Source organism: Culex quinquefasciatus, chromosome 2, assembly GCF_015732765.1.
Source record: "Culex quinquefasciatus strain JHB chromosome 2, VPISU_Cqui_1.0_pri_paternal, whole genome shotgun sequence".
NCBI classification, from domain to species: domain Eukaryota; kingdom Metazoa; phylum Arthropoda; class Insecta; order Diptera; family Culicidae; genus Culex; species Culex quinquefasciatus.
The window spans coordinates 6,540,088-6,828,445 of NC_051862.1; the positions used below are offsets into that span (position 1 = coordinate 6,540,088).

A 288,358-nucleotide genomic window follows, 5' to 3' on the forward strand; every position below is an offset into this window, starting at 1 on the left:
AGTCCGCGAATCTGAACGACCCGCACGCGGCGCTCTACCGGGACAATCTGGCCTCGAGCGGGAACATTGCCAGCCGGCAGTCGTCGATTCAGGCGGCGTATTCCGAGCACGAGATGAGGCTTCTGAACGACCAGCGAGTTGGGGTGAAGGAGCAGATGGATTCGCTGGCGGCGTTGGTGATGCAACAACGGCAAACGCAGGGCAAGATGGTGGAGGTGCTGAAGGACGCAGAGGATCGGTACAAGCAGGTCGTTCAAGAGCTGGAGGACGAGCGGCGGAAGCACGAACATACTACGGCGCAGGGCGACGACATTACGTACGGGTTGGAGATTGAGCGGTCGCGGCTGAAGCAGGAGCTGGAGCACGAAAAGGAGACGCACAAGGCGTTGGAGATGGAGCTGCAGAAGATTCAGGAGCAGTTCGAGGCGGAAAAGAACCGCCAGAAGCAGATCGTGCTGCTGCTGCTGGCCGAGCGGAAAAAGATCATCATCAAGTACATTGAGGAACGCAAACGGAGCGAGGACTTGGCGCAGATTCTGTCCGAGGAGAAGATGCGCGTGGACACGATCGCCGAAGGCCTGGAGGAGGAGAGTAAAAAGTGTCTGCGGATGGAGGCCGACTTGGAGGAGCAGACGGCGGCGTACGAGATCGAGCGCAAGATGCTGCACCAGAGTTTGGCCAAGGAGGAGAAGAGGTAAGTTGGGAGAGTGACGTTTGAGGGAAATTATTCCAATTGTGTGCTTCTTTTTAGGATTAAAGAGCAGGAGCTGGAGATTCAACAGCTGCGGGCGGAACTTGATCTGCTGCGGAAGCAGACCGGAATCCGCCATCCAACGGTGGCTCCACAGCTGCCAACCAAACCGGGCGGCCTGATGCCGTCGCGGCCCTCGATTGGCGGAGCCTCAATCGTTCCGGGTGAGTCCTGTTCCAAAGCTGGAAAATAACGAGAGACAAAGTGATAGTTGTTTACATTCCGATTCAGGTTTTGGCTTAACTCACGTAATTTTGCTATTAATTACATAGAAAATTGTACATTTTCTAATTGCTTTGAATAACTGATAGCAAAGTGTAGAATGTTTTAAGCTTTTCAAGAAATATACAAACGACATTTTTCGTTAATCTTGCCTTTTGGTATATTAGTAATGATGGTAAAACGGAACTAATTACAATCACAAAATAACACCCAAGTATCAAAATTGCCGGTCAACCTTTCTCAAACTGTTTTACTTTTCATTTCTTTCACATTTTCTTCACAAACAATTCTTTCAATTTCTGAAATAACCCAACCACAAAAAAAACCCCTCCTTCACACCTCGCAAAACCCACCGGTTCGTCCAGGCGTAGACAGCATCCTGGCATCTTCTTCCGCTTCCATGGCCGCCGCCGCTGCAGCTGGTTCTGCTTCTTCCGCCGCGGGTGTTGGGATTTTGCCGCCAGGCGCCGCTATGATTAGTAGTGTGGCCACCAAGGTGGTCCAGCCGACCGCGACCGTGTCCAGTGTGCCCGTGTCCGGACCAAGTAATTAGCAAAGAACAAACATCTGACCTGCCACGTTGCTTTTGTTGTGTATTTTTGTTATCACTAGAAGCAGATTTTAATTTGTTAAAACTCGTGCGAACGCTTTCTATGTGTGTGTTTGAGTGTGTTAAAAACACGGCACCGAACTATCCTGCCTTCTTTTCTGTTGCCCCTTTGTGTGTTTTGCTTTTTGTGTTAATTTGTCTTTTTAGAATCCTTTTTACGTAGTCGTAGTAATGCTTAGTATAATTAATGCTAACAACAGCAACTAAAATAATCAGGTATTACGTAAAAGTAATCTATGAAATACATTTAAAAGGTTTAACTAAATATATATTTTTTTAAGAAACAATATCTCGATCGTGTTATTACAAAACTCTATATTTTGAAAGTTATTTTTTCCGATGATTGAACATGTTCCACTCAACATAATAACATTTCAGTTGGTCTTTTCTATGAAACCAAATGCCTCTATTAAATCTCCCTCTCTCAGAATGCAACGATGGAGATGCCAGGTTTCTTCGAATGGAACCGTGGCATTATTAACCGAAACTTGTTTTGTATGTTATTCTGTAAACTGGAACATTTCCAGGAAGTCCAATTCAAACAGAACGTGACAAGAAATTCACAGAAAAAATGACTTCCCAAATGGAGAGATGTGTCATAAAACAATTTTAGATTTAAATTTTATAATTTTTGCATCAATATAATGTCAATATAATCACTTCAAAAATGCATCCTTAAGATAAACGTTACAAGTCTATCACGTTTACAAAGTTTTAAAAAATTTCATCTGAATATTCAAGCTGTAATATTCAATGTTCAAAAAGAGCAATTTGCTAAGAAATTGGCCTTTTGCAATTCCGTCGTGAAACTACTTACTTTTCCTGTCTTTCTTGATCGACGAAATAGCCTTCTTTTCTGTACCAAAAATAACAGAATCGAATAGCAACACTTTTAAAAATAAATGCTGAAAAGTTGAACTTTTCAGCACTTGTTTCTAAAAGTAACACTTTTCAACATTTTTTTTATTTAAACGATTTATTGAAAAAATACATGAAAATTTGACTTAAAATTTCACTCAATGGGTGTTTTTCGGAATTGCAAAAAATTTTGTATGGAACTCGTTGCAAAACTTGATTTTTTCAGCACTCTTCGTATTTATCCAACTCGGTGAACCTTGTTGGATAAATGTACGACTCGTGCTGAAAAAATCCTCTTTTTGCAACTTGTTGCATAAACTACTATTTTGGTATTTGTTTGTCTGGGCAAAACATGTTTGACCAAGCGAAAAAAAAATCATGAAAAACGGCAAATGGTAAAATTGCTTCATTTTTTAATATATCATTTGCAAAAATAAAGTTAGGCGATTTAGTGAAATTTTGATAATGTGCGCCGTTTTTAAATTTTACTAATTTTTGCGTAACTTTTTTTAAAAGCCGCGTTTTTTCATTTTTTTGAAGAGTTCATGATTGTTCATTTTATATGTTTTAGTGGACCAAAACTCTCAACTTATGAGCCATAGAGAAGTAAGGTCAATAATTTTGCCGCCAAGTTATGTTTTTTAAAAATAGTGATTTTTGTTAAAAAAAAACAAAATTTCATGCATAAAATTTAGTTTACTTTAGTTTTTTTATGTACTTTTGAATTTGCAATCGAAACGTAATTTACTGATTTTTTGATAAAGTGCCTCGTTTCCATGATATAGCCACCAAAGTTGGATTTCAGTGAAATATTTGCAGTTTTTCGATTTAAAAAAATAGTGACCATGAGTTACCACCTCTGAAAAAAAATATTTTTCAATGTTCAGAAAATTAGCTATAAAATTGGCTAAGAGACATTGAAGATTGAACCTCTGCACAGAAAAAAAATTATGGTAATATTCATCAAGAAATGGTGACAGATTTTGTGTCAAAAAAAATGATTAATTTTACCCAGAAATTGATGACTTTTCATCAGTTTTTGATAAATATTAATCAGGTTCACATTTTTACACATTTTTTATGAAATATTACTCAAAAAAGAGGTAAGAGCAATTCCAGCCCAAAACAGTAATTTTTTAGGTACTTTTTTCTCGACCCTCTCCGATTTCAATGAAACTTTGTAGACATGTTATCCTAGGCATATATAAGCCATTTTTGTGTATATGGGGCCAGTTACACTCGATAATGACATTTGAGAAGGGCGTAAGTGTTTTAAATATTTTTGTATTTCGTAATTTAAATATTGCTGTATCTCGAAGCCGTTGCATCGTATCAAAAAGTGGTCAAAGACAAACTTGTAGAAAATTTGACGGGCTTTCCGAAAAAAATACACTGAAAGAAATAAACACTCCACTTTTATGAGATTTTTTGATTTTAATGTTTAAAAGTCAAATTTGAAGGTGAGCCCACGATTTTTTTTTCGTTCAAAATTTTTGTGAAAATAGCCTAAGATGTTACAAAAAGACTCACGAAAAATGCAGGATGGAGCAACTTACATAAAAAATACAAAAATCATTTATTGAAACTGGTTTTTTGAAAAGTGCTCTAAACGTCAAAATTTTCAAAATCCGAGTACCGGAATCGATTTTCCAGACAATTTTACATAAAAGTCTCCATATTGACCATTGTCCTTAGTCCAATCCTTGTGAAGTTACAGCGGTTTGAAAAATAAAAATGTTGAAAAAATAGGTTTTTTGATAGTTTTTGGCAATTTCTATATGACAGACTTGATTTTTCAGTCTCGAAAATATGTTTACCGGAAAGCTCGTCCAATTTCCCATAAGTTTGTCTTTGACCACATTTCAATTGGATGTATGGGCTTACAGATATAAGCTAATTTTCATCCAGGTTACTATACTACACTGAAAAAATATTATGTTTTCAGTTATGAGCAATGTTATTAGCTTATATGTGTAAGCCCATACATTCAATTGAAATGTGGTCAAAGACAAACTTATGGGAAATTGGACGAGCTTTCCGGTAAAAATATTTTCGAGACTGAAAAATCAAGTTTGTCATATAGAAAATACCAAAAACCATCAAAAAACCTATTTTTTCAACATTTTTATTTTTAAAACCGCTGTAACTTCACAAGGATTGGACTAAAGACAATGGTCAATATGGAGATTTTTATGTAAAATTGTCTGGAGAATCGATTCCTGTACTTGGATTTTGAAAATTTTGACGTTTAGAGCACTTTTCAAAAAAACAGTTTCAGTAAATGATTTTTGTATTTTTTTAGGTAAGTTGCTCCATCCTGCATTTTTCGTGAGTCTTTTTGTCACATCTTAGGCTATTTTCACAAAAATTTTGAACGAAAAAAAATTGTGGGCTCACCTTCAAATTTGACTTTTAAACTTTAAAATCAAAAAATCTCATAAAAGTGGAGTGGTTATTTCTTTCAGTGTATTTTTTTCGGAAAGCCCGTCAAATTTCCTACAAGTTTGTCTTTGACCACTTTTTGATACGATGCAACGGCTTCGAGATACAGCAATATTTAAATTACGAAATACAAAAATATTTAAAACACTTACGCCCTTCTCAAATGTCATTATCGAGTGTAACTGGCTCCATATACACAAAAATGGCTTATATATGCCTAGGATAACATGTCTACAAAGTTTCATTGAAATCGGAGAGGGTCGGGTACAACCGATTCCCTATTTGACATGGAATTGCTCGTAATATTCAACCTACCAAATTTTCAACATTCCAAAATTCAACTTTTTTTTCTGTGTGGTTGCTGAAAAAGAAATAGGAAAATTTAAGTTTAATTGAAGTCTGACCCAACAAACCCTTCATTTTCTAATGCTAATGTTAAAAAATAAACATTCGTGATATTTTCCGATATTTTTGAAAACAATATTATCATTTTTTTAATCAAGACTAACATTTCAAAAGGGCGTAATATGGAATGTTTGGCCCTTTGGAATGTCAACCTTGTTTCACAATTTTTAAAAATGTTTTCGAAAAGATCATTAAATTTCACGAACTGGTTTTAGTAGAGAATTGCTAAAATATCGAATACTGATGCAAAAAGGGCTTTGTTGACCAATGGCCTTTTGTATTATCCGAGAATTCTTGTTTACCTTTTTCAGTTTTTTTTTGTTTTTTTTCTTCTGTGAAATCACAAATTGTTGTTGTTTTATTAAATAAATTCTTATTTTCGAACAAATAACTGGTTTTATGTGTGTGTTTTTAAAGTTGATGCTTCTATAAAAAAATATTAATAATAATAAATAATAACCCAAATAGGGTATTTGTCATTATTTTGGGCCTAGTACCTATTTTGGGTCTACCAAACTTAATTCATCGAAATTGAGCATTTCACCAAATCTGGCAGGGATCTGCCACTTGAGAATGATTCGTGCTGTCATTATCTTGATTTTGGTGGGCAAGAATAATTCACCTGTTCCTCTTAAATTAGAAATAATGCAATAAATATACCACTCTTCACATTTTTCTTAGCAAATTGCAACTTGCCCATTAGGTCCAAAATTTTCACCACTTTTGCTTACCGCTCCTTGGCACTCAGCGTCAAGGCGGTTCATCGCTCAGCACACGAATAAGAGCCGTCGCCCGAATCTCCAACCACCGGCAATATGTTTTTATTGGTGGGTGTCACAATCCCGTTGCAAAAACAATTACTAAACTGCCATCAAATCAATATAATAACTGATTAAAGTCTCTCGACGATAATGGCTCTATTTTCAGTCCATTTGACTCTCCTACAAATTGTAAAATTGTGTGTGCGCTTTAAGGTATTTTTATCAAAATGTTGATAATGTACGAGCTTAAGCATTAAAAAACCAACTTATACATGTAAAACAAACTAGGCTGCCAATAGCAGGCTTTGAGAAAACATCAAATTAAAAGTGCGCTCTGCTTAGTAGGCCCAAAATAGGGACAAATATGAGTCAAAGTTATGCTAACTTCTCTGATTTTTTGAAAGTATGCGTAAGCGCTAGCTGCTAATCGTCACCAAATTTGGTCCAATAGGGGATAGTGTGGCAAGACGACTATATGAGCAATTTTATTCTTACCTCATATGGTCGTCTTGCTCCACTTTCTCCTAATTACAAAATAAATTCCATATTTTTCGTAAGAATTGTCGGCTTTTGAAACTGAATGTTTTTTTGAAACTGAATTAATAAGAAATCCAGAGCAACATTTGAAAGGGGCGGTACGACATTGCTCTTACGGCCTTTCGTCCCATTTAAACGCGTGTAATGAAAGGCCGTAAGAGCAATGTCGTACCGCCCCTTTCAAATGTTGCTCCAGAAATTATACTACTCACTGCCTCTGTCGCTGAACGAATGCATTAAAAATTGCTAACCGTCTTGCAAATTATCATTCATGTGTAAATATAACAATCGCCTTTGCTGCAACCAATTTGTGTTTTAAGCTGTGTGTGTGTGCCTATTTTCAGAAATCGATAACTTTGATCAAACACCAATTTGTTAAACATCGTTTCTCTTTACCCTTATCTCTTCAATATCCGACTTTTTTTTTTCGTGGAACAGCCACCGGAATCGCGCGCTCGGTTTCCCCCGGCCAGTTGATCCGCCAGACGGCCATCTCGCAGCTGTCGATCACGTCACCCCCGATCGGGCTAGGTCTGGGCTCGAACCCAGCGCCGGTCGCTCCCGCACCCGAGGCCTACGCCAACACGCCACCCGGCAAGGTAAGTTCGCCGCTGCAAGGTTAGGAAGGAAGCTCAAGTTTGTGTAACCTAACCTAACGAATTTGCTAGTCTGAACTATATATAACACTACGTTGAATTATGTTTAGAGCTTCTTTCGTGGTTTAGGTGCGCTGTAGATTGCTTTCTTATTTTCTTTTTTAGTTTAGATATAAAGGTAATTTATTTTTGTGTTTGATAGTTTATGTTTAAAAAGAAAACATTTAACAACACTTTTAATTTGTCTTTGTGCGCGTTGCGTGGCTTTCTGTGCTGCACACGTCCCTATCGATTGGCACCGTTTGTTCAGGTTTGGATTTTTGGTTCGTACCAAGCTAGGCCGGGAGGCTATTCAAAATTTGAAGGATAGATAGTGTGTATTGATTAGGGATCCCATCTTGAGCTGGCACTGAGGTTCTAACATCCATTTGTTTTAAGCATAAGTTGAATGAATTTGAAAGATTTCCCAAGACAAATCGATTATTCATACTGTGAGATATTCCATACTGCTTTACAGAAATAATACAAAATCTAATTAAAATGAATATTGCTAATTTTTTTTTCTCCATTTAAATAAACAAAAACATCAAATGAATTTTGATTATTTTTTTCACAAGGCTCGTCAAATTTACTCTAAGTTTGTCTTTGACCACTTTTTGATACGAGGTAAAGAAAGATTTGAACAACGAAATACAAAAAAAAAAATAACTAAACACTAAATATAATATACAGTGTATCAACAAATTTTCCGTACAGCCCTGTACGGAAACATTATTCGCTGTTATAATCCCTAAATTTTAAAGTAAAGTTCCAACTTTTATGTATCAATCGACGCGGGATAATGTCCTCATTACGACCCTGACATTGATTTGCCAAAAAATTGTGATCAAAAAATTACAAAAATAGTTTACTAATAATAGTCCCAAATTCAGGCCAAATTTAGGTTTTGCTCCGCAACGCTATTTTTTACTCCAAAATTACAATAAAACATGTGTAAACGATGGTTTTTTCGACGGTTTTTATTGGAAAATGTTTAGTTGGTGTTCTTTTCATACTAAAAAACAATTTTCTAAAAATAGTTGTTTGAAATACTCATGTTTCGTAAAGTTTTACATAAATAAGGAAATTTATACTTAATCTTCATATAATTTCACTAAACAAAGTTATCATAAGTTCAAAATCGCTTTAAGTGTGTTGGAGGCACTTTAAAATGACAAACTAACAACATTTAATTAATTGCTTCATCAAAATTCAATCAAATTGTAGATTAATGAGATGTACGTACAATATTTTGGCCTAAATTTGGGACTTTTATTAGAAAACTATTTTTTGTAATTTTTTGATCACATTTTTTTTTTTGGCAAATCAATGTCAGGGTCGTAATGAGGAAATTCTCTCGCGTCGATTGATATATAAAAGTTGGAATTTTACTCAAAATTTGTATTTGTATCTATATTTTATTTTTCAAAAATATACCGAATGTACAACCTTGTTTTTGTATACATTGACTCAAATTATAAGGACCTTATGTTTCATTAAACATAAAAACTAACAACTAAATTAAAAACTAAAACGAAATAAACTAAAGAAATAAAAATGTCGATAATATAATAAATTATTATTATAAATTAATTAAAATTAAAAATAAAACTAAAAGGGATTATAACAGTGAATACTGTTTCCGTACAGGGCTGTACGAACAATTTTTGATACACTGTAACACGTCTGCAAAGATTCATATCAATAAAATCGGAGATCGGAGAAAAAGTATCTGAAAAATTTCCTGTTTTGTACTGGAATTGCTCGGAAGACTTTTTTTTTCAATCGATAAGAGTAAATTTTATGCAATTTTGAAAATTACATTTTGTTACTTTTTTGTACATAGATACATAGACATAGATTTAGATTAATTTATCCTCGCTAAGCATAAGTTGAATGAAAATTCTGAATATTTAAAAATGTTGTTTGATTGCCAAAAAAAAAAAACAAATAGGAAAAAAGTCTTATTGGTTATATTAGGGCGATCCTATCGATGAGAAATTTAGACTCAATTTTACTGTAAAACTATTTTTTAAATTCAAAATTTGGCCAAAAGTTACCGAGATCTCTTTAATATATTTGAAGTAAAATGCTAGAAATTTAACAAAGTTGCTTTAACTTAGAAAAGAGAAAATAATTTCAATTTATTATAATATTTAAAATAATGTTGTTGAAAATTCAATTAAAATCCAAATTTTCGGAAGGAGAAAATTATTTTAAGATCTGGCAACCCTTTCTTGAGTTGTGCGCACATATTTAAAACTAACATATTCAAGCCTTTTTTAGCTTGATTACTTCAATTTTACTGAACATTGTTTAGATTTTTTTTTTTTAACTTTGCTCAATATATTTTTGAATGGTCGTACCGATGAGTAAAATAAGGTTTTTTTATATGATATTGCAGCCTTGTCGAGAGGTATCTTTATAACAGTAGAAATTATAATCAAACAAAAAATTAGATTATCTGGCAACTCTGTCATTAAATATCACAACTTAAGTTGTTTTTGCGACATTTCCTTGGCTGGAAATCGTGAATTGTTTTATAAGTTCTGATTTATGTAAAATTAATTTAAAAAAAAATAAATATGGACAAAAGTCAACAAAAGCTGAAAAGTTAATTTTTATGTTTAAAAATGGTTAAATGGATATTTTGTTAATTACCTTTATGTCCTAATCTTATTTCTAAAATAACTTTAAAATAGGACGTTTTCATGCAAGGTTATGTCCTTTTGAAAAAAATGCCTTTGATTTCATTTTTTTCATAATTCATATAAAAGAATTTGTGGAAATAACATTTTGGTAACATATTCAAATAGCTATAAACTTTCTGCTCAACAGTATGGAATATCTCGTATCATTTTAACTCTCTATATAGTTGAATTTTAATCACTTTCATCAATCATTGGGTATTCTACCAATATCCAGCTGATTTAACAACTATTCTAACAATACATTTAGAGTATTTTCAACTGGATCAACCATTTCATTATCATCTCCCGAATTTTTAGTCCGATTCATCCAAGATATGGTAGCGAGCTCCCAATTAATTCTAAGTATCAGTGCCAACAACAACCTCAAAAATACCAACATTTGTAGCCAAACTGCCGGCTAGCGATAGCTAATTTTGTTTCTCTCTGTTTTATTTCCAATCATCTTGTCTCAAAACCAACCATTAAAAATAAAACCAAAATTACCAATCCGAAACTCGAAATAAAAACGCCCCAAAAATACTAACAATTGACGCCGATAAATAACAACAAATCGTTCGCTTTGCATACATAGAAAAAGGTTTCTTAATATGAGGACTGTAGCGTAAATTAAGCCTTCTAAAACAAGCAAAACCAATAAAAATGTATTGTTCAAAAAAAACACACAAAAAATGAAAAACCAAAAAAAAAAATCATTCCATTTATTTCATTAAAAACTTCGACACCGCAAATCTCTTGTCTCTTCCACCAACAAAAAAACCAACAACCAACGACATTGTGAATACGGCGTGCACCAATACAGATGGCCACCGTGCGGAAGGCGTCCTCGTCGCCGGCAACCGGAAGTCCCGCGATCGGATCATCGCTGGCAGCGCTCGGAGGAAGCGTCGGAGCAGCCGGATCGACGGCCACCGTCAAGAAAACAATAATTCCACCGGTCGGTGGGCGTGGCGTTCCGCCGCCGATCCCGCCCAACAAGCCACAGATTCCGCCAAAACTGTCCGGCACGACGGCCGCCGCCGCCGCCTCGTCCCGTATTCCGTTTCTGAACAGTCACCAAATAGTCGCCGCCGCCGTCAACAGTACTAGTAGTATATCATCGTCATCCTCATCATCATCACTGTCTTCTCCGCTCTCATGCTCACTGTCCCCGTCCCCGGCTCCCCCCTCCGTCGGCAGCAACAGCAACAGTTCTAGCGCTAGTAGCAGCACCTGTCCCGGAGTGGCCACCGTCAATGCCGCCAGTAGTGGACTGCCCGCAAATAATCTTATCGCATCTTCAACAGTTGCCAACAACGTTGCTGGCCCCGGAACAGCCGCAGCTTCCGCCGCGTCCCCGGTCCCAGCCAACATCGCCGTCCTCCCAGCCAACCCAACAGCCACATCACAAAATTCTGCGCCGCCAGCCGCATCTACATCCGTTTCAGCAACAGCAGCAGCAGCAGCAACCGCAACAGAAATACTGACAAACATAGCCGCCGGCGGCTGCGAAGGTGGGATAGTGTAAAATGAGTAAACGTGTTGGTAACTTAGGCTCCACCCCCTTCGAGAAGACCGTACTATAACATACAGGCCACGCCCCTTCCTGCACACTATTACACTTGTCAGCAGCTTGCTAACATCACACTAACACTGAGAGTCAAGTGTTGTTTTCCACGTGCTCATCCCTTACTAATATACTGTTACACCTGGGTTTGCGGTTGGCGCTACGAACGATTTGAACAGTTGAACAGTTCAACTTTTCTGTTGTTTATCTTAAAAAAATCGAACTTGTTCATAGCGTTAACCGTGAAACTTGCTGTTTATTGTTGACACTTGTGAAACCATGTTTAGCTCCTTTAATAACTGTTTTTTTTTTCTTTTTTTTTTTTGTTTACCGACAAACAGACGTTAATACTGGGAAATTTTATCGTAGAAACATTATACTGGATGTCGCAGTATTGAATAAATATGAACGTTTTGGACGGAAACCAAATCAAGTTAAAATTGCTGATTTTATTACACTCAACTATACTGTAAAAACAGCAAGCCTAGAGAAAAAAGTGGATTTTCTCCAGTTTTCTAGAACAAAGTACTAAATTTTAATGGTTCTTCTGATAGTTTACATGATTTCGAACCAAACTGCATCATTACCTCAAAATTGACGAAATTACATAGAGAACGGACTAGCTTCGAGCGGCAGAATTATGCTAGTTTTTTTGAGTGAAAGGACAAAAACATGAATTTGTGATTAATTTAAAAAGTAAATAGGTGAAATACAGAAGAATTCTCTGAGATTTCAGGCACTCGATTTTTTTTTAATCTTGATGTAACAATTTTGTTGGTCCTTCCGTATGCCGAAAATAATAATATTTGATTTGATTCGTTTTGTAATGTAACATCAGATCAAAAAGTACTTTAGTGATATCTGGCAACGTTTTCAAGTTATATGCATTTTTAGGTGACTTTTTTTTGGAAAAAGTCAGTTTTTAATTATATTTAAAAAAAGAATCTATGATTGCACATTACAAAAAAGTCGAAAAGCTGAGAAAAATGTCCTATATTTTGCTATTTTTAACCAAGCATCCTGATTGCTCCAAAAAGACCCATTCACTCGCGATCACAAATCGAACGCGACGTAAACCTGCTCTGACCGTTTCCTACCGTTTGTCACTTCCACACCAATCGCTGCTGAATACTCTCTCTTTGCTCTTCCTCTCACTCCAATCGGCTAGTACAGCGAATGGCTCAGAGAGACCGATTGCGCTCTATCGCTCAATGCTGACTAGAAATAGTCGGCGATCGGCTTTGTTTTGATCACTGCTTAAAATCAATGTTATCAAAAATATTTTGCAATTTTGTTGAAAACTCACCATCAAAGACGCATTTGACAGCAATTTCTACCATAAGAAATATAAATTGAAGGCAACCTGTGGTAGTGCAGGATAAAAGAGTACCGCGCTGGTATTTTGTTAGATTCTTTCCTCTCTGAACATATTCGTTTGTGACTTGGGTCGACGAACGGAGTAGGCAATGAAATTCACGAAATATTTGTATCGCTGCGTGAAGCGATTGACCAAGATGCTGGTAGCTATCGAGTCGTGTTCGCTCACGAATGATTGCGCGCTCCAGTCGGCAAAGATTTTTTCAGCGATGAGTGAGTGATTTCTGACATTTGAACCGAAGACCCTTATTTTTAATTATGTTTCTATGACTTTTAGTTGCTGAGATATGGCCATGCAAAAAAAAAAAAAAAACAGGAATCCTAACTAATGGTCCGGTTTTTAACAATAAACAATTCAACATTTCGACGCCAACATTTCAAAAAGCATCATGTACAAACCATGCGTTTTGAGAAAAACGCATTTGAATGTTGAGCATCCTTTTTCAATTCCCATTTTAATATAAAAGCAAAATAAGATGTTCTAATAATAACAAACGATGAAAAACGTTGCTTTCATTGATACTTGATCATCAAAATTCAATAAAACATTATTTCCGTCGTTTTATTTAAGAAAAACAAACATAACTTCTTTTGAAATCACCAACGTCTATATCACCCTGCTGTCATTGAGGGGGGCGCTTTGTTATGATTCGTTTTTCTTCACCGAATGTACATGGCGCTTTGTTCATGATGCTTTTTTTCGTCACGAGGTTTATGTAGTCTTTTGTTTGACAGGTTGACAGGGCTATATAAACAGGGACTGCTGATGGCAGAGATTTTGTTTATGTTACTTTATTTAAAATCATGATTAAACAGACTTTACTGAAGTAACTTTTGCTCATTTTTGGTGGAGAGGTAGTTTATTAGGAGTACTTTTAGAATATGCAATAACCCAGTAAGTGTCAAAATGTACATGATGCCTTTTGAAATGTTACCGTCGATTTGTGGATTTTTCTGATGCATCCGAAAAAAATTAATTGAATTTTTTTGGAACCAAGACTAACAATTCAAAATGGCCTAAAATTGAATATTTATCATTTTTTTTAAAGCTGATGCTGCAAAATGGCTTCTTGAGCATCAGAAGGCACCTAAAAAGATTCAGCCAGATTAAAATTACAAAAATCTAAATTTGATATTAAGGATAATATTGTAGGATATCCAACGATATCCAACAACTGTCTACAGTTATGGGTGCTTAATGCAACTTTTTTCTTCCAGAAAATGTACTTTCTTGTATTATGTTTTTCTGCATTAATTTTTGAATATTTTCAATATATGGTACTTATAGGCCTTTTTACAACCCTCAATCATTATCTTTTATCTATTTACTGTTTTAATAAAATTTCAAGGCGGTATTAGACTATGACAAACAAACAAAAAAACTCGCACTTTTTGACAGTTTGCCTGCATTTGTTTGCAGAAACGTCTGCCGCAAAAAACTTTGCGAGTTTGGCAAACTGTTAATCACGAAAAAGTGCGAGTTTATTTGTTTGTTTGTTTGTCATAGTCTAATACCTCCTTCAGTCACATCCCGAAGTTCTTCTTTCCAAAGATTTTAGGATTTAAAATGTAATTGCTAAATTGTATTTTAAGCAGTTATTGCTTGTTCTTTTTCTTTAGTTTTTTCTTATAATCTAGAAAAATAAGTGCCGTATGGATAAAATCCGGAAAGTCGGTAAAATTTGGTTTATGTATTTACGTCTGTTTGTTCTAAATAAACCTCCTTCATATTTATTTTTTTGCTGATAACTTTAATAATTTGGTAATTAAACTCTTTTTTTGTTTTATTTCGTTTAATTGAGTGTTTAGAAATCATTTTCCTGCTTTTTTATATATTTTTTTTTTCAATATTGCTTTTCCAGTTTGTTGCGAATTTCCGTAACGAATATTTTATCATGTTGTAACACCTTTTTTCTTCATTTTTATTTATTTCTGTTTATCTTCACATATTCTGTACACTTGACAATTTCACATCAAGTTTTACACAAAAGCTGTTGAAACGGATGTAGATTTAGTTGGCAGTTTGTAACGGAATAAATTGTAACCACCTGTATAGAAGTTTGGCTTTGGATGTAATCATAAAAATTTAGTTTTCGCTCCACAATCACCTCCATCGAACAAAACATCAACAACGTTTCGGCTCCACCGCACGTGGACATCTTCAGGCATCTCTTTCGCTACCGAATATGAATGGAGCTGTTCGGGAGCATCTTTTCGTTGTATTTTACAATCATTTCTGCATAAACTCACTGTCACATTTTCATTCATCCATAAACGGGATTTGTAAGCAATCTGTGAATTAAGTGTGTGCGTGTGTAAGCCTAATTTGCACATTCAAGCTAGCAAACAAGAAAAAGGAGAAGCTGTTAGTGGATAGTGACGGGGAAGCTGCGACCCAAGCAAACTTACATTAAATGAGATTCAAAGCAAAAATATAACTTATGGTGTTGAAAAAAAGTAATCAAAAGCATAATAAAGTTACAAAGAAAAAAGAGAATATATAAAACGCTTGGAACGAGAAAACTTAATACAGAAACAACCAATACTGCAAAGTTACTACCATATTGTGAAAGAAATAACAGTGAAAATAAACATTACCGGAAGCAAGCAACCATCATTCACACACACACAAAAAAAACGAACAAAGCAATAGCAAACACGTCTGTAGTAGCGGCTCCTTGATAATTGTTGTTGTTGTTATTCAAAGTCCCAGAGAAAACGAGCAAACAAAAGATAAAAAGTAAATAAAATAAATCATAAGTCAAAACGAGCTAGTGTTGACCACGAAGCTCATACCCTTAAAAAATTATCCCCGAAGATAAAATAAAATAAAACAAAATAGTTTTTGTACTATTGGGTGTAATGTTAGAGAAAAAAGTCAAAGTCATTCGTGAAAATTCCAATACTATTGAGTGTGCAGCCTTACTGCAAAGTAGGCGTTGCACGGCAAAAAAAAACAAACAGGTGACGCAGAGAGGCACAGACACACATACATTGATATTCACCGTGGTAGGCCAACTGTGATTATTCTTTTATAAAATTACGTTTATTAAATATGTGGTTTGAGATTGGTTTTGTGGGTTAATTTGGAAGGGAAAATTGCAGCTTTACTTACCGGGGCCGATTAAGCTAAATTATAGTTATTTCCTAAGTCAGCCTGAGTTGAAAATAGCAAATTATGCTTGTTTAAGTAAAACAATTTAGCGTTTATTTGGTAAGATTCTTAAAATAGCAAACCAAGCGTGTAGAGACAAAACAAGAAAAAAAAACTTTGAATAATCTTCCAAATGCAAGCAAGCAAAAAATGTAGCTTTTATAGGATGTAAGCCACTGAAATCATAACCACTACAGACCTACCGGAAACGGAAACTAGCCCCAATACAATAAAGAAAAGGTTCCCATATTTTACTTATTTCTCCTCGTAATAACTCCGTTAAAATATTGTATTAATTATTGGTTACCAGTGCGCGGTTCAGTGAAGAACTCTGCTAGATCTGATCTACTTAAACGCAAAATTAAACCTTAACGTATTGTATACTTTAACCTCAACCGATCGGAACGGCAAGCTCCCAATAGTTCGATATAAATAGTATTATACGGTGCATTTCCTGAGTTTGTGCGTAAGCGATAGAATTACTAATATTTTGCCATGCTTTGCTTCCCGTTTGTAAAGAAAAGAAAACAAGAAACAATGCGATTTATACCTACTTTTAGCTGTTACTTTATAAGTATGTAATTTTAATTGAGCTTATAGGAATCAACTTATTACCGATGATTTTATTAACTATAATTTAAACGAATGAAAACAGGAAAGAAACAGTTAATAGGAACAAATAATCTGCTCGAAAAAAGAAGCCAGAACATTTAACGAAAGAAACAGAAATTCAATAAAACACACACTGGAAGCAACCAGATAAAAAAGTACCACATTAAAATTATGTAATATAACACAAGTAACCTATTGAAGCAAAACAAAAATAAAAACTCACTACACTTAAACTTGTATTACTGAAGAAGGAAGGTAAAGTGAAAACAAAGGAAGAAGAAACAAGAGAATAAAAATTCGTACCCTCCGGAAGTAAGCAGTACAGTGTGTTTGTGTGTGTACCGAAGGACAACACTAACCTATCTAGAGACTTGCAAGAAATATATATATTTAAATAATAAAAGGTTGTTTTAATCTGTCCGAATTCGCCCCTTATTTCTAAAATGATTCGTGAAGCTAAAGTTATTAAAAAAATAGAATACTTGTGTTAAAATTTTATAAGATTTGGTTGAAACGAGCAAACGCCAATAGAAATTTCGAAGAATGTCCCTTTTTATTTTACGAATTTGGGCATACCTCTGCTTATTTTGAACCAAAATTGATTCATTTTTTAGAGAAATTGGGTAGGAAACTCTACTGATCAGGGTGACCACTAAAATCCCATTTTTAAACGCCCGACATTTCCCGACTTTTCAGAAACTCAAATAATATGCATTTCTTTTCTTAGGATTAATTTTTAACATAAAGAATTCTAAATGAATTTAAAACAAATCCAACTATAAAAACCGAAAGCTAAACATTCCTTATCATTTCAATTTTGAAATTCGTAAACGTATAGCTTTTTATACTTTCATACTGGAATTGGATTTTTTTCTTAATTTTATTTTAATTTGAACCAAAGAACGCTTGAAACATGATTGCTGTTATTATTTTTCAAAGAATTTAGAAAACACTTAGGAAACGTTAAAAAAATATTTCGTAAGCTTCTTTTTTTAATTTTGTAAATTTTTGTATTGAATTTTTAAATCAATGTTGATTTATCTAGTTATCAGTATTTAACTGTTTTCTTAAATTTTTTCAATGAAAAAATTCAGTTTGAAAAGATATTTTGTTTTACCACTTATTTTATGCGAAATGTTGAAGAGACAAATTCATTAACCCTCTACTTCCCATTTTTTTGATTTTTTTTATTTTTCCTTTGTTTAGGAGGTCATTTTGAGCAACTTTTGTTCTACGCAAAACTTTACTTCTCTTGTTTTATGTTTTTCTTGTTTTATTTTTAGTGTTTTAATTTACATTTATCTTGTTTAGTTTATGATTGGTTTTGGTAGAATTTTTCCTATTCTACCACCTTCTATCATTACATTTTGTCTATCTATTTTTTTCATATTTTTACAGTCACTTTGAAAAATATTTGCTACGGCCTCACAGAAAAAAAAACCAAAGGAAACACAGCAATTGCTTCAACCCCTCTTCGATTTGCGTGAAACCCATGCAATTGCTTAATGAATTTAGTTAAACAATTAAAAATATTAACCGCAAAAAAAAAATACCAAACTCAAGTTGGATTTTTTTTTCAATTATTCTGTCAATGTGACAAAATTGTAGGGATTAATTATGGGTTGCAGGATTGAATATGAATACATTATTGAACGAGTATTTATTATAAGATTGATATAATTCATTAATAAGAGTTTAGAGCGCAACAAAAAGGGCGCACCTTCATGAATATTGCCTTGTTAGCTGACAGATTGCGGATTGAGTGCGAGAGCGTGCTAGCAAGCTGCGAGAGAGAACAACGTGCGAGAAAACAGCGAGATGCGCGCGGCCGGCGAAAGAGAGAATGAAGATTGTCAAATCAGTTTTGTGGTAAATTTGTGTGGAATAAGACGTGTTGTTTGCTTATTGCAAAATATCTGTGTTTTTATCATAAAAGAAAGTTCCCGATCACGACAAAAATGAAGCAGAATTACAACTTTACGCTGGCCATAATCGTTGAAATGAGGCTTTAATTTAATTTAATTAGTTTTTATGTTGTTATTTTAAGTTGTTTAATAAAAATCTTTTGAAATATTATGAAAATCTGGGTCAAGTGCATCCAATATTGATTAGGATTTCTTATATCTAATATCATTCTCAAATAGGTTCAAATAGTTAAAGGAACCTTAAATTTAAAGTAAGTTACTAGAGAAGAATTACGTGAATTCAATTTAAAAATTGTACAAAACATTACAAAATTATTCAGGAGTTGGAAAATAATTTTAACAGGTATGTTTGGGATTCCCAACTTTTGCCAACTTCTTGATAAAAATCACAAATTTCCGACTTTCTTTTGAATGTCATGGTGTAATATGGCAGAGGATTAAAACATATTTGGGAACCTTTTGGATAACAAATAGCTTTTTGATGAAACACTCTAAGATTAACAGTGTTCTATATATCCGGGCAATATGTTGCTGTACCTTTATGACAGATTGTTCAAAGAAAAGATTTTTATTCGGTCGTATTGGAGATTTCAGCATGGATTTTGAGGTATTTCAATAAATGATAGAAATCTAGTAAATTTGGAACGGAAATTTTTATTTGAGAAATGTGTAATTTAGAGTCTCGCAAGACATATCCATACAAATTTGATGGATTTGTCTATAAAACCGAAAAAATAATTTAAAAAAGTTGATCTACACTGAAAGCCCGACCATGGTAATTTTAAGAACATTTGCTAAAAATGCTGCTTATTAAATTAACTGTGGCTTTTTGGTAAAAGTAAACGCTAATATGGTAAAATGTACCATACTTCCACAAAATTGCAAGGTAGCAATTACAAAATCATTATCATTCTCTCGGTATTGGAGGGTTAAAATTACCATACCGCTTCCGACATAGTAAAACTGACTGCGTTAATCAGTCAATCCAAGCACGGATTGTTTTTAGCAAAAATACGTCGGTGCGTATTCTCAATTTAACCCTACAATATGGTAGCAACTACCATGGTTGGGTTTTCAGTGTAGACACACCGACGAAATATTTTGACGGACCCCACCAAATGACGGGAGATAGCCTTACTTTCTTTAGTGATGTCAAATATCAGACTAGCTGATTTTTTTTTATCTTAATTTTCTCGATAATTACACCGTGAAATCGCTTTTCTATTTAAAATAATTTGATATTTATTTCAAACACAAAAAAAAAAAAAAAATGAAAAAAGTGCGATCAACGGACTATAATAAAAAAAAATCGATGAATAGAGAACGCAAAGTAGCTAGAGTTTTTTTTTATAAGGTCCTATAAGCTGTGGGATTTTCTATGTTTATAGGACCTTTTCAAATAAAACTCTTAAAATGTTTTCTATAATCCCATCAATTCTAACAAACTATGCTGCGTCTCCACCCTTACGTCGACTAACTTGCAACGCCGTCCTTGCCCGCCAAGGCTGTTCCTTTCTTATTCCAACGACATTTAGCCAACCAACCAGTCCTAAATAGAGCTGTGCCAATACCGTGTTGGTTCCCGATCGATTCTGGCATTACAACCGGCCTACTAAGTTCGTTCGAATCAATGCCAGTCAACTTTCGCTGCTACAATTTGTTCAAATTAGTACCGTATGGAACCAGATTCCGGTAATAAAATGTGTTTCGTTGAAATATATTTGTTCTAAATAACAAGAGATTTGTTTGTGTCACATCTGTTAATAAAAATAAAAGATTTTCTTAAAATAATGTAAAGCTCCAAAATTACAACTCCCACGGTAGTTGCACAAAATTCGGTCGAGGAAAATCGCAGCCTTTTGCGCAACCGGGTTACCATGGTGAGCCGAAAAACAAAACAGTTTCAGCTGGGCGGAGTAGGCTTTTCCTTCCCTTCCTGGCCTGTTTAGTTGTGCCTTCAAATAGGGGTAAAATTGTCCTTTGTCATATTTCTTATACATTTAGTAAGTTCTAATTGACTGTTATAAAAAAATGTTTTTTTGAAAATATTTTTTGGTAATTTTATCAACCTCAAACATAAAGTTTTATATTTCAAGTTTTGAATTAGAATTAAGTTGAGACATTCCTTCGTCTATCCCTAGTACCAAACAGTGAAAGGATTCGCGAAAAGCGCGAAAGCAGTTCGATGTAAAAGCATTTTCCTCGTCGAAGGCGAAACTCGCTGTTTGTTTGTTATCGCGACCGAGTTCGGATCGGGAGCAGCTGGAAGGAAAATTACTTCACTCTCCATTTTTTTCCCTCTGGCTTGCTTGGATTAGGTGAAATTTCAGCAAACTTTTAACAAAGTTGAAACAAGTTGCTTTTAAAAAGTCGAGAAAATCAAGATAAAAACCACATTAGTCGCCTCAAGGTAGTCGAACCACGAGTTTCATCGACTGGAAGAGTTTAAATCTTCTTCAAAGAAAAACATCTAAAAGAAGAAGAAATGGCGACAAAATCGTCTTCGGCCTCGTACACGATCGAAGCTCGGCCGTTCGCGACCTCGGCGAAGCTGGTGGCTCGGAGGCCGGTGAAAAGTGCCCCGTCGTTGCGGCCCGTGCCAGCGTTCTCCATCGAGTCCCTGCAGAAGAACACGCTGGTGATGGGTCCGCCCAAGGCGCAAAAACGTGAGTATCGGCAACATGGTGAGTAATTTGATTCAATATTTTTTCACGATTTTTGTAAGGATTATTTTTTTATGATTTGTTTTTATTAGAATCGGATCGATTTAAGTTCTCTCAAAATAAATAGACAAGGCCAAACAGTGTCCTTCATCGTTCACTCAATCAATTTTCTAGACCAGAGACTCCGGAACATTCCGTTTTTCATTCACACTAAATATCGATGCCCGTGTGCTCTCTTGTACTATCTAAATATGATTCCCATAAAGCTTAGTAATAGAGGGCACAAGGGCATTGATATGAAGATTGAAATGAAAATAAGTGAATTCCAGTACAATTTAAATAAAAAAAGGGTTGTTCCAAAATTTACATAGTTAACAAAATCAAAGAGTTTTTCACTCTTTGATTTTTAGTTGTTTTGTTTTGATTTTTGTTGTTATCATAATAATTTAAATCCATGACACCAAATTTGCTAAGCAAAGTACGTTTTGCCAATATGACCTCATGTAACAAAAACTGTTTAAGGATTAGTTAGATAACTTTGGAATTTGACACTCAAAAATTTAAAACTGTGTCGTATTAACAGCTTTCAGCTTTCAAATTTCACTTTACTATCAGAGTGCTTGTAACTTGCACGTTTTAAAAACGTTTTCAAAATAAATCTCATGCTCTTCCATTTTATTTTGTTAAACATTTGAAAGTTTACTAAATGTCATGTTTACAGGTTTTCACAAGCCTTAAAACGCATTTGGATCTTTTGTTGGAGTAACATATTTTGGAAGGATCTTGAATAGAACAATTATTATTCATAATCAACTTTGAACTAAGGCAAACCTATAAACTATACAAATTGTCATTTTAAAATCAAACGCAAAAGTTTTGGCCAACTAAAAATCAGTGCAACTCTCTGAGATTTCGGTCATTCGATTTTTTTTGTACTTTTGAATCTGCCTGAAACTTTTTTGGTGCCTTTGGTATGCCCAAAGAAGCCATTTTGCGTCATTAGTTTGTCCATATAATTTTCCATACAAATTTGGCAGCTGTCCATAAAAAAATACACGATAATTCAAAAATCGGTATCTTTTGAAGAAATTTTTTGATCGAATTGGAGTTTTCAAATTTTGAAAAAGTGCACCGTTTCAAGTTATAGCCATTTTTAGGTATCTCTTTTGAAAATAGTTGAAGTTATTCATTTTTCAATATTTGCCCAGTTTTGATTTTGTTTAAAAAGCTGAGAGAATTTTCTATATTTTGCTTTTTTGAACTTTGTTGATACGACCCTTAGTTGTTGAGATATGGCCATGCAAAGATTTAAAAACAGGAAAATTGATGATTTCTAACTTTCACCCAAACAATCCATCATTTTCTAATGTCGATATCTCAGCAATAATGGTCCGATTTACAATGTTAAGATATGAAACATCCGTGAAATTTTCCGATCATTTCGAAAACAATATTTTTTTTAAAATCGAGACTAACATGCCAAAAGAGCGTAATTTTGAATGTTTGTCCCTTTTGAAATGTTAGTCAATATTTTTAGATTTGTCCTCATTTGCCCCATATTATTTAAGATGCCGGTGTTTGATGAAAAATAATTTAATATGACATTTTTTCCAATTTAAGGTCATAAATATACGTAAATATTATATCCAGTATTTTTAATGTATAAAATTTAATAGAAAATATTTAAGGCGCTAGGCATTTCGCGGATCTGTTAACTAAAATATTAACAATTTTCTCAAAATAGCCAATTTAGTGCTGATATATGCCGAATACAAATTGAAATGCTATTAATTTCTTATCGATTACTTAGTATTCAACTGTTAATCGATTTACACAACCAAATCTGAATTTCCAGACCAAAAAAAAAAAATTTTTTTTCGGTTTCGGGAATTCCCGGGACATATTATAAAAAAAATCCCGGGATTCGGGAAATCCCGGTTTAGGAATAATCCCGGGAATTCCCGGGATGGACACACTACTTATTTCATATAAAAAGTGACTAAAATGTACGAAATGAATATCTCAGGATTGAAATTGAATTTTAGTTCTCAACTCAATTTGGCTCAAAATGCGCGTGCGACAAGATAGCACGACAAAACGATTTCTAAATTTGGATAGTATTTGTTTACGATTGAAGTCTCCCTTTCAGACAAGCACCTGCTCCAGCAGAAGGCCACCTCGTTCCGGATGTACTACGACCGGGGCGACCTGCCCATCAAGATGGAGTACCTCACCGGGGGGGACAAAATCGCCTGGACCGTCGACATCGACAAGCTAGACTATGGGCTGTATCTGCCCCTGTTCTTCGACGGCCTTTCGGAAATTCGCCACCCCTATAAAACGTACGCCCGACAGGGAGTTCAGGACCTCATTTCCCACGGCGGGGACAAAATCTACCCCGTTATACCGCAGCTAATTATTCCGATCAAAAGTTAGTCACGCGACCGGGTTTAATGTTGAATGTTTTTCAAAACTTTGATTTATTTGGCTTGTTTTTCGTGTAGATGCGCTCAATACACGCCACATCGAGGTCATGTGTGTCACGTTGCGGATCATCCAGCAGCTGGTGATGGCCTCGGATCTGATCGGACCGGCGCTGGTACCCTTCTACCGGCAGCTGCTACCCATGTTCAACGCCTACAAAGTGAAAAATAGTGAGTATTGTGCAGCAGTAAACGATGCGGAGGATTTGGGTTGAGTTAGGGGAGCATGGGGTTGGGGTTACTGGAGCACATCAATCTTTTTTTTATCAATGTTAAACATAGAAAAACAAAATATGTAGTACTTTCGATTATTATCGAGATTTTATTCAACTAGATTGAATATTTTTTCAGTTTTTCAACAGCCATTTTTGAATAAAATGAAAATGTTTACTTCTTTATTTTTTCAGTTTTTTAAAATAATTATTCTTAGACTTAAATCTTGTAAATATGAATTTCAAAAGATCTTTTTTTCACAGTTTAAAATGGCACTTTTGTTGGTTTGATTTATTTCCACAATTTGTAAGCCCCAATTTTCTAAAACTTTTTCAATAATATTTTAAATTGTTTATTTTCTATTCGCTTTGAAACTCCATCTCTCCTTTTCTCCATAGACAAATTCAACCCCATTCGTTCTGAATTGGAGCCACTTATCTTCTACAAACGTCTAGAACTGCCTCTGGGAAAATCGCGTGTCAGTGGCAATTAGTTTCGAAGGTTCTCTTTCTCGATGACCCTGACAGTGCCGTTCATTTGGATGGTATCTGCTTGGTTATTCCTTTGGCAGGGTAATATATTTCGATAGTTTGCTTCAGACGATTTAGTTGGCCTTGAATTATTTAAGGAAACATTTGGACTAGTTTAGTTCATCTGGTTGTGAAAAACAAAATTTGAAAGTTTATTCGTTGTGTACTGATTTACTTTTTATACATATGTTTCAATATTCATTTCACTAATATATTTAAAAAATTAAAAAGCCAAAAATAGTAATTTGGTAATTGAAGCTTATGAAAAACAAACAAACTTTTGAAATTAACCAAGCTGCTAGAAACTCGCCAAGCAAACTTTTCCCAAATTAAATTCACCACCCAAACAAGATAATCATTTTAATTTGGTTCGGAAAAGGGGTCGAATTGAAACTTCCCCCCGTTGCTCGCCGCCCACAAAAACCCGGTTCGATGCTGATGACGATGTGGTCGGTTCTAATTTAAATATTGATCTTTGATAGCTAATCTATTTATTTTTTTGGTGCGGGGAGGACTCCAGTCAGGCTGCCTCGTTTTGGTGCCACCGTCAATAATAGCTCTTCTGGTGGAATCAAATTGAGGGTTTGGGGTGGGATGTGGTTGGTTGGCGAGGGGAGAGTTTGCGGTGATGGTACTTAATTTTATTAATTAGTTGAGGGATTGGTTTTTGGAACCGAATTAGTGTATAATAGGATTTTTGTTGACCCAAAAGTTGGACGATTGTTGAAAATGAAATCCTATTAATGTTAACATTTTTGATAACTTTTTTTTTGTTTAGCTCAAAAACTGTGTATTATTTTTACTTTAATAACAGCACATTTGTACCATGTTAGGCTTCATCCATACAGTTTGATTATCCGAAAGCTTGTATGGGACTTCGGATAATCGAATCATGAATAAAAAATTGCAAATTTTTTATTTTCTCACTTTTTACATCAAAATCGAGTTCATTTGAGTTAAATTTGAGTAGCAGTTGCCAATTAAATTACAAAATGCATTTTGTTTACTTTTTCAAAAGCTCCTATGTGCATCCAGGAAACCCATGGTGCATTGGTTGTTTTGAGAAAGTTATTTTTCTAGAATTTTTTCATCACCACCATTTGGGCCGCCATCTTGGATTTAAAAATCCTAAATCACTTTGAAGTAGTCTAGCGGTCAACCAAAAATACAAATCTTGTTTTTTTTTTTTCCATTATTCGATAATCCGAAGATTTGATTATCTGGACTGATTTTTTTTCAAGGCCTTCGGAAAATCGAGTCTCGACTCTGGACTGTACCTGCAAATGATTGTTTTGTACAAATATACAAAAACGGATATTTTGTTGTTGTTCTTCACAGCATTATTTAAAATGAACACACTCTCCCCTACATTTATTGACAACCACTGTCAGTTTTAAGAGAACGCATGCAAAATATGTATTTTCTAACATTTTTTCATCAGAATTTTAAAATTAAAATGACTTGTTGTGCTTCGAATCCCGGACACTGATAAAAGCTGATTCGGACACTTTTGCTTAGAATTCCGGACACTCGATTTTGCTTATGAACCGCACAAATTTGGACTGAAATGTTAGTGAATGGCATTCTTTAGGTCTCAAATAAGTTGTTAACATCAAAACCTTCGATAATTTATTTAAAAAATTGCTAGAATTTAAAGAAATCAAAACCATAAATTTCTGCTTTTTCTGCATCGGACGCCTACAAAATATTTCAGTGAAATGTTTCCCATTTTTGGTAAACTCATAGTTTTATTTTATAAAATTATTTTGGCATTAACTACAGCGTTCAAACAAACTTTAAATGAAAGTTGATGTTAGAATTCATCAAATAACACAGTTTTGACATTTATAATGCGAACTTATATCCAAATAATTGATAAATCAAGAAAAGGTGTCCGGGTTTCGAAGCGTCCGGGACGATATTGATGTGACTTTTGACTTGAATAAATCTCAGCATTTTAAAAACCTCTCCAATTTTTCATTACTGAGCTCTACAAAAAAAATGTGTGAAATGTCATTTTAAGGTAATTTTAATGTAATTTGTTTTACTTGAAAAAGTTCTGAGAAAGTTACTTTTTGCGTTTCCCTTTGTTTCGTAATTTGTAAATTGGCACGAGTGACCATGAACGACTATGATTGTCAAGTCGTGAAAACTTGTGTCGGTTGATAGCAAACCCCATACTTATACGTATCCATTTCTTGTGATAGTCTGCTCTACAATTTTGTAGAACATTTTTATACTTTACAACGTGTGAAAAGTTGCCACAACTCCATACAATTTGAGTTCAAAGTTGTGATATTCATGAGCGACAATGGGCGATAAAGGGTTAAGATTTGAGGAGATTACACGAAATGGATCCAAATTACATAAAAATAAATGCATTAGTATAACCTATCTATAAGATTTGACTCTAAAAGTTTAAAAGGACAGTAATGGACAGTAATTTTCAACAAAAACACATTGTGAACGGTTGAAAAGATTACACAATGAGTTCGCACATATTTTTAAAACCTACATGCGGCGACAGTCAGTTAAGGTTCCACAATGAAGTGGTCGAGTTGGATCTTAAAAATGTTCACATTTTATTTTGCTGGACTAACAGCGGCACTGGACTCGGTCTACTATCTCCCATCAGTTGTTGAAAATTTTACAAAAAACGAAACTGGCGTTCCGCACTTTGTGTTCTTCGAAACATCTACAAAAGATCCCTTCGACAATGAATTAGATAAATTGCTGCGGGCACCTGAGCTACAGTTTGTTACAAAAACAGTTATCACCAGGAATATAAAAGAAGAAAATATCGAACACATTGCAGTACCATCCTTAATTGTACTACAAGCAAGTGAAATTATAACAGGAAGTATGAAAATCATCGAAGTTCTTTATACATTCAATCCAAGAACCAAAATAATCGTTTATTTCAAGCAAAAAGATGATTTGATTGCAATTTATAAAATTATGACAAAACTATCTTTCTACAAAATTGTGTTTTTGGATGGATCTACCAATCGCGTATTTGCAGCTTATAAAAATAGTTTATACGATTTTTCGAAAAGACGTGATCTACGCGGAAAACCGATAACTATCGCCGATAGAAGAAATATGTATGACAACTATGCGGCCATGATTTGGGTGAAGGAAACCGCACTTTTCTTAAACGCAACAAAACTTGCTTCAGTCCACAATTGCGTTAGTACACATGCAAAATTGTACGACGAATGTTACTCAAATTTTGTCCTCAAAAACAAGGTGGATATTGATCTCTCAGTATATGCTTTAAAAATATCAACCTAATCTGTTTTTGCTATTTAGTAAGCTCAAACATTGGTGATATGGTCATATTAGTTCCTAAAACGCCGCTGGATATTTTTCAACTTTTTACAAAACCATTTAGCTGGCAGGTGTGGGTCACCCTAGTGGTGTTACTGCTTGCTGTTGAGGCTTTGCATCGGGCATTACCATCGTTATTTCGGAATGATCCAATACTACTGGTTGTGTGTGGATTTGAGGATGACACCATGCACAAAACTAGTTTTTCGGAAAAGATTACCCTTCATTCCTTGATGATCCTCATGTTCTTTGTAATATGTGCGTACGAGACTAAAGTTGTATCGATGATGAATTAAAATAGGCAGTCGGTTTTCTATCATTCGTTTAAAAAAAAAATTTGACGAAATTTTTTTTTTTTTTGAGAAAAAATAACTTTTTGCGAAAATTTCTCAAAATTGGCACGGTTTTTAAACAAACTTGAGTTTGTTAAAAATTATTATAAACGCACTTGAAATTAATTTCACTCAAAATTTCGTTAAAATTTGTAAATTTTTAAAAAATACATTTTTGATTTTCTAGAATTTTCTGATTTAATTTTTATGATATCCTGAATTTTTAACTTAATTTTTGATTTTTCAAAATTTTTGAAAACAAGCTTTGCTAAAAACAAGCAATGTTTGATTGCTGGTACTTCCAGCAGGGTTAGTATCGATGGCAAAGTATCGATTAAAAATTTGAAAAAATCTGGCAGACGAAAATCTAACAATTCTAAATAGTGAAGGGGAGGGAGGATATAAATTATTTCTAATGTTTGTAGAATTCAGATGGTTTAACTGAATTTATGGCCTCAAAAATGGTAAAATTTACATTTTCGTTAAGAAAAACACGTTCTTTTTTTTATTTTCAATTAAATTCGTTCATTTTAATCAAAAAATTGTTCAAAAAGGGCATAAAGTGGAAAATCTGGCACAGAGAGGGGTGAATCTTTATTCTGGCTGACACTTGAAAAATCTGGCATTCCCAGATTTATCTGGCAACCTGGCAACCCTGGCTGGAAGTGTCAGTTTTATTGGCAACACTTAGCAACCAGATTGCTTCGATTGAAAAACTGAGCAGCTAGCATCCTTGCACGAATTTTGCCAATGATAAACATAAAGTCATATTTATCTCTCACTTTTTCAATAAGTCCTATGAACATAGGAAACCAATGGGGATTTTTTTGTTTTGAAAAAGTAATCTATATTTATTCACAGATATTGATTACGTTTGTCAGTCTCTGTATTAATTTATAAAAAAAAGTGGATAGATGTTTGGTATGCTATTGTTGTGTCTTAATAAAATATATAGACGTTAAAAGCTAAAAAAAATACTTAAAATACAAAGAGGTTTAAACAAAAGAAGTAACACGAAAAATATTTAAAAAAAATGATAAAAATCGGGTGTTATAAATAAAATACAGTGGACTCTCTCGTTGTCGATATTGAAGGGACCGTCGACAGCGGGAGGTATCAAATTAAAGAACCAAAAATCAAAGCTATCTATTTGAAGGGACCAAGGTTGAAAGAAAATCTCTTCTAGCGAATATGATTGCCTGAAGAAAGACCCTCTGAGTATGCTTTGATCTCGTTTTTCCTGACTGTCACCTGATCGTTGAGTGTGGCAGGGACGATTAAAAAAATAAACGATTGGGTTTAGTCGCCAACTTGCTGCGATCAAAATACAATCTTGCCCCTTTACCACCAGCAGTCATGGGTTGACTTGACGAATGACAGCTAGTCGTGGCAATTTGAGAATCAAGACTATTCTCAGCAGTCTTATTCGTTAGGTGTTGCAGGCAGCGATTAATCGCTAATTTAATCATAGTCGTCGGATTTTCAACACTGGAAGGGACTGAAAAAAATATTGATAGCTGGAGCAATATTGATATCGAGAAGATCGACAGCCAAAGAGTCCACATATCATTGAATAAAAACACTTCATAACGTTTTCGTATTTTTAATCATTTTGGTACCGTTGATTTTATGAATTTACCGTTGACAGTTTTGAATTTCGGGTTCAGAAATAGTCGTTAAATTCGAAAAAAATAACCAAAATTAATTAATATTTTGAGAATTTTGACAGTTGCATAACTGTAATAATGTATTCAACAATTACTTTCTGCATTATTTTTTTTAAGATTACATTTTACCATTTTTTTAATTCCTTCCCCCTCGACCTTTTGAACACATTTTGAATAAAATGTGAACAAATGTGATGTGGGAAAAAACAATGAATAAAATGTGTAGTAGCTTAATGTCTCTATTTGATTCCAAATCAGCGAATATAAATAATCCAATATTTTGTTAAGATGACTTAACCCCAAAACAACAGCCAACCAAACTTTGTCCAATTGATTGAGCATCAATTCTTATCCATTCTTACCACCTTTTTTCCAGTAAACTCGGGCGACGCCATCGATTACGGCCAGAAGAACAACCTGAACGTGGGCGACCTGATTGACGAGACGCTGCAGGTGCTGGAACGGCACGGCGGCGAGGATGCCTTCATCAACATCAAGTACATGGTTCCGACGTACGAGTCGTGCTACCTGAACTAAAGTTGCTGCTGCTGCGTGAGGAGAATTAATTAAGTGGATTATTTGGTGTTTTCTTTCCTTCGTTAATTACCGCTAAATATTAGAAAAGTGCCAAATTAGTCAGGTAAACAAGTTGATGATAGGATCGGGAACGCTCTGGATGGGTTGGGAAAAGATGGCGCTTTGATGGATCACTTTGCTGCTAACGTCGTTGACTACTTCAAATTCCAAGATAATTGCTAAAGTCGTAATGTTCCTGAATTGTTATTTCTAGCTTGGAATTTGAATGCTGTCATTGTCACAGCAAAATTAATTTAACTCTTTTAGTTAAATAAAAAATGCTGCAATAAAATCACTTACCAAATTCAGATAGATTGTTCGCACAACATGATTACTCAATATAGATAAATAAAATGTTATAGAAAAATTTATTTCAAAATAAATAAATTTATTTCACCACTAATCTCTCCGACTTTCCAGCTTCTTACAACATTGCTCGCTACTGTACATTACAATACGCTAAATATGAACCATTTGATGACGATTTCACTGAAATATCTGCACTACTTGTCTGTTGTTATACTTTTGTTCTGTATACTACTTGTTGTTCCGCAATTTAAAAATGTTATCTTTTTTTTCGTAATGAGAAACAGAAACAAAATTGTCACTTTTGGTCTTCTATCATGATTACAAAAAATCAAAGTTCAGATTGTTTCAACTACTTTTTTGTGTTGTGTGTGTGCGACATTGATGGCGGTGATTTCGCGTGCTCATCTATTTTTTACTCGTGTTTCTCTCTTCCTAAAGCTGACCAGAAAGTGTGCACTTTACAACATTGTTTTTTGACTATTGCTGCTATTTTTTCTCTCTATTATGTTGGTTGTTGTGAAGATGCTGCTGGTTTGGGTGTCTTTTAACGGTGCTATAAGTTCCATTAAGACGATAATGGGTTTTCGTCCCGTTTCTTGGTAATTTTCTGATTTTCTCATTTCCTGTTCAGCAAGTTTTTTTTTCGCTTTTCTCTTTCATAACAAATTGTTTTCGACGAAGTAAATGTTCACGATATTGTCTAGCTACTTTCGGCTAACGGATTCCACGCCACTTTTTTTGTCGAGCTTTCTGAAAGCTCACCTTTTCCTGTAATTAATGATATATGCCTGTGTGATGTGATGGGAATTGTAGTATAACTTTCGTTTCAAGGGGGACTCTCCACGGTTGTGGCGTAGTTGTTGTTTGAGAGCAGGATAATCTTGGTTTTTTTTTTCTATATTCCGAGTGTTTATGATTGTATCTGTGGAAGAAAATAAATTTAGTTTTGGTATCTCATTTAGTTATGAAGGTTTTTTTAATGACTGTATTTTTTTGTTTTCCTCAAACATTTTGCCATCAAGATAGAGAACAACCAGTTTACAGAACGTTCCTTAACATGAAAACTGGATTTTATATGGAAATTTTTAAGAAAAGTGTAAATTTGACCATTATCCAGGCAAATTTTACCGGATTTTATTCTTAGGGTTGTGAAGCATGTCAAACTGAACCGAAAAACGCTTTTAGTCGAAAATATTTTTTTTTGAAAAAAAAAAAACAATTTTAATGTTAAAAGCTTTATTCAGTTCACTTTGGCATGATAAACAAACCTACAGAAAAATTTCATATTAAATCCGATTTTCGTGCTAACTTTTTTGACAATGTAAATGGGCCAATGTGAATTTGTAAACAAGCAGGCTGTCCTGCTCATGTCAAATGTAAACAACCACTGACATGAGCAGGACAGACTGCTTGATTACAAATTCACATTGGCCCATTTACATTGTTATGCTTGAATTGTATCCATGACCGATTCTTCGGCTCCTTTTCAAAAAAAATCCAAGTTTTTTTCAGCGTTTTGGCTGTAGTGGCAAAATAAAAGAAGAAACCCCCCAATGTTATAACATATTTGGAAAGATTATTGATTTTCCTAAAAAGAAATATCATGCAGAATTAACCATATAGTACCTGTGCTTCTCCTGAAATAAAAATGTAGCGTGACGGGACAACATCGTAAAACTGGACACACTACAAAAATTGCTACAGTTTGCCAGTTTGATTTTTAAAAACTTTTGCTCTTCTACACATTATCACAAATAAAAAAAAGGAATCTTTTGCTCCTTGAACTGAAAGAATTGGTTGAAATTTGAGTTTTTGTCAGCCATTTCTTTTCGTGACGGGACAACGAAAGGAGCAGATTTATGAAAAAAACTCCTCTCCCGTTCAATGGCTTGCAGACCACATTTGGTCAATATTCTTGGCTTTTAAGGTAAGAAAACGCATTTAAAGCACATTGCAATTATTGCATCATAATAAAAATGAATTTTTTCATGTTAAAAATCACATTGAAAATTGAAAAATGTGACATTTTGGTGTAGCTTCGCTAAGAATCGGTCCCATCTGCCTTGTCTAAAGCTTCGATTTGCAATAAAAAAAAAAACGTCTTGGCAAGCCATGAGAAAGCGAGTAAATTGACAATTGAAAAGTATTTTTGGACCAAATCTAGAGATTATTTTTGAAAAGGTCCAATAAATTTTCAATTTTTGCTTTTTAAGTGTCGTTGAAACCTTCTGAGTCAGGGTTTTCAAAAACACCCAGAAAAAATGCTTTAGACATGAAATTCGAAGGATTAATCGAGCCAGAAGGGGCATGAGGAGAAACATCGCTTCGGGATTTCGCCAACAGGTGGCGCAGATACCTCCCAAATTTGCCAAAGAGTGCACGGTGTGTTTCCTAGAACAAACTTGAGATAAAAATTCAGCAAGTCTGATATTTGGCACCATGAAAGAAGGACTCTTTCCGATATTATTTGCGGGGTATGCCGAAAAATTTTGGAGAGAGCAACTTTTTTTTAGAAGATTTTTTTTCGACTTTATAAGATTTTTCTTCAGGAAAGTCGCTGAAAATCGGTTCATATCCATCAAATTTCTGAAGATTATGCCTGAAAAGACTTCTAATTACATCATTCTCCAATACTTGACTTCCAAAAATGTTCTCGATAACAAATTTACCAGATTTCTAGCATTCTTTTAAATAACCCAAAAATCCAAGCTGGAAACATCAATGCGACCGAATAAAAATCATTTTTTTGTACAATTAGTCATAAAATCACTCTGGATACAAATTCGAGCATAAAACACTGTTAAACTTGGAGTATTTTATTTGAAAGCTGTTTATTACCCAAAAGGTTCCCAAAATTATTTTTTGAATCCTCTTCCATGTAACACTATGACATTTTAAAATATTTTCATATTAATCACATTGTAGAGAACTGTTTTCTGAACAATTTCCATAAAAAAGTATATTTTTTTTTCAAAAAAGCAGAGATATACGGGTAATTCTCTACCAACTCACACGAAATCGGGAAAAGTTGCCCCGACCCCTCTTTGATTTGCGTGAAACTTTGTCCTAAGGGGTAACTTTTGTCCCTGATCACGAATCCGAGGTCCGTTTTTTGATATCTCGTGACGGAGGGGCGGTACGACCCCTTGCATTTTTGAACATGCGAAAAAAGAGGTGTTTTTCAACAATTTGCAGCCTGAAACGGTGATGAGATAGAAATTTGGTGTCAAAGGGACTTTTATGTAAAATTAGACGCCCGATTTGATGGCGTACTCAGAATTCCGAAAAACGTATTTTCATCGAAAAAACACTAAAACAGTTTTAAAACTCTCCCATTTTCCGTTACTCGACTGTAAAAATTGGAACATGTCATTTTAAGGAAATTTAATGTACTTTTCGAATCTACATTGACCCAGAAGGGTCATTTTTCATTAGAACAAAATTTTTCATTTTAAAATTTCGTGTTTTTCTAACTTTGCAGGGTTATTTTTTAGAGTGTAACAATGTTCTACAAAGTTGTAGAGCAGACAATTACAAAAATTTTGATATATAGATATAAGGGGTTTGCTAATAAACATCACGAGTTATCGCGATTTTACGAAAAAAAGTTTTGAAAAAGTTGGTCGTCGTCGATCATGGCCGTTCATGGACACCCGCGACAGACACGGACGACGAAACAAAGAGAAACGCAAAAAGTAACTTTTTCAAAACTTTTTTTCGTAAAATCGCGATAACTCGTGATGTTTATTAGCAAACCCCTTATATCTATATATCAAAATTTTTGTAATTGTCTGCTCTACAACTTTGTAGAACATTGTTACACTCTAAAAAATAACCCTGCAAAGTTAGAAAAAACACGAAATTTTAAAATGAAAAATTTTGTTCTAAATGAAAAAATGACCCTTCTGGGTCAATGTAGATTCGAAAATTACATTAAATTTCCCATAAAATGACATGTTCCAAATTTTTTTACAGTCGAGTAACGGAAAATGGGATAATTTTTAAAACTTTTTTTGTGTTTTTTTCGATGAAAAATACGTTTTTTCGGAATTCTGAGTACGCCATCAAATCGGGCGTCTAATTTTACATAAAAGTCCCTTTGACACCAAATTTCTATCTCATCACCGTTTCAGGCGGCAAATTATTGAAAAACACCTCTTTTTTCGCATGTTCAAAAATGGAAGGGGTCGTACCGCCCCTCCGTCACGAGATATCAAAAAACGGACCTCGGATTCGTGATCAGGGACAAAAGTTACCCCTTAGGACAAAGTTTCACGCAAATCGAAGAGGGGTCGGGGCAACTGCTGTGTGAGTTGGCGGAGAATTACCCATACCCAATTTCGTAAAGTAAAAGTGAATGTCTCCAAAATTTCTTGATTTAATTTCCTTTCAAACGATAAACACCGCCTACTGAGTTTTGTTTAATGATTCTAAAATAATGATTTCACCAAATTTTATCAAAATATGGAATAAGTTTCATGTTTCAACAAAATATTTTCATCATTATGAATATCTTAGTAGGTAGTGATCATCGCTTTACTAGGAATTAAACCCAGAAATTTTGGAGAAAGTCACTTTTTACTTTACAAAATTCGGTATATCTCTGCTTATATTGATCCGAAGTTGATACTTTTTTATGGAAATTGTTCAAAAAACTGTAATGTTGGAGGCTTTTGGGTAATAAATAGCTTTTAAATAAAATGCTCTAAGTTTAGCAGAGTTTTATGATTTTTTTTTATGAATTTGTATCCGGGCTGTAATTTCATGACAAATCGTACAAAGAAATGATTTTTATTCGGTCGCATTAATGTTTCCAGCTTGGATTTTTGAGTTATTTCAAAGAAAGCTAAAAATCTGGTAAATTTGGTATCAAAAACATTTTTGGAGGTTAAATATTGGTGAATTACACTGACCTACAAAAATTTACAAAAATGACTGCGCAGGCTTAACTCGAGGGGAAGCATGAAGTTTGGTGTCCCCAGAAACACGTGCACCTTGAAAAAAAAAATAAAAAAAAAATGTTGCTCTAGACCCCCCAACGAAATATTTCGGTATACCCCGCAAAATGCCGGGAAAGAGCCGTTCTGTCATGGTGCCAAATATCAGACATGTCAATTTTGTTATCTTAATGTTTTTGGAAAAATACACAGTGTGTGAGATAATTTTAAGAAATTTATCTTATTTTTCCTTACAACTTCAAACCAGAGAATAAAACTAAGGGGTATCTTTTGAGATTTTCCAAAATATCAATTTTTCTTGTCACCATAATGAGCAATGCATTTTTTTTTATTTTCCAGTTGATTTGTGAATTAAATCTAATCTAATCTGAACGCTGCCATATTAATACACAGGGTGTCAAGAACACGAAATGTGGTTCTGTGCTACTACCATAAAATGTAAAATATTCAGAGCACCCGTATAGAATGTTTATAATAACGAAGGGTGCATAACGGAGAATCTGTATGGTATTTGCATTTCCCCCAGAGCTTCATGCTCTATTTTCAGCATCATCCTCTCAGCATCTAAAAGCCACTTTGCGCTATGGAAATAACCCCTCTCATTCCTACTAACCTCGATCCATCATCATCACAGACCATGTGCGCCGGCCAGCTAGCAGCAATCAATGTCCTCGCTCGTCCTCCGCCCTTAACCCTGGAAGCTGTGCAGATGGGTCATGTTGTGGCCAGCGTGCTCCAAATGCTGGCAGCACAGCTCGTTGAACGGCTTCGGACCGCACACACACACAAAGCTCGCATACAGCGGCGAGTCCACGTTGGTCAACCGGCGGGTGATTTCCTCCGAAATCCGACCCTGCTCGTGGACGAACGGCGTCGTCGTCACTGTGCTGGATGCAGCGCTGGATGCCGTGGTGGGTCGCGATTCCGGTGGTCCTTCCGGGTGGGACGGGGAGCTCGGTGGTGGTGGGTCCACGTCCGATAGGAAGTGCTTGACCGACAGTCTGGGATGACGAGCGAGCCCGGGTTGTGTTCGTCGTGGTGGAGGCGGCCATGTCATGTGGTCAGATTGTGCATTTGACGTGCAGGTTTTTGGGAAGGCAGAGAGGGAGGAAGACAAAAGATAAGCAAATTTATTATCGGAGATAGGGCTGGAAATTGTGGAATTGCAAGCGTCCGAAATTGATGAGATTTGGCTGGATTTTACGCAGCGGGGGTTAGTTTATTTGCTGTTCTATGCAAATCAAATTTGACTCCTAATACAAACAAAACTATTTGTTATTGATACAAAACAGAAATGACCAAATCGATTTGAAATGGATATCAACTTTCAACTTGTAATAAGAAGTTTTCAAAAATGACCACAATCTCAATTCTCGTGAGCAAATGCAAAAAGTCACTTTTGTACAAATAGAAAAATAAAAGTTTTTAACATTTTTCAATATATTTTATTTTAGAATTACTACTAGACATACAAACCCTTAGAGATGGAACGTTTGGCGCAAAGTGTTGCTTCTGCGTTGGACGGAAAATGCAATCCGAGTGGGGGTTAGAACTGCTTGGTTGAATTTTGTGAAAAATAACTCACAACCCCCTGCAACTCGCGATATTAAGGGCTAAAACACTTTTCTATATTTTAAACTGAGAAAATTAAAAAAAGATATCCAAGATATCGCGAAATGCGAATTGAAATCAGGGGCAAAAATACTATTTTCAAAAATCTTCAAAATTTCAATGTTATTTTAAATGAAATTAACTGAAAACAATTTTAAATGCATTTTTCTTTAAAAAATAATATTTTGGTCAAAACTTTTTTGCAAACTGACTGTACTGAATCTTACAAGCCTTTTTGCATTGAAATGTTGAAATTAAGGCATGCTATTAAAATTTGAAAAAGTTGTAGCTAATGATTAGGACTTTTGAGAACATTTTTTCTCATTTTACTATTATCACTGTACATTTTGAAATTTTAAATTTTTTAATATGTTTTAGGGTTTTTTTGAAAATATCGAAAATTTGAGATACAGCCTCACAAAGAATCCAATAAAAATAGTTTTCAACTGACGAAATCTCGAAAACTATAGGTCCGATTTTCTGATATGAATTTGGTCTGAAATATGACACAAGGAAAATTGTTTATTTTTATAACTTTTCAATAGTTAGGCTTAAATTTAATTATTTAAAGATTAGAAAATTTCACAAAAGTTTAAATTTTTAGCTTTTTTACACTAGCTTTGTGTTTCAAGAATCATTTTTTAAACTCATATATCTCTAAAAAAAACTAAAAATTATACCTAAAAGTAGATATAACTTGAAAACGGTACATTTAAAAAAATGTAAGGTACTTTTCGATTGCAAATTCGATTTTGCTTTAAAAATGATTTTTTACAAATGTTTTTGTTCGAAAATTCAAAAAAATCATTTTTTCAGAAATATCATATCTTTTAGACCAGATTTGGCACCATCACACACTATGGCTCAGGAGATGTCTTTTGAGTTCTCTATAACATATCAGAAAAAAATAGAAATTAAAAAAAATACTTATTATGAGAATTTAACCTTAAGTGAAAAAAAGTTAAATAAAAATTCGGATTTTTTCCCTGTACCATTTTTTTAAAGTCCTAATCATAAACTAAAACTTTGCCGAAGACACCAAGTTGACTAACCCCCAAAATTGTATGAACACTTGTGAGGAGAAACGAATTGTGCAAAAGGATTTCTTTTGACATACGGAATGCATTTACAAGATATGCACCAAATCAAAAAATGAAAATAAAAAAATAGTGAAAAAATTGCGAAATCGTTGTGATTTACTCACATTGAAGTTTCACAAAATATCGAAATTTGTTTAATTTAGCCAAATATGCTGAATTAAAATCATAATATCGCAGGAAAATGTATTTTAAATTGTTATACTGTACACAGAAAAAAAATATGGTAATATTCATCAGGTGACAGATTTTGTAAAAAAATAATGATTAATTTTACCCCAGAAAATGATGAATTTTCATCAGTTTTTGAAGAATATTCACCAGGTTCACATTTTACACATTTGTTATGTAATGTTAATCAAAAAAGAGGTAATATTCAACCTACCAAATTTTCAACATTCCAAAATTCAACTTTTTTTTCTGTGTACTTAAAAAAAAACATAACATGAAAAGAAATTATAATTATGTTAACTCAGCTGATGCATGCAAAAAATAGGTTACGTTATAAATGAATGCTCCCTAACATCCACCAAATAAGTTTTAATTTGTCTACTGACGATAAGTTTCTTGGCCGATTTCCGTTTTACAAAAACAAACCACGAAGTTTTCTGAAATTCTGAAAGCTTCAGGTAACAATTATTATGTTACAACATTCTAGAATCTACTTTAATATATTTACAGAAATTATCCAATATACACAGTAAAAAAAAAGTTGAATTTTGGAATGTTGAAAATTTGGTAGGTTGAATATTACTTCTATTTTTGTGTAATATTACTTAAAAAATGTGTAAAATGTGACCCTGATGAATATTCATCAAAAACTGATAAAAAATCTTCATTTTCAGAGGTAAAATTAATCATTTTTTTGACACAAAATCTGTCTTCATTTCCTGATGAATATTATCATAATTTTTTTCTGTGTATTTTTAGCACTGTTTAAATATTATGAAAATTGACATCTAGGCAGCTGCAAATTTTTTTTCAAAGTTTATGAAAATATCAATTAAAACTTTGAAGTATTTAAACAGAAAATGTCTGCGCAGGGCCAATATTAAACATTTAATTTACAAAAAATATGAAAAATTAAACACATATTCTTGTGAGTAAGAACAACATTGTGTCAACACACATTTTTTTAAACATTGTGTCCATTCTAACCGCCCTCAAAATTTTCCCAAAAGACACACGTAGGTATTCGCTGATAAATCAACTCGAAATTTTCAATGAAGTTGTTTACCAGCAGAGTAATAAATTATATCTCCCCAATAAATTGACAAACTGCTCGCGCACGCCACAGTCTACCACGGAGTTCCCAATCAACCCAATCAGTTCACCCAGAATCGTTTATAAGACCCCAATCAACGTGCACCTGGATCATCACTTTAATTTCACCCAACCAGCATGTTACAGTCTAGACTGTGGCCAATCCTGCTTCTAGTGCCCTTCGCGGTCGTGGCAAGTCCGGTTCGCGACAACGACGACTCGTCGTTTCACCCCGCGTTTGAAGCTGGCATTCTAACCGCAAAGAACGTTCGCGAACAAAGCACCGAGTTCTGGCGCGATATTTCCCGCCAACAGACCCTGGCGAAGGTGGCGCGTCGTGACAACCGAAACGTCGCCAAGAACGTGGTGTTTTTCCTGGGGGATGGCCTGTCGGTGCAGACGGTGGCTTCTGCCAGGGTCGCAGCAGGCGGTGAGGAGCGCGAGTTTGCATTTGAGCGGTTTCCGCACACGGGATTCAGCAGGACCTACTGCGTTGACGCCCAGGTGGCGGATTCGGCCTGTACGGCGACGGCGTATTTGGCGGGGGTCAAGGCCAACTACGGTACGTTGGGGGTCAATGGGATGGTGAAGCGGGGGGATTGTGAGGTGGATCGGGGGAATCGCGTGGAGTCGATTGCGAAGTGGGCTTTGGAAGCTGGGAAGGATGTGGGGATTGTGACGACGACGCGGGTGACTCATGCGTCTCCGGCGGGGATGTACGCGAATATTCCGGATAGGGATTGGGAGACGGATTTTGGGATTCGACGGGACGGTTGTGATCCGGAGCTGGTGGATGACATTGCGGAACAGTTGGTGTACGGGGAGATTGGAAGCAAGCTGAAAGTGGTTCTTGGTGGAGGTCGTCGAGAGTTCTTCGATCGGACGCCGGATCCGGAAACGGGACGTGCTGGGTTCCGATCTGATGGGAAGAATTTGGTCAAGGAGTGGTTGAATGGGGATCCAGGGGAGCATCGACGGTACGTGTGGAGTAGGAGCGAACTGTTGACTGTGAATCCGAAGACTACGGATAAGTTGTTGGGCTTGTTCGAACCTAGTCATCTGCAGTACAATCTTGACAGGATTAGTGGGAACATGCACGAAGAACCTACTTTGGCGGAAATGGTTAACAAGGCTACGGATATCTTGTCGCAGAATCCGAACGGATTCTTCCTGTTTGTTGAAGGTGGTCGGATAGACCATGCCCACCATGAGAATCGAGCACGCTACGCGCTGGACGAAACGATACAGTTCGATCGGGCAGTGTTCACTGCCCGTTGGAAGTACAGTGAGGAAGACACGTTGATCGTAGTAACCGCTGACCATTCGCACACTATGAGCTATGCTGGATACCCGGTAAGAATTCTTTTAAGCTATCAATCGTGATCTTAGTAACCACTGATTTTTCATGCAGACCCGCGGCAACGACATCTTCGGCTTCGCCGGCACGGGAACCGACGGCCTGCCGTACTCCACCCTCTCATACGCCAACGGCCAGAGCTTCGAGGACCACTTTAGCGCGTACAGCGAGGGTTCCGCCCGCCGCGATATGCGCACCATGGACATGAAAACTCCAAGGTTCCGCTTCCCGGCAACGGTCCCGTACAGCACGCAAACGCACGCCGGCGAAGACGTTCCGGTGTACGCGTCCGGACCGTGGTCGCATCTGTTCAGCGGTAGCTACGAGCAAAGCATTATCCCAGATCTGATTAGCTACGCGGCCTGCTTCGGGAGTGGGCCGCAGGCGTGCGAGGGCGCGGGTTCGTCTCTTTTATAGATTTATTGACTTTATAGGGTAATAAAAGCCGTGCGGTGGTCGGCAGTAAAACTGATAATGTGCCTGGGTTATTTATGGCGCGGGGCCGTTTCACACGCGAACGCGTAGGGTCACAAAGAGATAAGATTTCGCCTTTGTCTTAGAAGCCATGTCAACCTGTGCAAAGATTTATCTCGGTGAAAATTGTCTCCGCAGGGGAAACACACGGTAACACTCGGTTCTGGATGTTGTAAAACAACCGGAAATCACTTTAAATGCTATTCGCTTCGTCCTCTCGTCTGCAATAACAGAGCAAGTCATGGTTTCGTTTGGCAAACAGCAGTAGGCTACCCAGGACGGAGGAGAAACTTCCACCTTCTAGCGGGCATCTTGGATGGCCCATGGCAAGGTTAGGTCAAACTTGTTGACAAATGGAAAGTAAACTTGTTGTAGGGTGAAAACTCTTGGTAGACTTACTGTGAAGGTAACGATTTCAGGTTGAGATTCTATGGAAGAAGTAGGTTACAAGTGCAAACTGCTTTTGGTAAATTTTCTAGTATAAAGTGAAGATTGCACATAGATTGGCACGGAAATGTTATATTTTCTGAAACACCCTAAATCAGAACAGCACAAATCGACGCTGTCGTGCTATCATGTCGCACCCGCCATTTCGACGTTCCGAGAAAAACGCGTTTTAATGTTTGACCTTGAATAAACAAAAACTAGAGCACGCAATGTAAACAATGAATAACAAGTTTTGTTTGGCTGACCATTCTGTGTATTGTCCCAAAGTTTGGTTGAAGTTGGTTGCCGGTGTCCCGAGTTATAATTACAAATGTTTACGGTAGTATCACTTGTACGTGCGTCAAATGCATCCTGACCTGAAATCCCTTTGGCAAATTGTCGCACTTACCTAAATTATCAGGGTGTGACAAGATAGCACGAAAAGATTGAAACTAATTTCATATGAAAAGTGACAAAAATCCGCGGAGCTTTTTTGGTTTTTATTGAATATCTCAGGATTGAAATCGAATTTTGGGGATCTGTGAAGGTCAAAAGGTGAGGCATTGTGAGCTGCTCAAAAAGGCGTTCTTAAATCAATTTGGCCCAAAATGCACGTACGACAAGTTAGCACGACGGCGACGAAATGTTAAATTTTATGAAAAACTAATCTCTTCCAATTTGTAACAAATTTTTATCAACATCAAAACTGTTTAATTGTGCGATCTGAACTATTGCGGAATGAAACCAGCCAGAATATTTGAACACAACAAAAAACTGCTCATGTTGTTATTGAATAGTTTATGAATATTATAAACAAAATTTGATGGCAATTTAGTTATCTTCAAGTACAGCAAATGTGTCAAAGAATGCCAAAATATTTGCAAAAAACAATCATTTAGATCATAATATGTTTTAAGTCTATAAATAACTTTTGTGACTTTTAAATAAACTTTGCGATTTAAAAAATTATTATTGATTTATTGAATAAAGATCATTTTATGAAAAAAATGCTTGACATTGTAAATTTGATTTTAAGATTTTTTAAAATTTTCCTGAAAAATAAGATAGCTAAAAACTGATTATGAACTACAATTAAATTTTCATTGAAAAAGTTTTAAAAATCAATTCTAAACTACAGTCTAGACTCGATTATCCGAAGGCCTTAAAAAAAATCACTTCGTTTAATCGAATCACAAAAAATAATATCTTTTTCGTTGTCTTCTTTTTGATTGTCCAGCTTAAGTATGACCCCTTAACAACGTAATTCGATTATTTGAAGTCCTATACAAATCTTCGGATATTCGAGGCATCGGATAATCAAGTCTAGACTGTATTTAGAATACATTGTACCTATACCGCATTTTTTTGCATTTAGGATCAAATAAATACATTTTAAGCTATGTATTTATAAATTTTGAATTTGGGACCACAGATCGGTTAAAGACGTAAAGTTTGGGAAACAAATATCATCAACAAATATATAATTCATAAATATTTTGCAAACTTTTATAGTAGAATAACTGAAATGATGTATGAAGCATTAGTGATACTTTTCGCCGATTAGTCTTTTATTTTAATTTTATTTGTTTGCCGCCTCTTCACCTCGTCCAAAGCTTAGAGACAAAACCATGAAATAAAATTTGTACCAGATCAAACTTAGGAAAAATACCCAATTTTTAAGAAAATTTTATTTTTGCGATGGGTTTATCTCATCAGCCAGCAAACATCAACAAAGTAAAAAAAATAGTAGGGAATTTTATCAGCTTTTAAATATTTTTGCAAGGGTATTTTTCCTTCAGATCATAAGAGCGAGTTTTTCACCAATGTGTAACAGGTCGTATCGAGGTGCTCTGATTTTGATGAAACTTTAAGCGTTTGTTTGTATTTACATGAGATGAACTTATGCCAAATATGAGCCCTCTACGACAAAGGGAAGTGGGGTAAAACGGGCTTTGAAGTTTGAGGTCCAAAAAAACATAAAAAATCTTAAAATTGCTCGCATTTCCGTAAAACTTTATCAATTTCAACTCTCTTAGATGCATTCGAAAGGTCTTTTGGAGCACTTCAAAATGAGCCATAGACATCCAGGATTGGTTTGACTTTTTCTCATAGCTTTTGCAAATTACTGTTAAAAATTGATTTTTGACCTTAACCTTAATATCTTTTTGCAACAGCCTCCAACTCCCATTCTCGCATAGGTCAAAAGTTGGGGAATTTCATGGACTAAGCCTACGGTATTAACTTTTTGGCCAATCGCAGTTTTTTTTTTCGATTTTTCTATAACAAACACTTTACAACGTTGGTTTTTTGCCCTGTTGGCTTCCATAGCGTCACTTTTTGGTCCCGATTTTGTCATATTCGAAATCCTCGGAAAATTTCACGTAAGTAAGAAGTATTGGAGTTGTAAATTTGATTTAAAAATAATTAAATAAAACATTTTTGAAAAAAAGAAAAAAATGCATTTTTTAGTTTCTTAAAACATTAAAAAAAATAGAAAATTAAAAAATAGGTATTTTTTTTATTTAAAGACCGAATTACGCACATCCAACTGGAAGTTGGAACATTCACCTACTTCATTCGAAGTTAGGCTCGGTTTGTCTTTATTTTTCATATTCTGATATTCTGATTATTTCTTTTTTTTATGGAGTAGGGCTACATGCCCTCTCATCTTTTCATCGATCTTTACATTTTTCATTAATACTGCAGCACGTGCCAGTGAGTGTCAGTGAATTACTCAGTGGTAGTCCCTGAACTTAATTCATACATTTAAATATTTAAGAAGGCACTCAAAATATTACAAGGCTTCGATAGAAGGTTTGTTGTCCTATAACATTTTGCTTATCAATTTCAAATCACCATCGCTTCAAAAAAAAAAAAAAAAAATCAGGCCTGAAAGGGATAAACAATTTGAACCTCGACTCAAATCAATAAACCCAACTTGCTGTACATATTGCAAAGACATTTCCCGAACAAATCTCTGTTATTAAAAGTCACCCGTTGCAATTCCATAATATATCACCAGTTGCACATGTTCCCTACACACGCATGTACTCCCAGGGCATGCAGCACCGCAGTGCAGCCAGTTCCGGAGTCAAATGTCGAACAATAAATTACCTTTTGTCCTTTTCGCATAAATTATCCAGCATCTCCCGGCACCAGATATCCGGCTCGGTCTTGTTGAAGTACAGCAAGCTAATAGACTCCCTGCAAAGAGAGAACACGGAACAGAACGTAGGAAAACGGATACCATTATTTGTAGCAGGTTGTAGCAGCAGGGAGGATGCAAATTTCGACATTGTACACACAATCTTCGAAGGAGAAAGGATTACACTGAGGGGAGGAGGGTGGAAACCTAGGCCCAATTAGGATCAGAGCACCCGGTCGTTCCGGCGATTCGGGTTTAGTATGCTGCTCTGGCTTCTACGTGGATGATCCTTGCTTGAGAAGGTCATATTGCTTGGAACACGACGACTTGTTGGAATATTCAATAGGCGAATCGGAGTGTAATTAGGTCTGGGGATGGTTTGGGATGGGAGATAACGATGATGAAAGGATAAATTAAAGCTTCATTAAGAGCAATGACTGGAACGTCGGATTAAGACAGAGGAGAGACCATCCAGTCTAAGCACTCTTCACGCGATGAGCTCATCTAGAGGAAACACAATGAGGTGTGCGGAAAGATATTACAAGCTGTGAAATCTCCAGCATCCGGGAGAGCATCAACAGCACTTGAATGCCTTCCAGGAAATCTTGCTGGCACGGAGGCGGGGGTGAAAAAGCACAAGGAATCTCTGCATACCATCCGGAGCGGAGTGAACCGAGCTGTATTTTTTTGCCCGCCTCCGAATGGCAAGTTATTGTCCTTTTATTTGCCTCTTATCTGCTTTATAGCAGCTTGGGCTAGACTGGTTCAGAACAAAACTTGTATTGATAACCGTCTACCGTAGGATCAAAGTAGTCCGGGATGCAAAACCTTGTGGAAATCCTAACCTGGATCTCTAAAATTTGAACCAGCCTACGGCTCTGTATTATGTGTGTTAATAAAAGCAATCCCAGAAAAAAAGAGTGAAACATGAAGAGCAAGAAGAGAGCTGCTTGCGTAGCCGGAAAATTTGAGCTTCAACAGCATCGAATGGGCTATGATGATATGGTATGGAGCTTGTAGCAAAAAAAAAGAGAATTCAAGGAAGCCAACAATGCCCGGAAAAAGCTTGTAAAAACTCGAGCGAGAGGGGCGTCTAGTTTCGGTCTCGTTTCAAAGCAAAAAAGGGTTTTTGTTGTTGCGTGGAATCGATGCAGCACGTCGGGAACGTCGTGTGTGGCATGTGTGGGCCAGGAATGTTGTTCTGAGAGGTATGGATGGGTTTGTTCGCACAATGCTGACTAGGGGCTGGATTGGATATTTGGAATGTTTGAATAAATGACGAAAAGGTGCTTGTTGGATGGGATGTGGAAAGATAACTCTCGCTCATTGTTTGCTTTTTTTTTTTTTTTTTTTTTTTAATTTATATTTATTTTGATTTTCTCTTCCATGTACATTCATTCAGTTAAAATATTATTGAGTGTCCAATCACAGTCGATGACTTTTCACCTCAATTTTAAATACTAGCAACTTTCATTTATTCATGAAATATTGTAGCTTTCGCTATTCAGTGATTTCAAATGTAGGAGGTCCTACATGTACAAAAGGGAAAAGGGATACCTTAAAACTAACTTATAAACTATATAAAGAGCGGATCAATGCAGCTGAAGACTGCAATGATTTTTGTCGAAATGCATCAATTATCTTATTGGACATAACATCCAAAGTGTCAACTTCGGCTAATTGATGAAGTTCACTGGTGCTGAACCAGGAGGAAGTTTCAGAATCATTTTCAGAATTTTGTTCTGAATCCTCTGAAGTTTTTTCTTCCTGGTTAAGCAACAGCTTGTCCAGATCGGCACAGCATAAAGCATGGCAGGTCTGAAAATTTGTTTATAAATTAACAGTTTATTCTTGAGACAAAGTCTAGAATTCCTGTTTATAAGTGGATACAAACATTTAATATATTTGTTACATTTAACCTGGATACTTTCAATGTGATCCTTGTAAGTAAGGTTTTTGTCAAAAGCAAGTCCAAGATATTTCACTTTATCCTCCCACTTTAAATTTACCTCATTCATCTTTATAATGTGATGACTTTTTGGTTTAAGAAAATCAGCCCTTGGTTTGTGAGGGAAAATAATAAGTTGAGTTTTGCAGCATTTGGAGTAATTTTCCATTCTTTCAAATAAGAATTGAAAATATCCAAGCTTTTTTGTAATCTTCTTGTGATGACACGAAGGCTTCTACCTTTGGCGGAGATGCTTGTATCATCAGCAAAAAGTGATTTCTGACATCCTGGGGGCAAATCAGGCAAGTCAGAAGTAAAAATATTGTATAAAATTGGACCCAAAATGCTTCCTTGAGGGACGCCGGCACGTACAGGTAGTTGATCAGATTTGCTATTCTGATAACATACCTGCAGAGTACGATCCGTCAAATAATTTTGAATAATTTTCACGATATAAATCGGAAAATTAAACCTTTTCAATTTCGCAATCAAACCTTTATGCCAAACACTGTCAAATGCTTTTTCTATGTCTAGAAGAGCAGCGCCAGTAGAATAGCCCTCAGATTTGTTGCTTCGAATCAAATTTGAAACTCTCAACAACTGATGAGTAGTTGAATGCCCAAGGCGAAATCCAAACTGCTCATCAGCGAAAATTGAATTTTCATTAATGTGTGTCATCATTCTATTGAGAATTATTCTTTCGAATAATTTACTAATAGATGAAAGCAAACTAATGGGCCGATAGCTTGAGGCTTCAGCAGGATTTTTATCCGGTTTCAAAATCGGAACTACTTTGGCATTTTTCCAACTACTGGGAAAATATGCCAAATCAAAACAATTGTTGCAAATTTTGACCAAGCTACTTAAAGTTGCTTCAGGTAATTTTTTAATTAAAATGTAAAAAATGCCATCCTTACCAGGGGCTTTCATATTTTTAAACTTTTTGATAATAGATTTTATTTCATTCAGATCCGTATTAACAACATCATCTGATGAAAACTGTTGTTCAACAATATTCTGAAATTCTATTGAAATTTGATTTTCAATAGGACTCAGAACATTTAAGTTGAAATTATGAGCACTCTCAAACTGCTGAGCAATTTTTTGAGCTTTCTCCCCATTAGTTAATAAAATATTATCACCATCTTTTAAAGAAGGGATTGGTTTCTGAGGTTTCTTAAGAACCTTTGAAAGTTTGCAAAAAGGTTTGTAATAAGGTTTAATTTGTTCGACATCTCTTGCGAACTTTTCATTTCGCAGGAGAGTGAACCTGTGGTCAATAACCTTTTGCAATTTTTTTTGAATTCGCTTCAGTGCAGGATCACGAGAACGTTGATACTGTCTTCGGCGAACATTTTTCAGACGAATCAGAAGCTGAAGATCGTCATCAATAATGGGAGAATCAAATTTGACTTGGACTTTAGGAATAGCAATATTCCTAGCATCCAAAATTGCATTAGTTAAAGATTCCAAGGCTGAATCAATATCAGCTTTGGTTTCTAAAACAAAATCATGATTTAAATTATTCTCAATATGATGCTGATACCTGTCCCAATTAGCTTTGTGGTAATTAAACACAGAACTATTGGGTCTGATAACTGCTTCATGAGAAATTGAAAAAGTTACTGGAAGATGATCAGAATCAAAATCAGCATGAGTCACTAAAGGACCACAATACTGACTTTGATTTGTCAAAACCAAATCAATTGTTGATGGATTTCTAACAGAAGAAAAGCAAGTTGGCCCATTCGGATATAAAACCGAATAAAGACCAGAAGTGCAATCTCTGAATAGAATTTTACCATTGGAATTTACTTTTGAATTATTCCAAGATTGGTGTTTGGCATTAAAATCACCGATGATCAAAAATCGAGATCTATGCCGAGTAAGTTTATTCAAATCCCCTTTGAAATAATTTTTATTTTCCCCAGTGCATTGGAAAGGCAAATATGCAGCTGCAATCATAATTTTCCCAAAAGAAGTTTCAAGTTCAATGCCCAAACTTTCAATAACTTTTAACTTAAAGTCACGTAACGTACTATAAGTCATACTACGGTGGATAACTATTGCAACTCCACCGCCATTTCGATTCATTCTGTTATTGGTTATAACTTTATAATCTGGATCACTTTTCAAATAAGTGCCAGTTTTTAAAAATGTTTCGGTTATAACAGCAACATGCACGTTATGAACTCGTAAAAAAGTTGAAAAATTCATTTTCTTTCGCTTTTAAAGAGCGAGCATTAAAATTCATAATATTGATGGAATTACTTAGATCCATGATTAAACTTCAGGGTAAGAACAACATCATTCGCAAATTTTAATCCAATCTGGATAGCTTCCATCATGGATGTAGCATTACTCATTGTTTGAATCAAACCAAACAGGGAGTTTTGCAAAAAAGTCATTTTTTCAAACGTAACATCGCCGAGATCAGAAGATCCCAAAGCGTTGCCAGCAGAAAAATTTTCAAATGAAATTTGAGGTACCTGCCCAATTTGAAAATTGGTAGAGGATTTAAAATTCGTGGATGAACCCGAACCCGAAACGACGTTGGCATAAGAAATGCCATTGCTGTTACCTAACTTTTCAACGGTAGGGGTATTGTTCGAGTGAGACAACACGAACGTTTGATTTAAAGATGCAGGTACAACCTGACTTTGAGAAAATTTCGGTTTGGATTTCGGCTGATGTTTAGCACGAGAATCCAAAACCTTTTTTCTGATGGGGCAATCCCAGAAATTTGATTTGTGATTTCCACCACAATTTGCACATTTAAATTGGGTGACTTCTTTCACGGGACAATTGTCCTTGTCGTGAGAAGAATCCCCGCAAACCATGCATTTTGGAACCATGGCGCAATGATCAGTACCGTGACCGAATGCCTGGCAACGCCGGCACTGGGTCAGATTCTGGCCATTACCACCATGTTTCTTAAAATGCTCCCACTTTACCCGTACATGGAACAAAAACTGAACTTTGTCCAAAAGTTTCAAATTGTTGATTTCATTTCTGTTGAAATGAATCAGATAAAACTGTGAAGTCAAACCAAAGCGAGAAATATTCCCGTTTGATTTTTTCTTCATTGGTATTACTTGGGATGGGGCAAAGCCAAGCAACACCTTAAGTTCGTTTTTGATCTCATCCACCGACAAGTCGTTGGAGAGACCTTTCAGGACCGCCTTGAATGGACGAGCATTCTTGGTCTCATACGTGTAGAAATTGTGTTTGTGGTTTTTCAAATAACCAACAAAAGTTTGGTGATCTTGTAAAGATTCCGTCAACAAGCGACATTCTCCTCTTCGACCAAGCTGGAACGAAACCTTCAAATTGCAAGTTTCCTTGCAATTCTTCAGTTGCGTTCGAAAGTTGGCCAAATCGGAGACGGAAGTCACTACAATTGGCGGAGCCTTTACTCGTTTCTCGACGGCAGAAGGCTCAGTACGAGGAGAAGGATCCTTGTCAACAGTTTCGGATAAAACACCGAAACTGTTTGTCAATGGAATTGGAGGATTGACCTCACTTTCAGAATCAGAATCAGACCTCGGATGAGGCTGTTTTCTTTTTCTGTTTCCGTTAGCCGGTTTAGCGTTCAAACGCTTCACCGACGTAACGACCAAATCTTCAGAAGATTTGCGTTTACCTTTGTTTTGACGCATTTTGCAAGCAAAGTTCTCTTAAAAAGATGGCTTCGTTTGTAAAATACAGCAAAATTTCAGGTGGGGTTAGTCTTGAAAAGACTGTTTAGAATTTTGGAAAGTAACTCAGGTAGTCTTTAAAAAGACTGTGAATTTTGTTTGAAATAACTCTGAGCTTAGGTAGTAAAAAATACCGCAGCTCTAGTGTCCGTTCACCTCGAAGGTTCGCAAGACACTGCTCATTGTTTGCTCGTTCAGCATTGTGCATTGTTTGTTGTAGCTGGAAAGGTAATTGAAAACTTTGTCTAGCATACTCAGCTCGGAAAATTAAAAGTCATGAGTATTGCACCTTATGCAAACTTTAATAGCACTAATGTTGTTAATTCAAAGATATTTTTACAGATATTTTTTACTATTTTTTTTAGCGAATTATTTAGAAAAGAATCCAGACAAGAATTCAGTGACGCAAAAGCGTCAAACTGAAACGAGCTAATCCCAACCATTTATCCGGCTTATGAAGACACATGAATAATTCCAACCCCTTTTTCTCGGAAAAAGCACCCTAACTGCCTAAAAATTCTCACTAATGTCACACTCTGTCGGTTTGTTTTCCCCGAATCCCGGGAAAGTTGCCGGCTCGATTAGCAGAGCTCCCCCAAAACGAGAATCACTCACGCAGCAGGCTGCGTGTGTTCACAAACCATTAATTCCACTCACTCGTCCCACCCACACCTGTAATCCATGGCCTACTAACGAGGATCGTGTCGTCTGGCTGAGCAAGCCATCAAACAAACGTTTTCTTGGGAAGTTTTATTTTCGTTTTCGCCGTCTTGTCATGGCCTCCTCCCACACGATGTCTTGACTCGGAGGATTACTTGGATTTGGAAGGAATTAGTAAAAAAAGTGGCAAGATACTCACATCCGGTTGCTGGTCCGCTCGAGCAGATAGTTGAGTAAGGCGAGCATCGGCGTGATTCCGCTTCCGGCGGCTAGTAAGGCAATACGGTTGTGGTGCTTGAGCTTGGCCAGCGCAAAGTTCCCGCTGGGTTGGGACAGCTGCAGCGAGGTGGCCAACGGGACGGGACGGGTCAGGTGGCGCGAGAGCGCGCCGTGGGGGTAGGTTTTGACGAGGAGCGGGATAAAGGTGAGCGGGCAGTCTGTTGGGACGGCGTTGGCCGGTACCGGGGTGTAACTTCGCGTGACGAACTCGCCCTCGATGGGGGCCGATACGGAAATGTGGTGGCCGATGGGGGTTAGCTGGAGGATGGAGTTGTTTTTGGGTCGGAGGAGGAGCACGCAGGAATCGTGGGTGATTTCGATGCGGGTGGCCACGTCGTACTCGTTCAGTTCGAGTTCGTAGTTTTCCTTCTGGTCGTACTCCATGGTTCCGTAGTTGGTCCAGAGGCCGGGAAGTAGCTTGTTGAACACGATTTCGACCTTACCGGTTTCGAGCGATTGTCGTACGGTGCAGGGCCATTGGAGGTTGTTGGACGCCTGGAATCGGTACCGGTGCAGGACGTTACCTTCGAGAAAGAAGCGCACGTTGAACTCGAGGTTGTTGACACACTCCACGATGACGGCCGGATTGCAGAGCGCTCTGGTGTAGAAGATGAACGACACTTCGGCCGTCTTCTGGATCCAGTCGAAGCGAGGCACTACGGGTAGAGTCTTGGCAGCGGAATCTTCACTGGAACTGCTCACGATGGACACGGCCGAGGCGGTTTTGGGCGTGTCCGCTGGCGGTGTCACCGGAGTCGGTGGTTTGAGGAACGCAGGAGGTGGCATCGTACCTTTCGGGGAACCCAGGTTGAGCACGGTGGTATTCCTTAGCGGTCCTACGAAACACTTGGCCAGCAAGGATTCGTAGTTGACCCACGCGTGGACCTCATCAAACAGACTAGTGGCGTCCTTCCCGGCACCTCGCATCAGCTCGTCGACACCTTTAAAGATAAAAATCCACTCAAAACTCAAATCAAAAATATCCCACAAAAACCCCGCTACTCACCCCCCGGATGAAAGTCCAAATAGCTCGTCACGTTGTAGACCTTCCCCCGGATGGCCATCCACATGTCGCCGACCTTGTTGTGTTCCGCCAGCTCGGCGTGGCTCACCGGCCGCACCCGGCCACCCGTCCCGGCAAGATCCGCGCCCGAGTTGCCCAGCCGGATCCAATCCATCAGCGAGTGGCCCGGTTTAAGTGCCGTTTTGTTGCGGGGATTGCCTGGCGGAGAACACGGGAGAAACGACAATTCATTAATCTAACAGCTTTGTGCGTGTGTTTTTCAACGGCGTTATTTTTTTAGGGTGGAAAAAGTTGGCGGAATTACTTTCCCACGTGCGTCAGGAACACAGGAATATTTGATGAAAGTAGGGAGGATTACAGTATCAACTCAATTTTTGGAAACACTGAATGAAAATCCAGGTTGAAAAATTTGTGAGTAGTCGTTTGGGGAACGTTTACCTAAATTGGTGTTCGGGGTGAGCAAAATCGTCACATCCTGTTGGTTATTGCAGGGGGTCGCCATGGATTGCCGGTGGATTTGGGCTATAAAGTTCATGGAGTGAGGTGTGAGGTGGAAACGATGTTGACAGGTTGGAGGTTCGCGACCGGCTCGATGGACAAATTTCAATTTATGCCGATGGACTGGCGTGACAGTTTTGATCCGTTGGTGGAATTTACTGAGGGATTATGAGCCGATGGGATGGGAAACGGCGATGTTTCGTATATAGGGGACGTGATGAATTTTGCATTTGGGAGATTGTCCAAACTCAATTTAAAATTCAATTGTTTTGAATAAATTGGATAAATTGGCTTCACAAAACAATATTTAGAACATTTAATATTCATAGTTTTGAAACTGCCGGATAATTTAACAAATGGAGCAATTATCTAAGACTTCGGACATCGATTATTTATAGTATTTTTTTATTCGGATGAACCTTTGTGTATGTTTTTTTGCCAAAGAAAATATTTGCAACATTAGTTTTTATCTTTATCTTGAGAACGGCACTTCTGATCGACTTGCTGTCTTCGGCAAAGTTTTAGGCTCAAAACGTCTCAGAAAAAAATACTCTTTTTTATATCGACTTATTACGCAAAAAAAAGATGACAAAAAATGTCAACTTTTGAGCTATGACACAAGAAGGTCAAAATTAATTTTGCAGTGTTGCCAATTTAAAAAAAAAACATATAAAACAAAAAAATATATTTTATTTTTAAAAGAGAAAAAAATGAATGTGCAGTTCGATTCCGTGCTAATTATTTCGAATTACATCCACTAAAATATATTTGTTGGTAGAAATGAGGACTTTGTTAACTTTACAAAGCTTGACCACCCCTGAAAATATAATTGAACGATAACTTAGCAAAATTGCGTTCAAATTTCAATGTAAAAAAAAAGTATCGTGAAATTTTGCGAGCTTTCGAATAAAAATATTTCAATTTTTTTTTCAAATTAACCCTCACATTTGATATGGTCGAAAACAAACCTACAGGGTAACATAACAGGTGAAAAAAGTCTCGCTATCACCAAAAAACAATTTTTGGTAAATATAATTCAAGAGATCGAAATTCGATTGAAAATTGATTTTACGTCTATAAACCTATACCTTTCTTTAGTAAGAAAGGCAAAAAAGTCAACATACTTTGTTCGACCTTTCCAAGCTTTTTAAAAAATAACGATTTATTCCAAAAATTGGCAACACTGCCAAATGATTTTTTACCAACTTGTGCCATTTCTAAAAACATGGCATTTTTGTCATCTGAAACATGTTCGAAGATGAGTTTTTTCATAAAAGGTTGTTTTGAGAAATCCAAATTTTTGTTTTAAAAGTAGAATAAAAAAATCGGTAAATTTTGTTAGATTGCAACTATTTTTTTCTAAGAAGTAAAATTGTATGAATACTTGTAAGGGCGAATTGTTGATGCAAATGGATTTCTTTGGTCTTACAAAAAGTTAACACAAAGATTCATCCGAATCAAAATATACAAAAAAATAATTTTCAATAAAAAGCTCACTCTTGGGATTTTTGAGACAATTTTTTATTTCCTTTTTTTTTCGTTTGATCTCTCGATATCTTGGAGCGGTGAAACTTTTTTGAAACTGGTAACACTAATAATGATTTAAATCTCAATTGATGATTCAACAACATTTTTTATTGAGAGTTTATAACACGTCAAAAGCTATTTGCCCACACTTGGCATTCTATGTCTCCTAAAATAAATGTTTATTTTTCAAAAAAAAAAAAGTTGTTCAACACTCTTCAACTTTGGTTCATTACGGGGAAGGTCGAGTTTTTCTTCAAAAATTACAACTTCCCTTTTCATTGGAATTACGAGTTCTGCAACATCCCGATGCCAAAGGCGCCAAAAGCTTCTTTTTGGTAAACCAACCGTGCTCGGTCCTGCTTTGACAAACCATCGGTTCATAAAGGAATTCCCAGAAATGAAGGAAAGGTCCTTGCCCATGTTTGGTCAAGCGTGTCACACACTCGTGAAGGTGCGAGGAGTGTGCTGCTGACCTCCTTCATCCTCTCGGTTGCGTTCGAGTTAAGTAGCTTTACGTCCGAGTCCGGTGGCCCGGAACCGGGTTCTTCCATTTACTTAAGGTGCTTATCAGCTTGGAAAATTGGCACCAAAGGGTTCGGAGGAGAGCAAGTCAAATAAATGGAGTTATTTGGGGATTTTAAGAGAATTCTAGAAGTTTGAAGTACCATGCGTCTCCGTAGAACGTTATAACCACCAAGTTATTTTAAAGGAGACGCGTGGTCTTTTTTGTTTCCAACGTTTGCTTTCAACAGCCATTGAAAATCTCATCTCAATGCAATATAACGTAAAAGGATTTACCCTTTGAAGTTGCATGGACTAGAAGAGGAAAAAACTATCCTCTCTAATGCACTTGGCACGCGTTCTGAGCAAACTTTTCCTTTTATCCTTTCAATGTTTTCACCCAGCTAACCATCCCTTGTTCACTCCGTCCAACTTTGCTTGTCCTATGATTCTTTGTGTGTACTCTCCTCGGGTGGATCCTGTCAAACAAGAACATCTCCCCCCCCATCTTCCAGTTGATTCTGAATGAGTTTATGTAAGGATGAAACTTTTCACCGAGTAAGAGAGTTCCACCGTGGATAAACAAAATGTCGATCGATTGCCCTCGGTCGGTGATGCCCGCGATGATCCTGTGGGGAATGTGTTTTATTTCCAAATTTTACTATGACCCAGGGATGTATCTAAGCTATAGAACGACGGTGGCCAATCAACTTTTGCTACCCCAAGGGGAGAGGCAAAACAAAACAAGTTTGTTTTGGATTGAGATTTTTTCCCTCCCATCCTTTCTTTATACATATTCAGGCAATTTGGAAGTCGATGGAATCGAAAAAATGCCAATAAATATTCATGCAAGGTTTTTCTTGGGGGCTGACGTTGGCTTTGTGGAGTCGAGAATTTGCTAGAGTTACGTTATCATGGGTATTTGGATGTTGTATGTTTAGAGGATTTTGCAAGAAAAGGAACAACATATAATGAAGATCTGATTGTCTCTGACAGAAAGAAGATTCGCTGGACAAGAATGAACGAATTTTAAATTCAAATGTGAAACTTTCAATACAACTTTGGGTTTGTTTGTAAAAGAGATTTTATTGAATAATATTTTCGTTCTGGGTTTAGACAGACTTCAATTTAAATTAAATGCCTAACATCATATGAAAACAATGTTTGATAGATTTCCCCTACCATCACAAGGGATGTCGGGTTGCCAGATTACTAGTTTTCAGCCGATTTTGACTACAAAATTCTTCAATTTAGGTTATGTTTTTCAAAAGTTTAATATATTTAAACAACAAATTAAGCCATTTTTAAACACAAAAATGGTTACAAGTTCACAGCAAAAAATCCGATGGTAAAATCGCATGCAAAAGCATGCACATCACCTTCGTCAAAAAAGACACTTAGTATTACACGCTGCATGTACAATTATTGTAAACACAAAAAAAAGTTGCAACCTACGGGCTTCAAACCCAGCACCAACAGTAAGGCCCGGCGCCTTGGCCCGCTCGGCCATCAGACCGATGAAGAGTGCAAAGGATAAACACATATATGAGCTTGACATTTCAGTCAAGTAGGTTTCCCATACTGATGGGCTACATATTTCAGGGTGTAATATTACATAGGGGGATGGCGTCGCTATTTTTAGACCACGTTTTCCACTTTTTCTCATCGAAACCGACTGCTTTATCGACTTCATTTTGCTAGGCGAGATAGGATGCCGTCTATTTTTAGACGATGACTCAGCACTTTTCCACTCTTGCACTTAAAAAAAACCAGATGGCAGCACGATGTAACGCCACGTCCCTATTGAATTACATAAAATAATGCAAAATTTATTTTACACCCAGGCCTTTTACACGCAGCTGGATTAATACTTTTTTTGCTGTGTTTGCGAATCCACTTTTTCCAAGCAAAATCGGCATCTTTTCATTTGATTTTCAAATGTAGTTGAATGTTTTCCTATTCTGCCCATAGTTGAAAATTCGGCTATTATGCCAAATCAAGTATTACGAGAAAAACGCGTTTTAGTGATTGTCACCAAATCTCCGTCAAGGCAATTTCCCATAAGAGTGTCATATTAGTCGTTTGGTTTTTCGCATCGGCAGCCAAATCTAAACACCAGGCTTCACTGAACACCAAGATCTGGTGCGCCGTGGTGCGGTTTTCGTGTCACTCTAGAACCCAAACCGAGATGTTTATTGTCACACCATAGTAACTGTACCGAAAGCACCTTGGTACACCACCGGTGCACCCAAACTATATACCAAGGATGCAACTCAACATATGGTTGATCCAAGTAAACCGGAGGCGACATTGTTTTGATTGAGGTTTGTCAGCCAACATTCACATCTTCGTGGTGGCCTGGCGGTTGTTATCTCCGTCTTATAATCACGAGTTTCCTGGTTCAATCCTGACATAAATATTTTTGAGCTTTTTTTTTCAAAATCAAAATCAAAATTAGTGATTATAAACATTAAAAAAAACTTCTTTGAACCTGCGCCGATCTAGTCAAAGGGTTAAAAATTGAATGGATTTTTGTAGTGGAATAGAACAGTCATGCTTTTGAACGGGTTCTCCGTTCGTTCAAGTTCACACAGCAGCACGAAAAATAACAGCTTGAAGAACGAACGCTCGTCTCTAAGAAACGTTCGTTCAGTAGGCCTTTTTGAAACGAACAGAGAACCCAGTTCAGAACTTCAACATTTTCCTTTGATAAGACCTCAGTAGACTTTTATTGACTGTTAATCATCCGTTCACATATCAGAACTGCTAGCTTAGTGGTAACAATTAGGTTTAGTAATCATAGGTAGTGGGTTCAATTCTCTTTTTTCCTGAACTAGAAAAGCATTGATTTTTTTTTTAAATTACGGTGGCAATAAGTTTTCGTCTCCATTTTAGTTGGGGTGCATTTTGCTTTTTAACCGTTTCTTTCTAGCCTTCCAGCTGAAGTGTCCCTTGACTTGTATAAAATGTAATTTCAGTCGTCGTCAAAAAATTGGTACCCAACCACACAAAAAAAAAAAATATTTCAAAAAATTGAGATTCGAACTCACTTCCTTTGAATACTGTTCTTGCATGTTACCACCGAGCTAACTAAGCTCTGTTCAATTCGGTCAACTGAATGTTTATTTAAGTTTAACAGTTGCCATAGAGAGCCTCTGGCTACAGGCGGTTCACAGAACGCGGCACGAAAAAGTGACGTTCTGTTTTTGGAACGAAAAGCAATGGCTCCTGCGCGGTGGGTTCAGTTCGTTTTGGAGAAAGAGAACGCACGCAGAACGGGTTCCGTTCAAATTGCATGACTGGAATAGAATGCAGTGGAATTATATGCACTAGAAGTTAGAGTTTATTTTTCATGACACTACGAAATTCTATTCCTTAAAAAAATATTCTGAACAAATAAAAAAACATTCAAAAAAATAAAATAATAACTGTCGAGATTCGAACCAAGAACCATTAAAATACTAATGCAGTGCCTTTGACAACCACACCATTAAGAACTGTTGGCTTCAGCTGGCTTGCTAGGCATCAAGAGTTCTGAACTTCTCCCGTGTGGTAGGCGCAGAAACCAAGTCAGTTTTGTGTACCCGATCCACACCGCCGTCACACCAAACTTTGGTTTCGGTGCACCGATCAAGCTACCGAGCTGTGTCGGGTTTTTTTGGTGACGAGAAATGGTGCGCATAGAAAAACCGGTATCATAGCAAACCGTTGTCGCACCCGTCAAAAGGTAAGTCTGCTAAACACTATTTTAGTGAAATTAACTTGTTTTTGCCAAAAGTTGATATTAGCTGTTTTTTCAATGGTTGGCAGTATTGTAAGTTGTTCACAAAATTTACTTCAATGCCAATTTTATCTAATAAATTCCCTTCTAATGAAATTTCCTGCATAAAAAAAAAAAATTATCATGTTGTTCGATACTTTTATCCCTTTAAAATTTTAACTTCACTAAATTTTATGATGTTTGCAAAAAAATAGATTTGATCATGATACATTTAGCTACTCTTTAATTTTTTTAAATTTGAATTAAGTTTAAAACGAAAATTTTAAAAATAAAATCTTGTCAAGTACCTTTTTTCAATTGATTTGAAAATAACATCATAGAAATTTAATGATTGCTTAAAAATAAAGATTATGTTATGTTTCGAAAAATGTGTGTTTCATTGTTAAACAAGATTGATTTACTTTTTTTAAATCATGGATGGAAGATACAAAAAGGATAAATATTCCAGTGAGCGATAAAACTTGTATGTATGTATTTGAACCCCCGTCTTGGCAGGACTTGGCCATGACCATAGTATACTTCAACTGAGACGGTTCGGTTAGGAATAGTGAGCGATAAAACTTTATCATAAAATAAAAAATAAAAAAAAGTTGAAAAGTTATAAGATTTTTTTACGTTCACATTAATAAAAGACAATAATCAATAACTTAGATTTTTTAACATCAAATTTTAATGTTTTAAAATATTTAATTATTAGTGGTTTAATTTTTTGGTTTTATTAAAGACACTTTACCGCTGCAGTGGTTAATATTTAATCAAATATAAGAATACAGAAAAAAAAACAATAAAATCGAAATAATTATTTTTTTTAATTAAAGTTCAATTAATTTAAATCTATTTTTCTATTATTATTATTCAATGCGTTATTTTTGTAGCATTAATTCCAAAAATGTGTTTAAATTCTGTGGGCCAATTGAACCTTCCTGAAAATATTCAAAACCATACTTGCCTTAATTTGTTTTAAGTGTCGGTTTGAACAATTTTAAATATTTTAGATTAAACTTCAATGAACATAAGTTTAACATCTTGTAAATAGATCTGAACTGTTCTAATATTGTTATATTTCATATATTTATTTTAAATCTGATTCAATTTCGTTGAACTTTTTAGAGTATTTTCAATTAGAAAAAAATAATACTTATTACACCAGTTAATAACATCTCTCATCGACTATAAAAAAAATCGAAAGGGAATTCAACGAAATATTCAAATAAATTCGGAGTAATCTGAAAGAATGCATTTTTGAAACATTCAGCATACAGTATTAAGCACTGTTGAAATTTTAATAGTTAACACAACTAAATTTAGAATCTTTGCTTCAACAAAGGAATGATATTTTAAAAATAATTTTTCGTTCATTAAATTCTTAAAACTTTACACATTTTGAAATTATTTTGGCAAATAAGATAAATACTTCTTTAATTTGTGTAAATATTGCAAGTATTTAAATTGGTATGCAGTTTTTTTTTATTTTTTGATTCAATAAAAAAAATCAATCATTTTTCATTTCATTGACTCCTAAGTGGGATTCCATAATAATATCAAAACTGCTTTTTGTTACCACTGTCTTAAATTTGGAAGATTTGGCAACCCTACCTCAAGTTTTGACCACTTTCGTGATATTGATGCATTTTTTGAAGCCAAATCTTTTGAAGTTATACCTATTAGCCACATTTCCTTGGTAAGGAGTATGATGGCATTAAGTTGGTGTATTTTTTTTAATTAAAATTGCAGTAATTTTTTTAGCGTTAATTAGGTTCATAAATTGGCTATGCAATCAACTCAATTTACCAATGGCGAAAAAAGTATTATCGAAAAAGCCCTTAATTAGTGACACCAATCCCATAACAACCACCAAGTTACACCGATTACGTGCAGATTTCCACTCATTCCAATTAATTTAAAGCCATAACAATTACACGATTGATGGTCCGTCCAGATATGCGGAAACCTCCAACACGGAAAACCACTTAAAATAATCGTCCATTTGTGGGGCCTCGTCATGAAACTTAAATTAATTGTCCCGTTTAATTGATGCAGACGGGCTAGGCGATATTTTTGGTTGCACCGAGTGCTTCCGCAAAAACAATAAAACTGACCTGGTTGCACTTATTCGGGATCGCTTTCTGGCAAACCAACATTTACATTTCCGCCCAGCTGAAAGTCAAATAATTCAAACGGAAACAGCTGGGAAAGCTTTATCACGGTTTTATCATTCAAATGGCTGCGGGAAATGTGCTCGGTAAATAACGCTGATTTGAAGCTGTACAAATTGCGTGGCAGTGCTGTCAGATTATTTTTGAGCTCGAAAATTGTTGAAAAATTGTTCAACGCTTTTATTTTTTAACCAGAAATGCAAATTAAATTTTCGCCAAGCCTTGTTAAAATTGCAACCACAGCAGTAATTACAACGAGGACGACTGTTTTCCACATTCATGATTACGTATCATTCGAGGGGTGGGACTCCTCATATTGGTGGCCAAAAGCTCGGGTTGAGCCCTGGAAAGCGCAACGGTGCAACGACAGTCCTATACATTTACGGCAGCTGGGCTGATGAATAATAAATTTAATAAAGCTTCCTGCGCTCGTGGCACCGGTTGCATAACTTCTGGCGAAGTGCAGCGAATTTCCATTGAAGTGAAGTTTATTTTAAAATTGTGGCATTTCAATTTCACGTTATTGTTTACTGATTTAAATTTTAAAATTAACAGCTTAAATCGAAAAATTCAAATTCAATCAAATTGTTATTCATGAAAATCTCGAAAAAGTTTCCAAACTATCCGGACAGTTTCATGCTCAACAAATCCGCTAATTGAGTTCAAACAGACCCCCGCCACAAATAGAGTCAAACTTGATCCCTTTAACGACGAACAAAGTGCATGAATTCCGACAAGCCAAAGTGAAAAACTTTTCGCCACCGGAAAATTAATGAGCCACTAATGGAGCCGCCAACCCTTCCGGTTTCGCTTCTTGAAACATGAGATTCACCCTTTTCCGTCTCGAAAGAAAAACGAAAGCCTCTCTCTCTGGGGGGATCATCATCGATTTGAAATGTTTTCCCTTTTCTGGGGTTTTGTGTGTAGGTATTAGAAGGAATTCCAGGGTCTTCAACCCAAAAGAACGTGATTAATTGGGTAATTTCCTTGTCAGTCTCGAGGTGGAAAGTTTAGCCGTTTTCGGGGAAGATTTATTCGAAAAATTATTTGCTGGATCCCGATTAGCCTTCCGCTTGATAGATGGCCAAACTTACGCCCAGATTGTTTCTGCAGATGGGAATTATTCAATCAATTTGTCTGCCGTTCTACGCATAATTGTCCCATGTCAGTTTTGGACGATTTTGACTTTATGACATTTTTAAGTTTAGTTTGATATGTACATTAAGAAAAACACATAAAATTTGGTACTTTGTTCGGAAACTCATTAAAAACAACACCAAGTCTGTTTGTCCCATCGTTAAACTTCTACGCATAATTGTCCCACAAAGTATTTTCTTACACGGAATCATTAGTATTACTAAACATTATGTCTTGTTTACCTGTTGAATAGCAAGAGAATCACAAATAAGAGTGATAAACTGTTAACTGGTGCGAATAGGGACACATAGGGCGAATAGGAACCCATGGGACAATTATGCGTAGAAACACAGAAATCGGTCGAAAAATTTCAATCGCGTTTTTCTCAGTTGCACTTTTTTGAACATGGGACAATTATGCGTAGAACGGCAGTTGTCCTCCGGTAGAATGCTGAATAATCAATTTGGGCAACATTTTGTCATTAATCTTGTATTGAAGGAGATACCATTTCCCGTTCGAAGTGAAAATTTATTCTTTTTCAATTCGTTAAAAAAAATCAAAGTCTTCCACAATCTGTGAAAATTCTCCCAGACACCTCAATTCAAGCCAAATTGAAAACTTGTCGAGAGCTTTCCACGCACAGAGGGGCTCTTAAAAGTTGAACTTTGGGTCTTGGAGAACAAACTGAACACGGAACGGAAAACCGGTATCAAAGCAGGAAGGAATCCTTAAAAGTTTTCTCGTTCACAAGTAAGTTTTCTCTTGGTGAAGATAATTTTATTGATACAAAAACAACGTAACACCGTTTTCGGGTGAAATTTGTGGTGACAGCTGGAAGATGGTTGGTGATAAACAATTATGTTATTTTTAACAACTAGGGTTATCGAACAAGAATCAATTGAAGGTTTACTAGAATATTTCTTGAAAGCAATTAAAATTGCATTTCTGCAATGTTTTTGAAAAATTTGAGAAAATTAACAAAACTGAACTACATATTACGAATATTATTTTTTCCATTTCCTTTAGAATGTTTAAAAATGAGTTAAAATTTTCTGGCAAAAAATATTCAAATTTCCATCCTAAAATATACAAATGACCTGTTTGCTTACTGATTCGCATCATCATAAATTCAAAGCCACGGAGTTTTGCCCCACCCGGAAAAGCATCTCATCCATATCCATCAGCGCCAGCTTGTCGGAGGACCCTTTATGGCCAGCAATTTTTCACTTTTCACAAATGGATGAGACGATTGAAATATGTTTTCAAGGTCTTATGTAAATGTTAGAAGAAAGAATAAAAGCTTGATGAAAAAAAAAGTTCGTTTGTATTAAATTATGTAATTCAAATTATGTAATCACTTATCTTCTTATTTTATTAGTCAATTTAATTTTATTAAATTTCATTTATTGAATTTTATTTCAATAAATTTTATTTAATCAAATTTTATTTAATTAAATTTTATTTAATTAAATTTTATTTAATTAAATTTTATTTAATTAAATTTTATTTTATTAAATTTTATTTAATTAAATTTTATTTAATTAAATTTTAGTTTAATAAATTTTATTCTATTAATTTTTTTTATAAAATTTTATTTTGTTAATTTAATTTTATTAAATTTTATTTTAATAAATTTTATTTTATTAAATTTTATTTTATTAAATTTTATTTTATTAAATTTTATTTTATTAAATTTTATTTTATTAAATTTTATTTTATTAAATTTTATTTAATTTAATTTAATTTCATTTTATTAAATTTTATTTTATCAAACTTCATTTTATTTAATTTTATTTAATTTTATAAAATTTTATTTTATAAAATTTTATTTCATTCCATTGGATTGTTTTGGCAAAAACATTAGTGCAGTAATTATCCTAAGCTGAGATATGGGGTATCTTTCAACAGCTGACTAATTCAAACGGTGTTGTTTACTGGTACACGGGAGAAAAATTGAGCAGGGGAAGGAAAAAAGTTACAAAATAACCTTCGAAATTGCCAATAGATAGGGGATAGTTAGAGGAAAGGAGGTATTTCTTATTCTAATATCAATTTTTTTTATAAAATGAAGGAAGAAATAAATTATATTTTATTAAATTTTATTTAATTTCATTTAATTTTATTAGATCTTATTTAATTTTCTTTTATTTTATGAAATTTGATTTTATTATTTTTAATTTTATTACATTTTATTTTATAAAATTTAATTTTTATAAATTTAATTTTCTTAAATTGTTATTTTAGTAAATTTATTTCATTAAATTCAATTGTATTTATTAATATTCTACCAGATTTTATTTTGTTCAGAGTTTTTGTTATTTCCAACATGAAAAGAAATAAAATTAAATAAAAAAATGTTCAACAAATTTTCAAAAAATATGAAAAACAGCGACTAAAAATGCTGAACAAAATGACACCGGTCAACATCCGGTGCCAGAAGGATGGATTCGATAGTACCCCGCAGGGAGTTGTAAAATTTCCAAAATTTCAAGCAACAGATGGGCTGAATCACGCATTTCAAAAGGATTGTACGAGTTTATTTTTTTTCGGTATTTCATTTTGTACTTGGACATTGAGTTTACGTTGATTAATGTTAAAAATTAATAACAAAATTAACTCTTAAACTCAAACTTATTAACCTAAAAAAATCTTGAAATAATTACCAGAAAAAAAATTAAATTACAAGCCATGGTATTAACATTTGAATGAAAAAAGTGTTTAAAATGCATATTACACATGCCCAGTTGTTTTGCAATCATTTGTTTTCAAAATATCTGAGTTTTCGCCAAAAAAAAACTTTTTGCAGTAATGTACAATAGGGTGACACTAAAAAAAAATAACTTCAGGGATACCCTCTGATTGGATTCCTTAGACAAAAATAAGTATCTGTGCAAAATTGTGCAAAATCGGTTAAGGTTAAGGGGTCGCTTTTTATCGTTGAAGTTTATATGAGAAAAATCTCAAAAATGTATGCAGAAAAACATCGTTTCAGTTTTTTTCTACCAGGTGGCGCGGGTCTCGCCCAAAATTGTCCAAGTGTGAGATTCTTGAAGGAAATTTAATTTCCTACAACTTTGTCGAAGGTTGCAAAACAATCCGAGTTGATCCTGATTTTTGGTGATATTTTTTAGTAAAAAGTATTTTTTTTATATGCTATCAAGTATATAAGCCGATTTCTATCCATCGCATTGCTAATAACTCATCAGGATCAACTCGGATCTTCTTGCACCTTTCGACAATGTTGTAGGAAATTAAATTTCCTTAAAGAATCTCACTCTTGGTCAAAATCCTGAAACGGTGTTTTTCCCCATAGCGATTTTCCCCATATAAACTTCAACGATAAAAAGCGACCATTTAACCTAAACCGATTTGGTACAGTTACTTATTATTGCCTAAAGAATCGAGCCAGGGGGTATCTCTTCAGATTTTCCAAAATTTTCAATTTTTATATTTTTTTAAATTTTACAAAAATCTAAATATTTTCGATCGCCAAATATCTTTTTAAACGCAGGAAAATGCATTTCAAATTGTATTCAGTTCATTAGATTTCTATTTTCATTAAAAAAAAATCGCGCTAATTTTGAAGAGGTGGAGCGACATGAACATTGAAAAATATTTACAATGGCCTTAAGAAGAAATAATATCACAAGCGAAGTGAAAATTTCGTAAAACAAAAGTTGCGCAAAAGGAGAATCATTTAAAAAAATAAAAAAATTAACGTTAAATCAATTTTCATCAGTTTAAATCATTTCTATTCGACTGGACAATTCAATTTTCTGCTTCAAATTAGTACATCATCACAGCATAAAATAGAGTTTTTTTTTTCTCGTCACATTCTCTGCTATTTTTCCAAACCCCATCAATTATATCGAACACGCTGCGATCGAGTCCCTGATTGGAGTTGGAAGGAGGCACCAAGTGCAAAAAAGAGTGCTGAGCAGTGAAATTCAATATTCCCCCACAAGCCACAGGAAATGGTTTCAAATTGGTTGAAACAAAAAGGGTTCTCGAAGCTTCTGCAAGCTAATTTAAAATTCCAACCCTGTTGGTTTAGGATCGGAAAAAGTTTCCCTTTATTCCTAGGGAAGGTGTGTTTTGGTTCGAATTTTTTGGTTAGGTGTGCTGAAGTTTGGTAAACTTGTAGTTTTGTAAAGTTAAATTAAATTTGATGATATGATATGACTTCATTCAACTTGAATTTCAATTTTTAGTTTCCGGCCACCGTATGTTAAAGGACCTGAAATTTTCCACCTAATTTAATCCAAACACAAAAGCAAACCTTCCAGGCTACATTCTGCTTCATTAGCATTCAAAATACTCCTCATATTGGGTTCATTTGTGAACTTTTCAACACCCACCCACCCAATCAGAGCTGCCCTCCCAATTTGTTTTCCTCGCGCACTTGTTGTCTATTTTGAGTAGCTGATTTTCCACGAAACACACTCTTCCCGAATGCCGAAAATCTCCGCCTGCCCAAAACCAAAAGTTCTAGCAATCAACTTTAATTAGCGTGCTTTTCGCTCTCGCGAAAAAGCACTCCTCAGAAAAGCTCCCCGCAAAATCTATTCAATTTCGAGTGTGGTGTCGGGACGAAAAGAAAAAGCTCAACTTAATTCAATTTCCCCCACTTGTTTGGCGGGACGAGGTGGCGTGAAATTTGGGATGAAGATTTTTCCTTCTCGATGGCCTTTGTTTGCACGCTAGCCGTTTTCACGCCCCAACTGCAACACACCCCAAGATTAGAGACATTCCTTCCCGCGTTGGATGGTTCAAGTCTAGGGAGGGAGAAACCTTCTGTGAAAGCTGTTTACATGCGGCTATTGGCAATCAATTGGACGGAAAAGGCAAAGCAAGATGGGATAATGGCAGCAGCAGCAGCAGGAGGCAGAAAAAGCTTTGCAGAAGATGAAGGAATTACGAGATAACGATATAAAGTAATTTGCGAAGGTCAGAGATAAAAGGCACTTGGGCCTTGGGAGGACTAGAAAAGAAGAGGAGAGGTTTCTTCCCCTTCAGAAGTTCCAACCTCAAAGCGATCAACGGTTTTGATTGGCTCGGGGGAAATTGTGGGAAATTGTAGGAGAGTGGTAAAAAGGTTTAGAAATGGACGTTTTTATCTGCTGGATACAAAACATCAAGAAAAATATATTTTGTGTGAATTGCAGTATATGTGAAGGTGAAAATTTATGTATAGTAATACTTGTATAAATTTGCGATTAAGGGTAAATAACGAGATATCTCGATTTCATCTTCAATACTTAATTTTTGCTTATTTAAAGCATTTAAATGTTATATTTTTTGTTGCTTTGTATATTGTGGATTTAGCTAGTGGCTGGATTCTTTGGCATCTCACGGTCATTGGATACGGTCATGGATAGACCTAGGGGTCCCCAATTGGAGTGAAAAAGTTCAACTTATAGAAAAATTATGGATTAAAATTTTGATTTTTAATCACTTCTGCGACATCAGGAATAATGGTTTAAACATGCTCGCAAATTTTTTATTCAGTCGGAAAAATACAATTTTTCTTGAAAAAAGTTTCCTTTTTAACCACATGATCACCCCTAATTCTAGCTCGCTGCCGCCATCATGCGACCGCGTGCTCCGTTTGTTTGTCAACAAAGCTGCAGCTGGATGGTGAGACGAAGTGCGGGAGGGAGAGGTTTTGACATTTGTATGCCGCCTATTTCGTCGGTCGTTGAGCCGACGGTCGTTTCCAATGACCGAGTCCAGCAAGGAACTGATCGTACAATAATTGTCCAATTATTGTTTTATGAACATTACATATTCGTTTTTTTTAAAGTAATTTTTAGTTCAATTTTATTTTCTATTTTTAAATTTTTTGCAGATAAAAAAGAATGTGCTTCAATTAGACATTTAATGTTGACTCTATAACAGTTTAACGATCATATTTTAAAAAGAGTTTCTTACTGAAACCTTGTCATAAATAACTGAGTTGAAGTGATTACACAGGTTTCTGTCAATTTTGATTTTTCAAATAAGTTCATATGAGCAATTCTCTACCAAAACCGGAAATGGATTTTATTTGTATTTTTTGATTTGGCTCAAACTTTGTGGGGGCCTTCCCTATGACCAAATAAGCAATTTTGTGCCATTGCACAGTGGGAAAAAAGGGCCCATAAAATTAACGCAACATGATTTCGCGCAAACCATCGATTGCTATACACCAAAAGCTTCGTTTTTGCACCAGAAACAATAATCCGATAAAAAATCGCACTGCACGGACCGGTGGCCGGAGTACAGGCCACCGGAAGATCCGAATTTTTGGAAAAAGTGTCAGATTTATCCAATTGTGAACTGATAAGCTTTTTTCTACCATGAATAGTCATGCAAAACAATCCTAGAATAATATCAAATACCATAGGACCCATCGGAACCGGTTCCACCGATTTCCGGTGGCCACATCCGGAACCGCATTAGGAAACAGCGTAAACTAGTCATGCGACGTATCAAACTTCTTGATTTTGGATGGGAACATGAGATATACACTCCTCTTTTAAAAACATGAAGTTTGATATGTCGCAAGAGTGGTTTCAGGAATTTGCCAAATATGATCTTCGGATGTGGCCACCGGAGAACCTGGGAACCGGTCACCGGAGGCAAAAAAACATTTTAAGGATACTCTCCATCCAAAATCAAGAAGTTTGATACGTCGCATGACTAGTTTATGCTGTTTCCTAAAGCGGTTCCGGATGTGGCCACCGGAGATCGGTGGAACCGGTTCCGATGGGTCCTATGGCATTTAATATTATTCTGGGATTGTTTTGCATGACTATTCATGGTAGGAGAAAGCTTATCAGTTCACAATTGGATAAATCTGACACTTTTTCCAAAAATCCGGATCTTCCGGTGGCCTGTACTCCGGCCACCGGTCCGTGCAGTGCGATTTTTTATCCGATTATTGTTCCTGGTGCAAAACCGAAGCTTTTGATGTATAGCAATCGATGGTTTGCGCGAAATCATGTTGCGGTAATTTTTTGGGTCCTTTTTTCACACTGTGCAATGGTTCACCCATACAAGTCTCCATACAATTTTTGTTGCTGTCCATACAAAAATGGTATGTAAATATTCAAACAGCTGTAATTTTTGAGTGAATTTTCTGATCAATTTGGTGTCTTCGGCAAACATGTAGGTTTTGTTGAGGACTTTTGAGAAAAAAATTGGTACTCGGAAAAAAAATTGCAGATAATATCTTGAAAACGGTGGCTCTATCTTGGTGGCTATATCTTGAAAACGGAGCCCTTTATCAAAAAATCTGTAAAGTTCTTTTCGATTGCAAATTCAATTTTTTTTTTGCATGAAATTTTGATTTTTTTCCAAAAATCACTATTTTTTCAAAAAATCATAACTCGGCGGCAGATTATTTGATCATGTTTCTCTATTGCTCAAAAGTTGCGGATTTTTGTCCCCTTAAACATATCATAAAATCTCAAAAATCAAAAAATACGTATTTTGGGAAATTGAGTTTTAGTGAAAAAAAGTTGATTAAAAAATCTGCAATTTTTTTTCCGTGTGCCAATTTTTTTCTCAAAAGTCCTCAACAATACCTACAATTTTGCCGAAGACACCAAATTGATCAGAAAATTTACTCAAAAGTTACAGCTGTTTGAATATTTACATACCATTTTTGTATGGACAGCAGCCAAAATTGTATGAAGACTTGTATGGGTGAACCAATGACGCAAAATAGCTAATTTGGTCATAGGGAAGGCCCCCACAAAGTTTCAGTCAAATAAAAAAATACAAAATATAAAAATAGTCGAAATCGGCCGATTTCGTAGAGAGTTGCTCATTTATTAAATAAAATTGTTAAAAGATTGAAATTAAATCAAACCCTCAACCTGAAGACATACGGCTTCCGATTTGTTCATGTAGGCCTCTTTTAAAATGGCAAACCACATTGAATTAAAATTAATTCGCAAACGGAATTAGATTTCACGCAAACCACCACCGCACCATCAAGTCACAATTTACCACACGTGCTAGGGGAGGCGTCATAAATTAGTGCCATAATTGACGAGGGGGCACGTGTGGGTGCACTAGCAGAGAGCAAGAGCTTTCTGTTCGAACAAATATAATTATGTACACAATTTATGTCAGCTTTTCCGTGATGGCGGTGGTAACCCGAGGCGTGCTGTTCTGGTCAGGAGTAATTTGCACTAATTTTGTTTTGATTAGTTTTTGGAAAGCTAAAATTAAGCATATTTTGTTGTATTCATAACCGATGACTTTGTATCATTTGTAGAGAGGCATTAATTATACATAACTTATAGAAATTAAATTAAATATGACCCAATTTCAGCTCATCTGAGCTAAACCAGTCCTGATACAACCTGGCACAAATTTATTGCAAATCCAGCGATAGAGGAAGGAAAGGCGACGTAAGAGGATTTGTTGTTTGCGTTTGCAAAGAGTGAATTCATATACATAAATCCTCACTAATGAGAGCTTACAATGTGTGTGTGTGTGTGTGTGTGTGTGTTTGTGCCGGGAACGGAATTGATGACGCTACTGGTAGACCCTGGAACGAATGAAGAACTTGAGGATGAATACACCAAATCGATACTCATGATTATTGAAATGAGAGCAGTAGGGTGAGGGTAAATACAGTTGCGAGGAAAAGTAATTTATTGTGGGACGAGAGCAAATATGTGTGTGCGTCTAAGTGTGTTTGTCGATGAGTTGGAAGGAAAAGCGAACGGAATTTTCATTAAATTGCGTTTCAAGAGCTTGTTTGGCTTCGCAACTGGGGTAGAACAGTTGAAATTGAATTAATTGTTGTCAAGAAGACTTGAGAAAATATTAAAAGGGATTAAATTTGAATGACACATTGTTTTATCTGGGGCTATGATTTTTTGATGTTTAAAAATATTACATACTAAATAAAAAATAAACCCCTAAAGAAGGAAATGTTTTTTATGTGATTGATTTATTTTAAAATATTCTGAGTAAATATTGTTTTGAAAAACTTTAACATATTTTCTAAATAACTATGAGAGTTATTGTAAAGTCAGTCAAAATAAATATCAATCTTTGAACAACAGCAAAATTTTGACTGCGCAACAAATTGAAAATTACTTTTGTTCGAATCTCTGCATCGTCTCCAAAAAGCTGAATAATTTATCACCATTTAAAACGAGCGCAGCCACAACCGCCCGGGGGGCTCTCCAATGTGGCCCACCCTCGTCCAAGTACGGTTCCGAAGCTCTGGCAAACCGGTAAAACCCTAATTTTAACCATACTTTCGCATCCTTTATTCTATGAGAGCTGGTTGGCAAATTTTATCTCTCTGTTGTGTTTGCGAGCTTCCGGCGAGGTTCGTTTTTTTATGTTGGGGATTTTCACATCGGATGACCCCCCCGTCTCCGGACCGGAACTCCAACATTGAGTAAAATGTAATGATTATTACCGAAATCTCGTCGCCGGTCGTCGTTTTGCGTCGAGATACAAGAGCCAGGGTTCATTGCTTCGGGGGGTTATTTTTAGTAGCCTGTTTTTATGTGTGTGCTCATTTCGTTGATAAATGTTATTTGTTCAATTATATACGCTGGAAGATGCGAAGCTTTTTCGAGTTTGCAGTAGGGCTGCCATTTAACGTTTTTGTCACTGGTCCAGCATCATTTTGGCTGGCAACTCTGCCGCAGACGCACATCCTTCATCATCCATAACCTCAATTAAGTGCTCGTAGATTCCGACGAGCCTTAACGGGAGAGCAGCATTTCTCATTGGCATCATCACCACCATGCGAGGGTCCATTTCAGACACACGGCACTTTGCTGACCTCAGCCGTCCAAGAAGCGGCTTCAGGCCAGACACGTCCGTCCTAGGCAAATAGGACCCGTTCCGTGACGCCGCCGTGCTGCCACGGATAATGAAATGGAGGCGGCGAGCGCTTTTCATTCCAATCATAGCAGGGAAACACGTCATAGCTATAGAAGCTGTGGAAGGTTTATAGATTGAACCTCCGTCCAAAGTCGATGATGACGGAAGGTGTGGATGGATGGATGGTGACCCTCTTCAAAAAGGTCTGCGAGAATTCCACAGAGGAGAGGTTGGTGTAAGTGCTTGGTTAATGCCGTTAGAGAGCAAGATATTGAACTTTGTGCATGGTATCTATGGCATGGCAGGATGGTCAAGGTTGAGGGTGGAGACGATGTGAACATTGGACGGTCACGGACTCGATCAATAAACATCCCGTCCCATAAGGGGGCGCTTGGATGGAACGGTTGCACTGGAGGGAAATCGAAAGCTGTGTTGATTGATTGGATTAGTTTAGTTTAAATAGGAAATTTCCGCAATTTGAATGAGATTTTTATGCAAGAAGAAGCATGGTTTTGAACAACATATTTTTTTTAAGAATATTTCAAATGAATGAAGTAAAACTTCAAATTGCAGGATGCCTAGATATTTTTTTGAATTAAAAATACGAAAATAAACAATAAATTGAACAACTTTGTCCAAGTAGTTTTTACCTCTGTTTTTTTGGGCCTTGTTCCTTTTTTGAAATAAAATTTGCAATGGCCTCTCAGAAATTTTAATAAAGTGCGTCGTTTTCAAGATTTAGTCACCTAAAATTTTAGGTTGGTACAAATTTTATTTAAAATTTTTGTCCCTCGGTTCTCGTCAAGGTTGAGGGAGGAGGTCTTAAAATAAAAAGACAATCGCACCGTCTTTGCAGACTGAATACTTCATTTCAGGCCAAAAAGACTTGAAAATTTGAAATAAAATTGGCAATGTCCTCATTTTTCCTTTAAAAAACTGTTTTTGATTAAAAAAATAGACACTTGAATGAATGAATGAATGAATTTTTAATATATTTTTTTTTCAAAGGCCGCAAAATTTCCTGAAATATTGTCTGAGAAACACTGGACAGGAAAATTGTAATTTTCTAAGTCTCACTTAAACCGCTCCTCCCTTTTATAATGCCAATATGTCAGCAATCAATTGTCTAATTTTCAATCTAAAAAAATAAAACATTTATGATTTTTTTGTGATGCTATCGAAAAAAAAATATTTTGAAAATGTTGGGATCAAGATTTCAAGAGGGCCAATCAATCAATTTTACGCTAATTTTACTTTAAGTCTCTCCAGAAATGGACACTCATGGACACTGTTTTCAAAATCGAAGAAACTGCCAATTTTTGGGAAAAATAAAACTTTATGTGGCAATATCTCAATTTAACATTAATAACCGAAGCCAAAATTAATTATTATTTTTTCCAAACAACGCTATTTCTTACGAAAAATCGTTACTAACAGGCATTTTTTTTTGCGGATTTTGGTCCTCAATAAAAAAAATCAAAAATATGGATTGTGTTAAATTTATATCTTGTGCAAAGAGTTAAAAATTTATAAATTAAAAATCGGAAATTTTCTCGTTTTTTTAAGGCTGGTACAATTTTTATTTAAAGATTTTGTCACTCCCTCTTTTCAAAGTTGGCCCAAAAAATCAGAAGGCAAAACAAAATTTAAAAAACTTCGAAAATTTTCTATGTTTAGTATCGCAAAATAGTAGTTTATGCAACAAGTTGCAAAAAGAGGATTTTTTCAGCACGAGTCGTACATTTATCCAACGAGGTTCACCGAGTTGGATAAATACGACGAGTGCTGAAAAAATCAAGTTTTGCAACGAGTTCCATACAACATTTTTTGCAATTCCGAGAAACACCCATTGAGTGAAATTTTAAGTCAAATTTTCATGTATTTTGTCAATAAATCGTTTAAATCAAAAAAATGTTGAAAAGTGTTACTTTTCGAAACAAGTGCTGAAAAGTTCAACTTTTCAGCACCCATTTCAGTGCTGAAAAGTAGAACTTTTCAGCATTTATTTTGAAAAGTGTTGCTATTCGATTCTGTTATTTTTGGTACAGAAAAGTAGGCTATTTCGTCGTTCAAGAATGACAGGAAAAGTTAGTAGTTTCACGACGGAATTGCAAAAAGTTATTTTTCGCTATTTTTTTTTTGTTTTCGTCAAATCTTACAGTTTTTGAAAAATAATGATTGCAAAACAACTTAACCAGTTTAAAATGCATTTTAAACCCGTTTTTGCATTCAAATGTTGAAACTATGGTTTGTTATTTCAATTTTTATATATTTTTTTATTTTTTTGTCCCCCCCTTAAAATGAAATATATGTGGGATTTAGCGGGTTTCAGTCCTCAAATCAAAAAATTTCAAAAATAAAAAATACGGATTTTGTGAAATTAATTTTCGTGTGGAACGAGTCAATTCAAAAATTGAAATATTTTTCAGTTTACCTATTTTTTATAGTTTTAATATATACCTACAACTTTGCCTTTGTTGTTGACCTGATAATTCCTTGAAAAGATACAGATTTTCGAATGTTCCATTTTTGTTATGGAATACTGCCAAAATTGTATGGGTGATCCAATGACACAAAATGGCAAAATCTACAAAGTTTGAGCCAAATAAAAAAATACAAAAAAAATACAATGCATAAGAGCACTAACTCTGAAAAATGGGCACTAAATCAGCCCAAAATTCTGACCCACAGGTTTGCAAAATGGTGACATGTGTCATCTTGCTTTTAAAAGATTATTTTAATTTGGCTATTTGAGAACCAGATTGAAAGGGTCGCCATTTTGAAAAACCTTTAGCTCTAAATTTGGTGCTGATTTAATGCTAGTAAGTGCTTTTTAGTGTCATTCATTTAGTTTTAGTGTTCTTATGTTTTCGATACAAATTACTATACAAAAATTTCTAATACAAATCATTGTACACATGTCACCATTAAGAAACATCAATAGACCGATTCTTCGGCTCCTTTTTAAAAAAATCCCAAGTTTTTTTCAGCGTTTTGGCTGTAGTGGCAAAATAAAAGAAGAAACACCCGAATGTTTTTACATTTTTGGAGAGATAATTGATTTTCCTACAAAGAAATTGTATGTAAAAATAAGCAATATTGTACCAGTGCTTCCCCAGAAATGGAAATGTAGCGTGACGGGACAACATCGTAAAACTGGACTTTTAAAAGGCACATCAATACAATCTCTACAGTTTTGTCAGTTTGATTTTTTTTAACTTTCGCTCTTTTACACATTATCACAAACTGAAAAACGAATCTTTTGCTCCTTGTACTGAACGAATTGGTTGAAATTTGAGTTTTTGCCAGCCATTTCTTTCCGTGACGGGACAACGAAAGGAGCAGATTCATGAAAAAACTCCTATCCCATTCAATGGCTTGCAGATCCTATTTGGTCAATATTTTTGGTGTTTAAGGTAAGAAAACGCATTTAATGAACATTGCATTTTTTGAATCATAATAAACATGATTTTTTTCATTTAAAAAATCGTATTGAATCGGTCAATAGATCAAAATTTAGTGCTGATTTTGTGCTGTTTGATGCTTTAGAACTCATATATTAGCGATTCCACGTTAAACAGGATGTATCAAATATCAAAATAGCTCTGATTTGGCTCAAATTTGGCATAGAAGTTCCTTGAAAATAATAATACCCGTATTTTTTTGTTTTTCGAATATTGTGCTCCTATCCGAAATTTGATGGTTCAAAAAATGGCGTTTTCGTCGATTTTCGCAAAAAACACTTTTTTTTTCCAATTCTATAGCGCAAAATTTCAAAAGAAAGGATATTAGTTGAGCTTAAAACGAAACGAAATATGTTGAGGCCCGAAAATTTAATTTACTGATTTGAAGGTCTCGGAACCAAAGAGCTCATATCTGAAATTTGAGCCAAGTCGGAGCACTTTTGGTTTAGAAACTTCCTGTTTGACGTGGAATGGCTGAATTAAATTTTCCATACAGATAACCATACAAAAATATGACATTGAAAATAATAACCATTAATCCTTCAAGCTAGAAAACCCTTTTGGACCTTGTCATATTAGCACTCAAAAGAGTGTTATAATGTTGACGCCTACAGATTCCGTGAGCTTGTGATGTAAGAAGGCCATTCCGTTGCTCGATAATGACAAGAAAAGTATGTGTTTATACTACGGAATTACAAAAATTTACATTCAATTAAGTTTGTGTTTCAAGAGTCATTTCAATGCAAACCAAACATTGCATTTTTCATCATTTCGTTAACGCCACCTCATTCCTTAACATTCATCAACAAACTGATCAAACAACTCGATTCCGACAAATTGAAAAACAACATCGACAAAAGCTCTTTCCCTCCTCCTCCGTCGAGAGAACGCGCATAATCCACCATTCTGTCGCTGTCGCGTTGCGGGGTTTCAATTTCACGAAATGGCATCTGATCTGATTTGGTTCAATCAAGAGCGGAGTGGGAATTTCCATTTTCGAGCACGCGATTTTTTTCTTCTCGACATCAATTCAGTATTTAGAGCCATGACAACGCGGCAAAGCTCAATCTGTGGGAAGGAAAACGATTTTCTGTTCTCTAGGGGACCTCCTCTCTGGATACCTGGAAGTGAACAAGATTTGGCTTTAACAACCATTCAGACGTTGTTGAGCGTTGTATGGCTTTCCGGTGGGGGGAGAGTATCTCTTTGATCATTCAATTTGGGTCGCAGAGGTTCACTTTACCTCCTTGGATGCCAATCACGGGATGGATTGCTCAAGGAATTACGGAATTGGTTTGCTTCTTTAGAAGCAGCTTCGTTTTGGATTATCCGGTCAATGGAACCGAAATTCTGAACAATATTTAATTTTGGTTCGAAAAACTAGGTCCCAAATTCTACTCACTATACATCTGCCACATCCCGTTATCGATTTCCCGTCCGAGGCAGAGATCCCGTGAAAATTTTATTCAGCAAATAGAGGAAGCGCGGGATAGAGCGAAAAACTGACAGCATAGTGAGGAAAATTGCGCCATTACGAATGTAAACGCCGAGGCTGCTTTATGTTTACTTGATGGTTCTATTTCGAGAGAGCTTCCACACCATCGTCGTCGCAGGAGAACTTCCACGCCACTTGATTTGCACTATCGGGGGTGTGACAGAGTGGAAATTATTACGGTTATTATTATAACGACAGTGACAGCTTGTTCCCTCTTCCCTGCTGTTGTGGTGGTGGTGGCGCCTGTGATAAGAGGAACTTGGCAGCTTGTGGGCGAGTTGACATGGGAAAATGGCTGTGATTCAGATTTCGATCCGGTCGGGGGTGGAAGAGTTTTCTGGCGAGTTTTGTTCAGTGTGGCGCAGCTGGGAGTGAGGAGATAATTTGCTTTATTTATTAGCTTAATTATAATTGTGTGATTCGTTTCTGATGAAGCAAATGGACGATGTTATTCAATTGTGATTATAAAACTCCGAAGCCACTTGACCCTCATCATCAGATTGTGAACGTTAAATAAACAGGTGATGTTGACTTTCATTGGAATAAGAACCGTTTTCATAAGGGAGAGTTGGCATTGAAATATTTCAGTTTTTAAGTCGAACCTTAGAAGAAAAGTTTGAGAAATAGGCATTTCTGTAAGATCTTTGAATCAGACCGTTGAAAAGTGGAGAAGATACACACAGAGCTACATGACATCAATTTGATTGACGAAAACTTTAATTTCTCAGTACATGTATCGAAAAGTAAAACTCGATTAAATTCGTTGGATGTAGATAGACTTGTGCTGAAATTATATTCGTTTTGCTATTATTTTATACTTATTTTTTTCTTAAAAAAGAATGATGTTTTTTTGAGCCGTTGTAATTATTATTCCACATGGCTTTTTTTGCTACATAGTATAAATTAAATCTAAATATCTAAAATCCATCCATGTTGGAAGTCTCAGATTATTGACTATTGAGGATTCCAATTATACGTTTTAAGTCCTTTTGAAATGAAATTTAAGTCTTGTTTTTGAAACTTACTTATTTTTTTTAAGAAAATGAGAAAATTACGCTCTTTAAGACTTGAACAAATGTTTCCAAGATTTTGTCTATTGAAAAATAAGTGCTATTTTTTTTCATTCTTCATTCTTTGTTAGGCCATATCTTAACAATAAAAGGCCAATAATGTTGGCAAAAATTGTAGAGAATTTGCTTTATAAAAGATTTCCGCAATTAATGCGGATGACGACTGTTGTTCGCACTTCCTTTAAAATCTGAAAAATGACTGTTTTTCGTCAAAATAGCTTAACAATTAAGTTCACTGGGATATCAAGGGCATATAAATGGCACAAAAGAGCAAAAAGGCATCGTATTCACAAAAGCACTGTTAGATGGTCAATATAAAAAGTATATTTCTCCAGTTTTTTTTTATAAGTTCCTATGAACACATGAAACAAAATAGCAAATTTCTCTTTTTCTCCAAATTTCCAATGTTGCAAAATAGTTTATTTGGACTTAAGGAATTGATGGATGATTTTTTTTTCCAAATCTAAAAATACCATACAAAATCGATTTGCGCAAACGTAGAAAATATAGTTAATTGTATTTTGATGTTTTGTTTAACTCTCCTCTGATGTCCGTGGTAGCATCAATGCATTACCAATTTGAGCAACTTTTGTTCTACAATAAGCTTATTGCATTGTTTCTGTTATTCCATTTTTAGTATTTTAATGTACATTTATAATGTTTGGTTTATGATAGTACAGTCCAGACTCGATTATTCGAAGGCCTCGGAAAAATTTCACTTCGGATAATCTAATCACAAAAAACCTTTTTTTTTCGCTGTCTAATTTTTATTGTCGAGCTTAGGTATGACCCCTTAACTACGCTAAAATGATTCAGAATTTTTGAATCCAAGATGGCGGCCAAAATGGCGGTGATGCAATATTGAAAAAATGCATTTTTTTTTATAGGCAATCAACAACTCAAATTTGACTAAAATGGGGTCGTAGAACTCAAATTTTATTTTAAAAACAAGAAAATGTAAAAATACGAAAACAATTTTTTTTGTTCGTTTTTCGATTCTCCGAGGCCCATACAAACCTTCGGATAATCGAAAGTTCGGATAATCGAGGCTTCGGATAATCGAGTCTGGACTGTACGGCGTTAATCAACCTGAAAATTCACAGCGTCGAGATGGCCGTGCGAGTTGGGGCGCGGACTTGGTAAGCTGGATATGATTATACACAGATTGATGTTTTTTTAATTGTAAGTTTTTTTTATGCCAGAGGTAAATTTACACCTTATCAGAGGTAAAATTAAACCTTTTTTGGACGTAAAAGATGTACTCCAGATGTAATATTACCATGACTTTTTTTACTATGTATTTTTACTTAAAATTCAAGAAATGATAGTAAAAACCCACCAAGCTGACTCCTGAAAAATCACAATTTTCTAAACATTGGCAAAGTCACATAAAAAAATCAAATTTCCAAGTCCAAAACGTTCCAAAATTTTAAGAACTCTGATTTTCAATGTTTTTAACAAGTTCAAAAATGATTGAAAAATGTTTTTTTTACGAATTTTAAGATCAAAGCCCGTCTAGAGTTGGGTGTGGGTTGTAGAAGGGTACTAAGTTTAAGGACCAAAACATAATATATTTTTTGCAATTCCAATGTGAAACTGTCAACTTTTCCTGTCCTTCTGGAGAAACGAAACGGCCTTACTTTTCCTACCAAAAATAACAGAATGGAAAATTAATACCATTCAATAACAGTGCTGAAAAGTTCTACTTTTAAACACTGAAATGGGTGCTGAAAAGTTGAACTTTTCAACACGAGAATCGAAAAGTAACATTTTTCGATATTTTTTTGTTTTGAACGAAACACTAAACACGTGAATGTTTGACATAAAATTCCCTTAAAGAAGCGTTTTTTGGAATTGCAAAAAATGTTGTAAGCAACTCGTTGCAAAACTTGATTTTTTTTTCAGCACTCGTCGTATTTATCCAACTCGGTAAACCTCGTTGGATAAATGTACAACTCGTGCTGAAATAATCTTCTTTTAGCAACTTGTTGCATAAACTACTATTGTATTCTTTGGTTTTATTGATAACAACAGCCGTTATTAAACAATCTGTGCATAAAGACAAAACTTTAGGAAAAATAATTACATAAATGCTCCGTACAGTCTAACCCCGTCTTAATTTCATTTCCTGGGACCGAAAACGATCCACCACCAATCACGTCCAACCATGTGTTTCAATGAAACTAATAAGATTTCTGGCCTCATCAACCCTCTGGCAAACACCGGTTTCAGCGCTTTACTCATGTCGTTGCAGACGACCCTGGGGTCATCTCAACACTGGCAAGTCATCCATCGCCTGGTGGCGTGTTCCGTGGGATGCTGGCCCCAAGATAAACGGTCACACCTTGAGCCTTCGGTGTGAATCCACCCACGTCGCACGTGGCGTTTACAACACCTCTAACCTGTTTGACCTGTTGGCCTTTGCCGCTGCAGGGTGACTTCGGAGAAGGCGACCACCGGAAATAAATCAAATCTCTTGACTTGAGCTCTTCACGGGATGTGACTTGGTGGAATGCCGGTCACGACTGTTTTCGTCTTCCAAGATTTGGCATTTGCCTCCGAGGAATGCCACAATTTTAGATAAAGACGTTGCTCGGAGGGCGGGCAAACCGCACGTGCCTGTGGTTTTTGCGGTGAATAGACAATTTAAGGAAGTCATCACCGTGAAACCGATAGATCCTCCCTGGAAGCGGAGATTATCCCGTGTTGTTTTGGCTACACAGTGACTAAGCTGCTTTTTGTGTGCACCACGTTCAAAAGTTACATTCATGTCTGATGGTTGCAAAATTGTTCGCATTCAGTGTTGCCAACATAACCGCACTTCAGCTGCATGGTAAACCAAAAGTGTGATCCTGGTGCCCCCTTTTCAAACACGTGTAATGAAAAGCAAATATTTACCAACAACATCCGGTCGGTTTATGGAATGCAACTGTGGTTGGAAAGAGTTTCCGGCTGTACGGAATAAAGTGCTCCGCTGTTTGAGTATGAATTCTGAATTTACATGCTTGAAAAGTTGCCTTTCAAACGATTTCAACATTCAAAGAAATTAAAAAAAAATCACGCTTCCCTTAATTTCATCACCAAGGTGCCATCCCAAAATCCACTAAAAGCTTCCAAACCGTCACCTCCCGACAAAAATTCAAACGGAAAACAAAAACTCAGTTTACGTTCGCGAGTGCCATTTCGGATCTTTCTTTATCCCGGTGGAAATCCAAAGCAAAAAACGATCCCGTTGGAATCCAGCAGGATAAAACGCAGAAAGACTCCCGTTCGCGTTCGGAACGTGGTGTGGGAGCTCGACACTACGGCTGCTTCTAGTGCACGCAGAACAAAGAAATCCTCTGGCGTAAATTTTTGCGCATTTTCCCTCGGAAAATGCCAGGGTAGACGTGGCACCGAAGGATTCAACCAGGTTAGGTTTGTGGTATTGTGTTGAGATGTGACGGAAGCGCCAAATTCGATGTGAGGTTTTAGAACTTCAAGTCTAAAGTGTGAATTTTTTAATTTCAAAAATTGTTTTTTTAAGAGGTGACCTCGAGTCCCAATAATTTAAATTTAAATTTTATTTTATTGTTCGATTGTTTAACCGTAAAATATGAGGCTTTTTGTTCAAATGATCATAATTAGACAAAAATAAAAAAAATCTTAAAAAATAAAAAAATATGCTCAAATTTTGGTTATCAGTTTAAGTTTTTTGAACTAACGTGTCAGTTACGTTTATTGAATATTTTTCAATTCTTCTAACGAAATTGACTCTTTCCCAGTTTGATTTTTTTTGAAAATTCTGACCACAAACTTTGTAATTATTTTAGAAATTTTTATTTTTTTCTGGGGTCAGGAGGTCATTTTAAGCAACTTTTGTTTTACGAAAAACTTTACTTCTCTTGTTTTATGTTTTTTGTTGTTGCATTTTTGCATTTGTCTTATTCGTTGTGGTTTGTTTTTGATAGTAGTTGGCTTATCCTACCAGCTTCTATCATTCCCTTTTTAATGTTTTCTTATTTTACAGTCACTTTCTCATTTTTATGCTTTATTTTACTGCACCCTTATTTTTACTTTGAATATTGGAAATTATTGAAAAAAATCAGAGCCAAAGTTGACCTCTGAAAAAAAGTAAAAACAAATGGCAAAGTTACATAAAACAAATCAAACTTCTAACCCTAAAATTTTGTAAAGTTTTAAGAGATCTTCTTTTCAATGCTTTTTTAAGATCAAAAATTGGTTGAAAACTGGATTTTTGTCAAGATTGAGGTTGAAGCCCGTAGTATTTCTGCTACAATAAGAATGCCATTCATATTTCAACAGTATTTGAAATTCCTTAATATTTTTAAAAAGTTTAAGTTAAAAAAAATTATAAAAAAAGAAATTGTGAACTGATTTTTAATGTTATAGATTTAACATTTCAAAGAATAAAGTGGTGTAATGTTCAAATCAAGGTTGTTAATCGATAGAATTATCGTCGATAATATTATCATCTAACGATAACGATAATGGTTATCGCTATCGTCGGGACGATAACGATAATCTATCGTTATCGTTATTTCAATAATTCGATAATTTTATCGACGATAACGGACGATAACTTATAATTAATATTTTTTTCTAACATTGACTCAAACCAATCAAATTATGTTGAATTTTGTAGCTTCCTCTTGTAGAAAACCCTTTTTTGCTTCGGTATTCGACCTTCTTACGAAAAACCAATTTCAAAAATGCTTAAGATTGTTCATTTACACGTCTTTCAAGTATCCCGAACTTAAAATCAATGAAATTTTGTTACAATTTGGATAAAAGCGTATATTAGTGTTGGAGGTCGCGGTGGCTCTTACGGCTTTTTGAAAACTCACCCGAGATATCAAACGATTCGAAATTTTGCATGCATTTTCACTGTTTTAGAGTTTTTTTTGAATGAAATACTAAAATTTTCACAAAATACCGTATTTTCTCGAAAATACTCAATTTTTTATGATTCGCATTATGGGTATAAATGATTCGAAATTTTGCATGTATTTTAGTAAGTTTTAGAGTTTTTTTTGAATAGAATTCTATATTTCCACAAATTCCGTATTTACTCGAAAATACTCATTTTTTTAAATAATTCGCAACATGTGTATCAAACGATTCAAATTTTGCATGCATTTTCACTGTTTTAGAGTTTTTTTTAATGAAATACTAAAATTCTTACAAAATACCGTATTTTCTCGAAAATATAGCGATATATTATCGTTAGAGTCCCGACGATAACGTTAGAAATATCGTTATCGAACCTCGATAATTTTATCGTTAACAACCTTGGTTCAAATCATCTAAGCTTTAAGCTTTTTGAGTGTATCGAAATTTTACTAATATATGATTTATATATTGAGTTATCCAGATTCAATATTTTAAATAGTATCGTACCTTTATAATGTTTCTTTAACAAAACGGCAAATTATTATTCATTATGAAAAAATAATTAAAAAATATATTAAAAAATTCCAACATTGTTGTTATCTTCCGTGTGGGATCTACGGACGTAATCCTGAAATATTTGGATATTAATAATTGTAATTTTGTTTCGTAACTACGTTTGTGAAAACACTTAAAGAGTTGAATAAAAAATATATCGATAGATTTTGAAGAAACTACAATGTTTGTTACGAAAAACTCGGCGCACCAAACCCTGGTTGATGTGCAACGTTGAAAGAAGATTATTTTTATGTTTAAAGAAGGTTTTTAATTGTTTTACTTTTTAAATTCTTTTATTGACATTTATTGCGCCTGGTAAAATTGAAAAAGAAAGTCATTATTCACTTGAATATTTATAAAATGTCAGAAATAATTAATTTAAAAAAATAAATCAAAAATGTAAATTCTAAAGTTTAAAACAAAAATTATTTGCAAAACAAATCTGTACTGAATGACGAAACATGCAAAAGGATTCATTGCTGCATACGTCACTTTGCATTACGACAGAGTGCAGAGCTCCAAGAAGCTTTCAGGGCCGAGAATTAAACTTGGTGCGGGATGATTTTTTACCACCATCCTGAACACGTGCACCAGCAGGGCTGTCCATTTCGGTTAATGTCATCATTAAACTGGCAGCAGCGCCAGCAGCAGCCAGTGTGTGCACATGAACCGTGATGATGGGGCCTCAGGGGTTAAAAATTAAGACTTTTGATTCACTTAGTAGTTTGTGGGAAACTTTCTCGTTAGTTATTTTTTTAAATTTGTACCGGATAGATATTTGATTCATTTTGCGATGGAAAAAAAGAAGTTTTATTACGTTTTTTTTAAATAATAGTTTTTCCTACTTGCGCGAAAAGCAACCAAATTAAATGAAACTCCCACGTCATACCGGTCACCGTGGGGACACGGAATTACATTTTCAAATTGGCAGCTTTGCCTGGCGGGGGGCTTGGAACTCCATCCATCCATCCATCATCATCATCATCGCGGGATGGTTTAATTTAATCCTTGCCACCACGGTACAAGCCATCCACCAGCCTGCAGCCTAATGCCTTCCTGACAAAAGTGTGAAAGTGAAATGTTCTTCTTTGCACGACGACGACGACGACGATATGAAGCCAACCAAGTTGGGGGGTAATTAAAAAAGCAAGGATTCAGTCATGAATGAGAGTTGCTGGGTGACGTAGAGGGATGTCATGTGGTTTTATAAATGAAGAGAAGGTCATTAAGGCTAATCTTGAAATGAGCTTTTTAACTTACTTCAGTGGAGACGCATGATAAAATTTCTGAAAGCGTTTGACCTTAATCGATTCTGCTTTGCGTTTTTTAGAAATGACGATCTCATTTTACAAGCAATTCACAGCAAAATCTTAAGTATTCATCAACCAAACCTCACTTTTATTTTACAGCCAGTTTCACTGAACGATGTCCTGGGTCTGTACAGTCCCCAATCGAAGCTAAACGCTCTAGCTGTTTTCCCAGATTTTACGATCTCATAAAGCAAACAACACACTGTACACCAAGCTGAACCCTTAAATTTATGTTGGTGACACATTTTTTCGAAATCAGTCAACTGAGGAAACACTGATAGAAAATAAAAAAAATCGCTCAAAAAGTTCCAACAGTGCTCGAAATCCACCCGCGTCAGAAACCCCTTTCCAGCTGGTTAAGCTTTAAAGAAAAGTGCTTCATTTTCCGCGGCTCACCGAGCTTTTCAGGCACGCCGCGAAATGCGATTTAATCTGAACCGCTCGCGCCAAATTTATACCCCGTTGCGGGGATAAACTTTTGGCGGCAAAAGTTTTCGGGGGGCGCTGATTTGCGTTCGCGGACGCGGGGTTTATGACGAAAGGGAATGTTCAATTACTTTGGTGTTGAAAGCACGGGAGAGAGATCATGTTTCGCAACGAAAATTGTTGCGCGCTTCCAGGAATGTTGAAATTAGGCGGGAAATATGCTGCTGAGCATCACTGAGCGCTATTAAAGTTAGCTGGAATATGATTTTCATTGATGAACAATTGTTCCAGATTCCAATTATGGAATAATGTTTTAATTCCCGATTTTTTATATGATTTTTTATCCCTAAAAGTAAAATTCTCAAAAGCTTAACCCTGTAAAACTTCAATCTAAATTTCTCCAAATATCAATTTTTTAACAAATTTTTGATCTTTAAAAAGCATTGGGAAGAAGAACTCTTATTTTTTTTTAAAAAGATTTAGGGTTGGAAGTTTGACTTAATTTATGTAACTTTGCCAGTGTATTCAAAAATGTAATTTTTTAGGAGTTTACTTATCTGTTGTTTTTTTATTGTTGTTTTTATTACTAACAATTCCTCTATTTTGATTTAAAAGAAGTACGCATTTTTTTAACAATTCAAATAATAATGCAGAAATGCTCAGAAAATGTAAAAAACAAACAAAAATTGAAAAAGTGAGCGTTAAAAAAAAAAAAAATTAAGGGCAAAATCTAATGATAGGAAATGGTCGAAAAGGCCAATAATAACAAAAAACAATCAGAAACTAAACAAGATTAATGCAAATTAAAATACTAAAAATAAAATAAGTTAACATAAACAAGAGAAGTATAGTTTTTCGTAGAACATAAGTTGCTCAAAATCACCTCCTTATGAACACGGGAAAAATAAAAAATGATCAGTAGAGGGGTGAAAGTCTTCTTGAATTACGTAACGCAGTCAGGGGGTGGTTTATGGTCTTGTTACATGCCATACAAAAATTTAAAATTTGTATGGACATTTTGTAAGAAGGGCGGGGATCAAAAAATCATTTTAATGCGTTACGTAATAAAAGAAAGCTCCCATTATGCGCAAGAGCTTTGTATGGTGCAACATTTGGTATATTTTTGTAACTATTTCCTCAAATAAAATTTCAAAAATTATTACATTAGATGCAAAATCTAATTTGCAATTCATAATGACATTTTTTGAAAAAGTTCACCGTTTTGAAGTTAAAGGCGTATTATGGTGATATTTTTCGACAAATGTTCAGTTTATTTAAATTTAAAAATACTTCATGAAGGAAATATTCTCAAAAAACGAGAAAAAGGCTTAAAAAGTTTTGAAAAGGCGTTTTTGGTATTTTGGGATACTATTGATTCCAAAATTTCGATTTTTTTTCAGAATGAAAAGGATAAAGATAAATTTTAACTAAAAATATGTGAAGTCATAATTGTTTGCTAATTTGATTTTGCATCTATTTTTAATTAAATTTAGTTTGAAAATATTTGAGAAAGAATGGGGTGACTTAAACTTTGAAAATGTTTCGCAACGGCCTAAGCGGCAACATTTTTTCAATTTACTTCAATATTTTTAAGGAAAAAGAAGTCTGGAAACAATCTAAAATTCATTTTTATGGATTGGTAATCGAATTTTACATGATTGGACTGGTTCAAAAATATTTTAAATTTTATGAAATTCCGAAACTGTTTTTCTCGGAAAAAAATTGTCAATAAAGCTTTGTATATATTTTGGAATTTACTGGAAAAAATTGGACAGGTGTATTATAAAATATTATTATTTTTTTTATTATTATTTTTATTGTATTATAATAATGCATTTTTAAACACTTTATTCATTCAAATATTAAAACTATGACTTATAATTTCAATGTAACGCTTTTAGGCTTGAATTATAATAAAAATGTTTTTATTATCCCGCGCAGATGGTAATAACAAAATTCATGCCATTTCGATAACAAATACTGTTAAAATAACATAAAATGTTATGGAATCTTCCTGAATAATCCATTTTAGCATAAGGGTTTAATAACAGCTTATGTTATCATAGACCGAGCCAAGTAGCCTAGTGGTAACGCTTCCGCCTCGTAAGCGGTAGATCGGGGTTCAAATCCCGGCTCGGACCAACACAACTGGTGATCTTTTCCCTTCTGGATTCGATTGCTTAGTAAAGGGAAGGTAGTGTATCGTCACAAACTGGACCTTATCACGACACCTTAGGGAGGCGACCTATGGAATGTTAACATTAACCTTAACATGTTAACATTAGTTGAGTGAAAAACTGCCACTGAATCCGCTTTGTAAATGCCGGCCCCGATACTCTTCACGGGTGTTCCCCTCAGGAACTGGGAAAGATTTACTTACTTTATGTTATCATAACAAAATATGTTATTGGTCTAATATTGGTAGAAAGCCAAAACAACTTTGGAATAACATTTTATGTTATGGAAGAATAACTTCATTGGGAGTTATTGGGATGATCGGATTAGTTGTTAAAATAACAAAAAATAATAACAAAGATTTGTTCGAAGAATAGCTAAAATTGTTATTAGTCTAACAATAACAATCCAATAACAAAAAAATCATAACGACGAATAACAAATCTTGTTATAAATAACATAAAATGTTATTGGCCTAGTATTTTCAAATATCAAAAAATGTTATTCCCAAGTTATTTCCGTCTGCTCGGGATCTTATGATGGTAAAATGATTTTAAGGACCATACGAAATTATAGGCTATCTTTAAAAAAAAAAATGATTTGTGAGTCACATATGACCCATCAGGCCTGAAAAGGTTAAGTAAACGTAATTAAATAATAAATAGTTTTTTTTCTTAAGTTTACACTTAATATATATATTTTTTTATCAACTTCAATGTCCAGAAATTTGATTTTTAAATATTGCTTTCAAAATAAATTCTGAAATACAATCGAAATAATAAAAACATTCAAACTTTTGCAATCATAACCAAAATTAATTTTGAAATTAAGTTTGTAATCGGAATTGTAATTTTCAAGAGAAAATATTTTGAATGAAATTTGTAAAAGCTTAGAAACAATCTTTAAAATGAATTCAAATTTCAATATTTAAAATAATTTCACAAACTTCAAAATCCAATTGCCTTGATTCGTTGAACATAAGCAAAAATCATACCAAGTGTTGTTTATCAAATAAAGCTCATCAGTAGGATCTGAAGCTCAACGTTCCGTTCCAGAACAAACACTCCCACCTTCTGAACAAGCAAATCTCAACGAGGCGAAAGAAAATTCAATTTGTACGTTCGAAAAGAGAGAGAAAGCAACACACTCACAGTGAAATCGTTCCACATAAAGATCCCACACAATCCTAAATTGAATCAACCATTTGCTCATTTCGTACGAGTAAGAAGTTGTGCACTAAAGTTTTCCTCCTGACGTTGTGGTCACCTCATTTGAAAACAAATCCCGTCACAGAACGTAATGAAATTATGCAACTCGCAACGAGTTTTGGAGTTTGGGGTGAGTGTGTGTATGTATTTCACTTAAGGGATGGTTGCACACAGCGGGAGAAAAGTTTCAGCTGATTTTTTTGTTCCCTTGGGAAAAGATTTCGGTCAACTACAATCACGACTTGGCTGGGGGTTTGCTTGTGTCTGTGCGTGCATTGTTAGTGATGGTGTGAAAGAGGTCCTTTTCCATTTGGATCTACTTCACACTGGGAGACTAGGGTTGTCATGACCTTGCAATTTTCTGAGAATGAACATTTTTACACAATTTTGAAGAACCACCCCACCTCAGAGTTCCTCACAGGAACCGGAAGCAGTGTACCAAAGTGCAGAATGGGAAGTGAAAACGATTCGTTATGTGGCGATGTTTCAACTCTCTGTTGTATTACTCAGCAGAGGTACAAAAAAAAAGAGTCCCTGGGTGGTGCCACACTTACCACTTGAGTAATTCCATTTGAAGTTTTGTTCGCTTGCGAGTTGAAATCGAGTTTCAATTTATGTGCCTGCTTCTGTTGGGCAAATGGGAAACCAGAAAAGTCTCTTTCAGAAGTTAAAATTTAATGCATAGAGCAGGTCCAGCGACTGTAACTACAATTTCAGCTGAAACTTCTCTCCATAATTTAGTGGTTCTAACGAGTCGAAAAAGTTTCGTTTGACACTCTGACCATGTCGCATTAACTTGAGTTTCTCGTAGTCATTATCCGCAGAACTTTAGCTCGTTGCATTTCAAATTAATGTTCTGTCGTAGTTTCAAGCTGAAAGTTAAGTTTGTCGTCTTGTCAGGATAGTTTGGAAATTCCACACATCAAATTTGTGTCCCTCAAAATTATGTGTTACAACTAGATTTCCGTTTTTCTTTAAAGTGACGTAAGCGACAAATTTCACCATATTCCGTGAAAAGCTACAACTGGCACGTAAGTTACTTCGTAATAAATTGATTCTAATTAAGTTTCCAACCCAACCGAGCTCATGCTCTATTAATGGGCGAACAGAATTTCGCGTGCTCGGAGGTAATCTTCGCTGGCGTTAAGCTGTCTAGCCTAGAAGACGAGGTCCTATACCGTTCGCAACGACAAAATTTCTTAACCAGTCGTCGTCAGTCTGGAAGGAAATAGTTGAGACAGTTGCTTACCGCAAATTTTCGGCAAATTTATGGGGAAATAATTTTAGTTTTGTGGTGGAAGAAGGAACTTGCCTGTAACGAGATCTTGAAGAGGTTTTGCAGAGCAGAAAGTTGAACCTCGGAATTTGAATTTGAGATTGGATTACTTTCTATCATTTGTGAAGAGTAAATCAGAAAATGTTAGAGACCCTTGACACGCAAGATTGTTGTTCAACTAACATCACTGAAACCAATTGGTACAGGTTAGCATTGCTTATATTATTATGGTTTCGAATCAAATTCCAGTATAAAATTTTCTGATTTATTGCCGACAATACAATTTGAAAAAAATCACAATTTGTTATAATATCAATTGAATTTTGTTAAAACAAGATTGACAGTGTTTGAAACATTTAAATTAAGTGATTGAGACATAAAAAATTGATAAAATTACTTTTAAGGTTCCCCTTTACACTACAAATCTTCCCAATCAGTCAAAGAACAAAATAAAAAGTATTACTGAAAACATAAATTTCTATTTTAGATTTTTTTTATGTTAAATTGGGGCACTTTAAAGTGTTTGAATGTTAGGACCAGATTGGAAATAGACGTAACACGTTTGGAAAAAAACATTTTTTAATTAATTTATTGTCATTTTTACTTTTTCGACGGTATCGTAACCATAATGAAGTATTTAGCATATGGAACCGCTTGTTTAAAATTAATGTAAACATGGTTAAATCTATTTTTATGTCTCAAAATTCATTAAAGCTTTAAATTGCAAAACTTTATTATAAAAAAAACATGATTTGGTAAAACACTACTGAGTGAAAGACTTTTCAAAAAAAAATGTTTTCTTATTTTATGTTCCATAATATAATTTAATAATTGCAAAATTTTCAAACAAATCTTGCTATATCCATTACCAAAATTTGAAAATTATTGTTCCTTTTTTCGATTAGATTTTACAATTTTTTGCTGTACCCATTAGGAATTTGAATGTTATTGTGCCATTTTTCGATTAGTTTGTAAAAACTTAGAATGGGTTGAAATCAAAAATAAAATTTCATCAACAAACGAAAAAAAGTATTCAATTGATGTTTATTAAAATTTAGAGATTTAGAGAACCTTCCAACTAAGATCAATTCATAAGCCGTTACAGGGAGGGTACATATTTCTAAGTTTAGATTTTGCTAGCTCAGTGCTGCTTAGGAAAAATAAATTTTGAGAAAAAACCCAAAAAAAAAATGTTTTAAAATTTGTATTTTTTCCAATGTTTATTTTTTTCAAAATAAATTGCTTTAAAAGCTTTATTTTCGATTCAATGAAGGCCTCTTTTCACAGGGACAAAAATCAGTTCAAAAAATCGTGTACAAGCTGTCATGAAATCGGGATCCTACCATGAAACTTGAAGACTTTACTCCAGGTTCCCAATTTCATGAACGATTTTTGGAACTTTTTTTTTGCTTGTGGACAAAGCCTTCCTGATATATAAAAAAATGATTTTTATAAAATATACACAATTTAATGATCTGTAGATGATTTCCAAGTCATTTCTTGGGCTCTGATAAGTCTATTCAGCAATTCAAAACGATAACAGCATGATTCGAAAAAAGTTCTCCTATCGAGCTCAAATTTTCTGGGGGTTCCTTGACCGAAATAATTAGACCCGTATTTTTTTCCGATTTTATATGTCTTGGACGCCAACGAAAGATCATTAGATAGACTTTTAAGGAAAAATATTAACAGGTTCAAAAATCTAGCCTAACATTTGAAAATAACGTATGAAATCATAAAATGCTGTTTTGAAGGTCTCGAGACCAAAGAGCCTATGTCTGAAGATATTTTTATCGCATTCCTCGGAAAATTTTACATAAAATATGAAAAAATGTGAAATTGTGATTACAGGATTCCGACATACGATACGAAACATACGATATATTTTTAAAAATAAAAACTGAGTTTTTCGACGCGCCGCTTTCACTGCAATTGCTTTTAAATTTGAGTGATGAACGATACTTTTTTGGGTACCAAAAATTCCGTTATTGAAAGACGCAGCCCAACGCATTTCAAATACAATTACAATTTTTATATCAATTTTCAATCGAGGATCGTTTTTTTTTCTAGTTTTGGGGGAAAATGGTTTGCCTCATTTGCAAGGCAGCTCATTACTATTTTTTTCTAGGATTTCTTGTTAGCATTAAGATTTAACTGCAGTTTATTAACAAAATCTTAGAATTCATTGGAAATTATTTATTTTCAATGAAGAAATTCCATTCAAAATATTTAAAACACATTCGACCTATCAGCAAAAACGTGTCGTTTTTGTTGCTGGAGAAGTTTTGAGGAAAATCATGTCGCAATTATCTGACAACAGACCACAATTCACTGACATTTGTGGAAAAACGATTCTCTAAAATTCTCTACATTTATCGTTACAACTCAATTTTTATTTATAAAAGTTGTTGAACGATTTATTAAAGAATAAAATCATAAACATAAATAATTGATGTTTTTTTCCCTAAAACAAATGAAACGTTTAATCGCACCCGAACCATGGTGTCCCATTTACGTCAACAAGCTCCATCCACAATCAACGCTTTTCCGGCTGTTTTCGGTTCCGTTTTCCATCTCGTAACCCCCCTGAGCGAACATCCTGCCCGCGCGTGTTAATACGTATCTATTTATAGAATATCCTGGCTGTGTACATCGATATAAACATACACAATCACACTAGGGTGATCAAGGCACGTTTGAGTAGCACAAAAAGTCGATTTGATGGTGACCGCCCTAACGAATGTGTGGCTCTGTGCCACCCCGAGGAGGACCACAAAGTCGAAACCTTTACACGTCCATTTTACGCTCCATTGAGCATATGGGAGTGAGTGTGTGAGTGGATGGGGTTGCACAGTGAAAAAAAATCACTCGCGTGATAAGGGAATTGAACCCGGGAGCGTGGATTAGCAAGTATGCGCGAGCGGTTTCGGCTGTCTACAAAAATATGATATGAAGTGGTTTTTGTGGTGATTTTTTTTTAACGTGTAATAATGTTTCATAAAATATGAACACGCGTAAAGCGCCAGAGAGCCAATATCGTTTCTTATTGGATGAAAGCAAATCATCACTTGGGGCTTTCGGTTAGAATTTGGTGAATTATTGAGCACCCTCGAGAGAGACTTGTTCCAGCTTAAATTTGAGAACATTTTTCACAATTTAACTGGTTTCGCTGTGTTCATATGTGCTAAAGTAAATATAAACTTTTCACCTGCTGTTTTGCCCCATCTGTGGCCATAAAAACTTGTCAACATTAAAGTCCTGTTGAGAAAAAAAACTGCATGATGGAGAGTCTCCCAGATTTCCAGGAAAGTTCCACATTCAAGGGTGGGTTGAAGAGAGGAAACAAAAAAAAGTACGCTTTCACCCAAGTGAGTGCTTTACTTCCCCGCCCATCAAGCCTTAAAGTAAGTACTTGAACTTTTTTATGGCCATTTTACCCCTTTCGTCCCCCATCCTTCCTTGCAACTTTGTTGGCTAGAAGGCACAGTGGGAAAATTTTGATTTTTTGACTATCATTTTCTAAACTTTTTAGAAATATTAATTTAAATCTTGTTTCAATAATAAAAAAATAAAAACGAAAAGTTTATTAGCATAATTTAAAGCAGCAAAATAGGGTCGTCTCACCTCATCAGAAACAGCTGCTGATCGCAACTTAAATATTTGCCGTGGTTAAAAGCTTGCTGCAGTCCCGGTGCTAATGATAGTGCAAAGACTGCCAACCAAAATGTTATGCTTTCCAAGTTTGCTCGCTGCACTGCGGTTGCTGACCTGAACATAATTGTGTGCCAAATGGCGGGAAATGGTAACAAAAAAAAGCTGCACTCTCTTATCTTATGCTAATTAAATGTGTTTTCTGTGCTAATGAATGGTGAGTTCTTGGAAGGAGAGAAAAATACTGTGTTGTGGGTGCCTTTTTCCCAGAAGTACATAAATTGCAACGTGATAATACAAAGACCATTATCTTCATTAGAAACTGTCTTTGCTTGTTTTTAAACCCATCTAGTAGACGGATATTCCCCGGAAAAAACAAGCTAATTAAACGACTCCATGAAAAATATGGTATCCTTCCAAGAAGATTTCGCTGAATTATTTATTTTCAACCATTTCATGTCTATTTTATTTCCAGCAAAAAAAATATCAACCTTCTTAAAACTGCTCATCTCTCCTGCTTCAACTCGGTTTCAAATTTCAGCCATTTGCGAAGAATTTCCACCAAGAGCTAACCTCTAATCATGTGGTTGCGTTGGCTAGGTTGCTTGGTTCCAGCGTGTGGGGGAGAGGGCGGGGGTCGTGTTGAAGTTGGGGTTAAGTTTCACTTTGTTTTCCTGCTTCCAGCAAAGACCAGATACCACCTCTCACCTTTTCCAGGCCAATTGGCCCCGGATGTTCAAGAAGTAGGAGCAGAGAAGAGTGGGAAAGTGATGGACGAGCTTCCAGGAAATTATACTTGGACTTTGCAGGGTTGTGAAAAAATAAAATTTCTTTAGTAAAAACGTAATTTTAATGGATCAATGAATCGAAAATTTGTATTGAAATACGTAGAAAATTTTGATGGCACCATATTTTAAAAAAATATATTTTGTGATAAATTGGCCACCTCTGGTCATTAGGGATTAAGAAAGTTCGAGTGGCATGTGACTTTTGGCCTCGGAAACACCATCCTAGAAATATGATCCAGCTTGTGTGGGCTGGCTGGTACGGTCTCTTATCATAATGATAGCAATCAATCATCGTGTTAGTAAAGGCGTGTGGCAGGGAGAGTGAGGGTAATTATGCGTGCTTTGTCATAGAGAAATAAAAACAATAAAACTTAAAGTTCCGCCATTACTAGAATTCGTGAGAAATCACAACGAATCCAAAGCAACAAATTAAAGATTTTAATGAAATTTTGATTATAAATAAATGCGGGCTAGCTTTTTGCCTCTTTTGATTTTGAGCAAACAAAAGAGCAAATCAATTTTCACGATTTAAATGTAATTAAATCGACGGTTACTTTAAAAAAAAAGTTACAAAACAGAACAAAATATTGCAACAGCCTACACACAAAATTCTCATTACTGAATTCAGTTAAATTTATTGAAATCTGAACTACTGAAATTTTCAGTAAATGAAAACTTGCAGAAATTTCAGCAAACTTTGACAGATCCATACAAATTTTAACTGATGTTCAGCGAAAAACTAACTGAAAATTTCAGTAGTGCAGTTTTCAGTAAATATTAACTGAAAACGAACATCAAAATTTGCTGTGTAAGGCCATTGTAAATTTTACTAAAAAATTGGGAGGTTAACAAATTATGGAAAAACGTCGATATTTTCATTGAAAAAACTAGCGAAATCAATTGTAAACTATTTAGAGTACATTTTATTATGCTTATTTATGTATTTATTATCAAATATGGCCGCTCCAAATATATTTTTTTAAATTTTATGTTCCTTCCTATCGGTCCGAAAAATCACACAGCAACCCATTTTTTCAAAAAGCATCGTCTTTTTTCGCAAAAAAAAAAACTAATTTATCATGTTTATTAAAAGCAGTTTGATCACTTAATATCTAATGCATTTGCAATTTGACTGATAAATGGTACAATTTCAGTTGGTTTGTACCAAAGCATGAATAATAATTTTATCACTTTTTTGCACTCAAAATAATAAAAAAAGTTTTTCAATCGTGATTCCTAGACACTACAAATTTTAGAATAATTTTAATTGTTTCCAGTTAAAGACTATCCAAATAATTCCAAAATGCAGTGCGTTCAATTTAAAATTCAATTTAAAAGGACAATTTCAAATAAGTTAGAACTCAAAAATATATTTTCCAAAAGTGGGCTAACATGGGCACTAATTTTAAAAAATGAATAAATGCAACTATTTTCAAAAAAGTTACCAAAAAATGGTTAAAACTTGAAAACGGTGCACTTTATAAAAATTTCACTAAAGTACTTTTTGATTGCAAATTCGATTTTACATCAAAAAATGAAGTTAAAAACTTTTGCGACCAATACTTCGATTTTTTTGAAAAAATCAGTTTTGATTCAAAAATTCATAACTCGATCAATGATTTATTTACCCGTTCTGGACATTTCTGAAAAGTTGGCATTTGATGTCCTCTAAAACACATCAGAAAATAAAAAAAAGTGTAGTCCTTATACCTACAACTTTGCCGAAGACAACAAATCGATAAAAAAATCCTTCAAGAAATACAGATTTTTGAATTTTCATGTATCATTTTTGTATAGACAGCTGCCAAATTTGTACGGAAAATTATATGGAAAGACTAATGATGCAAAATGGCTTGTTTGGGCATACCGAAGGCACCAAAAAAGTTTTATTTTTTATTTGATAAATTGATTTTTCCCGCGTTCAAAAGAACATTTCAGCAAGTTTTGTTCCAAGAAAAATATGACTTCACTTATTCCAAGATGATTTTTTTGCGAATTTATAGATCAAAGTCTCTTTAAAGGTGGGGTTTGTTTAAAGAGGGCTTGTTTCAGAATAACTCATTTAAACTAAAGAAACCTTTGAATCATAATAAAATAAGAAAATTGTGGGATTTTCAATTCATACATTAAGATATTGATTCATACTTCTGTTTTGATCATTCAATTTTTGACCGTGGTGGATCGATCATTTAATGCCGGGACCGTGGTGTAGGGGTAAGCGTGATTGCCTCTCACCTAGTCGGCCTGGGTTCGATCCCAGACGGTTCCGGTGGCATTTTTCGAGACGAGATTTGTCTGATCACGCCTTCCGTCGGACGGGAAGTAAATGTTGGCCCCGGACTAACATAAAGGTTAGGTGGTAAGCTCAGTCCAAGTGTAGGAGTCGTCTCCCTGGGTCCTGCCTCGGTGGAGTCGCTGGTAGGCAGTTTGACTAACAATCCAAAGGTCGTCAGTTCGAATCCCGGGGTGGATGGAAGCTAAGGTGTAAAAAGTGGTTTGCAATTGCCTCAACAATCAAACCTTCGAACACCTAGTTTCGAGTAGGAATCTCGCAATCGAGAACGCCAAGGCAATGCTGTAGAGCGAATAATTTGATTTTTTAATTTTTGAAACGATTTTGCTTTGAAAATTAAATGGTTTCAGATTCATTTAATGAGTATAATTCAAATTAAGCTTATAGGTTTTTTTTTTTTAGTTTTCAAACAAATTGGTCCATTTTTAGGTAAATTTTTTGCAACTCGTTTTTTTTATATTTTAGAAAAAAAATGTATTTAAATAATATGACAAAAATTTTGTTGGATGTTTTTATGCAGCTAATAGAACTTATAGATTTTTTACTGATTCGATTTTTTAATAAAACAAATAATTTTAAAATTTGGTTCTATTAACAAAAGCATGTTTTCATTTTTGCTTACATTAATAGTTTTGAATCTTGATAAGTATTACATAACTCTGCACTTTTGAAGTTGTAAAGTCAGTAAATGTTTCAGTTTAGTCATTGTATGGTAGATTTGGGCTCCGTGAACACGTTCGAATCGACAGAATTGAATTTTAGTGATTTCCCGAAAAAATAAATGAAATCGTAAATTTCAGGTATATATGATATATTAGCAACCATGCGCACTCACGTTTATCTACGGGAATAGGAAAAACAAGGGGGTGCGCATGGTTGCTCAGGATGATTTCATAGCATTTTTACTCAAATTTGCATTTTTTTTCATTGACAGGAAACCACTAAAATTCCCTCCTGTCAAATGTAGCGATTTTAGGGAGCTTAAATCTACCATACCTTGACGAAACTGATCAATAGGGTGGCTCGACACGATCGATTTTTCAGAACAGGTATTTTCCGGTCCCATTTGGGCCCCCAAACAACCCCCCAAATTTTGGGAGCGATTGGGTTTGACACGGCTTTCCGCAAAGCGATTCAAATTTGTATGGAAATTTGTATGGGAAAACCCTCTTTTTTACATTTTGATTTTTATAATTTTCATTTTTCACTCAATTTAAAAACTAACATCGTAGAAGTATAGCCCTGAATGTCCTCTAAAACTTTCCCGAAGAAAGTATGGTCCTATCTTGCTCCTGAAAAAAGATACAGAGTTTTTAAAAGAGGCATTTCAAAATAAGTGATGAAAATTATATTTCTTGCCAACACTGCCAGTACTTCGGTAGATATTTCGAAATCTTATTTTTTAACGTAATAAGGAAGCAACCTAGCAAAATGGTGTCTTAGGAAAAGTTGTTGTACATGAATGTGGCTTTTATTTAAAATTATTGACATGCAGGGTGACACACCTACAGGGTGTCAACCAAGCCCTAACTTCTACTGGTGACCTTTTAAAGCGTTGGTGTCTTAGGAAAGTTGTTAAGTCACTTATTTCAAGATATTTTGACATGATTGGCAAACAGGGTGGCACATTCTACAGGGTGTCAACCCATTTCTCGATTCTATTTAAGACCTTTTTGACCACTGTAAAGTGGGCGAAAAAGGGCACATATCGCAAATTAGGCCTGCCACGCAAAAGGAACAAAAATTGAAAAAGTCAGTTTTTACATAAAAATTTCCTGGGGAATCGATTGCGCATGATTAATGGTCTTGCAAATTTAATACTACATAAAGAAATGAGGTCAAAAAATTTAGAGTACAAGATTTTTTTTACATAAATCACTATTTAAAAAAAATATAACTCGTCGGAAAAAATTTGGTCCAAACTTCTGAATGGCTTAAAAAATGCGGGGTTTTGTCTCCTAAAATATTTAAAAAAAATCATAGGATAAAAAATACGAATTTTGGTGAACAATTTTTTTTTGAAAAAAAAAGTTAATTAAAAAATTATTAATTTTTTTTCGTGTATCTATTTTTTTCTGAATAATCAAAAAAATAAAATCAATAAAAAAAATCTTGAAAAATACAGATTTTTTTTTAATATTTACGTACCATTTTTGTATGAACAGCTGCCAACATTGTATGGAGTTTTGTATGGGTGAACCAATAACACAAAATGGCTTCTTTGGTGATAGGCTTCCACAAAGTTTGAGCAAAATAAAAAAAAAGTCGGCCAATTTTGTAGAGATTGCTCCAATGTCCTGAACATTTTTACAGAAGAAATTCCATTATTCAGCTTCCTTTTATTTTACAGAGCAATTTACAGAAAAAATAAAACTGATTAGAAAGTTGCCAAACTAGCATCTTAACTTTTTTTACCGTGTTTTTAATCATGTGCAATCGATTCCTCAGGAAACTTTATGTAAAAAACAGACTTTTGACGAATTTTTGCTCAGGCTCCTTTTGCGTGGCAGGTCTAATTTGCGATTTGTACCCCTTTTTGCCCACTTTACAGTGATCAAAAAGGTCTTAAATAGAAACGAGAAATGGGTTGACACCCTGTAGATGTGACACCCTGTCTTTCAATCATGTCAAAATTTCTTGGAATAAGTTGCTTAACAACTTTTCCTAAGACACCAACGCTTTAAAATGTCACCAGTAGAAGTTAGGGCTTGGTTGACACCCTGTAGGTGTGTCACCCTGCATGTCAATAATTTTAAATAAAAGCCACATTCATATACAACAACTTTTCCTAAGACACCATTTTGCTAGGTTGCTTCCTTATTACGTTAAAAATAAGATTTCGAAATATCTACCGAAGTACTGGCAGTGTTGGCAAGAAATATAATTTTCATCACTTATTTTGAAATGCCTCTTTTAAAAACTCTGTATCTTTTTTCAGGAGCAAGATAGGACCATACTTTCTTCGGGAAAGTTTTAGAGGACATTCAGGGCTATACTTCTACGATGTTAGTTTTTAAATTGAGTGAAAAATGAAAATTATAGAAATTAAAATGTAAAAAAGAGGGTTTTCCCATACAAATTTCCATACAAATTTGAATCGCTTTGCGGAAAGCCGGGTCAAACCCAATCGCTCCCAAAATTTGGGGGGTTGTTTGGGGGCCCAAATGGGACCGGAAAATGCCTGTTCTGATTGAATTAGTCCATTTTGAAATTTTCCCATACAACTTCAAGCCACCCTACTGATCAATTTAAAAAATGTCGAGTTGTGTCATATTCGAACGAGAAGCTTCATTACTTGAGTGTACTGTTTTGTGATAACCAAATTACACATTGGGCGTCATCCATAAAGTACGTCACGCTCTAGGGGGGGGAGGGGGGGTTGTTGCAAGTGTGACAAAGTATGACAAGGGGGAGAGGGGGGGTACGTAAGACTGTGACGTCACGCTAGACTATTTATTTAATATTGATCTTTTTTTTAAATATAGCTTTAAAAATTTAATGTTTGATAACTTTTACTCATAAATCAAACACGATTCAAGGCTTTATGAAACAGAGTTTTTGATGATAGATTTAATATGCTTCAAAAAACTGTGATGATGATTTTTATCACTGCAACATTGAACAAAATTTAAAAAATCCAAACGCAACCTGTAAAAATTAAAAACATTCTCGAATGAATTCCGAATTTCAAAATCATCCTTTTTATAAATCATGCCACACAGTAAAAAAATGTGTAAATTTCGAAGCTGTGTTTTCTGAAGGTTGAATTTTACAGATTTATTGATGTAAATTTACCTCAATGACTCAAAAAGTGTCATTATACCAGAAAAGTGGTAAAATTACTCATTTTCATAGGTAAAATTACACATTTTTTCTGACATAAAAGATGTACCCCTTCCCAGATGTAATATTACCATGATTTTTTTACTGTGTAAAATTGTACAAAAAACAAGATAGTGCGGAGGGGGTCCGACAAAACGTGACGTACTTTCTGAGGGGGGGTCAGAGCCAGCGTGACAAAGTGTGACATAGGGGAGGGGGTTAATTTTGGCCTATTTTAGCGTGACATACTTTATGGATGACGCCTTGGACCTTTTGAAAAAGTACGCCCCGCAGAAAAAAAGACTCCAAAATGGCCAATCTGTTGACGAAATAGATAAAAATTACCACATTTTCGTTGGGATCAAATAACCCAGCAAATATTTGCCAAGGAACTACAATAACTTTCAGCACCAAATTGAAAAAGGGGACTATTAAGAGGATCACCTATAATGGATTCATGTGTTGGCGTCGAGCAAATAAAACCCTTTATAATCACTTCCTCCCGGTAAGGGGACACTCCCTTTGTCACCGTATGGTGACTGTGTTTTTTTATGACGTTGTTGGTGTGCTTCTTATGGGCAGTCACGTCCATGCTATTTTTCCTCTTTTTCCGATTTTTACTTAAAGCTTTCCGTGCTTCTTCGGTGCGCGCAGTCGAGCATTAAATTTGCCATCGCTGTTACACACACTCTTGCCGTAAGTTCAAGCAGACAAGGGGATACGTGACCTAGACCTTCGGAGCACTCGAGAGAGAGTGTCTTCCGGTACGAGGATCTTGATGGGTCACCCGAGCTGGGTGGAGTGGGAGTTAATCCCACTAATATCTAAACAATGACGTGGTGTCGGAACTACGGTCTGTCCCAGGTGGGAGGGTGTTGACACATTGGCAGGTACCGGAAGAAGAGTGATGGTCTTTGGACCTTGCTCTGGACGGGGAGAGAGAAGAAGACGACGTCGATACCGGTAATTAATCATTAGGGTGTTTCAGCCAAACAAAAAAGTTCTCAGAATCAGGCAAACCGAGGTCCCCCTTGTAGAGGATACCCATAGGGACTCTCATGCCAAATATCAGCCCATTTGGTTGAGAATTGGCCTGTCCCCAGCGGTTTAAAGTTTACATGTAAATTACTATGGGATTTTTATGCTTTTCGTTCAATCGTTCCTACAGGTCTGGGGACAGCATGGATTCACTCGAAATAATGACAGGTGTGTAGGGGATGGTCCAATGAACAAATTCCAGAAGGAATTAGCGTTGTCCATTCTGTCCCCAAGGTGCGCATTGGATCGACGTCCGGTGTCTCCAGAATCAACGATTCACCCTTCAAATGTACGCATTGTCCTTAGTATGCTATGACGGCTGGGTGAAAATTACGGACGCCTCATGTCAGAAGGTGAAGCCACGTGGCAGAGCATACACTCAAGTTTTGGCTCAGAAACATTCTTTAAAGTAATAAAATTACAATTATTGATGTTCCTGCAACAATTTGAGTTATTCTAAATAACGTAATATGATGATTTTGTAATAATAATGCAATCGATGCTTCTATACGTGTTCACCGCCTGACATAGGGCGTCGTAATTTTCACTTAGCCGTCATAGCATACTAAGGACAATGCGTACATTTGAAGGGTGAATCGTTGATTCTGGAGACACCGGACGTCGATCCAATGCGCACCTTGGGGACAGAATGGACAACGCTAATTCCTTCTGGAATTTGTTAATTGAACCATCCCCTACACACCTGTCTTTATTCCGAGTGAATCCATGCTGTCCCCAGACCTGTAGGAACGATTGAACGAAAAGCATAAAAATCCCATAGTAATTTACATGTAAACTTTAAACTGCTGGGGACAGGCCAATTCTCAACCAAATGGGCTGATATTTGGCATGAGAGTCCCTATGGGTATCCTCTACATGGGGAACCTCGGTTTGCCTGATTCTGAGAACTTTTTTGTTTGGATGAAACACCCTATTAATCATGCTTCCGGTTGTGCCAAAAAAGTGGAAGACGGTCGAAGCTGGTCCAGGTAATTCCCAATCAAACGTTTTGCTAAGCTACTTGATTACTTTGTTGCAGGGTTGCTTCATTAGATGGTTGATTGAGCGTTGATTAGAAGCTGGTACATGTGGCCAATTCTGACGAATTGCCTATAGCAAAGCATTTCAATTAAGTCAGATTAATGTTAATGAAATTGTGTTTTGATTGCTTTCTTAACTGAGAAAATCACGTATTAGTTGCTATAATTGATTATGTAGCTGTTATTTTCAATGTTCAACATTGTTTTCAAAAGATTTGATTGAAAACCCCAACTTGAATTCAATCTTCAAAGTCGATTTTCATTCACCAAAAATGCTCATTGCTCAAAAACATTTCCCAGGATTAATGGCGATGAGGTTGTTGAATTAACTTTCTTCGAAACGTCATGACCAAGTCACGACTTCACCACCCACCGAATACAATTCCTTTGTTTCCCTTCCAATTTAAGGTTAAGCTACCCACAAAATACTCACCTTCATCACCATCTTCTTCCAGCTGTCGCTCCGGTTTCCACTCTTCACCGTCCTCCTCATCACCTTCCCCCTTAACCTGCTCGGAGGAGCTTTTCACTTTCGCTTTCGCCGCACTTTTCTTTGCGGCCACCACCGCCAGGAATGTCCGCCTCTTGCCACTCTTGACCGCCTTCTGGTCGCCGTTTCTGGAGACCACCGATTCGGCGTCGTCTGCTGCAGCTTCGCCGTCACCATTGTTGACATTTTTCCGTTTAAATAGTTTCAACCAGCTGCAAAAGCTCATACTGATGCACCAACAGAGGTCGCTGGACGGGCGGAATGCGCCCAACAGTATGCAACCTCTTTTTGGGGGGGAGAAGACGCCAGGTGACGCTGCGGAGATATCGAACGACACGGTGGCGTGGATTTCGCTGGTAAAGGGTGATAGTTTTACCACTTTCCTCGGGCAGACGAGAGTATCGATTTTCCGGTTTTGGGGAGGCTTTCACTGAATCGTCAACTGTGGTGTCGTCGACGGAGTGGATTCTGGTGGTATTAGAGTCCAATGTTTGGGATGTTTTGAGGACATTTCGCAGTGAACGTTGCCAGTTGAATTGATGTTTGCTTTGTCGCCATTGTTGGAACGGTTCATTGTGTAAATCGTGAGTTCACTTTATTTACTGTTTGGATTGGCACATTTCATGAAAAATGAAAGTAGATAGATTTGGGTCGAAACTTCTTAAATTTTAAGAGAGTTTCACCCAATGAAACTATCCTGCTGTTCAACCTTGTCTTCAGCTATACGATTTCCCCCTCAAGATCCAATGATTTATTCAAATGTGTGAATTCATGTCACTGTTATCAACCAAACACAGATAACGCCAGCATTTCCTGATTGTGTTTTCCTTCACCACCAAAGGCGTCGAAATAGAGCAAAATTTCGTTCCGTTGTTTAGCAATGTTGGCTGTCCATTTCACCCCCGCCTCCGGAAAACCAGCATTGCACACGCGTTTTATAGCCAGACGTGACAAATTTATTGCTGATGGAGAAAAACTTTTTCTTCTTTGTCCCGTTTTATCACCAACCATTCGTCATGCATATTGTGAGATCTTGAAATAGGAGGAGGAAAAATAGTTTTTCCTACCACCCCGGCGGACGTGTTTTATCTGATTGGTTTGCATCTGGCATTCCGTCACACAGCGCACCGGAAACCGGAAACTTGACGATGGAGAGCCGCACTTTGGAACGTGCCGTGAACCCGTGTGCTTGGCAAGTGATCAAATTAAGTTTTAACAATTGGATTGTAGAGTTCCACAAATGGAGCAATTTTTGAAATAGGTTGGTTTTTGTGTAACACATCCACGTCTACTACTACACCACCGAATTTAATTATTAGTGAAACTAACTTAAAAATCGATTACCATTTCTTAGAGACATTCCTGGGTGTATACCCAGCAGTTTAATTCTTTAAAAAAAATACAAAATGTGATGATTTGTTACGTTTTTCAGTAAAGTGTCTTGAAATTCTTTTAAACAAAATTTGAATAACAATGATCGTTATTTGAACATTTTATAGTTTTTTCACCTCCTTCAAAATTATTTTAGATCCATGAAGATTTTACTCATTAAAATAGCAAATACAATGCCGTTCAATCCGATATTTTAGTAAAACAGTTTGACAAATTCTCCACTTTTACCATCATTTTTTTTTGCCAGCAAACAGATTATAAAACCTGTTTTACATACATTTCAAATGTCTGATTTTAAAACTTACTTTATCAACTCAGTGCATTTTCCGGTTGTAAATAAATTGTTTATCCTATACTATTGTATAGAGCATGTTTAACGATAGATTTATCGAGGCTCTATAACGATAAAGATAGTTCTATCGTTATCGTCGGAACTATAATGATAATCTATCGTTATTTCGATAATTATATCGGCGATAATCTTATAAAATCTCAAAAATCTTTCTAAAATGGACAACCATGATAAATTTCCAATGCTTTTACTAAGAATATATCTAGAATTTTTTTGAATAGGTCCTTCAAACATATGAAACGCAATAGCTTATTGGACCTTTAAAAAAACTGTAGAATATTTTCTTGAGATGTTGTATGTTTCAAAGTTTCAATACTCCAATTTTTTTATAGGCTAGCGTATTTTTTCGAAAGAAATAAAATTTTCATGATTTGCAACAAGGGTATAAAATGAAGCGAAATTGTGTATGCTTTTTAACTTTATTAGCGTTTTTTTTTAAATCTATATTTTTGTTTCAATTCTATAATTATAACAAAATACCGCATTTATTAAAAAATACTCAAGTTTTCAAAATTTGCAGTATGGGTTGGGTATCTAACGAAGCAAATTATGTTGACATTTTCACTTTATAAATTTTATGTAGTTAAAAATTAAAATCTTCACAAAATACCGTTTATTTTCTAAAATTAAAAAAAATTCTAAATTTTAAATATGGGTATCAAACGAAGCGAATTATCCATTTGAACATTATTAGAGTTATTCTGAAAATACTAAATTTTTCACAATATACCGTATTTTTCGAAAGTTCTAATTTCATAATTTGCAATATGAGTATCATACGAAACGAAATTTGGTATGCATTTATTATTTTTTTTAAATACTCAAATTTTCAAAAAATACCGTATTTTTTCGAAATTACTTGAATTGCAAACTTTAAAGGTATTAAACGAAGCAAAATTTGATATGAAGCATACACAATTTCAGTGTATGCATGGAGCATGCAAAATTTCACTTCGTTTGATACCAAATTATGAAAATTTCAGTACTTTTGAAAAAAAGCTATTTTGTGAAAATTTTAGTATTTTCCAAAAAAATCTCTAATAATGTGAAAAAGCATACAAAATTTCGTTTCTTTTGATAACAATATTGAAAATTTAGTTTTTTTTTGTTTTTTTGAAAAAATATGGTTTTTGTGAAAATTTTAGTATTTTTCAAATAAATACTCTAATAATGTGAAAAATCATACAACATTTCGCTTCGTTGAAAATCCATGTTGTAAATTATAAAAATTTGAGTACTTTCGCAAAAAATACGGTATTTTGTGAACAATTTTGAGTACCGTAATCAGGGTGACTTTTTATCAGGGGGTGAGATTGCATTTTTGTATGACCCAATGTATTTATAGTTTTAAACTTACTACATTTTCAAAAAAGATATTCTTAGTGAAAGAATTGTAATTTAACATAATATAGTTGAATAAAGTCAATTTTAGAAAGATCGATAGATCATCGTTATCGTCGGGACGATAAAGAAACTAAATTGAAAATGTAACGCCCATTTTTAAAAGTTTTGAAGCAACAATATATAAGAAATAATATTTTTGTTTATACCGAAAATTAGACAAATATCAATGAATTTTAAAATATTTGTTTCCTCGAAAGTTGTATGTCTATTTCTCATCTTACAAAATTCAAAATTCGCAAAAGTCCAAAAGGTTACAATACAAAAGTAAACGTTGGACAATGTATTTCAAATAATTAACAATCATTTGTACTTGTTTATTTTTTAATTTAAATTAAATTTTCAGCAATAACTATTTTTTTGCCTTCTTTTTTTTTGGGGAATTTAGCTTCAAAAACCAATTACCGCTATCTCGAAATTTTTCAAAAATGCATATTTTTGGAATCTAACTTTTGTGAAAAGAGTGAATAGAAATGGTTATTTTTTATTGCTGTTTTTTTTTGAGTTCTGAATAGTCCTTATTATAATCTACAAATTTGCCGAAATTAATGGATATAGTTTCATCCAAATAAAAAATACAAAGGAAAATCGATAGGCGAAAACTTGTTAGTAAAAAAAAGCAAAGCAATCCACTTTAACGACCCCCGGGTCTTTTGTGGTCTCTGTTGCAGGTTTCTGCTCATTTCTAGACGTCCGAAGGTTATGTGTGGTGAGTCACTCAAAACGCTTTTACGCTAATGGTCCGACGTTTTACTTTCCCATCCGATAGAAGGCTGTTGTTAGTAACTGACCCTTGAATAAAAAAAATAAAATATAACCTTGAACACAGATCGTAACCAAAATGAATTGAGAAGTGTATTACAAATCCACAAAACAAAACGGGCATTTAATTTTTATTTCTGATTTTGACTTCTGAGAAGTCTTTTCTAAAAGATCATTTTTTTTATGGTATCGAAATATGATAAAATTTTGCAAGAATAAATTAGTGAAATAGAGAGTGGAGAGAACAATTTAAAAGTGATGCATTATTTTTATCGAATTAAATCCTCTAGAAATTTACAAATTTCTTATTTGCACTTGACCAAAAGAACAGGTTTCTATAACGACCAATCATTTTCTTCTGGGAATTGCTTCAAGTGAAAATGTTTTCAAACATAACGATTACACGATTCCCAAGAACACACCAAGCAAAAACAAAAGCAAAGCTCGTTCGAAAGGACTTGGCAAGTAAAAACAACACCTCCTTCCTCAATTCTTCCTGCTCACAGTCAACACCAAGCAGCAGTCACAAACAAAAACAAACGCGTTCGCTCTTCTCGAATTACACTTCTTCTTTGCAGTGCACTCTGCATCCTCTCTCTCTCTCTCTCTCTCTTTGGCACAAGCTCGTCAAAGTTCACTTCCAAGGATTCTCAAGGATGCACAACGCCATGGCACGAGCAGTAGTGGCCTTGTTGACCAAGTGCTGCGATATAATTGATGCCCCACTGATTCGAAATTCAATTAAGGAGGATGAAGTTTGCGTAGGATCGCCGTCGCCGCCGGCATCACAATGTTCGTTCTCTCTTTCTGTGGGCAGCTGTTTTTTCCGGAAGATTTTCTCACTCACGTGGAAAACTCGTACTATCCTTCGAGCAGAATCCGATTCTGGTACAAAAAAAAAAACGGGGGGAAAACCTGGAGAACGCCCCGAGGCAGACGAATCGATCCACACAGAAAAAAGGATGGCACGAAAAAAAAAAACCACGGAAGATAAAACCACGCGAGAAAACCGATTTTTCCGACTTTTCTGAGGTTGCGACAACCGGAACGACCCCGTTGGGATAGGTCCGAACTCGGGTCGCGACGAGCGAGCACTGAGCGGTGGAATGCTACGTCGCGTCGTGTTTTATACCAAATACCACCAAGAAGAACAAGATTGCCGGCCCGCTCGGTAGCTTTTCCTTTGAGCGTGTGTGTGGGGAAAAGCCGAAAGCTCTCGGCTCGGCCGCCATCCCGGAAGTGTGTGGCTCTGTTTCGGTAAGGGAATGCCGGAGCAAAACAAAAACAAAGAATCGTTTTTATCAATGAAAAGCTCCGCGCTTCGGTGTTTTTCGGCTGGAAAGCGGTTGCATAACCGTTCGGGTAATGATGTTGGATGTTCTTTGGATGGGAAGAGCATAGACGAAAGGGAATTTTACACGCACACTAGTATATGTGTGAAAGAAAATGTTGATGTTGTCGGTTGCATAACGGGTTAGTGGAATGTGCTTGGGAAATAGTGAGGTATAATCGAAAAAATAGGACAATTTTGAGAACAAACCATGACTTTTTTTTGGAGATAATCATATTTGCAGGTATCCAAAAAGAAAAACGGATTTCTTAGAAGATGCATTTTTCTTATTTATTGTCAAATGTAACTTTTTCCTAAATCTGTAAAACTGAAAAGTTACTTAAGACTTATATTTTGGATGTTTTTTTTTTGCTTAAAAAACAAATGCCTCGATGCTAACCAATAGTTTTGTTTAAAGATTTAGCATAAAATGGCATAAAAATCAAATCATGATAACTAAAAAACCAGTAACGATTGCTGAATTTTCAACAATTGATCAACAATTTCAATCTGGCAAAAGAATGTTACTGAATTTTCAGTAAACAAACTGACATTTCTTTTGGTGAATTTTCGGTTGTTTTGACAACCTTTTTACTCAAATTTCAGTCAATCATCTGTCTAAATTCAAATATTAATTAAAATCAAAATTGCTGAATCGCTTACTAAACTTCCAGTTGATGAAAATTTAGTGAAACTTTATTACTGAAATAAATTGCTGTGTAGGTACAAAAACATTTATACAACTCAAAAATATGGTCAAAATCCTTTATCCATCTGTGGAATTTGTAAAATGGAATCAAAATAACATATTGCAATAAATATTGGAAGTAAATTAAAAAAAAAACATTTAAGTATCTCTTGTACTAGTATTTCTTGAGATGTCAATTTAAAGTAAAATCATACATAAACTTTGAACAGCTTTCAAATTAACATGAAGAGATATTGCCTTAACCATTGAAAACATCATTGGCCTAATGGAATGTTCCTGTAAAAATCACGCTTAGAAAATGTAATATTTTACTTTTCCAAAATTAACAAATTCCAAGATAAATTTAAAAAATACTAAATCAAAAAGTAGAACCTGATCAAAAGACGAACTAAAAATACCATGCTTCTCCACCGAAATGAGTTCTCAGTAGATTTAGCTGGAGAAGCATGGTGCTCTACTGCCGCAATATTTTTTCGAAAATTTATTATTTTCCCGTATTCAGGAGGTCATTTTTAGCAACATATGTTCTACGAAAAACTTTACTTCTGATGTTTTTGGTTTTTCTTGTTTAATTGTTAGTATTTTTTTTGCTTTTATCATGTTTATTTTATATTTATTTTTGATATAACTAAGCTTGTACTACCATTTCCTATTATTATCTTTTGCTTTTTTAAATTTTTTTTCATGTTTTTACAGCCAATTTTTCTTTTTTTTGCTTGTTTTTCACATGTTCTGCTATAGAACGCCATGGTCATTAAAATTGTTTAAAAATGAGTAGTGGCATAGTCTGGGACATTACAAATATTACTGCATACTTATGTTTACAAAAAATATAGGAAATATTAGTGAAAAACACAGCCATAGTTGACCCCTAAAAAATTATATTTTCAAAAACATTGGCAAAGTCACGTAAAAAAATTCCAACTCTAAAATTTACTAAATTTTTTAGTTTTCTTCTGTCCATTGCTTTATAATGTTGAAAAAATTGTTGAAAAATGGATTGTTGGCGATTTTTTAGATCGTAGTCCGTCTAGATGCGGGGTTGGATTGTATTTTATTTCAAGTCTCCTCCCTCCTCCTTTAAAATTTTCAAAAAATCAAATGCAAAAGAAAAAATATTGCTTTAAATTAAAATTTTCATTGAAAAAAGTGTAACGTGTATAACGTTTATTCTTGTATTTTTTATCAAACTATTATCACTATTTGCTAACTTTGAAACTACATATGGAGCCACATGAAATCCTTTCATAAATTCATGATAATCTACATTCATTTTGCTTGAAAACTTTGGATATTGGACCAGAAAAATTATCTTTTGTTTTTTTGTGAACTATTTATACACTATTTTGAATATAGTTTGTTTTTAGGAAAGTTAATATTTTTCTGATTTTTATTTTCACATACCTGTTGCCGATCCTGTCGGCTGTTGCCTTGTTGAAGATTTGACTTGCGCCACCGGCGTTTTGATCGGTGACGTTGAAGCATTCTTCACAGTCTTTCCAACACTTGGCACCTGTAAACTGCTGCTTCCTTCCATGTTTAAATAAGTTGAGTTTTCTGTAAAAAATAAGAAACAAAAATTGCTAATTAATTACAACTCTTGACTGGTTTATCCTATACGCTCCCACTCCTCCCAAAAAAGAGTATTGCCCGTTTCTCTCAATTTCCCGCGATCGATTCTCTCTGTTTTGTCGCATCTCGACTCAAAAACTTGTATTGCGCGTTCTGTCTCAAAAGCGCGCAACTTTTGTAGCGCAACCACCGAAGCTGTCAAGTGGCCACTCACTAAATGGGTCGCTCACGGTTGCAAAATATTTTCCTCACATTTATTTTTTTGTATTGCCCTTTTTTGTGTTTCATCAAAACAGACCCCGCCGGACGGCGTGTTGCCCGGTTTCAATCGTTGCGTGTCCGTCGCCGACTTAAGTCGGGTATTGTTGGTGTGGAGTCTGATAAGGCGGAACTTGTTTGGATTGTGCCGGTTTTGTCGCGCAGATTTGCGGGAGGTTTGTAGGAAAAAGTGGTGACCTAGATATCGAGTGTTACATTGATCTCTAGCAAGTGGTTTCCAAAAATAGTAACGGTGATGTGGTTTGTCAACAGTCGCAAAAACCAATGACAACAAAAAAGAGTTGCAGAAATTTGCCCTTAAAACCGGTTTCGTTTCCCCAAAGATGAACTTGAACTCGCGGATGACCTTCAAATTATTCCATAAGATTACGAATGTTTCTAGTTTTGCCAACGTGGAAAGTTTTTGAAATGGTTTTTCGTCACGATGGATGATTTCAAGAAAAATTGCAATAATTCGTTGTGTAATGTACCTTGGAAAATACAAATGAAAAAAGGCAATAAAAATCGGCGGTACTTCACGATTGGCTTGATTTATGCTAAATAATTCACACAAAAATGAGCCAACTTGTTGAGCCGAGAAATCCCCGCGAAAAAGAAAGAAAAAAAAAATCTTCAAAGTGTGGAAGCAAACATCATTCTCGAACGTCACCTCAATAGCGCGCGCCAGAGAGAGACTCGAGTTCTAGAACGACGGAAAGACCTTGAAGAGCAGAGCTCTTCTAAGCTGTAAAAAGGGACGGGACGGGTGGGCGGAGAGCTTTGAATAGGGGAGGGCGGGGCTCGGTTATTACATGATGATTGACTGGAACAAACAAACGACAGCGCGCAGGCTGAAGTGGGTGTGGGAGTGTGAGTGAGTGTTTGTGCAGCGAAATGGGGCGACAGTCTGGCAGCACTGGCTGATATGAGTCATTCTGCTGTTGACTGGGGCGTTCAGGAGTGTGTGTTTGGTTAGGACGACAGACAGTGGCCGGACATATCTCGAGTTTTTTTTGAAAAGGTCCTATAAACAAAATTTCAAATTTTTGCTTTTTGGGTGTTTTTAGAACCGCCTTGAGTCAGGGGTATTCAAAAACACCCAAAAAGCAAAAAATGAAAATTTTGTTTATAGGACCTTTTCAAAAAAAACTCCAGATATCAACTGGAGACGATGTGATATGAATGTAATAGGATTAGGAGCACGCGGCGGTGCACTTTAGGTGTCATACAAGAATGACAGATTGACAAATAAAGATATTGGCTAAGCAGAACAAGATGATCTGCTTTTGATTTTTTGAAATATTAAAAAACTGAACAATTCGTTGTGTGAACTGTTATCTTCATGTTTTGAATAATTGTAAATATATTTTTTAAACGATGTTTAAAATGTTTAAGCAGAATTTAGCAAAATATGGTGAACTGAATGAATTCAACCTAATGTTGATTCTTTTAACACCTAAACTCCCAAGCTCGAGAAAAAGGGGGAATTTGTAATTACTCATAGCTTTACAAATAATTACAAAAGCCGACTCGGTCCTAATCAGGTCCCAGTACCAAAAAGGACCTTAAAAATACTTTTATGAAAAAAATAATAAATAACTGACCCGGATAAACGAAAACTATATCGATTGCAGTGTGGAACTTAAAAAAACCTTATGAGATATGGTCACCATTTGTAATAATGTTATTTGGCGGACCTTCATGACTATTTATCAAATGGTTACCATTAGTAATAGAGTTATTTTAATGTTTGTAATAGTCAACCATTTTCTTGATGACTTTAAAAAACTATTGGTGGATGTTTACTGAAATGGTTATCATATATCATTAGGTTATTTTGAAGTTCAAATGGTTTACCTCGATTCGCGAGTACCATATAGACACATTAAATGACCATTTGAAAAATAGTCACGTTTCCAAAATCGTTCACAATACGTGACCTTTTTATCAAATATTTTTTGTAACCATTTTTTTTTTCTTGTAGTATTATTATTTTGTGTTTACAGAATGGACTCGCTAATTAGAATGAAACTGCATTCGAATGTGCGAATCCAAATTCGTTAATTGGAACGACATCACGGACAATTCTCACTAAAGGTGACCAGAGCCGCTCCGGCGTGAGCCCGCACTTGCGGATTTCACAAGTCGTGCTTTCCATTTCATTAGGGCACAAAACTTTTGTAAACAAGAGTGTATCCCTCTCACACCTTATGCAAACTGTCATTTGAGTGAAAGGGATAAACTATTGTTTACAAAAGTTTTGTGCCCTTTTGAAATGTTTGGCTCCAAGTCATCGAGCAAACTGAGCAGCTCAGGGGAGAATTTCGTAGTAACGTTTCAAAGGGCGAAACCTTGTCGAGATGGATCACAAACGGTCTTAGACGTCAACTGACACCGCAAAGGAAAAAAGGGCGAAACCTTGATTGTGGACAAGCAGCCGGGATAACTTACACTCACTTGAGAAAAAGGGATACTGATTGTTTACAATCATGGTTTCGCCCTATTGAAAAGTTATTGCGGAATTATTCGTGAAACTTCTTCTCGGAGACCAGCACAAATGCGGTGACCATTTGACCAATGGCGTTTCAGACGACTTAACGAACTCTCAGATTGCTTGAGCACGTCCTGCATGATGTTCGTCTGCATGGTTTCCATCTGCTTGTGGCCACCCTCGTCAGCAACCGAGATGACCACCAGAGTGGCGTGCTGTTGCTTCCAGTCCGGTTCAATATGTTTTGAATGTTCTCGCGAAGAATGGCCTTTCCGCCAAGACTTATGCCAAGCGATCCAACGCCGACTCAGCAAACACGTTGTTGTCACTCGTGTCTGATCCGATACGGACTTCTCCTCGTCGTCATCCAGGTCGGTCATCATTTGTAGCACCAACCAACGAGGCCACATACTTTTCCGCTGCTTGCGCACCATCGCCGTTACATTTTCCGACAACCATCACCATGTTTGTATCACAAATCATAAACGCCCGCCGCAACAAATCACCAAACAGACGCTGGGCGTCCTTGTTTTGCAACAGAATAAACACTTCGACGGCAAAAAACACCTAAAGCGCATCTCAGGACGATGGGTTCAGATATTTTACCACCGACGAGACGCAGCGCCGATTCCTACAGCTGGACGGTCGGGCGTTCGCAGGCCGGTTCAGTTGCAACTTGCAGCTGTTCCTTCGACTCTGGCCGCAGCGGGTTGTTCGACTACGGCGCGAATTTTCAGACCAGCCGGGGTTTCTTAAGATTGGCCACGAAACAACTTCAAAGCTAGATTCGATAACAAATAAACAAAAACAAATTTTCTTTGGCGACTTGGATGACGTTCAAAACGTAAAAGTTTTACACGCTCAAAACGATTACCCGGATTTTTATAAAATTGGATCGGGGCTCAAGTTTTGCAGAGCTGGTTTTGCCGGTTCTGCTAGAACGGTGGAACATTTATGCTAAATGCTGTTAGAATATAGATCGGATAGTCTAAATAATATTGTGGTTCTTAGAAGGGTGATCTGCCGACATTCTAGTAAATTTCCTTATCCGCCATTTCCTCTTTTTACTTCTATTTTTCCAACAAAAAAAGGTGGAATACAAAATGCAGGGTGGTTAAATCTTCGCGATTTTCGCGATTTTCGCGAATTTCGCGGATTTCGCGGAAATCTAAATTGCTCTCACCGAGCAGGATTTAGATAAATTTGCGTTCTTTCTTCTGGAAATACTAGATTTAGACAAACATTTTCACTAGCCATCGAAATCTACGTTGTATTCTTGAAGATAGACCCACAGGAACATTCAACAGAAATCCGCGAAATCCGCGCCGCGAAAATCGCGAAATCCGCGAAGATTTTTAACCACCCTGAAAATGAAAGAAGCGGTTCCACCTATCAAAAAACTAGTCTTCGTAAGTCCCCAGTTAACTCAATCAGAATTCTGAAACGGAATTCAATTCGAATCGTTTACGTATTCCGTTTCAAACGGAACAACCGATTCCGTATACGTATCGGTTGTTGCGTTTGAAACGGAAGACGTAAACGATTCGAATTGAATTCCGTTTGAGAATTCCGATTGAGTTGACCGGGTGCTTCTACCTCTTCTACCTGCACAAACTTCTATTGTTTTTTATACGAATGTTTTTTTTTTCCTCTTCAGTTGCTGGCTACACCGGTCGGGAACTGATTCGGGAAAAAAAGAAGCTGCTCGATTGAAATCAAGTTTAACGTGAAGGCGGTTGTGTTGAAACAGTGGACCAGCAGGCGAATTCGTTCCTATTTTCTTCTCATTAGCCAACCCGGACAATTTCCACTTTTTTCTACTTTTCGCTTTTAGAAATATAATTGGCAAAATCTGAACTGAAATAATTTCAGCAAAACTTTGAATGAAGAAAAACTTTGTTATAAGATTATTTTATAAATTATTTTGCTAATTTGATTGTGAAAAGTTATTCCAGAACCGATGTCCTGCTCTTTCGTAGATTTTCCCGGTACCCAGTCAACTTAATCGGAATTCTGAAACGGAATTCAATTCGAATTGTTTACGTATTCCGTAACAAACGCAACAACCATTACGTACACGGAATCGGTTGTTGCGTTTGAAACGGAATACGTAAACGATTCGAATTGAATTCCGTTTCAGATTTCCGATTGAGTTAACTAGGTAGAAGCTTCTCAACATTAAAATCGATTTGCTCATCTCAAAGTTGGGTGGTTTCACCTCACCAGTTTGCGAAACTCTCAAAATTGAGATCACCTGGTAAGCGTGTACATTTTTTTTCGTTTTGTATTATGTCACGTATACCCTTCGCAACGTGTATTGTTTTTTTTTGTTTTTGTTTACTATCTTTAGCTTGTTTTTTCACTCCTCGAAGAAAGTGCACCATTTTAGCGCCACTTCCAGTCCGATTCCAGGCTGCATGTGTCGTACCGTTTGCGGGGCCGTTCCGGGCTTCCGGCCCACCAGTCGATTCCGGGGGAAAACCACCGCGAGTGGGGAGGAGAAAATGTACAAAACTGAGGGTCAGCCTTCAGCACCAGTGGAATTTGTGCGTTTATGTGTGAGTTAAAACTTGTGGGAGGAATAACGGGAGCAGTTTGGTTTTGTTTATCCTTCCGGGTTTTGTGTGTGGGGATATTTGGCTGTGGTAGTTTGAAATTGAAGACATTTTGGCCGGAATCGATCGTACAGAAAGATCACCAGGTATGATTCAGGGAAGGCTTCCAGCGGCGGTGAAGAGGATAAAAAAACAAGGAAAATTATAAACAACAGCAGCGTGAATTAAAAAGAAATTGGTTTCCCCAAATAACTGCGGTTTTACCAGAGCCTTTTCGTTGCACCAGAAGAGGTCGGAGGACGCAATCCAACGCTGGATACCGGTTAGCAGCTTGCGACTGCGTCTGGACGACGGAACCATTTGCCCGCAGCTGAAGCTGTTCTTGGTAAGCAAAATTAAACTTCAATGTCTGTAATTTCGCAACTAATTCTCGATGGATTTGAAATTTCTAGGATTTGGCGTACACTGATCAAATTTTCATCGCAGTCAGTTTTATGTCTTGTTGGCAGTTTTCATGACGTCGGCACTGCTGGCCAGCGGAAAATATGTCGCCCGAACGGATCAGCGAAGGTGTTTACGGAGTATCTTTTGGAACCAGCGGCGTTTGTAAGAGTTGCGAAGGAAGAAGGTATGAGTAAAGCGAAGCAGATTTTGGCAGTCTAGCTTGCATTTGTAAAGAGGCGGTTTGCTTTTGGAAGATTACTAAGCACGGTTTGGAAGCCCAGCGAGCTTTTTGGACGGAAAGATTTGGATCGAAAATTCCCTGATTTTTGACAGTTTCGCTGGTATTCGCGACTTGTTTCGTGGCTGGTAAAGTGCGATTTTGTATCTCATACCACCCTTTTGTCTGTTGCTGACAGGTTCACAGTGGCCACTACCAGCGATGCCATACGTACAGATATTTCAGCACTTATAGAAAATTCTCGTATGTTTGACAGGTGAAGAATTTGGTCCTATTTCAATCCGATTTGCTGAATTGAACCTATTCCAACAACTTATTTTGCCAAACATTCAAAAGATACTGTTTTGCTCACTTTCTTTTAGTCTATTTATCACTTGATTTCATTTGTACACAATTTTAGAAGCTGTAATTAAACATCTAGGTGCTATTCTAATAATATAGGCACTGAGCTGAACCAGCCTCCGGCTGTTAGCTCATTAACAAAGATAAATCATAATAATAATAATAATATAGGCTCTCGATGTTTACTTTTGTTGAGTTATTTACTTTTGTTTAGGTTAATTTTTATTTATTTATGTCTTTCAAGCCAAACACTTTGAAATCAATTTCCAATAGTGAACTATAATAATATTTGGCGATTGAACGCAACAAAAACTATGCCTTGCGCGTTCTCTCTTTTCTCTTCTCTCGCTACGCTCCGTTACCTGTTCTTTCGCAGGCAAGCGCACTGCGCAGGCAAAAACAGTCTGAAGTGATACGTTTGTGCGGCTGGTTGTTGTTTACGTTTTGTGCGCAGGTATAATTTTCAAATCATTTGATTTACCAGATACTTTGTTTATATTTTTCTTGTTTATAATTTCAGCACAGTAGAGAACAGCTGGTACAAGATGATTCGATCGGCAATCAAAAGAGATCTTGGCGGCAGCCGACCGACAAAACAAAATCGAACGTACAAAATTTGTTCCGCCGAGGATGCGACCAAGCGAGCGAACGATTGGCATCCATCAATCTGAATCATCAGATAAGTACATGATATTTGAGTACAATGTACTAGATACTTTGTGATTTGTTCTTCTTCTTTTTTCAGGTTTGGACGATTTTGGCAGTATGATCAACTAAACAGAATTGGCATTCATCTAGAATTTTAGCCGGTAAAGTAAAAATATTATTGTTGTGAACCATTAGTCGAAAAGTGAACAATTGTGTGAAAATTAGGTAGGTAAAAAAAGTAAGAAAAACCTTCAAAAACCATTTCAAAACTGTTTTTCAAACAGTAGTAAATTTGTAAGTTAACTTTAATTTACCATTTATCAAAAAGAATTAACCTTAAATAACCATATGAAAACTATTTCCAAAATAGTAGCGCTAGGTAAAAATAGCAAGAAAAACCCTAAAAAACCATTTACAAACCCTTTCTAAAATAGTAGACGCAAGGTTAAAAATTGTAAGAAAAACCTTAAAATACTATTTAAAAACCATTTCTAAAACAGTAAAACCGAGAGAAAAGGTCGCTTTTTCGCGAAAATTTACTTTATTTTTACCATTACACAAATGGTAATTTGACGAAACGTTGTTCGAGGATTTTTAAGGTTACCGTTGCTAACCACCCTCAATTCAGATGGTCGAACTTTATGAAAAATGGTAGGGTACCATTTCCGATATGGTATTTTTAAGGTTTTCCTACCATTTTTCAAATAGTGGTTACGATCTCTGAAATGGTGAGAAAACCATTTAACACAAAGTTTTTTTAAGGTTCTCGTTTATGCGGGTGAGGCACAGAACTTATGCGGTTTTGGCTATAAGGGAGACATTGGCTATAATCCTATTAAAAATCATCCAAACTTAAAAAAAATATATAGTGTTTTGGAATCGGGATAAGATATCCTTTGCGAATTTTTTTTTCACAAAATTACGTATTTTTCCTGTATTTTGAAAATGAAATGTGTCTCGAAAAATACTGAAAATTATTGTTTCTGCTATACGGGTATCAAATAATCGGGATTTTTTCATACATTTCAACTGTTATAACTAATTTTTGAAAATACTCAAAATTTTCACAAAACTACATATTTTCAAAAAGGTACCCAAATTTCAGTTTTTTACAGTATACCGTAAACAATATATTAAAAATTTGCACAAAACTACGTATTTTCGAAAAAAAAATACTGAAAGTTTAAGTTTTTTACAATATGGGTATCAAATGATCGTAATTTTCCATACACTCCGATAGTTATAATATTTTTTGTGAAATACTCAAAATTTTCATAAAACTACGTCTTTAAAAATAATCTTAAAATTTTGTTTATTTTCAAAATGGGTATAGAATGATTGGGATTTTTTCAAACAATTCGCTAGATATTTTTTGATAATACTCAAAATGTTCACAGTTTTACGTATTTAAAAAAAATACTTAAAGCTTCAGCTTTTACTATATGGGTAACATAGAATCGGATTTTTGTTAGTAAAAACTTAAAAATGACTATTTTTTCGAAAATACGTGATTTTGTGAATTGTTTCACTATTTGCATATATTTATGTTATAACTTTCGATATGTATGAAAAAATCCCGATCATTTGATACCCACATTATAAAAAAACTGAAAAATAGTATTTTTTTTAAAATACGTAGCTTTGTAAAAGTTTTGAGTATTTCCCAAAGAATATTATTTACAATGAAATTTTTGAAAAAATCCCGATCATTTGATAGCCACATTGTAAAAAAACTGAAATTTTGATTTTTTTTTCAGAAAATTGTGAAAATCTGGAGTGGAAATTTTACATTATTGGCAGAGCAAAACCGAGATGTGCAAAACCGGGGTATGACTGTGACTCATTGCTGAATTGCTTTCACAAATAATACGGAAATAATTGACTATTGGGCTTTCAAATGAGAACGAATTTGATGCCTCTAACGATTTTCTACTTTATTTCTGACTTTTTTTTAAGCCAAATTTTAAATTATTGGCTAAACTGTCAAATTAATTAGGAAAAGCAAATTCTGAGCACTAGTTTTGTCCAAAACGTGTGCGAATTCCGTTTCTAACGCAGCAATCGTGATCGAACCGGTTGTTGCGTTTAAAGCGGAATTCTTGTTCGATTTGAACACGAATTCTGTTCAGAATTTGCATTGAACTGACTGGAATTTTGTGTTACAGTTAAAAAAAAAACACATTTTTAGCAATTTTCTTCTGTAACTGGTTATTTCTTGTGATAAAGTAAAAGTAAAGTAAAATTTGGCTTTGTTCTGCATAAAACGCACTTTAGTGCACATAACCCTAGTCAAGGTTGCCAGATTTTCGCTTTCTTTCCGCATTAGAAGTACTTTTAAAATATTGAAATTATAGTTTTTGCCTTCCTCACCTTACTGAGGAAAGGCTATAAAATCACTCGAAAAATGAACTTCTTAATTCGACCTCGTAGACCTACCTTCACGTATACCTATCGACTCAGAATCAAATTCTGAGCAAATGTCTGTGCGTGTGTATGTCTGTAAGTCCGTGCACCGAAAAAAATGCACTCGATTATCTCCGGACTGGCTGAACCGATTTGGGCCGTTCTGGTCTCATTCGATCCGTCTTAGAGTCCCACAAGACCTATATTAACTATTATGAAGTTTTGTTAAGTATTTCAAAAGTTATGCTAAAAAAACGATTCTGGCTAAAGTTTGAAAGATTGTAAAAAGGGTGGTTTTTGTAAGAAAACCCGTCTGATCATACATTTTTAGAAAGGTATTTGAAAGACCTTTCTAATGAGCCCAAAACATTGAAGATCTGACAACCCTATCAAAAGTTATGAGCACTTAAGTGTCATTTGTACACGTTTCAGAGTCCGGATCTCAAATATTTTGATGAAAAAGTTGTCCGGATCTATCATGCTACCCATCGTTCACTGAAAGCCCGACCATGGTAGTTTTAAGAAAATTTGCTAAAAATGATGCTTATTAAATTAACTGTGGCTTTTTGGTGAAAGTAAACGCAAATATGGTAAAATGTACCATGCTTCCACAAAATTGCATGGTAGCAAATACGAAATCATTATCATTCTCTCCATAATCGAGGGTTAAAATTACCATACCGCTCTCGACATAGTAAAACTGACTGCGTTAATCTGTCAATCCAAGCACGGAATGTTTTTAGCAAAAATACGTCGGTGCGTGTTCTCAATTTAACCCTACAATATGGTAGCAACTACCATGGTTGGGTTTTCAGTGTTGGATAGGTAATCAAAAGACCTTTCCAACAAGCCCAAAACATTGAAGATCTGATAACCCTATCAAAAGTTATGATCACTTCAGTGTCATTTGTACACGTTTCAGAGGCCGGATCTCAAATATTTTGATGAAAAAGTTGTCCGGATCTATCATGCGACCCATCGTTGGATAGGTAATCAAAAGACCTTTCCAACAAGCCCAAAAGATTGAAGATCTGATATCCCTATCAAAAGTTATGAGCATTTAAGTGTCATCTGTACACATTTTAGAGGCCGAATCTCTAATATATCGATGAAAATGATGGCCGGGTCAATTATGCAACCCGTGGTTAGTTGGACAATTGAAAGATCTTTATAATGAGCCTTAAACATTGAAGATCTGATAATCATATCAAAAGTTATTAGCACTTAAGTGTTATTTATGCACTTTTCGGAGGCCGGATCTCAAATATTTTGATGATAACGGTGTCCGGGTTTGGCATGCGACCCATCATTAGTTAGATAATTGAAAAACCTTCCAAATGACACATCAAAGATCTGACGACCAGTTCAAAAGTTATAAGCACTTAAGTGTTATTTAGACACTTTTTGGAGGCCGGATCTCAGATATTACGATGAAAATAGTGTCCGGGTTCATCATGTGATCCATCATTAGTTAGAAAACTGAATGGCCTTTCAAATGAGCCTAAAACATCAAAGGTCTGATAACCCTATCAAAAGTTATGAGCACTTTAGTGTTGTGAATACACTTTTTTGAGGCCAGATTTCTGATATTATGATGAAAATGATGTCCGGATCCATCGTACGACCAACCGTTAGTTGGATAATTGAAAGATCTTTCAAATGAGACTATTAGATTGAAGATCTGATAACCCTATCGTTAGTCATACGCCGATAAGCCATACAGTAAAACAGTTTTTCGAATTTTCAACTTTATTTCAAGACATTCGTTGATTTTTTTTCTCAGCATCTTATTTTTTATTCGTAATTTTGAGTACCTTCTCGCGGATACCGGAAATAAACTCCCTGCACGGCCAAGTCTTTGCGCTCATTTTCCGACAAACCGCTCGTGCTGTACCCAGTCGCGGCTGTTCCCGTGTTCCTTTTGACTTTTCGTTCGACTTCAAGTTCGCGTCGCACCAGCGCTTGGATGGCCGCCAGGGATGTGTTTAACTCCTTTTTGTCCCGGCCTTCAATCCGGGCTAGTGCAGCGGCTTTCGCCTCACTGGACAGTTCCTTTCGCTTCGATGGAACGCACACATCCTTGCTGCTACTGTTGCCGGACTTGCTCAAACTAGACGAGGGTGCTGGAGTTTCCGAGTTTAGCTGTTGACCCGGTCCAGTGGTACCGAACTTTACTTTCTGCTTGGCGATGAATTTCTTAAGCTTGTGGAACATTTTTAGATCCGCGGGCCGTGCTCCTTCGGCAATTGAGGACGTGCCACTGACAACTTAAGCTCTTCCATTTCCTTGGCGGTACCTGTTGAATCACGTCGTAATTAGTCACTTGACCTTGTTAATTTACGAACAAAAAAATAATCAATACTCACTCGGCCGGATGAAGCGATCGATCATGATACTTTCCGCCAGTAAAACCCAATCAGCAGCAAGTTCACGCACAAAATAACCAGAAACGTTTTCCCAATGTGCGTCTGGAACTCGGTAACCACCGATCCAAGCCACTGGCCAACACAGTTCCGCAAAAAGCACCAATCGTCCGCTGCTGCTGGGGAAATCTGCTCCGGAGAAGACGAAGGCGGATGATGAAATTGAAGGAGGTGGATTCTGTTGTTGTTGTTTGACAGTTAAGAAAAAATGAAGGGTAATATTGTGTAAGGGCATAATTGGCTTTTACAGACTGATTGAAAAAAATCTGCAAACTTTTTTGTAAAATTTTATCAAAAGTTGCCCTAGTTTTGAGTACAGATTGTCAAGGGAGACATATTGGCCGATGCAAAATAAATTGGCACTGGCAACGTATGTTTTGCGCTTGCAACACTGCCAGTTATGCTGGGCGTAAAGGGCGGTTGGTGTCCAGCGCGTTTGGATCTGTCAAACATTGGTCAATCTGTTTGCCTTGACAATCTGTAGTTTTGAGAGGTTTTGAGGTTCTAAATGTGAGGAAGGCACCAACCACCTAAAGGTGGATTAAGTAATGTTTTTATTCGAGAACCACCAATCTATTTAACTTAACAACAAACCATTTTTTAATGGTTTTTTGTAGATTGACTAAATTTGAAACAAACAAAAATCTTCTAACCCTCACCACTACCATGTTAACGCTTATCACTCAACAGTCAACCACTAAACCCTTTCAACCTCGCGATTTGATTAGCGCACAACATCTTACCTTGAGCTTCGGTGACCGCTTGGTTACTTTTTCGAAACAAACTGCCAAAGCAGAACATTTTTTTTGAGCGATTGGACTGTGCGCATGAATTGAGTTTGACTTCAATATTTATCATAAGATTCCAAGGGGGTTGGAACTAACACATACCTATACCGGCGTAAGGCTTAAACGTCGTCTTGTGAAGCAGTCAGTGTGTTCACGACGACGCTTAAAAATGATGTCACTCCGCGATATTATTCAACGGGGAGATGATTTGATATGATAACAATACAAAAAGGGGAGAGTTGGGTTGTTGTGGGACTTTTTTCTCTCTCTAAATTACGTTTCGAGTATAGTTTAGAATGATCAAAAGAAGTTTTTTTTTAATAATGCCTGAAAGAGTATTATACCCATGATTCAGGTTTCCTCTTCGATGACTTGCACATTTTTCGAAAAAAAAGTGACTAAATTTTCCCCACACCTTTGCGTGCTCAAGTGTTCGTTTTGGCTGCTGAAGCTCTTACACACTCAAAGGATTCCACTTCCTTTAACCATTCCAAACTAGAACGAGCTTTGCCAAGCTACAGAAAACCAGTCTTGGCTTTGCGTTGATTACTGAATTAATATTTATAAAGCGAAATGAATTCAACGATTCGGTGCCATATGAAGTGTAAGCTGTGAGTATGTGTATGTATAACAAAGCACCCTTTCCTAACCGGCACAAATGCGTTGCAATGTAGTGTAAGTGCACCAGAAGGTGCTTTCTAGTGCTATAAATAGCTTTTACACCCCCACAGCAACATTGCGGTTGATACCCGTTTTCACTATTTACTCAAAGTGCTTGTCTATAGAGTTATGCTTCAGGCGAAATTGCTTGTATTGCTTTGAGGTTGAAAGTATTACCTAACTTTTGTTTACTTTCTATGTTGGTAGAACATGAAAAACAGTTTCAGGACATATTTCACAAGGTTCTGAGGATATTTCTTACTCTCTTGAGTGAATCATTCAAAAACACTTTTTATGATTTATAAATTACACAATAAATCTATCCTATCCTGCATCATAACAACGTACAATCCAGGGGTCTAAAGTTCGCTCACTCGAGTTTGAACTGATATTTTCCAAACAGTGTTACTCATTCTCACAACTAGAAACACGGCGCAGCTGGAAAACCACAGAAAACAAGCTGTTTTCACTGAAACGTAGTGTGATATGCAAATTGTCTCAGACAATTCCACGGATGAGGAGGTGTGTATTCAATTTCGCAACCGTCTGAAACAGAACGAAGATTTGTCATCGGTCCAAAGATCTCATTCGCTTAAATGCAGGTCAGCAGTGCACTAAACTTCAGTTTGACAGTTGTTAAATCATCATGACTTGCTGTACGAACTTTTGCGGTGTTTTTTTAAAACTGTTTCATTCATTTGAATCTTTATCTTAGACACAATATCAACATTTAACAGCTGCGGTGTAATTATATACGAGCAAAGTGTTCAACTTTGCGTGAATAATCTTATCTCGTTTCGCATCGGGATTGGTACCCTAGGCGTAGCGATTAGTTTATTTTTGCCGGAACCGGGACTGATAAGTGAGCGATACCAGGGGATATTGCACCTTGTAACCTTTCAAATGATTAATTTGGCGAACCTTTAACCCTCCCCTGTAAGCTATTTATTTGAAGAAATTTAAATAAATAGATTCAAATACAATAATTTACTGTCAAATTTGAATGAAACATATCATTCACAAAAAATAATATCTATAGATGCAAAATGATAAAAAAAAATCAACTTATCATTTTAAATGCTAAATTAAGACCCTTTTTTGAAAAGTTCCAATAAACAAAATTTTTAATTTTTTGCATGTTTGGTATTGTTGGGCCGCCTTGAGTCTATTAAAAAAACCACTCAAAAAGCATTATTTTTTTGATTATTGGACATTAAAAAAAAAACTCCAGAAATTTTGTCTCTGTCTCTGGCTTTCTACATACACTCTCATCAACAGAATTGCATTTGTAGATTTATATTTAAAAATAATATTTTTCAGAGGTCAGTGTTCAATAAAAAGTAGTTTTTTTTATTTTGTAATTAAATGCTATCTGAATTTGAATCAAATTATTTAATCTGTTTTAATTTTAATATTGGATAATTTTCTGAAATATTCGATAAAAACATATTTACAGTAAGGCAATAATTAACACTTTTTTAAACATAAAAAAGATACATTTTTGCAATTCCGTCGTGAAACTACTTTTCATGTGATTCTCGAATGACGATACGGCCTACTTGTTGCAAAAATAACTGAATCGAAAAGACATAATTTTCGATACAACAACTAAAAAGTTCTACTCTTCAGCACTGAAATGGATACTGAAAAGTTGAAGTTTTTAGAGCTGCATCAAAAAGTTATACTTTTAATCCTAATTTGAAAAAAAATAAATAAATTATAAAATAAAAAATAGCAAAAGGTATCACACGAATTCTCAAGTTAAAGTTATGCTTCTGTTTCAAATTGTCAAACATAAATTAATTTATAAAAATATTTTTCCTCAAAATTTACGTCTTTTTTACGATCTGTAGATTCAAAATTTGTGAAAAGATTAGAAAGTATTTAAGCTGCATAAATAAACGTAATGCGATCCAATCTAAAGTTTAAACTCAAGCTTCCCATGCGCCAGTGCCAACGTTTTCTAAATTCGGTACGAGCCAGAACCCATTGTGTGTTGGTATTTTGGTTCATCGTACCAGCGCACACGACGCACCACGTTGTGTGTCTGGCACTCACCCGAGGCATGAATCCAGCGTGCCGTGGTACGCGCCGTGGTATTGAAACCACGGCACGTACCTCGGCTCGTACCGAGTGAAGCACCATGGTTCATTCGCTGGGTTCATGCCTCGGGTGAGTGCCAGACACACAACCGAGGCGACGAGCCGAGATTGTCGTGGTGCGCTGGTACGTTGAACCAAAATACCCTCGGCTCGAGAGAGTCGGGTACGGGTGTAAACCGAACAAAGCAGGCGCAAAGCAAAACCGAGGTACAAGTGAACTGTCGTGTACCGCACGGTGCAGGGAAGCTTGGTTTTAACAATCGATTTCAGGCTGTTGAACATAATGTTTGCAAAATAAGAAGTGTGTTTTAAAATGCATTTTACACCTGCCCAGTTGTTTTGAAACTATAAGTTCAATATATCTGAGTATTGACGAAATTATTATCTGCCAAAAAATTTTTTTTTGCAGTATTCTACAACGGAATTTTACAAAAAAAAAATAACTATTTTTGATCGATCCAAGACATGCTAAATGTGATTTTAAACGCAGGAAAATGCATTTCAAATAGTTTTCAGTTGGTTAAACTTTTTTGAAGTTTTTTGAAAAAATATTTTTTGTCCCCTGATTTGAAAAAATAAATGAGCAATATTTTTTTTGCTCCTGATTTTTAAACGTGGGACATTGACATATTTTGGCACAACAGTCTTGAAATATTTGTTAACATTTTTAGTAAAATGGACCTAATAAAATTTTCCATCCAGCACATTTACCGAAATCAATATTAAACTCTATTCGAGGGAAAGTACAAAAAACTATGTTCGAAACAAAATTGGGTAAAAACCTGGAAGGCACTGTTTAACATTCATTTTCACTTAAGATTTTAAACAGATTTGAAAGTAGGGTACGTTATCCATTAGTGGACCTCTTTCCTATAGTGGACCCTCTCAAGGGTTTTTGATGAAAAATTCAATAAAATCACAATTTCAAGCGTGTTGTTGTCTACAAATCATTTATTTGGCATGTTCAGCATCATTTAAAACAATATTGACTGACATTGAATTGTCCTTTTCACCAAAATAAGTGTTTTGAGTTCGACATCTGAAATCAGCCATGGCCACTAGCATTTTCACAACAAAACTGCATTTATATTTTATGATTGAATTAACCATCCAATCATTTTTTGACTGATTATTTAACTTCAGCAAGTCGAAATAATGTAAGTTTAAGGATCTTTACTAAAATAAAACGAAGAACTGCTCATTTTCGAGCAAAAATTAGGGGGGTCCAATATAGGACAACGAAAATCCAAACTTTTCCAAAAGTGGACCCCTGTTAATTTAACCTTCAAAAATGAAGAAAACTGTGTATTCAAGCAAAAGTTTCTCTAAAACATATAATAAATGCTTGTTGTTATCAACCTAAACGCATATTTTTAAATTATGAGTATAAATATAGCTGTTTTCATGTTAAAAGTACCAAAAATGCTGAAGCCGTAAAAATTTATAATTAATCAAAACTATAGTTAATTGTACTTAACTGAAGCATCATAATTGCAGTTTGAAATGATATTTTTTAATAATAAATCAATAACAAAACTTTTTTTTTAAATAAACATGCGTGGTTTTATCAGCAACTGTAAACAAATCTATTATTTAGTTTCGGTCAACCATTTATGTAATTAATATGGAAAAATTTACATCAAGATTACTTTTTTTTAGTTATTTTTATGTTTATAGTGGTTTTTGAAACGTTTTCTCTGATATTTTTCGGAAATAAATGTGTTTAAATGTCTGTTAGGTTTTTTTGTTGTTTAAAGCCAAATTTGTTAACAAAACATATTTGTTTATAATGAAAAGTGAGCAAAATCCATCTTTTATTCATTATATCTATCATTAGACCTACACTATGCATCAAAACATTAAATATCGGTTAAATTTGGTATAAAAATAACAGTTTGCCTATAGTGGACCCGGGTCCACAATCGGATTATGGACCCGGGTCCACTATAGGAAAAGGGGGTCCATAACAAGGCAAAAAAACTTTTTTTTCAAATGGCTATTTTTCTGCTCAAAAACAAATAACTGATGAAACAAATAGTCAAAATTGTTCAGAAGACTTCAGATTTCATTGTTTTATACAAAGGGTTATGAAAAAGTGCTTAAAATATTGAAAATTTGTGAAAAATGTGCTTCGGCTCTACTAGGGGGTCCACTAATAATTAAAATACCCTATGTCCTCAAACTGTTTTTTGAATATTTTAGTATAGATAGTTGTCAAATTCGTAATAAACCATTGAATCAATGCTAGGATTTTTAATGGTTATCGTATATATTCAATGTTTACATTTTTACGATTCAAAAGTTGTTTGAAGTGCAGTTTATTTCACAGATTTTTTGGAGCGATGTGGACTCATTATGAATAATAATAAAGTAATAAAATGTGTACTGTAAAAAAATCATGTTTACCTTTTTTATGTTGAACAGTTTGTTACATAAATTTACCAAAATTTGTTTAGAAATTTAAATTGTTATAAAATTTTAACAAACACTATTATTATTTCAAACGTGCACTCAAAGGTTAGCAGCGTGTGCGGGTGCATCCAAGCAAATCATCCGCGCAAAGTCTTCTACACTCTGTCGCATCGAGTTCCACCGCAGACGGGGAATAAAAAACCCACACAACTACGCCTTAAAACATGCATTACAGGCGGTACTTAGTCCACATGTGCGAGACTTGAAAAAAGATAACCGGTAATTTCCTCGCAAAATAATTACCATTTTGACTGTATACAACAACACTGGCCGAGCGTGCTCGTGTAAACACACTCACTCTTTTAACCCAAACCATCAGAGTTGGGCTGACGAACGAATCGGTGATGTACTATTTGTTATTTTCTACACTCTTTCTAGTCGGCGAAGGCGGCGGCGGCGAGAGTGTTTACATAGTAGAGACATTACTTATGTTGCTAATTAGTGCTTTGACCAAAACACGTTGTCGAGTGTGACCTGGCAGGGTTGCCAGCGTGACCTGTTTCAATTTCTTCCAGCAAAAAAAAAGGGCAAAAGAAAAGGTCAATGGCTTGCGAAACTCGTACAACAAGTGTGTGCTAGTCGAAGCGACTAAAGTACAAATGTGTGATTTCATTTATTTATACATTTTCCCCGTTTTTTTTCTTTTCACAGTCGACAACCAGACTCAAACTAGTCATTGTGTCCAGTGAGGCGGGAATTGCCCCAAAAAGTACCGTGGCCAGTTGAGGGTTATCGGGGCGAGTATAAGCAACTCTGGAACACACAAGAGAAACCGCTTTAGTAGTGAGCTAACCGGCGTCGAGAGAGGGTGTTGTAGTGTCTCGATGAGATTACGCGAACGGATCAAGTCGCGAGCGAAATCAGTGCTTAGAAGTTTGCATGCGTGTACGTCGTCGGACGGAGCAGCCAAGATGGACCAGGACCAGAAGAATACCTTTGTGGACAAACGGAAGCCGCAGCCGTTGCTGGTGACGGCACTGAACGTGGCGCACAAGTTTCTGGTGCTGATTACGCGGTGGTTCCTGCGAACAATCTACGGCGAGCATGGCCAGAAGGTGCCGCCGATTCGGAATCTGATCCTGATGGAGTCGGCGACGTCGCTGGCGACCAAGATTCGCACCAAGAAGGTAAGCAGTTTGAAGGGCTTATCGTATGCGGTTAATTGAAGCGATGACCGACCAAGTGGATGATGAGGGACGATGATTGACACAATCGCGAGTCCGGACTTTGTGTCGATATCGCACGAATGAAAGCTCTCTGTTGAAGCGGCGTGGCGCCGGACAATCGCACTAAGGGTATTGCATGAGCGTTTATGATGTGGTCTAGTGCATTCGAGAGTTGCACTGAAAAGTGCAAGTTTTTTTATGATGGCAAGAAGAGCAAATGAAAGTCAATTAGTTATAATTGAAGCAATGCTGACGTTTCGGTCTTGAAAAAATCAAATTTTCACATAAAACTGTTCGTGAATGGAAATATACCAAGAAAAACCTCTATTATTACAAACCCTAATGGATTATTTATATCCAGAACAGTTGTAAACATGCAAATGACTCATCAGTATGAATTGAATTCTAGCTAAAACTAGTTTTTCTTTATTGCTGTCGTAGATCTCCAACAGGACTATCAAACCTTGTGGAATATTTTAAATGCGCGTCATTGTGGTCAGATAAACTGCTTATCGAAGTATAGCAACACAATCGAAACGTGTAATCACATTTGTTCATCAATTAAGGGCTACGTAATAGTAACGGCAATGTAAATATAAGTTGTCAGGCTGTGGAAATAGTTTGCAAAAAGATTTTAAGCTAAGATGCACCTTAAAAAAACTTGATTATACATGAGTTGATTGATTGATTTTCCATGTTGATTTAGATGCTTTGATTATTCCAAGAATAAGATTGTTCCAAGTATAAGAACGAAATAAACTTCTTTTTTTATTTATTTGTCTGATATTAAAATTACATAGTAAGCAAGATAACTAATTGTGAAAAACTTTTTTTAACACACTCTTCAATGAAATTTTATTGCAATAAATAAAACAACAAAAACCGAACAGAAAACTGTGATCAAATTAACACAGTGAAAAAAATATATAGATATTTAATATTTTCAGATAGTGAGGTTGTTTCCTTTATTTGTGACAACTTTTACCTTCTTGTTCATTCGCTTATTTTTAAATGAAATTAACTATAAACTGCACTAATGAAATTTTCAGGAATGTAGATTTCTGTAAATTTTACTGAATTCTGTAATGTTTGTTAGCCATATAAGTTGACAATTCAGGAGTACATTGAATGAAATGTTTGCTCTATAAAAAAATATAATTTACGCAAATTTTTCAATATGTTTTTTTTATAATATGTGATAGAAAAGAGCAAACTATATCAACACTCCTGATTATTTTCCATTTTTTATAATTCTCTGTGAACATCTTTTTTGTCTAGTTTGGACACTGTACAGTAGCAAATATTTTATTTCAAGATTGAAACTTTTGAATTCAAAGAAGGGCAAATAAATAAGCAGAATTTAAAATGTTGGTCTAAATATTCTTGTTACCACTGCACAGTCAAAGGTGTTTCAAACGTAATTGCACAATGATTAGTTTCACATAATACGAAATTAACCATTTTTTCTTAAAGCAATAAGGCCATTGCTTTTTTTTTCAAAATTATGTTCTCCTCCCGCCTTCAAAAAATCCCCAACAAATTAAAGGGAGAAAAACAATGATTTGAAACGCTTTAAAATGCATTGTTTAACGTTTATTATTTTTGTTAATTTTATTTTAATCAAACAGGGCACTTTTCGAACATTTTACAACTGTTGAGTTTTGGGACCGCAGATCGGACAAAGACATTAAACTTTAACATATTTGTTTTTTTTTATAAGTTCATTGTTATTTTTTGCAAATTTTCGGTAGTAGCATAATTGAAATACTGTATAAAACACTTTGTGGTACTTTTTGCGCCAACATTTTTAAAAATAGGCTTGACATTCAGTTTATTTTTATTTCTTGAATGTAGTTTCACGACGGAATTGCAAAAACCACACATTTTTATGCTTATGTTTATATTTTCAACATTTTTTTTTGAATATCGTTGAATATGATTTTTTTTAAAGAATAGAGTAAATCTTATTTTTGTTTAGTTTTTGATAATGATCTTGAAAAGCAATAACATGGGTTCTAGTCTTTATTACCTTGAGTTTAGCCTGTTTTCAAGTTCTACAAACACCTAATGGTCCTATTTTAACCAAAAGAAACCTAAAAAAATATTGTTAACTGGACCATATTTCGGAAGCTCTTTTTTTAACAGAAGTCAGGAGAATTTAAGTTCTTGTCTCTTAACACTTAAATTCGAACATTTTGATGAAATTCTTCCAAAAATCACATACTCAACTGTTATATGTAAAAGAATCGAAACGTGATTTATGGATTGCCCCTTATTTTAAATTTCTTGGCTTACCTTCAAATTGAATTTGAAACCCAAAATTAAAACTATATTTAAAAAATACACTTTTAGAAATTTTATTAAAAATTTAAACTGTAACGTCACATTGGAAAAAATGCAAAATAGTGTTGCAAGTTCACCCAAAATCAAGAATTTAGAAAATTTAATGCTATTTTCAAAAACGTGATAAAAATGCCTCATGATCCTTAGTAACCATGGGCATGCAAGGATTCATAATAATATAAATATCTCCCCTTATCACTCAATAAGGTCACCAAATTACACTTTTACTGCTCCGACTAATTTGAGTAATGGGAATCGATTTCCTCAAGTAATAACTCCTAATTTCCCCCCCTCTCTCTCCCCTTTCCCCCCAGCTAACCAGCGTCGAAGTGATGGAGGCGTTCATCGAGCGCGGCAAGGAGGTAAACCCCCAGCTGAACTGCATCGTCGACCAGTGCTACGAGTCGGCCCTGAAGGACGCGGCCAAGGCGGACGCGCTGGTCGCCTCGGGGACGCTCACCGAGGAGCAGCTGGCCACGGAGAAGCCCTTCCTGGGCGTGCCCATTTCGACCAAAGACTGCATTAGGGTTAAGGGTTAGTAGGATGATTTGTTTTTATAAATCTGGACTGTTAAGGGTTAAAACTCGAATGAATGCATTCCTGAGCCAAACGTCGTGGGGTCGTTAATCACGGTACTTGATGGTTTGTTATTGTTTTATTTTTTAGATCTGTTGCACACCGCCGGAATCTGGAAGCGGCGTGCGATCCGAGGCGAGAAAGATGCGCGCGCAATGGAACTCATGCGGAAGGCCGGCGCAATTCCGTTCGCGCTGACCAACGTGTCCGAGTGCTGCATGTGGTGAGTGGATTGGAGTAGATTTGACGTAAAACTTGATATTTTGAAATTATTTGCTTAATGAGAAAAAGTTAGAAAATAAGATAAAACTTATAGCAATACGAACATTTCATGAAAAAGCTAATACAATAATACAAGGTAAACAACTTGTATTGCTAAGTGTTGTTTGCGTTTGAGTATGTTTGGATCCGTTTCGATCATAAATCTAAACAATTGTGCAACCTCAACCAAGATTCTGAACATTGAGTTCATCGACCTATTCGCAATCAATTCGAAAAAATCTAAGCTTTAATTTTTGGACATGTTGTGATTGAAAGCAACTCGTTAAAATAAAAGTTTTAACGCAAGGTAGAGAAGGTTTACAACTCCAATCTTGAAAAGTTTGACGATATACGGCTGTCGACCAGAGTTCAAGCATTTTCCTTCAGGTATAATCTAATCAGGTCGTGGATACGGTAGAAATCTAGCAGTGTAAATCGTTTTATTGATTTTATTTATAAGCACCTGGAATGTGTGGGGGTTGTGCATAACAAATTTAAAGTTTGTATTGTAGATGTCCCTATTTTGGGTCAATAATGTATATTGGGTCTTTCACGATTTTGCTTAAAATTCTTCGAATGTTGAAAAAAATATATAACATCTTCCTAGCAATTAATAGTCATATTAGCGACATTTGAATACTTCTTAAAATTAAGACATTTCACCTCCTTTCCAGGTGGGAAAGCGTCAACACGATCCACGGCCGATCGTGCAACCCGTACGACACGAACCGTATCGTGGGCGGTTCCAGCGGAGGCGAGGGTGCCATCCAGGCCGCCGCCGCCTCACCCTTTGGGCTGGGCTCGGACATCGGAGGCTCGATTCGTATGCCGGCGTTCTTCAACGGAATCTTTGGCCACAAACCGTCGCGCAATATCGTGTCGAACGACGGACAGTATCCGGAAGCGGTCAGCGAGGAGCAGGACATGTTTTTGGGTAAGATTTTTTTCCTTTTGATGGGTTTTTGAGAATTTTAAGATGTTTTGACTTTTTTTCAGGAATTGGTCCAATGTGTCGTTACGCTACCGACTTGAAGCCCATGCTGAAGATCATCACGGACGAGAAGGCAAAAATGCTTCGGTTGGACGATCCGGTCGACCTGAAGCAGGTCAAGTTCTTCTACCAGCTGAACGACGGTGGTGGCAGTCTGGTGTCCCCGGTGGACCATGACATCCGGGACGCGATGGAGAAGGCCATGGCCCACTTCCGGACCACGGTGAAGGCGGACGTCCGTAAGGTTTATCTGGACAAAATGAGAAAGTCTGCGCCGATCTGGTTCGGCAACATGAAGCACAAGGAGGAGCTCGCTTTCGAGCAACAGCTGGACAACTTGGAGGGACGGATCAACCCGTACACGGAACTGCTCAAGTGGTTCGTCGGACAGTCGAATCACACATTTGTGGGCATCATGACCGCCATTACGGAGCGGGGTGGAGTTCAGTACGGAACGGATTTGTACCACGCGATGGTTCGACAGCGGGACGAACTGCTGGCCGAGTTCAAGGCGATGCTCGGAGACAACGGAGTGTTTATCTACCCGACACATCCGACGGTGGCGCCGTATCACAACGAGCCGATCGTGAGGGCGTTGAACTTTAGCTATACCGCTATAATCAACGTTCTGGGACTGCCATCGACGGCGGTTCCGCTGGGGCTGGGCCGGGAAGGGCTGCCGATTGGATTGCAGGTCGTTGGTAACGTCAACCAGGACCGACTCTGTTTGGCCGTAGCGTGTGAACTGGAGCGCGCCTTCGGAGGTTGGGTAGCGCCGGAAGTATTGGCTTGAAGGGATAGTTGCAGCGAAAACAAACTATCGACTATAATATTGCCTCTGTGTGTAGTCGGAACAGCATTTGAATACTACATATATTTGTTATCGTGACGTATTTTAAGAAATATACATGGTTTTTAGACGTTTAGGAATTATTGTTTGATATTTGTACGAAAGAAAACACATTTTTTAGTCTGACAGAAACATGCTACATAGTTATATTTTCATAAGAAACGTGTTTAAATAAGTTATTACAATCTAAAATAAATTCTACACGGTGATAAACTCAGGTGCGCACGTCAAATTTCTGCTCTCCCGCTAGGTACTCGTGTTCTATGTCTGGTTGCATTGTTACGTCGCTAAGATAGCACTTCCGGTATTGTCGGAACACTCAGTTGATCCGGCCGCCCAGCTCGATGATCATGTTCAGGATCTCCTCCCGTTTGCCTCGGATCACGTCGTACCGGGCGCTTTTGACGCCCTCAATTCGGCCACTCTTGCGCACCTGCTGGATCACCCTGTCGACGGTGCACAAAACGTGGACTCCGCAATCGTACCCGTTGCTCTGCTGCAGACAGTCTCCGGTACGAAGCTGGGCTTCCGGACAGTCCAGCGCGCGCTTCAGTACGCCGACGAACTGTCGGCAGATGTCCGAGTTGCTGTGGTGGGACGAGTCAAAGTGGTAGAAGGCCCGTTCCGGCCTGGAGAACACCAACAAACTCCAGTGCGATCCACCGGCTCGATCCGCAATCTGGTTATCGTTCAGCGCGAAGAAGATGAATGCCCTCTGCTTAGCACGCAACGGATCCAAAAATACCCCAACCTCAGCCTCGGACACCATTCGGATGCACTGCGTCACTTCCGGACTCACAAACAGGATGTCATCCTCGTCCTTGTAGATCTGCTTCTCCAGGTACTCAAAGTAGAACGAAATAATCTGGTCGTTCAGCCAAAACGGACCCTTCAGCAACTCCACGTCCGACAGCCGCAGACACGACTCGTGGAAGCTCAGTGCGACCTGGTCCCCGCGGTACGAGGACATTCCGGCAGACCTTTGGCAGTTCCTTTTTGCCTAAATTTGACACAACACGGAGGACTGCTTCGATACCACAACAAAACAAGTACCAAAACAAAACCGCGCGTTTTGACAGCTGACGGCGCAAAATTGTTGCGCAGCAACTCGCTCCCTTGACATTGACAGAACAGTGGGCACTCACCTGGGGTATCGACGACCAAAACACAAAAGATCCCCCTCACACACCTGCCCTAACTGATCACCAACAACTAGCACTATTTTTCACACACAAACGATCACTACCGGTCACAATTTGCACCGCCAACAGTGCTCCGTGCACTTTGTACACCGAAAACTAGCCCACAAACACGAGGAGACACAAAATACACCACTTTTGCACTGTGACGCGAACTCGCGATTGAGTGTCACTGGGAGAGCGTCGCGCGACATTCGAAAGTTGTTGCGTGACAGAGAATTTCACTCGCGGTGGTGAGAGGGTGAGATTTGGGAAGAGCACGTGGGTCTCCTCTTGATTTTGGCGCTCAATTTTGAGTTTCACAAATTTTGAAAATTGTACTTACCGTTACATTTGTCAATTAGATGTCACTTAGTCACTTAAAACACTATCACTTTTCACTTGTTACACATCAGCTCCTGAAAAAACGAACAAACAGTTTCTCAACTTTGAAGTCCGTAATTGAAATCAACTTTTACTTTCTAAATCAGAAAACGATTGCGATGAGCTAACTCTGATTCGAAATGGGCACTTAATCGCACATTGTTCGCAAAGGTTATCACCATTAAGTGACCTTGGTTCGGTTTTCGGTTGAACTCTCTTTCGCATGACTCTGCAAGAAATTCGCATATTTTTTTCTTTTTTTCTATGTGAAATAATCGGAAGGGTACACGCAAAAAGCGAGCGTGCAGATTATTTTTGGATGCAGCATTTTTTTTTGCAGAGTTTCGGAGCAATCTTCAACTGGCAGCTTCACGAGCCGTGGTGATAATACACTTGTTTTTCCAAGGATGGCCCTGCTGCTGCTCCGTTTGAAACATCAAGCGTTCGGTTCGCGTGTTTTTGGCGAGGACCCAACTAGAATAATTTTGAAAGTCTGGTTTGAACTGGTTACAGCGAAATCACAAAGTAGACTGTAGGTTATGGCAAAACAATACCATTAATCGTCAAGCGCTGATAGGTGGGCTCATAAGTACATTGGAGATAGTAAATAAATTGTAGTGGTTTTGATTGAGAATAAAGAACCTTGCAGAGAACAGTTATCAATTACTATTGACGGTGAGTTTAGAAAACATTTTTTTATTGGATGGTCAACCAAAGCAGATTTTCTTATTCAAGTAAATTTTCAAAGTGCATAAAATAAAAAAAATAGGTACTGAAACGCATTCTTCAAAATGCTGTTCCTGAGTCGTTTTTCAGTTTATTTACTTTTAAATAATTTATTAGCTGCTGAGTACCATATGACTTTTAAACAAAGTCTGAGATATGACTAAAATTACAGCAAACTTATTTTGACAAAAGTTATGTTTGTCATAAACGCGAGTTAAATTGACAACCATAAATTTGAAATGAAATACGATGCACTGTAGGTAAAAAAGGGTCCAAATCGTGTATTAGGCCCTGTCATGCAAATGAAGGCGGAACAGAATTTTAACAAAAAACACCGTACGAAACGAAAATTTCGAGAATTCTTTATATTTCATAAATTCTTCATGAAAATCGTTTAGGACCATATAAATGTTAACTCCTAAAAAATGAGGTTTTGGCAAAATTTATCGTTTAAAAAAAAAATGCTCTAAAAAATCTGAAATTATTTTTATCAGAAAAATCTGAAAATTCCTTAAAAGTACCACTTGAATTCGATATTATGACAGTATTTTTGTTAATATGGAAAAATAAATAATTGAAATATTTATTACCCAGCCCAGCATACAACGTAATTCGTAATTATTCTAAATCGGTAATTCTGAAATCCTGGAAACTTTCATATTTTGTCTCGATTTTCTCGGGTTTGAAAAAAAAGCATAAGTTGTTGGACAGTAATTTGAAATTGTTAGAAGAAAGGTAGTGCAATATAATATCTAAAAAAAATCGTCTGGACTGAAACGTTTATTCTAAATTGTTTAAAAAAGGTAACATTTGATTTTACATGTTTTTATTACAATTTCTAGTTTAGGTCAATAGTATTTTTGCTCCTTCATTTTTGCAATAATTTAGAATTAGCAGAATTAATTTAGCTTTTTTGTGTACTTCGTAATCATCATGATATTCCATATCAACATTATTTTTAAATCGGCAAAAAGTTTTTTTATTGTAAAAAATAAAAAGAAAATTAAAGGGAAAGTGAACGCAAGTAACCGTTGCGTACGTGCACCAAAGCCCCCCCCCCCCCTCCGCATCCTGTTTTTGGGCGGCTGTACCCCAGGTTAGGGGCGGCCCAAAACAACGTGGGGTTTCGACTCCCTTTCCCCGTGAGCGGCTGTTCCCAGGTTAGGGGCGGCTCTGAAGAGGTGAGCGACCCCCCCCCTTCGAGCGTCTGTTCCCCAGGTTAGGGGCGGCTCGAAGAAACTGGTGTCTGGCTCTATAGTCGAGGTAAGCGTCTGTTCTCCATGTTAGGGGCGGCTTACAGCGGATAGAGTTCAGACCCCCTCGAGCGGCTGTTCCCCAGGTTAGGGCGGCTCGAAACAGCGTCTGTTCCCCAGGTTAGGGGCGGCTGATTAACAGTCCCAGTGCCAGGGTGGGACTCTAAACAGTCCTGGTACGACGGTCCTCCGGCGAGACAGGGGGTTGGTGATGGCTACACGCACCCGCCGTAAAAAGTGCAGAGAGCTCCAGATGCGAGCCGATCCAATCGCCGACCCGATTTTCGGGGATCCAGGGATTGGAAACTCGGGACGTGGAACTGCAGGTCTCTCAATTTCGATGGGAGCGACCGCATTCTTTCTAACGAATTGCGGGTCCGCGGCCTCGAAGTCGTGGCGCTGCAGGAGGTGTGCTGGAAGGGGAAGGACCACCGTGAGTACGGGGGTTATACTATGTACTGGAGCGGCGGCGATACACACGAGCTGGGGACAGTTTTTATCGTGCTGGGCGAAATGGCGAAGCGCGTGATTGGGTGGTGGCCAGTCAACGACAGAATGTGCCGGTTGAGAATCAAGGGCCGATTCTTCAATCTGAGCATCATCAACGTGCACAGCCCGCACATGGAAGCGACGCCGATGACAAGGACGCTTTCTACGAGCTTCTTGACCGCGAATACAGGAAGTGTCCAAACACGACGTCAAGATTGTCATCGGCGACTTAAACGCTCAAGTCGGCCAGGAGGAGGAGTTTAGACCGATTATTGGGAGGTTCAGCGCTCACCAGCAGACGAACGAGAACGGCCTACGACTCATCGATTTCGCTACCTCCCGAAACATGGCCATACGTAGTACCTTCTTCCAGCACACCTCCCTATACAAGTACACCTGGAGATCGCCAAATGACACGGAGACGCAAATCGACCATGTTCTCATCGATGGTCGGCACTTCTCGGACATAATCGACGTCAGAACCTACCGTGGCGCGGACATCGACTCGGACCACTACCTGGTGGTGGCAAAGCTGCGCCAACGCCTGTCCGAGGTCAACAAGATCCGGTACCGTCGCCCGCAGCGGTATAACCTGGAGCGACTCAAGGACCATGAGGTCGCTACCCAGTACGCGCGGGAACTCGAAGCTGCGTTGCCTGACGAGGGTGAGCTCGCCGAAGCCCCTCTGGAGGCCTGCTGGAGCCATATGGAAGCAGCCATCAACGCAGCGGCATCGAGCGCCATCGGGTACGTGGACCGAGTTCGACGGAACGGCTGGTTCGACGAGGAATGTCAGGCGATTTGGGACGAGAAGAAAGCAGCGCGGGACAAGTGGCTGCTGCACAACACCCGTGGGAACAAGGAGTCGTACAAACAGTTGCGAAGACAGCAAACCCATCTCTTCCGGGATAAGAAGCGCCGCTTGGAAGAGTTGGAATGCCAGGGCATAGAACAGCTGTATCGCTCCAACGAAACGCGAAAGTTCTACAAGAAACTCAGTCAATCCCGGACTGGCTTCATGCCGCGAGCCGAAATGTGCCGGGATAAGGACGGAGGAATCTTGACGGACGAGCGTGAGGTGATCGAAAGGTGGAAGCAGCACTTCGACGAGCACCTGAACGGCCCAGAGGTGGAGTACCAGGGCGACGGGGGAAACGACGTCAGCGGTATGGTGGACGGCGAGGACGAGCCAGCACCCACGATGAGGGAAGTTAAGGATGCCATCAAGAAGCTGAAGAACAAAAAAGCAGCGGCTAAGGATGGTATCGGTGCTGAACTCATCAAGATGGGCCCGGACAAGCTGGCGGCCTGTCTACACCGGCTGATAGTCAAGGTCTGGGACACAGAACAGCTACCGGAGGAGTGGAAAGAGGGAGTAATATGCCCGATCTACAAGAAGGGGACAAGTTGGAATGTGAGAACTATCGAGCCATCACTATTCTCAACGCGGCCTACAAAGTGCTGTCTCAGATCATCTTCTGTCGTCTGTCGGAGCGAGCAAAGGATTTCGTTGGGCCGTACCAAGCCGGTTTTGTGGAGGAAATCGACGACGGACCAAATCTTTTGCTACGCCAAATCCTCCAAAAATGTCGCGAGTACCAGATCCCGACGCACCACCTATTCATCGATTTCAAAGCCGCGTACGACTCGGTCGATCGCGAAGAGCTATGGAAGATCATGTACGAGAACGGCTTTCCCGGGAAGCTGATCAGACTGGTGAAATCGACGATGGACGGGGCGCGGTGCAGCGTGAAGATTTCGGGAGCGATGTCCGACCCGATCGAATCGCGCAAGGGACTGCGACAAGGCGACGGTATCTCCGGCCTCTGTTTCAACATTGGGCTTGAAGGTGTTATGAGGCGGGCGGACTTCAACATGCGGGGCACGATTATCAACCGATCCAGCCAGTTCATCTGCTATGCCGACGACATGGACATTGTCGGCAGAACGTTCGAGGAGGTGGCCAGGCGGTACACCGAATTGAAGCGGGAAGCGGATAAGGTTGGATTGAAGGTGAATGTTGCGAAGACGAAGTATCTGCTGGCAGGAGGAACCGAGTCCCTTAGGACTCGCATAGGACCGAGCGTGACGATCGACGGCGACGAGTTTGAGGTTGTGGAGGAGTTTGTGTACCTCGGATCGTTGGTTACGTCGGACAACAACTGCAGCAGAGAAATTCGGAGGCGCATCATCACCGGTAGTCGTGCCTACTACGGACTCCACAAGACCTTACGGTCTGGTCCGAGGGGGATGTCACTTCCGCGCTAACCGAGCGATAAAGCTTCCTTTTCAAACCTTTGCAGCGTTCACTTTCACCTTTCCGCTTTAACTTGCTTTAACGCGCGTTAACCGCGATAACTTGCTTTTGGCTTTCCTTTTCTTGCGTTCTCGCATCACACTGCTCGATTTTTTTGACAGCGAGAACTGTCAAGAGCAAATGACAGTTCTCGTTGTCAAATCAGTCGAGCAGTTTGTTTTGCTAGATTTTTTTTCCGTCACCGGACGGATGGTGGTCAAAAAACGGTGGCGCTCTAGGAGGAAACAAGATTCTCGCTGATGCAACTTCCGAACGGAACATTAATGAAAACGGGCGTGTTTCGGGGCCGGTGTTGGCTGCGAAGAACCTGCTAACGGAGCTGTACCACGATGAACCTGCGGAGGGCAAAACCGGTGGGGACAGATCAGCCGTCGGAACCGTTTCCTGCGCCTTCGAAGGGTTCCTGTTCCAGCGATTCGAGACGGGTCGGTTTTTCGTCGATTTCATGGTGGAGGAATCGAAAGGTCGCGCGACACTCTGAAGGACCAGAGCAGAAGATTGGAAACCTGGAAGTGGCCATTAAGATCCTTGAGCTGGCTGGTGAGAATCAGGGCGAAGTGTTCGAACATCGGCATGATTGATGCGACTGGCTGTGGACAACAATAACGCTGCATACAGGCAACGCGGCCAGCTTGGAGGACAGCATCGACTGCAGACGGCACAGGCTCCCATTGTTCCGGAGACCGTCGCAGTTGCGCCCAACAGCGGTGGTGGATCCCGCTTGAGCTTTTTGGTCAAGGACTCGGCCACGCTGTTTAACATGCCGGACGCGGCCGACAAGGGGTAAAACGAAGATCTACCTGTACAACCTGAAATGCTGATGAAGACGTATGGGTGCTCATATTCAGCCCAGATGTTAGTTATATATTACCGAACAACCCCTAAAAATTTCATGGGGATCTGATATTGAAATCGCTTTTAATTATTGTATTAATGCATAAATAAATTCTAAGCTAAAGTAAAATAAACAGTATCAACAGAAAAAAACAGGATTTTATTCAATTATGTGTACAAAATAATACCGAACTAAGGAGAGAGTGAGTGGTTCAGGTGCGGGGGAATCAGGTGAGCTTTGCGCCAGTGGGTCATCTTCTTGCGCATCAGGATGAACCAATCGTAACCGGTCAATTCACTGCGCGGAACGGTTTCTTCGATTGGCGACAAGGAGGGCATGAAAGGTCCAGCATGGAGATGCTGCTCTGATGAACAACGCCATCACTTCGCTGTTGATCTTCCACGGAATGCTGCCCAGCTGGTTAAGTGTGTCCTTGGCGGCCGACGCACTCTCTGATGCAGCGAGAATATATCTAGTGTTCTGTTCTGGCCCAGTGTTCAACAACAACAAACGTCTAAAAATATTTAAAAAAAAACTTTATGCACTTTCGATCGAAATGCTTGTTCAGATGAACAGGCTTACCTTTTACTTTTCCACATCGCATACCACGTCGGCTCTTCCCGGATGAGTTGCTGCTTAGCTTTTCCAGATTCTCGTCAGCGGCCGACAGAAGCACCTTAATTTTTAGATTCTCCAGCTGCAGCGCGCCGGACTGTTTTGCTGCGAGTCGCACTAAAATGCCAATGCCTAGCAGGATCAGGGATGCCAGATGAAATTTTGAGTTATCTGCAAATTTTTTTTCAAATATCTGCAAAAATCTGCAAACTCAAATACACGAAAAACTAGGTTTATGGATTCCTATCCTACAATTCTGTTTAACAAAATTGTGGTGTTTAACTCAAACAACGTGCACATGTCTTTTTCATGTACTTAAATCTGTGTGAAAACAAACTATTTAGCTTAAATTATTTACAATATTTTCAAATAATTTGAAAAAGCCTTCATGAAATATACTATAGCTTCAATTAAATCTTATTTACCTGCATTCCTTTTCGATAAACGGCAGGATACCCTTAGTATAACTTTAAAATTATACAAACAGTATTCTAAAAATTAACATATTTTTGGTAAGATACCTTTTGTATGTTTTATTCCTGAAATTTGTGTTTTCCTATTTCCAGATTAGGCTAATATAAATATACTTTTTAAGGTTTTTTTCCAATGTTTTCGAAGACAAAAAAATTAACTGTCTTCTAAAATAATTTTATATCAATAATTTCGGCATGGTTTTCGCGACGGTTTTAGTTTTGCCTATTTTGTGATACTTTTGAATAACTTAACAAAAAGTTAAATAAAAATATTCGATAGTATTATTTCGTGCAGTATTGTATCGAAGGAAATTATTGTTTCAACGGCTATCAACGGTTTAAGCTGTTTTCACGTAATTATATTTTTAAATCTTTAAAGTCCATGTAGCATATTTTCAGATAAGTCTAATTTTTTGATAACCATTTCAATGGCTTATTTTTCTTGCACCACTTTACTTGAATTGTTTACTATTTGTATGGTCAATGGTCATGTCAGTTATTTTCATAAACTTCAAATTTATCATAATTCTTATAAGTGGAAAGGAGTTATTGTTGCATCTCGCTGTAAAAATACATATGCGACATTTTTCTAAATTGATACGAAAGTTCTTATTTATTTCAAATGTAGGTCTCTGAATTCTTAATTCATTCATATGAAAATTCATTATTCGCTTCGCTTCGCTTTTTTACTTGTAATTAAAGGATGACTTACTCAACAAATAAAAAGTAATAATAAAACAGTTAACAATAGATAAGACTGCTGATGGTAAAATATTTCAATAGTTCATCGCTAACAACATTTTTGGATGTTTTTGTGATCAGAAAAATAACCAGGCTAGCGTAGTTCAAGTCTGGCCCTGGAGAATCCGGAATATCTCCGGCCAGGAACCCGGAATCTAGTTTTTTCGATGCATCGTGTTCGGTGTTAAATTACTGATCGAACGAACCCAGAAGAACTAAAATTGGTTTAGTTTGAGCCAAGATAGTGGAAATATTCAATATTAAAAAACCAAGTGATAATTAAATGGCTAACAAATCTGTAATTTAAACTATAAAAATTGTAAAATACCGTCCACACCTAAATCTCCTAAGACTTCGCTAAAAATTTACTATGGAAAATCAAATCACATTAAAAATAACTTAGTCTTTGTCTTATTGTGGGTCGTTGAACTCTAATATGCCCCCTTAAACATCCGAAGTGATCTGGAAAAATGTACAGTTTTTAAAAATTTTATACATATGTACCCTTTAGGCATTTCATACCTTATGTTCTGAAACATTAAAAAAAACTTGAAACCTAGCTCTACATTTGTAAAGTAACTCATGCTTAAAATTGTGGAACAATAAGTAAGTAAAAAGACGAATTTTTAAAAAACTTCCAGAGCAACAGCTTAAGAGAATGTTTGATAAAATGTTTTTTTTTTAAATATTGTGTTTGTGATAAGTAAATCTGTAGAAAGGGTTTTTTCTCAAAATTAATTTTCCCTAAAAGAGCTAGCTAGCAAAATCTTTACTTAGAACTATGTACCCTCCCTGTAAAGGCTTATGAATTGATCTCAGTTGAAAGGTTCTCCAAATCACTGAATTGCAAATGTAACATCCTGGAGTAGAACTGTTGAATTTTAATAAACACTGAATGAAATTTTATTTTTTTTTTAAAGTAGGTATTATTTTTTTAATTACAGTGTTTGGGCAGTGAGTAAAATTAATTCATTCTCAAAAACCATAAAATGCTTTTAAATTTATCTCTGTGCCAGCTCGAGAGAATATACTGAAGCATAATATTGATAATTAAGTTGCAATGAAAAATATATAATGCAGAAAATATGTTTTTCATGGCAAATATTTTTTCCAGAAAAAAATTACTGGTTTGAGCTCAGCAATAAATAAATAAGCATTAAATTTGCCTTAAAAATAATCCTTTTCACTTAAAATACAATTTTTATGCAATCACACCTCAAAGTTTTCAAATATTTGGAGCGAGCTTTTTGAAAAAATGTTTGCATGTTTTGGGCACTTTTGTGTAATACGAAAAAGTTTTTCAATGATTTTTTATTTATGCAACCTTCGGTTAAAATCATTTTCATAGCAAAAAAGTAGTTCAGTAGTTTCATATTTAAACTTCTTACGCCCTTGGTAGCTCTAGTGCCATATACATTTTCAACTTTAAACTGAAATTTCTCGAACAAATTCACAAATTAACCTAATTCTCCTAGCACAGCCCTCTTTGAGACATTTAATGTTATCAATTCAATTTTCATCTAATTTGGTCATGGTAAACAAAAACGTAGAGGAAACTTAATTTTGATCTTGGTGGGAAGGGGTACTTTATTTTCAAATGGTATATGGTATTTAACTATTTTTTTTATTTAAAAAAATGTTCCAAAAGGATAAGAAAATGTAAACTTTCGATTGAATTTCGGGAAATCCCGGGAAATTAACAATTTTCCGAGAAACGGGATTTTTTTTTTCGGGAAATCTCGATAATTCCTGGGACGGGAAATTGGACGCTCTAGTTGTATGTGTTCTCTTAAAAAAATGTTTTTTTTTTGTTAACAAGTAAAACTTTTTTTTTTTAGTCATGCTTTTGAACGGGTTCTCCGTTCGTTCAAGTTCACACAGCAACACGAAAAATAACAGCTCTGAGAACGAACGCTCGTCTCTAAGAAACGTTCGTTCAGTAGGCTTTTTTGAAACTAACGGAGAACCCAGTTCAGAACTTCAACATTTTCCTTTGATAAGATCTCAGTAGACTAGCTAAACTTCATTGACTGTTAATCATCCATTTACATATCAGTATTGCTAGCTTAGTGGTAACAATTAGGTTTAGTAATCAGAGGTAGTGAGTTCGAATCTCTTTTTTGCTGAACTATAAAAGCATTGATTTTTTTTTAAATCACGGTGGCAATAAGTTTTCGTTTCCATTTTAGTTGGGTTGTTTTTTGCTTTTTAACCGTTTCATTTCTCCCTATCCTCCCAGCTGTAGTGTCCCTTGATTTGTATAAAATGTAATTTCACTCGTCGTCAAAAAGTTGGTACACAAAAAACATATTTCAAAAAATTGAGATTCGAACTCACTTCCTTTGAATACTGTTCTTGCATGTTACCACCGAGTTAACTAAGCTCTGTACAAATCATTCTACTGAATGTTTATTTAAGTTTAACAGTTGCCATAGAGAGCCTCTGGCTACAGGCGGTTCACAGAACGCGTTCCAAACTTTGAAGAGAACGGCACGAAAAAGTGACGTTCTGTTTTTGGAACGAAAATCAATGGCTCCTGCGCGGTGGGTTCAGTTCGTTTTGAAGAAAGAGAACGAACGCAGAACGGGTTCCGTTCAAATTGCATGACTGAGTAAAAGTCAACACTTTATTGGCGATATTCCTCCTCAATAAGCTTGACTCTTGAACAAAACAAAAATTGAAAAATACATAAATATATAACTGTCGTTTTGATCTGTTTTTGCTTTTGGTCCGAAAACATAATTAACAATTTCGTAAAAAAATTAAATATATCAAAAATAAAAAAACTCGGATTATTGTTCAGAATGGCTCTAATATTTTAATTTTTTATATGTGTTTATTTAAAACATAAATTTCAAATTGAAATTTCTATTTTGAGGAATATTTTGAAAAAGTTTTAAAAAGCCAATATTTAAAAAAAAAATTGTAATAAAAAATAAAAATAATATACTAAACAAAATAAAAATAAATCAAATAAACACATTGTAAGATATATTTGTTTTTCTTTCTTATAATCCAAATAAATTGATCTTATTTGCAACACTATTTAGTTTATTTCTTTATTTTAAAAGAATCTGATAAAAATATTGTTATGAAAAAAAAAATTATTGCATTTTCAACTTTTATCAAACATTAGTTCCAAACAGCTTCAGAAAAATCCGAAAAATCAGACCTGCAAAATCGTGCATTTCGTGTTAAATATTAAAAAAAATCAAAACTAAAGCCTTGTGCCCTATCAGAAAACGAGAAACGCTTTGATTTATTTTATTTTTATAAGTTTTTAAGTTTATCTCCATTGAATCCTTATGTGAGCCAAAATTTCTTTTTAAATATCAATTGCATTAGTTTTTAAAATTCTATTTATTTAAAAATTTCTTTTGTGTGCACTGCTGCTGAATTTTCAATGGGAAAACAATTAAAACTTAAATAATAGTCTTTCAGAAATTTCGAATCATAATTATTTAAATAAATTCAATTAAATAAAAAAATAATAGGCATAGATAAATAAGAATGCAACTAACGTTTTTGTGCAATTTAAGAAATATTGTGAAATGATTCGAAACACAAACCCAAAATTAAAAACAAGGCAAACAATATATGTTGAAATGTTTTTAGAAAGTTTGAACATTTGACTTGAAAATACTAAACTACCGTCATCAGGAGTGACATTGGGTCTGGGGGATGAGATTGGGTCATAAAAATTTCAGCAATGTCACCCCTGATAACGGTTATCATTCTTTATATGTGAACGCCTTAGGTTATTTATACATCAGACAAAATCATACAAGATTTTTTTCTTTTATATCTAGAGTTTTTTTCCTATTAGCTTTTGTCTTTCATATGTTTATAGGACCTTTTCGAAAAAAATCTGCAGATATTTATTGTGATGCAAACAGTAATCCAGAAAGTGCTACAAAATTCATTAGAAAAAGTGACCAGCTTTCTTTGGAATCATATTCATATATGATTCGTTTGTAATTTGTCGTTTCTTTATTCAACTTTATAAGTTATGAAAAAAGAGGGGACAAAAACAAAAGAAAATATTTGCAACATCATTGTTGATTGAATTGGGATAATATTTTTTATAACTTGTTAGTTTATGTTTTTTGGCAAATTGAAATTAGCTGTTTGTCATACGTTTTATAAGCTTACAAAACTGAATAAGTTATCAAAACAAAAACTCACTGTTAAACAAATCATCGACAAATTTGACTGTACCGGCTCAATAAAAAAAGAACCCCGGAATATTTTCTTACACATAAATGTCATGTAGATTGAACAATATTGTACCTGTGCTTCCCGCAAAAAGAAAACTGGACTTTTAAAAAGAATGTATACATAATCGCTACAGTTTAGCCTGTTTGACTTTTTCGCAATTTTCGGTTGAAAATTGAGTTTTTGCGTGATTTAAGGAAAAGCTCGTTAAGTTTTTTGGTCAATATTTTTGGCGACTAAGGTAAAAACGAATGTAAATTAAATTAAATTGAATGTTTAATTCAGAATTTGCCATTGAAAATTCTTCTTCAAATCTTATAATAGCAATATACCAGGATAAACGGCCTAAAAACAACTGAGACCGGGACCAACGTTTTACTTCTCCATCCGATAGAAAAATATTTTGAAAACCGCATTGAAAATCTTATGCAACTTCGCATTTCCATTTTTTTTGTTTCTGAAAAATAAACAAAGGTAGAAAACCAAATTCACCGTTAATTCTTAATATTTACAAAACATAAAGAAATTAATATAAAAAATGCCAAAACTCATCTCATTATGTTTTCAAAATTGTCCCATATAAGAATCTGAAAACTCAATGAAGTTAACAACAATATTTGCTTCAAATAATTAAGGACAGCGTTTTTTCAACAATAGCCAAAATCTTGGAAAACATTTACTGAGCTTGTTTAAACGAATGTTAAAAAGAACTTAGGATTAATTACAATTGAATTATCTTGAAGCCAAACAATTTCAACCTTTTTAACAGTACACCAAAGCCATGTTGTAGAGCGCGCAATATGAATTGTATTTTTTTTTGCGACAAACGGTTGGTAAAATTTGGAATACTTGCATATTTTGACAGTTATCAAACTTGACATAGGTCTAAGAAGATTGATTCTAAATTTGTAAATGCTATGTACAGTTGGGTTACTCAACTTATTAAAAAAAAATGTCACATAAGGATTAAAGTTTTTTTTGCAAACCTCGCCGGTAAAATATCTGCAAAAATCTGCAACAAGAAAGTTGTCTGCAACAAATTTCGGAAATCTTCAAATTTGCAGAGAAATCTGCAAATCTGGCATCCCTGAGCAGGATGTCGATTGAGCGCTGACACCGGAATGTTCGATAGAATGTACCAACAAATTAAAAAAATTAAAAACTTAAACTCGCCGGATAAAAAAAACTTACCCATGAACTTTTTCTCCTCCTCGAATTCCACCGAAATCTCCTCCAAATTCCTCCGCTTACCACTTTGGGGCGAAGTTTCTGTTGGGCAGCAACTTGCCTCCTTGCGAGATATTCCGGCACCGTGGCCTGCAGATGTTGGAACGGGCGATCACATCGATGCAAACTTTCGAACAGATCGCAACGACCGAGACGAGCCTGGTCCTGGTTATCACCTTGTCCTTCATCTTCTCCTTCTCGGCGACCTCCAGCTCAGCAATCTTCACCATCGAGTCCTTGATCTTGTCCGTGTCCATCGGCGTGTTGGCGATCAAGATCTTTGCGTTCACTTGTGTTCGGCTTGTGCACAACGGTCTTCTTGTCCAACAGGAAACCTTTGTCCAGGAACGAATCCTCCAAGCAACAGCCGGCACATAGTTTTGGCGCCTGCTTGGCCGCACTCGTTTGAGGGTGAAATTTTTGCTCCAGCAACTTTTCCGCCTCGCTCAGCATTGCAGCAACTCTGACACCAACACCGTCACGGAAGTCATTCCACGCCAACCTCATCGTCCTGGAAGCGACTCATGTCCACGCCGACCGCCTTCAAAATCGAGCCCCGTCGTTGGTGACCTCAACCCGGCCGGTGCTACGGCCGTGCGCAATCAGAACCTTGTCCATTCCCTCCGGGCCGAGTGTGCCGATCGCGATGGCCCCCACAAACGAGGACAGCCGGGCGATCACCCCGGAGCAAACTTTTCCGGTCGTTGACAAAAAATCGCAATTTTTGCTTTGTTTTTTTCTTTCTGTCAAAACTGCTTGAAAAAAACCAAAACAAATACCGAGTTGCCAAACATGACCAAAAACTGCTCGACGGCAAGGTTGCAAGATAGATTTCCCTGGTTCAAAAGTCGAGCAGACGCTGGTCGCTTTAACTCGCTTTAACGCGCGTTAACTTGCGATAACTTGCTTTAGGGTGGCGTTATGTGAAAACTCGGCACGATGAGTAGCGTTGATGCTTTTCGAGCTCGTTTTTGTGCGTTTTAGTGTGTTATCGCGGAGTGACGTCCCCCTCGGTCTGGTCACCTTTCCCGGCGTACAAAGTGCACCATGTACGAAACGCTGATAAGACCCGTCGTCCTCTACGGGCACGAGACGTGGACGATGCTCGAGGAGGACCTGCAAGCGCTTGAAGTTTTCGAGCGACGAGTGCTTAGGACGATCTTTGGCGGCGTGCGTGTGAACACTGTATGGAGGAGAAGGATGAACCACGAGCTGGCGCAACTCTACGGCAAGCCAAGTATTCGGAAGGTCGCCAAGGCTGGCCGAATCCGGTGGGCCGGACACGTCGCAAGAATGCCGGACGCGCTGGATGCGCGCCAACCGAACCAGACTATCAATCCGGTGAAGTTGGTGTTTAATTCGGAGCCGGCTGGAACGCGGCGGAGGGGGGCGCAACGTGCACGGTGGTTGAACCAAGTGGAGGAAGATCTGGAAAGTGTGGGAGTTCCGCAGCGGAATTGGAGAGTAGCAGCCCAGGACCGAGTCCAGTGGCAGCGCATCTGGAGACAGCTCATGACCCGGAGGTTGTACGAGCAGTAAAAGTAAAGTAAAGTAATTATTTTTATGATAAAACAAATATTTGTAGATTTAACTACTAGTCTCTTATAAATTTAGAAAATAATTTTTATGTATTTTATTTTTCAATGCAAATTGTATCCCAATTTAGGGGATGTTGAAAACACGGTCAAAGTTTACCCCAAAAAAAATGACATCTTTCTCAAATCTTTCTTAACATTGAATTAGTCACTGAAACAAGTTTGACCAACAAACCCATACAATTCTTACAAAACAAGAAGAACAAAACTTAATTAAAAAAATGGCGATTTTTTACGTCGAAGCCTGTCTACCAGTGAGGTTGGGTTGTTGAAAGTTAATTAACCAATTTTTTAAATACTTTTGGTTGTAACCTTCCTTTTTCGCTTAAAGACAATATTTTTTTCTTGTCACAATAATAAATAAGTCACATATTTAAAATAAAATCATAATTGCCCAGTAATTTGATAACTTATAAATGCTTTTAGTTCAGAAAGAGATTTAAAAAGTAAAAATAACGCATCACCTCCTTGTTCAGTGAGCTCATCTGGCGCAATTCATAATAAACGTGAGCTATTAAAAAAAACTACAATGTTGCTAATCTTGCTGATCAAATCAATAATTTTAATTTCATCTCGAACAATTCCGCAGCTTCAAAATGCAAGTCCCCATCCATAGACAATATTCAACTGAACAATCTTCTCAACTGTCACTGATAAGCACTTGAACCGTTCTCACTATCAGCTTCGGCTTAGAATCACGCTAGAAAACCGACTGACGACGAAGACTACATGATGCAATTCTCGGTCAACCGAATCTTTGCGATCCTCGCCGATCTTGGCAAAGCTTGTCACGTAGACCACGAAAGCTAACCGAGTATGATTAAACTAAAGGATTGTGGCTAGTTTCGTTCTCATGACTGGCTGGTAGTCAAAACTGAAGATTACTACGTTCCGAACTTTACAAGATCACCCTCAGGGTTTACAGATTAAGCGAGACTCGAACCTACAATCTTTCGATTGTAACGCCAACACATCTACTCTCTAAACCTCCGAAGCGGGATCACCATCCGACAGGATTGGCATAAAAGCCGGTCGCAGCCACGCGGTACCTTCCAGTTCTTCTTGAACCAGCGAAGAAGTCTCACGAAGCTCTCTCCGTCTCTCGAACCGTCGATCATTCGACGGCTTATCTCGCTCAAGTGATGCAAAGTGCTGCTGTTGATCTGCTCTTTATGGTTGTTTACAAGTCAGCTTGTGATAAGGTGCCATCTTGAAAAAGAATAAGAAGAAAAAGAAGAAGAAGTCGCCCAATCGGGGTCTCGTCAGGTTATCTGGTCCTCGGACTGAACTGTTTTCCCGGTTCTTTCGGGCTCAACGTGATTTTCGTGCAAAAGCTGAGAATTTGACTTTTTCGTTAGTGGGGTGGCGTTAAACGACTGGGACCAAGTGCTGTGATTTTGGGGTTGTGATCTTACGGTTTAAATTTTGCCGTTTTTTTTTTTGGATTAAGTTTTACCCTAGTCTTCTTGTGTATCGTGTATCGGATATCGGTGCATCAAGGACCTCTGTGATTTGAATGGTGCTGGTGCTAGAGCTGCACGGTGGTGACTTCAGTTTGGACGTGCCCAGACAGCTGCAGCGGCAGCAGAAGAAGCAGCAGGTTGAAGATTTGAGCAAGGCGTGCCAGCTTCCGGTGTCGTCGTTGTCATCGACCTTGCGACAAGAATCTCAACACGATTCGGATTTGCGGCAGGAAACTCAACACGATTTAGCCGACGCTCTTTTCCATCAGTGTGGAGGTGAGTGGAAATGAGGGGTTGTGAAAAGGCTTTTAGAATCACGAGATTACATTTCATATCAAGGACATTTTACTTTAAATTTAAATAGCACAGAAAAGAGCAAAAATTCACCTGATAATAGAAAACTACTCAGCACTGAAAAGAACCTAATTAAAAAATAATTTTATGAAAAAATAGAAAACTTATAAACTTATAACATGTAAGTAGGCATTAGAAGCAACTTATTTTTGTTATTTTTTCGGACCACTAAGAAGACGGGTAATTTGGAACGACGTTTAGCACAGTTTAAAATGATTACTATTTTACCAAGAATTAATTAGCCTTTTAACACCGAAACTCCTACACTCGCGAACACGTTGCAAATTGGTTTAGGGATCCTAACTAATTTGCAAGCTTGAGAGTTATGGTGATGAATATTTTTAATATTTTATTTAGAATTCCAATTAAATCTAGACAAAATTAGAGATAACCTTTGAGCGTCAAATAATCATCATCTGATTTGATATTTAAATAAAATCAATCTCGGTTATCAAACATATCTCATTGCTAAACTCATATTTATTTATTTAGTCACACCGTCTTTGATACAAAAATATTCAGGAACTGAATTTAATCTAAACCCTTGATTGTATTTTTGGGCATTCCGTTGGTAAACTTGACACAGACAAAATTTAAATTTATCAACATTCAGAAAAGAGTTAGAATTACATCTCCTGTCATCGTTCGAGATTTTGAAGAAAATATAAATATATTTTCTAAATAATAGTTAAGCAAGAAGCAAGTTAAGCTCACTAGAAATTCGTACACGTTTCCACAACAATTGCAAGCTGGCTATGCTAAATGGATTTGTGAATATGTTAATAAAAAATATTTATCTTGGGAAAAAAATTATTATAATTTTGTGAAAGGAAATTAAATCCAGAAATTTAGGAGATTAATTGATTGATCCAAAACTAATTATTTTTTCAAGGAACTTTTTTTCTACAATGTGATTGTTTAGAAAATGATTTAAAATAAAATGGTATAATATGGAAGAGGATTTAACAAAAATAATTTGGGAGCCTACTTGGTAGTGAATCACTTTTTAATGACATACTCTAATTTTTGGCATTGTTTAATGCTTAAATTGTATCCGGGCAATATGTTGCCGTATTATCGTGACAAATTGCAGAAAGAAAAGATTTTTATTCTGTCAAATTAAAATAAATCTAGATGTCTTAAAAATTTTGGCTCGTAAACTTTTTATTGGAGGTCAAATATTGGTCAATTATATAATTTAGAGTCTCTCAAAACAATAGGAAATTTGATGGATTTATAAATAAATCCATCAATTTCCAGCGACTTTTTTAGAAGAAAAATCCTTTAATATCGAAAAAAAAACGAAAAAAATGTAGCTTCAGACCCCACACGAAATATTGTGACTAACCCCGCAAAATTGTCAGGAAAAAGTCTTTTATTTCATTGTGACAAATATAAAACCTGCCGAATTTTTAATCTATGTCTTTGTTTGTTCTACGAAAGACACCATGCTGAACGTTAAATTCTCATATTAAAATTTCAAATAAATTTTCTATTTTTGATTTGATTGTTGTACACCAAAATAAACATTGATTATGCTACACTACACGATCTTTTTCAAACATTTCTAAGTATTTTTCAGATACTTACATTAAAAAAAAGGTTTCAAAGTTTAAGCAATCCGAATTAATATATTTATTTATTATTTTGTAACGTTTTGCACATTACTACTATGCAAACTTGTTTATAGGAATAATGTTGAAACATTTTCTTAACTAGGGTATGAACGACTAAGATACACACTATTTAAACAATTGTGACATTACTCCGCTTTAATTGGAATTCTTTAAAAAAATATATTCGGGGATTGCTCGAAATATTTTAAAATACAAAATACAAAAATTATACTGATAAGCTTACAGAACGCTGTAACATAATTTATTTTATATTTTCTTCACATTTTTTCAAATACTGTTTGAGATTTTCATATGTTTGGCAAATTGCCTTTTGACGATCAAAAAACTTACTTCTCATGAAGCTATTTATCACTTCATTTTAGTCTGATTTTGAGTATCTGTAATTCAACATCAAAGTCTGGTATGATATTTTATTTATAGCGTTTCATTTCATAATTGGCCTTTCTTCAAATAATTAAAATTTGGTTAGGATTTTTTATTAAGGACATTTTATGAAAAATTATTTTATTCTTTCCTCAAACCTGTTTTGAGTTTGATTTAAGTACTTAAATTTCACAAATATCTGTATTTTTATTCTTATTCTTTTTTGAAAAAAAAAGAAGAAGTAAAATGATAAATAAAAAGTGAATTAAAAAAGTAGTTTTTCTCCGGTTTTCTGGAATACAGTACCACATTTTTTTAGTTTTTCTAATAGTTCATATGATTACGAACCAAACTGCATCAATATCTCAAAATTAGAAAAAAATACGTAAGGGATGAACTCTACTATGATCGGCAGTGAAGCAGATTTCAAAATAACGTATAGCATATTTTCTGCTGAAACTAAAAAAAAAAAAAAATATGTTTCTCTCCCACAGAGTGCAACAAAATGGCTAGTCTGCCACAGGCCGCCTTCGCGGTGCACAAACTACGCAAGCCTCAAAATGAAAAGAATCTTGCCGTGGCTCGTCAAAGCATGGACAAACAGGAGTCACCACGTTTCATGAGGAGTAAGTATCAGGCCGTTCTATACATAGAACCAAATCGCACCCTGGCGTGTTCTAAACGATAACATTCTTCTTCAACTTCATCACTTCCAGCGCTGGACCTGACACCGGTCAAGTACAGCGAAAAGCTCATGAACAGCATCTGGGGCCTGTACAATCGCTATTCGCCGCACAACTTCAAGAAGAACAACGGATCCGACCAGCAGTACTTTAGCATGCCACAGCCGTAAGTCGTTGCACAATCTAATGAGCTTGCTGATTATGCTTGACGAATGGTTTTGTTTTTCTCACCGTGCTTTTTTTTTTCTCTCTCGCAGATTCGCTGTTGCATGCGCCGCTTCCGAGCAAAAGAACTCTGGAGCAAAGAACGTCGACGACCCGTGGAAGTGACGATCCCCTCGACACGACTTGAATCGTCTTTGATTTGAACTTATGAAATTTTTTATATCAATATAGCTTGTAGTTTTGGGTTATATTTAGTGATACTCACCTATTCGGTAGTCGATAATATATGGGACTGAATAAATTGGATTTAAATTGGTAAACTGAGTGTTTTAATTTCGAGTTAGACTGAAGAATCCGCTGCATTTTCTAACATGATGAAATAACACAGCACAAAATTTTAAAGGTCAGTGTAAATTTTTGTCATCCTCTTTGCGAATTGTGCTCATCGATTCTTTACGACATAATTAAATTTAAGTTTATTTTCGGCCAAGCCGAATAGATTATTTTTCGAGTATAAATGCCATGGAGTAATCTAAGGAACCATTAACCTTCATTAAATATCGATTTATTAGAATGAATGCATGCAGAGGTTTGGATTTGTTAGAATTATTCCATGGAATTTATACTAGATAGTTAAGATTTTAGTATTGAGCTGGAATTTTCCTTTTTCCTGCACAGTCACCAAAATCAGTTTTGAGTTTAAATTATCAGTTTAGTTTTTGTACATGGCTTAATTTAGCTTAGTTGAAGATGACTTATTGCATTTGGACCATTTTTTGAATATTTTGTAAACTAGCTTTTGAAAACATGATTAATTTTGGTCAAAAATAGAATATTCGAATATTTTTATACTAAATATGTTAAATTTGAACACAAACTCACAGGTTTTATGTGAAACTGCTGTAATGTACAGAAAATCAATAGTTTGGATGAATAAGGAACATGTTGCTTGAAATTTCTTCAAAATGTTGAAGAGAGATCAAAATAGCCCAAATATTTTTAAAATGCATGTTTTATTTATTTTTCAAAGCGTTGACATGATTCAAAGAACTCAACTGATAAGTTAATCCTTACCAAGCAAACATAGTTGATTGTTTTAGCTTTCAACTCATGCAAATAGTTGATATTTTTGTGATAAATTGAGAGAACGATACAAAAAGGAGGATCTTATCTCCCAAATCTTCCCTCAATGTTTTTTTTTATTGGAAAACTTTTTTTTTTTTCAAAATTTAGTTGAATGTTCCAAAACTACCTTTTTTTAGATTGAAAAAAAGGTGAAAAAGTTCGATGAATAAATTCAGCATTTTTTCATTTGACTCTAAGTTTATTTTAAAAACAAGTTTCGTGTTGAATAACAATCAATTCAAAAAGAATAGCAAGAAAATTATCCCTCTTTCACGAATATCACCTAACATCTCTAATCAATCCCCAACAACAAACACACTTTCACGATCCCCCATCGAAACAAACGGTTTGTTTGGATGCCAACCACTGAAAGCCGTCAGTGCGCGCACCCCCACAAACAGAGCTTCGACAATGTCACCCTCGCACACCAACGAAAACCCCCAAAAGGGGGAGCGCGTAGGAGAAATTCCCTTTTTCTCGTTCTCGCTCCAAAATCGAGCGAGAGTCAAAAATGTTCTAGGAAATCCAGCCGGAGAGAGACTGAGCTTTTCCACTCCTTGAAAATCGCGCTGTCACAGTCAGTTTGGTTTTGCAAGTGCGTGGAAAAACAGGTTCCTCTCCCGGTTTGGAGCTCCGTGGTCGATCCGTTGTGCCCTCGTAACAGGTTTTCTAGCAGGAATTTTCGGGTTAAAAGTGTCGCAGGTTCGAACCCCGTCGCCAACGGAGAATCGAAAGAAAAAAAAAGCAGCGTGGATTTAGGCGTTTAAAGCGCGTTCAGGAGCAGTCGAGAGCACGTGAAGCCTAAACTCGGTAGGCTTTGCCCCGGGATCGCCCAAATTTTCACCCAGGACAGCGTTCAATAAACGGCCTCAAAACGGAGCACATAACGAAAATGATGGACTTCAGCGGTGGAGCCTACGGCGGAGGCAAAGCAGGCGGTGCCTTCGACCCGATCGGGTTCGTGATGCGGCCAACTGTGATCCTGCGGGCAGTTTGTTGGGTGAGCTTCAACCCTGATCTCGTCAGGCATTTCTTGCGTTCAAGGGTCTTCCATTTTGACTCCTCCCGCACCAGAAAGCCAGAAATCGATTTTCTGATAGTTGAACACACTCTCCTGTGACGGTGTGTGCGGTGACGGTTATTTGGGGATAGAATTCCCCCCCACACACAATCACGTACACCCACACTAGTACATCGCTCTCGCGGCTATTTGGTTTGCTTTCGATAAGTGCTTCAAACCAAGGGAAAAAATGTTGGAGAAAAATTCAAACAAAAAAGAGAGAAAGAGAGTAAACTCACCATTGTGTGTGTGGGTGTCTTGTGGTTTATAGTAAATCTACAAACATCGTACACCAACACTGGAGCGAAGAATCTTAACAAATGTTAGAATAGTATCGCTTTTCTGGAGGAAAATACGATAGAAGTATACTTACTTTCGATCATCATGTGTGCAGTATAATCAATTAAGAATTGTCTCACACCCGTTCGAGGGTGATGATAATTATCGTTTCGTGATGCTGCGATTGTCACGAGATGGATCAATTGATTCCGAACCGTTGAACTATACTTTCCATCTCAGAAGAAGATCAAGCGGAGCAATGTAAATGGTCCATGCTTTTTACAAAAAAAAACTCTTTTTTTCTTGAAATGGAACCTAACATTTTAAAAGGGCACATCAATTTTATAAACAAGTGTGTATCTCTTTCACTCAAATGACAGTTTACACAAGGTGTGAGATAGATACACTCTTGTTTACCAAAGTTGTGTGCCCTATTGAAATGGAAGGCACGAAATGTCTGCAAGGGGTGTCTAAAATTTCAAAAAAAGTGTCCGCTGTCACAGGCCGGAACATTGCAGTCCTCGCCAAAGTTTCTCTTCGACTTCGGATCAAAAAACGAAAAAAAAGCAAATGTCGTTGTCATTATTCAGGAGAATAAATTGGGGCAAGATGCAAAATGGGTGGCCTTAGTTAAATTATCCAAAAACGTTAGAAATAAGCATCAAAATCTTGTAAAAATATTGCATTTAAAAAAAAAAATCAAGAAATTTTGTTTGTTATTGTATGCAAAAAAAAGTGGCCCAGATTTCGCCAAAATTATGTTTATTGATTATATAACAATTTCATAATTAAATTCATCAAAAAAATAATAATCGTCAAAAATGTGAAAATTTAAATATTTGCGTGGTTAGGTTGATAAACCTACATGTTTGACAATATCTAGCAAAACAATGTAAATGGGCCAGTGTAGAATTGTAAACAAATGCTAACATCAACTGACGTGAGCAAGGTAGACTCTTTGTTTACACTTTGGCATTGGCTTTTTTACATTGATTTGCTTGATATTTAGAAAAACACATCGGATTTAAAAGTCGTTCTCGGTGTGGTGATATTATTTGCCGTCTCACGGTTTGGCGGTCGGAAAATATTATAAATCGAGAATATCCATGATTTATACGTAGGAAGGTGTATTTCGTCTTCCTGATTAAGAATATGTTTGATTCAATCGGTGACAAATGCGTTTTTCAGAAGAAAAAAATCAGCTTTTTCATACTTATGGAGACACCTGGTACTAAGTAAAAATATTATTTTATTATTTAAAAATACTTTTTTATGAAAGTTTATACTAGTCAAAGGTAAAAAAAATTAAAAACATTCTGAAATACGACATGGGTAATTCTCCACCAACTCACACGAAATCGGAAAAAATTGCCCCGACCCCTCTTCGATTTTCGTTAAACTTTGCTCTTAGGGGTAATTTTGGTCCCTGATCACGAATCCGAGGTCCATTTTTCGATATCTCGTGACGGTGGGGCGGTACGACCCCTTTCATTTTTCTGGTTTTTTACTAAGACACGTTTTTCAGTGATTGCGAGAATCAGAATTTAAAAATATATATATATATATTTTTGTGATGAGTGAGTGTATCCGGTTTGTTTTTTTTTCGAAAAATCCCCACATACAAGCAGTGCACCAGACACAACAATCGTCCAAGGGGTTACGATTTTTGACAGTTGAGTAATGGGAAATGGCAGCGATTTTAAACCCATTTTTTAACTTTTTTTGATGAAAAATACGTTTTTTTCCGGAATTTTGAGTACGCTATCAAATCGGGCGTGTCATTTTTCACAAAAGTCCCTTTGACACCAAATTTTTATCTCTTCACGGTTGCGAGCTACAAATCACTGAAAAACGTGTCTTAGTAAAAACCAGAAAAATGAAAGGGGTCGTACCGCCCCACCGTCATGAAATATCGAAAAATGGAACTCGGATTCGTGATCAGGAACCAAAATAACCCCTTAGAGCAAAGTTTCACGCAAATCGAAGAGGGGTCGGGGCAACTGCTGTGTTAGTTGGCGGAGGACCCACATATAATAAGGCTTATTAATAAATTATTGAAATTAACTCGAGCTACCATGCGCCTCCTCTAATGCTACTTCATATGGAACCCAATTTTCACTGATAGAAGATATTGAATCGAACATAATTTATACCTTTAAATCTTACATTTTGCTATTTTGATTTTAATATTTTGCTTATACCACCGTAAGTATTTTATTTGCCTTATAATTGGTCTAAAGCCATTTTTTTGCCAAAACCCAAGGGAAGCACATTTTTTTCATGTTTTGCATCATATTTAATTGTGAGTTTTATTACAATAATCAACAAAAAAAAAATAAACGACAAATTTGAGTTAAAAATAATTGCCCACTTTTCACCAGCGATCTCACAAATAGAAATCGTGATCTGGAAACATGTTGTCATGAAATAAGGTCAAATTGAGATTTTTAATCAATTTTACGGACAACCAGATGAATTTGGCAAAAAATCGCTGCACATAAATCTGAACGAATCTTAAATCCTTTGAAAACAAAATTAAATCATTTGTGGACGGTGCCTTATTGACTTCATGCAAAATAATGGTTTAGACAGTTTTATAAAGATTCTAAAGTTTTAATGCGGTAGATTCTAAGGAAAAAATAGCCCGATGGCTGAAATTGGACTTGATGGCGATAATCTAAAGGTTCTAAGGTTTTGGTCTTGTGTAAAAAAAGATGAAATTTTGTTTTCAAATCCATAAACCAGGAGGGGACATTTCTTCAAACCATACATTGGTCATACAGAAAAGTTCTTGTTTTTTTTGTATGGAACGTGGACAACTGTTTTTTAAGTTGCCATTATATAAATTCAATTTTCAAAGTAATTATAACCGGTCAATTACTGCAGTTATTCTAGCGATTTAACTCGTAATAAAATCCATAACATAAACATAACTCAACTCATCAAAGAAAAAATCAAGTCCCAATGACATCACTTGTTTTTGTGGGAGAGTTGGAGAGCTCGCTTTTGTTTATACTTTCAGCTCTCTTTCGCTCACCAATCCATTGAATTTTCCTTTTATTCTCTCAAACAAATTTCCACCCGCACTCACTTAACCGCCACCAAGCATTTTTCTCAATCGCTCTCTCATTCTCAATGTGTTTACCTCACTCAAAGGAACTCCGCTGGAGATTCCAAGAAAATTCTCCCCCTCCCTCTCTCAATCCTTCTCACCAATGCGTTTCAGCAACCAAAACACATAAATTGATTTCCTTCTCATCGTCGTCGTCGTCGTCGCCAAGACGGTTTTCCACCCCCGTTTCCCGAACCACCCGAAACAAATTCTTACGCGTCAAAAAGGAACGCAACAACGCCTTCATCATCAGCATAAATTGCGCTTTTATTGAAATTTCACTAGCTCTCTTGTCAACTTCCAGTCTCGGAATTGTTTCCGAATCTGACTTGGTCTGGATGGCGCGCGCGTGTGGTGTTTACATAATACACTATACCCCTCTGAAGTCCTCCCACTCACTCACTCCTCGTGGTTGACCATGTGATGTTGAGAGTATATGTGTGTGTGTGTAACTGTGTATGCAACTTATTATACCGGAGGACACCTCATTATGCCATGTGCCCTGTCTGTGCTACTACAGAACCGACGACGGATGGACGGGCAACATGATGTGAAGTGAAGGGTTTACATTGCTGGCAATGGTGGTAACCTCGTGGAAAGGGTCACGATGTCCAGTGGAAAGGATTGTGACCGAGATTTATAATGTAATGGTCGCGAAGGTTTTCGATGGGTTCGCCACTGAAATCGATGGTGGATGAAAATTCATATTGATAAATCATAGCGATCGTGCAATACCTGATCACAATATGGACTTTGAAGAACCCCAACACTCAATTTTCAATTTGAGATATAGAACTAAATCCATAACTAGAGAACTAAAGTCCCTCTCCATTAGGGTGCCCAGAATATGGAACTTTTTCTCAAAACCTCGCTCCACAAGCTGATTATTGTTCCTTGAGCTATTTAAGACTCTGGGCCAAATATGAGCAAAATTGGTCAACATTTACCCATTGATACTCGGGGGTGAAGTTTGTTTGGGAAAAATCAAAAAAATGTATGAAAAAAACAGTTTTCATATTGTTTGGTCTGCACGGAGCGCTATTTCCATCCAAATATTCCCAAAAGTGAGATTCTCATTGGAAATTTAATGCTCTACAACTTTGTACAGCATACCAAAGCTGTAAAACTCGATCCTGAAAAGTTATTAGCGATTTAAAAATGTAATTTTTGTATGAAAAACATGTTTTTCACCAACTTCAGGCTCGGGTATCAATGGGTTAATCTCAACCAATTTCGCTCAAAATTGACACAGATGCTTAAAATAACTCGAAAAACCGTTTCCGCTTGTGGTACTCTCCATGCATTTTTGTCTCATGTATAATATTCACCAAAGAAGTTAAAGCGGCGTTGCACAGAGTTCGGACTGGCAAAATAAAGTGGAATAAATTGATAACTGCATTATTTGACTTCCTAGTCAAATGGTGTCTTGGGAAGAAAAGTTGAACTTGATAAGGGCTATTTTTTGAAGATATTAACATACAGGGTTACGACCTTCCAGGGTGTTGACATAAATATAACTTTGTTGGATGACTTTTTAGAGCTTTGGTGTCTTCGGCAAAGATGTAGAGGAGAATATTTCATGTAGATCGTTGTTTTGTTTTCAACTCAGGCTGGTACAAATTTTATTTAAAGTTTTTGTAGTAGTTTGTCTGCCAGTGTGGATCAATCGGACCGCGCACTGGACTTCACACTTAGAAGACCCGGGAGGCGGAGTCTTGTCACAAAAAGAACACGCAATACGCCTGTGGATTCGTTGACGAAACCGCAAGGTTTAAAAGGGCCACATTATAAGGTGTTACGTCGATTCCGTTCCGTGGTATTTTTTGTAGTTTGTAATTTGGGCGCCCGTATGTGCTTTATAGCACCAAGTTTGGTAAAATCTCAGAATTCCAAAAAAGTGTCCACGTGGTTTATGAATGACCCTTAAAAAATTAAAATTTTCTTGTTTCTTTTTCTTTTATTCACTGTATTTCAGCAACAGAGCATTATGGGCTAGCCAAAAATAAAAAAAAATGTTACATTTTTGAATATTTTTTTTATGATGTTAGTTTATAGTGAACATTTCAAGTAAGAAAAAATCTAAATTTCAAAGTTGTAGGTGTCGTAATTAAAATACGAAACTTTTGGTACCCTAACATGTATAGGTCATCGCTGAAATTTTTAAGTTATTGCAGTATTAGTGAAAAAAGTTAATTTTTTGCCGATTTCGTCATTTCCCTGTTTTTGTGCGGGGCGTGTCGAAAAAATCAGTTTTTATTTTCAAAAAATCATATCTCGGAAACGTACGGTTCGACATCGCCATTTTTTTGTTATGTTATGTGAAATTTTCCAAGGAATCCGATAAAAATATTTGCAGACATAGGCTCTTTGGTCCAGACACGGTCAAAACGCCATTTTAAGTTTTCATACGACTTTTTTAAATGTTAAGCTAGATTTTAGAACCATCTTACTACTATTTTGGCCAAGGAATCTCCAGAAAAATTTTGAGCCTGATTGGAGAACTTTTTTTTCGGTTTAGGCTCTTTTCAAATGGAATTGCTGTATTCGTATCAATACCTTAGTAAGGACAATAAAACTAATTCCTTTTGAAATAATTTTATACAAGGGGATGGAATACTTGTTTTGTTATAGAGTATTGTCATTCTATATAGAGCAATTCTCTCAGATTTCGATCATTAAATTTTTTGGCACTTTTCAATCCGACTGAACTTTTTGGATGCCTTCGGTATGCCCAAAGAAGCCATTTTGAATCATTAGTTTGTCCATATAATTTTCCATACAAATTTGGCAGCTGTCCATACAAAAATGATTTATGAAAATTCAAAAATCTGTGCCTTTTAAAGAAATTTTTGATCGATTTGGTGTCTTAGGCAAAGTTGTAGATATAGATTGTTTGGGTGAGACTTAGAAAACATCAATTTTACTGTTAGGGTCATATCAACAAATTTAAAAAAAGCAAAATATAGAGAATTTTCTCAGCTTTTCAAAAATATTATTTTCAAAAGTGGGCAAACTTGTGCACCAATTTAAAAATTTTTAAAACTGCGACTATTTTCAAAAAAGTACCCTAAAAATGGCTTTAACTTGAAAACGGTGCACTTTATCAAAATTTTACTAGATCACTTTTTAATTACAAATTTAATTTTTCGCCGAAAAATTTAGTTGAATTTTTTTTTTGCATCCAATATTTCGATTTTTTGAAAAATTCAGTATTTATTCAAGATTTAAAGATTTAATGATTCAAGGTCAAAGATTTTATGCACAACCTGGAAATTTCTGAAAAGTTGGCATTTGATGTCCCCTAAAACATATACAAAAATAAATCAAACAATAGCGTTTTTTTGCAAATCAAGGCTTAGCGAAAGGAAGTTAAATAAAAAATCACCAATTTTTTTTTAGATTGTATCATTTTTTTCATTGTAGTCCTTATCCATACCTTGTCCATACCTACAACTTTGCCGAAGACACCAAATCGATTAAAAAAAGAATTTGAATGGAAAATTATATGGACTGATTATGCAAAGTGGCATTTCTGGGCATACCTTAAAAGTTTTAGCCGGATTAAAAAATACAAAAATATTAATTAAAAAAAATACCGATTTTGTTGAGAATTGCTCTATAACAAGTTATTGAAATTTATATATGACCTATAAAACCTATAACACCGATTCGATATCACCAAACCATGCATAGCACACACACGTGCTCCACAAGTTGGCACTTATTCACAGACAAATATCCTGTCCCAGTCTCCTGCCCATGGCTAGAATTCGAAATCGATACCGAACCACAGACGCACACCCACTCAAATAGATTCACCATCCAACCCCTTCAAGCGTAACTCGTTCTCCGGAGGCCTTAATCCAACTTCATCCAGAATCCGTTCTCTTTCCTCTTCAAAACGGAGTCTTCTGATATACTGCTCTTTCTTCTAACTGGATAGAAATGTAAAAAAAATCAACAGTCTTTTCATGTTTTGGATTCTTATTTTTGGGTTTGGAAATGTTAGAAAAGTTGTGTATTGTTGGTATAGTTTAGTTCAGCTTATTTTTTTTTTCGGAATAGTTTTGAGTTAACTACAACAAAATGTTTTTAAGAAGAAGAAAACTCAAAGAACATTCATGCTTTCAAAATAATCCAAATCCCTTATAGGACTAGGCAACCAGTCTAGGAACCAGAATATATTCTGGTATCGATTTTTCTCGTCGTGCCATCATCCACCGCCACCGTCGTTTCCGGACAGTTCTTTCTTTTCTTTTTCCCTGCTTACTCTCAAAGTCCACCTTCTTCTTCTTCGTAGTCATCTCCTTGTACGTACGCCTCGCTTCTCGCGTGCCAGTTCGTGACACCTCGTTCCGTTTCGCATGGGTCCTCTCACGGTCTCACGGCGTGTTCAACGGAAAAAAAAATGAACATTCTTTTGTGACACTAATTCAAACCCTTCGGGAAGGAAAAGCTTCTTCGACGTCATCTTTTTCGGCCTTCGTTTAGCCCAAGAGTAATCATACCTTGAGGCAAGTTTTACGTTCATTAAAAATTTGCACCTGTCGGTTGGAGTGATGATAGAGAAATTAATAATGAAGAGCAAGGTGAGCAAAAATCCTTGCTTGCAGCAAAGATGAGGGAAAGAGACTTCTAAAGCAGAAGACGAAGAAGGACCCTCCTGGCGGCGGACTACCGAAGAGTCCATAATGAACCCCGGAGGAGAAGCGTTAGTAGCGCGATTCTTCTTCCCCCAGTAAGCGACGTGATGTAGAGTGCCTGATGAAGGAGTTGTGGGATTGTGGCGAACGGAGAAGAATGGAGATGGTGCATTCCATTGTACTACATTCCACACATTCCTCTGGTTGGCTGGCTTCGGAGCAACTCTTCTCACTTTCAACCCCCTGTTTTTGTTGGTGGAGGAGGAGGTGCTAAAAACGGCGACGCGTGAGTCAACGTGCACGGTTATGTCATACGTGCCGCCATGAAGGCAGTGGCGTAGCAGGTTAAAATGAGATACAGTCCAGACTCGATTATCCGAAGGTCTCAGAAAAATTTAAACTTCGGTTAGCCGTATCACGTATTTTTTTTTTGTTTCGTTGTCTTATTTTTGATTGTCGAACTTAAGTGTGACCCCTCGACTACGCTAAAGTGGTTAAGGATTGTTAAATCCAAGATGACGGCAAATATGGCGGTTACGAAATAATGCAAAAAAAATGCATTTTATTATTTAATAGGCAATCAACTATTTAAATTTGACTGAAATGGGGTCACAGAACTCAAATTTGGTTTTAAAAACAAGTAAAAGAAAAAAAAACATTACACTCAACCCCCGGTGGTTGGTCACTTTTTCGTTTGACATCTTTTTTAGTTTGTACCCCGTTGGTTGGTCAAAGTCAAATAATCCACCTTTAGGTGGTTGTGGCCTTCCTCGCATTCATAAAGTGAATACACTGCACAGCCTCCAAAAAACGTATAAATAACACTTATTTTTCATCAAAATATCTGAGATCCGGCCTCAAAAAAAGTGTATTAAAATACTAAAGTACTTATAACTTTTGATAGGGTTGTCAGATCTTAAATTTATTGGGCTCGTTGGGAAGGTCTTTTGATTACCTATCCAACGATGGGTCGCATGATAGATCTGGACAACTTTTTCATCAACATTTTTGAGATCCGGCCTAAAAAAAGTGTGTAAATAACACTTAAGTGTTCATAACTTTTGATAGGATTATCAGAGCTTCAATCTTTTGAACGCGTTGGAAAGGTCTTTCAAATACCTTTCAAACAATATATAGCATGACGGGATTTCTTACAAAAACCACCCTTTTTACAATCTTCCGGACTTTTGTTAAAACCGATTTTTTAGCATAACTTTTGAAGTACTTTACAAAACTTCATAATATAAACTAGGGTCTTGTGGGACCCCAAGACGGATCGAATGAGACCATAACTGTCCAAATCGGTTCAGCCAGTCCGGAGATAATCGTGTGCATATTTCTGGATGCACGGACTCACATCCAGACACACGCACAGACATTTGTTCAGAATTTGATTCTGAGGAGATAGGCATACGTGAAGGTGGGTCTACGAGGTTGAATAAAGAAGTTCATTTTTCGAGTGATTTTATATTGTCCGTTTCTCTCGAAGGTACACGCCGCGCGGCATTTCAGAATGTGCCGCAGACATTGTTGCCAGCAATTTTCTGCACTTTTGGTGCAATAAAAAACATACCCGGCAACAATGCCATGCAATTCGAAGAAGAAGATCAACAAAAACAAAACGCGTAGTATGGGATTTGACAGCGCGCATTTGCCGAAAGTGCGGTGCGTCGTTTCGAGGCTGATATGCCGCGTGTCTTTTTCGGGAATACGCGCAATAGCCTTTCTCATTGAGGTGAGGAAGGCAAAAATGACGAACTGTCACTTTTTACACGGCACTCCCGCACACTATCAAAACAAACATTTGATAGTGTGTGTGAATTCCGTGTAAAAGGGGTGTCAAACTAAAAAGTGACCCCGTTCATTTGACAACAGTTGGTGTCAAACCATCGGGGTTTGAGTGTACACCAGAAAAGAGGTAAAATTACACATTTTTCTGACATAAAAAATGTAGCCCTTCCTAGATGTAGGGGAGAGTGGGGAGACTTGATCCCCTTTTTTTGTATCGCACATAACTCTGTCAATTTCTCACAAAACTACAAACTTTTTGCATGAATTGAAAGCTTAAACATTCAACTATGTTTAGTTAATAAGGGTATTTCATCAGAGGAACTCTTCGAATCATGCCAAGCGTTTTTAAAAAATATTTTAAACCGGCATTTTAAAAATGTTAGGGGTAACTTGATCCCCCTTTCAACATTTTGAAGAAATCTTAAGCAAAATGTTTCTTTTTCATCCAAACTTTTAATTTTCTATAAGTTACAGCAATTTGACATACAACCTGTACGTTTGTGTTCAAAATATAACAAGTTTAGTATGTAAAATATTTGAAAACTTAAAATATTATTTTTTAGAACAAAATTAAGCATGTTTACAAAAGCTGGAAATTTTTGTTTACAAAACTTTTGAAAAAAAGTTCAAACTGCTGTAAGTTATGTACAACTATACTAAAGGAAACTATGTATGAAAGCCCAGCCCAATTAATTAATCTTGAGGCTTATTCCAGTGACTGTAAAAATGCAGGGATCAAGTCTCCCTAAACGCACTTTTTTCAACAATTGATTGTAAAAATAGTATGACGATAAATTTAACATAAAATGCGTAAGGGTTGTGGAGTTGATAAGTTTATCATGCAATTCATGTATAAAAAATATGTTTTTGAATAATTTTTGAGTGTTTTCTATACATCAAAACAAAGAAAAAAAGATCTCTTGGAAGTTTTTTGCAGCTCGTTAAAGAAAAATGTGTGTAACTCAATCTAAACATTTTTTAATTTTTTTCTTTGTTTTCTACAATGAGTTTTAGTTAAACTCGCACAACTTTCTAGAACAAAGCTAATTGTTTTACCCACATGCTGACGAGATACAGGCTTGGGATCAAGTGTCCCCGAGGATCAAGTCTCCCCACTCTCCCCTAATATTACCATGATTTGTTTTATTGTGTCTTTCGTCCCCTAGAATGGTCTTGTTTCTCGTCAGAAGTGAATTCTTCATCAATTGAAAAACACAATCAACAACTAAACTTTATTAAAATAAAATCATCTTTTCCCCTTCCAGCTCTTTGCGATAATCGTGTTCGCGTGCGTGTCGGCCGAGGGCTGGCGGGAAGAGAACGGCAAGGAGTACTGCATCATCAACCGGGACGCGAACGCCTGCAACTACGCCGTCGGAATCGGCGTGATCGCGTTCCTGGCCTCGATGGCCTTCATCGCCGGCGAGTACCTGTTCGAGCAGATGTCCTCCGTCAAAACCCGGAAACACTACGTCCTCGGGGATCTCGGCTTCTCCGGTAACTAGTTCAGCATATTTGAAGAACTATTTTCTCAAAATTTTGAATCTTGCAGCTCTGTGGACGTTCCTGTACTTTATCGGCTTCTGCTACCTGACCAACGCGTGGGGCAAGGCGGACGATCCGCCCAACGGCGAGGGCGTCAACAACGTCCAGGCTTCCATCGTGTTTTCGTTCTTCTCGATCTTCACCTGGGCCGGGTGCGCTTACTTTGCGTTCCTGCGCTTCAAGGCCGGCGTGGATCCGTCCTTCCAGTCGACGTACGAGTCGGATCCGAACGCCGCGAACCAGTACTCGTCGTACCCGGTCGGATCTGGCCCCGGGACTGGCGGCGTGGAAGGTGGCGACCAGTACCAGCCGAGTCCGTTCGGGGGTGGCCAGCAGCAGCAGCAGCAGCAACAGCCGGGTGTGGGTGAGTTGTGAGGGGATTCTTGTTGAAGGGTCAATTTACAGTCATGATAATTTTCTCATTGGTCTGAAACATTTTTTTAACTTTTTTTTTCTAATTTTAGGTGAATACGCTCCTTCTTATTAAATGCATAGGCAGTACCATATCCGTTTGTTTGTGAATAACGGAGTATACAACAACAAAAACAAAGCAGCAAACACTACAAAATTCCGGAGCAGTGCACAGGAACGAGCAAAGTTTTACCGTAGTGAATTCCAATTGGGCTATATTGACATTCTATCTACTATGGAAAGTAAAATAGTAAATATGGATGCGAAACTCAGATTATGGTTCAAAAACGACCCCAACAAAAACTAAACAAACACACACAACAAGTCGAAAACAAAAGATTTCTAGCGGTTTAATAGCGAAAACACAACCCCACATTGAGCAAACAGTCGACAGGGAAACCAGTTCCGCAGCTGGTCGCCCTTTATCTAGCAATTTGTCCTTTGAAGCAGTGCAGCTACTCAACAAACACATACTAAACATTGTCACATACTACACGCGTACACAACCACAAAACATAAGACAGAAAAACAAGTGGAAACACAACAAACTCAAATACATACATGCTTACCAGAACAATGAAATACATAGCAAAACAGAGACAAGCAAAACAAAAAAAAAACAGAAGGGAAACACGAAAACCAAAAGAAACAACCAAAATATCCAAAAACAAAAGATTTAATAAATATTGTTAGTTTATGATGGAACTAAAACCAGAATGAAGTTATCCTATAAGAAGAAGAAGGAAAAAAAGACAAGAAAATATCTTACCGTATAAGTACTTGGTATATTATTTATCATGATAATAAAATACAAGAATAATAATAAAAACAAAAAAACAAGCGTAGCGTTTAAGGAACCGATCGCTGAGAGACAAATAAAGGAAGCAATGGCGAAAAAGAAGAAAAGCATCACATTTCAGGTGACAGCTCAGCGCGCAGTGACGTCAGCATAAAACAAAAAGGTGAGTGACGTTTAAAGCTCACTGCGATATTCAGTGTTTGTGTTCAGTGACCAATTCGGTGACGATTTTTCTGAGTTTATTTTTTCGAAAGTAAAACAAAAAATGAAAAGTAGCTCACTCACGTTACAATCGGCACAGCAAAAATGATGGGATGGACAACACTGAGAAAAATATCCACTATCAAATTGCGGGCTAGAGCAAACTAGTATTATTTACGAATAGATACGCTTTTGACGGTTATGAAAAAAAAACGAGGGATGAGAAAGTTTAGATTAAGCTGGGTTAGACGAGGGGAAGCGTTTAGAATGTTTCGGAGGGGGTAAAAAAGAAAAAAAAACTATGAGTAAACCTGATTCAGATTCATTGTTGGTGATTGTAGTAGTTGAATAAATTTGACCCTAATTAAGACAGATGTGACAAACCAGATATGAGCAATTCTCTACCAAAACCGGAAATGGATTTTATTTGTATTTTTTGATTTGGCTCAAACTTTGTGGGGGCCTTCCCTATGACCAAATAAGCTATTTTGCGTCATTGGTTCACCCATACAAGTCTCCATACAATTTTGGCTGCTGTCCATACAAAAATGGTATGTAAATATTCAAATAGCTGTAACTTTTGAGTGAATTTTCTGATCAATTTGGTATTGTTGAGGACTTTTGAGAAAAAAATAGGTACACGGAAAAAATTTTTTGCACATTTCTTAATCAAAACTCAATTTCCCAAAATAAGAATTTTTTGATTTTCAAGATTTTTTGATATGTTTTAGGGGACAAAAATCCGCAACTTTTGAGCTATACAGAAACATGGTCAAAAAATCTGCCGCCGAGTTATGATTTTTTGAAAAAATAGTGATTTTTGGAAAAAATCGAAGTTTCATGCTAAAACAAGTTTGACATTATTTTTTAATGCAAAATTGAATTTGCAATCGAAAAGTACCTTACAGATTTTTTGATAAAAAGCTCCGTTTTAAAGATATAGCCACCGAAAGTTTGATTTTAGCGAAATATTTGCAGTTTTTCGATTTTTAAAAATAGTGACCATGAGTGACCATTTCTAAAAATATTTTATTTGAAAAGTTAAAAAAAATTGCTATAAAATTGTCTAAGAGACATTGAAGATTGGACATCGGATTGCTGAGATACAGCCGCTTTAAGAAAAAGAAACACGAAAATTGAAGTTTTCTAAATCTCACCAAAACAACCCACCATTTTCTAATGACGATATCTCAGGAACTAATGGTCCGATTTTCAATGTTAAAATATGAAACATTCGTGAAATTTTTCGATCTTTTCGAAAAAAATATTTTGAAATTTTTTAAATCAAGACTAACATTTTAAAAGGGCGCAATATTCCATGTTTGGCCCTTTTAAAATGTTAGTCTTGATTTAAAAATTTTCAAAAAATTTTTTCGAAAAGATCGGAAAATTTCACGAATGTTTCATATTTTAACATTGAAAATCGGACCATTAGTTGCTGAGATATCGTCATTAGAAAATGGTGGGTTGTTTTGGTGAGACTTAGAAAACCTCAATTTTCGTGTTTCTTTTTCTTAAAGCGGCTGTATCTCAGCAATCCGATGTCCAATCTTCAATGTCTCTTAGACAATTTTATAGCAAATTTTCTGAACTTTTCAAAAAAAAATATTTTTAGAAATGGTCACTCATGGTCACTATTTTTTAAAATCGAAAAACTGCAAATATTTCGCTTAAATCAAACTTTCGGTGGCTATATCTTGAAAACGGAGCATTTTATCAAAAAATCTGTAAAGTACTTTTCGATTGCAAATTTAATTTTGCATTAAAAAATAATGTCAAACTTGTTTTTGCATGAAATTTCGATTTTTTCCAAAAATCACATTTTTTTCAAAAAATCATAACTCGGCGGCAGATTTTTTGACCATGTTTCTATATAGCTCAAAAGTTGTGGATTTTTGTCCCCTAAAACATATCAAAAAAATCTCGATTATCAAAAAATACTTATTTTGTTAAATTGAGTTTTTGTGAAAAAAAAGTTGATTAAAAAATGTGCAATTTTTTTTCCGTGTACCTATTTTTTTCTCAAAAGTCCTCAACAATACCTACAACTTTGCCCAAGACACCAAATTGATCAGAAAATTCACTCAAAAGTTACAGCTGTTTGAATATTTATTTACCATTTTTGTATGGACAGCAGCCAAAATTGTATGAAGACTTGTATGGGTGAACCAATGACGCAAAATAGCTTATTTGGTCATAGGAAAGGCCCCCACAAAGTTTGAGTCAATTAAAAAAATACAAAAAATAAAAATGGTCGAAATCGGCCAATTTCGTAGAGAGTTGCTCATATAGTTTTAAGAGTCTACTTGGTTTTCTCTTGATTTGTGAGAGCACATTCAAATTATTTTCCACGAGGACTCTTGCATACAATGTTGCATCCAACAAATGACAATTGTTCATGGGATGTGAATTTTTCCACTTATTTAGACAATATTTATTTATTAAAATACTTTTCAATCAAGAAGCAACCCACCACTAGAAAAAAAAACAGATCAAGCTACATAAAATTCAGAAAATATAAAAAAAACACCCACAGAAATATTTTCAAATGTATTCTATTCACTCATAATGGAAAGCAAAAACACACAAACTCTCAGAAAAAAATCTTATGAATCCTGTTCGCACCATACAGAAATGATTGAAAATTAACCAATTTGGAAATTTTGAAAAACACAAGGGAATATCGCTGCAAGTCTCAAATCATTAAATCGTTTCGTAAGGTAAACCCTACACAACCCCACAAGGAGATGTAATCGTTATAAAAACTAACAAAAATATCTAAATAAAAAAAAGTACTTATAGTAAGCGAAAAAAAAACATTAGCAAGACAACAAAACTGAAACATTGAATAATAAACAAAAAATAAAGTTATTAATATACACCATGCATTATTTATAGAGCGAAATCAGAGATAAATATCGGAAAATCTGCAAAAAAGAAGACACAAAATCAACCAGAAAAAAAGTGTATTTTATTGTAGTGGGCGTTTGTTTCAGTTATATCGCACCTGATTGAAGCTGACTTTGTTAATTCTATATAAATCAATACCAAACAACTAACAAAAATATTGTAGTGAAAAGCATCAATGGACATTGCGAAAAGCTAGTCTAGATTACATAAAGAAAACGCTAGATCGGTTTAAGTTTGGCGCTATAGTTTTATCTCTCGAAGCAGACTCACTCTTAAAAAAAACCTAGAATACAAAAGAAAGAAGCAAACGTAATACCCTCTTACTGAATAAATGTTGTAAATAGCAACCATATTCTACACACATTGAGCAACAACCAACAGCAGCAAAAACAATAACCGAACAAAACAACCTTTTAAAAACCATTGTTGTATTAGTCACAGTATTTAACGAGATTAAAAAAAACAATACGGCATGTTATTAAGATTTGTTTCCATCATCCCCCGCAATCATTCGATAATCAGTTAGTAGTTGTAGCGAAGACACAAACCAAACTATGGAGAACCTAATAATGGTACTATTTCCCAGACTATGTTAACCAAAACTTGTTGAAAAATTAAAGCCACTTGAAGCAGGTGTCAGTGGGTTAGCTAGTTTGATTAGTTCCGTTTTGAGATATTTGGTTGACCTTTTTCGCAAAATGAGACAAACTATCCAAGTTGAGAAAGAAGATAAACATGCATGCAGCAAAACTCTGAGCATGGAGAAAGCCGACGAAATCCGTGCGATTATCTGAAGGTGGTGAAAGCAAAAGAAACCAAATAAATTATGTTAATAAAAATACTTTAGGAAAATGTATGGGAGGAGTGTTGTTATTTTTACCGATTAATGTCCTTTCCCTAAAGCTCTATCAGATGCTTATAATGAATGTTTGTCAATTTATCAATTTATCAATTTATCAATTTATCAATTTATCAATTTATCAATTTATCAATTTATCAATTTAGCAATTTATCAATTTATCAATTTATCAATTCGAAAATCGAAACTAATTTTTTTTTATTAAACATATCCATTTTAGGTCATATCATTCGAAACTTAAGAGCTCCTAGAAGGTTTTTTAGAGGTTTTAATAATTTCCATCTCTATTTGCCTCTTTTGTATAATTGTAGAGATGTCGGTGAGCATCTCTCTGCATTTCCCAATATTTGTGTTACCTTTCATTAGAATGATCTTGTACTTATATTCGTGTTACCTGAGGATTGAGGAATCGTGAGAGGAAGTGAGAGATCAGAAAACGTGTGTGACATGTACGGAGCGGAGCGGATCTCTACGGAATCCGAACGGGACAAGCTGCAACCGGACCGTAGTCAGTGGGCGGTCGGGAGGTTGGCTACTGCAGCCGTCGTGCTGCGTTCGGAAGCAGGACGTCCCTACATCTGGCGACGAGGAGAAGAATGGTAAGCGAGTGAGTGAGTTCAGAGCACGGGCGTAGCGCCAGTTTGCTCTTGCTTGAGATAAGTCTCATTTTTGTGGCTGCTCAGCAAGATTGCTGTATGGCCAGATTGTACAGAATACATATGTTGAACTGATTTACTTTGTGGACGCGGAAAGTGGTCAAATTCAGCAAAAAAGTGAACAGTTCTTAAGTCTTTTAAGCCAACAGGAACCTAATTTTTCATGATGATTGATGCCCCATCCGGGCGTTGTGTTGCTGTGTTTGTTTACCTTTTATTTTTAGATTTCCAAACCGACTGGTTTGGTTCTGGAAGGCAGTTTTGACGTAGGGCTACGTTGACAATCTGAATGAATAACAAAATTTTAATGAAAAAAATAATTGTTCTAAATTAGATGCAGATACTTGATTCCGAGAGTTCAGCTTAAAACTTCATGAAGGAGAGAAGAATTTTCTTAACTCTGAGGAGTTGTTGCGTTTTCTGAGGAATTTGCAAAGTAGTTTATGTTTGCTGTTACAAAACTCTGAGGAGTTGGGGCATTTACTGCGGATATTCTGTGTTCTCTGAGGAGTAATTCAATCTTCAAAACAAACCGAGGTTTGTTGTTACAGAATTCTGAGAGGCATTTTCTGAGGAATTTGTCAAGAAATCTATTTTGCTGTTACACAACTCTGCGGAGTTAGAGCATTTTCTGAGGATATAGGATAAGTTCTATGAGGAGTGGTAAAAGTTAGGCTGAAAAGTGATTGGAAGTTATTTGACAGACGCTCCGGTTGGTGCTCGGCGTAGGAAGTATACACGCAACCTAGACTTCGGTCGAATTCGCCGAAATTCTCGGTAAATTTATCAGAAATTCTCTGATAGAGCGTCTCTATCAGAGAATTCTCCGTCAAATCTTTATCAGAGATCTCAGTCAAAATCGGTCAAATTCATTCGGCCCGATTTTGACGTTTCTTTATATGTATTGTACACTCAATCTCACCGCGGTTTGTTATAGTATTGGTGTACGCGGAAAATGAATTTTAGTTCAAAATCCCACCGCTTGGGCAGCGCTGTCGTCGACGCGCATGCATCCAGCCCGGTAATTTTCAATGGAGATTTTTGGAGAATACGCACACACACAGCTTTAAACAAAAGAGGCAAAGGCATCGTTTATTTCTGAGGAAAAATACACAAAAAACACTTTCATTAAATACAATGATCAAGCTGCAATCAACGACTCCGCCAGGTTCCATCTGCTCAAGTCCTCGGCTGGATTTACGGTCCCGTTCCGGCCTGGAAGTATTAATCTGGAACCGGAAGAAAATGATGTTAGTGTGTTACAGCCTTTCGTGATCCCCGAATCTTACCTTCCAGCAGCCGGGTCGAGGTCGACTGCTTCATCGTTCGGAACCGGTCATCATCATGACATCGATGTCGGCGTGGTCTTTATGAGCAGGCAATTCTCCGGGGGAATTTCTTTTCCACCGAATCCAGAGAACAGTCCCGCTGCTGCTCAGGTGTTTTGAAGAACTGCAAACAAAAAATCAACTTTGTCACTTGGTAAAAACACTTTTAGGGAAAAAAAACTTACCATAAATAATGGCCTGACATTCTGAATAAGTCTTGTGGCAACTAGTTTCTATTTTTTCCAAAAGCGGCAAATTAAAAAAAAGCGATGGTTGCTTTGACACGTCACATACGGGTTGAAAAATATTGACAGCTCGTCTTTGTCTGTTTCTTAACCCTTAGCTGCCAACAACATTGAAACTCGTTAACCCTTGGGTGATCTTATAATAAAAAACAAAATGTAAAAATGTCGAAATGCCAAAATGTAAAAATGTCAAAATGTGTAAAAAAAAATGTCAAAATGTCAAAATGTCAAAATGTCAAAATGTCAAAATGTCAAAATGTCAAAATGTCAAAATGTCAAAATGTCAAAATGTCAAAATGTCAAAATGTCAAAATGTCAAAATGTCAAAATGTCAAAATGTCAAAATGTCAAAATGTCAAAATGTCAAAATGTCAAAATGTCAAAATGTCAAAATGTCAAAATGTCAAAATGTCAAAATGTCAAAATGTCAAAATGTCAAAATGTCAAAATGTCAAAATGTCAAAATGTCAAAATGTCAAAATGTCAAAATGTCAAAATGTCAAAATGTCAAAATGTCAAATTGTCAAATTGTCAAATTGTCAAATTGTCAAATTGTCAAATTGTCAAATTGTCAAATTGTCAAATTGTCAAATTGTCAAATTGTCAAATTGTCAAATTGTCAAATTGTCAAATTGTCAAATTGTCAAATTGTCAAATTGTCAAATTGTCAAATTGTCAAATTGTCAAATTGTCAAATTGTCAAATTGTCAAATTGTCAAATTGTCAAATTGTCAAATTGTCAAATTGTCAAATTGTCAAATTGTCAAATTGTCAAATTGTCAAATTGTCAAATTGTCAAATTGTCAAATTGTCAAATTGTCAAATTGTCAAATTGTCAAATTGTCAAATTGTCAAATTGTCAAATTGTCAAATTGTCAAATTGTCAAATTGTCAAATTGTCAAATTGTCAAATTGTCAAATTGTCAAATTGTCAAATTGTCAAATTGTCAAATTGTCAAATTGTCAAATTGTCAAATTGTCAAATTGTCAAATTGTCAAATTGTCAAATTGTCAAATTGTCAAACTGTCAAAATGTCAAAATGTGAAAATGTCAAAATGTCAAAATGTCAAAATGTCAAAATGTCAAAATGTCAAATTTTTAAAATGTCAAAATGTCAAATTGTCATTCCAATTGAAAATTTGACAATTTGACAATTTGACAATTTGACAATTTGACAATTTGACAATTTGACAATATGACAATTTGACAATTTGACAATTTGACAATTTGACAATTTGACAATTTGACAATTTGACAATTTGACAATTTGACAATTTGACAATTTGACAATTTGACAATTTGACAATTTGACAATTTGACAATTTGACAATTTGACAATTTGACAATTTGACAATTTGACAATTTGACAATTTGACAATTTGACAATTTGACAATTTGACCATTTGACAATTTGACCATTTGACAATTTGACAATTTGACAATTTGACAATTTGACAATTTGACAATTTGACAATTTGACAATTTGACAATTTGACAATTTGACAATTTGACAATTTGACGATTTGACAATTTGACAATTTGACAATTTGACAATTTGACAATTTGACAATTTGACAATTTGACAATTTGACAATTTGACAATTTGACAATTTGACAATTTGACAATTTGACAATTTGACAATTTGACAATTTGACAATTTGACAATTTGACAATTTGACAATTTGACAATTTGACAATTTGACAATTTGACAATTTGACAATTTGACAATTTGACAATTTGACAATTTGACAATTTGACGATTTGACAATTTGACAATTTGAAAATTTGACAATTTGACAATTTGACAATTTGACAATTTGACAATTTGACAATTTGACAATTTGACAATTTGACAATTTGACAATTTGACAATTTGACAATTTGACAATTTGACAATTTGACAATTGGGTACTAAAGCCCTATGTAAATTTATATGTTTAAAGGTAAAAAACACGATCAAAAACAATTTCTTATCACTTTTTTTCATTTTAATGCAAAATTTTTTTTTGACAAGACAACATTTTTTCGATGGATCAACTATGGTCCCCTTGGAACCAGCTGTCAAGTAGGAGCTTTTCTGTCAAGAAGGACTGCGAGGTAATTTTTTCAAAATTGATTCAAAAATCCATATTAAACTCTTTGTGGTCGTACAAAGGGTCATTGTACTCAGAAAAATAAGCTTTATCGCTGTAAACAATAATATCAGCAATCTAAGCTTCATTTTAGGACCCAATTTGACAATTTGACAATTTGACAATTTGACGATTTGACGATTTGACAATTTGACAATTTGACAATTTGACAATTTGACAATTTGACAATTTGACAATTTGACAATTTGACAATTTGACAATTTGACAATTTGACAATTTGACAATTTGACAATTTGACGATTTGACAATTTGACAATTTGAAAATTTGACAATTTGACAATTTGACAATTTGACAATTTGACAATTTGACAATTTGACAATTTGACAATTTGACAATTTGACAATTTGACAATTTGACAATTTGACAATTTGACAATTTGACAATTTGACAATTAAACAATTAAACAATTAAACAATTAAACAATTAAACAATTAAACAATTAAACAATTAAACAATTAAACAATTAAACAATTAACAATTAAACAATCAAACAATTAAACAATTAAACAATTAAACAATTAAACAATTAAACATTTAAACAATTAAACAATTAAACAATTAAACAATTAAACAATTGAACAATTAAAAAAAATAACAATTTTTCTTAATTTATAAAATAATTCATTTTGTAACGTAATTTTTGAATACCCTATTTCACATAATCGCTGAATGCTTCCCGTCTGAGATGACGGCTTATGCCGATAACCGCCACTAGGGGCGCAACGATCTTTGGATGAATCTGAAGTGAATTCTCGTGTACGATACAATGTTGTGCTCATGTGTGCGTTAAAGTTGTTTACTTGGATGAACTCAAACCAAAAAGTTTATCAGAGAATCTCTGATAGACGATTATCAGAGATCGGTCTGATAAGCGCCAGGTTTGCGTGTACGGTTCATCATCGGGTGGCATCGGAAAGGTTTTTATTTCGCAGAGGTTCGGTGACCTTTCGTGGAGTACGGCTGCCAGGTTATTGTTTTCAAGATCCTTACAGAAGTAAACATACAGTGTTTCTACTAATACAGTCTCACTTTGGCACGTGCAAGCAAAACAAACTCACGCATACTTCCCTATTGCAATGGTGATGAATGTTGCAGTACTACAATTTCATTTGTCGTAGGACTATTTTTTGTAAAAAAAATATATATATATATATTTTTTCAAAGAAAACAGGTTAATAAATTAAAAGATTCATGAGAGCATAGTCTGAGGAATTTGCAAAACAATGAATGTTACTCGAATTCTCAGAACAAATCGAGATTTGTTGTTGAAGGAAGCAATTCTGAGGAATTGAATTCATATAAAACTCTGAGGAGTTGATTCATTACAAGTTATTCCAAGGAATTTATTTCAAACAAACTCTGAGGAGTTAAATGAGATGAAACTCTGAGAAGTTGATTTGGTACAGACAATTCTGAGGAATTGATTTCATACAAACTCTGAGGAGTTGGTTCATTACAAATGATTCTGAGGAATTGATTTCATACAAACTCTGAGGAGTTGATTCAGTATAATAAATTGATTTCATACAAATCTGACAAGTGAATTGAAATAAAAACTCTGAGGAGTTGCTACAAGCTCTGAGGAGAGGTGATTCTGAGGAAACCATTTCATACAAACTCGTCAATCTCTGAGGAGTTGATTCGGTACATGTTCTGAGGAGTACAAAAAAAAAAAGCTATAATTTACTGTGAATCAAACTTTTAGGATTGTAATTTGCTGTTCACTGATGAGTTGCCGTTAAAGAATGTAGTAAATGTGAAAGACGAGTGATATATCAACAGTTGTTCTTTAAGTTTCGATGATTTCAAGAATGAAAATGTACATGGAGACGGTGAGAATCAGAGAGATTTATTAGCTGATTATTTTGTGATGAATCAGGGAAATACTAAGTTCTGAGATGTTGTTAAATAATTGAGTGGTGTAAAATTCAAAAAATTGATTGAGAAGGAATTTGTAGTATACGAATGGGCATAAATTGAACAAAATTTTTGTCCCGCCCGTGTGGATCAATCGGACCGCGCACTGGACTCACAATCCAGAGGTCGCCGGTTCGAATCCCGCGGCGGGCGCTCTAAAATTCTTTGTGTAAATATGGGTATTCGGCGCCGTCGCTCCGTGCCATACTTTCATACACTTAGGAGCCCAGGGCGGCGAAGTCCTTGTAGATAAAAAGGAAGACACTAGTGGTAGGTACTAGCAATGGTGGCCGACAGCTATAAAGTCAACTTCGTTCATAAATTGAACAAATGAACTCCGAGAAGTAATCTAGGGATGAAGCTCTGTGGAGCTAATTCAAATGCAGCTCTGAGGAGAAAGCTGAATACAAACTCTGAGGAGTGAGTTCAAATTTGGAGAACCAATTTCATAAAATTTAAAGAACCAGGCTCTGAAACTCACAAAGTTAGCATAATGAAATTCTGATGACAACTGTAACAACTTTATGTTCTTTTAATGTGTTTTCGATGAGATTGATATTTGATTATAATTCTGATTAGTATTTGTAATGACGTTCCGGCTTAATTCGGCTTTCATTATTTAGAAATTTACTTCATTTCTTTGGTTCAGTGGTGATCACTAACATTGAAGGAATTCTGAGGAGTTTACTGAGCATTGACATGTACTATGAGTGATGACGAGATGTGTAAATTTCTAAGTTCAAACTATACGGAGTAATGCAAGATACCACCTGGTAGGAGAAAAAATAGTTGTATTCGCCTTTGGTGAGAAACTCTGAGGACTGATTCTGATTCTGATAAGTTGAACGTAGAAAGGAAGTATTTTTTTGAAGTAGCCAAATAATTCAATGTGATATATATTGACATCGTTACATTTGAACGACAGTTATCTAGTGGTGCATTCTAGAGAAGTGTTGAAGATAATGAATTAGTTTTTAGCCCAAAACAAAAAAAAAAGAAAAAAAGGGAAAGATTCGGAATGACGGGCATTTTCATAAATTGCCTATACAAAATGTTACTACTATTGAGATGAAATCAAATGAAGAATTTACATAACTGCAAAACATGTTTGAGTGCTTTCTTCAAACGCTTGAGGTAAATAAAAGGTCTTCCAGTAAAGGCGGCAAAGCGCTGTGGGTTGCGGTGCTGATAATTCGATTGTTATATTGATGATAACAAATGAATATAAATAAATTCAGCAGTTTCTTGATACAGTTCAAAGATCTGTGAAACTTTAGGGGGGATGTAGAGATGTCGGTGAGCATCTCTCTGCATTTCCCAATATTTGTGTTACCTTTCATTAGAATGATCTTGTACTTATATTCGTGTTACCTGAGGATTGAGGAATCGTGAGAGGAAGTGAGAGATCAGAAAACGTGTGTGACATGTACGGAGCGGAGCGGATCTCTACGGAATCCGAACGGGACAAGCTGCAACCGGACCGTGGTCAGTGGGCGGTCGGGTGGTTGGCTACTGCAGCCGTCGTGCTGCGTTCGGAAGCAGGACGTTCCTACAATAATCTTGTTTTTTTTTTTTTTCGTTGTGATACTATTTACTTTTCTGCTATTCATGAAAGACGAAAAGGCCATTTTTTTTTTCGAATGAAAAAATGGCCTACTTTTCTCTACCAAAAATAACAGAATCGAAAAGTAATACAGCAAAGTTATTTTTTTCAGGACTGAAATAGGTACTGAAAAGATGAATTTTCCAGCAATAGTATTGAAAAGTTAACAATTGAGTTGACTGCACGCATAGATCCATTGAAAGGGAGATTTCAGGAATTGCAAAAAAAAAAAGTTTAATGAAACTGGTTGCAAAACTTTTTTTTTCAGGATTCATTCTTTTTTATCCAATTCGTGCTAAAAAAAAACTTATTTATTGCAACTTGTAGCATAACAAATTATTTCATTATCCATTTGAGAGCTGAAAAATTCAACTTTTCAGCACTTGTGTCGAAAAGTAATACTTTTAAACACTTGTATCGAAAAGTACTTTCCAATACAGTTTTGGAGTTTGACACTTATCTTGATGGAAAATAACATTCAAAATCCAATTAAAAGGTAATCTCGCAAAATTTAATTTTATCAGCACTCGTCGACAAAATTAAAATTTTCCACACTCGCCGGTGAAACTCGTTAGATTTTAATGAAACTTGTTGCACAAAACCATTTTTTTACATTCTGTTTGAAAAAGCTCGTTTGTTTTTATTTCAGAAGGTGCAAAAAACGGACGCATAAAACCCGTAGTAAGTACCTATCAATGATTTTGCAAAATTAATATTTTAATTGAGAAAAACATTTTTTGACTACTCTGTTTTATGTTTTGCGCTGCGATAAAATATATGATTTGATAATATCTAATGTAATTCTACGTGGTTTAAACAAATACTGTAATATTCCTAGAATTATTTCAAGAGAAGTCATTACTTTTTTTTAAAGCAATATAAATATGAGGATGGCAAAAAGATCAATATTAATTTTCTCAACTATTATTAATAAACTTTTGCATTTTTTGTTTAATGATTTATTCATTACATTCCATTCTTACTCATCATGTTAACAATCATCTTCGTTCTTTGACAGATAGGATATTCGTTCGAAATTTTTTAAAGATAAATAAAATTAAAGTTTTTTAAATACAGTGTAAAGCCTACATCATTCTCGTTGAATTACTTTTCGTGTTGAACTTAAAAGAATATATAAACTAAATAATGAAAATGTTGGTAAACTTTGTAGAACTTCAGCACAACAGCAATAAATAGTTTCTATTTCACTTTATAAAAAAATAGCTCACTTTTTTCATCTACGTTAACGACTGTTCACTTTCTTCTTCTGCTTCTTCCATCTTCATTCAGGCGAAATTTTTCTTCAACAACAATTAATAACAGTTATAGAGTTTAGAGAGTTAAGGGGGATAAATGTGTTAGTTTTTTTTGGTTGGTTTCATTTGTGTATGTGAGACTTTTCGTTCATTCTTCGCGTGTTTATGTTTTTAGTTTTTAGAACATGTGAGCTATGCCTTTTCTTTCTTTCCGCGTCTCGCAAATCCTTTCAATGCGCGCTTCAAGCTTATTTTGAGTTTAATCGGCCGGATTTTTTTTTGTTTTCTACTTTAGGTTCAACAGCTGCTCAACGGAAACTTTTGTCAACACTTGGGTGAAACCGAGTTATTTTTGCTACTATCATTTTGCGTTTGTTATTTTTTTTATTTTGTTTTCAAGAAGAACATTTGATAAAGGGTAAAAGCTGGTTGAGGGTAAAGCTTGCAATTTCTTCTTTTTTTCGATATCTTTCCCATTGAAAAAGGTACGGAAACTCTCCTATAATCTTAAAGATTTGCTTCTTCATCAGAGCTAACAACAAGAGACAACAGTTTGAGGTTGAGGTTTTGGAACGAGTAACAGTTGTGGTTATAGAGCTTTTGAGGAGTTTCAGCAGCCTGGTCTGGTGCAACTTAGACACGAGTTTACATCGATTTTTTTTATTGATTTCAGGGGGGCTTCAGGAAAAGATGCTTAAATTGTTCGATTTATTACTTTACTCTGAGTTCTTTTTTTCAATCTGTTTTGGCACGGGAATTTATATTTTTCTTTGTCATCTTTGAAACAATTTCGATTTAGATTTGCTTAAAAATACGCTGGAATTGAACCGATTCGCTAGTTATTGTTCGATTTGGTTGCGCTAGCACAGCGAAACAGAAGATTTGCTTGTTTTTTCGCTAACTTGAGTGTTTTTTCTTTTAAATTTTAATTCCAGATCAGCTTAATTCCACTGATCTGGGTAGTTTCAGCTTAGGCCACATTTAAATGTTGTTTTGCTTCGTCAATTCAATTTATTCGCTAAACTACACTTTATCAGTTAGTTTTTCTTCTTCTTTGCTTTATCATATTTGTTGGATTTCGGTTGATTTTTTTTCGCTAAGTTTGAAGAAATTCTGCAGAAAGGTGTATTTTCAAGGATTTTCTACTTGTTTCTACATTTTCTTTAGCTTTGTCTAAAAGAGTATGAAAATGGTTTTGTTTGCCTTTTTAACGAGTATTTGAGATAGAAAGATTTAAGAGTGGTTTATAGTCTGAGGATTCTATCTACAATAGATAATTTATTGCGTGATTTTAAGAAAGTTTTTTGAAATTTTCCGATAGCTGTGTATTTGCAATAGTTATAATTAGTGCAATAGAGAAAGAAGTGACAAGCACCAATTTTTGTATAGATGTTCGATTATAGCAAAGCTCAGATCAGATCTAGAGCAGAAAGTTAAGGGAAAATTTGAGAAATTTACATTTTTGTCGCAAAATTTAAAAAAGGTATGACATTTTCGCGGTGAATCAGAGTCGTTCGATCCGAGGGCTCTCCGATGTAAATTGAGAAATTCACCAAGATTTCTGATTTCATAAGACGGATTAAATTGTGCTTCTTTTTACGATCCCTTTTTGGATTTGCTCTCGGAATGAAATCCAAAAAGGAGTTTCTTTTATTAAGTTTCGTTGGATTTACCTTCTCGATCGATTCGTCAATTTGTTTTCCCCCAATTTTCTGTACCGTTCAGCTTTGTGTTTTAATTTCTGCGTGAATTTTGAAACTCTACGGAATTTTTTGTGGATTTGGTGTGATTTCCTCTAAGCTACGGAGCTTTCTCCAAAAGTTTTACTTGAATTGTTCAAACATGAGCTTTTTGGTGTTCTATTTTTGTCGCGAAATTAACTACTTCCGAGCGCAGAGCAGAGCGAATATCTACGACTTCTTGCCCCGTCGCATGATCCGGCGGTAAAAGTCCTGAACCCGATCATGGACTACCACTACTGGCAAAAGTTTCTTCTGCTGCTGCTGCTGCTCTTCTGGATGTTCTGCTGAACTGCTACCTGTTGCTGTTGCTGCTGCTGCTTCTTCCTCTTCTTCTTCTTCTGCAACTACTTCAACTTCATCTACTATTGGTGGATTACTCTGCTGCAACGGCTGCGACTCCTTCTGGGCATGATGGCCGCCATCTTGCTGCTGGTGGCCACTTCCGCCCAACCCCATCAACATCCGCATCTTGGCGATCGGGTGCATCACCAGGGCCGTCGTCGAGTTCGAAACGAGCGACGCAGACCGGGATAGACGCCGACGGACGGACGAAGAAGTTGAGGGCTTTTGATGGAGTTGCTGCTGCTGGTGGTGGTGCGAAACGAGAGAGGTACATTCCCCATATTACTGCTCGTCCTCTGGGGGCTGCTTGGCCAGAGCCAGCAAGATCATGGTGAGCTCCTTGCGCGAGATCTTGCCCTCCTTGTCGTAGCCGACGCCCCGCAGGATCGTCTCCTCGAACTCGTTCAGGTCCTGGGCGTCGTAGTCCTGAGGAAGGGGAAAAGGATGATTCAATATACTTTTATGGATTTAGAACTAATTTTATTGCTTGTTTGAAAATACACACCATGCGCACTCCTTTATTTTTGCTAACACCACTGATCAACGTGGGTGCGCATGGTTGCTTAATATGATTTCATAGCAATTATACCCGAAAATAAAAAAAAATTACAAAAAAATTCAGTTCTGTCGAATGCATCGAGTTCGGGTAGCCCAAATCTATGATACCTTAACGAAACAGAAGCGTTTGATGACAACAACTTTGAAAATGTCTATTGTGAAATTGCAATGTAATGAATTTTTAAGGTATTTCTGATTTTTTCTGTGATTTGGAGTTGGTTTTTTTTTTTGCAAACGTTTTTGATTTACAAGAATCATTTAATCAGTCTTGAAGTCTCATAAGTCTCTATTGAATATAAATCATATTGAAGAAGTTGTTCAATTCTTCGTTAACTAACAATTTTGCAAGATGTAAAAAAAAAACTTAGTTTTGAGACTTTAACGTTGCACATCAACAAGAGCTTTTGCACCAAATCGATTTACAAAAAAATCAACTTTAACAATCAAATTATTCCTTTTACTTTTTTATCTAGTTCAGTGTTTCTCAACCGGTGAGGAATTCCCCCCTGGGGAGGAATTTGGGCATTTTTGGGGGGAATGAGAATGCAAAAAAAATTTAATGTTTTTAACGTGATACTTTCTTAGTAATCCTTCATGTTTTCATATAAATCAGAAAATTTTGATCAGTTCCTAAAAATAGTTGAATTAGATTTATTTTAAAACATCTGGATTATTTTTGCAGTTTGTCCATCATGATCATTTTTATTAACTTGTGTCTTTGCTGTTGTTTCATTCTCAGCTGCTCTTTTAAATACATTGGAAATATTGTTTGTGATTGTTTGATTTAATAAACCTCACCAAAATGCCAAATTTGGTAAGGTTTATGCTGAATAATAAAACCAAATTTCTTGTAATAAAATAACTGAAAGTTTAAATTTTTGTTGACAATCAGTTCTTCAATTGAAAATAAAAATTAAAAAAATAATATCTTCACAACAATTTATGTAAGATTGAATTCTGTCAGGCTTAAAATACATTTTTATATGATTTTTTTGTGCTCTTTCTATCATTTTTTTTTATTCCTAAAGATATAAGAATTTATTTAAATCCCTTTGTTTTTTTCTTAAAACAAAAATTTTCAATTATGTTTGATTAAATCAAACAAATTGTTTAAATAAATTTTTAATATGTTTTTTGTTGTTGTGCTCTTTCTATCATTAAGCTGGACTTTTTTATTCCAAAAGATATAAGAATAAATTTCTTTTTTTGCGTTAAGCTTTTTTTTTAAATCCCTATGTCTGTATTTTTTTAAACAAAACTTTTTCAATTATTTTTGATTATATAAAACAAATTGAAAAGAACAAAAGTAGTTCAGTTTATTTCGCAATAAAAAAATTGATTTAAAAACATCAATCTTTTATTATTAATTATCAAATACAAAACTATGTTAATTATTCAATTTTACCAAAAAATAGTAAAAAATTAGGGAAGGGGAATGAAGGTCTTTCAAATAAGCCAAGGGGGGAATGCAACGAAAAAGGTTGAGAACCACTGATCTAGTTGATGGTTTCGAAGTTAAAAATTTGTTAAAAGATTAAAAAGTCTTAATTCAATATTAAATGCATTAATAAGCTTCATACAATGTTTTCTTAGTTATTTACAATCGATTTCACAAGGTTTTTTATCTGTTGAAAATTTCAATTAAAATCAATGTTTATTTTTTTGGGGACAAAAACCTGATATAAAATTTTCAATAGCCTTAAAATTGAGTCTTATATCTTTTAATAAATTGGTAGACTTATTAATTTTCAATCAACTTGATTTTCGAAAAAATAAAACAATTAAAATTGACAGTAAGACCATATATTTAACCCTCTACTGCCCAAATTTTTTTTGAAAATTTTTATTTTCCCTTTTTCAGTAAGTCTTTTTGAGCAACTTTTGTTCTACGAAAATTTTACTTTTCTTGTTTTTTGTTTTTCTAGTTTCATTTTTGTATTTTAATTTGCATTTATTTTATTTAGTTTATGTTTGTTTTTGGTAATATTTGGCCTATTCGACCACCCCCTTTTGCGTAACTAATTTTTTCATGTTTTTATAGCCACTTTTTCAATTTTTTGCTTGTTTTTCACATTTTCTGTTATAAAATGGCACCATTATCATTTAAATTGTAAATAAATGCGTAGAGGCATAGTCTGGAATACCAAAAAAATATTGCATACTTCTTTTTACTCAAAATATAGCAAATGTTAGTAAAAAACACAGCCAAAGTTGACACCTTAAAAATATAACATATTTAAAAACATTGGCAAAGTCACATAAAACAAGAAAAACTTTCAACCCATAAATTTTCTAAAATTTTAAGAGATCTTCTTTATAAAATTTTAAGAGTTCTTCTTTCCAATGCTTTTTAAAGATCAAAAATTGGTTTAAAATGGATTTTTGCCGATTTTTTAAATTGAAGCCTGTCTAAAGGCGGGGTTGGTTGTAGAGGGTTAAATATCATTTGATTGATTGGGCATATTTTGAGCCAATGTAATTTTTTTTTTGCAGTTTGCGCCTCTCCCCCACACTTCAAAAATTTTCCAAAATATCGGGAGAAAACAAAATTCCTTTAAATTAAATTTAAAAATTTTATTGAAAAAAGTTGTACAATCGAGCTGTGAAAAACACATTTCATAAAGTTCATTAATACATTTCAAAACAAAGAGGGCACTTTAAGACTTTTTACAAATTTTGAATTTTAGAAATACAGTTCAGGAAAAGTCACAAATAAAAATTAAACATTAACAAAACTGTAACAGTAAAAATTTGGATAGAAATTTCATTTCTTTTTTTAACGGACAAAAACTTCAAATACAGTTGGTACATGCCTTAATATTACGTAAAAATGTATTTTTTACGCTAAAAATTATGAAAACCTCGCAAATTTCATATCTTTGAAAATGTTGTCTGATCAATATAGCTTCAACAAATTTCCACTTAAAAGTGCAGTCTATCGAAGTGCCCAATAAAGCACCGTGACATGATATTTCGTTGTGTTTACGCTATCTTGCCTCTCCCTTACGAAAATCGTCGAGATATGCGACAAGCTAGCACAATCAACTATTTCTAGCTGATAAATATGATTAATCTTACCTTTTTCACCAACTCTAACAAGTCTTTTAGGAAACCTCGAAGTTCTTCATTTTCAATGGAACCATTATTGTCCTGAAATGACAAGAAAATATAGAAATGTAAATAAAAGAGAAAAAATAATTTCAAATAAATCTTCTTGACGCATTACTTACCCTATCGTACAGTGAAAACACTTTTTCAATATCATCCTTTGTGAGTTTAGCTGCACCCTGAATTTGGGAATAGAAACAATAAGCGAATTAGTTAACATTTTTTAACAGATCATTTTCCCTTCAACGTGTAAGAAGATAAACGTAAGCACTGAAAATGTAATCTCCATAGTTGGAATGAACATTTTTATAATAAAAGACAACCCTACGTAACGTTAATCATTCGCAATTACTGGAAATAACAGACTTTGCCACTTTGAATACGATTCAATAACCATAACGTTTTGTAAAAGCGGGAACAAAACGTCCAAAAATATATCACAAATAAACAAGTCCAATCTACACAAGAAACTCTGCTGCCGCTGAAAAAATCAACATAATGTCGGAAAAGATGCTGCTGAACGGCTTCTGTCATCAACATAATTTGGCACACATTTCAGCAGCTGCTGGCTGGTGGCGAAGAACGCATAATGCAACAATATACAACGGATATCAGCAGCTTAAGCATAGTGGAAACAACAACAAACAGGAAATAGAAGAACAGTGTGAAAAATCGCAACACTAGACAAAAACGGTTGACATATAATATTATATACAGAAATGTACAGAAAATATACAGACAAAAGCAAAAAGAACAGCACATGAATTGGCGGAAGAAAACTAAACGCGTTTGCATCGGGATGAACATTTAAGTGGATCTCTTCAGCTGAGTATGATGACATTATCCTAAGCGTAGCGTATCGGGATGCAAACTGTACTGTACTTGTGAAACTTGGAGCATGGATTCCAACTGGGTTTAAATCATGTTACGGAATGATGATAAGCCAGAATGTCAGAGATTTTTTATATGAAATTATTAATTACAAGTAAGGCCATTATTAATTTAAAGTTTTTGCCCCTTTTCTCAGAAATTTTGGTTTCTTTCAAAAACTCAGGAGATTTAAAAAAAATAATTCAGGATGTTCAAAATGTAAAATTTCATGTTTTTTTTTTATGAATTCCAATCGAGTTTTCTAAATTAACATTAAACGATGTGTAGACGTAAACGAAAGTATCAACTGATAGCTAAGTCCTTCATTCAAGTGGCTTCCTCGGGCATAAATTATCCTCAAGAAAGCACGTCATTCAACCATTGAAATCCGCTGCATATGTTTCCACCGAGTAGAAGAATAATCAGCAAACCAAAGCAACATCCCCCAGTCGTGTTTCTTCCATTCATTTTATTGTATGCACAAGCTTCTCAAGCGAATGAATAAACATTTCCTCATCTCGTCCTTCCCCCCCCCCTTTCCCAAGCACATCCATCAGTTTGACCATTGTTGCCGATGTAATCTGCATTAGAGCGAGAGGGAGTATCTTAATCTGCATACAAATAGCAAGATGAGTACCTTTCACAGACATTCGAGCAGCGTGACTAAAATCATCAGTGTCATAAAAAAGGGCATCACATTCATATTCAAATCACCGCAGCACGGACGTCCCGAATCCTGAAATGTGCAACCGTACAATTTCGGGACCACCTCGCTAAGCCATAAATCAAGCTTTCATGTGGCCATTCAAAGGCTGGCAACACGGGCAAAACCTATTCCAAAATCGGAAGCTCACAACGTGAGGATATCGGTTTCTATTGAATATTCATTTAATCTGCGGTGAATTGGCCCGCTGCATACATTCAGGCGTGGTTGGCATAGAAATCACGTTTGTGGTGGCAATTTGCTGGCGCTTTAGTCACTAAGCTGGTGTGAATTTTGGATCAGCATTTGGTGATCACTTTGAGATAGGGGGGAGCGAGTGTTGACAGCAATTTTCGATAAGCTTTATATTTCAAAATGGTTTGCATAAATTTGTTCTTAAAAAAGAATGAATAAATCATCATTTGAGACTACGAAAGAATACTTGTTAAGCAATGACCCAGAATACACACACAAAAAAAATGCAAACAGGCTAACAAAATTCTCAGTACCAACATCTGGTCTCCATGCCGGAAGAGTCCCCTCCAGAAAAGCAAACTAAATGTTATGCAAACAGCATCTTCCCCATCTTCCCCCGTCAGACGAAGCATATCAGTAGCATAAAAATTTGGCTCCGCGGCAAGTTACGACGAAGCGGAAGCTTTTTTGCATAATATGTAGTACATTCTCATGAAAGCTCGCTGCTGCCGTGCTCTTTTTTTCTGGCAAGTATGACCCACATCATCACCATGGTCGTCTTCCTCGTTCTAGGAGCGTCACAATCTCGATGATCACCACTTGCACCTTAGATATTCCGGTCGCGTTCCATCGTATCTTCAGCGTTTGAGCAGTGATATTATCTTCTTTTTTTTTTCTCCAACAATTGTGGAAAGCTAAAAGTTGCATTTCCCCAACTCAATTGGAGGTATTTTTTGCCTTTGCTTGTTTTTTTTTCTGGTGGAATTTTTATCTTAAGCAGTCAGGACTTTCATTGCATGCATTTTCTTGTATTTCATAGGTCAATGTTTCTTGAAAAAAAATGTTCAAGATTTTGGTTTTTGCAATATGAATATTAAACGATCAGGAGTTTTGCATACAATTTGATGGTAATTATGCCATTTTTTTAAATAAGTGCGATTTGCGATCTTACGAAAAAAATACTCAAAATTTTAGTTTTTTTACAATATGGGTATCAGATGATCATACTTTTTCATACATTTCGATAGAAATAATACATTTTTTGAAAATACTCAAAATTTTCTGCCTATTACGTATTTTTGAAGAAGTACTGAAAATATAGTATTAAACATGATTGGAAATTTATTAAATATTTTGATGAAAAGAAATATAAAAAAACATCAAATTTCCAAATAACTACGTATTTTGGAAAAAGTTTTCCAAATTTCAGACAATCGGGAAATTTTCATTCAAGTCGAAAGCTATAATAATTATTTTTTTGAAAACACACTATATTTTCACAAAAAAATTCGAATAAAAAAAATAATTTTATAATTTTGTAATATTCATAATAAATGGTCAAAAATGTTTTATTACTTATAAAGATATAATACTTTTTTTGAAACCACAAAAAAAAATCACAAGCAGCCTAGGTTGGAAAAATACTAAGGATATTGAAAAAAAAAACCTAAAAATGTATGGAAAATTCACGATCATTTGATATCCAAATTGCAAAAATGTATGAAAAAAATCATGGTAATATGTATACAGTGGACTCTCTGGCTGTCGATTTTCTCGATATCAATATTGCTCCAGCTGTCAATAAATTTTTCAGTCCCTTCAAATAGATTGCTTTGATTTTCCGTTCTATAATTTGATAACTCCCGCTCTCGACGGTCCCTTCAATATCGACAACGAGAGAGTCCACTGTATTAAAAAAAAATCTATCAAAATGTATGAAGAATTCACCCTCATTTGACACCCATATCGCAAAAACTAACCTTACGAGTATTTTTATCGAAAACTTAACTTTTCAACTTATTTTTTCAAAAAAGCGTATTTTGTGAAATTTTAAATTTTTAAAGAAAAAATTATTTCCAATAAAATGTTTGGAAAAACGAAGATCTTTTGAAATCCATTAAGTAGAAAGATATTATTTTTTTTTCAGTATTTTAAAAATAATGTATTATTTCTATTGGATTAAAATTATTAAATATTATAAAAATATGTTTATAGAAATTTAAGTTTTTTTTCGACAAGAATTGCATTTCAAAAATATAGGGAAAAAACGAAATACCTTTTTGCATTGGTTTGTCATTTCATTTATTTTCATGCCACCCCCTCGACCTCGGCCAGAGTGGAGGTACAAAATATTTGAAAAATAATTGCACTAATCATAAGAAAAATAGTAATTAATCATGCAAATATCATAATCAATTTAATTTTAAAGCATGATTCGAGTATCTTCTTATAATAAACCAGCCTTATCCGACAAACTTCGTTCTGCCATTTTTTCGTTTGTTTACGTTTTTAGCTCTTTTGCTTTTCCAGCCTCCTGTGATCAAAATTTGATCATACGTAGCTTTTCCGTACAATCGGCAGATTTTCCGGAATCGGTTACAGAGTGGCCAAAGTTGTAACTTTTTGGCGTAAGAACCTTCCTTTGACTTATACGAACCCAACGCAACAAAGAGCGCCTCGATCCGACGTTCCGTGTTGGACTGATTCGCGTTCGAACAAAACCGTCGAAATTTATATATATATATATATATAAATATATATATATAAATTATATATATATAATTATATATATATATATATATATATATATATATATAATATTGTTTTGATCACCGGAAGTTAATTATAATTATTTGCTTATATTGGCAATTAGCGGCGAGAAATATTAAACTAACCTAGGACAGAAAGAGGAGAGACAGAATTGAAGATCGCGACAACAGTTTTTTCAAACCTTTTGTCACATGGTGGATAGATCCAGACAGGGCGCTGGCAGTTATAAGGGGAAAGGAGGTGAAGAAGCTAAGGGCCATTCATTCTAAGTGTAATATTTGGTTGAACTAGCTTTTTAGGGGTCGTCCCATAGATGACGAAACACGAAAAGAAATTATCGTGTGTCAACTATGTGGGACATTCTCCGATACCTTCTGTGTCGGTTAATGGAAGACCCTAAAAGCTAGTTCAACCAAATATTACACTTAGAATGAATGGCCCTTAGCTTCTTCACCTCCTTTCCCTTATAACTGCCAGCGCCCTGTCTGGATCTATCCACCATGTGACAAAAGGTTTGAAAAACTGTTGTCGCGATCTTCAATTCTGTCTCTCCTCTTCTGTCCTAGGTTAGTTTAATATTTCTCGCCGCTAATTGCCAATATAAGCAAATAATTATATATATATATATATATATTATATATATATATATATATATATATATATATATATATATATATATATATATATATATATATATATATATATATATATATATATATATATATATATATATATATATATATATATATATATATATATATATATATATATATATATAGATATATAAGATTCTTTTTCTGGATTTTAGATTGGCCATAAAATAAACTAATTTTTAATATTTTTACTTGAACAATTTTGGTGCAGCATATTTCAACAGAGACAATATTAATCGGGTTTTGAAGATAAAATACTTTGAGGTAAGCTTATTTTAATTATTTCAAGCATGAATTTAAAAAAAAACATATTTTTTTTATCAAATGATGGGAAAATTACTTTAAGGGCCATACGAAAATTATAAGCTAGTTATCAAAATTTTGATTTTTTGGTCATATATGACCTATCAGGCCTGAAAGGGTAAAAATGCAACCTTGGAACAATACTTCCCAAATCAGGAAAAAAATGTCTCAGTTTATTTAAAAAAACAGAAAAACATATTTACAACTTTTTTTATACAAATTTTTTTGATGGAATAATCGCAAAAAATCATTTTCGCTTGCGAACTTTCTTCACCCGAGAAAGAGAGAGGAGGCAAATCACGCAACAGAAAATCGCTCCCGAACTTCTTCAAGAAAATCAATCTGTTGATGATTTTTTGTGAATTTCCCTGTCAGCACCACTTAAAAATATTTATTTTACTTTGTTTACATACATTGCCCATCTACAAAATATGACAGGTCATTTTTCGACGTGTGACGTTACACTTGCAAGTGTAGTAGTGAAAAAGATGTTCCGCCGAATAATCAAAATGATGATTTTTTTTAGATTCCTTGTACCGATCTTTCCTGCGCGAGAGAGGAGAGCCATGCTCCTTTCGGATTTTTCTCTTGGTGAACGTCCATAGATTTTCTTTTGATGGTGATTATTTCATCGCTGATATAAATAAAATTTGACGAAAAAATTGTGTAACGCTAAATAACATTTATGAAAACGCACGGTTTTCTTCAATGTTTAGACTTGAATTTTCATATTATTTAAAATGCGTGATTTTCTACCCATTCTATCAAATCGGATGATTGATTACGGTTGTTTAAATTAACCCAGCAAATCACCAGTTATCAAATCAAGCTACATCCCAGCGCTCAAAATTAGCTAAATACAATATTCCAATTGCACTGATCCCCTCAAGCTTTGAAGTGGCTAATGCGGTTAATGAAGCATGATTGACCCGTAATCATTTCCCGGGAGCGAGCGTACGCGTACACGAAGGTGTGAATGGTTATTACCCACCCCTCATTCCCTCCAACCACATCAAAAACTTAATCCTAGTGACACAACTCAACCCAAACCCTAAAAGCACCAGGAGCTAATATGGCATGCACACATGGAAACAGATAGACAACAGACAAACATGCAATTATCATACCTTTCGGACACATAAACTAATCGACTGTGATTAGCACAATCACCAAACTAGACATAAAACTAACTTTTTTACGGGTTAACCCCCTTTTTTATTTTAGTTCACGGAATTTATTCAGTGTTTTGTGTGTGTGTTTCTATTGCGAGTATTTGTATCTGGAATGTGTGTCGATATAACAATTCTATTCGTTCGCATGTTTGCAAATTCATCAAATTCCTACAATCAAACGAAAACGCCAGCAAAGCTTCAACTTTTATACCGCAACTCAATAGCCACTTAACTACAGAGAGGAACAACAGCTCCGCGCTCAAATAGAGCAAAAAAAAAATCGTTAAAACTTTTCGCCTGAAACAACAAAAACTGCTGGAAAATTGCAACGAATCCGAGCTGCAACAAATTGGGCAACTCGAACCAACAAACGAGAAAAAAAGAAACAAGAACAAAAAAACCACTAGTTTTTGATACAACAACAGAAACGCGCGCGAATGAACACAGCAACCAGGAAGTGAGTGTATGTGTAGAACAGAGAGAAGAGAAAACGGCAGTGTGTGCTTTTCCACCCTTCCATCACCACGCCTACTGCCACCGCAGCGAGCTTTTTTGGTTAACAGTGGGTGGTGAAAGAGAGAGGAAAAGCGTGCGAGAATACTCACTTCTTCGTCTATTCGGCCTTCCTGCGAGGGTTTTCATTGTTGTTGTTGGTGGTGATGTGTTTTTTTGTTGTTGGTTGGGTTTTGTGTGAGGTTTTTTTTATTTTTTAAGTTTTTTTTGTCGTGGTGATTTATCAGCGTGCAGAAGCGATTTATTTTTTTCGGAAGGTTTTTTTTATGGTGATTTTCAGGAGGTTTCAGTGCATTTCAGAAAAGTTGGTGGAAAAAGCATAGAGTTAGATGCGTATTTGGTGGTTAAATATAAGTATTTATTTATTTAAAATTTATTTAAAAATCAATTGTTGTTGTTCATTTATTTGTATCTGGAAGTTTTAACCATCTTGGCCAAACGCTGCCCTTAAATGATATTTTATATACCGTCATCAGGGGTGACGTTGGGCCTAAGGGTGAGATTGGGTCATACAAAAATGCTGAAATCTGTATGACCCAATCTCACCCCCTAGACCCAATGTCACCCCTAATGACGGTAGTTTTAAAAACTGCGTTGTTTTGTCATACTTAATAAGATACTTTTCAAAATCTCATCTGAACGTGATAATTTTTTTAACTCATATTTAATTTTAATTCCACTTAATAAAGCGCATTTATTTACTAAACAGATTTTTCTTATGCCAAAATAATCAATTTTCATCAACTATTCATCTTTAGAAATGCTGTGTAAATACTAGAAAATATTTATCTTGAGAAGATTTTTTTTGTTTTGAATTCGTAAAAGTTATAACATCAACCGATACAGTATTAAAAAAAATATTTTTATTAAAAAATCACAGTTGGATTGCGAATTTTATTTTAATTGTATATATTTCTTTATATTACATGTGTATTTGTAATTCCACGTATATTTTTTTTTAGGAAGATCAGCTTAGTAAGTTTCAACCGTTATTTACACCGAAAAATATCTGAACGAAAACAAAAGTCAAATACAATTATGTTACAATCAAGTAATTAAGAGGCATTCCGAATGAGTCCAGATCTAGAAATTTGAAGATCTGGCAACACTGTCTCAAGTTATGATTACTTAAGTAATACGTATGTTCTTCCCGAAAAGAAAAATGTTCTTATTTTGAATATCTATCTTCATTTTTTGTCGATGCAATTTGAACAAAGATTTTAAAAACCCATTTTCCTGAATATTTTACTTTTACTTAATTTTGATCGAAACATCAATTTTGATTTTGGTTATTTTCTGATGTCTTCGAAAACTATTTAGAAGGAATCGAGAAAATTTTCATAATTCAATTTTATTAAATGACAATAGATGAATAAAAGTTAAAGACATTTTCGTGAAATTTTAAAAGTTCAAAAATTACTGTTTTATAGTTGAATATTACACCTAATTCAATTTGTATAATATTCTGTTTAAAAAAATGTTTTCAATACTTATCATTCTTTACTTTAAAATTTCAATATTGAACAATTTTAATTTTTGAAATAACATTTTTTTTTTAGAATTGTTATTTAAAAAAAATGCAGGCTTCAATAAGTAGCAAAAATGAAAAATCCCAGTACAAATTCGCGATTTTTTTACGTTGTTCAATTTTAACAAAATTTTGATTAAAAATAATTAAACTTTTAAATAATTTTAATTTTTAGATAATGTTTTAACAAGTTTTTCAACAAAGTTCATTTTAAACAAAATTTGATTTTCTTCAAATTATATTCTTCACAAAGTTACAATTTCCACGAATTGAAATTTTTACACTTACTTAATTTTTTCATAAAAATATATCACTTAATTTAATTATTCATAAAATTGATTTAATCTGATTTTTTTTATCACATTTATTTTTTCACAAAATATAAAGATTGCAAAAAAAGTTAACACGCAAAATTTGTTTTTTTTTTATGGTTTTTACAAAGTTCATTTTGAAACAAAATTTATGTTAAGCAAAATTTAGTTTTCTACAATTTTTTTAACAGTTACCATTTTTTTAGGTTTTTTTTTGCAAAATCTTATTTGATATTCTATCAAATATTTACAAAATTTATTTTTGATAGATTTTTTTTCTTAATTTTTTTTATTTCAAAATTTTATAAAATTTTAAATTGTCAATTTAACTGTCAATTTAATCATATCTTCAAATTCATACTTAAATGGTACACGCATGGTTACTTTAACTTTAAAGTACTAAAGAAAATCTTGAACAAAATTTGATTTAAGTAAAAAATTAGGAATTTTGAAAAACGATTGGCAAAAAAACAGCTTTTGTCAAAAATATCATTTTGTTATTTTTAGCAGATTCAAAAATCTTATGATTAATTTAATTGGTTTGTCACAGAGTGTTAAAAAATGTGTAAATTATGTATGAATAAGGCTTTTTATAAACTGTTACTATTTACATCGACAACTCTCTCAAAGACAAAGTAATTTACCAAAAACAAAATCTCAACATACAAAAGTTCGAATACTTACAAAGCATTTTTGTATGATTATCAATTAAAATTTTTGAAAATTTTCATGGATATAAAATCAATTAAAATATACTTTTAAAACTGTTTTCCGTCGACTTGGAGAATTGGTCTAGCTGGAAACAAAACTTTAAACTTTAATTTGAGAGTTATTTTCAGAATTTTATAATTAAAAAAAATAAGGATTTTAAAAATAAGCTATAGCTAATAAATGAAGTTTTTTTTAATGGAATTACAACAAAGAAAAATAAACATGTTTTTTTATGAAAAAGTGTGAGCTTCGTATGACAAAACACCAGCAGCAGAATATTATAAGCATTATTCTCTTAAAATTGCATATATCCCACCCCTTTCAAGCACCAATCCCACTCAGAAAAGGTGTTGAACCCCATTTTCATCAACACAGTAACACAGAGGAAACAGCTACAGTAAGAAGAGAGTGAAAATTTGAAGGACTAGAAGAGAAAAAAAAGTGGCACATAATAAGTATGCAAGTGAAGGACCACAGTCACAGTGTTAGTAGAAGGTACAGAGAAGTACACAGTAAACGTAGGGAAAAACAGGAAACGAAAGACGAAGGGACACTTGAACAAGTGCCTGTCAGTTCTGAGGGGGGTGGGTTCGGTCTGGTGAACATCAAGAGAGTGTTAGAGCAAGAAAGTAAGTTGTAGAAGAGTGGGAAAAAATCCTGCGACAGTTCGTAGAAATAATAAGGATAAAAAAGGGGGAATCTCATCCAGAGTGATACAGACTGTGAAATGTGCGCTAGTTCAAAGCCAAAAGAAGGAGAGATTTTTTTTGAGAAGAAAAAAGTAGTGGAACAAGCTGCTGTCTGACTGATGGGGGAATTTACGGTTCGTTCATTTTTCTTTTTTGGCTTCCGCAGGAAGGCAGAAATTCTTCTGCAGCATTTTTTACTCAGTGCAGGAAGTTTAAAATAGCAATAAAAGTTGTACTTTTTTCATGCAAAAGCAGCATCTGCTTTTTATTCGGGATAAAAACTTGGAAGTTCAAAGTCACAGCCTAACAAGATAACGCAATAGTTGAAAGAATTATAGCGACATCTACCGGCAAAACGAAGAATTTGCCTTAAAGTATGCAATCGTTTGAAATATCTCTTATCCCTGTGCGGGAAACCAGGTGCAAATCACTGCTTCGGAATCTTGAGACGTTGCCAATCAAGTGGCATTGACTGAGGGAATGTCAGAGGGCCTTCGACGCCAGTTGGTGGCAACAACTTTCCAGTCACGGGTTCTCTCTTTTCCCTTCTCTGAGTGTCGATGACGACGGCAAGGACGACGACAGTATCGATGGAAATCTCGTTTGTTGAGGTTTGTGTACGGCTAATAACTTTATTTTTGGGGGAAAAAAAAGTTTTCTCTGTTGAGCAGGAAATTCTTCCGGCAAAGTCAACCGTGTTAAATTTGTTTGTCGCCAATAAAACTTGATCAGCCAATCGGGAAGTTGAAGATATGTCGAAGATGAAAAGGGGTTTGATGTTCGATTTTGAAATGGCGTTTTAATGGACAGGCGAAAACTTTGGCTCAACTTAACGATTGAGTGAATGGCTGGGCCAGGATCATTGAATCGTTTCTATTTTTCAAAATTTATAATGATCTTAATTTTTAGTTTATCCTCAAATTCTATCAATATTAAATTAACAAAATTCAAAGTTTTGCAGCGTGCAATTTTTTTTTAAATTTTAAATTATCTTCTTTCTTTTATGTTTATTTTTTCGATTTGGAACCTTTTGAATTTTTTGGTGACCACTCCGAAATCTGGTTGTTTTTTAAAACATTTTTGACACATTCTCCGGCAATGTACACCTTAGGATGAAATTTTGAAAAGCGTGTATGAGCTATTTGGATATTTTTCCTCGATTCTAGACTACTTGAAGCTTCAAAAATCATGGTTTTCATTTATTGATCATTTGAATATCATTTTGTACAAGTTGGTTAGGTTATGCATCAATTCGTGATAAAATCATCGTTTTCAAACATTTTTCTAAAAACTCCTGGTTTTCAGGGAAATAAAATCCAAAAATAATTCTTTTGATTGCATTTTATAGGTTTTTAGTTGTACTAAACGGAAATGTCATGGGTTTGCAGTTTATCTTAAGTTAAGTATTTTTTCAAACTAGTGTAAGTTTACCATTTTATTGCGTTGCAACGTCAACAAAAAGGGACATGTGTTTATGTCAACAAAAAACTAAACATTCAATCATTTTGATATTTCGGATGCTCTTTGTACTTGGAAAGAGCTTTCAAATGCAACCTAGAGCGACTTAATTGGTTGTCTAGATCCAAAGTTACAACAGATTAAGTTTGCGTTGCAACGTCACGAAATTTTAAATTATATTGGTCACATGGCAAAAAAGGTGTATGCGTAGTTGGTTGTTGAAGATAAAAGGGTACTTAAATATTATATATTTTTATAAAATGTTTCCGAGCATATTTACAGAAGAATTGTACATGAGTCATTCACAAATTCCGTCATTTAAGTTTGTATGCAAAAAAAGTATTTTATGAAACTTGTTGAACAAATCAAAATAGACCGATGTTGACAAGGGGGAAAAATTCTAAAACTTTCAAAAAAGTAATCACGTGGTTACTGGATGGCCCCTTTATGATAAACTGATTTACGTGAGGGTTCATTCTAATACAACGCAACGATTATTTTTATCCCACACCCTTATGTATGTCAAATTACAGTGAAATTCATTAAACAATAAAAATCACGTGATTCGATTGTTTTTTTTTTCACAAACTTTTGTCACTCTGTTGTTGGACGAAGCCTTACTTAAATAAGTTGTAAGCAACGTTTAGTTGTTCACAATTAAAAATGTTATGTTGCGCAGTTAAACAGTTATATTATTTCCTCAAATTTAATTTAAAAAGCACAAAAGTCAACAAAATAAGTTACGTTGTTTGCAGATCACCCCTTAGGGGCCATGAACAAACGATATGGGCCCTTTATTTATAAATTTCAGCCCTCCTGAAAACTTGAAGCTCCTCACCTCCCTTCTAAAACTTCCGCGTGTTTTGTAAGTTGTCCAAAGCCTTTAAAATATTAAGGGAGCGTTCTTGCATTACGTAACAAAACATTTATATTTTTAGACCCCCTTCACCCCCTGGAAATACATTTCCGATACACTTTTTTTGTATAAATCCTCGAACCCTCTTCCCTCCCCCTTGATATTACGCCGTTACGTAATGCATGGACGAAAAAATTGACAATAAATAGCTCGTAACTTAATTGAAACACTCTCCAGTGTTTGCTGCCAATAAAAACGACAACCACTGTAATCAAGCACGCTGATGGTACTCGAAAATTACACCCAACAGCAAATAATTGAATAATTCAAACTCACCACAGCAGGAAATGCTTTTATGTGGCAGCTACGGGCAATGCAAATTGATTGTGTAATGCAATTTGTTTGGAGCCACCATAAAGCAGAAGCTTTTATCAGGTCTAACTCAATTAATTTTTCGTTCAGGAAAATATTGTTCACATTTTGTTTATTTAAGAATTTATAAAATTTGATTGACTGACGTTTATTTGTGTGAATTTAAGCTAACAGTTTTGATTGTTACACTGAAATTTGATGTTTATTTCTAATAGAATTAGGCTTTCTTTTCAAAAGATTTCCTATTTTTTTTTAGATTTCCTTTTCCATCTAAAATTATTAGAGCGCAAGAAATTTACCGCCCTTTGTTTAAGGCTGGCACCGTCGCCGGGTCTCGCCGTCATTGGCCCCCCAGAGAAGGAGAAGGTCCACTCGGAAGGTTCTCGGGTATGCCATTCATCGCCGTGAATTAATGGGTTTCCAAACTTTTCAATGAACGCGCGCCGACTGCTGCTGGTGGGGGTGGGTGGAACACCAAACCCCATTGTGTTTGTGCCATTTTTGTGTTTTATTTTTTGGGGGCACCATTTGGTGAAAATTTATGAGCGCCCTCGTGTGTCCTGTGTCGATTTCGACCGTTGGTGCGTGCTCTGAGTGTGATTGTAATTGGTTTGTTGAAAATGAATGAATGGGAAAGTTGCTGAATTGAGTAATTTCAGTTGTTTTTTTTGTGCCAGAGCAGAGTGGTGGGGCTTTCGGAGTGTTGTTGTTTTAATTTTAATTTAATTAGGGGTTCAGGGTTGCACAAAAGAGGACACTCGAGCTTTTTTAAAATGAGACTATGGGGGACTACTCAAGCAACCCACCATCCTCTAAGGGTAAAACTGATGTATTGGGACTTCCTAAAGTGACCTTCTAAAAGTTTAAACACTAGTTAATCCTCAAACTAGAATTCTACATGGTGAAACCTGAGCTTGTTGGTAGTAAAACTTTTCCTACAATTGCATCCTTTTAAATTCCGCTCACTTGAAATGGTTTACTTCCCCTCAATTTAAACAGAACCCTTAACCCTCAACTATAAACCAGCTGCTCCTCTTTCAAACCAAAGCAGAAATAAGTGGGGTTCGTGTCGAAGAGTGCCGTCGCGCGCGATACCATGTCGGATAATTCTCACAGATCAGATTATTATCGAGTTTAAAATTTAATTTAAAATTCACTCAACCAACGTCGGGAGGCACGGGGTACTAGGAGGCGGGCACGTAATGACCGTGAATTCCCACCTCCCAGTGGAGAGGGACCTCTCCATTATTGTCGAGTTTCCCGCCCACGCGAGGAGCCACGTGGAGCGTTCCACACGACTCACACGTCGTGTACGTGAGTGGAGCAGTTCTCTAGCTTTTCGCAATATTTTTGAGGATTAATATTTTTATTTTAGTTTTTTTTTAAATGTTGTCACTCCATTTTTGTTTCCAAAAAAGTAATTCTACATTTAACAATTTCAAGAGCTGTTCTTATACAGCAATTCCATTTGAAAAAAAGTTCTCCGGACGGTCTAAAATTTGTCTGGGGTTCCTTGGCCAAAATAACTAAACACGTTTATTTTTATTTGGCCTTTAGGGTGACCTAGGACGTGCTAGGGTGGTCTTAAAAATTGTAATTTTCGTCAATTTTCGCAGTTTAAATTGAAAAAGTTGATTTGTTCTCGATTTCATTAATTCCCGGTTTTGCGCGTGGCGTGTCGAAAAACTCAGTTTTTATTTTCAAAAAATCATATCTCGGGAACGTATACGGGTTAACACCTGAAATTTCCCGAAAATATTTTCATACATAGGCTATTTGGTCAAAACGCCATTTGAAGTTTTCATACGACTTTTTCAATGGTTATACTTGATTTTTGAGACTTGTAACTATTTGAAATATGAAAGGGCAACTAATATTTTTTCATTTGCGTCCAACACAGCTAAAATCCGGTGAAATGGTACGGAGATATGATTTAAAAAAAAGTGGTCTCTGCAAAAATTTACGAAAATGACCATTTTTGGGACCACCCTGCCACGACGTAGATCACCCTAATGGCCGAACAAAAAAAAATACAAGTCTTCATTTTGGCAAAGGAACTCCCAGAAAAAAATGTACCCGATCGGAGAACTTTTTTTTCGATTTATGCTATTTTCAAATGGAATTGTTGAATAAAGCATGTCCAAAAAATAAAAGAAATTCTGTTTCTTGAAAAGGGGATATTTGATCGCATTCACAAAGTGGTAGTTTATTTCAACACGTTTGAGAAAGAAGTATAAATAATTATAATTTATTAATTTTTTTATAAACAATAGTTTTGTTAAATAGAGGTCTATTTAAGGCGTTACATACACGTAAAAAATCTCAAAAAATCATATTTCCGATTATTTACTTAATCCTTTCAAAAGATGATTTCGAATCACTCCTAAAAGTTTCATAAAGATATTTCATGATTCAAGTGAGTCGAAGACGATTTAAGTTTTAAGTTTTGCCATGTGCAAAGCGAACCGTCAAACTTTGTGAGTGTTTTTTTCTCAAAACACCGAGTTGATTTGCGGGTGCCACGATATCTCGAGATGGGATGGACCAAATTGGCTGAAATTTGTAGTGAGGACTCTCAAGACATATCCCGAGTGCATGACGAAGCCCGATTTTGAAATTTAGGTTTTTAAAAAATTACAAAAATCAAAAACTGGTGGTTTTTTATATGTAAAACAGAAAAATATTTTTATCTTTTTTAAAAATAAACTTTTGAGAATCGGCCTTCGTCATGCACACGGGATCCGTTTAGTGAGTCTTCACCAAAATTTTGAGCCGATTTGGTCAACGCAGTGTTGAGATATTGTGGCACCCGTTTTTTGAAACTACTAACTTAAAATAGCTATAACCGGCAATGGTACATCCAAATGTCTTCAAATTTATATTGTTAATAGATGAAAATGTATATTTTAATACCCTGAAAAAAGATTTTGAAAAAGTTGAAATGTCTGCTCACACCAACCTCTGACATTTTAGCCATTTTACATGTATGTAACCCCTTAAATTGTCAGGCCATAATAAAATTTCTGATCTTCCAAGAAAACAAAAATCAGATTAAAAAGACATGAATGACATTTGATAAGAACCAAATTCTATGATTTAAACCTTATTTTTCTAAAGAGTTCAAAAGTTTATACAAAATATTACATTTTTTCCGCAGCAACACAATGTCGAATCAACAGTGTTAAAAAAATGAATCTTATACACAATAAAATTTTGTGTAAATGTGGAAGTTGAATATTACCTCTTTTATGGTGTAATTTTACCTCAATTTAGCCTGAAAAAGCGACATTACACCAACAAAGTGGTAAAATTACGTATTTTCAGAGGTAAAATAACACATTTTTTCTGAAATTAAAAATATACCCCTTCCCAGACGTAATATTACCATGACTTTTTACTGTGTAGTAGTGAAACTTTACTATTACAAAGTATTGTAACTCTGAAATGGTGCATTTAAAAATAAATTCACTCAAATTTCATCCCAAAAAAAAAACAAGTTATGGAAACAATTCAAATAAATACTTGGAACGTGGAAAACTAAGCTGGTTCCACAAACTTAATTGTTTATATCCTGAACATATTCTCTATAAACATTGTTATATTTTTGTTAATGATATTGAGTAAACATTTTAAGTTGTTTGGGAATGGTTTTTAGAGCGACTGCCATCAAGTTTTTTTTTTTGAATATTTGTCAGAATATTTGGTGCTGACGTCACTCTGCATTTTAAGAAGAAAAACCCGTTTTTACACTGTAACCGTTTCTTTTAAGTAGTTTTCATCATAACCTAAAGCTTTGACAAAGACATCAAATCGAACAGATTTAGATTTTATTTATATTGAAATAGATAGCTAGAAATTGATTGAAGATTTTTATTATAAAAATTTGCAATAAAATAATTTAAAAAGACTTCTTCGGTAAAAATTAAAACCTATGCTTTAAACAAAATCAGTTAAAAAAATACATCCAAATTAAGGTGCGAAAACGTAGAGAACTGCTCAGTGGAATTATCGCTCGTGGACTGGATTGCCGTTGGGGGAGATTAAACCGATAACGACACTTATTTCGTTTTGGCAGTTATCACTGATGACCTGATATGAGGGGAAAATTACTGCTATGCGAGGCACAGCAATGTGCAAAAATATGGTGGAAAGTCAAGCTCTACAAATTTTCAATTGGAAAAATCTACAACCGTATTCACAATCTCGGTGGACACTGTAATTTATTCAACGAATAAATTGAATAACAGTCGGAGGCGGATACATGGAAAACAAAACATTTACGCCTGATTGAGCGTGATCAGGTGCATAGCTCTGCTTTCAGTATCAATATACAGCATTACAAACAGTGAAACAATCAGGATAAATGACCCCAAAACGGAACCAAAACAGCAATATTCAATTTGACTCTGAAACGAAAATTGATTTCCCACAGCGCCCCCTTCAAAAGCGCTTCGAACTCCCATCAGGGACGCACACCCCTTTTTACGAAACTCACAGACAACGAGATGAAAATCTACGAGGGGAGGAAAAACACCAAGAAACAAAAAACGACTCTTACCTTAAACACTTGCCGGCAGAGGAAGTTTTCCTTCACGGGGAGCAATCTGCAAACACAGGAAAAAAAAGAGGTAAAAAGAAGAAAACCGTTATTATTCAAGTTTTGCATAAAAGCGTCAGACCACGGTCACTTTTGCTAGCCTTCCCTGGGTGTGTGTGGGAAGAAATTACAGGGCGTAAGCAGAAAAGTTTTTACTCCCGCTTCCCGAGAAAGGAAATTTAGTGGAAATTTTTCGGTTGGTCGGTTGAGCTGAAATTTTAGGGCAGTGCAAAATTTGGGAAGGGATTGTGTGTGTGTTGAGAGTGTGTGCGTGTGTAACGATGCGAGCAGGCCGGGGAAAATTAGGGAAAACGGAAAGCTTTTTGTCAGATTTGCAAGCTTTGCAGTTAAGACATTTTGCCGGTGCTGGTTTTGTGTGTGTGAAGCAGTTGAGAGGGGACGTGGTAGGATTTAGAGGGTAATGGAAATTTCAGTACGTGATGCGTTAAACAATGAGTTGAACGGTGACAAAAATTTAAGGCATCATCATTTAAGAATTTTGGAAACCAGTATCAGTTGAGCTTTGTGATTGATTTATAAGTATTGAAATTCATCTAATATGAAAACACTAATTTATTTCAAGTTTTTGTCTCCCTATCAAAATTTTCTCAGAAACCAGGAGGCAAAAAAATCTAGTATTTCAAGCTTATTTTTTTTATTTGAAAAATAATTTATACACATTTTTAGATTAATGCAACTGAAATAACACAAAATCAGAGTTTAATTTTTCATATTTTTTAAAACCTTTAATCAATTATTGGAGAGCTTTCTTAAAGTTTTACTCTAATTTTAAATGAAGGGAAAACAATCACATAGAAATTTATGAAACGTTGACATTTAAAAATAGATAAAAAAAAAAGTAAAATGGGTAATTCTCTACCAACTCACACGAAATCGGGAAAAGTTGCCCCGACCCCTCTTCGATTTGCGTGAAACTTTGTCCTAAGGGGTAACTTTTGTCCCTGATCACGAATCCGAGGTCCGTTTTTTGATATCTCGCGACGGAGGGGCGGTACGACCCCTTCCATTTTTGAACATGCGATAAAGAGGTGTTTTTTAATAATATGCAGCATGAAACGGTGATGAGATAGAAATTTGGTGTCAAGGGGACTTTTATGTAAAATTAGATGCCCAATTTAATGGCGAACTCAGAATTCCGAAAAAACGTATTTTTCATCGAAAAAAACACAAACATTTTTTTTTTAATTCTCCCATTTTCCGTTACTCGACTGTAAATTTTTTTGGAACATGTCATTTTATGGGAAATTTAATGTACTTTTCGAATCTACATTAACCCAGAAGGGTCATTTTTTCATTTAGAACAAAATTTTTCATTTTAAGATTTCGTGTTTGTCTAACTTTGCTTAATCCACCTTTAGGTGGTTGGTGCCTTCCTCATATTCATAAAGTCAATACATTCAGTAAAAATAGCAACATTCCCCCTTAACATGTTTAAGAAATCAACTTTATTACTCATTTCTTTTGATATGGTTCGCAGACCATCAATATTTCTGGCTCATCGGCAAGGTCTGATAAAAAAAAACCTATCCAACGATAGTTCGCATGGAAGATTCAGACAATATTTTTATCACAATATATGAAATCAAACCTCTAAAAAGTGTATAAATAACACTTAAGTGCCAATAACTTTTAATAGGGTTGTCAGATCCTTGATGTTTAATGCTCATTTGAAAGGTCTTTCGATTATCTAACTAACGATGGGTCGGATGATGGACCCGGACATCATTTTCATTGAAATATCTGAGATCCGGCCTCCAAAAAGTGTATAAATAACACTTAAGTGCTAATAACTTTTGATAGGGTTATCAGATCTTCAATGTTTTGGGCTCATTGGAAAGGTCTTTTTAATACCTTTCTAAAAATGTATAACATGACAAAAACCACCCTTTTTACAATCTTCCGGACATACGCCAAAATCGTTTTTTTAGCATAACTTTTGAAGTACTTTACTAAACTTCATAATTTTCAATAGGGACTTATGGGACCCCAAGACGAATCGAATGAGACCAAAACGGTCCAAATCGGTTAAGCCAGTGCTGAGATAATCGAGTGCATATTTTTTGGTGCACAGACCCACATCCCTACACACACACACACACACACACACACACACACACACACAGACATTTGCTCAGAATTTGATTCTGAGTCGATAGGTATACGTGAAGGTGGGTCTACGAGGTCAAATTAAGAAGTTCATTTTTCGAGTGATTTTATAGCCTTTCCTCAGTAAGGTGAGGAAGGCAAAAAGATATTCTAATTGAATTCAAATGTAATATTTTTCATATTTATTAATAAATTTTGTTTAAACTTTTTGCGTTAAAATCAGATATATTATAGAGGTCATAAAAATTCCACCAAATTTTCTTTAATTCCTTTAAATATATATAACAATTACATTTATTTTTGTTTTGAATTTGTAAGCACAAAAAAGAAACTTGATCATCTCATATCAAACATATTTGTTTTGATGCTGTAAGGGTTATAAAAAGTTCTTTGAAATTTCATATATGTTCTGTTAAAATGAGATAACATAAATTTAAATTAATTTGAATAAAATTGTCATTTTATAAGAATTTAAACTCAATTTTTGTATGAACCATTTAAAGCCCAGCAAAAAGTATTCAAAATTATGTTCGATTTCATTGCAAATAATGATTAAATTTCATTTTCATAAGCAATGGATCCAAACTTATCAAAAAATCATTTTAATTCAATTTAAGACAAATTCAGAGTTCAACACTGTTTTATCAAGAATTTAATTTAATTTAATTTAAGGAAGTCAAGTCTCGTTCAAATTTGGCAAGAATTCTTTAGACTGGTCTAAGTTCCATATAAAATTGTTGTTGTTTTTTGGAAGTATTAAGTTTTTTCAGTAAAGCTACAAAAACAAATATCAATTCATGAAAAAAAAACTAAATTTATATAAATTAATTTAAAAGGGGGAGATCACAACAGTGAATATAATTTGTATTTGGTACTGTCAAAAGTTTGCATAAGTAATACTGAAAATTGTTTTTATTCAAAATTGAAAAATAAGGTTGCAGAGTATGTTTAGCCAATTTTTTTTTGTAAAGTTTGTACAAGAAAAATATCAAGTTGTGGTTACAATTGTTTTTGTTCATTAGTGTTTAAGAGAAATTAGGAATCAATGTATTAAGCTAACTTAAATACATTCTTTTCATGAAAAGAATTATCAATTTGCAATTTAATCTACTGTACCTTGATTCCATTGATCGACTAGCTCACTTTTTCCCAGGCTCAAGACAAAAGTTCAAAGTTTCTAGACGCTCCTCCTACGCAGTAAAGGAAAAAATAACCAAAAGGAAAACTTGCTCATAAGTTTCATAAATCAAACCCCGTTTCTAAAGCCCGGTTCCTTTTCTGTAGCAGGAGCTGTGACCCCTTTTCGATCCACAAGCCCCATTTAATGGATGTTAATTTTATGGTATCTAATTTGGCACTCTTGCCCTTGCCAGCAGGCCTGAACGAATAATGTCGCCCTTTAAAATATAATGCTAGCATAATTTCTGGGGGACGTGCCTCAGTTTGGAAAATTGCCACAACATGGTATGTTTCAAATAAAAAATATTGGAACCGATTTTTAACCTCAAAATTGTAGTAGTTTCAAACAAAAATCTAAAATAATAAACAAAATTCTTCCAACACACCGTGCTCCCCTCTGGAATGCGTCAAGCGCACATGCCGGCACGTGTGAAACATAAATTTAATCACACCCACACGCGTCTTCCGTTCCAGATTTTGGCAGATTTAGCTTGCTAGGGATAAGCTCATCGTCTGCTCAGCCGAACCAAAAACCTACTCACTTGGCCATTTCCGAAAGCTGCAGTCGTCCGTCCTTGTTGGCATCAAACACCCGGAGCTGTTGGTTTTTTTTTGTTTTTGGCAGAAGAGAAGAAAAATTGAAAGAAAAATCAGCGTTATGATAACAACTTTGGCGATAAACCTTGCATAAGCTAAAAAAAACACTCTCAAATTTCTCATTTTAAAGCCAGCCTTACCATTGTGTCGGTGTACTCGATTAATTTATCTTCGGACACGTCGTTGATTTTCTTGGCTTCTTTGAGCAGGTCACGGAGGAAGTTCTGTGGAAAAGAGGAGAAAACAAAAACAAAGCTTCTTAGTATTGGCGCGCCTAGCATGAATGGAAAATGCGTTGGGAGATTATGCTGCGTCATTGGGGGAGGAACATTTTGGGGTGGGCTTCACAGAGTGACGTGAGGCAATTTGAAGCGTTGTGTTTGACAATATGCGGAGTTACATAAAACAATTGAGGGTTTTTTTTGTATATAAATCTAGAGTTTTCCCTATAAAACAATCCTTAATAGGATAAACTCTAAATAATTTTCATTCGAAAGGTAACCTATTTAGTTAGGTCATTTCATTTCATTTATTGGATTGTTTTGGCAAAAACATCAGTGCAGTAATTATCCTAAGCTGAGATATGGGGTACCTTTCAACAGCTGACTAATTCAAACGGTGTTAGAGTTTACTGGTACACGAGATAAAAATTGAGCAGTGGAAGGAAAAAAGTTACAAAATAACCTTCGAAATTGCTAATAGTTAGGTCACTTTTTTTATTTTAATGAATTTCATAGCAAAATTTCAGTAAAAGAAGTTAAATTAAGTGATTTAAATGAAAATTGCAATCTTCTCTAAAAAATATCTAAAAAATATAAATTTTAACATCTCAAATAAAATTTTAAAAACAAAGGAGAATGGGCAATTTTGGTCCAATGATGTACACAAACGGGACCATTTTTTTTCGAAAGATCTCGCCGAGACATGAAAAAAAGTCTTCTGGACCAACTCTCTAAACCCCGGGGTTCAAAAGTTACAAGCGGTTGAAGTTTGAGCATTTTGGGTAAAAATGTGCAAAAAATCGTATTTTTGCTATTTCTAAAATCATTCATAAAATCTCTGTTTTATTATGGATTTCGATCATCTTGACTTCATTCGACGCGTATCAGCAAAAACTATGAGTTCTGATATGTCTTAGCATGTTTGAAACATGATTTCTCTTGTTTTTAAACTTTTAAACCGTTTGTGCAAGAGGCATTCCATAGAAACAAGTCGAAACTTCAAGATATTGAAACCGGATCCGACCCAAACTACTTCAGTGAGTATGGAAGGCTTCAGTGCAATGTTTTAACAACTTATTGGGATGTTCTGAGTCATCCGACAACTCCTTGGCGTTAAGACCGGTGAGTCTACCGCCGTAACAAGCAAGAGGTCGGCCGCTGATCATATCCGCATAGCTTCAGTGAGTGTGGTAGACTACTTTGCTAATGTTTTGGAATGACCTGGGTCATCCTAGGACTCCCTGGAGTTAAGATCTGTGGGCCTACTACCGTAACAAGCAAGATGTCTACCGGTTTTGACCACAGATCGTACCCGCATAGCTTCAGAGTATTGAAGACTACTTTATAAATGGCTTGGGATGTATTTGGTCATCTAAGGACTCCCTGGAGTTATGATCTGTGGGTCTATTACCATAAAGAGCAAAAGGGGAAGTGATTTTTTACCTATGATCATACCCGCATAGCTTCAGTATGTGTAGTAAACTATTTTGCTAATGTGTTGATATGGGTCATACCAGAACTCCCTGGATTTAAGATCTGGAGGTCTGTTTTGTCTGTAAGACCGGTTTTTACCACGGATCATACTCGCATAGCTTCAGAGTATTGTAGACTAGTTTGTTAATGGCTTGGGATGTCTTGGGTCATCTATGGACTCCCTGGAGTTTTGATCGGTAGGTCTACGGCTGTTACATGTAACAGCCTTGCAAAGACTCCCTGGATTGGTCCAGAACATCCCAACATAACAGCCTGCCATACTCACTGAATCTTTGCGGTTGTGATGCGCGGTTAAAAACCGTCGACCTTTTTCTTGTTACAGTGACCCAAATATCTTAACTCCAGGGAGTCCTAGGATGATCAAAGACATCCCAACACATTAACAAAGCAGTCTACCATACTGACTGAAGCTATGCGGGTATGTTCCGGGGTCAAAAACCGTCGACATCTTGCTTGTTACGGCTGTAGCTTCACAAATCTTAACTCCAGAGAGTCCTTGGATGACCCAGGACATCCTAACACATTAGCAAAGTAGTCTACCACACTCACTGAAGCTATGCGGATATGATCAGCGGCCAAAAACCGCCGACCTCTTGCTTGTTACGGCGGTAGACTCACCGGTCTTAACGCCAAGGAGTTGTCGGATGACTCAGAACATCCCAATAAGTTGTTACAACATTGCACTGAAGCCTTCCATACTCACTGAAGTAGTTTGGGTCGGATCCGGTTTCAATATCTTGAAGTTTCGACTTGTTTCTATGGAATGCCTCTTGCACAAACGGTTTAAAAGGATAAAAACAAGAGAAATCATGTTTCAATCATGCTAAGACATATCAGAACTCATAGTTTTTGCTGATACGCGTCGAATGAAGTCAAGATGATCGAAATCCATAATAAATCAGAGATTTTATGAATGATTTTAGAAATAGCAAAAATACGATTTTTTGTACATTTTTACCCAAAATGCTCAAACTTCAACCGCTTGTAACTTTTGAACCCCGGGGTCTAGAGAGTTGGTCCAGAAGACTTTTTTTCATGTCTCGGCGAGATCTTTCGAAAAAAGTTGGTCCCGTTCGTGTACATCCTTGGACCAGCTCCCATACAAATTTGCCCATTCTCCTTTAATCTCCAAACAATAATAGACCTAGAAATCGCTATTTAGCTTTTAGTTTGAGCTTAAAATTTCAAAAGTGTTAATTGTTATATGGTTTTTTTTTCAAAACAAATATCAACTATCAGTCAAAAACACTCCATTTTTGTGGTTTTAAGGCAAAACGGACATTTGCTATTTGTGTTCTTTTGTAATTATGATTGAATTTTTTAAATCTTAATTAGAAAAAATAAATTTCAGACTTTTCAAAGCCAAGCTTGAGTCATTTTTTATGAATATTTTTTTAAAGTATTCCAAGCGGCCGAATTAAATAAACAAGATATTAGCCATACATTTAAAAAATGTTTAATGAAGCTAAAAAAAATCAATAAACATTCAATTCGAAATTAAATTTAACTGAAACAAAACTTGGAAAATCATAAAAAAAAATAATAAAATCTAGCCAAATGTGAACAAGACCTTCATTCTAAAATTGAAATTAAGCAAAACCAGAAAGACATTTTGATGAAGCTAGTTTACAATAAAAAAATGAACTATGAATTAATTTGAATGAAATAAGTTTGAATCCAAATTAAATTAAATAATACTGACATTACACTAATTTTGGTAATGTTTCAATGGAATTGAAAGATAAATAATAGTTGCTTAACTTTTTAAGGAATTTCCAGCAAAGTAAAAAAAAATGAAAATGATTTTCAATAAATTTTATTTAAAAAAAACTTAAATCATATTTTCATCAACTCTGAACGATTTTAAAACTTTCAAACTTGTTTTGATAAGCCAAACAGCATTGAAACAAATCAGTTTGATTGGAATTAAATCCAATATCTTATTTTGTGTTAAAAATGCAAAAATGATTTCTATATATTTTCATGGGTAAGGTAATAATAAATAAAATTTTGTTTACTCTGAATAAATCCTACAACAATTTTTAAAATACATTATTAACATAAATGGCTGCGTAAAATTTTTAATGTTAAAAGTATCTGAAGTAAATAAAAAGAAAAGATTAAAGGGAATTTGGTTAAATTGAATTGAAGCTATTTCAAATAAATTTGAATTTGATGTGAATATGTGTTTAATAACGTTCATCAATGAGTTTTCTTTAAAATTTAAAGGACCCTTTATTACTTATTTTTATTTATGATAAATTGAATCAGGCTTAAAAATGGGTGCGAAAAGTTAGTGAAACATGAATAAAATAAATATGAAAATTTTTGATAAAGGTTTTTTTTAATCTTACTTTTTTTTTATTATAAATTTTGACTAATTTAAATATTTAAACTATATTTGAATGGAATTTAATTTACATACTTCAACAAAATGGAATAAACATGAACAAAATGATCTCAGTATTAATTAAAATTTCAACTTTATTTAAACAGCATTTTCTAAAAATACATTAAAATTGGCCCGAAAAATCAGGGGGCAAAAAAAATATTTTTATAATAAACTTCAAAATTTTAATGAAAATTCAAGTGCAACCAGCTGAAATCAAATTAAAATACATTCCCCTGCGTTTAAAATCATTTTTAGCATGTTTGGGTTTATTAAAAAATCTTAAGTTTTTTTTTGAAAATTTTCGATGCAAAATCTTTTTTTTTTCGATACAATTTTTGTTTTTGACAGATCTTAGATTTTTTTAAAACTAATGATTGCAAAACAACTGAACTAGTGTAAAATGCATTTTAAAACACTTTTTTCATTGAAATGTGAAGACTATGGCTTGTTATTTAATTTTTTTTTTTATTTTTTTGCCTCCCCCTTGACCTTGGCCAGGGCCGAGGGACAAAAACTTTTTTTAATATTTGCATCGGCCTTAACAAGTTGAAAAAAAAAATGATTCAATTGAACTTGATCAAATGAAAAGTTGATACTTTAATGATAAGTTTAATTTTAATAATGATAAAATTATATACATTTACTGCATATGAAATTTTTCAATTTGACATAATCGAATCGAATCAATTTAAAATGATCGATTCTTATTTAAAAGTTTCAAATACAATTTCGATAGCATCGTTGAAATATATTCGCCGACTAAAAAACTCTTTAGCAATGATTTCAAAAAGTCGATGGCGTTTCTTTTACATCATTTAGAAAAGATGAAAAAAATGATTGATGGCAATTTTAAATGATTTAAAATATTACATTTTCACAATAATTAAAAAAATAATAAAAATATAATTCTAGCAAGCTTAAAAAAAACATTTTTAAAACAATAAGGTTTCTTAAGATACAATTTAAAATGAAAACTAAACAATCTAAATTATGTTTATTCACATGTAACCAACACGCCTCCTTCAAAACAACTCCCATTAAATTTAATATCTAGCTTATGCTCCGACACGTAGCCGCAGGGATCCGTCCCCCGCTCCCTAATGGAGTGCCAGCTTCAAAGTTCATTACGAAAGGTTCCCTGTCTGAATGTTTTTTCTGGGGGTTGGAGGTTGAGTTGGCAAACTCAGAGTCATCGCGCGCGTACGGGAAAGTTTAATTCATTCAGCAAATTGCTTCGCAGATAATGATAAGCCGCAGGAATTATGAGGGGTTTTTGGGTTTGCTGCCATTTTTTGTGATTGTTTTGATTTTTTTAAACTAACCTTCAATTCATCTGCCTCGATGTACCCACTGTTGTCCGAATCGTATTCTCGCCAGATCTGAAAAAAAAACAGAAAAGAAAAATATTATCAGAAATTCAATCTTAAAAATTAGTTTGAATAATCCCACCTTCATAAACTCCACGCTCGATTCGAGCGGGTTGTCGAATCGGAACAGCAGCAGAAAGTTCTCTTCCATTGGCAAAAGTTGGGCGAGCTGGAAATTAAAAAGAATCAAAATGGAGAACCAGCATTAGTGTGAATGTTGAAATCAACATTTTCTCCAAGCTCGTGCCCGGCGAGCGTAATTACAATCGGGCTTCATCATGGCTTTTAATTGGATCTCGTCGTGAGAGAAAGAATAACGCAATTTGGTTTGGGCTTTTCTTTGCTTCTACTTTTTTCGGGGAGAAAGCACTTTCTTTTTTGACTTTGGACCAACAAACGAAAAGAGAATGAGGGTTAACCCTCGAATGACAAATTTATATTTTTTTCAGTACATAACATGTTGAAGTATTTAAACTAAATTTAATTTTAAATAATTCGTTTGTCTCTTAAAGGTTAAACCCTACCTTTTATCCAGGACACTGTAAACGTGAAAAAATCACCCCGATAAAGATCAAACTACAAAACACTTTCCTTTCCCCGAATTCGGCAAGCAGACAAAAACTCATTTAGCACGTGACTTGAATTGCAACACTTTCGTTTGCCTTTTCCCGTCCCGAAAATTGTCGGAAAATCCTTCTTCGCTCGAACCAAGAGGCGTGAAAATGTGCTGAAAATTGCATCCTGAGGCGTAAAGATGAAGAAGAAGAAAAAAAGTGTGAAATTTGTCCAAGTGTAAACGGGATTATTCTATCATTGCAGAACGACAAATCTCGTAATCTTGACGTTACCCCAGTGTGAGTGATTGCGAGTGGAAGGGGGATTTTCAATTTTTAAGTTGGGAAAAGGAAGAAAATAATGCTTCGGAAGCAGATGCGTTGAGTGAATTATGGAAATGATTTTCGTGATTTTTTCTCGCGTCTTACTTTGTCGAAGTTGGATTATTCGATTCACTGTCATTCTGCTTTGAGTTGAAGCGAAAAAGATTTATTCCAGATAATTTGAATTTCATAAAATTCGAATCATTGCTGCGAAGCAATAAGTCGTAATAATGCACTATTCGAGACAACTTATAATGGCGTTTTATGGCGAAAACAGCAAAAAAATTTAAGTAATCTTGATGATATTTAAGCTAGCTAATGTTGTAACTTGTGAGTTACTTCTACCAGCTAATTAGGGTAAAAGGTTCCTAATATTTCTCTCTCTTATCAGTGTGTACCTTAATTTTGGATACCATCTCGGTGAACGAATAAATTTCTCCAGATAATCTAGGGTTGCGTCACTTTCAATAAATAACAAAAGCAATTTAATGAAGTCAACTTTCCAGAATGGAGCTCACTTCTAGTGAACAGACAAAATTCGTAGAACTTCCACCTTAACCCCACAGCAAAAGTGAAATAAATCCGGAAAACTCGTAGGAAAACCTTCTGGGAAGAGCCACCGTCACTTAACAAGATTCACACATGGACGGATGTGTGATTACACAACACGCGCAAGAGCCAAGATTTCCCTCGCTCTAAAAATAGTCATTCGCTGGCTGCGAAAGAATGAATGGGAAAATTTTGCAGATGAACATTATGTGGCGGAGGGTTGGGTTTGCCGTTTATGTTTGTTTGCGTAACGCATGGAAATGTTGTTTATTTCGGGATAGGATTCTCGCGCGAGCAAAGGACGACGACGGGATTGTTTCTATGCAAATAGCAGTAGCGATTCCACTTTAGAAGATTAAAACGGTGTTTATCTTGTGGTGAGGTCGTTCCCACACGTTGGATTAAAAATAGTAATTATTTGAATTTAAAATAAATGGTCAAAATTTCTTGAGACGCTTTTGATTAGGATCATAAAGGCATCAACATTGACAGTGACATTATGAAAGAAAATTAGATTGACAAGAAAATTGGGAAATGGAAATTCTTAGGTGACAACCCCTGGCAAAATTAAGTAAAAAAACTAACTTAATCCACCTATGTGGTTGATGCCTTCCTCACTTTTTACCAACAATGGGTAATATGAGTGGTTTGGACACATATTTCAGCTAGTTTTTTAGGTCCAGAAAATAAGTACACAGATATAGATTAAGTTGTCATAACTCGAGACAGGGTTGCCAGATTTTCAATTATGTGGACTCGTTGGAAAGGTCTCTTGATTACCTAACCAACGATGGGTCGGATGATGGTCCCGGACAACGTTTACATACATCTTAGTGAGATCCGGCTTCAAAAAAGTACATAAATATCACTTAAGTGGTAATAACTCGAGACAGGGTTGCCAGATCTTCAATGTTGTGGACTCGTTGGAAAGGTCTCTCGATTACCTAACCAACGATGGGTCGGATGATGGATCCGGACATCGTTTACATGCATTTAAGTGAGATCCGGCTTCAAAAAAGTACATAAATATCACTTAAGTGGTCATAACTCGAGACAGGGTTGCCAGATCTTCAATGTTGTGGACTCGTTGGAAAGGTCTTTCGATTATCTAACCAACGATGGGTCGGATGATGGATCCGGACATCGTTTACATGCATTTAAGTGAGATTTGGCTTCAAAAAAGTACATAAATATCACTTAAGTGGTCATAACTCGAGGCAGGGTTGCTAGATCTTCGATGTTGTGGACTCGTTGGAAAGGTCTCTTGATTACCTAACCAACGATGGGTCGGATGATGGTTCCGGACATCGTTTACATACATTTAAGTGAGATCCGGCTTCAAAAAAGTACATAAATATCACTTAAGTGGTAATAACTCTAGACAGGGTTGCCAGATTTTCAATTATGTGGACTCGTTGGAAAGGTATCTTGATTACCTAACCAACGATGGGTCGGATGATGGTTCCGGACATCGTTTACATACATTTAAGTGAGATCCGGCTTCAAAAAAGTACATAAATATCACTTAAGTGGTAATAACTCTAGACAGGGTTGCCAGATCTTCAATGTTGTGGACTCGTTGGAAAGGTCTCTTGATTACCTAACCAACGATGGGTCGGATGATGGTTCCGGACATCGTTTACATACATTTAAGTGAGATCCGGCTTCAAAAAAGTACATAAATATCACTTAAGTGGTCAATGTTGTGGACTCGTTGGAAAGGTCTCTCGATTATCTAACCAACGATGGGTCGGATGATGGATCCGGACATCGTTTACATGCATTTAAGTGAGATCCGGCTTCAAAAAAGTACATAAATATCACTTAAGTGGTAATAACTCGAGACAGGGTTGCTAGATCTTCAATGTTGTGGACTCGTTGGAAAGGTCTTTCGATTATCTAACCAACGATGGGTCGGATGATGGATCCGGACATCGTTTACATGCATTTAAGTGAGATTTGGCTTCAAAAAAGTACATAAATATCACTTAAGTGGTCATAACTCGAGGCAGGGTTGCCAGATCTTCGATGTTGTGGACTCGTTGGAAAGGTCTCTTGATTACCTAACCAACGATGGGTCGGATGATGGTTCCGGACATCGTTTACATACATTTAAGTGAGATCCGGCTTCAAAAAAGTACATAAATATCACTTAAGTGGTAATAACTCTAGACAGGGTTGCCAGATCTTCAATGTTGTGGACTCGTTGGAAAGGTCTCTTGATTACCTAACCAACGATGGGTCGGATGATGGTTCCGGACATCGTTTACATACATTTAAGTGAGATCCGGCTTCAAAAAAGTACATAAATATCACTTAAGTGGTCAATGTTGTGGACTCGTTGGAAAGGTCTCTCGATTATCTAACCAACGATGGGTCGGATGATGGATCCGGACATCGTTTACATGCATTTAAGTGAGATCCGGCTTCAAAAAAGTACATAAATATCACTTAAGTGGTAATAACTCGAGACAGGGTTGCTAGATCTTCAATGTTGTGGACTCGTTGGAAAGGTCTTTCGATTATCTAACCAACGATGGGTCGGATGATGGATCCGGACATCGTTTACATGCATTTAAGTGAGATTTGGCTTCAAAAAAGTACATAAATATCACTTAAGTGGTAATAACTCTAGACAGGGTTGCCAGATCTTCAATGTTGTGGACTCGTTGGAAAGGTCTCTTGATTACCTAACCAACGATGGGTCGGATGATGGATCCGGACATCGTTTACATGCATTTAAGTGAGATCCGGCTTCAAAAAAGTACATAAATATCACTTAAGTGGTAATAACTCGAGACAGGGTTGCTAGATCTTCAATGTTGTGGACTCGTTGGAAAGGTCTTTCGATTATCTAACCAACGATGGGTCGGATGATGGATCCGGACATCGTTTACATGCATTTAAGTGAGATTTGGCTTCAAAAAAGTACATAAATATCACTTAAGTGGTAATAACTCTAGACAGGGTTGCCAGATCTTCAATGTTGTGGACTCGTTGGAAAGGTCTCTTGATTACCTAACCAACGATGGGTCGGATGATGGTTCCGGACATCGTTTACATACATTTAAGTGAGATCCGGCTTCAAAAAGTACATAAATATCACTTAAGTGGTCAATGTTGTGGACTCGTTGGAAAGGTCTCTCGATTACCTAACCAACGATGGGTCGGATGATGGATCCGGACATCGTTTACATGCATTTAAGTGAGATCCGGCTTCAAAAAAGTACATAAATATCACTTAAGTGGTAATAACTCGAGACAGGGTTGCCAGATCTTCAATGTTGTGGACTCGTTGGAAAGGTCTTTCGATTATCTAACCAACGATGGGTCGGATGATGGATCCGGACATCGTTTACATGCATTTAAGTGAGATTTGGCTTCAAAAAAGTACATAAATATCACTTAAGTGGTCATAACTCGAGGCAGGGTTGCCAGATCTTCGATGTTGTGGACTCGTTGGAAAGGTCTCTTGATTACCTAACCAACGATGGGTCGGATGATGGTTCCGGACATCGTTTACATACATTTAAGTGAGATCCGGCTTCAAAAAAGTACATAAATATCACTTAAGTGGTAATAACTCTAGACAGGGTTGCCAGATCTTCAATGTTGTGGACTCGTTGGAAAGGTCTCTTGATTACCTAACCAACGATGGGTCGGATGATGGTTCCGGACATCGTTTACATACATTTAAGTGAGATCCGGCTTCAAAAAAGTACATAAATATCACTTAAGTGGTCAATGTTGTGGACTCGTTGGAAAGGTCTCTCGATTATCTAACCAACGATGGGTCGGATGATGGATCCGGACATCGTTTACATGCATTTAAGTGAGATCCGGCTTCAAAAAAGTACATAAATATCACTTAAGTGGTAATAACTCGAGACAGGGTTGCTAGATCTTCAATGTTGTGGACTCGTTGGAAAGGTCTTTCGATTATCTAACCAACGATGGGTCGGATGATGGATCCGGACATCGTTTACATGCATTTAAGTGAGATTTGGCTTCAAAAAAGTACATAAATATCACTTAAGTGGTAATAACTCTAGACAGGGTTGCCAGATCTTCAATGTTGTGGACTCGTTGGAAAGGTCTCTTGATTACCTAACCAACGATGGGTCGGATGATGGTTCCGGACATCGTTTACATACATTTAAGTGAGATCCGGCTTCAAAAAAGTACATAAATATCACTTAAGTGGTAATAACTCTAGACAGGGTTGCCAGATCTTCAATGTTGTGGACTCGTTGGAAAGGTCTCTTGATTACCTAACCAACGATGGGTCGGATGATGGTTCCGGACATCGTTTACATACATTTAAGTGAGATCCGGCTTCAAAAAAGTACATAAATATCACTTAAGTGGTAATAACTCGAGACAGGGTTGCTAGATCTTCAATGTTGTGGACTCGTTGGAAAGGTCTTTCGATTATCTAACCAACGATGGGTCGGATGATGGATCCGGACATCGTTTACATGCATTTAAGTGAGATTTGGCTTCAAAAAAGTACATAAATATCACTTAAGTGGTAATAACTCTAGACAGGGTTGCCAGATCTTCAATGTTGTGGACTCGTTGGAAAGGTCTCTTGATTACCTAACCAACGATGGGTCGGATGATGGTTCCGGACATCGTTTACATACATTTAAGTGAGATCCGGCTTCAAAAAGTACATAAATATCACTTAAGTGGTCAATGTTGTGGACTCGTTGGAAAGGTCTCTCGATTACCTAACCAACGATGGGTCGGATGATGGATCCGGACATCGTTTACATGCATTTAAGTGAGATCCGGCTTCAAAAAAGTACATAAATATCACTTAAGTGGTAATAACTCGAGACAGGGTTGCCAGATCTTCAATGTTGTGGACTCGTTGGAAAGGTCTTTCGATTATCTAACCAACGATGGGTCGGATGATGGTTCCGGACATCGTTTACATACATTTAAGTGAGATCCGGCTTCAAAAAAGTACATAAATATCACTTAAGTGGTAATAACTCTAGACAGGGTTGCCAGATCTTCAATGTTGTGGACTCGTTGGAAAGGTCTCTTGATTACCTAACCAACGATGGGTCGGATGATGGTTCCGGACATCGTTTACATACATTTAAGTGAGATCCGGCTTCAAAAAAGTACATAAATATCACTTAAGTGGTAATAACTCTAGACAGGGTTGCCAGATCTTCAATGTTGTGGACTCGTTGGAAAGGTCTCTTGATTACCTAACCAACGATGGGTCGGATGATGGTTCCGGACATCGTTTACATACATTTAAGTGAGATCCGGCTTCAAAAAAGTACATAAATATCACTTAAGTGGTAATAACTCGAGACAGGGTTGCTAGATCTTCAATGTTGTGGACTCGTTGGAAAGGTCTTTCGATTATCTAACCAACGATGGGTCGGATGATGGATCCGGACATCGTTTACATGCATTTAAGTGAGATTTGGCTTCAAAAAAGTACATAAATATCACTTAAGTGGTAATAACTCTAGACAGGGTTGCCAGATCTTCAATGTTGTGGACTCGTTGGAAAGGTCTCTTGATTACCTAACCAACGATGGGTCGGATGATGGTTCCGGACATCGTTTACATACATTTAAGTGAGATCCGGCTTCAAAAAAGTACATAAATATCACTTAAGTGGTCAATGTTGTGGACTCGTTGGAAAGGTCTCTCGATTACCTAACCAACGATGGGTCGGATGATGGATCCGGACATCGTTTACATGCATTTAAGTGAGATCCGGCTTCAAAAAAGTACATAAATATCACTTAAGTGGTAATAACTCGAGACAGGGTTGCCAGATCTTCAATGTTGTGGACTCGTTGGAAAGGTCTCTCGATTACCTAACCAACGATGGGTCGGATGATGGATCCGGACATCGTTTACATGCATTTAAGTGAGATCCGGCTTCAAAAAAGTACATAAATATCACTTAAGTGGTAATAACTCGAGACAGGGTTGCTAGATCTTCAATGTTGTGGACTCGTTGGAAAGGTCTTTCGATTATCTAACCAACGATGGGTCGGATGATGGATCCGGACATCGTTTACATGCATTTAAGTGAGATTTGGCTTCAAAAAAGTACATAAATATCACTTAAGTGGTAATAACTCTAGACAGGGTTGCCAGATCTTCAATGTTGTGGACTCGTTGGAAAGGTCTCTTGATTACCTAACCAACGATGGGTCGGATGATGGTTCCGGACATCGTTTACATACATTTAAGTGAGATCCGGCTTCAAAAAAGTACATAAATATCACTTAAGTGGTAATAACTCTAGACAGGGTTGCCAGATCTTCAATGTTGTGGACTCGTTGGAAAGGTCTCTTGATTACCTAACCAACGATGGGTCGGATGATGGTTCCGGACATCGTTTACATACATTTAAGTGAGATCCGGCTTCAAAAAAGTACATAAATATCACTTAAGTGGTAATAACTCGAGACAGGGTTGCTAGATCTTCAATGTTGTGGACTCGTTGGAAAGGTCTTTCGATTATCTAACCAACGATGGGTCGGATGATGGATCCGGACATCGTTTACATGCATTTAAGTGAGATTTGGCTTCAAAAAAGTACATAAATATCACTTAAGTGGTAATAACTCTAGACAGGGTTGCCAGATCTTCAATGTTGTGGACTCGTTGGAAAGGTCTCTTGATTACCTAACCAACGATGGGTCGGATGATGGTTCCGGACATCGTTTACATACATTTAAGTGAGATCCGGCTTCAAAAAAGTACATAAATATCACTTAAGTGGTCAATGTTGTGGACTCGTTGGAAAGGTCTCTCGATTACCTAACCAACGATGGGTCGGATGATGGATCCGGACATCGTTTACATGCATTTAAGTGAGATCCGGCTTCAAAAAAGTACATAAATATCACTTAAGTGGTAATAACTCGAGACAGGGTTGCCAGATCTTCAATGTTGTGGACTCGTTGGAAAGGTCTTTCGATTATCTAACCAACGATGGGTCGGATGATGGTTCCGGACATCGTTTACATACATTTAAGTGAGATCCGGCTTCAAAAAAGTACATAAATATCACTTAAGTGGTCAATGTTGTGGACTCGTTGGAAAGGTCTCTCGATTACCTAACCAACGATGGGTCGGATGATGGATCCGGACATCGTTTACATGCATTTAAGTGAGATCCGGCTTCAAAAAAGTACATAAATATCACTTAAGTGGTCATAACTCGAGGCAGGGTTGCCAGATCTTCGATGTTGTGGACTCGTTGGAAAGGTCTCTTGATTACCTAACCAACGATGGGTCGGATGATGGTTCCGGACATCGTTTACATACATTTAAGTGAGATCCGGCTTCAAAAAAGTACATAAATATCACTTAAGTGGTAATAACTCTAGACAGGGTTGCCAGATCTTCAATGTTGTGGACTCGTTGGAAAGGTCTCTTGATTACCTAACCAACGATGGGTCGGATGATGGTTCCGGACATCGTTTACATACATTTAAGTGAGATCCGGCTTCAAAAAAGTACATAAATATCACTTAAGTGGTCAATGTTGTGGACTCGTTGGAAAGGTCTCTCGATTATCTAACCAACGATGGGTCGGATGATGGATCCGGACATCGTTTACATGCATTTAAGTGAGATCCGGCTTCAAAAAAGTACATAAATATCACTTAAGTGGTAATAACTCGAGACAGGGTTGCTAGATCTTCAATGTTGTGGACTCGTTGGAAAGGTCTTTCGATTATCTAACCAACGATGGGTCGGATGATGGATCCGGACATCGTTTACATGCATTTAAGTGAGATTTGGCTTCAAAAAAGTACATAAATATCACTTAAGTGGTAATAACTCTAGACAGGGTTGCCAGATCTTCAATGTTGTGGACTCGTTGGAAAGGTCTCTTGATTACCTAACCAACGATGGGTCGGATGATGGTTCCGGACATCGTTTACATACATTTAAGTGAGATCCGGCTTCAAAAAAGTACATAAATATCACTTAAGTGGTAATAACTCTAGACAGGGTTGCCAGATCTTCAATGTTGTGGACTCGTTGGAAAGGTCTCTTGATTACCTAACCAACGATGGGTCGGATGATGGTTCCGGACATCGTTTACATACATTTAAGTGAGATCCGGCTTCAAAAAAGTACATAAATATCACTTAAGTGGTAATAACTCGAGACAGGGTTGCTAGATCTTCAATGTTGTGGACTCGTTGGAAAGGTCTTTCGATTATCTAACCAACGATGGGTCGGATGATGGATCCGGACATCGTTTACATGCATTTAAGTGAGATTTGGCTTCAAAAAAGTACATAAATATCACTTAAGTGGTAATAACTCTAGACAGGGTTGCCAGATCTTCAATGTTGTGGACTCGTTGGAAAGGTCTCTTGATTACCTAACCAACGATGGGTCGGATGATGGTTCCGGACATCGTTTACATACATTTAAGTGAGATCCGGCTTCAAAAAAGTACATAAATATCACTTAAGTGGTCAATGTTGTGGACTCGTTGGAAAGGTCTCTCGATTACCTAACCAACGATGGGTCGGATGATGGATCCGGACATCGTTTACATGCATTTAAGTGAGATTTGGCTTCAAAAAAGTACATAAATATCACTTAAGTGGTAATAACTCGAGACAGGGTTGCCAGATCTTCAATGTTGTGGACTCGTTGGAAAGGTCTTTCGATTATCTAACCAACGATGGGTCGGATGATGGATCCGGACATCGTTTACATGCATTTAAGTGAGATTTGGCTTCAAAAAAGTACATAAATATCACTTAAGTGGTCATAACTCGAGGCAGGGTTGCCAGATCTTCGATGTTGTGGACTCGTTGGAAAGGTCTCTTGATTACCTAACCAACGATGGGTCGGATGATGGTTCCGGACATCGTTTACATACATTTAAGTGAGATCCGGCTTCAAAAAAGTACATAAATATCACTTAAGTGGTAATAACTCTAGACAGGGTTGCCAGATCTTCAATGTTGTGGACTCGTTGGAAAGGTCTCTTGATTACCTAACCAACGATGGGTCGGATGATGGTTCCGGACATCGTTTACATACATTTAAGTGAGATCCGGCTTCAAAAAAGTACATAAATATCACTTAAGTGGTCAATGTTGTGGACTCGTTGGAAAGGTCTCTCGATTATCTAACCAACGATGGGTCGGATGATGGATCCGGACATCGTTTACATGCATTTAAGTGAGATCCGGCTTCAAAAAAGTACATAAATATCACTTAAGTGGTAATAACTCGAGACAGGGTTGCTAGATCTTCAATGTTGTGGACTCGTTGGAAAGGTCTTTCGATTATCTAACCAACGATGGGTCGGATGATGGATCCGGACATCGTTTACATGCATTTAAGTGAGATTTGGCTTCAAAAAAGTACATAAATATCACTTAAGTGGTAATAACTCTAGACAGGGTTGCCAGATCTTCAATGTTGTGGACTCGTTGGAAAGGTCTCTTGATTACCTAACCAACGATGGGTCGGATGATGGTTCCGGACATCGTTTACATACATTTAAGTGAGATCCGGCTTCAAAAAAGTACATAAATATCACTTAAGTGGTAATAACTCTAGACAGGGTTGCCAGATCTTCAATGTTGTGGACTCGTTGGAAAGGTCTCTTGATTACCTAACCAACGATGGGTCGGATGATGGTTCCGGACATCGTTTACATACATTTAAGTGAGATCCGGCTTCAAAAAAGTACATAAATATCACTTAAGTGGTAATAACTCGAGACAGGGTTGCTAGATCTTCAATGTTGTGGACTCGTTGGAAAGGTCTTTCGATTATCTAACCAACGATGGGTCGGATGATGGATCCGGACATCGTTTACATGCATTTAAGTGAGATTTGGCTTCAAAAAAGTACATAAATATCACTTAAGTGGTAATAACTCTAGACAGGGTTGCCAGATCTTCAATGTTGTGGACTCGTTGGAAAGGTCTCTTGATTACCTAACCAACGATGGGTCGGATGATGGTTCCGGACATCGTTTACATACATTTAAGTGAGATCCGGCTTCAAAAAGTACATAAATATCACTTAAGTGGTCAATGTTGTGGACTCGTTGGAAAGGTCTCTCGATTACCTAACCAACGATGGGTCGGATGATGGATCCGGACATCGTTTACATGCATTTAAGTGAGATTTGGCTTCAAAAAAGTACATAAATATCACTTAAGTGGTAATAACTCGAGACAGGGTTGCCAGATCTTCAATGTTGTGGACTCGTTGGAAAGGTCTTTCGATTATCTAACCAACGATGGGTCGGATGATGGATCCGGACATCGTTTACATGCATTTAAGTGAGATTTGGCTTCAAAAAAGTACATAAATATCACTTAAGTGGTCATAACTCGAGGCAGGGTTGCCAGATCTTCGATGTTGTGGACTCGTTGGAAAGGTCTCTTGATTACCTAACCAACGATGGGTCGGATGATGGTTCCGGACATCGTTTACATACATTTAAGTGAGATCCGGCTTCAAAAAAGTACATAAATATCACTTAAGTGGTAATAACTCTAGACAGGGTTGCCAGATCTTCAATGTTGTGGACTCGTTGGAAAGGTCTCTTGATTACCTAACCAACGATGGGTCGGATGATGGTTCCGGACATCGTTTACATACATTTAAGTGAGATCCGGCTTCAAAAAGTACATAAATATCACTTAAGTGGTCAATGTTGTGGACTCGTTGGAAAGGTCTCTCGATTATCTAACCAACGATGGGTCGGATGATGGATCCGGACATCGTTTACATGCATTTAAGTGAGATCCGGCTTCAAAAAAGTACATAAATATCACTTAAGTGGTAATAACTCGAGACAGGGTTGCTAGATCTTCAATGTTGTGGACTCGTTGGAAAGGTCTTTCGATTATCTAACCAACGATGGGTCGGATGATGGATCCGGACATCGTTTACATGCATTTAAGTGAGATTTGGCTTCAAAAAAGTACATAAATATCACTTAAGTGGTAATAACTCTAGACAGGGTTGCCAGATCTTCAATGTTGTGGACTCGTTGGAAAGGTCTCTTGATTACCTAACCAACGATGGGTCGGATGATGGTTCCGGACATCGTTTACATACATTTAAGTGAGATCCGGCTTCAAAAAAGTACATAAATATCACTTAAGTGGTAATAACTCTAGACAGGGTTGCCAGATCTTCAATGTTGTGGACTCGTTGGAAAGGTCTCTTGATTACCTAACCAACGATGGGTCGGATGATGGTTCCGGACATCGTTTACATGCATTTAAGTGAGATCCGGCTTCAAAAAAGTACATAAATATCACTTAAGTGGTAATAACTCGAGACAGGGTTGCTAGATCTTCAATGTTGTGGACTCGTTGGAAAGGTCTTTCGATTATCTAACCAACGATGGGTCGGATGATGGATCCGGACATCGTTTACATGCATTTAAGTGAGATTTGGCTTCAAAAAAGTACATAAATATCACTTAAGTGGTCATAACTCGAGGCAGGGTTGCCAGATCTTCGATGTTGTGGACTCGTTGGAAAGGTCTCTTGATTACCTAACCAACGATGGGTCGGATGATGGTTCCGGACATCGTTTACATACATTTAAGTGAGATCCGGCTTCAAAAAAGTACATAAATATCACTTAAGTGGTAATAACTCTAGACAGGGTTGCCAGATCTTCAATGTTGTGGACTCGTTGGAAAGGTCTCTTGATTACCTAACCAACGATGGGTCGGATGATGGTTCCGGACATCGTTTACATACATTTAAGTGAGATCCGGCTTCAAAAAAGTACATAAATATCACTTAAGTGGTCAATGTTGTGGACTCGTTGGAAAGGTCTCTCGATTATCTAACCAACGATGGGTCGGATGATGGATCCGGACATCGTTTACATGCATTTAAGTGAGATCCGGCTTCAAAAAAGTACATAAATATCACTTAAGTGGTAATAACTCGAGACAGGGTTGCTAGATCTTCAATGTTGTGGACTCGTTGGAAAGGTCTTTCGATTATCTAACCAACGATGGGTCGGATGATGGATCCGGACATCGTTTACATGCATTTAAGTGAGATTTGGCTTCAAAAAAGTACATAAATATCACTTAAGTGGTAATAACTCTAGACAGGGTTGCCAGATCTTCAATGTTGTGGACTCGTTGGAAAGGTCTCTTGATTACCTAACCAACGATGGGTCGGATGATGGATCCGGACATCGTTTACATGCATTTAAGTGAGATCCGGCTTCAAAAAAGTACATAAATATCACTTAAGTGGTAATAACTCGAGACAGGGTTGCTAGATCTTCAATGTTGTGGACTCGTTGGAAAGGTCTTTCGATTATCTAACCAACGATGGGTCGGATGATGGATCCGGACATCGTTTACATGCATTTAAGTGAGATTTGGCTTCAAAAAAGTACATAAATATCACTTAAGTGGTAATAACTCTAGACAGGGTTGCCAGATCTTCAATGTTGTGGACTCGTTGGAAAGGTCTCTTGATTACCTAACCAACGATGGGTCGGATGATGGTTCCGGACATCGTTTACATACATTTAAGTGAGATCCGGCTTCAAAAAGTACATAAATATCACTTAAGTGGTCAATGTTGTGGACTCGTTGGAAAGGTCTCTCGATTACCTAACCAACGATGGGTCGGATGATGGATCCGGACATCGTTTACATGCATTTAAGTGAGATCCGGCTTCAAAAAAGTACATAAATATCACTTAAGTGGTAATAACTCGAGACAGGGTTGCCAGATCTTCAATGTTGTGGACTCGTTGGAAAGGTCTTTCGATTATCTAACCAACGATGGGTCGGATGATGGATCCGGACATCGTTTACATGCATTTAAGTGAGATTTGGCTTCAAAAAAGTACATAAATATCACTTAAGTGGTCATAACTCGAGGCAGGGTTGCCAGATCTTCGATGTTGTGGACTCGTTGGAAAGGTCTCTTGATTACCTAACCAACGATGGGTCGGATGATGGTTCCGGACATCGTTTACATACATTTAAGTGAGATCCGGCTTCAAAAAAGTACATAAATATCACTTAAGTGGTAATAACTCTAGACAGGGTTGCCAGATCTTCAATGTTGTGGACTCGTTGGAAAGGTCTCTTGATTACCTAACCAACGATGGGTCGGATGATGGTTCCGGACATCGTTTACATACATTTAAGTGAGATCCGGCTTCAAAAAAGTACATAAATATCACTTAAGTGGTCAATGTTGTGGACTCGTTGGAAAGGTCTCTCGATTATCTAACCAACGATGGGTCGGATGATGGATCCGGACATCGTTTACATGCATTTAAGTGAGATCCGGCTTCAAAAAAGTACATAAATATCACTTAAGTGGTAATAACTCGAGACAGGGTTGCTAGATCTTCAATGTTGTGGACTCGTTGGAAAGGTCTTTCGATTATCTAACCAACGATGGGTCGGATGATGGATCCGGACATCGTTTACATGCATTTAAGTGAGATTTGGCTTCAAAAAAGTACATAAATATCACTTAAGTGGTAATAACTCTAGACAGGGTTGCCAGATCTTCAATGTTGTGGACTCGTTGGAAAGGTCTCTTGATTACCTAACCAACGATGGGTCGGATGATGGTTCCGGACATCGTTTACATACATTTAAGTGAGATCCGGCTTCAAAAAGTACATAAATATCACTTAAGTGGTCAATGTTGTGGACTCGTTGGAAAGGTCTCTCGATTACCTAACCAACGATGGGTCGGATGATGGATCCGGACATCGTTTACATGCATTTAAGTGAGATCCGGCTTCAAAAAAGTACATAAATATCACTTAAGTGGTAATAACTCGAGACAGGGTTGCCAGATCTTCAATGTTGTGGACTCGTTGGAAAGGTCTTTCGATTATCTAACCAACGATGGGTCGGATGATGGATCCGGACATCGTTTACATGCATTTAAGTGAGATTTGGCTTCAAAAAAGTACATAAATATCACTTAAGTGGTCATAACTCGAGGCAGGGTTGCCAGATCTTCGATGTTGTGGACTCGTTGGAAAGGTCTCTTGATTACCTAACCAACGATGGGTCGGATGATGGTTCCGGACATCGTTTACATACATTTAAGTGAGATCCGGCTTCAAAAAAGTACATAAATATCACTTAAGTGGTAATAACTCTAGACAGGGTTGCCAGATCTTCAATGTTGTGGACTCGTTGGAAAGGTCTCTTGATTACCTAACCAACGATGGGTCGGATGATGGTTCCGGACATCGTTTACATACATTTAAGTGAGATCCGGCTTCAAAAAGTGCATAAATATCACTTAAGTGGTCAATGTTGTGGACTCGTTGGAAAGGTCTCTCGATTACCTAACCAACGATGGGTCGGATGATGGATCCGGACATCGTTTACATGCATTTAAGTGAGATCCGGCTTCAAAAAAGTACATAAATATCACTTAAGTGGTAATAACTCGAGACAGGGTTGCCAGATCTTCAATGTTGTGGACTCGTTGGAAAGGTCTTTCGATTATCTAACCAACGATGGGTCGGATGATGGATCCGGACATCGTTTACATGCATTTAAGTGAGATTTGGCTTCAAAAAAGTACATAAATATCACTTAAGTGGTCATAACTCGAGGCAGGGTTGCCAGATCTTCGATGTTGTGGACTCGTTGGAAAGGTCTCTTGATTACCTAACCAACGATGGGTCGGATGATGGTTCCGGACATCGTTTACATACATTTAAGTGAGATCCGGCTTCAAAAAAGTACATAAATATCACTTAAGTGGTCATAACTCGAGACAGGGTTGCCAGATCTTCAATGTTGTGGACTCGTTGGAAAGGTCTCTTGATTACCTAACCAACGATGGGTCGGATGATGGTTCCGGACATCGTTTACATACATTTAAGTGAGATCCGGCTTCAAAAAAGTACATAAATATCACTTAAGTGGTAATAACTCGAGACAGGGTTGCCAGATCTTCAATGTTGTGGACTCGTTGGAAAGGTCTTTCGATTATCTAACCAACGATGGGTCGGATGATGGATCCGGACATCGTTTACATGCATTTAAGTGAGATTTGGCTTCAAAAAAGTACATAAATATCACTTAAGTGGTCATAACTCGAGGCAGGGTTGCCAGATCTTCAATGTTGTGGACTCGTTGGAAAGGTCTCTTGATTACCTAACCAACGATGGGTCGGATGATGGTTCCGGACATCGTTTACATACATTTAAGTGAGATCCGGCTTCAAAAAAGTACATAAATATCACTTAAGTGGTCAATGTTGTGGACTCGTTGGAAAGGTCTCTCGATTACCTAACCAACGATGGGTCGGATGATGGATCCGGACATCGTTTACATGCATTTAAGTGAGATCCGGCTTCAAAAAAGTACATAAATATCACTTAAGTGGTAATAACTCGAGACAGGGTTGCCAGATCTTCAATGTTGTGGACTCGTTGGAAAGGTCTTTCGATTATCTAACCAACGATGGGTCGGATGATGGATCCGGACATCGAGACAGGGTTGCCAGATCTTCAATGTTGTGGACTCGTTGGAAAGGTCTTTCGATTATCTAACCAACGATGGGTCGGATAATGGATCCGGACATCGTTTACATGCATTTAAGTGAGATTTGGCTTCAAAAAAGTACATAAATATCACTTAAGTGGTCATAACTCGAGGCAGGGTTGCCAGATCTTCGATGTTGTGGACTCGTTGGAAAGGTCTCTTGATTACCTAACCAACGATGGGTCGGATGATGGTTCCGGACATCGTTTACATACATTTAAGTGAGATCCGGTTTCAAAAAAGTACATAAATATCACTTAAGTGGTCAATGTTGTGGACTCGTTGGAAAGGTCTCTCGATTATCTAACCAACGATGGGTCGGATGATGGATCCGGACATCGTTTACATGCATTTAAGTGAGATCCGGCTTCAAAAAAGTACATAAATATCACTTAAGTGGTAATAACTCGAGACAGGGTTGCTAGATCTTCAATGTTGTGGACTCGTTGGAAAGGTCTCTTGATTACCTAACCAACGATGGGTCGGATGATGGTTCCGGACATCGTTTACATACATTTAAGTGAGATCCGGCTTCAAAAAAGTACATAAATATCACTTAAGTGGTCATAACTCTAGACAGGGTTGCCAGATCTTCAATGTTGTGAACTCGTTGGAAAGGTCTCTCGATTATCTAACCAACGATGGGTCAGATGATGGATCCGGACATCGTTTACATGCATATAATTGAGATCCGGATATATGTGAAAACACATTTTTATACATAACTTTTGATCTACTTATCGAAACTTCAAACAATTCAATAGCGATGTATGGGACCCTAAACCAAGTCGAATGCAACTGGTTTGATCAAAATCGGTTCAGCCAGTGCTGAGAAAACTTGGCAAGATTTTTGAACACATACATACATACACACACACACACATACACACACACACATACACACACACATACACACACACAGACATTTGTTCAGTTTTCGATTCTGAGTCGATATGTATACATGAAGGTGGGTCTTCGAGCTTTTAATAAAAAGTTCATTTTTAGAGCAGGATTATAGCCTTACCTCAGTGAGGAAGGCAAAAATTTAAGGAGAAAGGAAATTTTCGTGTTTTCCCGTAAGATGCGAGTTAATTGAACAGACATTTGTCAAGAGTGAGATTATAATGTGAAATTTAAAGCTCTACAATTTTGTCGAAGAGTGTAAAACAATCAGTGTTATTATCAATTTTCATAAATACGTTTTTGTGTGAAAAGATTTTTCCACCAACTTTAACGTTTTACAGCGACTTTTGAACCTTAACCGATATGGCTCAAAATCGGCACAGATGCTTGATTTTGGAATCAAGCCAGGGGGTATCCCCAATATCTTTTTTTACTGTCCCGAGCAGATGGAAATAACGTGATAATAACATTTTTTGATAACACATTTTGATAATTTATGTTATTTATAACAAGTTTTATTATTCGCCGTTATGATTTTGTTATTGGATTGTTATTTTAATAACAGACTAATAACATTTTTAGTTATTCTTCGAACAAATCTTTTTTATTCTTTTTTGTTATTTTAACAACTAATCCGATCATCTCAATAACAGTTGGAGGAATTCTTCCATAACAAAAAATGTTGTTCCAATGTTTTTTTGGCTTTCAACCAATATCAGACCAATAACAAATTTTGTTATGATAACATAAACTGTTATTAAACAATTATGCAAAATTGTATTTTTCAAGAAGATTCCATAACATTTTCTGTTATTTTAACAGTATTTGTTATTGAAATGGCATGAATTTTGTTATTACCGGTTGCCCGGGGTCATCCTAATGTATATGAATGTTAATGAAGGACTTGGTAATTGATTCCGCTCTCACTTGAAAAGCAATTTTTTTTAAGATTTTTATCCTAATATCATCACCAAACGCATGTCCCAAACAGAGTTCCAGTCATGCAACTGCCAGAAAATCCTTATAAAAGTTGATGGAAAAAAATATTTGAAAAAAAAATACAAAATATTGATTTAAAAAGAAAATTTTGTCGTTAAATGTTAAAAATAAGCGAAAAAACAGAAAGTTTCCAATTTTCCTAGAAATATAGGTGCATCAGGTGAAATTAACCAAATTTTTTACGTTGTTTTTCATAGATTCAATATGTTTGGAAACATTTCAAAAGTTTCAAATCTAAATGTACTAAACTATCTTTAATCTTTCGTTGAGAAAAATTTCAATGTGAAATGAGAAACTAATTCAAATTAAGCAACGATTTGAATACAATTTAAAAATTTGTAATCATGCCATACATTTAAGAATTAAGTTTTAATAAAAAATAAATCATCAAATTTTGAAATTATTTTGTTTCGTTGAAGTCCGCAGTCAGAATCGGCTAATATTTAGAAGCTGAATTTATAATAAGCGTGAAAATCTAATTTAAACTCTAAAAAATAACAATGCAAATTTAAAAAAAAAAAATTTATAAATGAAAAATGACACCTTCGGGTAGATTTGAAAATCACATTAAATGTCGCATAAAATGACAAGTGCCAAAAAATTTGAAAGGTCAGTAACAAAAAATGGCAGTATCTTGAAACTATTCTTTTATTTATATTATTCATTATGATTGAACTAGTTAACACAATTTCGTTGTACAGTTCTATAAAAAGTTTTTGTTGCAAACTAATGTCTGCAATACAACTATACTGGTAATAATGCTTAAAACAACAGTCTTTATATTGAAATGTTCAAACAATGGCAAGTTTTTTTTCTTGTTATTGTTTAAATATTGGAAAATACTTAAATTAGAAAAATTTTGGCTTAAACTTCGAACAAAAATAAATACTTCCAGTTCCATCTTGATTGTTATTTTATATTCAAAGTTTCATTAAAAAAAAACTTATTGGATGAGCAATTTAAAAAAAATTTATTGTAATACTTCTTTTAGAGCCATTTAAAGAAATACTCTTATATTTTGTATAATAATTATCATTATTTTTAACTAAGTGAAAAGTAATTAAGTAATAAAGCACAGAATCTGTCTCTGCGGTTAATGCAACGCAGTAGGCCTGGCCGCTTTAATTTTTGCTTTACATTTTCGGGGTAACTCGGATGTACTGCAATTATCAATATTGACAAGAAAGGACTTGGGGCGTAATCTAACCGCAAGTTCATCCAGGATGCTTTCTTCGGACTGGCTGCGCTTGTGTTCGATTAGATTAGATTAAATTAGATTACAATAGATTAAAGCTGCTTTTTCAAATTGGGGTACAAAGTTTGAATTTATTTGGTTTGAAAGTATTTCTTCAAAATTTGATTTCAGCCCACAAACGAAAGCATAAACTTTTGTTTGCTTTCCCATTGGAATTCATGTGCCGAATAGAAATTTGGTTTTTAATACTTTTTAAGAGGCAGTATTTGTAGATTCTGCTCGGTTTGTTCTAGAGGTCGTATCGAGGTGCTCCGATTTGAATGAAACTTTCAGCGTTTGTTTGTCTATGCATGAGATGAACTCATGTCAAATATGAGTCCTCTACGACAAAGGGAAGCGGGGTAAAACGAGCGTTGAAGTTTGAGGTCCAAAACACATGAAAAATCTTAAAATTGCTCGCATTTCCGTAAAACTTCATCAATTCCAACTCTCTTAGATGCATTCGAAAGGTCTTTCGAAGCCCTTCAAAATGTGCTATAGACATCCAGGATTGGTTTGACTTTTTCTCATAGCTTTTGCAAATTACTGTTAAAAATGGATTTTTTTAAAACCTTAATATCTTTTTGCAACAGCCTCCAACACCCATACTCCCATAGGTCAAAGATAGGTAATTTAATGCACTATGAGCCTACGGTATTAACTTTTGGCCAATCGCAGTTTTTCTCATAGTTTTCGATTTTTCTAGAACAAACATTTTACAATGTTAGTTTTTGCCCTGTAGGCTTCCATAGCGGCACTTTTTGGTCTCAATTTTGTCATATTCGGAATCCTCGGACAATTTCACGTAAGTTAGAAGTATTGGAGTTGTTATTTTGATTTAAAAAATAATTAAATAAAACATTCTTGAAAAAAGAAATAGATCTTATTTACCCTATGATCAAAACGTCAAATGCTGTATCAAGTAGGCGAAAACTTGTTTTACCCCTAATCCGACAAAATTCTAAATAATATTTTAATTAATTCGAAATGGCATTTTTTCCAATCAAATTCAAAATACCAACACCTCAATCTAATGTAAAATTTTCTGAGGATTCCGAATATGACAAAGTTGAGACCAAAAAGTGCCGCTATGGAAGCCTACAGGGCAAAAACTAACATTGTAAAATGTTTGTTCTAGAAAAATCGAAAAACTATGAGAAAAACTGCGATTGGCCAAAAAGTTAATACCGTAGGCTCATAGTGCATTAAATTACCTATCTTTTGACCTATGGGAGTATGGGTGTTGGAGGCTGTTGCAAAAAGATATTAAGGTTTTAAAAAAATCAATTTTTAACAGTAATTTGCAAAAGCTATGAGAAAAAGTCAAACCAATCCTGGATGTCTATAGCACATTTTGAAGGGCTTCAAAAGACCTTTCGAATGCATCTAAGAGAGTTGGAATTGATGAAGTTTTACGGAAATGCGAGCAATTTTAAGATTTTTCATGTTTTTTAGACCTTAAACTTCAATGCTCGTTTTACCCCACTTCCCTTTGTCGTAGAGGGCTCATATTTGGCATGAGTTCATCTCATGTATAGACAAACAAACCCTGAAAGTTTCATCCAAATCGGAGCACCTCGATACGACCTGTTTCACATCGGTGAAAAACTCGCTCTTAAGAAAACATGAATGATAAAATTTAAATCAGCAAATCGATGGTTTTACTCCGATTATATATTTGATTGAGCCAATATTTTAATTTTGCTACTTAAATTTTTTGGAATTATAACTGCTTTTTCATATCGACACTTATATTAAAAGTTTCAGAATGATTTTCAAAGATGTTCAAAAATAATCTAATTATGCTGTCATTGCATAACTCATAAACATTCCAATTTTATAATCGCAAAAACAAATTGAAACTTTATGACACTCTGTGTACATCGTTATCAAGCACCCTCCACTACACATCGTCATATTTCCCCCTCTTCTTTCAAGAAAAAGCTTTCAATAATAAATATCAAAAAATCTCCCCTCCTTGGGGGAAAAATAATTTGTGTACCCCAAAATCGTTCCTTCCGGACTCCCCCAAGAAAACAACAAGCAGATAAGAAAAAAAGGAAGAGGAAAAAGCACTCTTTTGGCGCCCTCGCCAAGTTGACGGAACAAGAAAAAGCCCTTACTCTTATTCGATTTCCGGCATTTGTTTGTGTGAGCAAACTTTATTTTTCCTGCTTGCTTCGAAAAAACAGTGATTTGCTCCCTCTCAAAAATTGCGCAAAAGAAGAAGCAATTCGAAGGATGCTGTCAAGATTAGAATTTATAAATGGCGCCATGCTAGTAGTTTTTTTTTCTGCCCCCATCTCAAAAAAAAGGCTGACAAATTTTAAATTTGTTGACGTCCTAGCAAGAGACGAGTGCATTGCCAATTTTCTAAATAATTTGGCTTTATTGCCAATTGTGACGCTTTTTTCGATGATGTGGAATAACAACAACTTTAAGACACTAGAACTTAAAAGAGTCGAATTACGGTCAAAAACAATTTTTTAATTTTAAAAAAATGTTTCCTTTTCCTGATTATTTTTTTTAAATTGATTTTTTTAAACATTTGAACCATTTCAAGCTTGAGCCACTCACCTCTCGGATGTCAATCTTTCCGTCCTGGTTGTCGTCGTACGCCTCCATGAAGCATGCTTTTAGTTCCACCAGCATTTCGTCTGTCAGTGACTGTTTTTGTACCATTATTGGATGAAGAAAAAAAAAGAGTGTAGAGAATCAAACGAGAGAAAAAGAAATGCCATTAGTTGAGAAAGCGAACATTGGCTACGGAACGTTGGCTACGGCTAGTTTCTAGCAGTTGCTGTTTTTTTTCCTTAAATTTTATTTTCATTTCCACAAGACCACTAGAATACAACAAAAAATGAAACTAAAACAGGTTTTTTTTTAATGCAGCCAAAACCTAAAAAGCAACACAGAGACCGAAACAAAATAGAATTTGGGTTGGAATGTTAGTTTGTGCTGAAAAAGAAAATAAGGGCTTTTGGGGGGAGATAAAAAGCTCTGAATTGAATTTCAGGCGGGATAGGTATCTGAAACGAAAGGGGATTTCTTTCAAGAGTGGTGATAAGCGCAGTTGTTTCATACATTTAGTTGGGTGCCGTTACAATCGTTCACAAACAGTTTAATTACAATCCATCTAAGCTTGATTGCGATGCATTTGCTAGCGCTAGGTTAGGCTAGCCCTAAATTATGTTTTAATGTGTTGCCTTGCTTTTTTACATTTTTGTTAGTCCAATTTGTAATTGAAAAAAAAATTGTATTGGGTGAATAAACTTAAGTTTTGCTCATTTGGAATGGTTTTGGAAGTTTTTGTAAATTCTTTCATTAAAAATAAAAATAAAACATGTTATTTCCTTTCAACTAACACACCTAGAAATTTTTCCGTGATGTGTACAATTTGAAGTCAAGTGGGGTGACATTGATAGGATTCTCATTTTATTTTCTAAATATTATTCAACCAGAAAAACTATTCTCATGATTTATAGTTTTGAAACAATGTTCATGAACGGTTTTTCAAAGCGCTCTAAAAATAGATTCTTTAAAAATTGTTATTTAGTAAACTGGAGTGACATTGTTCTTAGAAATTTCAAATTAAAAAAAAAAATGCAAAATGAATTTAACACTAAATGTATTGTATCTGTAGTATGGTATTGATCATTAGTAAGGTTTCTTGTAATGCTTTATTTGAAAATTGTTCAATTAAATATTTCTGTTTGCAACTCCATCGTGAAACCTCAAAATGGCTGTAACTTTTGACTCTTAAGCCCAAATTGATTTGTCAAAATAGAAAAAGGTCTATTTTTTAGAGCTCTAATATTACTTTTCTCTAAAACTTAATCCTGAATTGCCACGTTCAAATAACTGATTCTTGAAGGTTTGCTCAGATGCTTTCTATACATTTGGTCGCAGTAGGCGTAGATGACAAGATAAAATTTTGATGTCTTCGACAAAGTGGCTTGGATTGGCGAGCCCAACAAGTATTTCAATAAACAAATAAATCTCAAAAAAAAATTATTGAAAAGTTCAGAATTTTCAACCAAACCAAAAGTTGCCCTTTTTTATCTACAACAACTCTTTTGAAGACATCAAAGCTCCAAAACTTCACAATTTTTTGGAAAATACATATTCCACTAAATTTTGCGATCTGGACCACTGTGCACTGATATGGGTGCCGAAAAGATGAACTTTTCAGCACAAGTATTGAAAAATATTTTTTTTGTTGTTTTTTTTTATTTGAACGATTTTTGACATTAAATTCCATTCAAAAAGCGTTTTCGGAATTGCAAAAAAAAAAATTGTAAGCAACTCGTTGCAAAACTAGCACGTATTTATCCAACTCGGTAAACCTCGTTGTATAAATGTACGACTTCTTTTTGCAATTTTTTGCATAAACTTCTATTAACAAAGTTTTTTATTTTTTATGACATTTGTATAAATTTGTGGTTAAATAAAGACAAAGTGCTAAGTTTGATAAACATTCTTTAGATATTTTTTTCATGAAAAATATCAATTGTACCATTATTCATAAATTTTCCAAATTCACTTAGAAAACTGTTCAACTGAAAATGCCTATAAATCTGACACTTAAAACATGAACCCAGAAACTAAAAAAAACATGACATTTTGAGAGTATCGAAATTAACCTTTTTATCAATGTTAATTAACTAACTTTTGAATCTTTCAAAATTAATTGAAAATTAATTCATGAGGTTCTTTGAACACTTCTCATCTTAGCTTAGTATGATTCCATACAATACTGTTTGTATTTTATTCGTATTATTCACATTTCAAAAAATTCTACAATCTATCAATGTAACACAGGTATACGGAAAAATCTACATTGACAATTATTGAAAAGGATGGTATCCAATCCAATGAAATGCAAATATATGTTTTTTTTTTTTTATGGAAGGTAAGTTTCGACGAGAAAGGCATCTTAAATAGACAGGATTTATCATTCCTGTCATAATTATGATTATTTTTAAATTTTTTTTAGAGAAAGCTCAACAAAAACTAAAAAATTTCTTGAAGCTACCTAATGGAATCAATTGCATTTTAGCTTGTTAAAATGTGTCTATCACAATCGCTGACTCCATAAATTCCTCATCCCAATATAAACTTGAGCGCATCTGATTTCATGACTGCATCCCGATCATTCATTTCCATTCCAATAATTCGAAAACATTTTATGAATTTCATCTGCATCATCATCACCATCACCACACGCTAGTAGCGATGGCGCCAATCAGCTACACCTGCATCCACATAAATCGACCTCCCCCCGCCAAAACCATTCCAAACGACCACAGCAGTGTGCCAGATCATGACCAATTTGGCCTTTCGCTGCCAAACAATCACAATTGGCACAAGTTCAAGAAGAGGGGGAAAAAAACCTCCTCCAACTTTCCAAATCGAACGTAATAAAGCAAAAAGGCCAAACTGCCTGCTGCACTCTCGCTTTTGTGTTCTTTTTTAAACTTTTCTTTTTTATGATTTTTGCTTGTTTGTGTTTCACTCTTGCTAATATTTTATACTTTCTCTAGCAGCCACTCTGCAGCGGGGTGAGTTTTTTGTTTTAAGTGTGTGAGTAAATTTTATGTTTCGGGCATTCCGTGCTACGATCTAAATATAACAGTTTTATTTGTTATATTTTATTGCTTTTTTGGTTTTACTAGACTTTTTTTTATTTCACACTACATACTAACCGCTTTCTGTGGGTTGGGTGATTTTATTTTTAGGTTGAAGATAAATTGAAACGGTGATGGTTGGTGATGGACATAAAAAAATACAAACAAAATATGAAACGTGTAAAAACGCAGGTTTCAAATTTCAACGTGGAAGGGAAAACAAAATGGCGCGGGAAAGAAGACACAAAAAAAAGAATGGAAAAAGAGAAATGGTTAATAAAATACCACATCATAAAACGGGGATGAAATTTGAGATCGCGTTCGGAAAGGGGCAACATATTGACTAGATGGGAGTATGTGTGTTTTTTGTGTGGAAAGATAGACAACCGGGTACACAAACACACACATACTGTCCAATCAGAAGATGAAGAAGGGGAAAAATCCCCAATGATTGCCAATGAGAATGATCCGAGAGCATCTTCTTTTCTTCTTGTATAATTTACTAAGCTTATTTTGTTGACTCTTGACCACGACGAATTGACCAATGGAGAAAGACTCAAGGGTTTTTTGTCTATCCTTTTCTAAGGAAGAAGGGATTGGGTGTCAGCGGGTGTAATCTTACCTCCGGTCCAAGATCGGATGTGTTCGCACTGGAGACGAATTCTTTGAGGAAGCCGTCCAGCTCCGTACCTTCGATGTATCCGTTTCCTGTGCAGTGCAGCACGTGTCCAAGATGAAATTGAAGTCGTGGCATTGTTTTTGTGTGTGTGAGGAATAAGAAGAAAATAAGAACGGATTAGAGGTCATCGTGTGAGTTAATATGGATTAGGTTACGTGGTTTCATCCAATGAATGATAAGGTCGAAGGATCACGCTCGGAGAATTGATGGGTTGTTTTGGCAGGCAAGATTTTCTCATGAATAACACAAAATTGTGATTTTCAGTTAAGAACATCCTACATTTGCAAGACTTTATACTTCATTTTTTTATCGAAGTACAAAAAAAAGAAAACATTCAGAATATATCTATCTTTTTATAAAGATTCTATAAAACGCTGTAACACCACGTCGTTACCACTAAATCGTCGATCGTAAATTTCCAATTTGTTGCCGTCAAAACACATTCTTCTTTACCGCATACCGTTTACATGGACAAGTGAATGGCCATTCCAAGCCCAACTATAAACTCTAATCCCTCGTCCAATCACGTATACGGCAGTAGCAGCAGAGCGTCCTGCATGATGTGAGATGAGATGCTTTCCAGCGCCAGTTTCCACCACCAGAGAAGAAGGAAAAACATCAACATCGACCACCCCCGTCGGCCCTCGTTAGCCATCATTTGTCGAATAATCCACCAAGTTGACACAGTCTTGGCTGGTTGAGCTGATCTTTTGGAATTTTTCGGACCAGCATGGGAAAATCCTCAAGAAGTGGAGAGGAACATTGCTTCGTGCCTCGTCGTAAACAATGACAACAAACTGGAAAGGACATCGTAGAATGAATCACCTAGAAGGGTGATGACTCAAACTCAAAAATATTTTAAAACACAAAGTGACAGTTATTCCAAAACTGACACATTTTCGTAAAAAATTGAAATTTGTGTAATTTCGTCATATTTTTTAAAATTCTAAAAATGAGGGTCACGTATGAAATTCATTGAGTTTAGCTGCCATCATCCGCACACACACACTTGCCATTTCAAAAGAAAGAAAGTTCATTCATTCCCATTCAGATGGCACTTCTTTTGCGGAAGGGACATCTCGCCAGAAAACGTTGAAAAATACTCTTCATGAGCTTAGGCGACTCAAATGCCACCCATCGTTTAAGCTTTGCCAGCAGCAACGACAACAAAAAGGTCACCCATAAACAAGTGGACCACCCCCCACCGCGTCAACCATACAAAATGTTAGTACCAAAGTCCAAAAGTCTTACAATTGCCAATGATGATGATGGTTGGTTGGTGTGGGAAAATGCCAGCTTTCCCAGCGAGATGAATGGTAAAGCTATTCATAATCTTTCTGGGATCACAAGTGGCTACTTCCGAAGCTTTTGGCGTAGAAAAGTTGGTCGAGTTGACGAGGACGGCTGCGATGATGATGATGGTGAGGCTTTGAAAAGGAGAGAGCTTTTCTTGGAGGGCAGAAGGCAATCAGCAGGGACGCCGCGTCGTACAATTAGAATTGAGAGCAAGTTTTTTGGGTAGAATGTTTTGTCGGTTCGTTTGCACTTATGAATACTAAGTTGGGCATGAATTTGAAGCTGATTTTAATTGTGCTAGTAAAAATTCAGGATGATTTCTTTTGATCATTTTGATATAATCCTTGATTATAATAATGGGGATATCCCCATGTACCGTCAGTGGGGGTGACATTGGGTCTGGGGGGTGAGATTGGGTCAAAGTGATTTTTTACGGATTTTACAATTTCTCAGGTTCTTCTCAATAAAACTGAATTCTGTTAAAAGGGTTTTGTAGGAGACATCTTAAGACGACTTCGCTGAAAAAATCTCGTTCCTAGAACAAATCCTGTTATTTTGGCAGCTGTCTAAAATTGGGGTACGTTTTTGGCCAAAAATGACCTCTCAAAAAATCATTTTTCTAATATTTTTGTTAGAATTGCTCGAAAACTACACAAATGTTTGAAAATCTCCACTTCAATCATTGTAGCGTGTCAATACAATTCCCTCGAACATGAAACACTGTTGGTTACTTGTTTTTACCATATCGTTGTATTTGAGCATCATTTTAGTTTCATTTGACTCAATGCCTCTAAGGGGTGAGATTGGGTCAATTTTCAAACTATTGGCATTTAAGGTAGTGTTCATCAAAATCCACCATAATTTGGGAAAATGTTAGTAACCTATCTAAGAACAAATCTACGTTGAAAGATTTTCGATGTTATTTAAATTGTTTTTGTTATTGAGAAATACCGAGAGGTGTATCGTTTTTTGACCCATAGTCACCCCCACTGACGGTAGAACGAAAAATTAAAAAAATATTATCTGAATATGGCTCAAAAGTCGAGGTGAGCAACTCTCTATGAAATCGGCCGATTTCGACCATTTTTATTTTTTGTATTTTTTTATTTGACTCAAACTTTGTGGGGGCATTCCCTGTGACCAAATATGCTATTTTGTGTCATTGGTTCACCCATACAAATCTCCATACAATTTTGGCAGCTGTCCATACAAAAATGGTATGTAAATATTCAAACAGCTGTAACTTTTGAGTGAATTTTCTGATCAATTTGGTGTCTTCGGCAAAGTTGTAGGTATTGTTGAGGACTTTTGAGAAAAAAATAGGTACACGGAAAAAATTGCTTTTTTTTCACTAAAATTCAATTTCCCAAAACACGTATTTTTTGATTTTCGAGATTTTTTGATATGTTTTAGGGGACAAAAATCCGCAACTTTTGAGCCATAGAGAAACATGGTCAAAAAATCTGCCGCCGAGTTATGAATTTTTGAAAAAATAGTGATTTTTGGAAAAAATCGAAATTTCATGCAAAAACAAATTTGACGTTATTTTTTAATGCAAAATTGAATTTGCAATCGAAAAGCACTTTACAGATTTTTTGATAAAGTGCTCCGTTTTCAAGATATAGCCACCGATAGTTTGATTTTAGCGAAATATTTGCAGTTTTTCGATTTTTAAAAATAGTGACCATGAGTGACCATTTCTGAAAATATTTTTTTTTGAAAAGTTCAGAAAATTTGCTATATAATTGTCTAAGAGACATTGAAGATTGGACCTCGGGTTGCTGAGGTACAGCCGCTTTAAGAAAAAGAAACACGAAAATTGAAGTTTTTTAAGTCTCACCCAAACAACTCACCATTTTCTAATGTCGATATCTCAGCAACTTATGGTCCGATTTTCAATGTTAAAATATGAAACATTCGTGAAATCTTCCGATCTTTTCGAAAAAATATATTTTGAAAATTTTTAGGTCAAGGCTAACATTTTAAAAGGACCAAACATTGAATATTACGTCCATTTAAAATGCTAGTCTTGATTTATTTATTTTTTCAAAAAAAATTTTTCAAAAAGATCGGAAAATTTTACGAATGTTTCATGGTTTAACATTGAAAATCGGACCATTAGTTGCTGAGATATCGACATTAGAAAATGGTGAGTTGTTTGGGTGAGACTTAAAAAACTTCAATTTTCGTGTTTCTTTTTCTTAAAGCGGCTCTATCTCAGCAACCCGATGTCCAATCTGCAATGTCTCTTAGACAATTTTATAGAAAATTTTCTGAACTTTTCAATAAAAATATTTTTAGAAATGATCACTCATGGCCACTATTTTTAAAAATCGAAAACTGCAAATATTTCGCTAAAATCAAACTATCCGTGGCTATATCTTGAAAACGGAGCACTTTATCAAAAAATCTGTAAAGTGCTTTTCGATTGCAAATTCAATTTTGCATTAAAAAATAACGTCAAATTTGTTTTTGCATGAAATATCGATTTTTTTCAAAAAATCACTATTTTTTTCAAAAATTCATAACTCGGCGGCAGATCTTTTGACCATGTTGGCTCAAAAGTTGTGGATTGTTGTCCCCTAAAACATATCAAAAAATCTCGAAATTCAAAAAAAATGCGTATTTTGGGAAAATGAGTTTTTGTAAAAAAAAAGTTGATTGAAAAATTTGCAATTTTTTTTCCGTGTACCTATTTTTTTCTCAATAGTCCTCAACAATACCTACAACTTTGCCGAAGACACCAAATTGATCAGAAAATTCACTCAAAAGTTACAGCTGTTTGAATATTTACATACAATTTTTGTATGGACAGCAGCCAAAATTGTATGGAGACTTGTATGAGTGAACCAATGACACAAAATAGCTTATTTGGTCATAGGGAAGGCCCCCACAAAGTCGTCAGCCATAGCCGCTATCCACCGCACCACGAGGCCCTCCTTTCTATTGAAATTTGGAAGCTTTTTGAAAAAAATATTTGTTTTGTCCTTCGATTTTTCGGCTCGATTTTGGAGGGGGCCCCTCCCCCCCTGGTGACAAAAACTTTCAAAAATATTTGTTCCAGCCTTATCTATTCAGAAAAATGTATTTGAGATTGTTTTCCGTTGATTAGTCTTTCATTTTTATTAAAATTTTGAAGTTTTCTGAAAAAACTTGTTTGCCCCTTGATTTTTCGGACCAATTAAGGGGGACTTTGAATTGAATTTTACTTCAAATCAAGTGAAAGCTTTCTGGACCCCAACAAAAATAATTTTATTAAAAAAAGAGGTTCTACTGATAAACATCAGAGGAAGTTGAACTTAGTTTGTCAGCAATAAATATAATTTATTTGGTTTCATTTGACATTGAGGGTCATTATTTCATTCGAAAAGCTCAGCAAAACTTTTCCGAAAGGGCAATACGTTTTTCAAAGATATATTTTCCAACCAATTTTTATGACCCCCTATCAAGCTGACTCTGCTGGTCTAAATAATAATACACAACAGTTGCTGCAAAGCAATTTACCACTTTTGCTGTCCGCCTTTTTTTTCTTGCTGATCTCAGCCGCGCTTCCCTTCAATTTCTCAAGATTTCGTTTCATTTCCCTGCAACCAATTTCACGATGCCGGTGTGCTGCCGGTAGCAAAGATAAAAACCAATTGGTGGCTCTTTTTCCGCATCGAAAACTTGCTTGGCCTTTCTCTTTTTTTTTGCGGGACGCCGGACAAAGTCTACCTTGGTGAAATTAATCCCACCTGGCGTCGTCTTCAGAGTCGAGGGAATATGAAAAGAAAAAGGCTCTCGATGAAGGATTTTTTTTCGTCTGCTTCTCTTGAAGTCTTCTGCTTAGGTAGACGTTAGGGTCAGTCGGTCGAGTTGCCTGACTAGATTTCATAAAATCCTAATTGTTTTCATTTTTTTAGTTTTTCTGTACTCTTCAATTTGTTAAAGATAGTTCAAAATTAGTAAACATTTAAAAACAAAATCATCTCATCAATTCTCCGCTAAGCCCTTCTGAAATGTGACCCCCCGGTCGACTTACCGTCCCCATCGTAATGGGACCAGACGTCCATAAACTGATTGGCGGACAGTTTCTTGAGCTCGCGCGACTCCGGGTCCCGGTACTGGCGCATAAAGTTCTGAGCCTTTTCGATGTGCACTTTTTGCTGCTGCTGCGCGTCCATGGCTGATGAGGAGGTTGTTTGTCCTTGTTTTTTTCCGAACAGGAGCAGGAGTTGAGTCCTTTTCAGGGTGAATGTCCTTGGGGGGACACTTTCTGGAAACAAGAATCGAAAAAGAAAGAAAGGTTTTTGGTCAGAATAATTTATGCTACGGACGGTTCGAGGCTTATTTTATGCTGATGAAGTATTCAATTTAGGATTTTTTTTTCAATTTATTGTTTCTAGGCAGGTATTTGATTAAATGCAGACAAATTTCCTTCACACTAAGCCAATAAAATCCCAAAAAAAGCTCACAATAAAAAAGCTCTCGTGCCAAAATCCCTCTCACAGTAGGAACCTTTGAGGCCAATTCAACTACACCTGTCAGCCTCAGAAACTGTTCAGAAGCCTGCATGGCTTCGCAAGAGTTCAGTTGGTGTGACAACTCACACATTCCCTCATCGCATTATGCAAATATCGAAACTTGGCATCGGAGAAAAGTTCGCTCCCCCACTGTGTGTTGCAAGATATACTATCGAGGGGCAGGTTCACAGTAGAAAAATCTCTTGCAGTTTCAATTCCTTAAAAGTACAATGAAAAAGAAAATCTTCAAACGATTTTTTTGAATCATTTTCACTGTGACCAAAAGCTAGTGGAGGCCATGTTGTTGAGATAAATCCTTGAAGAGCCCCCCTCCCACTGTGAGGGGGGGAAAGTACTGTGCCTGTGCCAGCTAGCAGCAAATATCGAGAAGATTTGCCAGCATGCAAACCCGCTTGCACGTGGGGGAGTTAGCCCCTCGAGGTCGAGTTTGAATCACTGTTGGTGGGTGATTTTGGCTGTAGACTTTGGGGAGCAAATTTCTAACGGGCTTTGACCAAGAGAGCTATGCTTTCTATCTATTCAGTCGAGTGTTGTTTTTGGAAGAAGGACGAGGATGCTTCACTCAAAATGACCTAATTTGGATCTTTGCGTTGCAGAGAGGGTACTTTATACACAGAGTGACACCGGTTAAGCAAAATCTATCAATCGATTTGTGTCTAGACTCTAGAGTGAAATCATTTTAGTGTTCTATAAAATTTATTTCATTAAACAGACATTTCTGAACATTTTGTTGAATTGATTCAACTTTAAGCCAATGTAAGTCAGCAAAGCTCTTTGTAATTTATTTTCAAGGGATGTTTGTATAGGTGGAAAAAATAATCAAATATCAAGCAATTGTTACATAATATTACAATGACACGAATGAACAATATTTTTTATAAAAATAAGAATTTAACAGCTAAAGGAATCATTATGAAATCATAGTTTATGACAAATAAAAAATAAATATGATGATAATTTTAAGATTCATTTTTTTAAATAAGCTAAAAAATACTCAAAAAAAAAAAAGGATGGAAAAAAAATTAAAACTGTTTTTGATTGACTGCACTTCTATTCACATGAAAATTGTTAAATTTTCTGTAAAAAAATATTGTTGGCCTTAAGAATTTGGTTTTTTCGCATACATTTGAAGAATTTATCTAGTTTCTGGAAACTTTTATGACAACGGTATAACTTTTAAACTTAAAAAGCAAAGATTTCGAATGAAAAGGATAAATAATAGCTCAAATTAGTAATTTTTTGAAGTTTTATGGAAATATTTAAATCAAAATTGCAATCGAAAATGGCTTAAATTTTTAATTGATCAAATTTATCGTTTTCAAGGCATAAGATTTTGTTTAATGTTGATTTTTTGACAACTTCAAACATTTTAAGAAAGGACTTGCCTCTTTCAAACTTTAATTTTGTGAAAACTTGTTTTTCTCAGTGCCATTGAATCGAAAACCCGTTTATTTTACAATTCAATTTTCAATAAAAATAATTTCGAAATTTTAAAATCAAAAGGGATAAAAGCTCAGAATGGACATTTTAAAATTGTTGGCTTGATTTTCAAAATTCGAAATTATTTTTATTCAAAAATTCATTATTTTTTCACAAAAAAGTTATTTTTAAAATTGAAAATCAAACCAAAAGTTTTCGTTTTATATTGACAATATTTTTATTTTTGAAAAATTTGCCATATTTTTCAAAACAAATTGCAACGACCTCAAATTTAAATCATTAAATTTGTCCATTTTTCGAACCTCACCACAGTTCTGACCATGCGCGCTTACGCAAGCATAAATAATTCTACCCGTCGACTCGCGTTGCGCGACAAATAATTAAGCTTATGTACAGGTGTGGATCATGAGTCATCCTCACCTGAAAAGCCCTTTATTAAATTTCGCCAATTGTTAGGCAATCAAAAAAATGGTTAAGCTTTCAATTATGAATGTGCGATGTTATTACACAGGGGAAATTGAGGGTGTGGCTTAACCAAATTCATTGGCATGTTTGTTCAATGAAGAATTCGACCTGCTCATAATTGACTTACATTTTGAGAATGTTTGAGGAACATAATTTTGATATTCCAATAACATAATTTAAAGTTTCACGACAACGGTTCGAACCCATGACTTCCGATTTTGAGGTGTACTCACTACACCATACGGAAAGTCATGAAGAATTGCAGAGGTCTGCATAATTTAATTCATGAGGTTCATCGATGCTTCTCATCGAAACGGACCACTTTTAGTAGAACAAAATTTAGTAGAGTTTTCGGGGACTAACTATAAAAACCCCAAAATTCTTGAGGAGGGCAGTTAACGTCATGATTCGAATTCCCGGACGCTTCGAAACCCGGACACCTCATCATGTTTTATCAATTCTTTGGATATAAGTTCGCATTATGAATGTCAAAACTGTGTTATTTGATGAATTCTAACATCAACTTTCATTTAAAGTTTGTTTGAACGCTGTAGTTAATGCCAAAACAATAAAATAAAATAAAATTATAATATTACCAAAAATGCGAAACATTTCACGTGAAATATTTCATACGCGTCCGAAGCACCGGGAAGGCAAAGCAGAAATTTATGGTTTTGACTTCCTTAAATTCAAGCAAATTTTTATATAAAATATCGATTGTTTTGATGTTAACAGCTTATTTGAGACCTAAAGAGTGCAATTCACTAACATTTCAGTCCAAATTTGTGCGATTCATTAGCAAAATCGAGTGTCCGGAATTCGAAGCAAAAGTGTCCGGATTTCGAATCAGCTTTTATCAGTGTCCGGGATTCGAAGCACAACAAGTCATTTTAAATTTCAAATTTTGATGAAAAATTGTTAGAAAAGACATATTTTTCCTGCATTCTCTTAAAACTGACTGTTAATACTACATCATGATAATATTTTTCCATTTCCAACTTATTACATGATTTTTTGTCAGCTATAACAAAAATGACATGCTACTAAGTGTCCGGATTTCGAATCATGACGTTAGTTCCAGTTAGTTCCAGTCAGTTCCAGCCAGTTCAAGCCCAGTCCAGTTCCAGATCCTGAAGAAGCCCCAGACCAGCCGGACCCGCCAGCAGCCACCAGGAGCAGAGGCCCCAGTCCAGCCGGACTTAGCGGTGGAGGCCGCAGTCCGCCGGGACTTAGCCGCTGTGAAGAGTCCGCCGGGACTTAGCCGCTGTGAAGAGTCCGTCGGGACTTAGCCGCCGTGAAGAGTCCACCCGGAACTTAGGAGTTCGGGTCTGGCATGGCTCGGCGCAGAGGTCTGGAGGACAAGTCTGGCTTCAACGTAGAGAATTGGCTCGACGAAGGTCTTAATGAAATTAGCAACAAAAAAAAGTTGAGTGATGTGATCGTGCGCGTAAAAGTTGAGAGTGTTACCGCAAAAATGTAATCTTTAAAAAGTGTAATACACAAATAAGTGAAGTTTACTGATCTGTTTTGACTCAACAAGTAAATATCACAAAAATCCTGAAAGCCTAAACCGCTCGGGCCGTTCAAAATCATATCATATTTTGCATCATTCTTAATTGTAGCGCAAAAGATGCCTTTTCCACAAAAATATACAAAAACATTTCGAATATCAAAATTAAATATTTTTGGAAATTTATCAAAAGACAAATCGATCGGAAATTCTCTTCTCATGATGCAATTTAATATTCCCATAAAGCAAAAATAATGAATTTTGAATGCTTGATAATTTGGTTGATTGAAAACTAATACTAGAGAATATATTATGATTATATGATTTAAAATCTAGAGAACTAAAAGTTTTTTGTTAGGCTAGAGAAATCACAGCAGTTCCAAACATCTCCAGGAGTCAATTGATATTAAGAGCTAATGGCGTATTATGGTCTTTTCGAATGTATTTTTTTTTTGATACTGTTATGGAATTCAACAATGCCAACTTGGATGCATCTTGAATTTAAATAAATTTCTTAAAGTGAAGCCGTCAATCATATTCAAGGAAAATTCATCAAAATATGCTCTGTATTTAGTTCAATTCGTCGCCATCGTGCTAACTTGTCGTACGTGCATTTTGGGTCAAATTGAGTTAAGAACGCAATTTTGTGCAGCTCACAATGCCTCACCTGAGCAATTCTCTACGAAATCGGTCTTTTTTCTTCAATTTTAATTTTTGTATTTTTTAATCCGACTGAAACTTTTTTGGTGCCTTCGGTATGCCCAAAGAAGCCATTTTGCATCATTAGTTTGTCCATATAATTTTCCATACAAATTTGGCAGCTGTCCATACAAAAATGATGTATGAAAATTCAAAAATCTGTATCTTTTGAAGGAATTTTTGATCGATTTGGTGTCTTCGGCAAAGTTGTAGGTATGGATACGGACTACACTGGAAAAAATAATACACGGTAAAAAAATTTGGTGATTTTTTATTTAACTTTTATCACTAAAACTTGATTTACAAAAACACTATTTTTAATTTTTTTATTTTTGATATGTTTTAGAGGACATAAAATGCAAACTTTTCAGAAATTTCAGGTTGTGCAAAAATCATTGACCGAGTTATAAATTTTTAATCAATACTGATTTTTCAAAAATCGAAATTTTGGTCGTAAAATTTTCAACTTCATTTTCGATGTATAATCAAATTTGCAATCAAAAGTACTTTAGTGAAATTTTGATAAAGTGCACCGTTTTCAAGTTATAGCCATATTTAAGTGACTTTTTGAAAATAGTCGCAGTTTTTATTTTTAAAATTAGTGCACATGTTTGCCCAGTTTTGAAAAAAATATTTTTGAAAAGCTGAGAAAATTCTCTATATTTTGCTTATTCGGACTTTGTTGATACGACCTTTAGTTGCTGAGATATTGCAATGCAAAGGTTTAAAAACAGGAAAATTTATGTTTTCTAAGTTTCACCCAAACAACCCACCATTTTCTATCGTCAATATCTCAGCAACTAATGGTCCGATTTTCAATGTTAATATATGAAACAATTGTGAAATTTTCCGATCTTTTCGAAAAAAATATTTTCAAAATTTTCAAATCAAGACTAACATTTTAAAAGGGCGTAATATTGAATGTTTGGCCTTTTTGAAATGTTAGTCTTGATTTGAAAATTTTGAAAATATTTTTTTCGAAAAGATCGGAAAATTTCACAAATGTTTCATATATTAACATTGAAAATCGGACCATTAGTTGCTAAGATATTGACGATAGAAAATGGTGGGTTGTTTGGGTGAGACTTAGAAATCATCAATTTTCCTGTTTTTAAACCTTTGCATTGCAATATCTCAGCAACTAAAGGTCGTATCAACAAAGTCCGAATAAGCAAAATATAGAGAATTTTCTCAGCTTTTCAAAATATTTTTTCAAAACTGGGCAAACATGTGCACTAATTTTAAAAATGAAAACTGCGACTATTTTCAAAAAGTCACTTAAATATGGCTATAACTTGAAAACGGTGCACTTTATCAAAATTTCACTAAAGTACTTTTGATTGCAAATTTGATTTTACATCGAAAATGAAGTTGAAAATTTTACGACAAAATTTCGATTTTTGAAAAATCAGTATTGATTAAAAATTCATAACTCGGTCAATGATTTTTGCACAACCTGGAAATTTCTGAAAAGTTGGCATTTTATGTCCTCTAAAACATATCAAAAATAAAAAAATTAAAAATAGTGTTTTTTGTAAATCAAGTTTTAGTGACAAAAGTTAAATAAAAAATCACCAAATTTTTTTACCGTGTATTATTTTTCTAGTGTAGTCCGTATCCATACCTACAACTTTGCCGAAGACACCAAATCGATCAAAAATTCCTTCAAAAGATACAGATTTTTGAATTTTCATACATCATTTTTGTATGGACAGCTGCCAAATTTGTATGGAAAATTATATGGACAAACTAATGATGCAAAATGGCTTCTTTGGGCATACCGAAGGCACCAAAAAAGTTTCAGTCGGATTAAAAAATACAAAAAAAATCGAATGACCGAAATCCTAGAGAACTGCTCACCTTTTGACATTCACAGATCCCCAAAATTCGATTTCAATCCTGAGATATTCAACAAAAACCAAAAAAACTCCGTGTTTTTTGTCACTTTACATACGAAGTAGTATCAATCTTGTCGTGCTATCTTGTCACTCCTTGAAAATTGATGTTAGTGCGACAATTGGCCAAAGGGATTTAAGGTCAGAACGCGTTTGACGCACGTACAAGTTAAACTACCGTAAACATTTGTAATTATAACTCGGGACTCCAGCAACCAATTTCAACCAAACTTCGGGACAATGCACAGAATGGTCAGCCAAACTATTTGTTTGTTATTGTTTACATTGCGTGCTCTAGTTTTCGTATATTCAAGGTCAAACATTAAAACGTGTTTTTCTCGGAATGTCGAAATGGCGGGTGCGACAAGATAGCACGACGACGTCGAATTTTACGAATTTCTGCTCCAAAATGAATCAGCATATGCCGGCTCTTCTTTCTTTCGATTTTCGATTATCCAAATTAATTTTTATCCTAGAACAATTTTTCCTCAAAAAATGTAGAAATTTCATGATATTTCATACTACTTTGTTCCTTAAATTCACAAACAATCATACAAATCAGAAAAAAAATCTTTCAACTCATATATGATGGGAATCTAGTAAAGTTTCCGTATTTCTTCTGGTTTGAATTCACACTATGTCTCTTGAGCACACGATTTAAATGTAAGCAATTTTGTGAGTGGTAATACTGAGGAGTTTGTTTTGCAAGTTTTACCTAGTTTTAGTAGATAGCATTGGCACTGCACCCAACAAAAAAACTGTCAATTGCTAGTAAGATTCAAGACTATTCTTGAATCGACGAGAAGACAGAAAAGATTATTTACTGCTCAATAAGCCAATTATCACCAATTTAGATGCATTAGAACTAATCGTTGAAACCGATCTCGATAATCGCAAATAACACCCTTCCCTAACGACATCGAAAACCCATTTCAACTTTCCACCTGACAATTACTTCTCACCCCTTTCTTCGACTGGAAAATCCATAATTTCTCACCTCTGCCCGACTTCCTGACCTTCGCCATTGAACTTCCAGTTTCACCCCTTTGTCCCCACTAATGAACGGATTCGAAAGCCATTTTATTTATTAATTGCGGAAAGCTTCCATTTCCGAGGCACACTCCCAGAGCCCCACCAGACCCGAAAGCTGGCAGGACAATGGTAAAATTGCCATTTTCCTCGAGCTTGCTTGCACAAACACACCGATGGTTGGGCACGACTTTGGACCACTCTGTGGGGAGGCTAGAAATGGTAAAGAAAGTTTCCTCCTTCTTCTGGTGTGGTTGATTTCATTCTGGAAATGTGGCGGATCACGGGTTGGAAGTGGGAGCTGCAGAATGCTTAATTTTGCACTTACAGTAACAAACTGTAACTTCATTTCATGTAAAAAGTAGTACTTTTTGATTTAAATAAACATAAATTTGACAAAAAAGCAAGCGAACAAATATTTTAAATTTATTTCAAAATAACTTCAGCGTACCGTCAAAGCGAAAAGAGGAATCCGGCCATGGATTTGGGGTGTAACCCATTACGATTACGGCCGATTACCGACACTTGCGAAACCTCTGGCAGGACTACTGGTTGAAGGTTATGTGGTTTGGTTTGGCTTAACCCCCTGCTTCCAGTTCGCTCTGGTCGCAAATTAATTTCGGATTTGTAATGGATCGAAACGGAAGCTGGCTCCAGGGTGTCGGATTCGAATGAGCGGGGTGGGTTTAATGGAAGTAATTTTAAAATTTAATTTTGGAATGATTCCACAATGAAATCATTTATCACAAAAATCAAATTATTTCAAATTGACTAGATTTAATGACGTCTTTAAAAGATGTTCAATTTTCAGTACAGTGTGATGTGTTCAATTCGTTCAACGAAAGGAACGTCCCATTTTCAATTTCATCTGGTAAAAATGTTCCCTTCACTCGAATCATTCGACAGTTGAAAGTGTTCCCGGAAAACAAAAGCATTTCCCCACCGACAAAGACCGAAAAACTACGAAAGGGCGGTCTCACTCGCGTCCTGTTAAATCTTCCGGAAGTGAAGGACAAACCAAGATTGCTTGTCTTGGTTATTCCGGGGTAAAAAGCTTTTTGATAGGAAAGTCTGTCCCTGGTGGGGACGGCCAACTAAGACAGTTCAGCAAATAAGATTATGTTATTTGAGCTTGAGAGTCTGCTGCTGGAGGGAGCTTGGTTTCGAAGCATCTATTTTCCCAATTTGTAACTCAATCTGCTAAGTGTGGAGATGGCATGATTTAAACTTGAAGCAAGCAAGCAAATCTTAACTTAAATCTAGCGTTTCTTCGATTTAATTTCCAGTTTTAGTAAACATAAAATTATATAAATTATGGCAACTTTCTAGGCTAGAGATTCAATCACTTTTGACGCAATAAAGCAAAACAAACTTATTGAAACCTTTTGAATAATAAATTTAAAAATTAGTGATAAAAGCCATCTTAAAAAAATATTTTTGATGACAGGACCATTTTTTGAACCGTTTGAAAAATGAAACAATTGTAAATTGGAAAAAACAACGCTGAATAATATTTTATATGCTTTTAGAAAATATTTCAAACAGTGGCAGTTTTTCATAGTTTTCAACCGAAAAAAAAAATCTTACCTCTCATAATTATAACCTTAAAAAAGTATTGAAATTGAAAACGGTGCACTCTATCCAAAACATTGTAGTGTCATTTTTGAATGCAAATCTGATTTTGTATTGAAAAATAATTTATAAAACTTTTCCTGACAATTTCTCGACTTTGTTTGTATACCTTTCACACTTTATTTAAATGCCCGTCGGAGTAAGCGGGATACACTCCATGTTTACATTTGTTTATATGACCTTATAAAAAAAGTCTAGATTGTTCAACATTTTTCAAGATCAATATATATTTTAAATATTGTAACTGACCTTTTAGGTCGTTCTTGAAATATTGAATAATTAAATATGTGCGCTAATTTAAAAAAATGTAAAATTTGCACATTTTAGATAGATATTTGATAAGAAACATTAATTAAATATTAATCAAGTTTTTCATGGTTAAGCAATGAAATGTTTCGGATTCAAAAGATTTATTTTGATTTTGGTTTTGCCTTTTTGTAACAATATTTTTTTTAGTAATTTGAAACATTTTTTTATTGTTTTATTAGGATTCTATTCTATTGTAAATTGATATTTCTTTATTTATTTTTTTATTGTGAAATGGCACCAGGATACTAAATTTTCCATCATATAAAAATGAGAATGATTTTTTATTTAGATACAAATATACAAATGAAAACATAATTTAAATTTCTAACAATTTTTACTGATTGAAATTGATATTTTTTCAGGAATAAGTAAGTATTAGCAAGGTTGCCTTAAATCAATGAATGGCATTTTTTCCAGTGTAACTTGACATAGTTAAATGTTGCTTGAATAAATGTTGCAAATTTAAAAACAAATACTTCACTATGAAAATAAAGATCGTTGCAAAAATCTCTGAAAGATAAGTCTTTAAAAACTCATGGAACAAAAACAAAACAAAGTTTTATTATTTTATATGATTTATTATTATGTTTCTAATTTAATGATACAAGGTTGTTCATGACAAGCGACTCAAACAAAAACAAATTGAAACCAATCGAATTTTTTAAAGTTTTCACACACAAATATATTAATGTTGTCGGTCAAGCGGTCAAGTGGGTCTCGTGGCGCAGGGGTAGCGGCTTCGGCTGCCGATCCCGATGATGCTATGAGACGCGGGTTCGATTCCCGCCTTATCCACTGAGCTTCTATCGGATGGTGAAGTAAAACGTCGGTCCCGGTTTCTCCTGTCTCGTCAGAGGCGCTGGAGCAGAAATCCCACGTTAGAGGAAGGCCATGCCCCGGGGGGCGTAGTGCCAATAGTTTCGTTTTTTTCGGTCAAGCAAAAGCTTTTTTTTTAACTTTTATTAAAACTTATTTCCTACTTCAGAAAAAAATCCGGCTCGCGGATCCAAAATTTTGGGCTCTGACGCAAAAATGCTTATTTTTTTTCTTTTTAACATATCCTGAAATTTCAGCATAAAAAATACGTATTTTTAACAAAAACGTCTGCCTTTATTTCCTATAAAAGCCTAGTTAAACATTACAAAACCAAATTAATTAGAAAATCTCTTCACATGTAATCGATTTTCGAAAATTCAAATGCCCAGTATTTTTTACTAGTCCACAAAATTGTTTGGAAAACTAAAGATGACAAATGCTTCTTTGACATGGAAAATGTTTGGATAAAGTATCACCCAAAACAAGTCTAGAAGAAAATTAAGCAGACCAAAATTAGATTGCAAGATTTATTTGATAATGGAATATTTTATTTTATTCAATCATCCATTTTTTTAACTACAAGACAAAGATTGATTTGATTTATGAACCAGTTAAAGTGGTGATCCAATGAGCGGAACGCTTAGCCCTCATTTTCCTTAATCGAGTAGTGTAACATGTCATGTTAAACATAATTGATGGCCTTTTCGGGGGCATCTGACTTCTGGTCACGGCGGCGAGCCCCCTATCTGTGAGCGCTCCCCGAGTGTTATAATTAATCAGGATTTAAGTCGTGTCAGCAAAGCTCCTCCCCAACATCAGTCACAAAAAGTTTAACCGAATTCCGTGACGAATGCCTTCAAAAACTCCTCCCGTCCAAAAAATATTCCGCTAATGTGTAATGATGTTCATTAAAAGTTATTGTTATTGAAATTTATTGGCGCCCGTAAATCTTCACTCGCTCGCTTGCTCGGTGGGAAATTCGAGGAAAAACCACGTGGGAGGGTCGGTCAACGGTCCCGGCACGTGAGAATGTTAATAATTTTCCCCAGCGCTCCAACTGATGTTTGACCTTTTTAATGGGAGGTTCGATTAAAATAAAACGAGGGCATTGCGGGTGACAAATTGGAAGAGTTTGGTGTCGACTGTTGAAAAATTTATGACCGGATGCTCGGCGGGATGGAAAAGTTTCAACCCGCATCCCCACTCTTGGTTGGTTGGTCGGGTCTAAAGAATTGTTTTGCTTGGCCATGGGCCAACGCAGCTGGAAACTTTTGGGCTTGCGAAACAAACCGGCTTCGTTCAAGGATCTTTGCGCATTGTTGCGACGGGGGTGGCATGAAACTTGTATCATACAAAATTGTTTAAGCCTGAGTTCAATACAATGTATTCCAAGAATCTGGTCAAACAGTGCGATCCAATAAACCTTCTAATTACGTTCCTCCAGGAATTGATTCCGAGAAACACAGTGTAAAACACCTTCCCAATCCAGTCAGGGGGGATCGCTATCGATATCGATGATGACAACTCACGCACGGCAAACAGGTTCAAGAAATTCCTGGAAGGCACCTTTGTGTCGTACAGCTTGTGCGGCGACGACGCAATCTGAAGGCTTCTTGTTTGTTGAGCCGGAAAACAGCTGAAAGCAATCTCGTTGTCCCTGAAAGGTGAGTGTGTTCGTTCTTTTCCAGTGAAAATCAATGTTGTTGACACTGTTTTTCGAATGTGTTTTTTTGCCTCTCTTCAGGTTGATTTCTTGAATTGAATAACAGGATTGCTTCATTAGAACCATCCTAGCTTAACATTTTTGTCATTTTGTTCATTTTGTTCATTATGGTCATTTTGTTCATTTTGGTCATTTTAGGCATTTGGGTCATTTTGGTCATTTTGGTTATTTTGGTCATTTTGGTCATTTTGGTCATTTTGGTCATTTTGGTCATTTTGGTCATTTTGGTCATTTTGGTTATTTTGGTTATTTTGGTTATTTTGGTCATTTTAGTCATTTTGGTTATTTTGGTTATTTTGGTCATTTTGGTCATTTTGGTCATTTTGGTCATTTTGGTCATTTTGGTCATTTTGATCATTTTGTTATTTGGTAATTTTGGTAATTTTGGTAATTTTGGTCATTTTGGTAATTTTGGTAATCTTGGTCATTTTGGTCATTTTGGTGATTTTGGTCATTTTGGTCATTTTGGTCATTTCGGTCATTTTGGTCATTTTGGTCAGTTTGGTCAGTTTGGTCATTTTGGTCATTTTGGTCATTTTGGTCATTTTGTTCATTTTGGTCATTTTGGTCATTTTGGTCATTTTGGTCATTTTGGTCATTTTGGTCATTTTGGTCATTTTGGTCATTTTGGTCATTTTGGTCATTTTGGTCATTTTGATCATTTTGGTCATTTTAGTAATTTGGTCATTTTGGTCATTTTGGTCATTTTGGTCATTTTGGTCATTTTGGTCATTTTGGTCATTTTGGTCATTTTGGTCATTTTGGTCATTTTGGTCATTTTGGTCATTTTGGTCATTTTGGTCATTTTGGTCATTTTGGTCATTTTGGTCATTTTGGTCATTTTGGTCATTTTGGTCATTTTAGTCATTTTGGTCATTTTGGTCTTTAATTCTCCAAAATTTCTCGCATTTAGGAGATTTTAAGATTTTTTAATTTGTATTTGTGTGCCTCCACATTGGATTGCGTATCAGTAACTTAGCTCTTATGGTAGTTGACAGAGAGTTAGTTGTCCTGCCCACACAACACCCTCCATCTTCAATGAACGTTGACAGAGTGGTTGAGTCAGTGTAGTTTTGAAGAGGATTAGTTTTTTTTACTTTTGTGTGTTTGCAATAGCTTTTCTAGTGATTTAGAGGCGCCTGATTGTACCACCTATTTTTTGCTCAATTTCAATTCTTGCAGAGATTTTTTTGCTGGATCAATTTGTTTTAAGAATAATTTTGCGACAAATAGATAAATTTTGTGATATTTGTTCAAAATTTGCCTTAGATATGACAATATTAACCAAATCCAAATATTCAAAAAGTTGCCCTCTTGAAATGTTAGTCTGGGTTTCATTTTGTTTTTTTTTTTCTCTAAGAGATCAGATAATTTAAAAAATGTTTCATATGTTAACAATGAAAATTGGAACGTACATTAGTTGCTGAGATATTGTAATTATATGTTTGGGTGAAACATTACAAACTCAAATTTCCTGTATATTTTTTTATCCGCTATATCTCAGCAACTAGATGTATAATATTCAATGTTTCAATATACGAGAAATTTAGGAAACAAAATTGTTTGATTTTTTTTTCAGAAATGGACACTCATGAGCACTTTCTTTTTAAATAAAAAAATCTGAAATTATTAGTTAAAACTTTGTTTTTCTATATTTTGAAAACGGTGCACATAATCAAAAATTTTGTAAAGTATTTTTCGAATAAAATATTTTTTTTTCAAAAACATCAAAAACTGATATAAAAAAAATATTGGAGTAAGATTTCTATTTTTTTCAAAAAACACCAATTTAAAAAATCATAACAAAGAACGAAAATTTACGTGTATGGACAACTACCAAAATTGTATGGAGCATTGCATAAATAAAAAAATACAAATAAATCCTTTTCCGGAATACTGGACAAATTGCTCACATATTTTTTAACTATATTTTTCAATTTTAGTTTCACAAAATTAGTTTTGAAACTTTTTTTTAACTTTTTTTTTCAATTAAACAAACTTTTTAGCTGCAGAAATTTGTATAACGCAATCTCACCCCCAAACCCAATGTCCCTTTTGATGAAGGAATGAAAAAACATTGAGTATTATAAAACGGGATGACTTCGATAGAATTGAGGTTTTTTTTCCACAACATGAAGAGTACAAATTAAATACGTAAGGACCATGGTAGAGTACTTCAAGAAGAAGTTTTAATAAAATTTTAAACAGTTTATTGGTGAAGAAAATGATGATGAATAGCATTATTTGAATATTTTTTCAAAGTGTCATGATTTTCTCAATGTATATGACTTAGAATCGGAAAACGGAATGCACTTTCGGATTCTTTAGATAGTTTTCCACTACGAGGAGGTAAAATAAGTTTGTTAATAATAAATATATAATTTAAAAAATCTTTAAATTTATAGGCATTTTCAATAGAAAAAATTTTCATACACCCAGAACTGGGCATCGGCATACGAGAGGATAAAGAGCACGATTCGGTAGTAAAATGGTACTGTGTGCGGACGGAGAGGATAAATCCCGAAATTACCGAGAGTAGTTTACTCATGGGTTAATCTTAAAAAAAAAGTTCATCTTTAAAAAAAGTACCGGTACCGAGACTCGAACCCAAGACCTTCGGCATATTGAACCGTGCCTTTGCTGTATGGGCCACCATGGTTCGGTGAATAAGTAGCGGTCATTTGACCATATAAGCCACTCAATAGGATGAAATGTTCCAATGAACGAATGAACACGCGAGAGGACTATACTCTCGCAAAATAGCACTTTCCTCAAGTTTCTTTTCGTGAGGACTATCCCCTCGTTCTTTAACTTTGGGTGTATTAATTGTTAAAACTTTCGATTCGTGCTTGGAATTCAGTTTAAAATGCAGTATGAATCGATAATTTCATAATCAAAAATTAGTTTTAACGAATTTCAGGCAAAATTGTGCCTTTTTACAATTTTACCTAATATTTATATGTATTTTGCTGAAAAGCTTATAAACTTAGTTTACTAAATATAAACATTGATTTTTTTTTTCTTAGAAACTATATGAGCAACCTTAGCGATAGTATATTTGACTATCAATGTCACTCCGGTTTACGATATTTAATGTAAAGGTTAATTTTGGTTTTAACTAGTCAGTTTTGATTTATTGAAATGTTGTCCAGTTTACATCGATTTAAAAAAAGCTGTAAAAAGTTACTACAATTTTCTATTTTTTCACTGTACAAAAACACTATAAGTTGTTGAAATGCAGTGTTGCAGGAATCGGAATGAGGTTAAAATTTGTTTTTCTATGCTTTTTCTTCAATAAGGTTTCTCAAACCTTCACGATATAAAATCATTTTGGTCATTTTGGTCATTTTGGTCATTTTGGTCATTTTGGTCATTTTAGTCATTTTGGTCATTATTTTTTGATTTTTTTTATTGGTTTTTGTGGTAATTTGGTAATTTTGGACCTTTTTGGTAATTTTTGTCCTTTTTGGTAATTTTCGTAATTTCGGTCATTTCGGTCATTTTAGCCATTTTGATCATATTGTTAATTTTGGAAGAATTCGGTTGGCATCCCGCTCAAGGGTGCGCTTGAGACTTAAGCCCGATTTTATTTTCGCGATCTTGCTTAGTTTTAGAGAGCGTCGTAAAATTTCCGCATTCAGTTTAAAGAATTCGTTTTAAAGGTGTAGAAAATGTTTGAGTTTGGTTGAAAATTTGTTTCGAAATTATTTGTCTCAAAAAGTTAGCTTAAGAAAAATGTTTCTTCTTATTTTTCGTTATGTTGTGCTATCGCGTTATATTTGACTTACCTTCATCTGGGGCGAATCGGGACACATGAGGCGAATTGGGACAGCAGTTTAAGCAATGTTGCAGCCTAATGTTTTGCTTTTTTGAAGTGGTCTCCGTTAGACCAGATTCAGAGCAACAACATGTGTTCATTCATTCCCAATTTTTAAGCTTTTAATGCTCTAAAACATGCTGTCCCTATTCAGACTGTATTCATGATTCGCCCCAGGTGACAGTATAATATTATTCATGAATACAAAAAAAAAAACGTAAACTTCGCATGTGTGACCAAATCTATTGTCATTTCTAAATTCAGTTGACAAATTCCCAAATGATTCCCAACAAACTTCAGCAAATAAGGCATTATTAATTCCATCAAAAACGCACCAACCCACTCGAATCACAGTTTGAGCCAACAATGTGCTCCAATCCACACACATTAGTGCAAATTGCCATCGCTAACGACTCCTGTGATAATAAAGCAATCAAAACTCCCTAGTCTAACCCGTCAGATTGCACCAAACTGCACAAACCGACTGTGTGATGGTGAATTATCTCACTATTGCATCCCATGCATCATCATCATCACGGTGATAGTGTGCTGATGGTGGTGGTTCGATTCCCAGTCGATCCCCACCGATTCTTGGTGGTGGTGTCGAAAAGATAAAAGCGAAAATTTCGTTTGAAATTCAACTGCTGTTTTTTTTTGTTCGATTTTCAGATCGAACGAAAACATGGCTGGCACAATTCTGCTCGGAACAGATTGTCAACACCACCCTGGCGAACTATCTGACTCTCTGACTGTGAGGCTTTCGGCGATAACGTAGAAAACTGGTTGTATGATTTCAAAAAGTTTTTTTTTTCAAATCTGGCATTGTGTGTGCAAAAAAGTGAAAATATTTCAAGTGTAGTCAAACTAGCAGGGTTGCACGGTACCCAAAGACCACCAATCACCCACCGCTGCAGATGGTGTGCACACCACCACTGTTTGGGTTGGTGGAACAACAAACCAATCGAATGGGTGGCCTGTCACCGATAATTTAGTGCAAACTTTGGTCCGACGATAAATTTTCAATTATGTTGTGACACTGCCTGCCTGCACTCATAAAATGCTGTCAGCAGCAGCACGATTGGCAGCACTGGTAATTAGAGTAAACCCCTCCCACGACCACCACCGCAATTGTTTGGTTATCAAAATTTATGCGAATTTTTGGTAACGAATATGAATGAAATATGAATATGACAGGTTAATTTCTTCTTCTGATGGTACTTTCAGATTAATTATGACAACATTTTTTCTAAGATTCATTTCAATTTTATTTGAATTTTTAATCGGTAAGCAGTACTTATACAACTAAAATTTCATTTTGAAGTTTGAAGTTAAAAAAACTCTTCTTTTTTTGCAAATAAAATGTTTTTTAGTTTAATTTTGGCAGAAATACTATTTTTCAGTGATTTTGAATCATTTTTATCACGGATAAAATAAAAACTATCTAAATTTAGCTTACAAGCAATCATTCCAACATTCTAATAAAAAAAAAAAAAATCCTAAATTTCTTCGTTTCCAATTTGCTTAAGGCATATTATTTTAAATGTAAAGGGCGAATTCAAAAAATGAAAAAAGTTTTATAAAAAGTTGAGAAATTTTTTTTACAAGTTTAACTTTTAGCAGTTCCATATAAGTTGAAGAAAAAATTAAAAGTGCTTCGATTCGGCTAAAAAAAATTCTGGGGGTTCCCTGGCCAAAATAATTAGAACCGTATTTTTTGCCATTAGGGTGACCTACGCCGTATTAGGGTGGTCCAAAAAAATTTCGTTTTCGTCGGTTTTCACAATAACCAAAATTCAAAAAATCATAACTATTCGCAATTTTAACTTATTTTAGCTGTCTTGGGCACAAATGAAAGATGATAAGTTTGACCTTCAAGAAAAAATAGTTTGGAGTTTCAGAAATCTAGCCTAAAATTTGAAAAAGTTTTATGAAAACTTCAAATGCCGTTTTGACGGTGTCTGGACTAAAGAGCCTATATCCGGAAATATTTTTAACGGATTCCTCGGACAATTTAACAAAACATTTAAAAAATTGACGAGGTTCATTAACAGGATTCCGATCTATGACTTTTTGAAAATAAAATCTGGGTTTTTCGACGGGCCGCAGATTTTCAGAAACTCTAAACTATTTTCTCTTGAAAGTCATACTTATCATCTCTCATTTGCACCCAAGACAGCTAAAATCAGTTAAAATTGAGAGTAGTCATGATTTAAAAAAAATTGTTTTTTTGAAAATCGACAAAATTACAGTTTTTGGACCACCCTAACATGATGTAGATCATCCTAATGGGCAAACTAAAAAAAAACTATTTTTTGGTAATGTTCATTATTTGCAAGTCTATATTTCAGCAACCAAAGGCCAAATCAACAATGTCCAAAAAAGCAAATTTCTCAGCTTTTCGAATTGGTATATATTTTTTAAATATGAACAAGGATGGACATTATTTCAATAATTTAAAAAACACACAAAATTTTGTTGAATGATAAACCTAAAAATTTGCTAACATTCAAAAGGATGCCCTTCATCAAAATTTTATACAGGTAATTTTTGATTAAGAATTCAATTTTACATTTAAAAAAGATTTTCATTATCAATACTTTCCAAAAAACAATATTTCTTCAAAAAATCGTAACTTGGCCAGAAACAAAATATCCGTCATACAGCTGAGCTGGCACTTTATGTCTATTAAAACATAAAAAATAATAAAATCGAAAGAAAAAAAGTTTGTCAAAATAGAGTTTTGTAATTAAAAGTTATTCAAAAATGAGTAATTGTTTGCAGACCGTAACTTTTTTTCATAATAGACCTAATCATAACCTACAACTTTGCAGAAGACATCAAATCGGTTTGCAAATCCCTTCTATATTTTTCTAATTTTCAAAGCACTTTTCTAAGGGCAACCCCCAAGTTTGTACGAAGACTTGTATGAAGAACTTTGTTATGTAAAAAGGCTAATTTTTAAAAACACAAAAAAAATAAATCAGAAATTTTGCAATAAATAGTTTTCATAAAATCTAAGTTTCAATGAGGTTTTTTTTGCGGAAAAATGTATTACTCAAAACATTTTTATTAGAATAACAATTATTTAACAGTTCTTATGCAGGATATTAAATTTTTTATTCAGAAATTTAGAGAACCTTTCAACTGAGATTATTTCCTAATCCTTTTCAGGGAGGATTATACTAGAGAAGTTCGAGATAGTCGATTTTTAGGCCCTTAAACAACTTCCCAAAATTTGGGAACGCTTGATTGCTTTTCGCATTGCAATTCAATTTTGCATGGGAATTTGTATGGAAAACCTTTTCTTTTAAAATTTTTGATTTTGACCGTTTTTATTTTCCACTCATATTTTTGAACCAATAAAATAGTGTTAAAATTGATAATATTCTCTAAAACTTCCCCGATGAAAGTATGGTGCTATCTTGCTCCTGCCAAATGAAGCTTAATGAACACGAGCACAGCATTTTACAATTTCCAACAATCTAAAAGAAATTATCATCACCACCATTTTTCAACCTATCACATTCCCGTGATAAGAGCTCTCAATTTTCAACCCCGCATTCTCCTTCCCACGCAATAAATATCTCATTATTATTATGCAACTGCAGCCAGGAAACGTTGTTACGTAACGATTGCAGCCTGCAGACGCAGCATGATTTCGTGCCAAAACCGCAGCGAACGAACAAGTTTTATTTATTTTCAAGTTGCTTTGCCGGCGAAAGTTTCAAAAGTTGGATCTCTTCCAGAAAATTCTCCGATCGTCGTCCACGTGGCGAAACTTCCAGACTGCGTCACGATTTTCGACGATTTATTAGATTTTTAACTGGAGCTCTCAACCAGCTGTGCATGTTATTTTCAATTTTCGAACCACCTGTGAGATTCTACCAAAGTCACGGAAGCCAACCTAACCTCGATTGAAAAAAGGAAAATCCCAGTAACCCGTTTTCGATCGTGAATGATTGATGGACACCCTTCTCGGGGCGTGTCACGTGGGCTTTCGTGACACACCTTTCGACGGGGCTATTAATAGCGGCCTCCTTCGATCAATTTGTTGCTGCTTTCCCTCTTACACGGCAAACAAAAAGTAATCACTCATCAACGATCGTCCGTAAAAATAGCACTCGCAAAATCGATTCTCGAATATATTTTTTTTTTTTTTGTTGTCGAAATGGCACTTTATCCGGCCACCACTGCGGTGACTTTCCACCGAGACTCTATTACCCTCCAAAATCTACCAATTTGGAATTCCATGGACCTGTTACACTCGCACACCCTTATGGTGAGTTCGTTTGACAAACCTTGTTTGGGTTCAAGCCAAGTTCTATTTTTTTTTGACAGTTCTTAAATAATTTTTGGTTGATTGTTGTTGTAACTTATCACAAGTTAGCAAGTAGTTACAACAGGTGCCAACCTAGATTATCCAAACGAGCAAACACACACCCCCGAAGAAATCGATACCCTTGAAATCCGTTTGACGACGGTCACAAATTTCCGTTTTTGTCGTCGTCGTCGGTCGCCGTTGTTTGTGAAGGAAGCGGGCACGTGGGCGTGTGGGCGGAAGCCGCCGGTCATGAAATATTGATAAGATATCCGGAACGGATGGACGGAAAGCTAGTTTCTGGCTTTGGCATCGCAGCAGGCGACGTCCGGCGAGTTTCGGTTGAGTTGGCCGTGGACAAATACACGTGGACGCGGATGTTGTCGCGACGTTTGGAAGGACGGGGGTTGCACTTGAGTGGCTTTGAATGAAAGTGAAGTTGAGATTTGTTGAATTCAAATTTCACTTGATATTTTACGTCTTATGCACTAACAGTTTTAAAAAAATGGAGAAAATATTCTTTTTCGGACGTTTAATGGAAACTCTGAGTTGTTGACAATCCACCATAAAACATTTATTCATGACAATGAACTTAAAAACCTTCTGGAAGGTATTCACAGTCCGGGGTATAAACAGCCGTTGCCTTTCCCATCATCGTCGGCTAAGTCGGTATTTATAGGATTGGCTGAACGTACAGGATCGGCAAAACAGTTGATTTAACTTGGTTTGGAGGTTTACTTAGCTTAAAAGCTTTTTTTATGTTTTAAGTAGTATTCAATAAAGAAGATGGATATACAATCAATTTAACTTTTTCAAGAGGAACAAAAAAGATGCTATAATTTTTTTGGCTCAAAAATATTTTAACGTAATGCTAACCTTGTTTTTGCAATGTATGTTTTGACAGCTCGATTGGAAGCACGAGAGTAACATTTCGCTTCTCCAATTAGAACGTGTGAAATGAAAACAATTATGGAAATTGGTAAATCCAAATAAATATTATCAATGAAATTTAAACATTATCAAGCTTGCGAAAAACTGAAAAATTAATGGAAAGAATAAAAATATTAGCTAGAAGGCAAATATTTCACAGAATTGAAAAAGTTCAATCTTTTAGTTATCTTTCCAGTCATAAAACCTATCACTTAATTGATCTTAAAACTTGTCATCTTGTTAATTTGCCCAACCGTTTCACGAAATGTCGCATATTCCCCCTTTTAAACTCTAATCAACAACCCATCCGGGAATCAAAACTTTCAACCCTCCCAAAGTAATAGCCATCAAGCATGAATCGAATCCAATTTTCATCCAGCTCAAAACTAAACCCCTCTTCCATCATAAAACAGCTATTTACTTGTGCAGTTTGAAAACAAACTTTCTCCTGCGAAGCTCCTCTCCACTATCCCAGCTTGCCATGCCTGGTGCAAACGGCGAAACTGAAAAAGAAGAAACCCAAACGCGACCAACTGAAACTTTGTTCTTGGTAACGAGCTTCCGAAGCTTTGCTGGAAGCTCCACAGCACACAACGCGAGGATTAAGTACGGTGTGTGTGTTCACTGTACATTTGCTCGAGCAGCAGATTGAATTTTCCACTTGGCGGAACTCATTCCGGTTTCTTTGCTCAGAGCAATGTAAACGGGAAAATCGAGTGTAACTCTGTTCAAACACGAGGACTTGTGGTATTCAAACTCGAAGGGATTGTCTTGCTTGTGAGGAAAAATTGTCTCCATCCATTTGCCGATCAATTTGTTTTCCTCCAATCCTCACGTCGGAACAAACAAACAACGCAAACTTTTTCATCTTCCAGCAAAAATACACCTTTCGTGACAATGTTATACTTGAGCAGTGGAATGGAAGTGAGAAAATATTATTTTTACAAAATGGTGTGACACAAGCTAAGCCGTGATAAGGCGCGATGTCAAGTGCACTCGAAAAATAGCCATTACCAAGTGCAATTTTCGTTATTTGCTGGAAGACGACAACGACCGTGAGCTGGTCCATCCTAGGCAAAGATAAACTCCGGAAAATACCCATTGTACACGCTTAGTTGAAAAGAGGATTTGTTGTAAAATGTCCTAAAAAAATTTACACCACGTATTAAAGAATATCCTGCGACGAAGAGTAAAGACCTCTCGCGTGTTTATTCGTTCACTGAAACAGTTCATCTTATTGAGTGGCTTATATGGACAAATGACCACCACTTAGTCACCGAACCATGGTGGCCCATACGACAAAGGCACGGTTCAATATGCCGTAGGTCTTGGGTTCGAGTCTCGGTACCGGTACTTTTTTTTGATAGATGAACTTTTTTTGAAAATGAACCCATGAGTAAAGTACTCTCGGTAATTTCGGGATCTATCCTCTCCGTCCGCACACAGTACCATTTTACTACCGAATCGTGCTCTTTATCCTCTCGTATGCCGATGCCCAGTTCTGGGTGTACGTTTCCGTCGTCTTTTCTTTGCATTTTTTTATTCGGAAGAATCTTTGTAAAAATAAGCCATTTGTATTATTGGTTTTTTCACATGACTTATAACACAAAATAGAAAGTGAATATTCGATAATTTGTTAGAAAGTTTCCAATCGTTTTGGTGTCTTTAGCAAAATTGTAATCGTAGTGACTTTACAAATGTTTGATAAAGTTTTCAATTTGTAGTCGTTTTGATCGAAAAACTAACTTTATCCACCTATGTGTTTGATGCCTTCCTCACTTTTTATCCAAAAATGGCTGTTATGGTAGGTTTTGACACAAATTTCATCTATTTTTGTTTTGATTCGGAATAAGAAAAAAGTACATAAAATATTACTTCTGGAGCAACATTTAAAAAGGGCGTATAAGCATTTTGACAGCCTGAACCATTTTGCAAATTCCGAGCCAACAATTATCTATTTGACAAAACCCACAGTGTTAATAGGTAGCTGAGAAAGCCAACTATTGTTTTACATTTCGAGTTTTGCGAAAAAGTTACCCGATGGCTCAGAATTTGCAAAATAGTTCCAGCTGTCAAAATGCTTATCCGCCCTTTTCTCGTGTTGCTCCAGACTTAACGGGTCATTACTTCAGCCAGGGTTGCCAGATCTTCAAATTTTTAGACACACTGAAAAAGTTTTTCGATTACCTAACCAGTGATGGGTCCAGACATAGTTGACATGCATTTAAGTGAGATCCGGCCGCAAAAAAGTCTTTTGAAAATTAAACTTGATCTATGGGACAGTGGCGCGGTGGTTAGCGGCTTCGGCTGCCGATCCCTAAGTTGCTATGGGGCGCGGGTTCGATTCCCGCCTAATCCTTCTGGCCTTCTATCGGATGGGGAAGTAAAACGTCGGTCCATTTGCGTAAAAGAGGTTTTGGGTGACTCACCACACATAATCTTCAGACGCCTAGAAATGAGCAGAAACTTGCAACAGAGACCACAAAAGACCCGGAGGTCGTTAAAGTGGATTGTTTTACTTTTTTACTATGAGACAGTGAGCAATTCACCTTGAATTCCGAGAAAAAATTACCAAAAATACCAAATCGATTCACGTATCATTTTTATATACACAGCTGAGCAATTCTCCACCAAAATCGGATATGGATTTTCTTTAAATTTTTAAATTGGTTCAAACTACAACCCTACAATCCTTTCTTAAGACCAAAGAAGCCATTTTGTGGCATTGCTTCACCCATACAAGGCTCCATACAGTTTTGGCAGCTGTTGATATAAAAAAGGAACGTAAAATTTTCGAAAATCCGTAACTTTTAAAGGAATATTCTGATCGATTTGTCTTCTGCGAAGTTGTGAGTATTGATGAGGACTATTCAGGGAAAAAATAGGTACACGGATGAAAAATACCAATATATAAATTAAATTATTGTCACATAAATTCTATTTTCCAAAATCCATGCTATTTTTTTAATTTTTTATGTCTTTTTATATGTTAAAGGAAACGAAAAAAGTTGTTTTTAACAAAAAAAGTTTTTTTGGATTAATTAGAATTATTAGTAAAACCTAAAAAAAATCTCTTTTGACTTATGTTTTTAATGTTAAATCAAATTCGCAATCGAAAAAAAACTTCACAGATTTGTGTATAAAGTGCACCGGCTATATCTTAAACCTTAAAGTTTAATTCTAACTAAAAAAATCTGGTTCCTCTCGTTTGCAGAAATACAGCGAATAAAAGAAAAAGAAAAAAGAAATTTAAAGTTTTTTAATAGTCAGGACACGGTGCCTGCGATTCCCGTTACAGTTTATATTGAATTCCAATTAGAATGTAACAGACAAATCAGGCATCGGGTCTCATCCAAATATTCTTACATTTTCTAATGCCAATTTTTCAACATTGAAAATTGAACTAATGGTTTTGTGAAATTTGGGATAATTTAATAATCTCTTCGAAAAAAAATAATTTAGAAATTTTTGAATCAAGGCTAACATTTTAAATGGGCGTAATATGGAATGTGTAGAGAATTACTCAACTACAAAAAAAAATCTAAATAACAAACATTTATAACATGTTTGTTTTAAAAGCATCTAAGGTTCAAATTTACTCAGTTTTTGGTTTTTCAGTTGGAATATTTATCTGATTTTCTTGAGTTTATAAATTAAATCATTTATGTTTGACTTGAAGAATCAGTTTAAACAACCTCTAAGACTTATTAAAAAAATATTTTTAAATAAAAACTAAAATCTAACCTCATATTTGGCGTCCAACGTCCTAGCACCAAAAGTTAATTGAAGTCCATTCCGACCAAACAAAAAAAACAAGGAAGAGACGTAAAACGGTCACCAAACATTTGGCGCCCATTTCGGTTATTGGAAAAGTTTTTTTATTCCGCATCGCATCATCGCCCTCAAGTCGACCCGCCGGAATCCGACAAGTTTATGGGAATCAGCGCCGGGAGTGAATTTATGGACTTGTATAAATTGGCCCTTCGGCCGAAAAAAAATGTCGGAAACCTCAAGCTGACGATTTGCTAAATTGGAAGGAGCAAAAAGTTACGGCCTGTGAAAAATGATTCCCAAACATGAACGATTCGTTCATGGCAGTAATGAATAAGTAATTGCAATTTACCACTGAACGTCGCGATCAAGTTGATTGGCATCTTGAAAGCAATTACGATACGCGTGCTGCACACTGTAAATCAATCCTGCGCCGAGTTTCCTTGCAATCGAAGCCGTTGGCATTCTTTATTGGATTGCAGCGTTGAGCTGATTCTTGAGCTATCACTACTGTTTGTGTTATTGTTGAGCACACCACAGAGAGTGCAGCGAAAAAAAATAAATCCGATTTCGAACCGAGCTGCATCGTTCCCCCCTAACTGTCGATGTGGAACTGTTGCAGGAAATTGATACAATGATGGCATTCTCGAAATAGAAATAGACCGGGAAATCGAAACGAATGCTTGCGACGACGACGTCGAAAGTGAGAAGGAGGCACTAATAATCCGAAAATTGATTTTGGTTTCTATTTCAACGTGATGATAAATGGATCAACCTTAGGGATTTAGTATATTGGATGTCATATTGAATTGAATGTTGGGTGAAAGTCAATCGAAATAATGGATTATTGAAACCATACTGTTTGAACTGCCATCTCTTCTAACTGTACACAGAACTGGTCATGTAAAAGAGATAAGTGCTTTGTGGGCAAATTTTGTATGTATGTATGTATGTATGTATTAGTACCCCCGTCTTGGCAGGACTTGGCCATGACCACAGTATGTTTCAACTGAGACGGTTTGGTTAGTAACCGACTTATATCTTATGGACCTTAAAAGATTATCATTCTCAATCCAACCATTTGTTATGATATGATTAAAAAGACAATAACATTCATGTGACTTGGGCCAGGCGATCCACGACTCCCTCATCCAGTCCATAAAATATACGAAGGCCCTGGGATTTTATTTTTTGAGACGGGTTAGTATTTTTTTTTTTTGGGGATGTTAGGCGTTTGAAATGTATGGCAATAAATATATAATAATTATAATGAATATAGTGAAAACAATGAGGGGTTATATAATGTATAACAAGTAATAGTTCAAATATCAACAAAATAAATAAGAACTTAACAAGTTGTTTCGAAGCTTCTATCTGTTTAATTCGGAGAAAGAAGTTTAAAAAGTCAAAATAATTATATGGTAAAGTTTATTTTGGGAGGAAAACTTAATACAATTCAAAATACCAAAATATAAAAAAGAACAAAATTTTGATGATCGTGGAACAAAACATACAAAAAAAAACTGATGGTAATGGGGTCTAGATGACAAAAGCTTCGAAACAGCTGTCAAGGCCTAGGGTTTAAACAACTGCATTAATTTTGGTAACACTAATTTTATATTGGCATTCAAAACAAAAATAACATTACAAAAAAACAAGACAAAGTACATAACTATCAGGAATGCTAAAAAAGGGAAATTTATCCAATTGGTTTATTTTATCTTGGAAAATACTATCCAAAAATATTAGTGATTCCAAAACCAAGAGATTACAAGAAATAGCTACTTAAATATTTTATTTTGAAAGTCTCCCAGATGGTTCCGAAATTATTCCTGAAAATCAATGCAAACATTATTTCCTGTTACTTGTCCAAGATTATTTATAAAATACATTAAAAATTTAGCCACCAGGGTGATCCAAAAACTGAAAGGTTAAATAGTTAAATAGATTATTGAACAAAAATGATCTTGGCAGCATTAACTTGAATTATTATTAAGAAAAAAAAGATTGAATAAAAATAGAAGGCAAACTATACTTTAAAAGTGCTATACATTTAATGCGTTAATTTAATTTTGGAACACTAAAAACGAAAGCGAATGACCCACAGGGTTGAAGTTTCTCAAATAAAATCAACAACAACAACAACAAAAACGTTATTGATGCCAAAATTGGAAAATAACAACAGATATATCTTTATTTACAGTGGACTCTCTCGTTGTCGATATTGAAGGGACCGTCGAGAGCGGGAGTTATCAAATTATAGAACGGAAAATCAAAGCAATCTATTTGAAGGGACTGAAAAATTTATTGACAGCTGGACCCACTGAGAATTTTGGCTCGAGCCTCAAGTCGATCTGGCTCGAGATCGAGCCTGAATCGAGTCGAGGCTCGAGCCAAAATTCTCAGTGGGGAGCAATATTGATATCGAGAAGATCGACAGCCAGAGAGTCCACTGTATTTATTTTTTTTGTAATCTCCCAGATAGTTCCAAAAGCTGAACTGAAATTTAATGATATGATGTATCTAAAACTAAACAAAGCTCCATAGAATATTCGTGTAGACACCAGATGGATCCAAAAACTGTTGAGTTAAAATTTTAAATGGATTATAGAAAACAGAAGTGAAAGTTTGAAAAATGTTTTATTCACACCATTGTGAGACAACATATATGTTGAGAAACCCATAAAATAAACTGTTCCGAAGTATTTAGTTAAAAAGAAGAAGTATTGATCTCAAACTAAAACTAAAAAAAACGAAAAAGAACTTCAAAACATCCATCAGGCTATGAAAAAATAATAATAATAATATTGCGCAGTTCTCACTAACTTGGACTTCGCACTAAATTATTGCTATCGATCGCACTATTGCGACTTGTCAAACTGGCTTGGGAAATTTTAATTTTCTCGAAAAATGATCAAAGCGAGCCGATGTTGCTCGCATGTCAATCGCAATTTTAAAGTGCGAATGTCCAGTTTGGTGGAAACAGCGACTGGAAATGTAAATAAACAACTGCTGGTTGCCTAGTTTTTGGAAATTTTGTTGTCAAAAGTGCGAGAGAAAAGTGCGGGCCAAATCCAAGTTACAGTGCAAGGATCAATAATAACCAAACTTAAGTTATTTCTTGCACAAATTAAATTGGAGAACGTAAAAAATCACTAAAAAGTGAAATAATTATTTCAATGAATAACAAGGCAGCCATGAAATTATAAGTTTCGGGAAAAAGTACGTTGCCATGACATTGACAACAACAACTTCAAATATTTTTTGCTGTTATGTAATTAATACATGAACACTTAATAAGGACCCAAAATGGAAAGAGCTCACCGGGATAGGACAACAGGAACCAAAACAGCCGTTCGACCGCTCCGGAATTTCCACCAACAGCTTCTAAAGGCTCTGCTTCTTAGTAGAGGTCCTTTTCTTCTGTTTTCCTTGCGTTGGGGCAGAGCTTCATCAAAGAACTCTAATTCACAAAATCACAATTTCCACTTTTATGAAACCTATATGTGTTCCAGCCACGTTCCAGCACAAAAACCCTGAGCCCCAGAAACACTCCGAGCCGAAAACTGAAGATGTGTCCAAAGCTGCCACCGTAATTCCGACGCCAAATACGACGCTCATCAGTCGGAAACTACACTTTTCTCCACCACCAATTTGATATTCCGTCGCTTAGTGCCTCTTCAATCCAGCATTCAAAAACCGACTCTCAACTTCCCGGACTATCCACATTTTTAACTAAAATTTTACTAAAAATACTAAAAATATTAAAATGAGAAAGGAAAAATCCGCGGAGCAAAATTTCAAAACGTCACGACGCGCGCGCGGCTTGCTTCGATCTAGAAAACTTGCAAGAGTTTTTTAAGTGCTTTGTGGGCAAATTTTACTCAAAAACTTCCATTTCAAAGTGAATTCAATTTTCCTACTACTTATACTAGACATTTCAATTTCAATCCAAACAATGCCACGTGATTGCACATTACTCACCGGGCCCGATCCATCACGTCCCGTTGGTTCAACATATGTTTTCCATCCCATTTCGGTCCCTTATCATAGACGTGTCAACCGGCACATGACACCCTCTTCAACCCTCGCACCAGAACAGTTTATCTAACCCCCCCTAGCCGGTGTGGCCTCTGTCAAATCCTAAAACCGGTACAACAAAAAAAAGCTCCTCCACGCGTTGAGCTTCCTTCAAAACTTACTCGAGCGCGACTTGATTGATGATGACAGCGACTGTTTAACACTCCATACTCTCAAGCACAGCTCACTTTTGAAGCTCTCTCAGTCTGTCACCTCTTGGCGCGAGTCATCTCTTCACAGCGTTTTTTTTTTCACTTCAAGCCATCTGTCCCAAGTTAGAATCACTCGTTTTTTTCCTCCACAGTGAGTGTGGCTCTTAAATTCATTATCCCCGCAGCCTGGAGAGTGTCAAACGCATCCGGTTCGGCGAAGTGCTGGTCTCTAGTTCGCAGCTTTGCGAAACAGATTCACACGCTGGGATGGAAAGTGTAGTGTCGGAAAAGCGTGATGAAAATCTATTAACTGGGTGGAAAAAAGTGAAGCGACTGCTGCAAATGCTCTGTTACAACATAGTTTCTGAAACACTTGAGAACCCACCAAAGGTGGAATTTTCGTAACTATAAAAATATTGTAAGAGTAACATAAATAAATGACTATTCTAAAACAACTATTAAGAGCAAACAACTGACAGTAATTATCTGCTTTTTGTAAGAGACTTTCATTTTTAGGTACTTTTTTAAACGTTAGATTTTGCCAAACAATTAGAGTTTACATTAAAAAAATTTAAACAAAAGAAAAAGAAAAAAGTCTTCAGATATTTATTTATCGCTCGATTTGAAAAATTATATTTAACTAAACATTAAAATTTTTCAAAGATTATTATTTCATCAAAATGATAACCATAAATTACAATTAAATACAACAAAGCTGAATGCCAAATTAGGCCGTTGCAAATATATTTCAAAGTTTATGTCGTTTCAGGGAGAAAATAATATTTTTTCAATATACTTCAAAATTTTTATGGAAATTTGAGCATTTTTCTGAACTTGAATTTTCTGTATATTGAATTTACCGAAAATTGAACGAGTGAAACAACTGGGCAGGTTTAAAATGCATTTTAAAATACTTTTTGCCTTCCTCACCTTACTGAGGAAAGGCTATAAAATCACTCGAAAAATGAACTTCTTAATTCGACCTCGTAGATCCACCTTCACGTATACCTATCGACTCAGAATCATGTTCTGAGCAAATGTGTAGGAGGGTGACCAAAAAAATTGTCACTCGATTATCTCCGGACTGGATGAACGGATTTTGACCGTATTAGTCTCATTCCATCCGTCTTGGGGTCCCATAGGTCTCTATTTAAAACCAGCATGTTTAGTTTAGTACTTCAAAAGTTATGCTAAAAAAACGATTTTGACGTATGTCCGGAAGATTGTAAAAAGGGTGGTTTTTGCAAGAAACCCTATCATGTTATACATTTTCAGAAAGGTATTAAAAAGACCTTTCCAATGAGCTCAAAACATTGAAGATCTGACAACCCTATCAAAAGTTATTAACACTTAAGTGTTATTTATACACTTTTTGGAGGCCGGATCTCAGATATTTCAATGAAAATGATGTCCGGGTCCATCATGCGACCCATCGTTAGTTAGATAATCTTAAGACCTTTCAAATGAGCCTAAAACATCAAGGATCTGACAACCCTATCAAAAGATATTGGTACTTAAGTGTTATTTATACACTTTTTGGAGGCCGGATCTCAGATATTTTAGTAAAAATTATGTCCGGGTCCATCATGCGACCCATCCTTAGTTAGTTAATCGAAAGATCTTTCAAATGAGCCCAAAACATCAAGGATCTGACAACCCTATCAAAAGTTATTAGCACTTAAGTGTTTTTTATACACTTTTTGGAGGCCGGATCTCAGATATTTCAATGAAAATGATGTCCGGGTCCGTCATGCGACCCATCGTTAGTTAGATAATCTTAAGACCTTTCAAATGAGCCTAAAACATCAAGGATCTGACAACCCTATCAAAAGTTATTAGCACTTAAGTGTTATTTATACACTTTTTTGAGGCCGGATCTCAGATATTTCAATGACAATGATGTCCGGGTCCATCATGCAACCCATCGTTAGTTAGATAATCTTAAGACCTTTCAAATGAGCCTAAAACATCAAGAATCTAACAACCCAATCAAAAGTTATTAGCACTTAAGTGTTATTTATACACTTTTTGCAGGCCGGATCTCACATATTGTGATAAAAATATTGTCTGAATCTTCCATGTAAACTATCGTTGGATAGGTTTTTTTATCAGACCTTGCCGATGAGCCAGAAAAATTGAAGGTCTGCGAACCCTATCAAATGAAATGAGTAATAAAGTTGATTTGTTAAACATGTTAAGGGAATGTTGCTATTTTTACTGAGTGTATTGACTTTATGAATGTGAGGAAGGCACCAACCACCTAAAGGTGGATTGAGTAACGTTTTTTTATCTTATGTTAATACTATGGCTTTAAATTTAAATTCCTTTACATTAGGATAACTTAAAGTAAAATTGCAAATTTTGAGTTATTCTTTTTGAAATTTTTATCATTGTATTTTTTTTATTCGAGTTAAACATTGACAATCGATTCCTGATGTATAAAAATCCATTCTGCATAATTAGTTTTTCCATACAAGGCCATACAATTACAATTTTTCGAACTGGTCATTTTTTGATCAAAATTTTAGATTGATTGGGATTTTTCAGAAAAAAGACACGGAAAAATAAATCCTGTTTTTTTATTTCATTTTTTTATTATTAGAAGATGAAATCCCAAAATAAGTATTTTTCTATTTTCAAATTTCTTTGATATGTTTTAGGAGACTAAAAAAGGCAAATTTTGAGCTAGAGTTTAGGATGCTGCTAAATCTGATACAGAGTCTTGAATTCTTGGAAAAATGAAATATATGGTAAAATCAAAAAAAAATGTGAGTCAGACAATAATTCAAAAATGCATGTTTGAATTTTTTTGTAAATAAATAGAGCAATTAAGAACCCAATTTAATATCACCAGAGGTGAAATAGAGCCTTTCTTACAAAATGATGAAACTCCGAAAAATTTATTGCTGCAATTAATTTTTCAGAAACAAAATGACACCACCCAGTGAGAATTTGACCTACAGCTTCGAATTTTTTTAGATTAAACCTCGAATGCCTTTTTTTTATTACAGAGGTACATTCTGGGTCGCACGATAATTATATTTAATTAAGAAAAACTTATTGGATTGACATTATTTGAAAATAAAATAAAGGGTACTCAGTCCTAAATGTTAGTCTATGATTAACTTGAAAAAAATATATATCGATATTGCACATTGTCGATCTATAATGAGAAGCCAGAAAGCACACTTTCACGCGCAAGCGTAAATGTGCTGGCGTTTATGCTTTGACTTGACAACTTGTCGATCTTTCGAGCGAGAACGAGCCGGGACTTCGAATTTAATGTTCAGTATATGATTCCGTATAAAACCAAAAATTTAATGGGAAAAAATAGGATAAAAATAAGACGAAAAACACTAATACGGCTTAATCTCTGGAAAAACATTTTGGAAAAGCTTCAATTTTTGGGCCCAAGCAGTTTATGGCGCATGTTTTCGGATGGCTTTTTGTTTGAAACTGAATTCTTTTAATTTGATAGTGTTATCTGTAAAATAGTCCAAAAAATACCTCTAAAAATGGCTTTGACCACATTTACTGGTCGAAAATTTTAAATCGAAAAATAAAATGTTCGTCTTCGACCCCACGGCTACAAATCTGAAACATAAAAATTTTGGGTTTTACGAGCGGTTTTCCAATGATGGAAGACACAAATTTTTAAGAGCGGATACAAACATCGCTCATGTATTTCAGAAAAAGAGCTCTCAAAAATCAGATTTTGAGTTCCGGGTTTTGGGCCAAAATTTAAACGAAAGAACGTAGGATAGGATTTTTTCCTGGGACGAATCCTCGCCGTGCACGATTTTTTGAAAAGATTTCTGAGAAAAGCGTTTTTCCAAAAGCAAACCTTAAACCTTTCTTTTGTAAGAAAGGCAAAAAGACTTAATAATTTTTTTACAAAGCGCACCGTTTTTGAAATAAAATTATATTAAAAAAAATTATAAGTTTTTTGCAAGGAAAGCACATCTGCAAAAAAAATCGAACAGCAGAAAAAAATAACAACATTTTTTCTTTTATAATTTTTTTGATTGGACTGCTGGTTGCTGAGATGCAGCCTTAAAGTTTAAAATTTGTGAAAAAAATAGTTTTTCTAAGTGTCAATTAGTTTAAATTTCTCTTTTTCAACTTGCGTTAATTAGCCTTTTTTCAAGTCGCAAAATTTCGAAAACTATTTATTGGTTCGATTTTAAATTAAAAGAAGTGTATGTTTAGTAAAATATTCTGAACTTTTGTATATATATTTTTGACGAAGAACTTCGTTTTAGGGCTCTATACAGGGTAGCAATCCAAAATTTCGCGAAGCGAAATGTAACGAAAAGAAAATAAACGTGACTGCAAGATTTGCAACAATAATATCTCAACTCCTGTTCAACACACGTAAAAGTGGTACCCACCAAACGAAAGGGGAGATTTCAAGCTTTCTTAATATACCTAATTAATGGCCATGAAATTTAGTTGAAGCACTTAAAAACTGAGTTTAAATTAATAAAACTGCTTCCACACAGCAAGCAAGCACGCACACAACACACACACGCGCACACTCTCTCTTGACTCCGCCCCAAAGCCTTGCCTGCGTTTGGCCTTGACACAATTTGGCGATTTATTCCTTTTGTGCTGCTGCTTCGTCAAACGCCAAAACGATTTGATATAAAAGGAGGTGCCGATACAAAATCAAGTCAAATCAATTTTGGACGCCGACCTGGAAGGAGCTCCTGCTGCTGCTGATTCGAGACCTGCTGCTGCTGATTGCGGGACGGAACCAAGGAAGGACGCGCGGGGTGACGGATTTCACAGCTCGGCGAGCTGCCTTCACCCCGCTCCCCCAAACCGGTGACGCCGACCCGGATGGAGCTCCTGATGCAGCAGCAGCAGCAGCAGAGAACAAGAAATGCACTCGGTGCAGCGGAGGAAGAAGCGGCCAAAGGATAAAAATTTGCGGGAGGAGAGACGGAATCTGCGGGAGGAGACCACCAAAAAATGTGCTTTGCACACGAAGCCGCAGCAGAAGAGGCGCGGGAGCCAACACTTGTGCTTGCCGTAATGGCCTACCACCAACAAACGGCCCTTTTCAGGGCCAATAATACCCTCACGAAAGAGTTATTCTCGCATATTCAAAAATCCTGGTAATGTGGAAAAAGTAAAATGAAGCACCCAACTTGGATGGGTTCTCTCTCTCTCTCTCTCTCTCTCTCTCTCTCTCTCTCTCTCTCTCACACACACACACACATATACACCGTCTGAAACATATATACAGGGAAATTTGAAGAACTTTAGCTGTGTTAAAAATGTTGCTTGCTAAACACAGCAAAGCTTATTAAAATTTGATGAATGCTTCTACCTCGCTCACGCTAACGACACAATCGTCGAAAGCGATAAACGACAAATTTGAAATGCATGTAGGGGAACGGCATCTAATTACAGCGTACCTCTAATATTGCCATATCAGCAAGTCGAAGGCAGTCAGAACCACGCAGCGATAAATCTGGAAATCAGCCGGAACTTACCCGGATCAGTCGTGGATTGCATTGTAAATCTGCCGGCACACCGCTTATGAAATCAAACGGCCCTTTTCAGGGCCAACAAAACCCTCACGAAAGAGTAATTCTTCAATTTCAAGTACTGTGGGAAAGGAGGGAGGTTAAGGAAGGGGCCATCTGCCGGGTGGCCAAGTAAAATTGACGTGGCCACGACTTCGATTCGGTTGGCTTGGGCCGCAACGGAGTGTGTGTTCGTATGCACACGTCGCGGCCTCCAAATGTGATGCTATATTTCGTGCGCCACGTTGAGCTTCCCGGTGAAGTTAAAACGGCCAGATCTGCTTAAAATGGCCCTTTGCTGGCAGAAATCCATAACAAAGAGTTATTTCTTGAAATTGAGAAAATAATCAGCTTGTATTTCCGCGAAAGTAGCAAATGCTCGTTCTCACACACATACTCCCCGTTTGATGGTACACGCTGATTGGGTTCTACGCGACGAGTTTCCCTTCCGCGGACGTTCGATTCAAGTACCTAAAATCGTCCCGGACTTAGCCAAGTTTAATCAACCCCGAGACCACTAAATCGACCAAAGCGCGCTTAAAATGGACGTCGGGCCGCCTCGGCAGCAGATGTAGCCAGTTTTGGGACTTCGGATAGTCCTTTCCACAAAAGAGCAATCAATTAGCGTTTAGAATGTGCGTGCACACACACACACCCGTTCGTTGGTACACGCTAAATGGAAGTTAACAACTGAGCTTCCCCTCCACGGACGGGACATTCAAGTACCTAAATAGCCCTCAAAATTCTTTCTTAAAGATATCTTCCACCGTCCAAGAAGCGTTTGTAGAAGCAGCGGCCACCACCAGGGGACCTCAAATCTGCGACGGTCAAAAATTCAAGCAGCCCGATTTCAAACCTGCGACGCCCTTTTAAGGGCCACAAAATAATCTCGGATGTGTTACTCTATGAATATATCTAATTTGCATAATGGTATCGTATGTGGTTTTACACGCTGAATTTTCAAAGTTATTCTATTTTGTTTTGTTTTGCTAAAAACTCGGACAATGAAAAGTGAAAGTAATAAACTTCGACTTTTGATTTTGCTTGCTTGCCACACACACAGCACATGATAATTTAAACAAGCAAGTGGTAGCAGTGGTTTTTTAAATGTTGTAAATATAATGATTAGGCTCAGTGAAATTTTACGCTGAGGCTTTGCCATTAATCTTTCGCTTGATTTGATTTCAAAAAGAAGGACGGGTAGATTTGAAAATGTGCTAACTCTAGTATTGCGGCTATCATGATTAATTATCATTCTTGGATCGTTTCCCGCACCTGCGGAAATCGCAAAGGACCATTATTAGACATGTCCGTTGAACATGCTTGATGTCACATCTGAGTGGTTGCAAAAAATCTAAAATAAGCGAAGCATGCTCGGGATACCATGCTGGTTTTTGGTATCCTGAAGTGACACGTGGTCGTAAAATGCGTTGCGCTAAACAAAGTGCGCTTAAAAGTCTTAGCCAACCAACAGTTCAAAACAGACCGCCGCATTTTGCGCAGTAGCCAGACATTCTAGACCCGCGAAATGTTAAATTATATTGCTATGCATAATAAATAATGTTAACCATAATTTAGAAATGACAAGAATAACTCTTTCGTGAATATTTTTATGGCCCTGAAAAGGGCCGTTTGATGTTATATAGTTGAAGGAAAAGGAAATATTAATTTCCAGCACATTGAATCCGATCACCGCAGTTGTGTGGTCGGACGAAAACGAATGGAATTCTGGGGGAAATTAACATTTCCGTCCGAGGGTCAATGGGGGGCAGCCCAACTAATGGTGCAAAGTTGCCATGTACATCGTCCATTCTGCTGCTCGTGGTGCTGGCTTTGCTCGTTGCTCGCTGCTCGTTGTTTGCTGCTGCGTTCCGTTCGAATGAGTTGAGAATGGCTTGCAAAGCAATCATATTTATACGCCAGAATTGGGGACGCATGAACCGCCTACGTCAATCGAGACTCCACCCTTCAGCGCAAAATCTGGCTCGCGCGAAAGTATAAAAGAAAAATCCCAGTGCAGAAGCCTCTTCATTCTATCCGGAAGGTCGAACCGCGGAGCAGCAGCAGCAGCAGCACCAGCAGAGGAGAGCAGCAGAGAGGAAGAACAACACCAGCAGAGGAGAGAAGAAGAGCAGCTTCACTCTCGTTCGGGTCAACAAGGAGCGTGTTTCGGTGCGGCGTAGGAATAAAAAGTAAAAGCTGCGGAAGGAGAAAGACCATCAAGTACCATCACGAAAAGTGCGGGTGCACTAGATGCAGCAGGCCACGCAGGCATTCAGAACCATGCTGGAAATCAGCCGGAACTGTCCCGGATCAGCCGCGGATTGCATTGTAATCAAACGGCCCTTTTCAGGGCCAACATAACAATCACGAAAGAGTTATTCTTCAAATCTAAAACTGTTTTGTGTGCACTTGCTAAAAGCAAAATTTTCTAAAGATGGGTACATGTTTCTAATTCCTTTATTTTACATTTGATTTTGCTGCTCGTCATTTACTTTGACGTACTCACACACACACACACACACACACACACACAAACACACACTGAGTAAAATTTGCAAGCCTACACACGCTGTCTCATCTTCCGCATTTAATCTAAATTTTAAAACAAATCATGACAAATTTTGGTCACCTGAAAAATGTGGACTGAGAAAGAAGAAATTATAAAATATTTGATCATTTTTTGCCTTGGCTCAATTTTGCATACAATCAAAGCTCTTGAAAATTCTTTCCTTGCAAGTGGCAGGCAAAATTGTTTGCATTTGACGACAAAAAGCAAATTCAGCATTTTAATTGGAAGTCTTAAAAAACCCCTTTCGTGAGATATTTGGTGGCCCTAAAAAGGGCCAATTAATTACAAATTTGCCTTTCGCGTGCGACTAGCACATCGCCCAAGCAAAACGACGAGTGCCGAGACAAAATCTCATCCGCGGAATCTGCCTTTCATCCTTGGTTCTCCGGGCCGAGCACCGTGTAATCCGAGGACCCGTATGAGACGAGCTCCCTTCTCACCTAATGGATGCTCGCAGATTGAAACCGAGTCTCTGCAAAGCACTAATACTTATGCGCCCGAATTGGGGACGTATGAACCTCCTACGTCAATCGAGACTCCACCCTCCAGTGCAAAATCTGGGTCGCGCGAAAGTATAAAAGAAAAATCCCAGCGCAGAAGACTCTTCATTCTATCCGGACTACCGACGAGTGAAGGTCGAACCGCGGAGCAGCAGCAGCAGCAACACCGTCAGAGAAGAAGAGCAGCACCAGCAGAGCAGAGGCGAAGAGCAGCACCAGCAGAGGAGAGAAGAAGAGCACCGCTTATAAAATCAAACGGCCCTTTTCAGGGCCAACAAAACCCTCACGAAAGAGTGATTCTTCAATTTCAAAATGAATTGCCTGCCAAAAGGCCACATGGTCGATTTGTGTGTGTGTGTGTGTGTGTGTGTGTGTGTGTGTGTGTGTGTGTGTGTGTGTGTGTGATTGTGTGTGAGGGAGAGAGATGGGGGTAGAGAGAGAGGGAGGGAGAGAAAGAGAGGGAGAGAGTATATTTTTGCGCAACTATATAAGAAATATCGCCCGCAAAACTGCAAACACTTTGCTCTTGGCATTCAGCTAGTGAGGATGTCACGACACCTGGCGGCGAAATACCTTGCGAGTCATCGCAAGCGGAAGCGTGAGGAGAGAGAGAAGGAGAACAGAGTGGTGGCGCCACTGAGGCAAGCTGAGGAGACGATTGCTGATCGTGATGAGGAGGGAGAGCAGGAGATGGAGAAGGAGGAGGGAGAGCAGGAGATGGAGGAGGAAGAGGAGATCAAGGCACCGAAACCGCGGAGGCCTGCCAAGACGAGCGCTGAGCGCGTCAGGGAATTCCGCCAGCGGAAGAAACTGAAAGCGCAAGAGGAGGCCGAGCGAGGAGGTACAGTAGCGGCCGGTAACCCAGCAGCAACTGTGAATTTGGAGCCGATGCCCGGCCCGAGCACGGGGCCAGTACGGTTCTACCCACGACCTGACCCGGTACAGATTCCGTCGGGTTCTGGAAGGGGCACGTTCCAGGCCGATTCCGAGACATTTCTTGGTGAGTTTTTAGCAAAATGTGATAAACTGCAGAACAAAGATTTGCTTTAATTTTATTGTCTATTCTTTTAAGACAAGATAACGCCAAACTGTGAAACTATAACCAAGATTTTTAACTTTCGCTAAATTCAACAAAATTTTACAACTTAGCAATATAATGCTGATCATGTTTGAAAGTTTTCACATTGCATGCACAATTTGTGTTCTTGAAATGAATTTCTCTGTATAAAGCGGATGTTTTAATTTATGAATATGAATTTAGTTGGCAGAATAATTTAATTTTGTTCTTAAAACAACACACAGTTAATATAGCCAATAAATAATCTGTTTTAGAGTTTTAGCATGAGATAGGCATTTGTTCTACGCACTGTCTAACTTTGAATTTTGGGTTTAATATTATACAATCAAAAGCAACTATTTAGATCTTCCTGTATCTTACAGGAATCGTACCGACTCGTTCCGCTCTGAACGAGTCCTCTCAGATATCAGTACCCAATAGTCAGGGTAAGTCTGGGTAACTTAGGGAGGTCTTTCAATATTATCCCCAATTGTTTAATGTTTTGTAGAGACGGGTACGACTGCCACAGCTGGTGGCAAGCCAGATTGCGCGAAGGCCGACATTGCTTTTCACAAAAAGTTTACCGACAACAAACTGGGTGATTATTGCAATGTTTGTGAACGCATCTGGTTCAGCAATGACCTGAGGTCCATCACAAGCGATGGCGGGAGAGTGTTGGTCGAGGCAGGCCACTTTGAGTCAGTCGCGGGATTCAAGGTGTGCCAGACCTGCCACAACTCTCTGAGGAATGGAAAAGTACCCACTTTGTCCACATCGAACGGATTTACCTACCCGGAGAAGCCAGCGAACCTTCCACCACTGGATCCGATCACCGAGCGGTTGATTGCGCCAAGGCTGCCGTTCATGCAAATTCGTCGGCTCAGTCATGCGCGAGGTGAAAATTGTTTATCAACTTTGAATTTTGTAGTTGGTAACGTGCTTTGAAATTTTAGGAAGCTACACAATCATCGGGCAGATCATAAATGTCCCTGTTGATGTCAACGAGATGGTTCGGATGCTTCCGCGTCAATTGGAGGATGATTACGCCTTTAATGTTTGCATTAAAAAGCAATTGATCCACAAGTCTAACTACCTGCAGGGATATGTCAAGAAGTCTGTCGTTAAAGCATGGCTTCGCTATCTTATCAACACTCCGTTGTATAAGCGCGAAGGTATCGTTTTGGATGAAAGCCTCATAGAACCAGATGTACCAGAAGGTACTGACGGTGAGGAAATGGTTGAGCTGGAAGTATCGGAAGTCGTGGATGTCCCAAGAGATGTCCCAAGAATTCCCCAGCAGAACGACCAAATTGCACTTGACGTACTCGAAACTGAAGCGGAATTGTTCACAGGACAGCAACAGACCGTCTTATGGAACGAGGACATGAGTCTTAATATTGCTCCTGGTCAGAACCGAATGCCGACTTCCATCGTGTACGATCAGTATGCAGAAGAGCTTTCTTTTCCCGGAATCTACCAAGGAAAAATACGATCGTACAGGAAAGGGGTTCGCGTTACTCCTTACGATAAGGCTACCAGTGAAACTAGACGACGTGACCGGCGTGGAGCAAAGCCGACTCACATCCTGTACATGGGTGTTAAGATCATGCGTCTTCGGGTTCACGATGGAGTTTCGAGCTCCTTTAGGGTCCAAGGTACGAACAATGTGACCCGTGCTCAACTCAGTGACCCGCAGTTCATGCAGAGCCTTATCGAGAGGAACTTCGCGTGGCTGAAATCGATTCCGAACTCGGCATTGTACTGGCAGATACGGGAGAAAGATTTGTTCGCCATGATTCGACAGCTGGGAAAGCCAACGGTTTTCTTGACTATGAGTGCTAACGAGACTCACTGGCCCGAACTGCTGAAGATACTGTACAAGCTCTCGGATCAAGAGAACAGGATCGACTTGACAGAACCGATGGAGCAACTAACAGCACTTCAAAGAGCAGTATTGGTCAGTGAAGATCCAGTCACGTGCTGCCTCTATTTCAACAAGCTGATCGAAGTCATCCTCTTGATCTTGGGTTCGAAAACTCATAGTCCGTTCGGGAAGTACTACGTCGTCGATTACTTCAAACGGATT

At 36.0% G+C, this 288,358-nt stretch overlaps 10 protein-coding genes across 17 annotated transcripts in view; 6 read left to right on the plus strand and 4 right to left on the minus strand.

The window, feature by feature from the left end:
* Window positions 1-11,615, plus strand: part of LOC6053900 (CTTNBP2 N-terminal-like protein) — a 22,801-nt gene extending 11,186 nt beyond the window's left edge. Inside the window, exons 2-6 of one of the 3 annotated variants that reach the window (XM_038255095.1) lie at window positions 1-694; window positions 752-915; window positions 1,339-1,518; window positions 7,025-7,185; window positions 10,732-11,615. The exon at window positions 1-694 is cut by the window's left edge and continues 145 nt beyond it. In XM_038255095.1, coding sequence (XP_038111023.1) covers window positions 1-694; window positions 752-915; window positions 1,339-1,518; window positions 7,025-7,185; window positions 10,732-11,436 — 1,904 coding nt within the window. In that variant the 3' untranslated portion in view covers window positions 11,437-11,615. The remainder of the gene's footprint in view (window positions 695-751; window positions 916-1,338; window positions 1,519-7,024; window positions 7,186-10,731) is intronic. The other 2 variants (XM_038255096.1, XM_038255097.1) reach the window with 2 other exon arrangements.
* Window positions 11,616-20,688: 9,073 nt separating this feature from the next.
* Window positions 20,689-30,740, plus strand: LOC6036723 (parkin coregulated gene protein homolog). Of its 2 annotated transcripts, none has more exons than XM_001846675.2 (4): window positions 20,689-21,227; window positions 23,356-23,637; window positions 23,711-23,860; window positions 30,138-30,740. In XM_001846675.2, exons 1-4 carry the CDS (start codon window positions 21,029-21,031, stop codon window positions 30,296-30,298), a joined length of 792 nt encoding a protein of 263 aa, XP_001846727.1. In that variant the 5' UTR covers window positions 20,689-21,028; the 3' UTR covers window positions 30,299-30,740. The 2 variants fall into 2 exon arrangements, with proteins under 2 accessions (XP_001846727.1, XP_038110343.1); XM_038254415.1 differs by having other exon boundaries at window positions 20,689-21,209.
* A 759-nt stretch (window positions 30,741-31,499) lies between these two features.
* LOC6051933 (cytochrome b5 reductase 4) lies at window positions 31,500-110,523 on the minus strand. 2 transcript variants are annotated; one of them, XM_038254413.1, is made up of 6 exons: window positions 110,374-110,523; window positions 52,569-52,784; window positions 51,483-52,503; window positions 44,947-45,036; window positions 36,218-36,605; window positions 31,500-31,568 (listed from the first exon to the last, which is right to left on the minus strand). In XM_038254413.1, the coding sequence occupies exons 1-5, from the start codon at window positions 110,504-110,506 to the stop codon at window positions 36,293-36,295; spliced, it is 1,773 nt and encodes a 590-aa protein (XP_038110341.1). In that variant the 5' UTR covers window positions 110,507-110,523; the 3' UTR covers window positions 31,500-31,568; window positions 36,218-36,292. The 2 variants fall into 2 exon arrangements, with proteins under 2 accessions (XP_038110341.1, XP_038110339.1); XM_038254411.1 differs by lacking the exon at window positions 110,374-110,523 and adding an exon at window positions 102,967-103,320.
* Window positions 39,704-41,407, plus strand: LOC6051936 (membrane-bound alkaline phosphatase). Its single transcript, XM_038254414.1, has 2 exons — window positions 39,704-40,928; window positions 40,987-41,407. Exons 1-2 carry the CDS (start codon window positions 39,714-39,716, stop codon window positions 41,347-41,349), a joined length of 1,578 nt encoding a protein of 525 aa, XP_038110342.1. The 5' UTR covers window positions 39,704-39,713; the 3' UTR covers window positions 41,350-41,407.
* A 314-nt stretch (window positions 110,524-110,837) lies between the features above and the next one.
* Window positions 110,838-134,632, plus strand: LOC6051935 (fatty-acid amide hydrolase 2). Its single transcript, XM_038253979.1, has 6 exons — window positions 110,838-110,975; window positions 129,017-129,492; window positions 132,189-132,408; window positions 132,541-132,673; window positions 133,386-133,645; window positions 133,708-134,632. The coding sequence occupies exons 2-6, from the start codon at window positions 129,190-129,192 to the stop codon at window positions 134,493-134,495; spliced, it is 1,704 nt and encodes a 567-aa protein (XP_038109907.1). The 5' UTR covers window positions 110,838-110,975; window positions 129,017-129,189; the 3' UTR covers window positions 134,496-134,632.
* Window positions 121,705-122,524, minus strand: LOC119766992. Its single transcript, XM_038253980.1, has 2 exons — window positions 122,287-122,524; window positions 121,705-122,216 (listed from the first exon to the last, which is right to left on the minus strand). Exon 2 carries the CDS (start codon window positions 122,132-122,134, stop codon window positions 121,715-121,717), a length of 420 nt encoding a protein of 139 aa, XP_038109908.1. The 5' UTR covers window positions 122,135-122,216; window positions 122,287-122,524; the 3' UTR covers window positions 121,705-121,714.
* Window positions 134,633-134,665: 33 nt separating the features above from the next.
* On the minus strand, window positions 134,666-135,642 carry LOC6051930 (sentrin-specific protease 8). Its single transcript, XM_001868249.2, has one exon. It carries the CDS (start codon window positions 135,520-135,522, stop codon window positions 134,872-134,874), a length of 651 nt encoding a protein of 216 aa, XP_001868284.2. The 5' UTR covers window positions 135,523-135,642; the 3' UTR covers window positions 134,666-134,871.
* Window positions 135,643-151,659: 16,017 nt separating this feature from the next.
* LOC6053924 lies at window positions 151,660-155,585 on the plus strand. Its single transcript, XM_038257866.1, has 4 exons — window positions 151,660-152,339; window positions 154,912-155,043; window positions 155,134-155,266; window positions 155,358-155,585. Exons 1-4 carry the CDS (start codon window positions 152,117-152,119, stop codon window positions 155,428-155,430), a joined length of 561 nt encoding a protein of 186 aa, XP_038113794.1. The 5' UTR covers window positions 151,660-152,116; the 3' UTR covers window positions 155,431-155,585.
* Window positions 155,586-156,956: 1,371 nt separating this feature from the next.
* LOC6053925 (synaptogyrin) lies at window positions 156,957-170,059 on the plus strand. The gene is made up of 4 exons (XM_038255157.1): window positions 156,957-157,390; window positions 168,541-168,772; window positions 168,828-169,184; window positions 169,285-170,059. Exons 1-4 carry the CDS (start codon window positions 157,283-157,285, stop codon window positions 169,305-169,307), a joined length of 720 nt encoding a protein of 239 aa, XP_038111085.1. The 5' UTR covers window positions 156,957-157,282; the 3' UTR covers window positions 169,308-170,059.
* Window positions 170,060-183,274: 13,215 nt separating this feature from the next.
* On the minus strand, window positions 183,275-247,751 carry LOC6053927 (calbindin-32). 4 transcript variants are annotated; one of them, XM_038254554.1, is made up of 13 exons: window positions 247,522-247,751; window positions 242,148-242,233; window positions 241,604-241,609; window positions 238,476-238,565; window positions 215,853-215,939; window positions 215,726-215,782; window positions 210,437-210,520; window positions 210,242-210,297; window positions 206,355-206,400; window positions 195,964-195,984; window positions 189,035-189,091; window positions 188,883-188,954; window positions 183,275-185,672 (listed from the first exon to the last, which is right to left on the minus strand). In XM_038254554.1, the coding sequence occupies exons 1-13, from the start codon at window positions 247,661-247,663 to the stop codon at window positions 185,529-185,531; spliced, it is 948 nt and encodes a 315-aa protein (XP_038110482.1). In that variant the 5' UTR covers window positions 247,664-247,751; the 3' UTR covers window positions 183,275-185,528. The 4 variants fall into 4 exon arrangements, with proteins under 4 accessions (XP_038110482.1, XP_038110483.1, XP_038110484.1 ...); XM_038254555.1 differs by lacking the exon at window positions 241,604-241,609; XM_038254556.1 differs by lacking the exon at window positions 195,964-195,984.
* Window positions 247,752-288,358: the final 40,607 nt, after the last annotated feature.

Excerpts from the sequence above, each read along its gene's own strand:
- LOC6036723 (XM_001846675.2), top strand. The coding sequence starts at position 21,029 with ATGGCGACAAAATCGTCTTCGGCCTCGTACACGATCGAAGCTCGGCCG. Across the intron at positions 21,228-23,355 it reads ACGTGAGTATCGGCAACATG|ACAAGCACCTGCTCCAGCAG; the intron begins GTGAGTAATTTG and ends TCTCCCTTTCAG. Across the intron at positions 23,638-23,710 it reads GCTAATTATTCCGATCAAAA|ATGCGCTCAATACACGCCAC; the intron begins GTTAGTCACGCG and ends TTTTTCGTGTAG.
- LOC6051936 (XM_038254414.1), top strand. The coding sequence starts at position 39,714 with ATGTTACAGTCTAGACTGTGGCCAATCCTGCTTCTAGTGCCCTTCGCG. Across the intron at positions 40,929-40,986 it reads TGAGCTATGCTGGATACCCG|ACCCGCGGCAACGACATCTT; the intron begins GTAAGAATTCTT and ends TTTTTCATGCAG.
- LOC6051933 (XM_038254411.1), bottom strand. The coding sequence starts at position 103,249 with ATGAGCTTTTGCAGCTGGTTGAAACTATTTAAACGGAAAAATGTCAAC. Across the intron at positions 52,504-52,568 it reads TTTGGACTTTCATCCGGGGG|GTGTCGACGAGCTGATGCGA; the intron begins GTGAGTAGCGGG and ends TTATCTTTAAAG. Across the intron at positions 36,606-44,946 it reads TTATGCGAAAAGGACAAAAG|ACTGTCGGTCAAGCACTTCC; the intron begins GTAATTTATTGT and ends TCGTCATCCCAG.
- LOC119766992 (XM_038253980.1), bottom strand. The coding sequence starts at position 122,134 with ATGTTCCACAAGCTTAAGAAATTCATCGCCAAGCAGAAAGTAAAGTTC.
- LOC6051935 (XM_038253979.1), top strand. The coding sequence starts at position 129,190 with ATGAGATTACGCGAACGGATCAAGTCGCGAGCGAAATCAGTGCTTAGA. Across the intron at positions 129,493-132,188 it reads CCAAGATTCGCACCAAGAAG|CTAACCAGCGTCGAAGTGAT; the intron begins GTAAGCAGTTTG and ends CTTTCCCCCCAG. Across the intron at positions 132,674-133,385 it reads GTGTCCGAGTGCTGCATGTG|GTGGGAAAGCGTCAACACGA; the intron begins GTGAGTGGATTG and ends CCTCCTTTCCAG.
- LOC6051930 (XM_001868249.2), bottom strand. The coding sequence starts at position 135,522 with ATGTCCTCGTACCGCGGGGACCAGGTCGCACTGAGCTTCCACGAGTCG.
- LOC6053924 (XM_038257866.1), top strand. The coding sequence starts at position 152,117 with ATGGTGCTGGTGCTAGAGCTGCACGGTGGTGACTTCAGTTTGGACGTG. Across the intron at positions 155,044-155,133 it reads GTCACCACGTTTCATGAGGA|CGCTGGACCTGACACCGGTC; the intron begins GTAAGTATCAGG and ends CATCACTTCCAG. Across the intron at positions 155,267-155,357 it reads TACTTTAGCATGCCACAGCC|ATTCGCTGTTGCATGCGCCG; the intron begins GTAAGTCGTTGC and ends TCTCTCTCGCAG.
- LOC6053925 (XM_038255157.1), top strand. The coding sequence starts at position 157,283 with ATGATGGACTTCAGCGGTGGAGCCTACGGCGGAGGCAAAGCAGGCGGT. Across the intron at positions 157,391-168,540 it reads TCCTGCGGGCAGTTTGTTGG|CTCTTTGCGATAATCGTGTT; the intron begins GTGAGCTTCAAC and ends TTCCCCTTCCAG. Across the intron at positions 169,185-169,284 it reads GCAGCAACAGCCGGGTGTGG|GTGAATACGCTCCTTCTTAT; the intron begins GTGAGTTGTGAG and ends TTCTAATTTTAG.
- LOC6053927 (XM_038254554.1), bottom strand. The coding sequence starts at position 247,663 with ATGGACGCGCAGCAGCAGCAAAAAGTGCACATCGAAAAGGCTCAGAAC. Across the intron at positions 210,521-215,725 it reads TCGAGGCAGATGAATTGAAG|AACTTCCTCCGTGACCTGCT; the intron begins GTTAGTTTAAAA and ends TCTTTTCCACAG. Across the intron at positions 189,092-195,963 it reads AAGGCCGAATAGACGAAGAA|GGTGCAGCTAAACTCACAAA; the intron begins GTGAGTATTCTC and ends TCCCAAATTCAG.